Source organism: Podarcis filfolensis (genome assembly GCF_964270895.1).
Source record: "Podarcis filfolensis genome assembly, chromosome: 14".
NCBI lineage: Eukaryota > Metazoa > Chordata > Lepidosauria > Squamata > Lacertidae > Podarcis > Podarcis filfolensis.
Window position 1 is genome coordinate 30593169 of NC_139616.1, and position 288358 is coordinate 30881526.

At 45.7% G+C, this 288358-nt stretch overlaps 2 protein-coding genes and 2 long non-coding RNA genes across 8 annotated transcripts; 3 read left to right on the top strand and 1 right to left on the bottom strand.

The window, feature by feature from the left end:
* Positions 1 to 64095: 64095 nt before the first annotated feature.
* LMF1 (lipase maturation factor 1) lies at positions 64096 to 214844 on the bottom strand. 4 transcript variants are annotated; one of them, XM_083584805.1, is made up of 11 exons: positions 214629 to 214844; positions 210277 to 210586; positions 199263 to 199273; positions 173767 to 173915; positions 159347 to 159412; positions 115170 to 115337; positions 84037 to 84220; positions 80448 to 80601; positions 77221 to 77404; positions 72081 to 72193; positions 64096 to 64394 (listed from the first exon to the last, which is right to left on the bottom strand). In XM_083584805.1, the coding sequence occupies exons 1-11, from the start codon at positions 214804 to 214806 to the stop codon at positions 64217 to 64219; spliced, it is 1695 nt and encodes a 564-aa protein (XP_083440931.1). In that variant the 5' UTR covers positions 214807 to 214844; the 3' UTR covers positions 64096 to 64216. The 4 variants fall into 4 exon arrangements, 3 of the variants coding, with proteins under 3 accessions (XP_083440931.1, XP_083440932.1, XP_083440933.1); XM_083584806.1 differs by lacking the exon at positions 214629 to 214844 and adding an exon at positions 211773 to 211922; XR_014541375.1 differs by having other exon boundaries at positions 64208 to 64394; positions 77204 to 77404.
* On the top strand, positions 203113 to 206222 carry LOC310748846. Of its 2 annotated transcripts, none has more exons than XR_014541386.1 (3): positions 203113 to 203832; positions 205304 to 205580; positions 205743 to 206222. It is a non-coding gene; the product is annotated as an uncharacterized lncRNA (long non-coding RNA). The 2 variants fall into 2 exon arrangements; XR_014541387.1 differs by having other exon boundaries at positions 205304 to 205386; positions 205478 to 206222.
* Positions 214845 to 220835: 5991 nt separating the features above from the next.
* SOX8 (SRY-box transcription factor 8) lies at positions 220836 to 240328 on the top strand. The gene is made up of 3 exons (XM_083585987.1): positions 220836 to 221637; positions 234455 to 234693; positions 237216 to 240328. Exons 1-3 carry the CDS (start codon positions 221204 to 221206, stop codon positions 237953 to 237955), a joined length of 1413 nt encoding a protein of 470 aa, XP_083442113.1. The 5' UTR covers positions 220836 to 221203; the 3' UTR covers positions 237956 to 240328.
* Positions 240329 to 256493: 16165 nt separating this feature from the next.
* Positions 256494 to 258094, top strand: LOC310749065. Its single transcript, XR_014541475.1, has 3 exons — positions 256494 to 256574; positions 257192 to 257326; positions 257818 to 258094. It is a non-coding gene; the product is annotated as an uncharacterized lncRNA (long non-coding RNA).
* The last annotated feature ends 30264 nt before the right edge of the window (positions 258095 to 288358 follow it).

Sequence of the window (288358 nt, forward strand, 5' to 3'; positions counted from 1 at the left end):
CCCATGGGGCATGGCGTGCATCCTGAGGGCATGGTATGCCACCCACAAGGGCGTGGCACACTGCCCGCAGGGGCATGGTGTGTGTTCAGGGGGCATGGTGCGCTACCTGTGGGGGCATGGTGCCCGGCGTGCTGGGGGGGGTGCACAGCGCATGTCTGGGGGGGCGCAGCAATGGCACCCTACTGGAATAGTGGTGCCGGGGGCGGTCCACTCCCTCTGCACACCCTTTCCTCTGCCAGTGCCTCCTGAACCTTCCAGAGAAGAGGAAGACAGTATAGATTTACAAGACTGGTTTGCAGGAGGTCAAGGCCTAGAGATAGAAGAGGGACAAAGCTAGGAAATTATTGGAGAAGAGGAAGGGGGAGAAGCAGAGCCGGAGCAGCTGGCTGATACCTTATCACTGGAAAGCATTCCAGACCCACCTTCTCCCAGAACCCGGCAAGCAATGAAAGTAGGAGAGCAGAGAACTAAGAGGCAAATGGCCTTCAGCAGCCACCATAAGGGTGGTGGTGCTGTTGACGACTGAGAAGAGAAGTGGGGTGGAATTTACTCAGACCAAAGCCATTACTCCTAGAAGCAGCAATTCTAAGCCTCTCTCTGTAAATATTGAATAAAAGACTTGGTAAGAGCTTTTCGTGTCTATCTGTCCCTGGCAGCCTCCCATGTTGGGGAGGATCAGACTCCCTGACGGCTGACACCAGGGGTCATTGTGTCCAGCCCCCTGCAATGCAGGAATTGCTGCTAAAGCACCCCTGGCAGATGACCACCCAACCTCTGCTTGAGAACCTTCAATGAAGGAGAGTCCATCGCCTTGCGAGGGAGTCCGTTCCACTTCCAACATGCTCTTGCCATCAGAAAGTCCTTCCTAATTCCATGTTCCTGGTTCTGATGTACGCACAAACACAAAGGGTGTCATTAGGATTAGGAGATGTTAGTCGGGATCATCAGCTCAGTGCTCATTTCAAGTCATTAAGAATGACTGATTAGCAAACACATTTTCACTAAGTGCTTGGAAAAGACAGACCTCAGCAACCCCCTGGAAATAAAGAAATAAAAGCCCAATGTTTTCCTCAGGCAAAACATTTCCCCCCCCCAACAGGCTCAGACTAGTGGCAAACAATGCAAGTCGTTACCTCCCTAATTAACATGCAAGTGGGATGAAAACAAATTTCAGCGCCTCCTCTGATGCACCAAGGTGGATTCTTTTCCCTCTGATTAAGCAAAACTTTGTGGAATGGGCCGCCCTTGCTCGGCACGCAGATCCTTTGGGGTGTTCTTGGGCTCTGAATCAAGATAGATGGAGTTATTAGGAGAGGACGGAGGCAAGCGGAGGCTTTAATTTCATCCAGATGTTTGGAGGCTTCCCCTCCCTTGACAGGTGTGAGCTCAGGAGGATAGCGAGTGAGAGTTTGCAAGGGAAGATGGCTTTCATTTAATACCTCCTTTTATGCTCATATGTTTTTAAAAAAGAGAGTATTTTTTTTGTTTAAAGGTGTGGGGTTATGTGTGGTGATAGTGGGGGCTGCATTAAAAAAATGATATACCCTCTAGGCCATGCAATGAAGATTTGGGGGGGGCAGGGAGAGAATATAATAATATTTATTATTTACATGGCACTTTTAAAGGGGGGCAGTTTTGTTTGGTGTTGGGCTAGGACCTGGGAGAGTAGGGTTCAAATCCTCACTTGGCCATGAAACCCACCTGGTGACCTTGGGCCCATCACTGTCTCTCAGCCTAACCTACCTCACAGGGTTGTTGTGGAGATTAAATGAGGAGCGGGGGAACCATGTATGCCACCTTGAGTTCCTTGGAGGGAAAGGAGGGTATAAATACAATAATAAATAAATACATAGAATTGCTGCATGTATATTATTCCCATCCCATCTAGGCCTGGGGCTGAAGAGTGAATTGGTTAATATGTATTTATTTGAATGGGGGAACCAGGGGATGAATGTGGCCGTCTATGCCTTTCTATTTGGCCCTCATGACTCCTCCCAGGCCACACCCACTTCCCAGGCCCCACCCCTCACCCGCCATGTTCCAAATGCTTCTTAGGTGTTTTTGCCTGGCTAGAATGTGCCACTGAGCTATGACAATGCCTCTTGCTTGCCTGAGTGGAGCGAGATATGCATTTGGGTGTGGCAACATAGCATTCCTGGGTTCTGGCATGACTGGAATTTGGCATCCTGCGCAGACGTAAGAGTTGCATCTGTTACTCTGCCCATTTTTGCTTCTGGCCTCACCCATCACTGCCATGCATCCCTCACAAAGTTCTCCATGAGGGAATGTGGCCAGCTGCTCAGCCCACCAGGGGGCGCAACACTTGCCCCGCCCCGGGCACCAGCAACCTACACTATACCACCGCCTCTGAGAACAGAATGCAGGTCTAGATGGGCCATTGGCCTGATCCAGCAGGCTCTTCTTATGTTCTTATGACCTCCCTCTGAAAAGCAGAACAGCCACTCACCCTACGGCTGGGTAGTGGTTTAAGCCAAAGCCTCGTTCCAAGTCCAACATTCTGTCCATTGTTCGGCAGCCACTTGCATTCTTTGTGACGTTTCCTTCCACGGTGGTCCAGCCAACTCCAGGAGTCTTGCTCACTCAAATAAAAGCAATGCCTCTACAAGAATGTGCGCAGGTTTGAGGCTCTCGTTTATGCTGCCAGTAAAGATGAATGTGAAGTAGCTTTGGTGCCCCTTTCGAAGGTCAGCCTTCGAGTGGAGGTTTCATGGGGCCCAGATGTTTTCGATACGTCCTCAGGGCTCTTAAAGCATTTGCGGTTCCTGAGCCCGGTGGGGAGTGTCTCCAGTCCAGGCCGCTGGTGGGAAGATGAAATATCACGAGATGAGTCTGGGCTGACTTTTATAATGTTTCCTCGACGTAATGCGGCAACTCTGGACAATTCCATAATACAGCATGGGATTAAACAGGGGCTGGAGAAGCGAGTTCTATGTGTCCATGACAACACAAGGGGAAACAAAAATATGAAGCTGGGCTCACCCTTGATGGAGACCGAGAGATGGTTTGTAGGCCAGCTACCCTTAAACCACCTGCCCTCACCCAAAATCCAGACCCCACTCCCATTTTGTTGACTGCAAATGGTCTGGTAAATTTGGAAATAAGAATGGGAGAGAAAATTGATTAACTTTTTAATGCAAACCTACCTTATTCTTCCTAAAGCACCTGAGGGCCTGAGGCTACAGTTGTAGTTTGTTATGGGTGCTGAGAGTTGTTAGGAGACCCCTGTTCCCTCCCAGAGCGACAATTCCCAGAGTTCCTTGTGAAAAGAGACAGAGTACTAAGTAACTTTGGGAATTGTCGCTCTGGGCGAGGAATAGGAGTCTCCTGTGTGAGAGCTTTCCGGGTCATGTGGCCAGCAGGACTAAACCCCTCCTGGTGCAACAGGACACCATGACAGAAGCCAGAGCACACGAAAATGCCATTAACCTTCCCTCCACAGTGGTAGCTATTTATCTACTTGCACTGGCATGCTTTAAAATGCTAGGTTGGCAGAAGCTGGGACAGTGCAACGGGAGCTCACCCCATTGCACAAATTTGAATCACTGAGCTTCCAATCGACAAGCCCAAGAGGCTCAGTGGTTTAGACCACAGCGCCACCCACTCCCTCTGATTAGGAAAATAGTTGCATTTAAAAATTGTGTATCAATTAGGGTGGCATGGCTGTAAACAAAAGGTGTATATTAGGGGGTAATGCACATTAATAGACTGCTGAAAATTTGTCAGGACTTAAAAATAATAATAATGCAAACTGATGTAGAAGTGGTGTAAACTACACCTCAGGAATTGCCTGAACCCTTTTATCCCAGCTTGATTGCTGAGCTCATCTGCTGGTTGTTCCCTGAGCTAGTGAGGCTCATTTGACAAGAACAAGAAGCCAAGCCTTTAGTGTCATTGGCCCAGTCCTCTGAAATACTCTACTGAGAGAGATCCAGTGGCTGCCTTCTGGGCCAGCTTTAATGCCTGCTGAAAACCTTACTATTCCACCAGGAGTATGCAAGCAATTAAGAGGAGACCCTTCCACAATGGTTTACTGGTGTCTGTTGTTGTTGTTGTTTTAAAAAAATTAGCTTGTTTTTAACTTTTTATGCATTTATTGTATAGTTTTATTGCTGTAAACTGCTTTGATTTTTTTATGATACATTTTAAATTGTTTTTAAAAGCTTTTCTTGGGTAACAAAAGTATATACAGCGTCTCTGTTTTCAATTCATAGAGCCCTCTCAACAGGTCAATATAACAGACAAACAAACAAACTGAACCAAAGATCAGAACAATGAGAAATGGAGATAAAGCAAAATTGTCATATTTGTCCATCTCTAATTGGAGGGGAGCCCTTTTAGCTCAGCATATATTCTTTTAAAAAAAAAATTTTTAAAGAAGACTAAAATTCTGGACTTTATTACTGGAAAGCTCAGCTTGAAAACTTGTGAACAGTTTTGGTTTGGTTCCAGAAGTCACTGCAGGGAGGTGGTCGGCTCCTGCATGTAGTGTAGATGGGAGGCTGCAGGGCTCCACAGAACTAAGCAGCCGCAGCCGTGTGCTGGTTTGCTTAATCTGCATCTTTTTGGCTTGCAAATGGTCGCTCCCCTTCGAGCTACCTGTCTGCAGAATGTCAGATTTTTTCTGGATCGGTTAACTCCTGGGCACTGTGATGCCTGTGCCAGCCCAGCCTCCCTGCCAGGGTCTCTCCCTTCCATAACAGCTGGCAAATGCCCTGCTTGCCGTCACCAGCTGGGGCATTTGCTTCAAAATAAATCATTATTTGCTTCCTTCGTGACATCCCCGAGCTTTCCCCGTGCCAGGCTCAACTCTGAACAAGTCTTGGCAATCCCTGGATCGAGGTGCATCCGTTGAGTGACAGCCCTTATTTAAGAGATTTCACTGAGCACCTGGAGACACGGAGCAGGACTTGGCTGGGGAAGCAGGTGAGGAGTGAAGCGAGGCACTTTGATCTCTTCCACAGGTGCACAGAAAGCAGGGGACAAGGGAGTCGGGACTGGTGGAAAGCACCTGCAGAGCTTTGTGTACCGAACTTCTGGTCACTCCCAAGTCAGGCATTCAGCGGGGAGAATGCTTATCTGCTCTTCCAGTGTGGTGTAGTGGTTAAGAGCGGTAGACTCGTAATCTGGGGAACCGGGTTCGCGTCTCCGCTCCTCCACATGCAGCTGCTGGGTGACCTTGGGCCAGTCACACTTCTTTGAAGTCTCTCAGCCCCACTCACCTCACAGAGTGTTTGTTGTGGGGGAGGAAGGGAAAGGAGAATGTTAGCCGCTTTGAGACTCCTTAGGGTAGTGATAAAGCAGGATATCAAATCCAACCTCCTCCTCCTCCTCCTCCTCCTCCTCTTCCTCCTCCTCCTCCTCCTCCTCCTCTTCTTCTTCTTCTTCTTCTTCTTCTTCTTCTTCTTCTTCTTCTTCTTCTTCTTCTTCTTCCATCCAAGATAAGAACATCCAAAGAGCCTGCCTACTGAACATCTCCACACAGCATGCTGTCAAACTATGGAACTCACCTCCACAGGAGGCAGTGACGTCCACCAACTTGGGTAGCTTTAAAAGAGGATTGGACAGGTTCATGGAGGAGAGGGCTATCCATGGTTACTAGACGTGGTGGCTATGTTCTGCCTCCACAGTAGGAGCCAGTGATGCTTCTGAAGACCAGTTGCTGAAAGCCATGGGGAGGCGAGAGTGCTCTTGTGATCAAGGTCCCTGCATGTGGGTTTCCCACATGCATCTAGTTGGCCGATGTGAGAACAGGATGCCGGACTAGATGGGCAAACGCCACAGCACCTTCCCCTCTTGTGATCCTTAGCAACCTGCCTTCAGAGATATACCATCTCTGATGCCGGACGGAAGGACTTAGTAAGGAGTGAGTAAATGAAAGCTGGCTTGCTACAGAAGTCATAATGTCTGCATTGACCAAATATTATTGCATAGTCTTAAGAACGGAAGAGGAACCCCGCTGGATCAGACAAGAGGGGGCTCATCTAATCCAACATCAGATGTCCCAAGGCATTACATCACTGATGGGAACTCCTAGTCTTTTAAGCTAGCTAAATTTTGAATAAACACAGTGAAACAGGGCCGGCGGTTTATTGTACCCAGGGTCAGCAATTTATCGTCATCAGGGAAAACTGGGACAGTCCCTGTCAGTCTAGGACCCTGCCTGACTCCTTTGGGTGGGCAATGCAAGTACTTTCCAGACTTGACCAGATTTCCCACCCCACCCCCATCTTCCAGTTCTCCTTCATAGGCATCATTACAGCCTGTTATCGCTCATGATGAGTCTGGGAATCGGCCTCCCTGTGTCCTGACATTAAACCCTCATTTGCTTATTACGGTAATGATCCTTCTGACTTAATAGGAATATTTTTTGCTTAGCCGAGTCAAAGAGATTTGGCGTCAGCGCAGTTAATTAAAGGAGATACAAGGCAGGAATTGAATTATCCTGAAGGCCAAAGTAAACTTCTCAAACAATTTGAAGAATCATCCATATATCCTCCCCTCGGTAGCCCCGATGTGACCTCCTGATTAGTTTCTCGTGATGGACTGAAGGGATGTTTGCATGCATGTAAGGTGAGGCTGGGTATATTAAAATGGACATTATTGTCTGGCTCAGCTTATGTGGCAAATAGCGATGGACCAACCTAGGGGAGTCCAGTGCATTCCCTTTCCACATGGATACAGGACTAAGCCCATCCCATCCAATTTCCATGCTGATTTAAAAGGGGAAATGAAAAAATAAAATATAAAAAATAAAAGCACATCATTGCATTTTTACATCTTATTGCATTTACCTCATGTTATGTTTGCTTCATGTTACGTTTTTTCAGGTTGTGTCCCACGGTGACCCAGAAGTACTGGAAAAGGTTACTTCCGGGTTTTGCCGCTCGCACATGTGCAGAATTGCTAAATCGCTCTTTGTGCATGCGCATAAGCGCCAAATCGCACCGCACACCTGCGCAGATATGGCGCTTCAGGTTGCGGGCTTTTCATGTTGCGAACAGGTCTCCAGAATGGATCCCGTTCGCAACCAGAGGTACCACTGTATATCTCACCTGCAAGCAGCTCGTAGCAGCATACATGGCTCTCCCCATCCTAATTTAACCCCCCCCAACAACCCTGTGAGGAAGGCTGAGAGGCAGTGACTGGCCTGAAGTCACCCAGTAAGCTTCATGGGGGATTTGAACCCTGGTCTCCCAAGTCCTAGTCTGACACTCTAATCACTATACCACCACTGCCATTCCTAAATGGCTAGTCAGACTTCCCTTGATGATGAAGTGACCAACCTCTCTGCCCAATGCCAAACTTTGGGCAGGATAATATTGGGGAAGGGTTATAGCTCAGTGGTAGAGCATCTGCCTTGCACGTAGAAGGTCCCAGGTTCAAATTCCCAGCATCTCCAGGTAAGGGAGAAACTCCTAGTGGGAACCCTGGAGAGCTGCTGCCTGTCCGTGTAGACAATATGGAGCAAGATATACCAATGGTCTGGCTTGGTGCAAGGTATCTTCATATGTTCCTTTGTATTGCAAGAGGTGCTTTGTCTGGGAGCTTAGGGCTTCATATGTCAAGGTTACCCCCTTGAACTGGACTCAGCGGCCAACAGGCAGCCACTGAAACTGTCCTGCTAACTTTTAAGATTTTCAGGTGACGAGAAGATCCTGAATTGGTAGCAGCAAGGAAGGAGCTGTCTCCTGCTGAGCTCAGCAGAAAGAAAGAAAGAAAGAAAGAAAGAAAGAAAGAAAGAGCACGGAAGGAGGGATGGTCTGCACTGGGGGGAGCAAGAGCATAGGGAATCCCCTCCCCGCAGTCTGCTCTCTATGTATGGAAGATGGAAAGCTTGGCAGGTCAAGACCCCCCTCTAGTGGAATTTTGATCAGCTCTTTCTTTTTAATCACCATACTAATTATCTTCATAAGACATTTAGGAACAACAAGAAGATAGCAAGCTGCCTTATAACAAATCAGGCCATTGGTCCCTTTAGCTCGGTATTTTCTCCATCGACTGGAAGCTGTTTTCCAGGGCTTCAGGCAAGGGGAAAGAGCAGCAGCAGCAGCAGTAATGACAATTCTGTTTAGGAGAAAAGTCAGTGCCATGCTAGGATTGGGCCCCAGTGTTTTTGTTACAATCCCCTTCTCATTTAAGTAATCAATTTTAATCTAGAATTTAAATTCTCAAAACTTTCTTATTTGTTATAGCTGCCTCCATCATCTGGGGCAACAGGTTGACAAAGGCAGCTGTAGAGTCTCAGGAGTTGAAGCAGCCCAGGAAAGGAGATGTCAATAATAATGGAGAGCTTGTTCCTTTGAAGTTTGACCACAGTCACGGTTCTCTTCTGTTTCCTCAACACCTAAGTGTAAATGTAAGTTAAACCTAACAATTTCTGTGGGGAGCAATTCTAAAGCTCAACAACTCTGGGGGGAAATCCTAAAAAAAGCCCAACAACTTCAATCCTAAAAACAACAACTTTGGCCGGCCCTCACGCATGTTCACTTCATCAAATCTGGCCCTCTTTGAAAAAAGTTTGGACACCACTGGGCTAAAGGAAAGAGACACAAAGACTCATTTGCAACTGTTTTGTTGATTACTTGATTAAGGGAAGCAATACTGAATTTTCACAGACACCCAGACTTGTTTCAGTTACTCTGGGTTAAATCATCTGCACTTTGGACTGCTGGCTGTGTATTCTTATGCAGCACTTTCACTGTATGCCTTGAGATTATTTTTTTCTTAAAAGAGGTGTTTAAAACAAAAAAAACCCCAATGACTTTTTTTAAAGGAGTAATTTTGCAATTGCTTTCAGCAAACTGTCATAAACTGCAGCCATCCGTTTTGAAGAGCAAGCTTAACTTTAGTTCCTATATCACTTCCAATACTCCTTTCCCAACATTCTTCTGCCTCACTTGATGATTCCAGTGCTGAACATATCCATGCCAACATTGTAAAAAGCCATTGTAAAAAGTCATTTTCAGTTTCTTATAATATGATATCTTGTGCATTTGTGTTCAGTGCCAGATATCTGTTTTCCATTCTCTCAGAGAAGGAGGCTGCCGACCCTTCCAGCAACTGGCTACCAATATCTGAGCAGCTGACAATATTTTTCCTTACTACTGCCCTGGGATTATTTAGTAATATTTCACATACGGCTTTCTAATAATGCATGTAAACCAAGAGATTCCTGACTGATGCTTATCTATGAGATCGCCTTAGCCCAAATGTACCCACATAAGACTTAAATCCATGGAACGGGCACTGCTACAGGTGCAACACAAGACCCCTTCCACATTTGTAAGAATGGCAACATCCGTACTTTGGAACTCCCTGCCTATTGAAATCAGGCAGGATCCTCCACTGTATGTCTTTTGGTGCTTACTTGAAACATTTTTGTCTCACCAGTCCTATCCAGACATGTAGAATGCTGTCCTGCCTTTTAATCACCTTCTTTGCATGCAGAAGACCCATGTTCAACCCCAGGAAAGAGCCGTGGTCTGAAACCCTGGAGAGCCATTGCCAGTCCGTGTTGGCAATACAGAACTAGGTACCACAACAATGTCATTTGGTATAAGGCAGCTTCCTTTAAAAAATAAATAAATAAACAATTTCAACATAACAAATTATCAGTCCAAATAATCAATTACATTTCCCCCCCCTTTCCCCCATCCCTCCCTCTCCCCCCCACAAGGACTTCCCTCAGCTCCTTTCTCTGATTTCTTTGCACATATTATTCTTTGCATGTTATAAAATTGTATATATCCTTGCCTTATCTACCATGTGTTCAACTAATAAATTTGTGGATATTTATTCCAAACCTGCCAAGGAGTCCAGTTTATTTTGTTGTCTTTTTAAGTGATTTGTAAAAAGTTCCCATTCTTCCTTGAAGTCACGATTGTCCTGTATAAGGCAGCGTCCTAATTTCCTTCCCATTTATTTTTTCTTGAAAGTGGGGGCACAGCTCACTGGTGGAGTATCTGCTTTGCATGCAGAAGGCCCCAGGTTCAGTTGCCGGCATCTCCAGGTGGAGCTGGGGAAGTTTCCTGTCTGTACCCTGTTACGGAAATTTTGGGGTGGGCACATCTTTAAAGTTGTTAAATGTTACAAATATTATGCCTGAATGTATCCTTTCACCTTGACAGCTCAGGGAAGTTACCTAGCTTTAAAAATCATATAAAATCAACTCCTTTGCCAGTTTGGAACTCCATTCCAAAGCTATTTTGCCCTTGAAAAAAGGACTCCATGTTTGCCAAGGTTGAACTAGTGTAATCCCTGTCTACCCCTCCCCTTTTGTGACATGACTGGTCATGTTTCGCGGATGCCTGATGATCGTCTTCCAAAGCAACTACTCTATTCCGAACTTAAAAATGGAAAGCGTAATGCTGGTGGTCAACAAAAGAGGTTTAAAGACTGTCTCAAGGCAAATCTAAAAAAATGTAGCATAAACACTGACAACTGGGAAACACTGGCCTGTGAGCGCTCCAGTTGGAGAAAAGCCTTTACCAAAGGTGTAATGGGCTTTAAAGACACTCGAACTCAGGATGCAAGGGAGAAACGTGCTAAGAGGAAGGCACGCCTGGTAAATCCACGCCATGATCAACTCCCTTCCGGAAACCAATGTCCCCACTGTGGAAGGACATGTGGATCCAGAATTGGCCTCCACAGTCACTTACGGACTCATTGTTAAAACCGTGTTTATGGAAGACAATCGTACTCGGCTATGAGTGATCGCCAAAGAAGAAGAAGATGTAAAGATGATGTATCAATGATGCTGTGCGAACTGTATCCTGGGATGTGGTGGGAAGTTTTAAAAGTTATTGTCGCCCCGTTCTCGGGGTTCAAACTTTCTTCTTTGAACCTGTTGTGCAATAAACTTTGGTCTATAGCTATTTGCTCCGGTTGGTGGCTGGACTCCTTCCTTTATTCCGCAGGGACCCACGGGCTCTGCCCGATGAACTGGGTGAATGAGCAGTCTCGCACCTAGATCTTTCCGTAACAACCCCCAGAGAGCAACCACGAGCAAGCAGGTAGATAATACTGGATGAAGCAGTGTTTTGACTTTGCGTGAAGTGACTTCCAGTGCTCAAACTTCCTAAACTAGCTTTTCTCAAACTTGGGTCACTAGATGTTCTTGAACTACAATGTCCAACAACCCTCACCACTGGCCATGCTGGCTGGGAACGATGGGAGTTGTAGTTCAACAACTTCTGGGGCCTGAGGTTGAGAAAGGCTGTCCTATGACGAACTGTTTTCCTGCAGTGCCATCTCCTGTTCAGTGGCTGAAAATCCAAGAACCATTTGAACTTAACAAAAATCACACTGATTTCAGGGTTGCACTCGCAAGCATGAACCTTTTGTTGTTGTTGTGTTGTTTAGTCGTTTAGTTGTGTCCGACTCTTCATGACCCCATGGACCAGAGCACGCCAGGCACTCCTGTCTTCCACTGCCTCCCGCAGTTTGGTCAGACTCTTGCTGGTAGCTTCGAGAACACTGTCCAACCATCTCGTCCTCTCTCGTCCCCTTCTCCTTGTGCCCTCCATCTTTCCCAACATCAGGGGCTTTCCAGGGAGTCTTCTCTTCTCATGAGGTGGCCAAAGTATTGGAGCCTCAGCTTCAGGATCTGTCCTTCCAGTGAGCACTCAGGGCTGATTTCCTTAGGAATGGATAGGTTTGATCTTCTTGCAGTCCATGAACCTTATATTTATTAAATACGGACATTTGCTTTGGTTAGGCTCCATTTTGAAGAACTGTCCATTCAGCAGCTGAGATGTGAATAAAAGCACATCAGAATGCAGCAGGGGAAATCTCCCTCCCTTTAAAACTTGTTCTGTTCTTGAGTGGCAAGAAGGAGGAGCCATTTCCATCCTGAGCACCACTTCTCCTTCCAGACAACCTTTGAGGGGCCACATGTGAAGCAGTGGGTGGGATTGGAGACAAGTGTGGGCAGAGCAAACAAGCGTCAATCTTATCTTTGTACCAACAGGCCTGTTTCTGCACACACACACACACACCACACACCCTCTTGCCAAGGAAGAAGAAGCCGTTTCGGGACACATGCCAGCCAGGCAGTAATACTCAAGGAAAGGAGGGCCAGTGAGGGGCATGGCCTAAGGAGAGAGGGTGTAGCTGGGGAAGAGGGTGTGATATAGAAGCACCCTGAAGGCTTAGAGGGCCACATTTGGTCCCTGGGCTTGAGGTTGCCCACCTCTGCTCTCCACCAAAATCTGTGTATGGTCAAGGACAACTGAAGCTTGCTCAGTGCTCATAAGGATCTGTTTGCATGAAGGATTATCAGCCTCTGAAAGTAATAAATAAAGTAAGCAGCTGGAAGAAATGACCATCCTTCGCAGCAAGAGGAGACTGATCAAACACAGAAGAGAACATGAGCTCTTAAAGGGCTTGTTATTCTGTTACAAGCACTAGATGGTAGCACAACCTCGTCATAATATTCAGGATTCAGCAAACTGCAAAACGGTCACAGTAGAAGCCCGTAAAAATGGTGGCACTTCCAGAACTCCTCATTCCCTGGAGTTCAGACAGCTTTAACAGCTCCCTAGTATGCTATGAGGCATCAACTGTCCCCAAACTGACTGTTGCTGGTCCTAGAAGAGGTCAGGTTGTGGGGAAACAGCAGTCATTGCTCAAGCCTAAGGCCAATAACGCCAAGTGCATGGAATAACAGGTACCTCGGTCAAGATCTGCTTGTAAGACCTTAGATTTGAGCTGTCTAGCGACTCAGATGAAGCTCAGCTTCTGCAAGGGTCACTAACGCTAGGGAAGAGTTTGGTAGAGTGCAGAAAAGGGCCGAGCAATAACGCAACGTCTGTTCCTTGATCTACCCTGAGGCAGTTGTATAGAGAACCACAAATAATATCGTTATGACCATGCCCTGCAGAAATAGACCTTCCACCAAGGCTTTTGTTCAGCTAGTTAGTAGTTCAAAATGCTTCTTTCATGGCCAGAGATGGCTGGTTGCTACAAGCTACTGCACACACCTAATATATTGGGGTGACGGCTGGAGAAAATAGATTGGCAAATTGATTGAACATAGGCAGCTGCCTTGAACTGAGTTGGACCATTGTTCATTCTAGCTCAGTATGGTCTACACTTGCCATGACTTGCCAGTGTTTCTGGCAGCGAGTCTCTCACAGCCCTGGCTGGAGATGACAAGATCTGAACTGTGGTCCCCTTTGCCGAGGATGTCCTAAGAAGAGGCAGAAGTCTGTAATTTATTTTTGGATGGCTAGTAAGAAGAAATGCTGCAGGGTCTTTGCTTTCAGGTGGTGGCTGAATCTTCTTTACAGACTAGCACTCTCTTTCCAGGTCCCCAGAATCTCCAGGCAGGGCTCCATGAACTTCCTGCATAAAAACCAGGAGAGTCACTCCCAGTCTCCTAGGGAGCTAGGTGATCAAGTGGTCAGACTCAATATAAGGCAGCTTCAGGTGTTCCTAGCAACAGTTGCTGGACTCCAAATCCCATCATTCTTGGCCATTGACCATGCTAGCTGGGGCTGATGGGAGATGGAGTTCAGCAACAGTTGGGGGTGGTCACAGGTTTCCCATTCCTGCCTTAGATGCACATTCTGTGCTTGCAGAAGGCCCCAGAAGCAATTCTAGTATATCCAGTTTAAGGATTTTCAGACATCAAGCTAGAGATTTCTCTCTGACCAGGACCCCAGAAAGCTACCACCAGTAGGAGCATTGAACTAGAATCTGATGGGAGTCATAGTCCAGAACATCTGAGGGCAACCAGGTTAGGGAAGGCTATACTAAGCCAAACTTCTGGTCTATCTAGTTGCTAGATAGACTAGGGGTGGCGAACCTGTGGCCCTCCAGACATTGCTGGACTCCAACTCCCACCAACCCCAGCCAACATGGACCAAGTCAGTGGATGATGGGATTTGTAGTCCAGCAACATCTGAAGGACCACAGGTTTTGCAGCCCTGAGACAGACCAACAGTCTAGCTCAGTGCAGCCTTCCTCAACTCTCTGGATGTTTCAGACTACAGCTCTCATCAGCCCCAGCTAGCTTGGCCAGTGATCATGGATGATGGGAGTTGTAGTCCAGCACCATCTGGACGACATCTGGCCGTGGAAGGCTGTACAGCAGCTCCGTCTGTTCATACATTTGGCTGAACGAAATCACGAGTTCAGCGTGGGAGAGGGCAAGGGAGGAAGATGTTTCCCCACTTCGGCAAGATGCCGTCCAAGAGCTCCTGATTTGAGAAACAGATGAATGTTGGCCGTGTTGGAACACCGTCAAAAATCTGCTAACACTCTCCTCCCCCACCAAAAGCTCAATAAATCCCCTTTAATATGCAAGCACCGATCAAGAAGCTGAAATAATAGCAGAGCTTTCTGACACACTCCTTGCTATCTTAGGCTCCCCGGCCCCCCTTGCCCAATACATTTCCTCTACCTTAAAAGAACAGTTGAGGGCAATAAAATGTGTTTAGTTCAGACAGAGGCCGACACTTCTCTGACACCTGGGCAACTGGGTCTCCTTGAATTTATATAGCATTTCTACAGAGTTTGCTTTAGAGGTTTCTGATCAGGGTTTTCTTATTCCTTCATTGTCTCGCAGAAATTTCAGGCTGACAGCTTTATATGCCTCATATGGAGTAGCAGAATTATTATTTTTACTAATTTATGCCCTTTGTTCTCTAGTGCGATGCTAAGAGGCGCAAGTCATTCCCCTTTGCATTTTCTGTATATAGGACTGTAAGCGGAATTTACTAAAGGTTTAATATGCACAATGTGCATGGAATGGCAGTGCAAGTCTCTGCGAAATCTAGAATGCAACATATATTCTTAAATAGGCTTGTCATAGAAACATAGAGTTGTAGAGCTGGGGTGTATGGGGCGTTAGGGGAGGGACAGTACCTCTTGTGGGGGACACATTCTGCCCCTTCTGGGGTAGTTTGTCCACCTTTGGTCCCCACCCTGCACTCAGCTCCCACCTGTGGCTCCTAGAGGCTGTCAGCATGTGACAGTGGCCACACCCTGGGAACGGCTTTGATTGGCCAGCTAAACCAGATGAGGTTAGCTGATGGGTCCGCAATACCTCAAGGACCGCCTCTTTCCATATGAACCATGTACCCTGAGCTCATCTTCTGAGGCCCTCCTTCATGTGCCGCCTCCTCGAGAGGATCAGAGAGTGGCAGCACAAGAACGGGCCTTCTTTGCAGTGGCTCCCTGTCTGGAATGCTCTCCCCAAGGAAGTTCACCTGGCACCTTCATTATACACCTTTAGGCACCAGGCAAAAACGTTGCTTTTTAACCCAGCCTTTGGTTGACCTGATCAACATCCCATACCCTTTTAAAATGTGGCTTTTTTTTGGTGGGGGTATTATAGGGTTATTGTTTTATTTTTATTTTATATACTGTGATCTTTTTATGTGAGCCACCCTGAGACCTCCGGGTATAGGGCGGTATAACAACAAACAACAACAACAACAACAACAATTAATTATTTGTACCCCTCCCATCTGGCTGGGTTTCCCCAGCCACTCTGGGCGGCTTCCAACAAAGATGAAAAATACATTAAAATGTCACACATTAAAAACTTCCCTGAACAGGGCTGCTTTCAGATGTCTTCTAAATGTCAGGCAGTTGTTTATCTCTTTGACGTCTGATGGGAGGGCGTTCCACAGGGCGGGTGCCACTACCGAGAAGGCCCTCTGCCTGGTTTGCTGTAGCTTTGCTTCTCACAGTGAGAAGTATGGTTTCCAGCAACTGATATTCCACGCCTATCTTCGGCAAGATGGCGACCTGGTGAGCTTTCAGGCATCAGCCTGGGCCCAGCTCCCATCTCTACACCTTTGTGTAGCTGCCGAATGAGTTTCCCCTTCTGACTGTGAAAACTTATGCCACAATAAATGCAGTTGTTAGCCGTTAAGGTGCAACAGTTGCACCATTTTCAGTCCCACTGACACTGACTTTTTACCAGACGTGAAGCAGAGACATCTTCAGCTACATTCTAGAAGTCTTGATTCCCGTGATCTGTGGATTCTGGGTGCCAAATTAAAACCTGTCCATTTCACACTCACACTTTCTGGCAGGGCCAATGGGTCCCGCTTCTTGCTCAGAGCTGCTAGACATGCTTCCTAATAGCCTCCCTGCTGAATTCTAAGTTTCAGTCGCAGCCTCTAAATTTTCATTAAGGCCAGTCACCCAGAGAGGATGATGGATTAGATTTTATTGTTGGAAAACCTCCAGATAAAATTAAAGTGACTCTCTCTCTCTCTCCCCACCCATCCCCCCATTTTTTCAAAAAAAGGGGGGAGGACTTGAAACGTTTCCCTTTTCCCTTGTGGTGCCCTATATACAAGGTATCGATAATGTTTGTTTTCTTAAATGTTCTCATCACATGTTCTTGGTCATCTTTTCTGCCATGGTCTAGACACTGGATTCCAGAAAAGAAATTAGCATGAAAGAGCAAGGCAACATTTTCTTGCCAGTTAAACTCCAGAAAAGCTTGACTGCACCCATATATTTTTTCCAAAAAAAAGAAAGGTAAAAATGATAGCGTTTTAGTTGACATGGGGCTAGCAATAGACATTTTGGGTGCATGAGAAAGAAAATCTAAAATTGCACCATCTTCATGGCATTCATTGACAGAGGGCATGATGGAAACTTAGGACAGTGCACTGTACCAGTGTGATTAAGACAATTGCACCATCAAACTCAGTATTGTCTACACTGACTGGCAGGGTTACAGAATAGGGGCTTTTCCACGCTACCTGGAAGTGCCTTCAGGGATTGAACCTGGGACCCTTTGCATGCAAAGCAGATCCTCTGCCTCTGAGCCACAGCCCTTCCCAGAAACTGCCTTTCACCAAGTAAGGCCATTGGTCCATCTAGCTCAATACTGTCTACACTGACTGGCAGTGACTCTCGGGGGTTTCATACAGCAGGAATGTAAAGAATCTGTGATTTCCATCTCATCCTGTATTCATAGCAATCAGCTACTGTTCTGCTAAAACCTATGTTATCTCTCTTGCTCTTCACTATGGCTGACACAAAAGTAATTAATTACATAATGAATTTCAGTACAGTTCGGTGGAAAGGGGATATTTTATAAAACAAAATGTGATAACAAGAAAAGAAAGTGATAAGGAAAAAACGGGACTGTTGGAAGAAATAAGGAAAAAAGAAAAGGAATTAACTAAACAACCAAACAATGATAAAATTAAAAAAGAAATTAGACTATTACAGGCAGAATATACGTCGAAAGCAGAACAAGAAATGGAATGGAATTTGAAAATGTGTAAACAGAACAACTTTGAGTTTGCCAATAAATCAGGTAGATATCTGGCATGGCAACTCAAAAAGAGGAAAAATGAAAAACAAATAAATAGAATAAAAATAGGAGAGAAAAGCATAGATGACCCTAAAGTAATAATACAAAAATTTATAAAATATTATGAAGACCTGTACAAAAAAGACGTAGATATAGAAGAGGAAGTAGAAGATTACTTATGCCAACAGAAAATCCCAGAGATTAAGGGGAAAAAAGTACAAATGTTGGATGCCCTGATATCAGCAGTAGAAATCAGGAATGCAATCAAGAAAACTAAAATAGGGAAAACACTTGGCTCAGATGGCCTTCCAGCGGAATTTTATAAAAAAAATGAAAGAAATACTAATAACACCACTAACCAAAATAATGAATAATATTCTTAATCAAGAAAAAATTCCCGATTCATGGAATGAAGCTTATGTAACCGTAATACCTAAGCAGGGAGGTGACCCAGAGTCAATATCCAATTATAGGCCAATATCACTATTAAATTGTGATTATAAACTCTTTGCCAATGTATTGGCAAACAGACTTATAGATGCTGTTAAAGAAATTATCCACCCAAATCAGTCTGGGTTCCTACCAGGAAGACAGATTTTGGGGAACACCAGAAATATTGTTGATATTTTAGAATATATAGAAGCTAAAAGTGACAAAAAGGCAGCCTTACTTTTACTTGTTGCAGAAAAGGCATTTGACAATGTTTCTTGGTACTATATGAAAAAACAGTTAGAATCAATGGGATTAGGAATAAAATTCAGGAAAGGAATAGAGGCAATATATAAACAACAGAAAGCTAGACTTTTAATAAATGGCAACCTTACAGATAACATCCCCACTACAAAAGGGACCAGACAGGGATGTCCTCTGTCACCTCTGTTATTTATACTAGCTCTAGAACCGCTTCTACAAAATATCAGAAAAGAGGAAAATATAAAAGGAATAACAATTGGGGAGAAATCTTACAAAGTCAGAGCATTTGCCGATGATATAATTATAACACAAGAAGCTTTAAATCAGAAAGTATATCGAGAATGGAAAATATTTAAAGAATATTTAAGACTATACTGTACAAATAATATCATACTAGCAGAACTTGAATGATACCTGTAAGTAAAAAAAAACGTAATGAATATCTTGCTGGAGTATATGAAAAAATATAATATAACACAAAGCTGTGCAAGAAAACAATTACAGCATAAACAGTATAATGAGAACGATTGGAAGTTTTATGTCCAAAATTTTTATTTGATTGTTATTCAAGAAGATGCAGTTTCCTCTTATATAAAGTTTTCTTTTCTCTCTTTGTCTTGACTCTTTTTTCTTTCCTTTTTCTTCTTTGTTTCTGTTGTAAACGATCTTTTATGTCTGTATTTTAAACCAATAAAGATTTTTTTAAAAAGGAAATAAAGGTAAAAGGCAAAGGACCCCTGAACAATTAAGTCCAGTCAAAGGTGACTATGGGGTTGTGGCGTTCATCTCGTTTTCAGGCCGAAGGGAGTCAGCGTTTGTCCACAGACAGCTTTCCGGGTCATGTGGACAGCAGGACTAAACCGCTACTGGCGCACAGAGGACCGTGACGAGTGCCAGAGTGCATGGAATCGCCTTTTACCTTCCCTCTTCAGCGGTACCCATTTATCTACTTGCACTGATGTGCTTTCAAACTGCTAGGTTGGCAGGAGCTGGGACAGAGCAATGGGAGCTCACCCCGTCACGAGGATTCGAACTGCCAACCTTCCAATCAGCAAGCCCAAGAGGCTCAGTGGTTTAGACCACAGCGCCACCTGCGTCCCTTACCTGGAAATACCAGGGAATGAGACGCCGGACCTTGCCTGAGACCTTCTGCAGGCAAAGCAAGGGTTCTGCCACTGAATTATAGCCCTTTCCTTCCACATTTAATCAGGACTTTGTCCTGTGCAAGGAACCACATAGCTTACTTTCTGATATCCTCATTGTCTTCATGAGAACAGCCCTGCTGCACTGTATAAGAGACTCAAGCTTAGATTCTTTCAAGGAGGACTGGAAACCTTTTCTAGTTTATTTCAAAAGTGACTCTTTATATACGAAGTCCACACTGTGGGGTTTGATGTTTGGGAGGGGGGGAATTAGTAGAATATATTTAAAAATCTGTTAAAGTGGAGGAAACTCAATATGAGGCTACTTTAAAATGCAGTTACCTGTATATGAAATTACATTTACAAATGTAATTTGTACAAATTGAGGATGGGTGAGCGGGAAGCAATTGGTATTGTAGGATTTAATTATGGAGTGTTAAATGTAATTTTGAATCTTGAAACCAAATAAAATATTCATACAGTCATACCTTGGATCTCAAATGCCTTGGCTCCTGAATAAATCGGCTCCCAAATGATCGAAACCCAGAAGTGAGTGTTCCGGTTTCTGAATGGTTTTCAGAAGCCGAATGTCCAGCATGGCTTCCATAGCTTCCGATCGGCTGCAGGACACTCCTGCAGCCAATCGGAAGCTGCGCCTTGGTTTTTGAACGGCTCCAGGAGTTGAACGGAGGCAAAGCATAGCCAGTGTGGGCAGTAGCCACTGGTAGCCTTCTCCTCCTCCCTGAATTTGTCTAATCCTCTTCTGAAGCCATTCAAGTTAATGGCCCTCAGTGCCTCCTGTGGCAGTGAGTTCCATAGTTTAACCATGCACTGCATGGCCATCTCCTCTGGTCTTCTTGCGTTCTGTTTCTCCTTCCTCTCTTTTACTTCCCCATCTTCCGCTTTTCCTTTGTTCTTCTCCCTTTCCCTCTACACAGTCTTCATTCCCCCCCTCGCCCCTCCTTCTCTCTGCCATCCACCCCCACACAGACACAATTTTCTCACGTTTCATCACCCCGTTCCGTAGTTGCCATTGACTTCTCCCTTGTCTGCCTCCCCCATAACTGGCACGTTTCCTTTGAACATATTTAATCTCCCCAGATTGTAGACAGATGAGACAATGCTTTCTTCGGGTACTATTTCTCATTGCCATGTGACCCAGGCGGCTCCTCTTTTCAGAACGAGCCACTGTTTCAAATTGCCATTTTTTATTTATTTGTTTGTTTTTTGATAAGTCCTTATCCACCATTGGGCTGGTCGATTTTTCTAGCAGATGTTCTTTCTTATGACGCCGAGGAAAGGAACTGAGGGGAAGATTACAGTCGGCTCGGAACGGGGGCTTAAAGGCTGATCAGGAGCCTTTTAGGGTGTCACTGTGACTCAAGGAGGCGAGGCGGGTGCCGCCAGTGCAGAATTAGGCTGCCCCAGCCCTGGTAGACCCCCCTGGCATGATTTGTGCTGGTGTCAGCTCCTTTAAATTAAATTCCAAAGGGATTTTATCCAGCAATAGTGCGGGATGCAACTTACAGACTGTGCTGCCCGTCTCCCCTCACTGTCTCGTAAATTAATATAGTGCTGAAAGGCAGCATTTGGCCCAAAGACTGAGACAGACTCCTCTGCTAAATCCCCACCGCCACCCTCAACCCCCAGTTTTGTGTCTGCTTCATGTCTCCACACGAAACGGAGCAATCAGAAGTGGTTTGCTGACTGACTGGGATGGGGCCATCGCTCCAGCTCGGCCACAGGTGGGATGCTGTGGCTTCCTAGGAGGACAGAGGGGCAAGGCTACCCAGAAGATTGGCACAGTGCAAGAAGAAGAAGAAAGGTTAAGGAGAATGAAATTTTACATTGCAGACACACAGTGGCGTAGCGTGGGTTTTCAGCACCCGGGGCAAGGCAAGTAATTTGCGCCCCCTAACCCGTGGATTTGCGCCCCCTAACCCGTGGATTTGCCCTAACCCCAGATGTTGCGCCCGGTGCGGCCGGCCCCCCCTGCACCCCCCACGCTACGCCACTGCAGACACATATGAGAGGCAGTGTGGTGTAACAGACTGTTGGACTAGGATGTGAATTCGAATCTGTACTCAGCCATATGAGAATCACTAGCTAGGACCTTGGGGGTCAGGCACTGCCCCTCAGCCTAGCCTACCTCACAGGGTTGTCATCTGGATAAAACTGGGAGGAAAGAACCATGTACTCCTTGGAGGAAAAGGTGGTATATCGGCATGATAGGTTGTTGATCAGGTCAACCAAAGGCCTGGTTAAAAAGGAACATTTCTGCCTGGAGCCTAAAAGTGCATAATGAAGGTGCCAGGCAAAGTTCCCTGGGGAGAGCCTTCCACAGATGGGAAGCCACTGCAGAGAAGGCCCGTTCTCGTGTTGCCACTCTCAGAAGATGATCTCAGGGTCTGGGTAGGTTCGTATGGGAAGAGGCAGTCCTTGAGGTACAGTGGTACCTCGGGTTACAGACTCCGCTATTCCAGAAATACTACCTCAGGTTAAGAACTTTGCTTCAGGATGAGAACAGAAATTGTGTGGCAGCAGTGGGAGGCCCCATTAGCTAAAGTGGGAGGCCCCATTAGAAGTGGTACCTCAGGTTAAAAACAGTTTCAGGTTAAGAACGGAACTCCAGAACGAATTAAGTTCTTAACCCGAGGTACCACTATATTGCGGTCCGGAGCTTTAAATGAATGACTGCAACATGCAGTCCTAGAACCCAGGGTCATCCAGTAAAGGAGGTCAAAAGAAACCTTTTTAACACAGTTAAACCGTGGCCTTTCCTGCCAGTGATGGCCACCACCTATAACAGGAGTTTATGGAGGATAACATTAGAATGGCTTCTTGTTTCATTAATTCCTGATGGAATATTCACAAAGCTTAAAGGTAAAGGTAAAGGGACCCCTGACCATTAGGTCCAGTCGTGGCCGACTCTTGGGTTGCAGCACTCATCTCACTTTATTGGCCGAGGGAGCCGGCGTACAGCTTCCGGGTCATGTGGCCAGCATGACTAAGCCGCTTCTGGCGAACCAGAGCAGTGCACGGAAACGCCGTTTACCTTCCCGCCGGAGCGGTACCTATTTATCTACTTGCACTTTGATGTGCTTTTGAACTGCTAGGTTGGCAGGAGCAGGGACCGAGCAACGGGAGCTCACCCCGTCGCGGGGATTCGAACCACCAACCTTCTGATCGGCAAGTCCTAGGCTCTGTGGTTTAACCCACAGTGCCACCCGCGTCCCTTGCACAAAGCTTAGATGGCTTTAAAAGATGGTTGGACAAAGGCTAAGGCTTTCAATGCCTACTAGCTATGATGGTTATGTTACATTCTGCCTGGAGGAAGCAATGCCTCTGAATTCCAGCTGTTGGAAACCTCAGGAGGGGAGAGGGCTCTTGTGCTCTGGCTTTCCCTTTGGGGCGTCTGCTTGGCCACTGTGAGAACAAGATGCTGGACTAGATGGCCTCCTTTGACTCGATCCAGCTGGGTTCTTTCTGTTGCTCTTATCTATGAATTAAAGCAGCACACACAGAGAGCTCTGCTCCAAGTTACAACGCCCCCAGCTGGGCAGCAGCCCAGTGTTATTTTGAGGCAGGTTTCGTTGCACATTCCAAGGGAAACTTTGAAAGGAAAAGAAGGGGAAAGGCCGGGTGTGTGTGGAGGGGGTGTAACATTGCCGGAACTGAAACACAGTCCAAAAACTTATGACAGCCAACCTGCTAATTCTAGCACTTATGGGTAGGAGGTTACTATGTGTAAAGGCAGTTCTAAAGACAACAGCAAACAAACAAACAAGCCCCAGGCAAAGCCAATGGGACCTTAAAACGTATAAAGAAATCTGTGGTGTTACATTATCACAGAATTGTCGGAGAATTCGGATGAAAAGAGGAACAGGAGCAGAAATTGCCCACCTCTGCTTATTTATCCCATGTCAGGAACAGAAATAAATCCAGTGAATATAATCAATATTCACTGCTGCCCAATGAGTATACAATTATTTTTATACCTATGTATTGTATTCTGTTAAAGTTTCAAGTACCTTTTGGGGTGTGTTCACCCCCCATTTCTTTCACTTTATTTTTCCACAGGAAATTTTCTATAAAATATAAATTTAAAAAATCGCTGCTGTCGCTGCTGCTTTCAGTCTGAAAATGATAAGTAATTGAAAACATTTTCCCTTCCCTTTGCAATGAAATGAATGAGGTGGGATAACATAATGGCACTGGAACTTATGAAATTAATTACCATACTTTCCCATGTATAAGACTATGTTTTTTAATTTAAAAATCATGCAAAAAAGTGGGGGACATCTTAAATATAGGTAGTGCATATGGTATTGTGGATGTTATTGATTGCTGCATCAATAGTTTGGTGTTGATTGGCTGATGCTCTGGTAGTTTGGTGGGCGGTTGGCAGCTTCTGCCGGCAATGGGACAGACAGGAGATGAGCGATTTCTGGCAATCCCCCCCAAAAAAACTCAACAACTCTGTGTCATCTCCCCCCCTTTCTTAAATTTGAGTCTCCAAATAGGGGGCGTCTTATACATGGGGGCATCTTATAGATGGAAAAGTATGGTATGCATATTGCATAAGCTCTGCAATTTTGCAGCAGTGAGACGAGGAACGTCCTTTTGGGTGGGAGATATAACTTTGGAGCAAAAGAAGCAGGACTGCTTGTGACAAACATAGGACAGAACGGGAAAATGATGCTTCCATACATCACTGCAATACAATAATCAAAGGTTAAAGCGTGTGTGTGAGAGACTTATATAATCTCAATAAAAAGCCACATATGAAAGAAAACATCTTGCAGCCAAAAAACTTGTGAACTGCCCTGAGATCTTTTGATGAAGAGCAGTATATAAATTTAATAAATTAATTAATGATGATGGTGATAAAACCACCAGATATACCGAAATACAATCCCTGCCTGCAGTGAATCTGAATCTGGAATGAATGGATAGTAGAGATGCTGGTGACAAAATCTCCAAATTATATTGTTTCTTTAGTTCATCAAAACCAACTTCAAAATGAGGAATTCCTCATTGTTGAAAGTTGAAGATCAACCTCCAGCCTCTTATTTTAGGATGTAAAATATTCCCACATAACTGAACCAGCAGAAGTCTCTCAACTGAGATTTGTTGTTCCCTGGAAGCTTCAACACAACATCAATCCCCCAAATGATCCAGACATTAAAAAGGTAATTAGAAAGGACTCAGCCACTGAAAGGCAACCCAAACACAAAGTTCATACGCCCCGGCTTTCAGGAGAGCCTCGCAGCTAGATTGCCCTGACAGGAGCGGACTCCATAAGAGAAGTTCGAATTGCCACAGCGAATGCCTCTGTGTGTGCTGAGGGGTGTCTTTTCAGGTTTCCAAAAAGGGGCAGGGGCTAGACAAATCCATTGGGAAATGGAGCCTCCACAGTCAGGTGCAGCATACTTCAATGATCAAATAACAGGGGAGAAAAAAGAGGAATAGAAAAATAGACAATGAACAAGTACCAAGAAAAATAATAATGGGGGGATGAAAAGGAGAAAGAAAAAAAGCTGAAAGAAAAATAAAAAGAAAGAAAGGAGGAGGGGGTTAGATCTGGCTTAACTCTAAAGTCATTTCTCTTTCACTCAATTTCTTTTGTCTTCCCGCAGGGAAAATCTCAGTGCAGAATTTCCAAACCTTTAATGAAGAACAGGCTGTACCTTACCTTTTAGGGCCCTGATTCATGGTGATCATCCATAAATACTGCTTTTAAAACTTTTCCGAGGGGCTCCCCAGAGGCCCCCGTTATAGCCAACGTCAGGAAATGTCAGACATTTCTCCTCCTCCTTCTCAAGGAGCCGGGAGTGCGGCTGGGAAAGAGCAGATGCTTTAAATGCGGCAAGATTTACGGCGCCCTCAGCACGCAGGAGCCATAAAACGACAATTTGTTCAATTTCAGAAGCAGACCCTTGCCCGTCACGAGGCCTTTCGCCGCGGTTTATAAATCCGGGCCTTAAAAGGTCGCCCAATCCTTTATGATGAAATGGATGCAAAACTCTGTTTTTCAAACTGGGCTGAGCTCCGGAGATGGAGTAGTTTGGCGCAAAGATGAGGAATGGGGATGTTGGGAGACTGGTGCTCGTGGGTCTCTGTTTTCCTACCCTCCTGCCCTATTCACTTCTAGAAAGCTCAGTGGTCTAGACCTGATCTTTTCTTTTACACCTTTACTTTGGCAGGTGGAATATGTCTTGATCAGGGGGACGATCTTCTTTTAGGAAGAAAAGTTGCAACATTTGGGACTTTTTAGTTTAGAGACAAGGCAAGAAAGAGGTGACGTGATGGAAATTTATAAAATTTTGCACGGCATGGCAAAAGTGGGACAGAAGAAATATTTTCCTCCCTCTCTCAGAACTTGTGGATGCCCAACAAAGCTGAATGTTGGAATATTCAGAGCAGAGAGAATAAAGTCCTTCATGCAGCACATAGTTAAACTATGGAACTCACTCCCACAGGAAAGAGAGATGGCTACCAACCTGGATGGCTTTAAAAGAGGGCTGGACAAATTCCTTGGCTACCAGCAATGATGACTATGCTCTGCCTTCACAGTTAGAGGCAGCAATGCTTCTGAATACCAGTTGCTGGGAACCACATGAGGAGAGGTTGCTCTTGGGCTGGGCTCCTGGTTTGGGGTTTCCCCTTGGGGTATCTGGTTGGCCCCTGTGAGAACAGGGTGCTGGACTAGATGGGCCTCAGCCTGATCCACCTGCAGGGCGATTCTTAGGTTCTTATGACTCAATAAAAGGCAGTTACCAAAGGGCTGTGGCTCAGTGGCAGATCATCTACTTTGCACGCAAAAGGTTCTCTTTTTGCCATAATTTTTTTATTGATTTACTTAAATTTCAATATATGCTTTTCTTAAAATCAAAAGTTTCCAGATTCAATCCCCAGCAGCATTTCCAGTCTTGTGTGCTAATTAAATATTAAATTGTGTGCTAATTTAAATGTTAACTGAACCTAATTTCTCCCCCATCCCCAGCTGCAACCCTAACCCCACTTCCGTGGGAGCAAGCCCCATTGATTTGAATAGTCATGGTTAAAGATTACACTGGGATAGTGTTTTTGGATAGTCGTCGTCGTCATCATCGTCATCATCATCATCATTTTATTTGTAAGCTGCCTTTCCATAGTTAAAACAATGCTCAAGGAGACTTACAACACGACAAGATTTACATAATTGCCAACATCACAAAAGTCATAAACAATAAATAAAACACATCAAAAGATACACAACCAAATGGAAAACACTTTCCACATAAATCATGAAATCTAACTAAAAATACATTAATATCAATAATAATTTAAAATGACATAGATAAAAAAATAAAAAAAATAAATTTAAAGAGGGAGCCTTCTCTGTTGAGCAGCAGCAGCAGCAGTCCTTTATGGAGCCAGTCAGGCCCCGCCCCAAACCAGGTGGAGAGAGGCAGGGCAGGGCCCTTCCAGCTCCCAGCAGGTCAGTCCTGGGCAGCAGCAGCAGCAGCAGCAGCAGCAGCAGCCCTTTATAGTCACAAAGCACAAGACTCCTATCCACCAAGATGAGATATTATTGCCCACTTTGACGTACCTTCTACCAGGGCTGTCTTAAGCATATGCAGCCTGGGAGTGCAAAGATCCACCCAGCACCCCCCCCCCACAGGTTGCCCAGTCCCAGGCGTGCAGGAGGGTGGAGCCGGCCGGCCACCTCAACGTCTTGCTGGCTCGGTTGCCCCCGAACTCGTGGCACAGAGTCGCCCACAGCAGAAGAGCCTGCTGCGGCGCTCCTACTGACGAGCAGGCTCTTCTTCAGACTCAACTCTCAGGCCTTGGACTCTTGGCCTGGCGCTCTTGAGAGTCCTGCACCCAGGTGCCCTGCGCCCGGGTGCCCTGCACCCCTAGCGCCTATGGGTAAGACGGCCCTGCCTTCTACCACCACAGCTGAGGGAACTCTCCGCCAGAGGATCCCAGGGGACTGAAGACCCATTACTATATTTGCAGCAAGGTCCCTGTCTCTGGCATCTGACAGCCACCCAATCAGCTGGAAGGGGAGCTTTTTATCCCCAGAGAAGAAGACGTCTCAAGCTTTGTGCTGGCTGGAGCCAATCAGAGTAAAGGAGGTGAGTCAGCCCCTGAGGACTGGCTCTTGGGGTCCCTCTGGAAAAGATGTGCAGGAAGAACAGCTAGAAGTTCTTGCTCTGTATGCTCCAAAGCTAAGCATTCAGGAACACTGGCAGCAAAAGTTTCGAGAGAATGGTGTGCAGGTTCTAGTATTCAAAACACCAGCTGCAGCTGTGACAGGGTTTGGCTATGAGGGGCATGGCTGTGGCTATCATGAACTAACCCTGCACTTGTCGCTACACTACTGGTGTGTGCATGGGTGCATGTAAATTTGCCAATCTCTCTAACTGAGGCCATTGCCAAATGGAAGAGCCAGCTCTGTTCTCATATGCCTGTGGAATGATGATGGAATTTTTCATGTTGACCCAGCATAACAAGGTTTTGTCTCCAAGTCTCTGAGCTCATAATTCCTCTCACCCTCCGCTAAACTGATAGGGAATCCCCTTCCCCACATCTTCTGCTGTGGGTTCTCTATTACTCCCAAACTGAGACAAACCTCAGAAAATAGTAGCTCTAGCAAAACTGCAACACATGGAGGTCTGAACTGATCGTGGCAATGCATCCATAATGGTTTTTACCATGTAATTATAAAATGGCTGTATAATCTTGGAAGATTTCCCAATCTTAGAAAGGGGTGTGGCTTTGACTATCATGAAGCGACTGTGCCAGTGCTATTTTTCTAGAAAAAGAGGTGCTGTGTCAGGAGTGTGTGCAGGAGCCAGGCCCTGTGACCAGTAGGACTTTGCAGGACTGGGGCCTTCCTAAGTTTGTTCTGAAAAGGAAAGGCGCAGCCGCACAGGTGAGGCCGATTGGTAACTCACAGCACCTGGTGACAAGAGCTGGGAAGGGATATAAGGTCAGCATTTCCCTTCAGCTCTTTGCCACAGCAACACATTTCTTGCTTTGCTGCGTTTGGCTCCTTGACCCCTTGCTTCTTGATCCTCAGACCCTTGACTTTGTGACTCCTTGCTTCTTGATCCTCGGACCTTTGGTTTCTTGACTCCTAGCTCTTTGACCCTAGGAGTCTTGGCTCCCTGACTCCTGGCTTCCAGACTCCCATTCCTGCTCCCACCCCACCATCTTGCCCCCGGTCCCAACGTCCTCTGCCAGGACTTCAACCGCCCTTAAACCAGGCCATGACATGCTGGAAGTCACCACAGATGCCTCCCTTGTTCTCTTACAATGGCAATGGTCCCACTTGAGAGGTGCCGGAACTGAGTTCCAGAGAGTTCTGGCTGAAAACAAGCCCTGGACTCTCCACTTCTGAATTAGCCATTACGCTTGTGCTCTAGTCTGCCACAGAAAATGGGGTCCATTCAGGCCATGGCTGGAGTCTCTCTGCTTCCTTTGGTTTGAAAATATGAGAAAAGAAAGGATTAGAAAAGAGAGATTTATGGGCTCGCCCCATCAGAGTGCCTCAGTTCACACTTTGAAGGAGGAAGCCTCAAGGCAGGGTAACAAAGGAAAAGCGATAAAAGGACCACCGATAAAAATCTACCTCTCAGGGAGGACTAAATCCCCCTTTGGCTTAGGAAAGACGTCGCTCGCCTTCAGTGAAGGAATGCTGACACATTTTTTATTACAGCCTTATTAATAAAGAACTGGGAAAGTGCTTACTGCTGCCCTTGTAAATCTTTAAAGATAGGGAGGAGGCATGTGAGCGGGTGTCACACTGGTGTCAGAAGTGCAGGGAACCTCACAGGAACATCAAGTTTGACCTTTTATCGCCCACCTTTCAGGGGCATCAGTGGCAGCATCTTCGGTTTCAGGAACCACCGACAAGAGAGGTAGACCCAGGAGAAACAGAACCTTGTGCAGGTGGACAGCCAAGTCACAACGGGGGAACCCGGGGGCATTTTTTTCGAGGGAAAACTGAACCGTCTAGCAGAGCCCGCTTTATGAGTGTCAACGCAGGCTGTTTGCATTCAATAAAACTGCTATTCCAGGTGTTACACAGGAGTAAATGTAGGCTTATCACTAGGGATGGAGGAGAAATTTGATTCATTTCACATTCAAAAACAAACCTATTTATGAAACAGGGTGAGAACAAAGACACAGCCATCCTCTGAAATTCACACTTTTCTGAGTTTTGCAATGCAGTTCTCCAACCAAACATGTGTTTATTCATGTAAAAATGAATACATAAGAGAAAATGAATATATAAGTGAGGGGGGAAAACATATTACGGGAAGTTGCTTGAAAAAATAAGTATAATCGTAAAAAAAAAAAGCCCTGCATACAAGAATGTGTTTATTGGGAGAAATCTGCATTGAAATGCAGATGAATTTTCATGAGGGTTTTTTTATTTTTAAAAATGCAACTATCTGCAGGGATGCAGGGAACTGAATTTTAGTTCAGAAAAATGAGAAACAGAGAACTGAAATGGACAGATCCACCTATCCTTTCGTGCCACCGGTGACAAACCTGGCTATGAGTCCCATGTCTTCAAACATGTTATTGTTCTCATTCATGCGCTACTTTTTAAGGTACACAATTAGATCCTATTTGCAGTTTAAGACTAAGACTAGAGATGTAAGAAGGCATTATTTCCCATTCCACCTTGTAGCCATTGCATGTATCTTTGCTGGCATCTGTCTGTCTCTGGAGACAATGGAAGAGTGTGCCTTTGGGGGTAAAGTCAAACTGTTGGAGAGTTACAGCACCTGCTGTGGCTGTAGAGACTGATACGGGAGAGACATGTTTTGTTGCAGGTTGGGCAGATGAAGGCATCCGGTTTTGCTGCTTCAGGTGCAGCATGGCATTTCTTCTCTCTGTGCTCCTCCCTGTCTGGAAACTGTTTGGAAAGGTGATAGGATCTGTGCAGGAAAAGTGGAGCAACAAATAGAACAGTGGTTCTCAAACTTTTTCAGCTCACCACCCTCTTGGTCTCATAAACTCTTCCCTAGTTCCCCCTACCGTATAAGAAACATGATTCAGAATAGTGGTTTGCACGACCCACAGAAGATAATAACGCAATAGAATTCAAAGCAAGTAACAATTAATTGCACAATTATCCATAATCCATTTAAAACAATTAAGTTTAATTCATTCAACAAAACTGATGAATGTGATCCAGTGATGCCAGCTTTTCAAAGTCTGGTAGTCATTTTCTGCCACCTTCCCCCTTCCCCCTTAGTACCCCTTAAGCAGTGCTTTTTTCGGGGGGGGGGGTGCAGGGATACGCATACCCCTAAACATTTTGTGAATTTAAGTTTGGCTTTATTGAGGGGCAGTATTTCAATATGAGTAGGAAAATGACAGTACGCCTAAACATTTTTTAGAAAAAACCCCCAAAACACTGCCCTTAGCAGTTGGGGGGGGGGAGTACTGCCCACTTTGTGAACCTCTCCATTAGACAAATAAACTTTAATCCCTCAGCAATTAGATGTCTGGGGGAACATTGTCCACAGCGGTTAATAAAGTGTGGCCAGCTCATCCAAAGGCTGGTTTTCCCTCCCAGATAAATCACTGGCTGTGGGAGAGCTGCAGCTTCCTGTTTTATGAGGTGAAGTATCTGTGCAAAGGAGCGCAGGTCGTGTGCGGAGCTGCGGTGTCACTCCATCTCTCTCCAGCTCAAGCAGAGATTTCCCAGATCCCCTCGGACTCTTAGAATAATGCACAAAACACACTTGAGTGAGAACTTAACAAGCTCATGTCTGGTCTGGAGAGGGAGAAGGCGGGTGTCGCAGGCTGCAAGGGTTTGGCTGCTTCTTGGGCCCTGCCACTCAGACTTCCAGGAGAGGGTTTCACAACGAAGTCCAGAATAGGGACAGGGAAGGAATTTGATTCAGTTTGCGTTAGAAGGAGGGTTTGCAGAATTCACACTTTTTTGAAAGAGTGCTTGGACCCCAACGCAGCTGTGCATTGAAATTCGCACGTCTCTGAATTTTGCAATGTGGTTCTGTACAAGTCACAAGTACAGAGATGCACACAGCTTTGGGCCCATGCTGAAGATGCACTTCTTTGAATGGCTTTTTGATGCTTGAGATGTATATTTTTAAAGACCCACCTTATTTTTTAAGTCATTTAAAACTGTTGAATATTATGCAACGTTGCGTTTTAATAGTAATGTTGTGTTTTAATTGCGGCAACCTGTCCTGGGACCCTAGGCTACAGGGTGGGCAATTGATGATGATAATGATAATGATAATATAATTTATTATTTATACCCCGCCCATCTGGCTGAGTTTCCCCAGCCACTCTGGGCGGATCCCCATCGAGTGTTAAAAACAATACAGCATGATACATATATTTGTTAAAAGTAACTACACACAGGTGAGATTACTTTGTAAAAATATGTATATTAGGCAAAATTGCAAATGAAATGTGTATATGAGGAGATAATGACAGTGATAAATATTCACGGGGACTTCTTCCACAAAACGCCTTCAGGCTGAAGACTGGAACAATAAGAAACTGAGAGGAACCAAACCAGACACTATGCCCATGCTTAGTCTAGAATTTAGGGCATATTAGGAGTCATGAACAGCAGCAGCAGAAGAAGTGGAGTCAAGCTATAGAAAGCTGAGGGTGTTGATTAAAATAAGACCTGATATAACCAAGGATCACTACTGACTTTTCAATTAATGACTGAACCCGAAGGGGGGGAGGGTAGTTCACATCCTATATTAGAAATATAGAAGAAGAATCAAATATGCAAGGAATTAGCACCATACATTTCAATATCAGAGCATTGGAAGCTGCTTCATAACAAATCATTGGATGATTGGTCCATCTGGTTCAGTGTTGTTAACACTGGATGGCAGCAGCTCTCCAGGATTTCAGGCAGGGGACATTCCCAGTCCAGGAATAAACTACCTGCACGGATAGAGAGGAAATGCAAGCTGTGGTTTTGATGCAGACAATGTTGTCTACACTGCAAGCAAGCAAGCAAGCAAGCAAACAAACAAACACCCCCCAAACACCTTGCACACATGACCAGAAATGATACTACAATAAACTCCTATCCAGAAGCACCTCTGTGTGAGGATCTTTTGCAAGCTCATTTTGAAGTGAATGTGCATGGGATTGGAGCTCTGGTAAAAGAGGAGGTGTTCTCTCATTCCTCACTCATCCCAGGATACATGATCATGGCTGCAATCTTTGGTACATTTGTTGTAGCATAAATGCCTTTTGAGCACTGTAGGTTTTCCTCAAAAGACAAAACATGCATCAGAAAGCAGGGGTCATGATGGGTGAATCTCTCAAGTTTGGTTTCACTCAGTTGCTCATTTTCCTATTCTTGAGTTCAATTCCCCACATCAGATGAGAGAGTGAAAGAGAGAGATGATTGATTGATTGATTGATTGATTGATGATAGATAGATGATAGATATAGATAGATAGATAGATAGATAGAGATGATAGATATAGAGAGATAGATATAGAGAGATAGATGATAGATGATAGATAGATACATACATAGATAGATGATAGATAGATCTCATAAAAATCCATCAGGGGTTTCATGTGAATTTCTCCCAATACAGCGTTTTGTATGCAATCTCACCTAAGATAAACACCTTTGCAACACAATTTTCCCTAAGACAATGCATTTGAGTATGTTATTTTCACTAATGTATTAAATGCACACTTTGCACTAGTACATACATTTCTGCACAGATTACTTTGCTGGAGAAGCGCATTGCAAAATTCGGAGACGGGCGGATTTTGAAGGATGGCTGCATTTCAGCTTCCGTACTGTTTTGGAAAGGGCGAATTCGGTTAGGTTTGGCTTTTAAAAAGAAACTGCATCTAATTCCTCCCCTCAGACCAGCTCAACAAAGGCAGGTGGCCCATCAGAATTTGCTCCCAAGGTAACCAAAGAGCGAGGGAGGAGCAGAGAGACAAACCCATCAGTTCTGCAAGATCACAGAAGACAAATGAACCGGAGGAAGATGTGTTTCCTCTGCTTGGGGCTGGATCTCTGGAGGGAAATATTCATCCGGGCAGGTCAAGAGTTGAAGAGAGAAGAGGTAAGAGTTTTGTAAACCTCCCTCACTTTTTTTGCCATCCCGGGGGTGGAAATCCCTCTCCCCACTTTGCACAAATGAGTTAAGAGTATGTTTAAGTCTTACCCGTTAAAATAGAAGGGCCTTAACACACTTTGCTGTGTTTGGGACACACCCAGACATTTTTACCCTGTGGCTGCCTTTGCCAGCATTCGTGCTCAACGTGACCTCCTTGTTCTTAACCAGGAAGCTGGAAACATTTTTCCTGAAGGCTCTAAGCTGTTCTCGTCAATATAAGAAGTCTGCTTATGTGAATTTTGTTGGGATCTTGGGGTGCGACAGCAGACTAGCCCTACACCCTATAATCTCCCTGGACTGTTCAGGTGGCTGTGTTGTTGCTTTGGGGGGGGGGAGAGGTCTGCCTTCAAACACAGCCAGGGAGAGGAAGGGGGGATTTCGGAGGGTCCTGTGCGCCGTTGAGTGGGGTGGTGTCTCTCCCCCCACCTACTCTGCAAAACACAATGCCATCCATAGACCCACCAGCTTCAGCCCAGCCATTTGGAAGCAATTACAATACCTGTATGTTATGTTCAACTTTTATTAAACGGCTGGAAAAATTTGGTCATGTGTTAATCATGACTTGAATGACAGGTGCCTAATGCTGGAGTTTTCTGCATTGCATCAAGGCAGGTCAGCAGTTCAAAATGATTACCAAAACATATTGCTCCTTTTTTCTTTTCTTTTCTTTTCTTGCTTTTCCATACGTGTTAATTTTTAATATTTACGACCCGAGGCTCTTGCCTCTCCTGTCTCCAATACACGTTGCTGTCCATTATATTCTCCTTCCAAATGCTGGAGCTATATCGATAGACTAGTTTCCTCCAACCTGGTGCCCTCCTCAAAGATAAGCATTGGGACCTGGGCTTTTTGATCTTGTTCTCCAAATTGGGTGAATGGACAATAAATGGCAAATGCAATCAGTGTAAGCAAGTGTAAAGGCAAAAAATCCCTCCATTCACATATAATAATAATAATTTATTTTTTATACCCCGCCCATCTGGCTGAGTTTCCCCAGCCACTCTGGGTGGCTCCCAATCAAATGTTAAAAACAGTACAGCATTAAATATAAAAAAACTTCCCTAAACAGGGCTGCCTTCAGATGTCTTTCAAAGATAGGACAGCTGCTTATTTCCTTCACATCTGAAGGGAGGGTGTTCCACAGGGTGGGCGCCACTACTGAGAAGGCCCTCTGTCTGGTTCCCTGTAACCTCACTTCTCGCAATGAGGGAACCACCAGAAGGCCCTTGGAGCTGGACCTCAGTGTCCGGGCTGAACAATGGGGGTGGAGACATGCACACTTATGGGGCTTAGACTGGCGGTGAATGATGTTGCAGTTGTGATCTGCAGAGCAAAGGTCTTGGGTTTGATCCCCAATGCTTTTACCTGGAAGGATTCTGGGTAGCAGGTTCTGGGGAAAATTCATTTATTCGTTGCATTTATATCTCACCTTTCCTTCAAGGAGCTCAATGTTTTTCTGCGCACATGGTTTTCCTGTGAGTTAGGTTAGGCTGAGAGACAGTGAGTGGCCAAAGGTCACCCAGTGAGCTTCATGGTCGAGTGGGGGATTTGAACCCAGGTTGGGTGGCGCTGTGGGTTAAACCACAGAGCCTAGGGCTTGCTGATCAGAAGGTCGGCAGTTTGAATCCCCACAACAGGGTGAGCTCCCATTGCTCAGTCCCTGCTCCTGCCAACCTAACAGTTCAAAAGCATGAAGCGCAAGTAGATAAATAGGTACCACTCCAGCGGGAAGGTAAACAGCGTTTCTGTGTGCTGCTCTGGTTCGCCAGAAGCGGCTTAGTCATGCCCACATGACCCGGAAGGTGTACGCCGGCTCCCTCGGCCAATAAAGCGAGATGAGCGCCGCAACCCCAGAGTCGGCCAGGACTGGACCTAATGGTCAGGGGCCCCTTTACCTTTACCTACCTCCCAGATCCTAGTCCAACACTCTAACCAGTACACCACATTGGCTCTTGGAGATGGTCTGCCTTTCAGAGCAAGCAATCCTGGGCAAGAGGAACAAATCAGTCTGACCTGCCATGAGGCAGCTCCCTTGATTCCTAAATCTATGGGCACATGTTCCCCACACCATTTTTCGACTGTTAATATCAATTCTCTGCAACAAGTCCCAATTCCACGTGTTTTATTTGCACTCGCTATGAGCAAAACGCTTTACACTCCCCGAACATCGTTTCCTTCCTGATTTATGCTTCTTTTATTATTCCCCCCAATGTCCTTCCCTCCCATTTCAGTAAAAATCACCGCCATAAATCCATCACTTCTCAGAAAGACGTTCCATAAATCTGCTTGTGTGAAGTCCCGGACTGTGCCGAAAAGTAATGCAATCTTGCTTTTCTTTTCTTTTTACACAGTATCTTGCTTTCTGCAGCCTGACATTTACCCCACCCCCACCACTCCATTTTTTCCTTTTCTTTTGGGGTGGAGGGGTGAGTGTTGGAGAAAATAAAATAAAACTGCAAACCCGAGTCTTTGAAAGCCATCTCCTGAAGTATTCAGAGATAGCCAATATTATGCAGGAATAAAGCTTTTCTGAAAAAGGATGGTCTCGGGCACCCCAAGGGATGGTCTCCCAACTTCCCCTTTCCCACCCTTTTAAAACAATGGCCCCGACTGCTCTCCTAACTTTGAGGGACATGAGGCCTATGTAAAATCAGGAGGTCTATGTAAAATTCAAAACCAAGCACTCTTGACCTGGACATATTTTTTCACACACACACACAAATGAAGGTCTGCCTGACTACACATTAGAGCAACAGTGGGGAATCTCAAGCCTGGGGGCCAAATGTGCTCCCAGTCTGGCCCCTAGATCTCTTCTGAGGCCACACCCCCTCTCCATAGGCCACACCCCTCACTGGGCTGCCGCTGCACTCTCCCTCTCTGTTTCTGCCCGGGAGGTGACTCTGAGTCCTGATAAGGCCTCCTCCTTGCCTCGGTGGCATACAGAGAGGGATGTGTAAATATATGCAGAAACTAGCCTATTGTCCACAGGTAAAAATTACATTTATTGCCCACCCACTTTTGCCTCACTGCCCACTCACCACTGGCATGTGGCCCCTGGAATGTTATCCAGAAAGGAGTGTGGCCCTCAGACTGGAAGGGATTCCTCCCAGCTCTGAAACGGAGGCTGTCTTAGGTCAGGGTTGCCATATTTTGAAGAGCAAATAAGAGGATGCTATCACAGCTCTCATTTTAAATACCCCTTCTATGTGTAGGCTATAGAAGCTGTGATATATTGCAGGAGAGGAGAAGAGGGAAGCAAGTCTTCAACCTCCGGTTATGTCTATGTCTCATCCAGAAAGTATAGCCAGAGACATTTTGGCAAATATAAAAAAATCCACCTGGACAGAAATTTAAACCCTGAAAAAGAGGATGTGTCCTGGAAAAAGAGGACATTTGGCAACCCTATTAGGCACACATGCAGTGTGCCTTTAAAAAAATAATTAAAAAATCAAACAGGTTTCCCTCCACGCACACACTTTGCAGAAACAAAACAAAAACTTTAATTGTAGAAATGTCTAAATCCTTCTTTTGGAAAATGCAGCTTTTTTTTATTATCTTCCTCCCTGTCCTGAGACAGTTTGAAAGTGCCAGACTCCTGCAGTCGCGGCTCGAGGCTCACAGCCATGACCTTGGATGACTTTGAGCTGCTGCAAGCAGGGTTGCCGATCCGGTGATGTCACCTTTTGGATCTCAGTTCATCATCAGGTACTCTTAGCTTTTGGCAGGCCAGCCAACATCCGAACAGCCGGCCAAGGTGACCACTAAAATTAGTATCAAATCTCACGAGTGTCTCGTGTTATGTGTGATATATATATCCTATATTATTTCCATTGGATCTAAATTGCTTTTGTTTCTGTCCAGCTCTCAGGGGAGAGCAGTTCAATAATCCTAGCACTGCTCTGGGAGTGCAGAATCCCAGTACAGGAGCTGATCTTTTGTATCGGGGGAGAAAGTTTCACACGCCTTTGCCAAGACTGCTTAGGGAAACGGCTGATGGGATTAATAATAATAATAATAATAATAATAATAATAATAATAATAATAATTTTTTATTTATACCCCGCCCTCCCCAGCCAAGGCCGGGCTCAGAGCGGCTTACAAGCAATAATAAAAACAAGATGAATGATTACAACTTAAAAACAAAAATAAAATACAACATTAAAATAATGGAACATTAAAATATTAAAATGTAGCCTCATCGCAGGAGGAGAAGGAAAAGAAAAAAGAAAGAGAGGGAGGGAGGGAATCAAATTGGCTCCAAGCCAAAGGCCAGGTGGAACAACTCTGTCTTACAGGCCCTGCGGAAAGAAATCAGATCCTGCAGGGCCCTGGTCTCATGAGGCAGGGCGTTCCACCAGGCCGGAGCCAGAGTTGAAAAGGCCCTGGCTCTGGTTGAGGCCAATCTAACTTCCTTAGGGCCTGGGACCACTAGAGTGTTGTTATTTATGGACCTTGAGGCTCTCTGTGGGGCATACCAGGAGAGGCGGTCCCGTAGGTACGAGGGTCCTAGGCCGTGAAGGGCTTTAAAGGTCAAAAGCAGCACCTTAAATCTGACCCTGTACTCCACCGGGAGCCAGTGCAGCTTGAAAAGCACTGGGTGAATATGCTCCCATGGCAGAGACCCCGTGAGGAGCCTCGCTGCAGCATTCTGTACCCGCTGGAGTTTCTGGGACAGCTTCAAGGGCAGCCCCGCGTAGAGCGAATTACAGTAGTCAAGCCTGGAGATGACCGTCGCATGGATCACTGTGGCCAGGTCGGGGCGGGAAAGGTAAGGGACCAACTGCTTGATGCGGCGAAGGTGGAAAAATGTCGCCTTGGCTGTTGCTGTAACTTGCGCCTCCATGGAAAGGGAGGCGTCAAGGATTACACCCAAACTCTTAACGGAAGGCAATGGCACTAATTGGGCCCCCGCAAGAGAAGGGAGTTGGTCCCTCATCCCCATGCCATCCCGACCTAGCCATAGGGCCTCTGTCTTCGAAGGATTTAGTTTCAATCGGCTCCCACGAAACCATCCAGCCACAGCTTCCAAGCATCTGGTCAGTGTGTTCGGGGCCGAGTCGGTGTGGCCATCCATCAGCAGGTAGAGCTGAGTGTCATCAGCATATTGGTGACAGCCCAGCCCAAAGCTCCGGATAATCTGGGCAAGGGGGCGCATAAAGATGTTAAAAAGCATCGGGGAGAGAATTGCGCCCTGCGGCACTCCACACACCAAGGAGTGGCGCGACGACATTTCCCTCCCTAGTGCCACCCTCTGTCCCCGACCAGAGATAAAAGAGCACAGCCAGTTACGGGCTATGCCCTGTATCCCCACGTCTGCGAGGCGGTGGTCCAGAAGATCATGATCGACCATGTCAAAGGCTGCTGACAAATCTAAAAGGATCAGCAGTCCTGACCCGCCTCGATCCAGTTGTCTACGGAGATCATCTGTTAGGGCAACCAGAGCCGTCTCCGTCCCAAAACCAGGACGGAAACCGGACTGAAATGGATCTAATGCCGATGTTTCCTCCAGAAATCTACCAAGCTATTCAGCAACCACTCTCTCAATTACCTTACCCAGGTATGGAAAATTTGAAACTGGGCGGTAATTGGATAGGTCTAAGGGATCTAATGAAGTTTTCTTTAAGAGTGGACACACTACTGCTTCCTTCAGTTCCCCTGGGAATGTCCCCATGTCAAGGGACAAATTGATAATTTCAACCAGGGCGGTCCGCGCAACATCTGGACACTCCCTAATCAGCCAAGACGGGCATGGATCAAGGAGGCAGGTGGTGGGTCTACCAACTTGGAGGAATCTATCCACATCAGTAGGGAGTATCCGATCGAAATGGTCCAACACTGGACCTGAAGTCAGTCGAGGGGCCTCCAGTTCAGTCACAGGCTCCTCAAACAGTAACATCAAATGTCACTTGGAGACATTTAACCTTCATCAATGATATCTCTGTCGGGAGCTCGTCCTACACTAGAGTAGGACCCTGGCAGAGACACATTCCTGACTGGCATGTTCCCTCCCTCCTGGTTGATCGTTCGGGAGCTTCAAAAGCTTTCTTCAGCCTGAACATCACAGCGACCGATGCCAACTGACACCGACACACTTAGGGATCCGCAGAGTCTGCGCATCATGCGTAACAGACCTCAGCAACTCAGCATTTTGGCTAATCTACTTTATTTACATATAAACACACACGGAGCACTGCAACATGGCTCCCTCTCTCTCTAGCATCAGACAGCAAAGAGAAAAAAACAAAGGACAATAGTCCCACTTCACGGAACACAGTAAGACAAACATCCTGTCTCTGTCACTTTCCACTCTGTGGAGTCAAAACATACACCATCATGTCATAGACAACAATCCCATGACTGCAGTCATGGAGCAGGAATTCTAACAATCTCCATGAACAGGACCTGGAAAAGATCAGTCCTCCACAGCAGCATCCAAACTCAAAACAAAATTGTTCGTGATTTCCAGAAACCTGTACTTAGAAGCATGACTGCATCCGACTGTGGAGACACGAGTTTAGCCACCATAGCTAGCAATCGATTGTAGACTTCTCCTCCTCCATGAATCTGTCCAGTCCTCTTTTAAAGCCATCTAAGTTGGTATCCATCATTGCCTCCTGGGGGTATAAGTTCCATAGTTTACTCCATAGTTTATTTATTATTTATTTCATAAAATGTATATCCCGCTGGTTTGTTTAAAACAACAACAGCAGCCTCAATGAGAATTACGAAAAGAAGTAAAATGACTAGTAAAAACAATTAAAACATTCAAAAACTAAAACTAAAAACACATCAGAATTCTAGATAACCGGAGTAGGCTTGTTGAAACAGCAGTGTTTTAGTAGGTGCCTGCCTGATATCAATAGGCAGGGAGTTCCAAAGTGTAGGTGCCAAGTTGTTAAGGGCTTTATATACTAATAGAAACACCCTGGACGAGGGTGGTGCTGTGGTCTAAACCACTGAGCCTCTTGGACTTGCTGATCAGAAGGTCGGTGGTTTGAATCCCCTGGACAGGGTGAGCTCCCGTTGCTCTGTCCCAGCTCCTTCCAATCTAGCAGTTCGAAAGCATGCCAGTGCAAGTAGATAAATAGGTACCGCTGTGGCGGGAAAGTAAATGGTAATTCCGTGCACTCTGGTTTCCATCACAGTGATTCCATTGCTCCAGAAGTGGTTTAGTCCTGCTGGCCACATGACCCGGAAAGCTGTCTGTGGACAAACGCCAGCTCCCTCGGCCTGAAAGCGAGATGAGTTCTGCAACCCCATAGTTGCCTTTGACTGGACTTAACTGTCCAGGGGTCCTTTAACTTTTTTACCTTAGTAACTCTCTGAACTTGAACCTACAGCAGATCAGCAACCAGCGCAGATCTCTGAGCATAGCTGTCAACTTTTCCCTTTTCTTGTGAAGAATCCTATTTGGAATAAGGGGATTTCCCTTTAAAAAAGGGAACAGTTGACAGCTATGTCTCTGAGTATATGCAGAATTATGGAAAGAACGGAGATGACTAATTTAGCTCTATTAATTTAAATGTGTCTGCACTGAGAATAAACAACATAGCAACAATGATGATTATTTTCCTGCATTGCAGGGGGTTGGACTAGATGAACTTTGAAGTCCTTTCCAACTTCATAATTCTATTATTATTATTATTATTATTATTATTATTATTATTATTATTTACAGGTAGGTAGCCGTGTTGGTCTGCCGTAGTCAAAACAAAATAAAAAAATTCCTTCCAGTAGCACCTTAGAGACCAACTAAGTTAGTTATTGGTATGAGCTAACTGGTAACTTAGTTGGTCTCTAAGGTGCTACTGGAAGGAATTATTATTATTATTATTTCTCACCTTTCTCTTCCCATGACAGGATACAAAGGTGTAAAAAAATAAAATAATACAATGCAGTTAAATCACTTCTATGCTTTTGCTTTTTTGAAAGGCAGGAGGGGTCGAGATCCGCTGCCCTCACCACCCGCCCTGCTCCTCTCCAGGCCTGTCTCTGCCTGTTATGATCCTGATTTCATGCTGCTAATGGGCCTGACATGCACACAGCCGGCAGGAAATATCGGGTGGCGGCTCTTATGCGTATGGCGAGAAGCCGGGGCTGGGTGGACCAGGCTGGAAAATGCACCTTGGAAGGAGCCTGAGACGTTCCAGGGCCTGGGCCAGCGCTTGGCATGGGTCAAGGAGAGGTCTGGGAGAGAGGCAGCCCTCCGCCATGGCCACCGGGGGGCAGTGCTGGCCACAAGCTGGGGCCTGCAAGTTCCCACTGGATGTTATTTCCTTTTGGACCTTCCCTCGAGAAACCCACAGAGCTGGCAGCCGGTTCTGATGTACAGACTCCCTCACCATTGTGAGGGAGGATAAATGCAGAAAAGGGATAGTGTGTGGAGGGAAACTTAGGGGGATTTTGTAGAAGAGAATTGTCTGGTGAAGAAACCAAATAGCTCATCTCCTGCAAGATCTAGAAAGTTTGTGCTCCTTTAAAAACTGGGAGGGAGCATTGGAGTCAACTCCTAGGGGTCAAGGTCCCTTCGGCCCCCCCCCTATAATATTTGAAGGGGCTAGGCCCCCCAAAGTTGATGGCCATTGCCATTCAGATGGTGTGTGCATGCCACACCTTGTGATCAATTATACAGGGTGGGCCTTACGTGGCACCCCCCCATATTTTATTCAGGTTGGCACCCCTGGGAGTGTGTGTGTGTGTGTGTGTGTGAGAGAGAGAGAGAGAGAGAGAGAGAGAGAAAAGGTTGCTCCAGATATTCTCTACTTTCCATTGTTTTTGAGTTGAAGCAGGTGGTTGTGGCAAGATCAAACCCCTTTCTCCAATACTCCCCCTTTTGCACCATATTCCAGGGTGCAGCTTCCCCAAATGCTGCTTCTCTGAGGACATCTCCCCCCCCCAAAAAAAAAGAGAAAATTAGCCACAATAGCAATCCTTCCCAATCAGAGGTTCACACCCAGTACATGGGACTGGTTTCTTGAGCAGCTGGAGATACTAAGAATCAAAAATATAAGTTTCGGATGAGGGGGTTCTGACTTGGCTGCAGCACATGGGAGAGGAAAGGCAATACAGTCTTGGGCCAATGATGGCCCCCCCATCCCCAACGCATGGTCTATAGCTTTCATTGATTTATGGGTGGAGCCATTGTGTTTTGGGTGAATTAAGTTAGCGGCTGACCCCTACTGATGGGAATGAAGCTGAGCTTATATGACAAGATGCGAGGCAGGTAAAGAAGCAACTGGGATGAACGTTGGAAGATGCAGGACACATAAGAGGACATCCTTCTTCACAAAGTGCATATTTCACACTATGGAACTCACTCCTGCAGGTTGGCAACTGTGAGAACAGGATGCTGGACTAGACGAGCCACTGGCTGGATCCAGGAGCCAGGCTCTTCTGGTGTTGTTTTGCAGGCACTGCCTGATTTATGGCACTTTTGCTCTGTAAACCATCAGCTGTGCAGAGAAGTCCCGTTGATCAGCTGGTTGTCAGTGTGCAACACTTTGCAAACATGTTAGGGCATGGGTAGGCAAACTAAGGCTCGGGGGTTGGATCCAGCCCAATCACCTTCTAAATCTGGCCTGCGGGCGATCCTGGAATCAGTGTGTTTTTAGATGAGTAGAATGTGTCCCTTTTATTTAAAATCCATCTCTGGGTTATTTGTGGGGCCTGCCTGCTGTTTTTACATGAGTAGAATGTGTGCTTTTATTTAAAATGCATCTCTGAGTTATTTGTGGGGCATAGGAATTCGTTCATTTTTTTTCTTTCCAAAATACAGTCCAGCCCCCCACAAGGTCCCCTGCTGAAAAAGTTTGCTGACCCCTATGTTAGGGGATTGACAGCTGGGGGAGACAAGGTGATGGCTCCCAGCTTCTGAGCTGGGTGGACCGATGGTCTGAGTTGGCATTAAGCATCTTCCACTGTTGAAGCTGCTTCAGAAATACAAGGCAACCCCCTTTTGTCACCCAAGCGTTCATCTCCCTGTTTTGATTTCCCGAGTGATGTCCATGAGTCAACGTCAGACCTTGGCAGACAGCTCCAAATGGGCAAGCTTGGCAATGTCTGTGAGGTGGAGGGAGGGCAGGATGTGGCCGAGGGAGAAGGGGGCTCTGTGGCTGGCCACAAATTGACAAGCCACACTTCCCCTGAGGGTTGACCTCAGGTCTTCCCCTCTGTTCTACCCCCCAGTCAGGAATGGGAGAGGATTTCAGGCAGGCTGATATGTGTGTTTGTGGTTTGGGGCTGTTCAAAGCTGGCTGGTGTTTTGATCCTGAATAATTTGGGCAGTTTGAAAAGAGCCACATATGTATTGTGAATGGCAAGGGGCAAGAGTCTTGGAGCTCAAACCCAGTGGGAAGGTCGTCCTCAGTCACAGTCCCCCATACAGCTTCTTTCACCAAGAAGCTGGATTTGTACAGCCTAAAGACTAGAAACTTGATTTTTAAAAAGTAAACATGAGATTCTCTGGAAATTGATATCTGTGCTCAACATCAGGAGTCCACACACACACACACACACACACACACACACACACACACACACCCCGCCCAATATAGGAGCTAATTGAACAAAGATAACTGTCAGAAGAGGAGAAAGAAGACTTGGCTGGTTTAAACGTGCTGAAATGCATTGAAATTACATTGTCACCCCACCGTAACTGCTCCAATATAAGCCCCACACAACAATAAGGACTAGGAGCTCAGATTTCTCTAATGAATTCTTCACCAAATACAACAGGTACAGACTTATCTGTGGAAGTTCTCCTGAAATTGTATAAATTGCTTTTAAAAAGAAACAATAACAAGAGACTCTTTGGGGGGGGTTTGCTCTAAAGCAGTTTCTTGTATATTAAATGTGTAGTTCGCATTTTCATTCTCAATCCTCTGAGCTACACAACTCGCTAAAACAAAAACCAGTCTGAAAACAACACCAGTTAGCTCAACCATTGCCACAACAGTGACCGAAGTTAATATTGAGCCAGCGTAGTCTAATTTCCGTACCACAACAAATAGGCAACACAGGAAATAGGCAACACATCTTCTTATTGTCTATAGGAAGGGTGCAAATTGGTTTTCAAGGGGGAAAGTGGTGTTGTTGTGACATCTCCTGCTTTCCTCCCCACAGCTCTGGGCTTGTTGCTCAAAGCCAGGCTCTCTCAACTCCCCTCTCTGGCTAATGGGACTTGCTCTCCAACCGCTCCAGGCCTCCTTGTGGTTTCTCCAGCCTTGGCCCTCAGTCCCGCACCCCACCGCTTGTGTCGGGTGGCAAGGAGCAAAAGTTCTCAGTTCCTGCCAAGAAATCCGTCCATTTGGCTGCCTTTGGGAGCCTGCCAAACCCTCTGCCAACTCCGAGAGAAAGAAACGAATGAAACTGCTCACAAAGGCCGGTTTATAGGAGCGGACCAGGCACCTGACATTTGGGGAGTAGCTTACGTTACTCCCTTAATCTCCCCCATCTGAGTTTAATAAAAAAACATAAAAATAAAAAAAGAAGTAACATTTTAAAATAATAAAAAGAAGAGTGGATAGCAACAGCTGTGCCTGAAGCTTTCCAGGAGATGAACTCATGGACAACTGTTCAAAATAACTTTATTCGTATGGCTATTAGATCAAGCCTCGGGGGAACAACCAATTAACTTGGATGGTGGTAGTCAGACTAGGCCAGCGTGGAACTGGAAACCCGGGGATTGGGAAAAGACAAGAGGGAGAAGGGACGGATGCAGGAGATGGCTTCACAATGATGGATCAGGTGGAGTCTTGTCCATCAGCTGTTCAGCTCACAGAGGGTCTGGGTTGCATAAATGAACGCAGAGGTTTCTGGGACAGAGGTAGCTCTTCTCATGTTTCCAGAGTGAACTCGGTTAGTTCAAGGGGCTTAGGAAGAAGGAATAATTGGTGAGGAAGGGTTGAGATGCAACTGGAGAACTGCATAAAGAAATGTTTCCCCCATATTTTTCAGCTGGGCTTGACGGCTGAGTCTCTCGCCCACTCCCAGTTAGAATCTGAGGCTGTCTTCACTCCAAAGACACAGCTACTAAGCCTCATCACTGCAACTGCCCCCCCTCTCTCTTGCACATGGGGCACCCCTGCTCAATGGATTAAGATTTACATAGAATTTGCATATGCTAATTTATATGTCTAGATGTGCATTTACAAAATTTGGGTCTCTTTTTATTCAATTCCTTTTGTTTGCAAGCATTTATTCATCCTTAGGGGTTGTATCGAACTAAGTTGTCGCAGAATGACTTCTGCTCACACAACAGAATTTCCTCTCCTCTCCCTCCACGTGCCTTTATGCACCTCCCTGCCAAATCTCCTCCTCCCCACAACTCTCTGGAGCAGATCTGAGGACAGTGCAGGTGAAAGGGAGGGAGTGGAAGTGTCGTTGTGTGAGCGGAAGCTGTTGCGTGAGTGGAAGTCCTTCTGCTCTTGCATTGACTGTAGACGGATTCAACCCTTGATATTTCAAGGGAATTTCAAAGCGGTGTACAGAGCCCGGTTTATTTATTTTGTTTAATATCATTTTGTTGCTGCAATTGTGAAACATTTGCTCTTGTCAATCTACTGCAAATCGCTAAGAGATCCACTGGTAGATCCCAACTGACCTTACCCCCACACACCATTCCTACAGATGTGCAAACACCTCCTAACACAGGGGATAATGTTTTAAACAAACACAGAATGGGATGGAGCTGAAAGATCTCTGGTGGGCAAAATCAACTGCTCTGAAAGGAAAGGACAGGCAAAAACACCCCCTTCAGTACTTCCTTCAAAGAGGAAAATTGTACAGAGCTGGATTTGGGAAGGGTCATAGCTCAGAGGTAGAATACTTGCCTTTCATTCAAGTGGTCCCCAGTTCAATACCCTACAGCATCTGCAGGTGGGACTGGGAGAGTTTCCTGTTCCAAACTCAGAGAGTGGCTGCCAGTCAGTGTGGACGAGACTGAACTACTTGCTTCCAGCAATCTTATCTGGGATGTGAGAGTTCCCCCACCCCACCCCAAAAATGCAAACAATCCACTTTGCGGTTTATTTCATTCTTTCATTCTCTCTCTTTTTTTTATATCGCCTGGACAAAACATTAGGAAATAAACCAGCCCTGCCTTGGCTTAGAGGAGCTCTTACCTAATCGGGCTTTTTTTAGCCCTCCGGCCCTATGATTAATCAAGAGGAATAAAACGGGAAGTGATAAACTGAGCGATAACACCTGCCAACATTTGCCTCATTCGCTCTCGGCCCTCCATTACCTCATGTCTTGCTGAGGAGACGAGCGAAAAAGGTCTCCCTGCAAAACAAAATGCAGCTGCCTTGTGGTGGTCATGGCGGTGGCTGCGGTCGTGGTCCCTTCCTGGCCAGCCTCGGCTGAGGTCTCTTGCTGTGCAAAAGTTCCTCGGCGCTGCCAATAGCTTAATGAATGCTGACAACACAATCTGATGTGCCTCTCCTCAGAAGTAAGAACAAGGGAAGAGCAACAAGGGCTGATTTTGCCTTTATGCAGTAGGCCAGTTTCTACATTCACACTGAAACACCAATAATAATAATAATAATAATAATAATAATAATAATAATAATAATAATAATAATTTTTTATTATTTATAGCCCGCCCATCTGGCTGGGTTTCCCCAGCCACTCCGGGCGGCTTCCAACAGAACACTAAAATACAATAACTTATTAAACATTAAAAGCTTCCCTAAACAGGGCTGCCTTCAGATGTCCTCTAAAAGTCTGGTAGTTGTTGTTCTCTTTGACATCTGGTGGGAGGGCGTTCCACAGGGCGGGTGCCACTACTGAGAAGGCCCTCTGCCTGGTTCCCTGTAACTTGGCTTCTCACAGTGAGGGAACCGCCAGAAGGCCCTCGGCACTGGACCTCAGTGTCCGGGCAGAACGATGGAGGTGGAGACGCTCCTTCAGGTATACTGGACCGAGGCCGTTTACCAGGCGAGCAAGTGCCATTGTCAGAGTCTAAGGACACATGCCAGCCAGGCAGAAATGTTCAAGGAGGGTGGGAAGACAGGTTGGGACAGGCCCTGGCTGGTGGAGCCAGGTGGAGAGACCCCATTGATCAAACCAAGCCTTTTGAGGAACGGTTGAGGGAGATGGGTATGTTTAGCATGGAGAAGAGAAGACTGAGAGGTACTATGAGAGCCATCTTAAAAAATCTGAAGGGCTGTCGCATGGACGGTGGAGCAAGCTTGTTTTCTCTTGCTCCAGAGGGTGGGACCCAGACCAATGGATTCAAATGACAAGAAAGAACATGCTGACTAGGAAGAATTTTCTGAGGGTAAGAGCTGTTTGACCCATGGAATGGATTCCTTCAGAAGTTTTTAAACGGAGGTTAGATGGCTTTCTGTCACAGATTTTTTAAGCTGTGATTCTGGAATTTCAGGGAGTTGGACTTTGGGTCCCTGCAATTCTATGGGACTTAGCTACTTATTCAAATGTTTTTACCCCGCCAAGGCAGCTTACTAATCTTATCTCATACCAGGGTGGGATCTGGAGTAAGGTATCTGAAGTAAACAGTGAGGTGGTTCGCTTGGGCACAGGTAGGTCTTGGGGTCAATGGACTCAACCTTTCCAGGGCTTCAGACCAGCACTTTAAACCGAGCGTGGAAAATAATAGATGAGGTAAGAGTGGAGTGTGAATGGCTGGGGTCCAGGTTTCCAAAAGTCATCCCGGAGAAGCCTTAGCCCTCTGGGAACAGACTGTACTGACAGGCACCACATCCCTGCAGGGTGGAGCAGATAAGATTGTTGGGCCAGGACTGGAGAGACCTGCACAACCTGGGTGACCAGTCACTATATTTCAGTCTAGCCTACCTTGCAGGACTGTTGTGGTGATGATTTGGGGGCAGGGGAGAGAGAGCTGTATAACCTGCCCTGAGATCTTTGGGAAGGATATAAATATAACAAACAAATAAAATAAAAACAGGGTTGTATCCAACTAAGTCCTACTCAGAATAGACCCGCTGAAATTAATGTTCCAGTATATGAGTCATGCCCATTAAGTTCAGGGCCTCTGTTCTGAGCAGGACTAACATTGGCAACAAGCCCAAAACGCTATCAGCTGAAATCTTGTGGGATAATGATTTATCCAGGATGATGGAAACATTTTAGACTGTCAACTCTTGGTGCACCACCAGCAGCAGCAGCAGCAATAATAATAATAATAATAATAATAATAATAATAATAATAATAATAGAATACAAGTAGTACAAGTTCCTAAATCTAGCAGGATTCCGTCCTTTGTGAACCTTATGTGACATAAGGACATCAAGGACTCAGCTATGTTAGTAAAGAAAAAAACCACATGTTTTAAATGCGTTATAACACTGTAACACCAGATGGCGCTGTGGAGTTCTGTCTTTCGGCAACGTGATTTCCCATTATGAGGTTTACAATGCGTTTTCCTGAAATGTTTTTTTGATGTGTCTAGATCCAGCCCTCGTCTTGCATCCTGTTCTCACAGTGGCCACACAGATGCCTGTGGGAAACCAGCAAGCAGAACAAGAGCCCTTGCCCTTCCTGTGGTTTCTAGCAACCGATACTCTGAAACATTACTACCTCTGACCAGCCATCGATATCCCTCTCCTCCTCCATGAACTGGCCCCATCCTCTTTCAAAGCCACCCAAGTTGGTGGCCATTCCTGCCTCCTGTGGGAGCGAGTTCTAGAGTTTAGCTCTATGCTCCGTGAAGAAGGACTTCTTTTTATTTTTACACAGTCTTTTAAACTTAGAATCATAGAATTGCAGAGCTGGGTCCCAAGGGCCATCTAGTCCAACCCCCTGCAAAGCATGAATCTTCACTAAAGCATCCATGACAGGTGGCCATCCAACCTCTGCTTAAAAACCTCTAATGAACGAGAGTCCACCACCTACTGTGGAAGGCCATTCTACTGTCAAACAGCTCTTCCTGTCAGAATGTTCTTCCTGTTTAGTCGGAATCTCCTTTCTTGAAGCCATTGGTCAGAGTTGCACTGCTGATATAGGCTGTTACTCAATGACACTTAGTGAGATTTGTGGGCTCACAGGCCGTCGCCTCTGTTTTCTGGTCTCTCCTTTCCCTCAAGCTGCATTGAAAAGAACATATTGCACTGGGTACATCACAGGAGCTAGCGAGGGGTGGGGGATGGGGGAATCTTCGCATTTTAGATTCCCAGACAGTAAAATCAGCATCTCCACTCCACTGACGTAATCTCAGGGAAACGGCACTCCAAGGAACTGTTCTTGGTGGCGATCAGGGGCTGTGCTAAGAAAAGAAATAAAACGGATCCAAAACTGTCGCTGGAACTGAAAAATATTCAAAGGCTGCAGGTGAGGGGAGCAATTTCAATCTCCCAGGAACCTTCCCTGACAAACATTCCCTGACAAATCGGCAATCCAGCAGCCATCCTGGGGCAAAAGAACTTTGAAACCAAGACAGACATGTGAAAATGCATTGGATCAAGAGGTTGCAGATTGAACCAAGAAAAGTTGTTGTTTTTAGCAGATTTTATATGTTAATTGGCTTACCGACACCAGGATGCCTGTGTTATCAACAACTGTTTTGTGAATTACCGTTGTATATTACATAAGGGTCACTGTCTGTGCTTGACTGCATTTCATTTCCTTCTCTGACCTCCCTGTTGACACTTTCCATCCAGGCACTCAAGGGAGGGTGGGGGGAGGCTGGAGAGGGGCATGGCCCATGGAGAGGGCCAAACAGAGAGCACGCGGGGGGCACATCAGACTCCTGGGCCTGAGGTTTCCCTGATCTAACTCAGAATCCTGTTTCCAGCATTAGCCGATTCAAAAACAGGGAACAAACACTAAGAATAGCCAACTCTTGCTTGGCTTTCAGCATTGGTTATTTGGAGGTATACTTTGCTTGTACAAGGAGATTCCACTTTGCTACTGCAATAGATAGGATAAAAGGTAAAGGGACCCCTGACCATTAGGTCCAGTCGTGGCCAACTCCAGGGTTGCGGCGCTCATCTCGCTTTACTGGCCAAGGGAGCCGGCGTACAGCTTCTGGGTCATGTGGCCAGCATGACTAAGTAAGCCACTTCTGGCGAACCAGAGCAGCGCACGGAAACGCCGTTTACCTTCCCGTCAGAGCGGTACCTATTTATCTATTTGCACTTTGATGTGCTTTCAAACTGCTAGGTTGGCAGGAGCAGGGACCAAGCAATGGGAGCTCACCCCATTGCGGGGATTCGAACTGCCGACCTTCTGATTGGGAAGTCCTAGGCTCTGTGGTTTAACCCACAGCGCCACCCGCGTCCCTGCAATAGATAGCTACCAGTAAATGAATTTCCCATTAATTTGTCTAGTCCTTTTTTAAAAAAAACTACACACACATAACTAAGCCATCACCACTAGTGACAGTGATAAGGCAATTTTAAGTGTGATAATTTTGAACTATTTGCCCCACCCCTACATCTTGCACAGTACAGCTTAACTGTGTGAAAAATGTCTCCACATTTCTACATTTGACCTCCAAGTGGTGAACCAGTGAATATGTCCCTTTGCTTTTTGTAGTTTTTGGAGTTTGGCACTCCTGGAGAAGCCTGGTCCTGCCTTAAGCTAGGACAGGTGGGGAATGGGTGGACTGACGGATTCATGAAACAGAATCCTGACCCTCCAAGTGCCCTGGAATTAAAGTGCTCCAGAAAACTATTTCAGGCTTTAATTGGGGAACTTACTGATTTTGGTGGAGTTGAACAGCTGACTGGCAGCGGGCCTCAGATGGCAGAATGCTCTTTCCTGAGGCTTCAGACAAGTAGATTGTGCTTTTTCACTTTTTCCAATCAGGTTTTGCCATTTGAGAAAAGTGGCTTTTAAAAAATCCACATTATGGGCATGGAAGCCACAGGGTGGCTGGGTGGTAGAATGACCCTCTCTTGATGCCTCTTCCCTGAGCTGCTCTTAGCTCAGGGGTCAGCCAACTTCTTGTCTTCCATGGGGACAGTGAGAGCAGTGCTTTTTTCCCTTAAAAAAAATGTTTAGGGGCACTCTCATTTTCCGACTCATATTGAAATACTGCCCCTCAATGAGGCCAGACTTAAGATTCACAAAATGTTTAGCGGTATGCATCCCCCTGTGTCCCCCCAGAAAAAAAGGACTGCCTGAGAGTAATGTGTTGCAGCAATCACATGCTGGTGATGGATGAATTCCAAAGTGGGTCAGGTCATCCATTTATCTTCCCCACACTGCCACCTACCTTCTCTCTAAGGCCTCATTCACACCATACGTTTAAAGTGATCCCCCTTTAAACAGTCATGGCTCCCCCTCCCCCCCAAAAAGGGAGCTGTAGTTTGCTAGAGGTGCTGAGAGTTGGTAGAAGATCCCTATTCCCTCCCACAGCTGTAAATCCCTCCTCACAGGGAACTCAGGGGCACCATTTTTGTTATGTACTGAAGTTCTTGCCCTGGGCCAGCAGGGGAATACTGTAGATAGTTTTCACTCAGGTCCACATATGCAAATAAGGGATTGAAAGTGACGTTCAGTGATTGGATAGTTACAGAAAATGGTTACTGTTGCGTTCTAGTGGAGCTCTATATAAGCAGGCTGGCTGAACCCTTCAGTTCAGTTCTGTTGTGGCCTGTGAATAAACAAGAGCTGTCTGAAGAATCGTTGTGTCGTCTAATATGTTCACCCACAACTTAACCATTTTCAAGGAGAGGGCAAGGCCTCTTTCATATTCTGTGGCCTGTGGCAGGCCCCGGTGAGCCCTCCTGTGGCCACTGTGGGACGTCACACGCACACAACACCCCCCGCCCAATGTTGGGTGGAACCTGGCACATGTGCTCTGGGAATTGTAGCTCGGGGGGGGAATGCATCCATTATAAAAGGCCTGTTGGAAGAGGAAGGTGCCCAAAAGATAGCAGAGCCACATGGTGCCATTAAAACAAGCAAACAAGTGAGGCTGCCCAGTATACAACAGGAAGGATTTCCAGAGGGTAGGTGCCACCACAGCAAAGGGCCAATTACTACAGCAAACGTAACAGACCTCTTGATTATATGGACTTGAAGAGGCTCCCACCTGCAAAGTGCAGTGAGGAGTTGGATGTATTTATTCTGATTAATTTATCTTTACATTTATATTCCATCATAGTGCTCGCCCCTGCCCTCCATTGGTTCAAACCAAGGTCAAAAATGGGACCAAATGGGACTAGAACCCCTTGTCTTCCAAGTCCTAGTTTGACACTTTAACCACTACACCACAATGGCTCTCAAATATGGAGGTGACATAATATTTTAGGTATCTTGGTCCCAAGCTGCACAGGGTTTTGTACACCAGGACCAAAACCTTGAAGGTAGCCCAGCAGTTAAGAAATCTCAAAGTTTGAACATATCCTTTAAAAATTCAGCTAGTAAAAACAACAACCACGTTATATATTGCAAAAGAGAGAGAGAGACGTCTTATTCCAACAATAATATGTAAATGTAAAACTATACAACATTGCACTCTTGCAAACCCTATAGAATCCAAATGGCTATTGAAACATACGAATGTGTGTGTGCAAACATGTTTGGACATCGAGTCCTTTTCAGCGCCCAGATAACGCCTTAGACCAGCAGTTCCCAAACATTTATCACCACAGGCCACCTGAAAATTGTTCCGAGGTCTTGACAAACCACTTCATGATTTCCCTGCCTATTGTAGCCTTTGCAATGTGCACTGTGCTAGATTCTGGGAGATTTTAAATCACATTCTTATTGCTTCTTTTATTTCTTATGCATTGCATCTCATTTTATTACAGTTTGCATTCCATAGAATTTCAAATGGCACTACAATAAATGCAATATAAAACATGAAAGATGCAACCAGAGCATAATTAAAAATCAATATATTTAGTGCAGACTTGCCAAGGACCACCTGAATGAAGCTCTCAGACCACGGGTGGTCCACGGATGGCTGTGTGTGTTTTGCTGCCCGCGTTGGCCAATCTGCCTGCCCAAGGGCCACAATGTTAGGACCGGCTCCTTCGCATCGCTGGCCCAGCGCCTCCAGCTTCACAGAATCACCCTTTGTTGGGAGGCGGGCAGAGGGCACATGCTGGAACCCAAGGAGGCATTCGCCGCACGGCTGGCGTTGACGCTCGCCAAGAACCAACGGCCATTTGGGGGGGGGAGTGGAGTGGAGATTGGAATTCTAAGCACAAGTGTGAGCAACTTTGTTTTTCTAATCCGGCCGGGTTCAAAGTGGATGGGCTCGCGTTGGGCACAGCTGCGGCTGTCTGAACTCAAACAGGTGACGGGCGCAGCTGTCTTCCTTTTCAACCGCTCCAAAAGACGGAAAGTGTGTGTGTGTGGATTTCACTATTTCCTCACTGCGTCGCTCATTAACCCCCGAGAGTCCTCAACGCCATGCTTCCTAGACTCCAGAACCCCTTGTCCTGGATCAGGACTCTACTCCTTTCCCCAAGAGAAGCGCTGACGTGCTTTCTTATATTCTTCCCTGAAAAGCAATTTCATCTGTGTTTGTTTCTGTCTGTTTCTGCCTAGTAAAGCGAAGCAAAAAAGGAAAAGGAAAATGGGGGAAAAAATAAGAGTACATTCCAGTGGTTTGAATTTGTGTCTGGCTGATTGCTTAAACCATTCCTGAGCATCGGAAAGACCCAAGAGGAAAACGTTGACTTTCGGAGTGAAGTGAGGGGTGTGTTAAAGGTCACTGCCCTTTCTCTACAATGTCTTCCACAGATCAGCAAAGGAGAAGGCACCTGTTCTGTAGGCTCTGACCCCAGAGATGAGGTTGAGAAGACACCAGGACATGGGAACATTTTGTAATTTGTTCCCATGGCCCAGTATCTTCTCAGCTTCTATCTTCCATGCTTCTTCCCACAGCCTTGGAAAGCCCCGTCCGAGCACCTTGAAGCTTGCTTTGCTTCAAGGCACTCTGGGAAGAAGGCCGAGAATGGGCTCCGAGGAGACAGTTCCTCCTCTGAATTTTGCTTTGCAGGTTTGAATCTTCCTTCTGCAGGTTGGGAAGGGACATAGCTTCTGCTTTCCATGCAGAACATCCCTGGCTCATTGCACAGTGATAGGAAGTTGGAAACTAATATAGAGGCTTCTGCACTTTGTATTCCCCAGCTGTCCTTTTATAGAACCGTTATTTGCAATACTCATAGTGAAGTTCAGGTGGGCAGAGAGCTCTTGTGCTCAGGTCTTGCTGAGGGCACCTGATGAGAACAGGAGGCTAGACTAGATGGGCCACTGGCTTGATCCAGCAGACAGGGTTCTTCCATTGTTCTTAAATCCAAACAAGCATGCATTGTGGCCAAGAGACAAACTGAGAGGAGGGCTACGTAGACATGGGTTTTTCTGAGTTGCTGGCCTCAGAGATAGATGGATGAGTGGAGGAGGGACTAAAACCCCTCTCCCCATCCTCTCCTGCATAACTTGATGGGTCTGTTAGCGAACAACTATGGATGGATTAATCTCAATTTCTGGTGTTGCCCTTCTTCACCACATTTTGGCATCAGTTTGCTATTTATTTATTTTTTAATTCCTGGTGAAAATCTGCCCGCATTTTGGTGAACATTTTACTTAACACGACCATTTTCGCAAGCCATTGCCTATTAACATAATGCATCTTTGCATGTTATTTCCTCCAATATGTGCATTTTAATGCACATTTCCCCCTGACACGTGTCCACGGTTTCTGATCGGAGGACCAAATTCAGAGCAGTGTGAATTTTGAAAGGTAGCTCGATTTTGGACCATTCAAGGAAGAGTTGATTTGGAAGCTTAGTGTTCAACTATGAACAGAGTCAAATTCTTCCCCCTCCCTTGTGAATATGTCAGGATTTGACCAATGCAGATGTCCACATCAAAGATTGCAGCAGGTAAACCTGCAAGGGAAACCCCCCCAAAAAAGCATGAAGTTTTTGATTTGGATCAGCCTTGGGATATCATGTATGGATAGGAAATCCATCAGGCATCTGGGCATTTTAATATTTTCACAGTCAATCATTGTTTGAGGCTTCAGTCATCTTTGGGTATAACACTCCCTCGATTCCTCCTGGTTGCTGCTGTTCAACTGTTGCTCATGTGTCCCCTCCCCCCCAAGTCCTTGCAGCTGCAAAGATGACGTTGAAAGGACCAGCTTACTGATTATTTGTTTCTGGAGTTGCATAATTCCTCCCCCCCCGCCTTCCTTGGCAGGCGTTCATCTTGATAAAAGAAACTAAACGGGGGGGGGGGTGGATTGGAAGCCTGTTTGAAAAGGAGCAACAAGTGTTCTGTTTAAAAAAAAAGAAAAAGTTCGCCCCCCCCTTCCCAGAAATGGAGCATGGGCAGCTGTCCCTTTAAATATTAATCAGTGCCTCATTGAGATGCAAATATGTTAATGCCAAATAACACGGCTGCAGCTGCAGGGAATGGGCAACGGTCGGAGCTGACCTTCTTCTGGAACTGGAATAATGGTACAGGTGCAGGATGGCAGCACAACCTTTTCCTTAATAAGGCAATTTGTGTGCCTCTGCCTTTCAAGGGGAGGGGGCAACTATCTTGTGGCTAAAGCAAGGTGCTAATCTTACAATAGCTGGGTTGAAGGCACAGTCGACACAGGACATCTTTGGTTTCTCATCCTGAGGCTCGGCTAATCAGAACGGAGATCTCCCCTGCCCCGCAGCCCCGCGAATCAGCTGGACTCTGGCCAGGACCCAACCATAAAGTATTACTTGTTATGTTTCCAAGATAGCAAGCAAACAAGAAAAGCAGGGTGGCCCCAGAAACAAAGCAGGGACCAGAGAGCAATTGCCTGCCCAATTAACTTGATGATTTTCTCTGCTCTTGTGAACTGCTCAGGTGTCCCAATGGGAAGCCTGCAAGCAGCACCGGAGGACAACGGCGCCCACTCCTCCTGTGCTTTCCAGCAACTGGATTCAGAAGCACAGTGCCTTCAACAGAGGAGGAAGAACAGGGACATCATAGCTAGTAGCCATGGATGGTCTTCCTCTCCATGAATGTGTCCAATCATCTTTCAAAGCCATCCAAGTTGGTGGCCACCACTGCCCCTTGTGGGAGTGAGTTCCAGCTCAGTCACTGACATCATTTGCAGGAGTGTCTCTGGTCGTTCTCCGAGTAGCTGAGGCTTGTTTGGCAATGATGAGAAACCAAGTCTTTAGTGCCATTTGCTCAGTTTAACTAAGGGTCTTCTTTGGTCTGCTGGTAGCAGATCACAGTTGATCAGCAGCTTCCTGTATTGCCAAGGTGACAAGGTCCTGCACACTTCCTGCTCCTTCTGCTTCCAGCTCTGGCTGTCATGCTTTAAGGAGGACATTGACCAATGAGCATGTTCAGAGGGGTGCGATGTGGATTGTGGGGGGATCTTGAAGGCAAAGGCCACAAGGAACAGCTGGAAGAGATTGGTATTTTGAGTCTGGAGGGTCCAGGAGAGACGTGAGAGCTATCTTCACATATCGGAAGAGCTGTCACAAAAGTAGTGGTGGAGCAGATGCAATTTCTGTTAGGGGAAGGGCCAGAGTTCAGTCGCAGAGCACCTGCTTCTTACATTCACTTCTCCACATTTTCACATCTGTTTGCAGTTTTAAAAAATAAGAAATGTCATCCTGAAAATTTATGTAAATTGAATTTTGCCCAATTTTGCCCAATGTACACATTTTTTTGCAAAGAAATCCCCCCATATGCAATGCATTTTTGTGTGCTATTTTCATTAATATCTGCATTTCATATGCATATTTTGCCCTAAGATGTGCATATTTGAGCACATAACTTGGCTGGAGAACTGCAGTGCAAAATTCAGAGAAGTGCAAATTTCATAGACCGGCGAGGTAGGTGTTGTATATTGTTTTAGGAAGTGCAAATTGGGGGGGTTCACCTTTCCATGTGAACTGAATTGAATTCTGCCTCATTCCTAATTTCACGTCATTCTCTGCCAATCATCTGGACTAGTGAGGGTGGGGCTAACACCTCACACATCCGGACTATAAAACAAACTTCAATCCCATCTCCGGCCTCATTTGAATTCGCTCTTAGAGAGAGCAGGGAGGGCATTTCTAGTCAACTAACAGTTACAGATAGGTAGCCGTGTTGGTCTGCCATAGTCAAAACAAAATTTTTTTTTCCTTCCAGTAGCACCTTAAAGACCAACTAAGTCAGTTCTTGGTATGAGCTTTCGTGTGCATGCACACTTCTTCAGATACACACTAGTCAACTAAGTCTGACTCAGAGTAGACCCACTGAAGTGAATGGACCTAACATTACCATCTTCATTTATTTCAGTGAAATGAAGCGAAACGTAAGCCACATTCACACCATCCATTTAAAGCACTAGCATACTGATTTAAAAAGTCATGGCTTCCCCCAAAGAATTCTGGGAGCTGTAGTTTCTTAAGGGCATGGAGAATTGTTAAAAGATCCCTCTATTCCCCTCCCAGAGCTACAATTTCCAGATTTCCCTGGGGAAAGGGATTGATGGTGAAACCACTCTGGGAATTGCAGCTCAGGAAGGGGAACAGGGGCCTCTTAACAACTCTCAGCACCCTCAATGAACTACAGCTCCCAGGATTCTTTGGGGGGGAACCATGACTATTTAAAGTGGTATCATATTGCTTCAAATGTATGCTGTGAGTTGAATTCTACCCAGAGTGGTTTTATTTTTAGCAGCTTTTGGAATTCCGGAAGCTGTTGCGATTCTCTTGAAGCAAGGTGTGTGAGACGGTGGTTCTGGGAAATTGAACATTTCATTATCTGTTCAGCAAATGAATAACTTTGCCTTGGACACCTCAGTACCAGGCAAAGGCAGCTGCAACGTCCTTGTCCCCCCCCTTCTTTTTAAAAAGAAATCACAGAGACGGTGCTGCAGATGGCTCCTCCATCAACAAGTGCTGCAGCTGCGTGGCATTGCAGCCCCTCCGCGTACAAGCAGTGTGCGAGAATGCGGACGGATGAATTGGAGAGAGGAAGAAGGAGCCTCATTTGGTCTTGTTCAGCACCGGGGGCAGGGTGGGGGTTGGAGATGCGACATGGAGGGAAGAGAAGAGACAGATAAAGAAAGACAAGGACCAGACACCCCTCCCTATACTTGGGGACTTGGGGGGAAGTCTGTCCAATTAAAGGCAAGCTTCCAAATTTGCACACTTTGAAACAATAAGCAAACTAAGTCTGAAAAATAATAAATCACACGGCACTTCTCACACTTCCATGTTCACTCAATGGCAGCCCAGTCCATTCAGACATCTCGAGTCACAGATTCGCACACTCTACCAGAAGCAATCTCATTCACTTGCAAAGCCCCCAACTACTTGGGTCCAAGGGATCTCAGGAATTGTCTGATCCCTTCTATTCCAGCTCAGTCACTGACATCATTTGCAGGAGTGTCTCTGGTCGTTCTCTGAGTAGCTGAGGCTTGTTTGGCAACAATGAGAAACCAAGTCTTTAGTGGCATTTGCACAGTCCTGTGGAACTCCCTGCCAATAGAGATTCAGCCTTCTGTGGCAACTTTTAAATGTCTGCTGAAAACTTTTCTATTCTTTCAGGCTTATGCAGCCAATTAAGAACATATCCTTCCACAATGGTTTATTGGTGTGTGTTTTTAACTTCTTATGGTTTTCATTGTATGGTTTTATGTTTTTGTTGCCGTAAGCGCCTTTGATTCTTTTTATGACACAGCAGTATGCAATTTTTTTTATATAGATAAGTATAAATAAATAAATTTCAGCAGAAAATAATGATAAGGGATAAGCTGTAACTCACTGGAGGGAATTGTCTCTCTTGGGAACTTGATTAGATATTTGTTTTAAACTCGTCTTGCTTCATTTTGTAGGAATCCGCGAATCGTGTCCCAGAGTATTCAGGTGCTGAGCAATCAAATTAATCATTATCATCCTCTACGGCCAATTACAAACATGCATCAGCTTCCAATTGGGGCACTCTTGTGAACCCCAAGCCAAGGAGATAAGCAACTATACAATCTTTAGAAGACATCTGAAGGCAGCCCTGTATAGGGAAGTTGCTCTAGTTATAATGGAGTTGGCTGAAACCCTTCATTTCCACCCCTTGTTTGGTTGGGCTTCCACTCACGAGAGCTGGAGATCTTGACCTTCCTTCTTTCTTCTCTGTTGGCCATCTGGCAAAAGTAACTGCAAGACGGTCACAATCCCTTTCCTTCATACACTTGTTTTTGGCTGACTTATAGGGAACCAGACAGGGTGGGTTAGGGAGGAGGGAAAATAGAAATGCAATGAGACTTTGCACCAGACTAGCACTTAATAAATGCTAGCATGAATTAGGAAACTCCAGCATCTTACTGTAGGGTTGTTGAGACAGGCCAGTTCTTGAAACTGTTATGGACTACCCCAGATGGGTTTTCATGAAACGCCAGATGGGAAATATATTCAAGCATTGTAATATATACAAATTATTTAATGCTTCTAGCACCAGCCCCCCAACCATGGGTTATTACAAATCTTTACGGCTACAATCAGCAAATATATCATCGATGTATATAAAATGTACATATTATAAACACTTAGAATCATAGAATCATAGAGTTGGAAGAGACCACAAGGGCCATCGAGTCCAACTTGTGAGTATCAGGTCAGATGCACTGATCTTGTCTTAAATGACATATTTTATTTTATTTCTATAACTAGAGAATAGCCTTCTGGGGAATTTCAGTAGAAGCATGTTCTTCATACAGTTCCCATCAGCCCCAGCAACTGTGACTACTGAGTGTTCTGCCCCTAAACATCTGGAGGGCTACAGGTTGGTCTATAGACAAAACAACTTCTTTGTTTGTGGAAGCGGAGCAACGTTTTCCTCTGGAGTGACTTTCTGGATCTTATCAGCAAGTCTGGGTTATGCTTTTGCCCTTCTGACATGGCCTAATTGTGCTTTAACCTCAACCAACAACTTTGTGGAATGGATTGATACGAGAGCTGCATAAGGTGACCACGGCTTTCACTTCCTCCTCACAGATAGGCTGCTTCATAATCTTTTGCCTATTTATTATTGTTGCTAACTGCTTGCAGGCCACATCAATTGAGCACGATCATTTCCTCCATGCAGGCACAGAAGTCTCAGCGATGTTATCCTTGGCTATTAAAGAGCCGAGTGCCCAGGAAAAGCCAAGACGGGAATTGTGCAATTTTACATCCCTAAACAGGCTGGTGCAGAAGGACCTGTGGGGGCTCTCCTCTCTTCCATTTTTGTATCAGGCTAGCCCATGTTTTTTGTTCTCAGGCTACCTATGTGTGAGTGGGCAATTTGGCTCGATTTGCTGGGGGACAAGAAGTAATGCTTTTGAAAAGCATTAGGCGTTAATGCTTCTGAATACCAGTTGCTGGAAACCTCAGGCATCTTGTTGGCCATTGTGAGAATGCTGGACTAGATGGCTTGATCCAGCAGGGCTCTTCTTAAATTCTTACATTCCAGGTGGGCCTTGAGAATTCATTAAGAGGCTCCCCCACCTTCCCTCCCAGCTAAATTTTGCACTGCGTTAAGGGCTCATCCACTCACTAGTTCTCTGTAAGCAGGACCTTACAGGATAGAGCAGTGCTCTGTGCTTAAAGTCTAAGACAAGAACCCTGCATCAAGTACCGTATTTTTCGCTCTATAGGACACACCCAACCATAGGACGCACCTTGTTTTAGAGGGGGAGAACAAGAAAAAAAAAATTCTCCCCCTCTCTGCACAGCGCCCCTTCCATTTCTCCTGCCGCTTTGCTGAAAGGGCGCTGCGCAGAGAGGTGATTTTTTTTTCTTGTTCTCCCCCTCTAAAACAAGGTGTGTTCGGTGCGTTCAAGGTGTGTTCAGTTGCCTTCAGTGAAGGCAACCCGAAGCCTCCGGAGCGCGGCGGGAGTTCCCACTGTGCTCCGGAGGCTTCGGGTTCCTTTCGACCTGCTCTTTGGGGCTGGCGGGGGGAAGCCCGCCAGCCCCAAAGAGCAGGTCGGGGAGCAGCGGAAAGCACGCTTTCCCCCACCGCCAGCCTCAAAGAGCAGGTCGGGGCTGGCGGGGGAAGCCCGGGTTCCCCCCCCAGCCCCATGGACCACACATTCGCTCCATAAGACGCACAGACATTTCCCCTTAGATTTTAAGAGGGAAAAAGTGCGTCTTATGAAGCAAAAAATATGGTAATCCAAATTTTAAGTCCTACAGACATTGAGCGTCAAAGGCCAACACCCTCAAACTGCTACTGAAAACATCAGAAGACCATCAGATCAAAGGGGGCCCACCTAGTCAGGTACCCTGTTCTCACTGTGGTCAACCAGATGGCCCAATTGGAAGCTCACAAGCAGGACCTGAGTACACCAGCACTGTCCTCATGTGTGATACCCAGAAACTAGCACAAAGAGGCATTTGGAGGTTCTATTTACAAGCAAGTGGTATACAAATTTTGTTAAAAGCAACCCATTGATAAATTTTTCACCAAAAGGCTGAGCCCACCTCGACTGCCATTTTTATCTGTTCCATCCAGTTCTTCAGAATCTGCCTCCTTTCCCTGATCTCTAGTCTTCATGCTCCTCTGCCACGCGTAGCTTGTCCCACACATCTTTATCTACCCAGACACATTCTGGAGGGTGTGGGACGGACAGGGAGGCCAATATTACTTTCTTCAACAAAGCGATGAGGGTTTGGGAAGAGACACAAAAAAATCCCCTTGAGTTTACAAGAGACCAGGGGAGAGGAAGAGCCTGTGTTTTTACAGCCTTCGCTCCACTGTTTGGAGAATGATCACTATTTGTCTGGAATGCTTCCGGTTCTTTGCCTGCTTGGGAGTCTCTTCTCTTTCGTTCTCCCCGCAACAACCCCCCCCCCACAAACCTCTTTTCCTCCTGGGCCAGAGAGAACCAGGAGACAGGACAAAACACAACACTTCGCAGCTGTGCGTCTCCTTCCTCCAGGACCCGGAGTTCACTGGCGATGCTAATTGGTTTTGCAGAAGCCATCAAGACGAACTGTCTCTGAACGCCTCAGAACGGATGATACTCCTAACTGGAGAGGGACTCTGCAAAGCCCCACACATCTGAGTGGCTTTTCAGACCCTGAGGTGCAAAAGTCACGGTCACCTATCCCTGCACTTGAAAATACAAAAGTACAGCCCTTGTAAATGGGGTCTGCTAGAATTCAGACCTATTTGTTTGTAAAATCAGAGCTTTGAGCAGGGCAAGTCTGGGGAGCTTTTTTCAGCCTGAGGGTTGCATTCCCATAAGGACAATCTTCGGGGGGGGGGGGGCAATGACGGTACATGTCACTGGTCGGCGGTGTCAGAGGCAAAAGTGAGCCGGCCAACCAATGTGAACTTTGTGCAGTAAGGTAAAGGTAAAGGGACCCCTGACCATTAGGTCCAGTCGTGGCTGACTCTGGGGTTGCGGCGCTCATCTCACTTTATTGGCCGAGGGAGCCGGCGTACAGCTTCCGGGTCATGTGGCCAGCATGATTAAGCTGCTTCTGGCGAACCAGAGCAGCACATGGAAACGCCGTTTACCTTCCCGCCAGAGTGGTACCTATTTATCTACTTGCACTTTGATGTGCTTTCGAACTACTAGGTGGGCAGGAGCAGGGACCGAGCAACGGGAGCTCACCCCATCGTGGGGATTCGAACCACCGACTTTTGATCGGCAAGTCCTAGGCTCTGTGTTTTAACCCACAGCGCCACCCGCGTCCCTGTACAGTAGTTATCTTCTAGATACATACACCAATCCATTAGGGCAAGCAAAAGTCATGACCAGAGTTCTAAGACACATTCCAGCCAGGCAAAAACACCCAAGGAGGGTGATAAGCAAGGCCGGTGAGGGGTGTGGCCTGGGGAAAGGGGTGTGGCTAGGGAGGGGTGTGGCCTGAGGAGAGTCCCAAGGGTTAGAGAGGCCCAAAGGGCTACATTTACCCTGAGGTCCTGCATCCTTGGACTAGCTGGTCAGCAACCGGCGCTGCCCACATGAAACCCAGCCCAGCACCCTAGGCAGCTGCCTGCCTGGAAGGGTGAGAGTGGCAGCAAGCAAGTGAGTGACCTGAGATCTGTTCAAGTGTGGAAGAATAAGAGCAGTCGTGCAGTGGGAAATTCAGAAGGGCCAGGTCCCTTCATGGTAGTCACAGAAATGCCCTCTTCTAAGATTATACAACCTTCTAATATTATACAGCAATCTGATAATTATACAGAAATAATAGTTAGAGATGCATTTCAATGCCCTGGTCACCAGCTCTGCTTTGCACCTTCCTGGTCTGGTGGCAATGTCCTGGAATGGTCATAACCATATTTTAGTGCTCTGTTAGAAGCCGCCCAGAGTGGCTGGGGAAACCCAGCCAGATGGACGGGGTATAAATAATAAATAATAATAATAATAATAATAATAATAATAATTATTATTATTATTATTATTATTATTATTATTATTATTATTACATCTTTTGCAGGCCTGGATGAAGGAATGTTTATGTCTGCATATATACCTATAACCTTTTGCATAGCCGGAATGTAATATTGTGTTCTAATCTTGTATTTTAATTGTTGAAACCCTTAGGCTGAAGGGTAGTAATTTGTAAATAAATAATAATAATAATGTGCTTGCTGTAAAAGCCACATCCATTGCTGTGCCCACTTGCCTCTGGCAAAGGCATCTGATTGGCCCTGTGGGAACAAGATGCTGGACTAGATGGGCCACTGGCCTGATCCTGCAGGGCTCAACTTATCGTCTTAAGTTTTATGTTATGACTCATAATTCGACACTGAGTGCCTACCATTCGGCTAACCAATTGGGTAACAACACTAAAATCTAGTTGGTTATATAATTAGAAAATTAAAGAAATCCAAGCAAGCAAGGCTGCGAGAATAAGAGGCTGAGATACATCTGTCTATGGAGCCTTATCCATTTTACTGTAAAATGCTGAACATGAGAAAAAGGCAGACTTAACATTTTAAAAAGTAAGTAGGGTTTTCAAAGTCAATGGTTCTTGGTCACGGTCTCTTCATTTGTTTGCTTAACCGTCTTGCTTGGGTTGGGGCCAGTTTCGAGCCTCGAAAAACTTCTTCAAGCCCTCAAGGTTGACGGGTGGGAAATAGGGCCCGATCCTCTTTCGGATCCACCACTTCCCGTCTCTGGCGTGGTTACCTCCAGGGCGGCTAAACTTGTACCTGTAGTGTTCGCCCCGAACCCACCTATAAAAAGGAACAAAACGCCACAGAGTGAGGGCAGGAACAAAGAATGCAAACTTGCGATTCATATTTGCAAAATGTGCCTTTTAAAATAAATAACTAGGCCCCTACCTCTTTATTTATATTAAAAGTATATATTAAAAGTAACTGCTCTTGCGTGTTAAGGTCATCAGAGGAAACCCTCCTGGATACTGTCCAACTTTTTCTTACCTGAAATCCATAAACAAATGTTTAGGCCCCAAATATCCGAAAGACCCACCCCTTTCTCTGCAAACTCTCTCAGGTGTTATGATCTGTGGGCCTCTTGGTAGTTCCTCCTTCAGAGGTTTCATATATGATTTGCCTCTGTGGTTCTTAGTTGCCTTAATCAATAACATTGTTAACCTTACATGGTGTAGCAGTGCTGCTTGGTTTTGAATGTGGGATTTGTTTTGTATTACTTAGACGGGGTTCCCTTTTTGTCAGGATCTGCACACTGCTTAGAGAGTTCTGCTGAAGTATGAAGCAGTGTATAAATTAAATGAGCAAGTCTAATAGATGTAGTTTCAAATGGCTGTGGCTGATGGGAGTTGTAGTCCACAATGGCCATGAGCGTTCAAGCCCAAAACATCTGGAGGGCACCCAGTTGGTGAAGGCTGCCCTCACATAAGCATCTATTTCATTCTCCAAAACAAGAGAACAGCTGGCAATCAGAGAGTGAAGGGCCAGCTTATTTGACCCGGAACCTCAACAGAAGCAACGTCCATGTGTTCCATGTGTGGAGATCTGCTGGAATGACTACTTGGGGCTTCCAGGTGGAAAAATCAAAATTGGAGACAGAACTGTTAGAACCCAGTACTAAGAATTTGTCCAAAATGTACAATTTGCTGCTGAAATGGAATACACAAGATGAAACGGTTAAATCGGTCATGATTAAATGGGCTCAGGACATTGGTCATAATATCTTGTTTGCTGATTGGGAAAAGTTGTGGACCACCGGGATAAAATTTACGGCATGTAATGCCTTAAGAGAAAACATTATGAAAATGATATATAGGTGGTACATAACCCCAGTCAAGCTTGCAAAGATTTACCATGTGCCTGACAACAAATGTTGGAAATGTAAAGAAACTGAAGGTACATTTTTTCATCTTTGGTGGACTTGCCCGAAGATTAAGGCATTCTGGGAAATGATCTATAATGAACTTAAAAAGGTATTTAAATATACTTTCCCCAAGAAACCAGAGGCCTTTCTCTTGGGTATTGTCGGCCAAGGGGTGTTAAAGACGGATATAACTTTCTTTATGTATGCTACAACAGCAGCTAGAATACTCATTGCGAAGTACTGGAAGACGCAAGAACTACCCACACTGGAAGAATGGCAGATGAAGGTGATAGACTATATGGGCTTGGCAGAAATGACGAGCAGAATCCGAAACCAGGGAAGAGAAGCAGCGCAAGAAGAATGGAAAAAATTCAAGGACTATTTAAAGAAATATTATAAAGTTAATGAAAGTTAGAATGATGTTGGACTGGAAAGTAAATGGTTACTATTAGTAATGGTTAAGACAAGGAGAATAAGGAAGAATAGTCTAAATTTAAATTAAAATAAGGGAAGATTTGCTGAACAATCGATAAGAATTTGGAATACAGAAAGGGGAGGCATGAGGAAGTCGGGGAAGATAGGATATGAAATTAGGATATGAAATGATACATGTTTTTTGTTTTGTTTTTGTCTTTGTATGTTTATGTTTGTTGTGTTGTGTTTATATGGAAAAATAAAAATATTATAAAAAAAAAAAATGGAATGACTACTTGGGAGGCTGAGAATGCATGAGAGGGAGGGAGGGAGAGAGAGAGAGAGAGAGAGAGAGAGAGAGAGAGAGAGAGAGAGAATATCCCCAAGAGAAATGAACAGACCCATATGGAAAAGAGCATTTGGGGAGAAATACAAGCAATGCGCTGTGGGACGCGGGTGGTGCTGTGGGTTAAACCACAGAGCCTAGGACTTGCTGATCAGAAGGTCGGCGGTTCGAATCCCCGTGACAGGGTCAGCTCCTGTTGCTTGGTCCCTGCCAACCTAGCAGTTCGAAAGCACGTCCAAGTGCAAGTAGATAAATAGGTACCACTCCAGCGGGAAGGTAAACGGCGTTTCCGTGCGCTGCTCTGGTTCGCCAGAAGCGGCTTAGTCATGCTGGCCACATGACCCGGAAGCTGTACGCCGGCTCCCTCGGCCAATAAAGCGAGATGAGTGCCGCAACCCCAGAGTCGGCCACGACTGGACCTAATGGTCAGGGGTCCCTTTACCTTTACCTTTACAAGCAATGCAGGAGTTGGAGAAGAATGGGGAAAGAAACCATTGTGGGGTGAGGCTGCCTTCTCCCTGCTTACTATCCGAAAGCACACTCTGACAAGTCTGTGCCGAGCAGACTGGTGCTTCGGAGACGTCACCACACCATGTTGCTTTGCTGGAGAAGTTAATAAAATAGCCCACCTTATAAACATGTCAGCATCACATCAGTGCTCATTGGGAATGTCCTCGCTTAGCTACTCAAATACAAAAACAGCCACTGAGTTGGGCAGGAAGGTGGAGCAGCTGCATTCCCCTCTGCTCCATCCCCTCCGCCGAACACTAGATCCTCAGGGATGTTATACAGCTGTAGCTGAGGAGTCCCTGTGGCTAAATAACAAGAACCCTTTACACATTCGCAACACCTTGCTAAGCCTTGAGCGAATGGACCCTTGTTTAGTAAGGTGTTTTGGTTTTTTTGCAAAGGAGATATATACGTGCAAACCATTTTATTTTTTTAATGGTGCTGTTGCACATCACCTTTCAAATCCTCTGCTAGCTGCTGGGGTGTCATGGAATGTTCACAAACATTCCACCTTCTCAGGGCAAAAGCACCAGCGGCGTTTGGCACGCAGTGTTGACAAACAGCGCAGATCTGGAGCAGACGTGGAAGGTCAGTCTGGGCAGGAGGAAGAACAGAAGGAGAAAAGCAAAGGGCGCAAAATGATACGCAGGATCCCTGGGCCGGCAGGAATTGTGAAAAGCTGGATGGTGATGAGGAAGAGGAAGGAGGAGCCAGAGGGAAGTTCAGGAAGGAGACTTAAAGCTGAGACTTGACAAAATGGTCAGTGCTTGGAGGGGCGGGAACAGTCCACCACCAAATCACAGAGAAAGGCAGTCTGTTGTGAGCAGTCTGTTGGGAGGAAGTGAGTAGACAGGCAAAGGTGCTGTTTAATATGAGGAAACGTGGGATGTGCATGTGTGCATATTAGGAGAAATTTGCTGATGGATTTTCATAAGGACTTTCAAAAATAAAACCATTTGCAAACTAATGTGGAAATGTGGGGAAGTGAACTTAAGACTGGAAATAAGATAAAGTGAGAGAAACTAAAAAGATCAAATATGCTTATCAGTACCTAACAACTGGTGACCAGCAGCCTCCATTGGCTGCAAGATCCCATGGTGTGTGTGTGTGTGTGTGTGTGTGTGTGTGTGTGTGTGTGTGACGTGTTTGCAGCCTTCACCCCTGCACAGCCCTGGGGCACATGCCGCCCCTTCACAGGCACTCTGCACTTTATGACAGGCATGGTACCTTTTCATGTTCAGTCCCTGCTTCCCAGTTTTGGCTTGGGATTGCCACTCAATCTACTGATGGTGGTTTTGCTGCTGAAAGCTTCTGCTGCTCTCTAATTGAGTTTGTTCCATAGATTATTCTGGGGCTTTGTTCTAGTTTCTGATTTAATTCATATATAATTATATATATATATAATTACGAGTGCCAGAGCGTATGGAAATGCTGTTTACCTTCCCACTGCAGTAGTACCTATTTATCTACTTGCACTAGTGTGCTTTTGAACTGCTAGGTTGGCAGAAGTTGAGATGGAGCAATGGGAGCTCACCCCGTTGTGCGGATTTGAACTGCTGACCTTCTGATCAGCAAGCCCAAGAGGCTCAGGGATTCAGACCACAGGATCACCCGTGTCCCTGAATATATACATATGTATTTCATATCTTTATAGAATCATAAATCTGTAGAGTTAGAAGGGATCGCAAGGGTCATCTAGTCCAACCCCCTGCAATGCAGGACTCTTTTGCACATTGTAGGGCTTGAACCCATGACCCTGAGATTCTCATGCTCTACCAGTTGAACTATCCCACTCTCTAAGTGGCTAACAAAAGTAACAATTAAATGTATAACAAAGAATGGAACTGGAAAGTTGGAGTAGAGTATCTTACAAAGCTACAACCCAATTCAATAGAAGACAATGTAATAAAATTAAAAGCAGCACATTTAAGAGTCAAGGATACTTCCCCTCTTCATCCCCCTTCCCTCTTGCCAAGGCACATCCTGAAATGAATTTTATGCCATGCTTTTATGCCTTTTTTTTAAAAGTCGCTTGGAGACTCCTTATGTGTCAAGCAACCATTAAAGTGACTGACTGAAGTCTCTACTTAGCTGTCCCTGACAAATCTGTATTCCAAGCCAATAACCTGCTTCTCTTGCAGCTGCTTTTTTTTAGAGGAACAGTACTTCTCTTCTCTTCCCCCTGTCAACACGCATGAGTGTGCGCGCGCACACACACACTCCTTCCAAACCCAGGGACTGAAGTGTTAGTCCCACCGTGTTTACTTTTCAGAAGCACAATATTTCCTGCTAATAATTAAAGCATTACTGCCTCTTGACATTTCCCAGGTCCAGCCAGCTTTGCAAGCCAGGCAGGCTGCTTCATGGGATGCTATGGTTTCAGGCACTGTGCTGCTCCCTGCCTGGGGAACACCCCCACCCAAATTCCCAAGTGAGAAAACACAGCCATCTTATGCAGCATCCTAGCTTTCTGGAAAACCGATGAGCTTTTGGTGACATCTTTTCCCATTCAACTCACTTTATTGCTGGTTTGGCAATTTGCTTTTGGTGACACAAGGTGTGTTTTCAGCTGCTCCTAAATCCCACTGATTGGATTTCACTGCTGAAACTGGGGTGATGGTGGTGTTTAGTGGAAGAGCATCTGCTCCTGGCCTGGGAGAGACTCCCTGCCTAAAACTTTGTAGAGTTAGATGGCTGAATGTTTTGACTCAGCAGAAGGCAGCTTCTCTTAGTTCTATATTCAAAGTCATGAGGACTGGAATCTTGCTTTATTTCTAATGAAACAGCCATAGAGCATCAGTGGTAGAGCATCTGCATTGCATGCAGAAGGCCCCAGGTTCAATCACTTTTAATCTCCAGGTAGGACTGGGAGATATGGGACACAGGTGGCGCTGTGGGTTAAACCACAGAGCCTAGGGCTTGCTGATCAGAAGTTCCGCAGTTCAAATCCCCGCGACGGGGTGAGCTCCTGTTGCTCGGTCCCTGCTCCTGCCAACCTAGCAGTTTGAAAGCAAGACAAAGTGCAAGTAGATAAATAGGTACCGCTCCAGTGGGAAGGTAAACGGCGTTTCCGTGTGCTGCTCTGGTTCGCCAGAAGCGGCATAGTCATGCTGGCCACATGACCCGGAAGCTATATGCCGGCTCCCTCGGCCAATAAAGCGAGATGAGCGCCACAACCCCAGAGTCGGTCACGACTGGACCTAATGGTCAGGGGTCCCTTTACCTTTACCTAGGACTGGGAGATACTCCCTGTCTGAAATCCAGGAGAACCACTGCCAGTCAGTGTAGACAATACTGAGCAAGATGGACCAGTGGTCTTAGTTGCTAGATGGCAGCTTCCTTGGTTCTTATTTCTGCCATGTCTCGAATGCTGCATTCAGAAACGCCCGGCTGGAGAAGGGCAGGCCACAGCTCCCCACTTCGCCTTGCCAAGGCCTAAGCGCCATTTGTTTCCACATCAACATTCCGCAATTTCCTTCTCAAGCCCGGGAGCAGCTGTGCGGCTGAGATGCAACCAGCTATCTGCCTGCGATGACATCTCCCAACTGTGAAAGTGTTAAAAATTAGCAGCAATATTTGAGCTGTTATGGCCAGGGTCTAAATCTTCCAGACAGCTGTAATTAGTTGCAGAGGCTGCAGCTGTCCCTCTGGAACAGATGAGATGGTTTTGGAGGGGAAACCCAAGCACACAATCTCTCTTTCTCATACACACACACACACAAAACTGGCAAGACTGCGAAAATGTTACCCTACTTTCAATGCTAGGCTCTCTTACAGAAATGACAAATTGAGGGGGTCCATGGGAAGTATCAACGCTCATGGTACAATGATGCTGAAATGTCACTCTGTCCGACATGGAATGGTCACTGTCAAGAGACATCGAACTGCAGGAGGGCAATGCATGCCTGGAAACGAAAGTCTTTAGAACTTGTCAGTGGAGTAGATCGATTGCAATATGTTCAAACTCATGACGCACCAGGCAATGGGCTTACCATATTCTGCTCATGTGGCTGACCACTGAGCTGTGGTCCCCCTCGATTCTCATGGGTGGGGGAGACCGCGAGGAAAAGTTGGTGCTAACCGCTGCCCTCCTTACGATTCCGCTGGGATTTGTTTCCAAGCAAGCAAATTTAGGTTTGGGGCACAAGGAGAGCAGGCTGTTGACTTTCAAGCTAATGTTCTGTGACACTGGAAAAAACCAGTATCAATCTCTTTCCTAATTGAAATCTAATTGTCCTTTCTCACTTAAGCAAAACCACATTCATGTGGCTGCAACCGCCTCCTGCAACAGCGAGCTAAATCACTTCTTAATTTTCTTAGCTGAAACCTCCAGCATTTCAGATTTATGGTGGCTAAATATTTTACAAACCATTGGCTGGGCCCTGATATTTCGTGTGCGGACATTTTGCAAACTTCACTTTGCTTGAAGTCAAGTTTCACACTCAATTAGGTTGCTCCCAACTCCACAATGGCATCATTAAAAATAATAAAAAAATAGTAATAACCAAGTCACCTGCTTTTCATTCCATATTTATCACACTGGCTGCAACAACAACTACCCCTCCCCCCTCGCAAGTGTAACATAAAAAAGGCCAAACAACCCCCTGCCTCCTTTGCTCTAAAGCTTTTCATTTTGAAGGCATTAACTCACTTGGAAATTCCTTTAGCTAGTGGGAGAAGTGCTGACCCAAACGGACAATGGGAAGGTGTTTTTCCCCCCATCAGTTTGCCCCCAACTACAAACTATGTTATCCATTTCCATTATTTTTCTATCCCTTTGAGAAAGGGTGAAAAAATCGTACCCATGGGGTCAGTTTCCATTGGAACGTATCTCTGTTCATGAGGTAACCAGGCCAATGGCCCCTCCCTCAAACTGGTCAGGGGTGGGGATGTGTGTTTCGACTGAGCACCGCTGGATAGCTCAGTCGGAAAGAGCATGGTGCTGATAACACCAAGGTCGCAGGTTCAATCTTCATACGGGACAGCTGCATATTCCTACATTGCAGGGGGTTGGACTAGATGATTCTCAGGGTCCCTTCCAACTTCCAATAGAATAGGGTCCCTTCCAATAGAATCCTATTGTCTCTATGTCTATGTGTCTATATTTTCAGACTCTGAGCATGACAACACACTGCCTCTTTTAATGATGTATGAGGATCCAAAGGCCCATCTAGTCCAACCTCCTGTTCACAGGAGGCCAACCAGATGCCCCAAAGGGAAGTCAGTAAGCAGGATCCCTTATTATTCACAACAATAAGGGCCATGCTACTTGCAGGGTGGGAGTGGCCAACAATAATCCTATATCATCACTGAATTTCCCGTGGGTTAGGCTTACCTTGGTGGGGCTTTGCCCTCGAATGGATTGAAGGCTATCAGAGATAAAACTTCCTTCTCGTTGGCCAAAAGCTTTCCGGCTAAGTGGATTATCCATTCGTTTTGTTCGTAAGTCTTGAAAAAGAACACATGGGAGAGGAAGAGGATGAACATAAGGAGGAGGAGGAGGAGGAGGATAATATTAAGTGGTCTATCTGTCTGTGCATCTGTTCTCTATGCATTTGGACACCTCTTGGGATATTGTTGCCCAGTTTGGCATAACAGTACGTGAGATGGAGGAGTGGGTCTTCAGCTATGTTAAAATACCACTGGACACTACTGTGAATCAAGATGGCGGACCAAACCATTACTCAATCTGGCATGACAGTGCACAAGATAGAGGAGCAGGTTTTGGTCTACATTGGGGTACCACTGGACACCATTTGGAATCAAGATGGTGGGCTTTTCCAAATGGCACTGATTTATTTTTGGCAGGGGGTGTTCTTGGAATTCTTGAACTAACAACAACAACAAATGATCAGAACTGTCTAGATCACTTCTTATAGAAGCCTCTTCACATCGAGGAGCCAGAAGCAATAGTTGATTTGCCATATTTCAAGAGAAGAACAGGGAAGAACTTCATACTACTGTTTTACTGGTTTGATGTATTTTATTTTCAATGATATTGAGTACTGTTTTTATCCTGCACGCCATTTGCGAGATAAAAAAAAAAATTTTTTTGCAGTCACCATTAGTCCTACACAGAGCAGACCCACCGATAATAATGGGCATGACTAACTTAGATCTATTCATTGCAGTGGGTTTACTACAAGCTAGTTGGATATAACCCAGCAAGTGATTTATAAATGTTTTCAATAAATAAATGAACAAATGAAACCAAGTGAGGATTCAAACCAAGATGTCCATGGTTCTATTCTGAGTCTCTACCCTGCGTTGAGCCCCGCATCCCACTGAACAAAGGCAAAACTGAAACATGTAGGGCTCAGTGAGTGGGTAAAAAAAGAACACAGCACTGCAAATTGTACCTGGAAAGCTCTCTGGACCTCCTAATGAGTTTCAGGCACTGTAAATAATAAGGGATCCTCCTACCCCCAGGTTTGGTTTCTGCGTTGCCCGGTCCTCTGCAGGCGAATTTTATACTAAGCGAGCAGCAGGGGACAGTGTAGGAAAACAAAATTCAGCCATCCTATCTGCATGACCATGCCGAAGTTCAGAGGGTTACTCAGCGTTTTGGGGCTGTATACCAGTTAAATATTTGTGACTCCTCTCCTCTGGGATAGGAGGGTCTCGGGTGGATAGGAGACATTGGGTTCCAAGAGCCACTGAAGCTCTTATTGGAATAGTTTGGGAGAAGCCTCTTTCAAAATAGCTCTAATGACCCTTTCCATTTAAAATGGGACTCTGTGCCTCGGTCCCAAACTTTATTACGATTTCTTATTTGATATGCTTCAGGAATTATTACCCTGACTTAGGGGAAGGGCTGTAGCTCAGTGGCAGAGTGTCTGGTCCCTGGTTCAATCCCTGACAACATCTCTAACTAAGGCTGGGAGAGACCCCTGCCGCCTTTGCATCTGGTCCCTCCCACATGTGGCCCCTGGAAAGCTGCCCAGGTGGGAATGTGGCCCTTGGTCTGGAAATAGGGTATACATTGGGAGGTACAAGAAGGAACCTCAAAGGTTTTTGCCATCCTGCTTCTGGGGAGTCAGATAACAGAACTTTCTTGAGGCTGCACCAGCCTTCCTGCATCTGGTGCCCTCCAGCTGTTTGGGACTACAAATCCTATCAGCCTTAGCCAGCAAAGAATCTGGGAAATTTCCAGAGATTGTGCCACCCTTTATTTATTTAAACCCCACGAGTAACTTGGATGGTTCCCAACAGGTAGCTTACTCCAGAAACCACAGGCAAGTCTCTTTTAAGTGTTCCTGAGCCCAACTCATTGTCCCTGGGTTAGAGGGGAAACTTTGAAATAATAATGCAGAGATACTGGCTTTTAAAAGCCACTGCCAGCATTATCAAAGGCTATAGGTCTTCATTGTCTGAGTACTATGAGTGGGCTTAGCTATTGTCCAGAACAAAGGAGGCATGGAGTCCCTGCTGTACAGCAGTTTTGCAATCTGAACAGGATAAGAAAATCCTAACCCTTTAACTCTGCATACTTCAAAAGCTCTCTCTCTGCATGCACATTTCTTTATTAAGAAGTTTTAAGGTGATGCTTGCTGGCTTTGAGTCATTGTCCTTCCAAGTTGACTTAGCTCCAGACACACCCTGTGTTTGCAATAAATTCAGTGTATCCCCTCATAATCTACATGTCTGACGTTTGTGAGCTCTGCTCTAACAGCTCCATTCTTTTCAATGGGGATTGCAGAGGAGAGCTTCCTTGTGGATTTCTCTGTGGGCATCTCTCCAGGATAAAGCAGAATTTAAAAGCAAACAAGCCCCACAGCAACTTAGGCCAGTATTATTCCAAACAGAAGCACCCCTGGCTGGAAGATGGTGCAAACACATTGCCTTATAAGCAGCCACTGGGATAGTCATTACATCATATGAAATGAATCAATTACATAACGAAAGGTCCTCATGGCTCCAATGCTTCGATTCATAGAGGAGGCATCCCACTGCCTCTCTGCATGATGCTTTGGCCTTCCTCCTTTCTCACAAGGAAGCACTCCCAGAAAAACAACTGATAAGATGGACACAACAGACTGACAACATAGGAAGCTGCCTTCTACTGAGTCATTGGTCTACCAAGCTCAATATTGTCTACACTGAATGGCAGTGGCTCTCCAGAATTTCAGGCAGCAGTCTCTCCCAGCCCTGGATGCCACTGGGGATTGGACCTGGGGGTCTTCTGGATGCAAGACAGATGCTCTATAACTCAGCTATGGCCCAAACCCCAGGTCAGCTACCTTTGGCCTGAAAGGACAGGCCTCTTCTTGGGGTACAAGCATGTCACAAACCTCCAATTTTAATTCAGGATCAAAAGCATATTATGGTTATTAGAAGAATAATTGGGGGATGGGGAATGTATGTTGAGGTATTTGGAAGTCACATTGATTCCTCTTCACTGTCGTGTACTCAGCATCAAATAGCTGCCTGATTTCTTCTGCAGACAAGAGGAAGACCTGCAAGTGTGTAAGCGGACTGGTCACGTCTCTGCCAGCAACAAATGAAGGACACTAATTGAGAGCTACGGCTCTCACGGGAGGCCGAGACACTCAAAACAAAGAGCGGTTTATAAGAAGGAGAGAGAAATGAAGAGAGGATATTATATTTGGCTAATAAAATTATGGTAACAGAAGCCCTTTCTTGGGAAGCAGTGTTGCGTTATATGAAATACAATTAAAAGCACTTCTGGGGCAGCAATTAAGCAACAGTCTGCTAACAAATTGCTCCTCAGGGCCGGGCATTCCAGGACAAATCCTCAAGCGTCTGAAATTTCGGATGTGCCAGCTATACAAACATGTGAAAAGTGAAGGGCCCTCGGTCAGCCATGACAGGCTTTGGGCCTACTCCTTTCAACAGATTGTGTGCTGCTCTGGTGGAAGTCTTGTCACTCGCCTCAAAAGGGGAAACTGTTTTCAGGAAGCCTGGACAAGAGAGTGTCGTATAACAAGCGGTGATGAGGTGTAAAGAGCAACCTGTCACGAGTCACACAATGGGATGGGAAAAGATCTTCTCCATCCACCTCCCGGCCCTGTTTGGCTTTCAGCAGCTTGTCAAGTGTTGGGTTGCCTCAGGTGTTCCAGCTGGCCCCATTCAGCAGCCCACAGTACCAGTGCCATCAACCTTGAAAGTTATTCTGCAGCCTGGGATGATAATAAAGGCCTGTTGAAAATATAAAAGGGTGTCATGGGGATATGGACACCCAAAATAGTCCTATAGGACAGGACTTCCCAAACTGTGGTCCCCGGACCAACAGTGGTCTTTGAGCTTCATTCAGGAGGTCCATGCCATGCCTGTGGATTAAGCATTCATCTTGATCTTTAACTGTGTTTTATTTCTTACTTATTGTACTTCAATGTATTTACGATTGGAGTTACAGGAACCACCCCACAAAATCTGGCAACAATACCTTAAAAGTTGTCCAAATACAAGTTTCCAAAATATAGAGAAGAAGAAAAAAGAAGATGGGCCTCAGTCCCACTGGTTTTGATAGTTCTTTTAATTTCCAAGCCCATTTTGATTTGGGGGCCCAAAAATAATAATAAATAATAATAAAATTTTATTTATATCCCGCCCTCCCCAGCTGAAGCCGGGTGGAGATTCAGGTAGCTGCTTCTGAGCTGAAAAGGGAAGCTGTCGAATTGTGCCGCATCTTCCTTCCTGAGTAGGGCATATTATTACAGAGTCTGGAGAAAGCATTGCATAGTGTGCGCATGTAACTGTGTCACTGAGCATGATTCCAAGTGAGCCTTGCATGTGACTTTCTAGCATTTACATCCCTGAGTTCCTGCTTGTTATTTTAGTACGTGAGAAGACTCTGCGGGTTAAATCATCAGGGCCATTCTTCCTTCTTCATCTGTTGCTTGGATTTTAGTTTAATGCCCTTGAACATTCTGATTTTTTGAGCGCCAAAACAGAGCGCAACACCATGAGGTACTCAGAGCAAGACTGACACCCTGCAGAGTGGAGACAATGGGAAATGTGGACATCAGCGTCAGAGGGGCTGCTGTGGCTTCCAACTGAAGCCACCATGAATACAGAAAACACTGGTCCTTCTGTGGCTAGTGAGGGCTATTGATGGCTACTGGCCATGACTGCTATGCTCTGCCTCCACAGCTGGAGGCAGAGGGGGACAAGAGTCCTTCTGTGCTCGAATCCTGGCTAGCATGTTTCACACAAGCAACTTGTTGGACACTGTGAGAGAAGGATACTGGACTAGATGGGCCTGATCCAGAAGGCCCTCCTTGTTGAGATCTGCAGCTCTAATCAAAATCACTTTACACCCATTGGATGCTCTTTCGAACAACTTCAGACTAGTGCAGGAGTAGCCAATATGGTGCCCTCCAGAGGCAGTTGGAATGGCGAACACAATCCTGGCCAATTGTGAGGGATAATGGGGATTGTAGTCCAACAATGTTTGGGTGGCACCAGGTTGACTATCCCTGCACTAGAGCCTCATACCTGTGTTGGGGACGCACCTGGAATGCAGCAAACCACATGAGCCAGTCCAGGCGATAGTGGTACGGACTTATGAGGCAGGGTCTCCTGTGTAGGTCCCCAGGTTTACACTTGAATTCATACTCTTCCCAAATAGCAGCAGGGTCGTTGGGATCCAGGCTGGACGTCCCTTGAATGATGACCTCGGTTCTGTCTTTGGTGATGCTGTGAAAAGACATGCGGAATTATTCTCTGGAGTTTCGGGAAATCCCAATCCCGAATCTGAACTTGGGCAGCCTGCAGTTGCAAGAGGAAAAAGCAGCCAGTGACTCCAAACAAGCCAGCAACTCCAAACAGAGCACAAAGACCAAATCTCATGGGGCATGTTTCAGAGGAGCAAAGAAGAGAGAGGTTGTAGCATTCAAGCCCTGCTTTTGGGATTCCCATGGACATCTGTTGGACCACAGAAGGAAGGACCTGCTGGACTGAATATACCTTTTATTTGATCCAGCAGGGCTCCTCCTGTTAGCTGCGAGAGCTGGGAATGGAATGGCTATGTTCAGTTTATCTCAGACTAGGACATACTGGGAGAAAATACTGAGGGAGATGGACTGATGTTCTGACTCAGCATTTCGTGTTCAAGCAAAATGGTGTATATTTGACACACCATTGAAAAAGCATGCAAAGACCCCATTGCACCCCTGCCCCACCCCATTTCACCCCTTTGCCATGATGTGCACATGCGCGGTTGCACACATATCAGACACACCTAAAACGGTTGCAGTCTGTACTTAAATCACCCCTTCTAATAGAAACAGTGAGGACCAGAATCTTAGTTCCATGGAAGAGCACATGCACAAGGCCCCCAGGTTCAACTACCAGCATCTCCAGGTAGGGCTGCGAGAGACCCCTACGTGAAACCCTGGAAAGCTGCTGCCAATCAGTGCAGACAATACTGAACTAGATGGACCAATGGTCTGACTCAGTACAAGACAGCTTTCTCTGTAGTCTAAAACATCTGGAAGGCACCAGGCTGGGTGGGGCAGATGGTCCTCTGGCCTGATTCAACTAAGCCATCTCTTATTTTATTTGATCACTGTCTTCTGGCAAAAGAGCACATTCCTTGGGTCCAGTACTGGCTGGCTGCTGCTAACGGGGACCACTTAGAATTATCCCTACCTCCAGTTCAACAGATTCCCAGCCCCTGCCCCAGCCAAGGACCCCCCCCCCCCGCCCCACCACTGTTGCTCAGTGAGCTGAGTTATGAGAGGTGGCCCACTGCCCGATGCTTACGAACACACTGTAAATCCAGGACACCAAATTACTAATAAAAAGCCTGTTCCTACTGTGCTATTCAAAATATGTCAGCCTTCACATAATCATATATTCATTATGAGCTGCAATCCTCTTTTTATTGGTTTACATAGGCTGGAATTACGAATGCATTTATAGCAGGGGTTTCATCGCATGCTCACAGGGTTCTGGTAACTGTCGAAAGGGAAACGGTCAACCTGAAGGGAGAGGGAGGGAGTGAAGGAGTTAAGAGGGAGGAACAACAACGGCAGAACAATACACCCCCACTCCTCCGAAGGTAATTCAGGAGGTGTAAGAAGAGGCACAACGGTTACACCCCTTTCCAACTCATTGCCAAAGGCTCTTAATGATGTGGCAGAAAAGAGGCTGAGCTTTTGCAAGGCTATCAGGACGGGACAACAGATTCTGGCAGGAGCTTCCCTGCAGTAGCAGGAGCTCGCTGGGAGGGAGGGAAAAGAGCTAACCTGAGGTGGGAGTGCCAAGACACACAGGGTTGTTGCAGCCACTGGGGGTGCACTGTGCCCTATTGTTAGTTTTTTTGTTTTTAAAGAATATCTGGATTCCACACCAAGAAAAGGTAACTTCTGCAAGAGGTTTCTTGGGGGGGGGGGGAGATGATTTCATCCTGGGGGCCACATTCACTTCTGGGAAACTTTTCAGGGGCCACATGCCAATGGTGGGTGGGGCCAGGGGCAAAAGCAGGCAGAACAAAGGGATACGAATTTTGCCTTTGTACAGTAAGCTGGCACCTACACACATTCACATACCCGTCCTCCTGCAGTCCTCCATCCAGGCAAGCAAGAAGTATTATGCTTAATGGCACCTTCCAGTCAGGCAAACATATGTCAGTGTATGTTCTGACACTGGCCAAGCAGATGACTCAATTGGAAGCCCACAAGCAGGAGCTGAGCACAACAGCCGTGATTTGCAGCAACAGAATTTCAGGGGCACAGCACCTCTAAGATGGGAGAGAATACGTAGGCGCTGGGACTAGGAGCCACTGCCAGCCTTGCCCTCCATGCATCTGCCTAGTCTCTTTTTAAAAGCCCCTGAACCTGGCCATCGCTACCTCTGGTGCAGTTGAATGAGTACTTCTGTTTGTCCATCCTGAATCTTCCAGTATTCAGCTTCATTAGATTACTGTGCCTTCCAGTATTATGAAGCAGGAAGGAAAACTTCTCTGCGCCCACTTCCTTCATTCCATGCATAACTTCATACATCTCTTATTCTGTCCCTTTGCCTTTCTTCCCAGATAGTAGAATCATAGAATTGCAGAAGGGACCACAAGGATCATCTAGTCCAACCCCCTGCAATGCAGGAATAGGCAGCTGTCACATGCAGGGACTGAACCTGCAACCTTGGCATTTTCAGCACTACTCTCTAACCAACTGAGCCAACCTTTCCTCATAGGGGAGGTGCTCCAATCCCTTGGTGATTTTGGTTGCCCTTTCAAAGGTCACCTCTTTAAACCTCACGGAAAATCTTACCTGTGTGTCCCTCCAAAACCCCTATTCCCTCCCATGAGATCTGGAAGAGCTCAAGTGGCAGGCAGACCCCATGATTTAGAATCCCTGCTGTGGATGAAACCACTGTGCCGCTTGGGCTTGCCAACTGAAAGGTCGGCGGTTTGAATCCACGCGACGGGGTGAGCTCCCGTTGCTCGGTCCCTGCTCCTGCCAACCTAGCAGTTCGAAAGCACGAAGTGCAAGTAGATAAATAGGTACCACTCTGGCGGGAAGGTAAACAGTGTTTCTGTGCGCTGCTCTGGTTTCGCCAGAAGCGGCTTAGTTATGCTGGCCGCATGACCCGGAAAAACTGTCTGTGGAAGCGGACAAACGCCGGCTCCTTTGGCCTGTAAAGCGAGATGAGCTCCAGAGTCCTTTGTGACTGGACTTGTCACAGGTCCCTTTACCTTTACCTTTACCTTGACCCTGACCCTAGTAGAGAGCCATACCTTCCAAAGGCCCCGTAGGTATTGACTATCCTGAGAGGGTTGAAGGATGTGTTCATGACTTGTCGGGAGCTTAGCAGATTGATAACCACCGGGACGCTGAGGAAGGCAATCAGGACCCCAAACGATAGGTTCACTCCCTTGCGGATGTAGCAGCCTGTGGAAAAGGAGAGGTGGAAACCGTAAGTGATATATTCTTGCTTTGGGGACATATATTTAATGTGCTCCGGAATCAGCTTAGGACAGGGTTGGGAAACCTTTTCTGGCCCTAGTGCTTCATGCTCTCATGGACAACTTTCCAGGGGCTTCAGGCCAGTGGTCAGAGGGGCCAGAGGGAGAGAGTGGGCAGAGCACTGGATGCATTCTTGCCTCTGTATGTTGGCCACATTCCAGCCAGACTAGAGATCCAAGCAGGCAAGCGAACAAGCAAGCTGGAGGCCTAAATGGCCACACTTGGGCCTGGGCCTGAGATTACTCACCTGCCTGGCTTGGGACGTTCTGTTGCTGGGCTGGGGAAGAAAGACACAACACCTCATGAGGGTCCCTGCAATGTACTAGCCCTCTAAGGACGCCAACGGCTTTCAAGATGGCAGGCCTTCCGCACTGAGCCTCATGCCAAGAATGGGCAAGCCTCAGACCTGCAGGATTTATACTTGGCTTTCGCTAGAACCTTGAGGTCCACCAATGGCTCAGAAGGGAGGGTGCTGAATTGAGGGAAATGGTGCCCCTCTCACCGGGCACTGACTTTCAGGAGCAGAACTGGAGCTCACACAGAGATGCTTACACACACACACAGAGAGAGAGAGAGAGAGAGAGAGAAAGAGAGAGAGAGAGAGATGTTTCCTACTCAAGGTTTTCTGATTTTAGCAGGCTAGTTTAGGCTTTATGTTGGTGCTATTGGCATCAACTGTTCCTGATCTGGTGCAAATGACCCAGAGTTCTAGGAGTAGTTCCTGCTCTCCCTTCTTCCTGAGCCTGATCAAGGCCACAGTGACTTAACAATTAAAGGACCAGAAGCTGTGATGTCTCAAATGACAACATTGCCCCAAAGCAGAGCAGGATCCAAACACTCATTCACTCACATTTATGATTTCTGTCCCCTACTTCCCTCTCTCATTCCCCCTCTTCCTGTCTCTGTTCTTTTGTCACCCCACAACTCTCTTTTCTCCTCCCATCGCAATGCTAAAATTCAGACTGCAAACTCCTTTGCTGTTTGTCCTTTCCCCCTTTTTGGTTTGCTTATCTTACTATACAAAGTGCAACACACACACACACACACACACACACACCCTTCAAGTGGTCTCTGGCAGGACAGTGACTTGGTAGATCAGAGAGTCTGGTTTCCTCCTGTCACTGTCCTGGGGGCCGTTTGTGACCTGGATTCCCCCCCGCCCCGCAGCCAATAAGAAAGCAAGCATTTGCTCAACCTCCCCCTCCCCACCCCCAGCCCCCGCCTGCAACATTGCGGGCCTCAGCCAATGGGCTGTGCCATATCTTTATGAAAATCTGCTTTTCTCTAAATAGTCTGGGAAGGGACTAAAAAGAAGAATGTCTAAAATGCTGCTCAGTTAACAACAAGCCCTAGTGTAGAGAAGCCATTTCTGGCTTGGGGAGAATTTTCTGTTCTTTCTTCTGGATGGCATTGAAATTAAGTATACGCTTGGGGTCCATCTGAGAAGGGAGTTTTAGTCTGAAATACCAGGAGTGCCAACTTGAAGAAAATATTGGGGGGGGGGGGCAGGTAAACCCCGCTCTGCACAACTGATCACATGAAGCGGTGAGCAAACACCATTTGAATCGCAATGCCCATCAACCAAGCTTTGATATATCACCAGATTGCAATGTTTGGCTGGTGATATATTGCAATGTTGAAAACCTCACATTGCCCAGCCCTATTTTGTACTACAACTCCCATCAGTCCCAGCCAACGTGGCAGATGGGAGTTGTAGTCCAAAACATTGGCCGGGGGGGGGGGGGCAGTTTGCCAAAGGCAAAGGCTGGTTTTTTTATTATTTTAGATGCACCAACCGATCCAGGGAAGTAGGTTGGCAGCATCCCCAAAAGACTAAGATACAGCTGTACCTTTGCAAATGGCCACCGGAAAGGAAACTGAAGCTACTGAGAATTGGACAAATAAGCAAAACTGACCCTTGCTGCATCCTGCTGCTTTTTGAAAAGAGAGACAGAGAGACAGACAAATAAAAATAATAATAACTGACTAGCACGGAGAGTTCCTCTTTTCCATCTCTGCAGGGAAACAATGCTTGTTTAAGCCTTTCTGCTACCCTGATAAACTGTTTAGTCTGAGAATATTTTGGGAGCAGTTTTTCATTGAAAAGGGAGGTCTGGACCCCTGGGAAAGTGGGTGGGTATTTCAGAAAAGCCAGGAATCGTTACGTTGCACAGAAACATAACAGGAGAGAGAAACTTGGTCAATATAAAGATGAACACATTCCTGGGACTGGGACACCTCATGCTAATTCCACCCCCCCCCAAGTCTGCCTGAGGATTGCTGGGTTGAGGTGCCTTTTGTGCAGGATCCTGGCCAGCTTGGCAGAGTTGCAGAGATAGCAGATCAGGGCCAAGGTTGCCCAATGACCTTCATGGGCGAGTGGGGATTTGAATCCTGGTCTCCTAGGTCCCAGTCTAGCACTCTAACCACTACACACCTGTCTGTCTGTCTGTCTGTCTGTCTGTCTGTCTGTCTGTCTCTATATAGAGAGAGTGTGGTACAGTAGTTAAAGTATTGGACTGTGACCTGGGAGACCAGGGTACACATCCCCACTCAGCCATGAAGCTCCCTGGGTGACCTTGGGCCAGTGCCATCTCTTAGACTAACATACCTCACAGGGTTGTTGTGAGGATTAAATGAGAAGAGGGACAGCCATGTGCACCATCCTGAAAGTCTTGGAGGAAAAGGTGGGATAAATAAAACAAGATATATGTGTGTGTAATGCAATCCTGAGGGCTAGAAACTTAAAACCAACCAACCAACCAAACAGAATACTATTGTTGAAGCCATACAGCATTCCCAGAGCCTGGGAAAATAGGACATTGTCCCTGCAGCAATAAATAACTATTATTATTTATATCAAATGCAGGGTAGACACATTGAAACGAATGAGCATTACTAACTTAGTTTCTTTAATTTCTTTTTTTTCAATGCTTTATTATCCATAATTGCATCCATATATCCACAACATGTCATTATCTATATATCAAACTTATCAAAACAAAATTCAAACAGTAGAATGTAAGTCTTCAGATCATAAAGTACATAATTTTGACTTCCCATCCTTTTCAACATCTTTCCACTCTAGTAAACCTATTACCTTAAGAGATCAATTGTATTAATAATAAACTAATAATGTACATCTATGTATACCTGTCTATTTTTACCCTTACCCTTTCTTTAATTTCAATGGATGTACTCTGAGTAGCGCTTCGTTGGGCTGGCCGCCGTCTCCCAACCTAACCTACTTCACAGGTTTGTTGCGAGGATAAACACAGGTGGCGAAGAACCTTGTGTGTACATAGGTGTCTGTGTGTTCCCATCAGACCAATGTATTGCTTCAGTCCAAGAAGGACTTACCACATCGCAAGGGCTCCGTCTTCCCCTCTGCCTCTCCGGCTTGCATCTCTTGCACTCTGGCCTTCAAGCCTTGTTCTTTGGAGCTGAAAAGGAACCCCAGGGCAGCATCGTCGAAGCAGGCAATGCTTGGCACGATGGTCAGCCAGTTAAGGAAGCTCAAGTTTCCGCTCACGATGAGGAGCACCTAAGGGCAAGAAAGAGGAGATGGACAGCTTGTGGTCAGGGGGAGATTAGTGCTTTCTTCTCAAGGCATTGCAGTTCGTGGCTGGTTACAGGTGCTAAGCAAACAGTAAGAGGGGCCTCAGAAGCTGCCTTACACCCAACCAAGTCCTTGGCCTATCTAACTCAGTGCTATCTACACCAGGCATAGACAAACTTGGCCCTCCAGATGTTTTGGGACTACAACTCCCATGATCCCTAGCTAACAGGACCAGTGGTCAGGGTGGGAATTAAGATTGCTGGAAGAAATATCAACAACCTCAGATATGCAGATGACACAACCTTGATGGCAGAAAGTGAGGAGGAATTAAAGAACCTTTTAATGAGGGTGAAAGAGGAGAGCACAAAATATTGTCTGAAGCTCAACATCAAAAAAACTAAGATCATGGCCACTGGTCCCATCACCTCCTGGCAAACAGAAGGGGAAGAAATGGAGGCAGTGAGAGATTTTACTTTCTTGGGCTCCGTGATCACTGCAGATGGTGACAGCAGTCACGAAATTAAACGATGCCTGCTTCTTGGGAGAAAAGCAATGACAAACCTAGACAGCATCTTAAAAAGCAGAGACATAAAAGGTCTGTATAGTTAAAGCTATGGTTTTCCCAGTAGTGATGTATGGAAGTGAGAGCTGGACCATAAAGAAGGCTGATCGCCGAAGAATTGATGCTTTTGAATTATGGTGCTGGAGGAGACTCTTGAGGGTCCCATGGACTGCAAGAAGATCAAACCTCTACATTCTTAAGGAAATCAGCCCTGAGTGCTCACTGGAAGGACAGATCCTCAAGCTGAGGCTCCAAGACTTTGGCCACCTCATGAGAAGAGAAGACTTCCTGGAAAAGACCCTGATGTTGGGAAAGATGGAGGGCACAAGGAGAAGGGGACGACAGAGGACGAAATGGTTGGACAGTGTTCTCGAAGCTACCAACATGAGTTTGACCAAACTGCGGGAGGCAGTGGAAGACAGGAGTGCCTGGCGTGCTCTGGTCCATGGGGTCACGAAGAGTTGGACACGACTAAACAACAACAACAAAGCTAAGCAGGATCCGGTATGGTTTCACATTGGAACCGTGTGTTGAGATTCCTGCATTGCAGGGGGTTGGACTAGATGACCCCCGGGAGTCCCTTCTGGTTCTACAATTTTATGATTCCTCTTTACAAAAATGGAATAAAATGCCTGGGTGGTGTACAGAATGCATTAAAAGCAACCAAAGATTCAAACCCAAAGTCACGAGAATCCACATTAGAAAACAGATGCTTTGTCATTGCCATCATTATTGCATCACTTAAAAGAGAGGGAGGGGAACGATGATGCACGCTGTTAGTTTGGGTCTTTGGCCACCATTCCCCCCCCCCCTACTTTTAAATGATCTACATCCACAAATATGAAGCAGTCCACTTCATTAACATTTCTCACTTCTTCTGCTCAATTGCATTCCTGCGCCGCCACCCCACTTTCCAATATTGACTCAATTTGAAGAAAATAATTCCCTGAGTTGCCCCTCTGACACAGGATCACCTTACTACTTTATATGTAGTAACTGGGTGGTCTGTTCTGTTTTCCTTTCCTTTCCTTCTTTTTTTTTGCTTTATTGCTTGGGAGATTGAAAAAGAAGAATCTTATTTCTAACAGCTGTACTGTGTGTGTGTGTGTGTGTGTGTGTGTGTGTGTGTGTGTGTAATCAAATAAATAAATAAATAATCACAGGATTCAAAATCTGGCCTCTGAGGTTTTGACATGAGGGTGGAATTATGAACCTGTCAAACATGCAGTTCTTCAGCCTGGGGCAAGCAGGTCTTTCGAGTGGTAACAGAGAATTAAGAAGAACACAAGCAGAATCTCTCTGGAACAGGCTGTAGGTGTTAGATCAGGGACAGGGAAGCTGTTGCCTTCCCCATCTTTTCTGACTTCCATTCCGACCAACCCTGGCCAGCATGCCTAATGGTCAGGGGTGACAGAAACTGTTGTCCAGCAAGCTCTGGGTGGTCAGAAGCTCTCCAGTCCTGGCCCAGAAGCACTGTCTTTTCCTCACATCAAGGCATCATTTGCAAGCCTGGTGGGCTTTCCGATGCTTAGGACTACAACTCCCATCAGCCCCAGCCAGCATGAGCATGTGATGCTGGGGCTTCTGGGAGCTGTAGTCTGAGACATCTGGAGAGCATCAGGTTGGCAAAGGCCGCCTTAAACCAAGACCTGCTCCCCCCACATCCCAAGTCTGCTCCTGAATCGCAAAGGTTTTCTTTTATTAAGGCACAGTATTAATCACAGTAATTGGGTAGGAACGGTAAGGTTATAAAACTACAGAATGTCTAATGAGCAAAAGCCTGAAATGAGGAGCTGGGACCTCTTTTTTTTAATCTAATAATGTCAGTTTTATGGATTATGACTGGAGTTTTATGAAGTGCGATATGAAATACTGTGGATTCATGGCTCTCGCTGGATTAATTTGGGTGGGGGGGTGAGAGTGGTTTCCCTCCTTCAGCCCCCCAAACAATTATTCCTTGTGTTTCTCTCCCCTTAGCCCTGGCAAGGGAGCCCAAATGCTAGGAAATGGGGCAGGTACCGTCAGAAATCTTTTACAGGTCCGTACACGGTTTGAACCCTAATTGCAGATCATTATAGGCATTTGGTAGGTACCAGCCAGAAACTCATAATCTCCGCCAGACAGTATATCCTTCCAGAAGGAGCTGTAACAACAACTTGCAAACTGTTCCAGCGCACAGACCAGGGGCGGCTATTAGTGTGTGGGCTAAAAGGCACCACAGGGGCAACAGAGTGCCCTGGAAACTATGAGGAAGGGCCATAGCTTAGTGGTAGAACACCTGCTTTGCATGCAGAAGGTCTCAGGTTCGATCCCCGATGAACCTTTTGCATGCAGAAGGTCTCCGGTTCAATCTCACAGCCAGGTAGAGCCACTGCCAGTCAGTATATTATTATTAGAATCATAGAACTGGGCAGTTAGAAGGGACTATTGAGAATCATCTAGTCCAACCCCCTGGATTGCAGGAATATGCAGCTGCCCCATATAGGGATCAAACATGCAACCTTGGCATTATCAGCACCCGGCTCTAACCAACTGAGCTATCCAGGTAGATAGTCCTGAGCCAGTGGTATGAGGCAGCTTCCTGTGTTCCTATTCAATCAGCTGTTTCTTCATGACTGTGAGAACTAGAATGCAGATAGGGTTGTGAAAAGACTCCCTGCCTGAAACCCTGGAGATGCAGCCAAGGCAGAACTGACCCAATGGTATTAAGGCAGCTTTCGCTTGAATCGACCCTTCATTCAGATCCATGAGGACTAGAATCTTACTTTATAGTTATGGAAAGAGCCGCAACTCAGTGGTACAGCACCTGCTTTTGCATGTAGAAAGTCTCAGGCACGACACTCGGCACCTCCAGGTAGGGCTGTGGAAAGACCCCTGCTGGAAACCCTGGAGAGCTGCTGCCAGTCAGTGTAGACACTACTGAGCTAGATGGATCCATGGCTCAGTGTAAGGCAGTGTAATGTCCCTACCTACTCTAACCACACAGCCTACTTGCCCTGTGTGCCATTTACAGATCACATCATTGAAAATGCAAAACTGCTTTGGAGGGGGGGACACACAGAATTGTAGAGTTGGAAGGGAGGTGCTCCCAGTTACTTGTCATTTTAAAAAATTGAACCAGGAGTGCCGAATTCAGATGACTTGGAGGGTAAAACTCCCCTGTTGTTGTTAATCTGCCCTTTACCCCAAGGTCCCAGGGAGGGTCATGACAATGAAAACACAATACAGTGGTACCTCGGGTTACAGACGCTTCAGGTTACAGACTCCACTAACCCAGAAATAGTGCTTCAGGTAAAGAACTTTGCTTCAGGATAAGAACAGAAATTGGGCTCCGGCGGCACAGTGGCAGCAGGAGATCCCATTAGCTAAAGTGGTGCTTCAGGTTAAGAACAGTTTCAGGTTAAGAACGGACCTCCAGAACGAATTAAGTTCTTAACCCAAGGTACCACTGTATTTAAAAGCAGGTTCAGTGTGGAAGAGGGTGCTGAGGGTCGTCCCCCCCCCGCCCCGGCCACCGAGTGGGTTGGCTGGTGCACTGTCCAAATCAGGGCCTTCCTCTCGGCAACGCTAGGATCCTGAGGCAACAGCCATGACATCAGGGACTTCACTGCTTCCCAAAAAAACCCACCAATATTTGTTCTTCCAGGTCCTCTGGGATGGAACTGAGTCTAGGAGTTATTTTGCTGCGTTAAGGGCAGGCTCCTAGATTGCTCATTAGGAAGGAGACGGCGAGCAAGAGGTAACCCCCCCTCTCCTCAGGGTGACAGAAAGTAGTTCTTGGAAAAACCACAACACGTTGACTTCTCTATTGCACATGGGACAGCAAAGGAGTTTCCAAGGAGTAATTCAAGCCAGTGACAGGCTGTGGAAAGCGGTGGGCAATCCGGGGGCAGCCTCCCGAACTTTTACAAGTGCATACTAGATATATTATCTTACCAAGCGAGGTGAACCCTGTTGATGCCTAGCCAAGTCAGTTCCAGGAATTTATAGGAGTTTAGGTTGGGTTTTTTTTTAAAAAAAGAAAGCAGAAAGGAAAAAAAGAAAAAGGGAGAGGGGAAGAGAGAGAGAGAGAGAGAGAGAGAGAGAGAGAGAGAGAGAGAGAGAGAAGTCTCTCCTTTAAAAAACAAGAAGTTAAAGGAAATTTATTGCCCTGTCAAAAGCAAGGCTCTTAACCCAAACTCAGCACTTGGGTATCCAGTTTCCATCTTTGGCTGCACTTGCTGACACCCGCCTGCCTCGCTTCGCGCCAGCCGCCCGCCAGCCTGGGCCAGAAGAAATGTACACATGGCCTCGGATGGAGCAGCAGCACCAAAGGTGTCAAAACGTAAAGAGAGTCAACCCACAGAAAGCAGGTGGGAAGGCTGCCACGAGAATAGGATATGGGAGAGTCGCAGGGCTCATGCAGAGAAACCCTCACAGCAGAGTTTGTGACTCCAGGAAAGTCCCTTTTCTCCTTGATATAGTGAAGGGATCCCCACGACTGGGTGGGGCCACCAGGTCCTAAATTTCCTGAATGGAATCGCATTCCGCTTTTTGGAATTAACGGTGCTCAGCGGGCTGATATCAGATGGTGAGATAAGCTGGTGCTATTATCATCCCAGGAAAATCATGATATACTGGTGCAGCCTTTCTCAACCTCGGGTCCCCAGATATTGTTGGACTACAATTCCCATCCTCCCTAGCAAGCAGAGCCCGTGGTCAGAGATGATGGGAGTTGTAGTCCAACAACGTTTTGGGACCTAAGTTTGAGAAAAGCTGAACTGGTGGGTTAAGCCCACTTTTGATATGTTATTACTTAACTTATTTTTTAACTTCTTCATCATCATCATCACATATTTAACAATATTTATATGCCACTCAACCATCAAAAAACCTCTATGTAGTCTATACACAAAAATCACCAGTAAAATCACCAGTAAAATCAGGTGTTAAAAACAAATTATCCTTAAAAACCCCTGAAAAAATAAAAACTGGAGTCTTAAAATATACCTTATAAAACAAAATTACGTATTAAAATACATGCAATAGAACCATACAATTGTACAGCTGCAAGGGCCCCAAACAGTCACATAGAATGCAGGAATGTCAAATTTATGTGTCAAGTTAGACTTGCTAAAACTTTTTTCCTTAAAGCAGGTGCTGAAAACAGTATAGCAAAGATGCTGGCCTAATATCAATGGGCAGGGAGTTCCAAAGTGTAGGTGGTGCCACATGGAAGAGTGGCTTCATTGCATTATGTGACGCTTCTAAAACTGCCAGTTCTAAGGATTGAAAAGGATTAGCTGTAAATGTGTAAATTTGCTTCCTAAACCATGCACAAGCAGATCATAGAAAAGTAGTAGAATGTAAAATATGCAATCAACACTGGAACCCAAGAGATTCTTTTGCAGCCGGATCTTAACCCTCTTTACTCAGAAATAAGGAGGACAGTGGTTCTCAAACTTTTTTTTCAGTGGGCCACACTTTCAGAATAAAATTTGCTTGTGCCACACCATTTTTTTAAGGGATAATACACTGGAAAACAAAAAGAAACAATACCTAGCAGTGCTTGATTTATAACACAGAACAAAACTACTTTATAATATGATCACAGGGCATCCAGAAAGTATGTGGCTACATAAGAACACGACTCATTCTCAAAATATAATACTGATTGTCTTTGAATCTGCCTGCCACACTTGCCATACTCTCCTGTCACACCAGTGTGGTACACCACACCCTGAAGTAGCTAGGACTTGCTCTCTGGGGGCAGGAGCAAAGCATTGCAGACTCACTGCCTGTCTCCTGGAAATGTCGGCCAAGTTACGATCATATCTGGGTCAAAGGTTGGGAAGCAATTTTACTTGGATGGAACTAAAGCAAATTCTTGATTAGCTTTTAATCAAACACAGGACAAGAAGATGGGGGGAAAAAACTGGAAGTCTTGGAGGTCATCCCAACCCACAAGTGGTTCTTATCCAAGTCTGTTGGTATTACCAGTTATAGAGCAAAAACCACCATCTGAGTAATTGGGATTTATATTCCAGTCCAGAAACCAGTAATCACTGAGTTACCAGGGAAATTTTGCCCCAAAGCAAGAGCCACAGCAAAATTGCAAATCCAGCCAGAGGAGAGATGTGTGACAGCATTCAAGGGAAGTCTAAAGGACTTCGCCTGGGTGAAACAAACGTTGAATGCCCTTGTGGCGACAATGCATTTCTCACTTCTGCCACAGTAAAAAAAAGTCCTTCCTGGGCAAAAGTGAAAAGATGTAGTGATGGCCACTAACTGGGATGACTTTAAAAGGGGATTGGACAAATTGATGGAGGATAAAAACTGGGTCCTGCTGGATGAGTCCAATGGCCCATCTTGTCCAACATGCTTTTCTCACAATGGCCAACCAGATGCCTGTGGAAAGTGCACAACATGGATCAGGGCACAAAAGCAACTCTCTTCTTGTGGTTTCCAGCAACTGGTGTTCTGAACCATACTGTCCCCAGATGTAGAGGCAGAGTATAGCCATTGATGGCCTTCTCCATGAATTTGCCTAATCCTATTTTGAAGCCATCCAAGTTGGTGGTCATCACTGCCTCCTCTTGGCATTCCAGAGTTTAATTCTGTGCTGCATGATGAAGTATTTTCTTTTATCTGTCCGGACTCTCCCAACATTCAGATTCGTTGGATCTCCACAGGGACTACTGACCCTGATGGCTATGTCCTGCCTCCACTGTTGGAGGCAGCAAGGGTTCTGAATACCAGCTGCTGGAAAATACCAGCTGTTAGGAGAGAGTTGCTGCTGTACTCAGGTCCTGCTTGGGGGCTTTTCATCATGGGCATCCTGTTGGCCATTGTAAGAAGAGGATGCTGAGTATTATTGGCCTGATCTAGCAGGCTTTCCTTACATTTTTATAAACAATAAAATGACAGCAGGTACTGAGGTGCCCAGTCCAAGGGCATGCCTTGAACCACAGGCCATCTTTTGCCGCATGGTGTCCAAACACCAGTTCCTGGAAATTGCAAGCGAGGAGAGTTGCTGTTGCACTCAGACCCTGCTTGTGGTCTCCTTCTCATTGAAGCATCTGGTTAACCACTGTGAGAGCAGAAGGTTGTGTGCACCGTTAGTCCTACTCAGAGTTGGTCCACTGGAATAAATAGGCACATCTAACTGTGGGCCATTCATTTCAAAAGGTGTACCATGACTAGAACTTAGCTGGATGCCACCAAGGCTACTGGGCCAGATGAGTCGTTGGTCTGATCCAGATGCCAGATGTCTTTTTAAGTTTATCTGAGGAATTGAGGGAAACAAATAAGACAACTGTTTCTCAACCCACTCCTTCCATCTCTGCTGTCTACCAAAGTTATTTAGATCCAGGCTTCATTTGTCTCTTAGCGTTGGACAGTAATATCTACAAGATAGGAGTCAAGGAAGGATCACTGCTGACTGATTTGATGCACGCATGGAAACAAGAAGCTGCTCCTTCGATCTGTTTCTTCCCATGGCTACTTGTTTGACTCATAATAAAATTTTGAGTAACTCCAGGCCCACAGCAACATCTGCAGGGCAATATTTCCCTTGGACTGGCTGTGCAGCATTGCCATGAGCCAAGATTTCAAAATCTGGGGTAACCTGCTTTCCCCCCTGTTTGGAACTATGCTTTTTGGCACATTTCTTCCACTAACACATTACACAAGTCAAGATTTTTAAATTAACCAAGGGGGCTCTTGCAAGGTTGGTTTAAAACAGAAAACCCAAGCTGAATATATTCCGTTAACGAACTCCACACACACACCAACTTCTGAATTATAGAAAAAGTAAGAATATTTATAAATACTTGCATATCTGCTATTCAGCATCTCCTGGTCATAGGGGAACAGTTAAGGGAAGAGGTGATGGCAGGGAACCTAGCATACATGCAGGGTTCTATCTCAGCATCTCCATTCAAATTTTGACATCTCTGGTAATCGTAAGGCCCCAAAACTGCTGTCTGCCAAAGATCCAGGAGCAACACTGCCAAGAGCAGGGACTTAGATGGACAAGACATCTCACCTGGCACAAGGCTGTTCCTATGAATATATTTTTCAAGGTGGGAGCGGGGTGGGTATAGCTCCATGGTAGAGCATATCCTTGGCAAGCAGGTGATCCCTACATCAATCCTTGACATCTTGACATATCTGAATCTCAGGTATCAGCTGTTGGGAAAGACTAGCCTCTTAGCCCCTACAGAATCTCTGCCACTCAGACCAGATAAGATAAAGAGTTCCCCAACCGTTCCTGGGCCAAGAGAAGTGTCGTGGGCACCACCAAAAAGCCCATTTCACAGATGAAAAAATGATGATGCTCAGAAACATTACCAGCCCAAAAAAACACACCCAGAAAAAAACACCTACACCACCCTGACAGAAACATATAAGGCCTGACCGAAAATGGCAGGAAAAGCCACCAAAAGCCCAAAAATGTTTTCTTAAAAATGGGATAGGCAGATGGCCTTGGTGGTGGTGGAATCTGTGGGCAGTGTTATGTCCAAGGGTGCCACATTAGGGACCCCCTAGGCTAGATGGACCAGCAGTGCAATTGGAAGGGGTGGGATTTTTGCAGGGAGCACAGTGCATAAGGAGGGGAGACTTAACTCATTAAAAGTCCTAATAAAAATTATACACATAAACTGGGCCTGCTATTAATCTCAGAAGGGGAGCTTCCACTGGCCCCCAACAGCACCTTACTAGTCCTATGTTTACTGTCAGCAGGTTCATATTCAATTGGGAAAGGTGGGGCTGCATGCCTTTAATACATGCATTTGACAAGTAACAATCTTTTGCAAGATTGTAAGAATCATCTGCAAGACGCACGACAAGATCCAGGTGTGACAGATCGAGGAGACTCCAAGGCAAACCACCCCCTGCTGGAAGACCTTGGCTCCTTTGTGCTTTTCCTCCGCCGGAGTCATCCTGCTAAGAACACGGGACACACATTGTTTTGTGTGGTTTCCCTACGATTGGGCAGCACAAAATTGTTCTGACAGCTAAAAGGAACCCCGGAGGAGTCTGCAAAACCATCATGTTTACAGACGGGTGCCAGAGGGATGGGAGGCCAGCCCAGTGCGGCCGGCGTTCAAATGGGCCCCTCTGGAGCAAGGCTGTACTGATTTGAGGGCAGGAAACAAGCCAGGAGGCATCCACGTTCCCACTGCAATTGAAACAAGCTCTTCAGGACAGCGGGAAGAGAGCCATCGCTTGGACCAAAGCCTCACGTTTCAGTGACATCCAGCTGTTGAAGATGCCATAAGAACAGAAGAGCACAAGAGGCGCCCTCCTGGATCAGGCCAATAGCTCATCTTGTCCACCATTCTCACAGGGATCAACCAGATGCCCCAACGGGAAGCCCACAGGCAGGATTCGAACACAAGACCTCTCGCCCCACCAGCATGACTAGTAGCCATTGGCAGTCTCCTCCTCCTCCATGAGCTTGTCTAATCCTCTTTAAAAGTCGTCCAAGATGGTGGCCACCACTACTTCTTGTGGAAATGAATTCCACAGTTTAACTCTGTGCTGCGCAAAGGACGTTCTTTTATCTGTCCTGAATATTCCAATGCTCAGCCTCTTCGAATGACCATGAGTTCTAGCATTATGAGAGATGGTCCACTTTCCCCATGGCATGCATAATTTTATAAGCATCTGTAAGGTCACCTTTTACCTTTTCTCTAAATAAATCATCCCAAGGGCTGCAACCGTTCCTCACAGGGGAGCTGCTCCATCCACTTGGTGATTTTGGCAGCCTTTTCCTGAACTTTGTCAAACAAGAATCCCAGATCTCAGGGATGGAAAATCTGTCGCCCTCCAGACCTATGACTCTCACCATCCCTGACCACTGGGCATTCTGGGGAGGCTGGGGGTTGTGGTCCAATAACACCAAACCAGGAAACCAAGCCTTATGAGGACTGGTTGAAGGAGCTGGTTATGTTTAGCCTAGTAAAGAGGAGACTGAGAGGTGATATGGTAACCACCTTCCAATATCTAAAGGGCTGTCACATGGAAGATGGAGCAAACATGTTTTCTCCTGCTCTGGTGCTCTGGAGGGTAGAATTCGAACCAATGGCTTCAAGTTACAAGAAAGGAGATTCCCACTGAACATCAGGAAGAATTTTCCGATAGCAAGAACTGTTTGACAGTGGAATGGTCTCCCTTGGGAGGTGGTGGACTCTTCTTCCTTAGAGGTCTTTAGGCAGAGATTGGACGGCCATTTGTCATAGATGCTTTAGCTGAGATTCCTGCATTGCAGGGGGTTGAACTAAATCACCTTTGGGGTCCCTTCCAGCTCTACGATTCTATAATTCTATGAACACTTGGAGAGCCTCTGGATAGCCACCCTTGGTCTACACTGACTGACAGTGGCACAAATGGAGCTTAATTGACAATCAGTTCACCCAGAAATTCTAAGAATGACTTTCAGGTGTCATTCAGAGATTTTCGAATGGATTCAGGGACTCAGTTAATCTAGCCTAGTGCATTCTGAGCATGAAGCCTGCTGTATCTTGTGGATGGGAGACAGTAAGAAATGACACATCACAAACATTCCCCAGGACCATCCACGACAAGCCTCAAAGAGCCGTTGCCTTTTGCTGAAGCTTTCTGTGCTTGCCCCAAGCCCCCAAAACACTTCCATCCCATTTGCCTCTTTTTTAAAATGAGAAAATAAGGACACCATTTTCGAGCCATCTGCAAGGGGGACGGCATCTTGTCCTGTTAAACCAGCATGCCCTCAGATCACAGAGACTCCAAACATCCTGTGCGTTTTGGAAAGCACCCAGCTCACATCGTGCGTAAAAGCCTCGTCCTGTAAGGGACACGTCCAACCTCTCTTTCGGTTCCAGGGCCAGATCTGTCATAATCGAGCCCTCCCAGAATCACAGCCGCAGGGTGCCTCAGCGAGGTAGGGATGTCTCGTACAGGGTGCGGGCTCAGCGGCCAAGTGTGGCCTTGGAATGGGACAGTTGGGGGGCGGTCAGTGTGCAGGGCCCCCATCTCGACATACCAATGCCATCACCAATTTGCTCTGGGGGGACTTTGTGAGATACAACCAACCAGTGTGTGGCTCCTGTCCCGCGACAGAGCTAAAACATTTTCTACTTTTCAGAGTTCTAGGAAAAAGCTCTTTAGCTTTGCAGCCTTGTTGAAAAGCCTGCAAAAATTCCCAGCCTTTTGTCAGCATGCCAAGAGGCTAGTAGACTGCATTTCCAGACTGGCTGTGGAGAAGGGGAAGGACTGTAGCTCAGTGGTTAGAGCATCTGCTTTGCATGCAGAAAGTCCCATGTTCGATTCCCCAATGGCATTTCCAGGCAGGGCTGGGAGAGACTCCTGCCTGGAACTCTGGAGAGCAGCTGCCAGTCAATGTAAGTCTCGGTCTTGAATACAGCAATGACTTAGACCGTAACATAGGAAGCTGCCATGATGACTATGCTCTTCCTCCATGGTCAGAAGCAGCAATACTTCTGAATACCAGTTGCTGGAAAGCACAGGGGAGAAGAGAGTGCCTCTGTACTTGCAGGTTTCCCATCTGGCTGGCCACTGTGAGAACAGGATGCTGGACTTGGTGGGCCATTGGCCTGATCCAGCAGGACTCTTCTCATGTTCTTATGATCCTGAGCACTGGCCCTGCTGGCTGCTGGAGCCCAGCAAGGTGTTGGTGGACCAGAGGTTCCCCATCCCTGACTCTCCTGGTTCTGCCAGCAACACTGAAAGCAGGAGCAGATCAGTAAGAGGGGAGGGGAGCACAAGGAAGGGAATGCGAAAGAAGCAATCTGAGGGCAAAATGCTCGGTAGCCCATGGGGGACGGAGTCCAGATGTTGCAAGGTCAGCCAAGGAGGAAGAGGAAGTGTTTTCTGCACAATTCCCCGCAGCATTTTTAATTTACTGCAGCCTTGCGTAGGACACATGTGGGAGAATCACAGGTGGAGCTTGAAGGCTGAGGATAAACATGGTGTGGAACACAAAAGTTGGTTCTCTTTGAACGGCAGAGTTCCCCTGTCCCGCCAAGGCAACCATCCCAAAGAAGACTTTCTCCCTTATGAAATGCACATTTGGCACGATGGCGACTAAGGCAGAGTGCTTTGAACACCTCCAAGTGCCCTATAAATGCTAGGTGTTGCTCCTTTTTCAAGGCACGCTTGCTTCTTTAGTTTCTCTTGCAATACGCAGGTTTGGGGAAAACAAGAGTTAGTCATTTATTGATGTCATTCGTTGAACTCCCAGGCTTCGCCAACATGATGCCCTACAGATGTTTTGGATTACCTCTGGAGAAATGCTTTTTCTCTCTCTCTCTTAACACTAGAACTCGTGGGCAGCCCATGAAGCTGAATGTTGGACGTTTCAGGACAGATAAAAAGCTTCTCCATGCAGTGCAGAGTTAACCTATGGAACTCACTCCCACAAGAGGGCAAGAATGGCCCACGAACTTGGATGGCATTAAAAGAGGACTGGAAGAATTCACAGAGGAAAAGGCTCTCAATGGCTACTAATCACAAGAGCTATGCTGTGCCTCCACAGCTGGAGGCAGCAATGGCTCTGAATACCAGTTGCCAGAAACGACAGGAGGGGAGAGAGTCCTCTTTTGCTGGGGTCCTGCTTGCTGGTTTCCCACAGGCATGTGACTGGCTTCTTTGAGAGCAGGATGCTGGACTAGGTGGGCCACTGGCCTGATGTAGCAGGGTTTTATTTTGTTATGTTCTTATGTGATACTCTTACTGCTTGGGGGGGGTGCTTTGAAAATGCAGGAGGGAAAGGCAGTAGAGCACTCACTTTGTATGCAGAAGGTTATGTTTTTAACTCCCATCAGCTGGACGGGCTGCGGCAAATGGAAGTTGCAATCCAAGAGATCTATCTGGAGAGCACCAGGCTGGTGAAGAATGATTAATATTACAGTGGTACCTCAGGTTACGAACTTAATTCGTTCTGGAGGACTATTCTTAACCTGAAACTGTTCTTAACCTGAAGCACCACTTTAGCTAATGGGGCCTGCTGCTGCTGCCGTGCCGCCGGAGCACGATTTTTGTTCTCATCCTGAAGCAAAGTTCTTAACCCGAGGTAATATTTCTGGGTTAGCGGAGTCTGTAACCTGAAGCATATGTAACCTGAAAGATACCTTTCCAGCAAGGCTTGATGCTTTCAAAGCCTTCCTCGTGGGCCCTTTGAAATCTCCGTTCCACCTGCAAATTGCTCTCCATTTTGCTAAATATCATACTAACGAAGCATCTCTGTCCCACAGTGGGGTTCAAGCTGAGGTTGTGCATCCACACTGTGGATGCTGCGGGCCCTACAGGAAGTCTGCGTTACAGACACTTATTTCACCTGGACCAGTCAGACTTCAGACAAGAGGTGTTTATATACCTGATTTATTTTTAGAGCTCTACGGGGAATGGAGCCTCTGAAGTTGGTCCTCCTTCGGGGTATCATTTACTCTGAGCAGCCGGAAGAAAGCAGGGTTTTCCAGCAGGCATTTTTCCTGCAACGCCTATGCGCCCAGACCTTTGATGCTCTCTCCAGTATCGTGTTTTGCAAGGGGGAGAGAAAAACACTGTCACTCCAGCTCTCTCTCCATGCAGGGCAGGAAGGACAACAAAGGGCTGAACTGAAATCTGAATGAGAGGACCTTCTTTGGAAGGGGGTTATCTCCAAGATGTCATCACGAGACAGTTACCTTTATGGATCCAACCAATCCAGCCTTTCTGATTATCAAGATAGTGCATAATAATAAATAAGAGCACATTAAAGGAACTGAATAAGCTGACAACCGCCCCCCGCCCCCGGGGAAAAAGGCAAAAGGGGAAAAATACATCCAAACCAAGGTTCCATCTGCGCCATATATTTAAAGCGGTATGATACCACTTTAAACAGCCATGGTTCCCCCCTCCCCCAAAAAAGAATCCTGGGAACTGTAGTTTATTGAGGGTGGTGAGAGTTGTTAGGAAGCCCCTCCCAGAGCTACAATTCCCAGAGTTCTCCTGGGAAGAAAGAAGAAAGAAGGCTGATCGCCGAAGAATTGATGCTTTTGAATTATGGTGCTGGAGGAGACTCTTGAGAGTCCCATGGACTGCAAGAAGATCAAACGCATCCATTCTTAAGGAAATGAGCCCTGAGTGCTCACTGGAAGGACAGATCGTGAAGCTGAGACTCCAATACTTTGGCCACCTCATGAGAAGAGAAGACTCCCTGGAAAAGACCCTGATGTTGGGAAAGATTGAGGGCACAAGGAGAAGGGGACGGCAGAGGACGAGATGGTTGGACAGTGTTCTCGAAGCTACAAACATGAGTCTGACCAAACTGCGGGAGACAGTGGAAGACAGAAGTGCCTGGCGTCAGTGGCGTAGCGTGGGGGGTGCAGGGGGGGCCAGCCGCACCGGGCGCAACATCTGGGGGTTAGGGCAAATCCACGGGTTAGGGGGCGCAAATCCACGGGTTAGGGGGCGCAAATTACTTGCCTTGCCCCGGGTGCTGACAACCCACGCTATGCCACTGCCTGGCGTGCTCTGGTCCATGGGGTCACGAAGAGTCAGACACGACTAAACGACTAAACAACAAAAAATTATCAGCATTTTAGTGTGCCTTTGTCTTAATATACAGTATACATTTCTGAATGGAATTTTTCCCCAATAGAGACATTATTGCAAGCAATTTTCGTAAGAACATTTGAATGCAGCAACATAAGAGCCTATAAGCCAAGTCCCAATTCAACAAGGGTGGCTTCTTTCACACAGCTAACTGTTTCTTTTCAAGTAAATAACACATTTTATTTCCTCTAATCGTGTTTGGATACTTATAAACACCTCCCTTTTTTCAAATTAGTATAAATCTCCTGCAAAGGGAAAACCCCAGTATTTACCGTATTCCTCATAAGAAGACATATTTGGTTGTCTCCAATGTTAGGCATACTCAGAGTAGACCTGTTCAATTTGATGGTCTTGATTAAATTAGGTCCCTTTTTTCTTCACTGAGTCTACTCTGATTAGAACTTAGTTGGTTACAGCCCAATGCTTTTACCAGAAGACAAATTAAAAGCATTCATTGAATCGGGTCCTTAATTTGCACGCATATCATTCTAACACATCTGATCAGGTCAACAGGACTTAATACAGCTTTTCGTCAACCTATTTTGTCCATTCAGGAAAAACAGATGCTCAGAGCAGAGGAAACAGTAGCAAAAGTGAGCTACTAACTCACAGCCAAGCCCTTTTAGAATAAAAGCACCTGAGAAATGTTGAGAGGGTTCCTCATCCAACCACCTACTCCTAAGAAACCCAGGAAGAAAAGATTACAGGAATTTGCCTTATACAGAGTCAGATCATTGGTGCATCTAGCTCACTGTTGTCAACACTGACTGGCAGCAGCTCTCCAGGGTGTCAGGGGGACATTTCCAGCGCTACCTGAAGATGCCGGGAATTGAACCTGGGACCTTCTGCATGCAAAGCAGATGCTCTTCTATTGCCCTACGGCCTTTCCCCAAAGATGCAGGAACAAAGCAAACTGCTTTATACTGAGTCAGGCCATTGGCTTATTGTCTACACTGACTGGCAGCAGCTCACCAGTGTTTCAGGTAGTCTTTTCCGCCCTACCTGGAGAGGCCAAGGAGTGAATCTGGGATCTTCTGCATGCCAAGCCAATCATCTACCACTGGATTGCGGCCTGAGCCCTGCTCTGGAACAGCCTTTTGAACAGGCACATTCGATTTCTACGTGTTTAAAAAAGGGGGGGAGTTGCTCTTTTTCATTTTCCAAGCGACTTACTGTATGATTAATTGTGCATCCCACCACTGCTAAAGCAGAGTTTGAGTGCGCCAGGCAAGCAGCGACTCCACTTCTCCAGAGCTGGTAATGGTCCCATTCGCTTGACCCTTTCCAATTAATCAAGCTCACGACATGATTAAAAAGGCATGATTCACGTCTCGGGCGAGGTGCGCCGTGAAACAAACAGGCCTGTATATTATCCCAGAGAGCATGCCGGCCTAAACAGTTTAAAATAAATACCCTTCCCAAACTCTGTTTTCAAGTAGCCGAAACTTTCCCACCTCGACAACTAATTCAGGCTTCCTTCAAATTATTTTTTTAAGTAATATAACAATTTGTTTTTCATTAGAGCTTGTCAAAAGCCAGGGGCAGGTTTATTTTGAGAGAAACCAGCAACGTATGGGGAGAGGCGGGAGGGGGGGGGCAGTTCGGTACAATTTGAATGACGCCCAAAGGGGATCTTGCAGCCACAGTCAAAATAGAGTTTACGGCACCAGGGAGGGGAGACACTTTTAAATGATTGAAAAATAAATTAGGGGTGGTGTGGAGGGAGGAGGGAACTCTGAAGCAGCAGCTAATTAAATGCGCTCGTTCGGCCAACAGGAGAGGGCCGTCTCCCTCACCGTCGCCACCTCCTTGACTACTGCAAAATATAACCCGTGTGTTGGCGAACTAATACCAGCCAGCATCCGCAGGGCGAACAAAGGCAAGCTGTGTTAAGTTTCAGGCTCCATGCACTGAACCTAAGGAGAGCCCTGGTGGATCACGCAAGTGGCCCATCCAGTCCAGCATCCTGTATCCACAGCGGCCAATCAGATACAAGCAGAACTGCAGCAGAACTGCCCCGCACCCCTTCCAGCACCTGGTATGCAGAAGCACAATGTCAGGGCTGGAGTCAGATGCAAGTAAGCCGAAGAAGCAAAGCTGGTTGTTGGTGAAGTTAACTTTTTATTCAAGGCAACGTACATACAGCCAGAGACACTCTCAGTAAGTCTTGCCCTCTGGAGCAGTTGCCAGGACTAACAGTCCCGTTGCCAGGACTACCTTCAACCCTCTTGAAGGCTCCCAGTGGCATAGCGTGGGTTGCCAGCACCCGGGGCCACGTGAAGGGAGTGGGCGGGAGAGAAACTGACAGAGTACACATGCACATTCAACTGTCTAAGGGCACCCACATCACCCAGGAGATTGCAGCTGCAGAGATCCTTCCTGATTTACATGCAGAAGCCGTTTTCAACAAGGCCCAGCAACAGAAGCATGCAGCTGTACTGACGCAGCACCGGGTGTTGAAATTTTGTGCCCCTAACAATTTTGCGCCCAGGGCAACCGCCCCTTTGGCCTTCCAGTGTGGTGTGGTGGTTAAGAGCGGTAGACTCGTAATCTGGTGAACGGGGTTCGCGTCTCCGCTCCCCCACATGCAGCTGCTGGGTGACCTTGGGCCAGTCACCCTTCTCTGAAGTCTCTCAGCCCCACTCACCTCACAGAGTGTTTGTTGTGGGGGAGGAAGGGAAAGGAGAATGTTAGCCGCTTTGAGACTCCTTCGGGTAGTGAAAAAGCGGGATATCAAATCCAAACTCTTCTTCTTCTTCTTCCCCCCATGCTATACCAGTGAAGGCTCCTCCTTTGCCAGATGTTTCCCAAGCAGTCTCAAACTGCACCTGGGCATCACTTACCGTACCTTTGGCCTGCTCTACGCATCACTCTGTGCATCCTTGGAGACAAGAGGGGAGAGGAGCTTGTCGCAGTTGGAGAGGTAGGCTCCCTGTATTCTTCTGCAGTCTCTAGACCCCTCTCCTCTGCTTCAGCCTCTGAGCTGAGACTGCTCCCTGTCACAGGCTCTCCCTGCTCACTCAATCCTGTTGCCCTTTCAGCATCCCACTCTTCCCCCTCTGAGCGAGGACCTGACCTCTCCTTCGTGTCCCACCACCAATCCCCAGGCTCTGAGCCTTCCTCCTCTGGGGTTTCTCTTGAGGGTTTCCCGGCTGGTGCCTCCCACCACTCATCATCCAGCCATTCCCTGATCTACTTTGCCTCTAAGAGCAAAGGTAATAACTATGAAGATTCCAAAGCAGTTCTCTCCTTAAAAGTTGACAGGGCGCTGTGCCTTGCCCTGCCCTCTTTGGACTAATTGATCCATCTAACTCAGTACTGTCTACACTGACTGGCAGCAGCTCTTCAGGATTCCATAACGGAATCTTTTCCCAGCCCCACCTAGAAACATCAGGTGTTGAGCCTTCTGCATGCATAGCAGCTGCTCTATCATTCAGCCCTTCCCTCCTTGCTGCAGCCAATTTGACTCAACTCTTTTCTTTCAATGTTTGGCAGCAGAAACCAGTTGGCACCCTTTGCCAGACGGGAAGTACCTGCCAGCTCCATCAGGTGGCTTTGTCCTTCCTTTCTGGCGCCCGCCTAACGCTTCCCCTCACAAACAAGCTTGCCAAGCGGTACAAGTTTAACAAGCTCAGCCCATCGGGGCCAAGAGCCGGGTTTGCCGTTGTACAATTCGGCACTGCAAAGTGTCAAATAAAATTGCAGGACTGCGGTGGGAGTTTTGGGGGGCCTTGGAAGGAGGCATGGGAGGCCAGCTCCTCAGGCAAGGTCTCCCAAATTGGGGAGGGGGACCATTTCGCTCACAGAGCTGAAAAGAAGTGGGGAAGTATGTACAAAATAGTAATAATAAGAAACCAAGAACTTTAACAATCCAATAATACAACTTCAGGATTGTAGCCGATTAATTTATTTAGAACATTTGGGCCCTGCACTTCGGTCAACAAAGTCTCCAAGAACAGCTTATGTACAAAAGTGCCCCAGGAAAAAAATGGGACATCCTGTTTTCTCATGTGAGATCTTGGCAGCCATTTTGCTGCAATCTCGCATGCTCTCGGGCTGCACTGTAACCCTGGAAAAGTGCTTTTTGGGGGGCCGTGATCTTGCATGGTGCCCCAAAATGTGCATTTGGGAGGACCTAGAGAGCAGCGCAGGTCGTGTGACGCACTCAGTAGCCCACAGCAGAAGACACATGTGCTAGTTTCAGATCCAAAAATGTTGGATGGTATGACATAGGAAGCTGCTTTATACCGAGTCAGACCACTGGTCCACCCAGCCCAGTATTGTTTACACTGCCTGGCAGTGGCTCTCCAGGGTTTTAGGCAGAGATGACCTTGGATCTGACTCTACCAGGAGATGCCGCTGGGGATTTGAACATGGAGTCATCTGCATGCAGAACAGTAGCTCTACTGCTGAGCTACAGCCCTTCCATGTCAAACTGAAGCTGGGTGTGTGTGTGTTGTATGACGTCAGTCAATAAATTAAGACATCCCTGCACACAGAAAGCAAGCATGTCAGGGGGAAGGTCCTGACTAGAACCCAGATCCCTGACAGGCCTGTTTTCAATGGAGGAGAGAATTTTGTGTGTGCTGAGCAGCTTTTTGATCTCTGCTTGCCCCACGTGAAATCTGAAGTACTCTAGCCCTGCCAGGCCCAGGCTGACCACCTTAGTGCAAATGAGGCCTCAGAGAGCCGGTTAACTTTTCAGCATTGTTAGGGATTTATGGGAAGCAGGTGCCAGACTCAACATGTCAAGTAACGCGGCTCTGCGTCCCCCTTGCCAGGAATAAACCTGAAGGGGTGACTTCAGAATTTCAACTGCGATCCTGGGCTCCTTCCCAAGCTGTATAATTTCTCTTTTTTTAGGACCGGGGGGGGGGGGATGTGGAACGGGTTGCCTAAGCTTCGTTTGGGAGAGAGAATTGCCCTTAATGAAGGCATCAGGGGCTCATAAGCGCATCTTTAGAACACAGCTCAGCACACCACCCACCTCGGATGCTTGCTGCGCCAATCCAATCCAAAGTCTGCCTTGAATTATGTGAGCACAGAAACTGATAAGGAAGCCCACTGACTGATTTGCAAAACGTAAGGACATAAGAAGAGCCTGCTGGGTCAGACCAAGGACCCATCTAGTCCAGCTTCCTGTTCTCACAGTGACCAACTAGCTGCCCCAGTGGGAAGTCCTACCAAAAGACTTCCACATTTCAAGTTGGCTGTAAGCCGAGATGGCCATCCATCGGCAGATCAGTGAGGGGGTTCTTTGCCAGTGGTATTTCTTCACACAGCTCGTAGTTAAGCCATGGAACTCGCTCCCACAGGAGGCAGTGATGGCCAACATCAGGGATGGCTTTAAAAGGGGACTGGACAAACTCATGGGGTGGACACAGCTATCAAGCCAGCGTGGTCTGCCCTGTCTCCGCAGTCAGAGGCAGCAATGCTTTTGAATACCCGTTGCTGGAAGCCACAGGAAGGGAGAGTGATGTTATGTTCTGTTTGCATGTTTCCCAGAGGCAAAGAGAGCCAGGACCATCTCCCTGCTGACCTGAGGGATCCTGAGAACAAACACGGCACACACGGGTCTCTGAGATAGGGCACAGGGCAGCCGCCACCTGGCCCCGATGCTCAGCCGCAGTCAGCAGTGATGGAGACGGCAGCAGGGACGTTGGCTGCCAGGAACTGAGCAAGCTTGGTGAGCTGTCATGGCAGAGACATGACAAGAGAGCAGCTTGGCGGAATCCAAAAGAGCTGGAGCGGATACAGCGATCCTCCACCCACAGGGGGAACCAAGAGAAAGTGAGAGCCAACATAGTCTCCACCTCCCCACTCCACACACACACACACACACACACACACACCCCTTGCAGGAGTAAAAGTACAATGTGGACATTTCAGCTCTGCCCTCCTGAGAAAGTGACTTTTCTCCACCAGACTCAAATTTCAATGTTGTCTGGCCTGAAGGAGTCAGGTACAAGTTCTGTTGGGCATCCCTTGTAGCCTGCGGGCTGGCACATGTTGGCGTCCGTACAAGGGGAGATTTGCTGGGGGAGGGAAGTGTGCAGAGTAGCTGCCCGATGGTTTCCTGACTGGTTCCGTCTGCAAGACCTCTCCCTCCCTCCCTCTCTATCGAGAGAGCTTTCCACCAGCTCCTTCAGAACTTGGCCACATTGGAACAACGTGTGCGGCACAAATCTCTCTCCGCGCCCTGAGGAAAGAGCTCTTGGGTGCTGCCCAAACTCCCCTTGCAAACCTGACGCCTGGCGTGGCGGCACTGCCAGGACCTGGAAAGCCATGCGCTGGGTGGAGAGGGAATCGTGCAGCAGACACAGGGAAGCAGCTTCACGAAGCTTCCAGCTCAGCCCTTCTACTCCGTTCATGGAAGGCAAAGCCCAACTGGCGGCAAAGACGCTTGGAAACAGCAGAGATGTGCAGCGAGGCCCATGTGGCTACCCTGCAAATGTCCACCATGGGGTGTGCAGTGCAGAGAGCTGCACCGCGCAGAGAATGAGCTGTCAACCTGGGGAGACACCTTCGGCAGAGCCCAATAGGCTTGCACTAAAGGTAAAGGTAAAGGGACCCCTGACCATTAGGTCCAGTCGTGACCGACTCTGGGGTTGCGGCGCTCATCTCGCTTTATGGCCGAGGGAGCCGGCGTGCAGCTTCTAGGTCATGTGGCCAGCATGACTATTTTTTTTTTTTAAATATTTTTATTTTTCCATATAAACACAATACAACAAACATAAACATACAAAAACAAAAACAAAACAAAAAACATGTATCATTTCATATCCTAATTTCATATCCTATCTTCCCCGACTTCCTCATGCCTCCCCTTTCTGTATTCCAAATTCTTATCGATTGTTCAGCAAATCTTCCCTTATTTTAATTTAAATTTAGACTATTCTTCCTTATTTTCCTTGTCTTAACCATTGCTAATAGTAACCATTTACTTTCCAGTCCAACATCATTCTAACTTTCATTAACTTTATGATATTTCTTTAAATAGTCCTTGAATTTTTTCCATTCTTCTTGCGCTGCTTCTCTTCCCTGGTTTCGGATTCTGCTCGTCATTTCTGCCAAGCCCATATAGTCTATCACCTTCATCTGCCATTCTTCCAGTGTGGGTAGTTCTTGCGTCTTCCAGTACTTCGCAATGAGTATTCTAGCTGCTGTTGTAGCATACATAAAGAAAGTTATATCCGTCTTTAACACCCCTTGGCCGACAATACCCAAGAGAAAGGCCTCTGGTTTCTTGGGGAAAGTATATTTAAATACCTTTTTAAGTTCATTATAGATCATTTCCCAGAATGCCTTAATCTTCGGGCAGGTCCACCAAAGATGAAAAAATGTACCTTCAGTTTCTTTACATTTCCAACATTTATTGTCAGGCACATGGTAAATCTTTGCAAGCTTGACTGGGGTTATGTACCACCTATATATCATTTTCATAATGTTTTCTCTTAAGGCATTACATGCCGTAAATTTTATCCCGGTGGTCCACAACTTTTCCCAATCAGCAAACAAAATATTATGACCAATGTCCTGAGCCCATTTAATCATGACCGATTTAACCGTTTCATCTTGTGTATTCCATTTCAGCAGCAAATTGTACATTTTGGACAAATTCTTAGTACTGGGTTCTAACAGTTCTGTCTCCAATTTTGATTTTTCCACCTGGAAGCCAATTTTACTGTCCAGTTTAAACGCTTCATTTATTTGATGGTAGTGGAACCAGTCTCTCACCTTCCCTTTTAATTTCTCAAAACTCTGCAATCTCAATTTGTCCCCTTCCTTTTCCAAAATTTCCCAGTATCTTGGCCACTTGGACTCCATATTTAACTTTTTAACTGCCTTAGCTTCCATGTGGCCAGCATGACTAAGCCGCTTCTGGCGAACCAGAGCAGTACACAGAAACGCCGTTTACCTTCCCGCCGGAGCGGTACCAATTTATCTACTTGCATTTTGACGTGCTTTTGAACTGCTAGGTTGGCAGGAGCAGGGACCGAGCAACGGGAGCTCACCCTGTTGCGGGGATTCGAACCGCCGACTTTCTGATCAGCAAGCCCTAGGCTCTGTGGTTTAACCCACAGCGCCACCCGCGTCCCAAGTGCCACCTGCGTCCCACTATGGCTTCTCTAATCCACTGAAAGAGAGCTGAAGTGGAAACTTTCTGCCCAGGTGAGCATCCCCCACCCAAGAAAACATACAGGGCCTCCTATCAAGGTAAAAATGGAGGGCCCTACAGATGCCCTTATTATTTCTGTTCCTTATCAGTGGCTGGAAGTCACAGGAGGGGAGAGTTGCTCTTGTGCTTAGGTCCTGCTTGTGGTTTCCCAATGGGACATCTGCTTGGCCACAATGAGAACAGGATGCTAGACTAGCTGGGCCATTGGCCTGACCCCACAGGGCTCTTCTTACATTCTTAACTAACTCGTACAACGTGAAAACCCTCACAAAGCGAAACAACTAATATGCTTCAAGTAGGCATTCAAAAGCTCAACCTTACGCCTTCTAGTCCCATAGGCACATTGTCTTCTTTCAAAGTCTGAACTTGGCATCAAGAGTAGGAATGGGAGGGATTTTGGTTTTATTAGCATTTCAATACAAACCCATGTACGTAATTCACAGGAGCCAAAATAGTAAGCGAACTGAAACGCAGGAACCCTCTGGAATCCAGCCTCTCTCAAATCATGGGATGCATTTCGCCCACCCAAAAATGTGCATATTGGGGAACACATATTAGGGGAAGACGGGTGTGCACAAACATATATATATTCCTTAAGGCAACATACAAAAAATGAATTACGGAGAACTGCTTTGCAATAATGTCTACATTATAATAATAATAATAATAATAATAATAATAATAATAATAATAATTTATTATTTATACCCCGCCCATCTGGCTGGGCCTCCCCAGCCACTCTGGGCGGCTTCCATAAAAACCAAAAATACAATAAAATATCACACGTTAAAAACTTCCCTGAACAGTGCTGCCTTAAGATGTCTTCTGAATGTCAGGTAGTTGTTTATCGCTTTGACATCTGCTGGAAGGGCGTTCCACAGGGCGGGCGCCACTACCGAGAAGGCCCTCTGCCCTCTGGTTCCCTGTAGCTTTGCTTCTCGCAATGAGGGAACCGCCAGAAGGCCCTCGGCGCTGGACCTCAGCGTCCGGGCAGAATGATGGGGGTGGAGACGCTCCTTCAGGTATACTGGACCGAGGCCGTTTAGGGCTTTAAAGGTCAGCACCAACACTTTGAATTGTGCTCGGAAACGTACTGGGAGCCAATGTTATATGGTCTCGGCGGCCGCCCCCAGTCACCAGTCTAGCTGCCGCATTCTGGATTAGTTGTAGTTTCCGAGTCACCTTCAAAGGTAGCCCCACGTAGAGTGCATTGCAGTAGTCCAAGCGGGAGATAACCAGAGCATGCACCACTCTGGCGAGACAGTCCGCAGGCAGATAGGGTCTCAGCCTACGTACCAGATGGAGCTGGTAAACAGCTGCCCTGGACACAGATTTGACCTGTGCCTCCATGGACAGCTGTGAGTCCAAAATGACTCCCAGGCTGCGCACCTGGTCCTTCAGGGGCACAGTTACCCCATTCAGGACCAGGGAATCCTCCACACCTGCCCGCCTCCTGTCCCCCAAAAACAGTACTTCTGTCTTGTCAGGATTCAACCTCAATCTGTTAGCCGCCATCCATCCTCCAACCGCTTCCAGACACTCACACAGGACCTTCACCGCCCTCACTGGTTCTGATTTAAAAGAGAGGTAGAGCTGGGTATCATCCGCATACTGATGAACACCCAGCCCAAACCTCCTGATGATCTCTCCCAGCGGCTGCATGTAAATGTTGAAAAGCATGGGGGAGAGGACAGAACCCTGAGGCACCCTACAAGTGAGAGCCCAGGGGTCTGAACACTCATCCTCCACCACCACTTTCTGAACACGGCCCAGGAGGAAGGAGCGGAACCACTGTATGACAGTGCCTCCAGCTCCCAGCCCCTGAAGATGGTCCAGAAGGATGTTATGGCAAGATTCGACTCAAGAATATTAAGAGAAATGCAAACTAAACAGCAAGAAGGAGGAGTTCCTCCACACCCTTTTTTAAAAACACAAACTGACCCCAGGAAACTCACTACATTTGTAGTTCTGTGAGGGGACTAGGGGTCTCCTAACAGCTCTCAGTACTTTTAACCAACGATAGTTGCCAGGATTCTTTGGGGGAAGCCATGTCTGCATAAAGTGATATGAAAGTGCTTTAAATGTATAGTGGAGATGAGACCCAATATTAGAAAAATGAGAAGCTGAGAAAAATTAAAGGTGACACATTTGTCCATCCCTGATCAAGACACTGCAAAAGGTGACTGGGTCTGTTTAAAACGCAGCTGATTTACTTCCAGCAAAAGCAACCAAAGGTCCTCATTAGCATTTAAAGACTGAAAAAGTGAGCGAGGCACTGGAGCTGACTGCCCACAGAAGCTGAATCTGCCACAATTTTTCTTGATAGTTTTTACTCCAACAGGCTCACAGGACAACCCTTTTGGAATCTCCTCGTTGCAATGAGCTGGCAAAAGCTGTCTCCCTTCCCCGCAAGCTGCAAATGTTAAAATATCACTTTCCTACCTATTTAGAAAGTTAGCACTAAAATCCAGTAAGTAAAGTGGTGATTCTTTCTTTTCCTTTCTTTTTCTTTTTTTGAAAAAATAATATTCTCTTTCCTCCACCTTCCCCTGAGCTGTCAGCACTGCAGGAATATGTGAGAGGCAGTTGGCTGAAGCCAGACCAGCATGCCAGCCACTTCTGGCAGCTGCACCTGGCCCCTGGCCAGCGGAAGAGGCAGTTGTGCTACTGGATCATGAACCGTTTGCCAGGGGCGAGGGAAGGGGCTGAGGGGCTTGGCTGGAGCATGCCCTTTCTCCTTTCTGTCCTCATCTGTGCTAGAAAATACCTTGATCGTTAAAAGGAAGCAATGACTGTAATTCAAGACAATGCACTCTATGTGGGGCTTCCCTTGTGCTTGAAGCTGCAGTTAGTGCAGGATGCTCCAGCATTGGTGCTGACAAGAGTCAGTCTCTGGCAGCACATAAGTCAAAGATCTGCCCCATTTGCTACAAGGCCAAATTCAAGGCGATTCTATGAGTATATCAAGCCCTTAACAACTTGGGACCTGAGAGATCACCTTAACCCAGGCATGGTCAAACTTGGCCCTCCAGCTGTTTTGGGACTACAACTCCCATCATCCCTAGCTAACAGGACCAGTGGTCAGGGATGATGGGAATTGTAGTCCCAAAACAGCTGGAGGGCCAAATTTGGCCATGCCTGCCTTAACCCATATATGGCCACTCAACCACCTCAGTCTGCGGAACTGGGACAGTTACAGGCGCCATATACAGTAATACTTGTCCCACAGTTGTAAGAAACAGATATTTTGGTGTGGCAGCACCTGCACTTTGGAACTCCCTGCCTATTGACACCTTTACTGTGCTCTTTTCAGCACCTGCTGAAAACATTTTTGTTTGGGCAAGCCTATCCAAAAACACAAAATGTTGACAGGTGTTTTGATCTGGGGGGGAACTGTGTATGCCAGCACCTCAAGCTCCTTGAAGGAAAGGTGGACTACAAATGCAACCAATGGTGTCCCTACCCAGCAAGTCCCATCCTTGACACCATAAACCATAGGAGGATCATATCACTGAGAACCCCGCTGAAAGCTGAACATGAGCAGAAAGCCTGGAAAAAAAACCAATCCTTCCCCAAAGAGATAAAATGGATTGCACAAAGAATCATAGAATTGTAGAGTTGGATGGGATCTACTGCGACTCCCCTGCATTGCAGGATCTCAGCTAAAGCATCCATGACAGATGGCCATCCAGCCACTGCTTAAAAACCTCCAAGGAAGGAGAGGCCACCACCTTCTGAGGGAGTCTCTCTCACTGTCGAACAGCTCTTACTTGTCAGAAAATTCTTCCTCGTGTTTATGAATCACAAAAATATGTATCTTCCTAACATGACTCTCAGCAAAATCTGAGTCACTGCAGTTCTGTTTTCTTGAACTAGTAATTTGGCAGGGAATAGGGGGTTCCAAATTCATATTTACCTCTGGTGGGGGGAAAGGGTTGGGAGGCAGATTGCAAAAGGAAGGCGGCAAGCAGTGGGATGGGTAACTTCCCCTTAAACTCGTTTCACACAACAAATCTTGTAGAAGTCAGAACTCTCCCCCACCCCAACCTTCCCCTCCTTTAATTTTGGAGAGGGGAGAACAGGAGCTCGGACACAGCTAATTTTCTCTGGGCCTGGTGGTTAATCTAGAGAAACGTAGTTAACAGAGCCTAGCCACCATGACTCCAATAACAATTATAAAAATGTCTAATAAAACCTTGCATGTAATGTCAATTAAAATCTTGAAAAGCACATTTAAGTGGGATATCGACATTAAACTTTATTGCTTCCTTTGCAGAGCAGGAGTATTGTCAATAAAAGTCATTTTGAATGAAGGAAAGAACAGTAAATATTAAATAAACGTGTGTGTGTGTGTGTGTGTGTGTGTGTGTGTGTTTCAAAATCCTTTAACGGCAAAAGAGTGGCCTATTATGCTGGGATTTGTTCTCCTTGCTTAGACTCCTTTGGGAAAGAAAGTCAGTCAGTAATAGCAAACTGTCCATAAAATGTCAATTAAAGGGCAATGAGAGGAATGTATTTAACAATAGGTCATTATGAGTCGGTTATTGTACGTAATTTCCTTTTCTGGGATGCACTGGCTACTTGGTTAGCACTTGTGAAATTCCCTCCTCCCTGACGCAGCAAACAAATTGTTGCACCGCAGCTTAAGAGTTTCGTTGCACTTATTTTGTTGATGGAATATATAGAGGACATCTCTGGACTGCATGCAGGCTTGTGGGATATTTTAGCTTCAACTGCCCATGCATGCACACAAAGAAGTAGAAAGGCTCTAGCTCCAGTCCTGAAACCTTTGTTTCAAGGGATCAGAAGGCAACAGAGCTATCAAAGTCCTCTTTCTGGCACCTTGAAAAGTCTTTGCCAGTTACAATAGGCCGGCTTTCCCCAAGCTGATGTCCTCTGGGTGTTTTGGACTACAACTTCCACCAGCCTCCTCCTCCTCCTCTTATGGCTGGGGGTGATGGGAGTTGTAGTCCGAAATGGTGATGCTGGCTAGGGCTGGTGGGAACTGAAGTCCAATGATCCAGGTCAGGGGAGGCTGCAGTAAATAGTACTGGACCAAATGAACCAAGGGTCATTTAGGTTAACCAATTCTCCTATAAGTACACTGAGAATAACAGCTAAAGTATGAATGGCTGATGTGTTTCCAGGTCTCCCTCCCATCTGTTTTGAATATCAACGTTGCTGTTACTTCCTTGTAACTGATTCCATCTAAGCATGACAGATGAGAGTTCGTTACTCTGCAAAGTGACATCCTCGTTGACGATGCTACACACCAACATCAACGTCACTCTCAGGCAGGGAGGTGAGGGAGAATCCTGACACCTAACACAGCAGAACACATTGCAGCTTGGAAAACTGCAACCCGCAGATCAACACCTTATGCTGAGGCAGATCATTGCTTGATCTTTCTCAGTGCTGTCTATACCAATGGACAGTGGCACTCTTGGACAGGGAGGCTCTTTTGCCAGCCCTACCTGGAGATGCTGAGGATTGAATCTGGGACCTTCTGCATGCAAAGCAGATGTTTCACCACTGAGCTAAGATTCTGGTCCTCATGGTTTTGAACAAAGGCGTACTTTAAATAGCAACATGGGAAGTTTCCATATGCTTACGTCAGACCATTGGTTCGTCTAGCTCCATTTTGTGTACACTGACTGGCAGAGGCCTTCCTGAGGTTTAGACCAGAGTCTTCTCCTATCCCTACCTGGCGATGCTGGGGAATTGAACCTGGGACATTTTGCATACAAAGCAGATGCTCTGTAAATTGAGCCGTGGCTTTTCCCCAGAAAGAGGGACAAACTGGCCAGATATGGCAACTCTACCCAGCCTGGGTGATGTGTTTCTCCCTTGCTCACATGTCAGCCTTTAAAAAACTCAACCAGCATTTTTACGGTTTGCCCACAGAGTTTATAGCAAGCTGCTCTCCCATTTATACAGCATGTGTACTACCATAAAAGCCTCCGCAGCTACTGCACGGCTCAGAGGCGACACAGAAGTCGTGTGAGTCATAAACGGAAGCAGAAAGCTAACATTTCATTAAGGATGTAGCTTTAAATACACTTTAAAAAATAAGGATTTAAGTTATGAGAATTCAGGAAATGGCAGCTCAAGTCTACACAGCTCAGATCTAGGGATGGAGGAATAATCTAATTGGTTCACTTTCTGCTGAAGACCGGATTCAATGTCCCCCAAAATTGCTCGTCCATCAAAATACAGCTATCAGCAGTCTTTATGCACTTCTCCAGATCTTGCAAAGCAGCGCTGTTATTCTGATGCATTAAAAACATACATAAAAGGCATACAATTTACACAAGATTTTTCATGCTCTCTTGTGGAAAATCCAGACTAAACAGAACAGGCCTATAAGTAAGCACCTTAATAAAAGAGAATTACATGAAAATGATGTATAGGTGGTATATCACACCAGTTAAGTTAGCAAAGATGTATAGAACAGAACAAAAGATTTGCTGGAGATGTAAAAAAAAAAAAAGGAAGGAACGTTTTACCATATGTGGTGGGAATGTAAGATTGTAAAAAAATATTGGGAAATGATTTATAACAAATTGAAAGAAATGTTTAAAATAACATTTGTAAAGAAAACAGAAGCTTTTCTATTGGGTATTTTAGGACAAGGACTATTTATGTATGCGACAACAGCAGCAAGAATTTTAATAGCACAAAACTGGAAGGCGGGAAAAATACCATCCAAAGAACAATGGCATGAAAAGTTGATGGAACATGCAGAATTAGCAAAATTGACAGACAAACTGCGTGAAAAGGATAATGGTGACTTCGGAAAAGAATAGGAACCTTTTGTAACATATTTGCAGAAACAATGTAAAAGTATGGATTCTTTGGCAGGGTTTAAATAAACATATACAATGTAATTAGACGGAACAAGAAAGGTAACAATGTGATAATATACTACTATATATAAGCAGCAGAATGCAACAAGTAGTTTAACAAACCTGAAATGGAAACGGAGGGAAGCCAAAGGGGGAGAGGGGAATTTACAAAACGATTGTTTGGTTAAGTTGAATAATGTATGATATATGTATGAAAAACTAATAAAAAGTGATTTATTTATTTTAACAGGTAAGCACTGGTGAAGCTGGCACAGAACAGGTTCATACTTGTCCATCTGCATTGCAGGGGTCCCCTTGGGGTCTGCATCCTTGGGGTCCCCCCAACTCTACAATTCTATGATTCTACAATTCTATGATTCTACATCTATCCCTTTTCAGGTCTTGTAAGCTGCTTCTTGGAAGGGAAGCAAGCCTAGGGACTGAACGTTATCCGAGACAATTGGATTCAATTTAATTTGATGATTTTAGTCTGTTGTTCTTTATTACTGCTATTAGACCAAGGGGTTGTTAATTTTGTATATCAGTACAGGTTGTAAAGGGCAGAATGAAAACAAATTAATATTCTGAGGGCCTGGTAAAGAATCGCAGAAGGCAGAATTTGATTACTGTGGTTCCCCACCTCAATACTAGACATTTGGGGTGTTGCTGTTGTTTTTGTTTTAAAAGGAAGGGTCTGGTAGCAACAAGGGCAAGGCTCCCCCCCCCCCCGAATAAGGATTGGCTTTCAGGCCGAAAATCCAGTCTCACCTGGAAAAGGATCTGCAGGATCCCGTGAACGAGGCACAGGCGTCGCCCGAGGAAGATGAGGAACGGCACAGCCAGCTCAATGAAGTGGTTGAAGAGCGTTTCGAACTGGTGGAACCACCATGGCGAACGATGCATATAGTAGGAGATGGGGTTGGGCACAGGCTGGGTCTGAAAGGGGCAGAAAAGGAACACAGACAGACGTCAGTCAGGGAGAGGATCGCCCCCCAGAACCAGACATTCGCACCACTTCTCTCCTGATTAGTCAGTTAGCACAACTCTCTTGCTGCAATGCACCCTTTTCCTCAGAGAAGTGTACCAAAAATGAGGGAGAGAGCCACATCATTATTAGTTACTAATTTATATCCGTTAGTACACAATTTAAATTATCATTGCAATTAGTAATTCATTTATTCATTTATGTATTTATTAATTGATCTGTTGTAGCTTTTTTTAGTTCATTTTTTTTTAAATTGCCATAACCTCCCTTGGGACTTGCTGGTAATAAATTTAACAACAGCAGCAGCAATATAATCCTACTTAGTGTAACAATTATAAAATTTGCCTACCAGTAACATGCTGCTTCTAAGCAGTTTATAAGAATAAAATTTGTTATAAAATATCCATGTGCAATGAAAATACGCAATAAAACAATTCCAGCAACACGTTAAGGACACCCATTGCTATAATATACAATACAGTGGTACCTCGGGTTACATACGTTTCAGGTTACATATGCTTCAGGTTACAGACTCCGCTAACCCAGAAAAACTTTGCTTCAGGATGAGAACAGAAATCGTGCTCCAGCGGCGTGGCAGCAGCAGGAGGCCCCATTAGCTAAAGTGGTGCTTCAGGTTAAGAACAGTTTCAGGTTAAGTACGGACCTCCGGAACGAATTAAGTACTTAACCCGAGGTACCACTGTAAAGCCACCCTGTGATATGAAGGGGAGCCCACACGCTGCCACTTCAGGAGGTCAGAATCAGCCAAAAGTCAAAATAGGAACCTGTAGGTCTGTCACCATTTCTGGGGAGACTTTTGAGGCTGCTGAGTGAACGAAAGTGATGCCAGCCAGGATAAACGTCAAGGTTGCAGATTCAATCCCTGTATGGGACAGCTGAATATTTTTGCACGCAGTGGGGGTTGAACTAGATGATCCGAGTCCCTTCCAACTCTACAATCCTATGATTCTAAGCAACAAATAAAGGCCTGTCTCTGACTAAGCTTTACTCAGGGTAGGCCTATTAAAATTAATAACTCTAATTTAGCCATGCCCATTAATTCCAGTGGGTCTACTCTGAGAAGGATTAATACAAGATACAACCCCATGACGGCATCCAACTCTCCGTGAGTGAGTGAGTTCAGGGGTTTGCAGGGGATGTTTGCTTTCAGATACTGGAAGTAAACATGACAAGATATGTAACTGGTCTCAAACCAAGAACTCAAACATGAATCACGCAGCGCTGGAAAAAAGAGCGGAGCAATTAAAAGCAAACAAACAACAAGAAGAAGTCAAGAGGAATTCATCTTAGCGTATCTAACACAGGCACTATTCATCCCCAGTGTTTTTGTTTTTTAAAGAATCCCTGACAGCCACGCAGAGATGGCCTGGAAAGCCGACGATAATTGAAGGAGACGCAACACATCTTTAAATTGTTTGCAGCTAAAACATCAATAACAACAATAGTCAAAAATACACACACACACACAAAATTACAAACACCACGAGGGGGAATATGATTACGAAGGATTGTCCCGGCTGCCAAACACTGTAACTAATGCAAGTCCTTATTAGCAAAGCTGGAATTAATCATACTGTTGCTTTATACGCTTTCGAGCCGGCTGGAATTCCCTCGGGACAGAATACCGCATCCTTCCTTCCGCTGACACTGGGGCAGGATGGAGCAAGCCACGGGGTCACGGTGCTTTGCCAAACCCCTACACCAAGGGGGCAGGAGGTCAGGGGATTCCTGCATCCGGGGTCAGAGAACCTATAGGTTTCCAGAGGCCCTCCCTCGGACGGGAGCTGGTTTGAGTTAGTCTGAGTTAGCGAGACTGGGCAGAAGCTCTATGCCGCGATTCCAAGATGGGAGGAAATACATTTTCCTTCCAAACCAGGGGGGGGCAGGGGTGGAGCACCTTCTCTTGTCCATGCAGGACAAAGTATTAAGGCGCTTGAAATGCACGTTCTGTTGCAGGGGATTGGACTAGACTCTTGGAATCCCTTCCAGCTCTACAATTCTATGGTTGTTCGGGTGATCAGGCAGGGCGGCTCTTGATAGCCGAAGGCAGCTGAGGTCACGTTAGCCACGGATGTGATTCAAAGCATAGGGCGCAGGTATATGGGTGGGCACCCAGGCGAAGGGAACGTTTTGCTAGACTAGCAAGTGTTGTGGGTTGATTTTCAAGGCTGGTGTGTGTGCTTCAGTTCTGCAAGAAAAGAACACCACGGAGCAAGGCCTCGTCCGCATTTGGCTGGTCAAGCTTAGGGCAATACTGCCCTTAACTCCTTAGGAGAGTGCCTAGGTTTTACCAAGATACCTGTGCAGCTCCTGACATGTTAACAGATTCACACAGCACCCCTGCAGGTTCGTTTGCCGTGAATTAATATGTCCTCATGCCCAGGTACGTGTAGATACAACAATGCACACTCTCAAGCCTGATTTGCAGTGCACACACCTGGATGCAAGCCTATTATAGGCGGCAAATACATACAGTAGCAAAGGCTAAATATATCTCCCTTTCAACCACTTTTTTTTTTTTTGAAACATGCCCCCCTACTGCAATAAATAAGTATGTCCCATAAAAGTTTAAAAATGTGAAACTCCACTGCCTGGATGAAAGCACACAAGGACCTAAATTTTAGGATGCAAAGAGGAGGGGCGGGGGCGGTTCTTCCGTAACGAAACATCAAAATAATTACATCCCTAGAGAGCTTTAATTTGTAATTTTAAAAAGTTACCTTACAAGCTTTGGCTGCACTGAAACTCCCCCCCCCCCCCGCAACCCCATCAATGACACTCTTCAATTCGGAGGAAAACATGCCAGACTCTGCCCACCCTGAGACGGGCGAACGAGCCAAGGCGATGTCTGTTTGGCTCGGGTGCCTGCGCGACCGTAAAACGCTGGCAATTTACTAGAGACATAGCGCCGCGCCACTTTCCCCAAGGACTGAAATAAACTTCAGATGTACAGCAGATATATATATATTTCCCCAGTATAGAAGGCAAGGCTTGGGAAGCAATGTGGGGAGAGGAGTGGATTTTGCTGGTTCATTTTTAACCCGTTCCCTCGGCCTTGTTTCTACAAAGCTCTTCATTTTAAAACGAGGGACAGATCCCCTTTTCTGTGCTATGATGCATTTTATATTGAGTGGCAAATGTGATTGGGGAACAAGAGGGCGACCATTTGATCGTGATCGAGTGGCCAGCTGATTTCAGTGGAAGGTGTACCTCCTATGCCGAACCCTTAATGAGATTTGGAAGCGCTTAATGGGAGCTGGTTAGTGTCCACCAGGAGTGGCTGAATCTGTCACAGCTTCTGTTCCTCTCCATCTTTGGACTTGTCCACACTTCTGCTTTCTCTGCAGCTTTCTCTCCAGGAAAACCCACTCGAAGCAAACATCAATCAGGTTTTCAGTGGCAAAGAGCGGGTTTTCCCAGAGAAAGAAGTGGGGTAATCAGAAAACCCCTGAAACCTGCGTTTTCCAAGCATGGGACAAGTGGGTGTGTGGAAGAGGCCAATCTCTCATTTAAGCACATCTGTCTTTTTCCCCTTTTTAAAAAAAGTTCTCATAAAAAAATTGTGAGCATTGTAGTACAGTGGTTAAGAACTTAATTTGTTCTGGAGGTCCGTTCTTAACCTGAAACTGTTCTTAACCTGAAGCACCACTTTAGCTAATGGGGCCTCCCGCTGCCACCGCACGATTTCTGTTCTCATCCTGAAGCAAAGTTCTTAACCTGAGGTACTATTTCTGGGTTAGCAGAGTCTGTAACCTGAAGCGTCTGTAACCTGAAGTGTCTGTAACCTGAGGTACCACTGTTTCTGTTTCTCATAATATCGAGAGTTTTGTATCTAGTCTTGCCTGATGGAATGCTACCATCACTGATACATGCACCCTTACAAAATACACATTTTTCCAGGCATATTTGGGGCTACAGAATTGCATTGCAACATTTGTATGCGTGCAAATTACAAAAGATAGCTGTGTCTAGTTGGCAGCTTGTTTTTGGGATGTGTGAATTAGGCAGGTTTGCCTGAAAATGCAAACTGAATTTCCGCCCCATCTCTGGATTGCTCGGCCAACAGCGATTTCCTTGGGAAGGGCTAGAGTTCTGCAGCAGAGCATCTCTGCCTAGCATGCAGAAGGTTCCAGGTTCAGTGCTTGATGGCATCTCCAGGTAGGGCTGGGAGAGACTCCCTGTCTGGAACCCTGGAGAGCAACTGCCAGCCAGTCAGGGCAGACAATACTGAGCTGGGTGGACCAATGATCTGACTCAGTATAAGGCTGCTTCCCCTGTCCCAATGTGCTCCACACCGCCCCCAAACCCCAAGTTAGTGACATGGCTACAGCACCATAAAAGAGCCTCAGTGGCCCCCACTCTGAACAGAAACAGAGGAGGCTGCTTTACAAATATTACCTATTTATTCTGAGCATTCCTGGGGAAACGCAGAGCTAAAATTACATTAGAAAACCATGGCTCCATTCAGGGTATTTATTTGTTCAGAATCCCTGCAAAATATTTAAGAGTTGGCAGCAGCAGCCGTGGGTGGGAGAAGAGACATTATAGCTCTGCATTCCAGGTCCTTCACCCACCAATTTGACCCCGTGTTAGCTAACACAGCCCAGGTCACATGTTTGATCCATGCTGAAGTCCTTGCAGAAGGGAGGCAGCAGACCGAGGGGTAGCAATGGAAGGGGTGCCAGGCATAGTAACCTTACCCCTTGTATCCTCCAGTGATAAGAAGACAAGAACCTCGTTAGACCATTCAAATCCAGCATCCTCTGGCCAGTGACATAAGAACAGCAGAAGAACCTGCTGGCTTGGAGCCACAGTGGCTCATCGAGTCCAGCATCTTGTTGTCTTCTGGGAAGCCCACAATCAGGACCTGGACCACCTAGTCTACTAGGAGCAGAATTTAACCAGAAATACCTCAGGCTCCTTACATCCTGTATTTGTCACATGCAGTACTGCTTGTTGAAGGTTTTAAACGGTTGTTTTCAACTAATAATTTCATAGTTTTATTCTTTTTGTAAACTGCATTGAAGTTGCTAGTGTTTTTAACAATCAAACAGGATATTGCTTTGATGAAATAAATAATTAATCTGAATGAGTCGCTTTGGACGATGGCACAGTTCACATCTCCGATACCTTTCCAGGCACAGAAGAGAACAGGGGCAGGGGATGTGCAATTAGCCGACAGTATGAAACTGGCCTTAAGAACAGAAGAAGATGCTTTATACGGAGTCAGACCTTTGGTCCATCCAGGTCAGCACTGTCTGCCCTGACTTGCAGTGGCTCTCTAGATTTTGATATGGGAGTCTTCTCTAGCCCTACCTGGAGATGATGGGGATCGAACCTGGCACCTTCTGCATGCAAAGCAGGTGCTCTACCACTGAGCTACGGCCCTGCCATGGCCTTGGGTCCTGCCCTGACACTTGGTAAGGCTTTGAGATATAACCCAGCTAAGAGCCTCATTGACTTTTCTCCCTGGACCTGGCCAAGTGGACGGCATGCGTGGGGGAAGAAGATGCTCTCCTTCCTTGCCCCCAAAACAATAAGCAATTGGGAGATTTATTTTATTCAGCCATACTTTCACTGTTTCCCTCTTAGCAAGAATGAGAAAATTATGATGTTTAAATCCCACCCCCCGCTTTCTAAATTAACTTGATTCCAACCTGCAGAAAACACCCAGGTCCACTTTCCTTTCCAGGGTCTCCTCTTGTCCGCCTCTAAGCCATCTTTGCAGCCAGAATTATATTCTGTCAGGATTATTTTCGTACCGTCATAAATATGACGCACGTTGAACCAGGCCAAAGAAAAACCGGGCATGGGGTGGTGGTGGGAGTGAGTCGACAGAGGGAGTTTACTTTAGGGAAGCTAACGGCTCGTGCCTGTGTTTAGATTAGGGCGTTTTGGGGTCTGGATAATTTTCACCCAAGAGTGTAATAAAGTGATGTTGTGGGGAGGGGGGGGGAACAGTGAGATCTTTCATAAAGCCTGTTCCACAAAGAGCGAATTGTGCCACTAGGAGCTCTCTACCTTGCTCAACGGTGAATTCCCTCAACTGGGACGCGGCTTCATTTTAAAGCCAACTTTCGAATGAAAGACGCTGGCTGGAGGGCTGGAGGGAGTGGATCTAAGGCAAACACTGGAGGGCTGTCTAATTTTAAGAGGCACACGTTAAAATCTAAGATCATCTCTCTCAAATAAGTCTGTTGCAACTGGCATATTATATAAGTCACATTTTATTTTTCCTTTTTTAAAAAAAGAGCGTTGCTACCTGTTTGCAGTTTTAAAGGCTGTTCTTATTTTAGGAGTCTCAGCCATAAAGAAGTCAGAACACTTATTATAGACAGTGTTCATCTTGATTGTTGATGAGGTGGACAAGTAATTTCATAAATAATAAGGGTGAATGCAAATGCAATTTCAAAGGGGAAAGGGAACGGGGTGGGTGGGGTGGGGACGACCAATACACAATTAATGACAGACATCTGCATTAGAATGAGAAAAGGATTCAATATAAATTAAGATAGTTAAGCATGCAATTAGTTTGCTGAGTGTCTGCAACTACATTATACTAAGAACAGACCCACTGAAATGACTGAACCTAACTTACTCAGGTCCATTCATTTCAATGGATCTCTTAGATACAACACAGAGACATAAACGATGGACCTTTCCTTAAAGATAAAGGCCCATATAAATTAAGATTGTATCCAGCCTTCCTAAGGCTCATGTAAGGAGATACTGAGTAAAGAAATGACTTCATCTGTTTCCCAACTCCCCCTTTTAAACATATATGTTTTCTCAACTTTTGCCATTTCAGTTCTCCTCCTTGCTTTCACCAATGAATGCTTTCAAATTGGGCAGCGGAGGGGGAAGGCTGGGGGTTCCCCACTTCCTTGCCAATAAAGTTCTCTCCCCTGTCTGAAAGGTTCTGCATGTAGGTCTTTCTCAAGGAGAAATGCTACTTGGTATTGAAATATCATTTTTTGAGGGCTGGAGGAATGTCCTTCTCCCTTTCCTTTCTTTTTAAAGTCGTTTTTATTGGGGCTAGGTGCATATGAAACTCATGCAGTTACTTTGGAAAATGCAGAGATGAAAAACCAAAGAAACATAGAGTAGCAACTTGATGTGACATAATGCCCAATAGCGTAGTGGCAAATTCAGAAAAAGTGCAGAATCCCCGTGTTGTGTTTTCTATGCACTGACACGGGCAAATGATTTGGAGTGCTCTAATATCATCTTTTGGACTGACTTAGGTTGTGTCTTCCTTGTAGTTCCATTGTGCGTAGCAGAATTTGAACATCATTCTCTTGAAACTGGAGCCCCTTGTGTTGTCAGTGTTCCTGAATGTTCACAACTCTTCGGTGTTCCTCCTGTGTGTCTTCTCCAGAGTGACCCTAGGAGCCAATCCTCAGTGACTGACTCACTTCCTTCAGTACAAAGGATGAGAAGCCTTTTCCTCAGGGGCCAAGCCACTCCCCTTTCATGCTGAACTGGGTGGCTGAAGGACTCTGAAGATAGGGACCTTGCTGCAAAAAGTTAACGGGTCTTCAAGATCCTGAAACCACAGACCACGACACTTCTGCATATACCACCATGCCTAAATAGCAAGGGATTCGTCCCTACAAAAGCAAGCCACAGCTGATAGGGCGAGGGGCAAGAATGCTATTCAATATTTACAGCTGTAAAACAGAAGGGGGGGGGAATCCACTACAAAATCAAGCATCAGCACACTAACATGGCAGTTATCTCAAATGAACCAGGCCATAGAATCACTGAGTTGGAAGAGACCACAAGAATAATTCTAATCCAACCTACCTGCAACATAGGACTCTTCCATTCATCGTGGGGCTCAAACCCACAACCCAGAGATTAAGAGTCTCCTGCTCTACCAACTGAGCTAAACAGAGCCATCAATTATCAATGTTTCATAAAGATTAATCATGGACAGTTTGAGCAGAGTTTTAGCATGTTTGCTTTGCTAACAAGGGTTCCAAGGACTTTGGGGGCACACCCCATGGGACTGGGGGGGGGGGTTCCAGGAAAACCTCCCACCTCACTAATCTCACATTATGGTGCTCAATGATTTCATGTGGTCTGCCATTTCTAAGTGATGCAACCTCATGCAAACTTCCTGGACTACCAGTACAGTGATACAATGCAGCTATCCTTCGATTCTGATTTTGTGCTTCTCCGAACTTTTGCAACACAGCTCAGAAAAATGTTGTACCATACCAAAAATGTGTGTTCTGGGATTTTTTAAAAAAGCACATACAAATGTGAATTTTGTGAAATGGACTTGTACAGAAACGACTCAAATGTTTCTGCGGACACCTAGCCACCAGGGGAGATGGTGTGTGGGCACAAGACATGCACAGGGCACACAAATACACACTGATGCCACCCCCACACTACACATGCCCCCCCTCTTCTTCCCAAAATCTAGGTTGCTATGTTTGACCTTTTTTGTACAGTGGTACCTCTGGTTAAGAACTTAATTCATTCTGGAGGTCTGTTCTTAACCTGAAACTGTTCTTAACCTGAGGTACCACTTTAGCTAATGGGGCTTCCTGCTGCCACCGTGTGTTTTCTGTTCTCATCCTGAAGCAAAGTTCTTAACCTGAGGTACTATTTCTGGGTTAGTAGAGTCTGTAACCTGAAGAGTCTGTAACCTGAAGCGTCTGCAACCCGAGGTACCACTGTATCTTGTAGGCCTTCTCCTCTCCACATCTGCCTTAAGCATCACCATCTTGCTACCATGTCCATGCATCCCACCCCCTAAAATTATAAATACAGACATATATACATATCAAATCATACACACGCCAACACAGATATATACATAGAATATTCCATCACCGTTTCTCATAGTGCTAGAACTCAGGGACATTCAATGAAGTTCAATGTTGGAAGGTTCAGGACAGACAAAAGGAAGTCCTTCTTTCTGCAGCACATATAGTAGTTTAACTATAGAACTTGCTCCCACAGGAGGCAGAGACAGCCAACTTGGATGGCTTTAAAAAAGGATTAGGCAAATTCATGGAGAAAAAGGCTATGTCAATGGCAACTAGCCATAATGGCTATGTTACATCTCTGCTGTTGGGACGCAGGAAGCTCTCTGAATACCAGTGGCTGGGTATCAACAGTGTGGAGTGTGCAACAGTTCATACTCATGGGCTTCCCATTGGGGAATCTGGCTGGCCACTGTGAGAACAGGATACTGGACTCTTACTTTATATTCTTAGGCACAGTTGTGAGGACTGATTTCACTAGGACTAATTCTCAGGTAGGTGTGTATAGGATTTGAAGCCACAACATCCCAATCAGAAGAGTTTTACTTCCTGGACAGAAGCCCTGTTTACCATCTTAAGTCCTCGCTCAGTTCCTCAACCCATGTCTGGCCTACATCACCTCAGGTTCCAGGTGGGAGCTGAATGCTCCTCCATTTTGTTAAAAATGAAACGAAACCTGGCACACAGAAAACCAGCATGTCAGGGAGGACGCTAGCTTAAAACCACAATACACAATTTTTCTGTGTGAGAGGATTTTATGTATTCCAGGGGACAAGAGAGACATGTACTCGTGCAAACCTTCCCTTGCACAATGAAGTGGTACAGTTCCCAGGGCTGGATTTAGGTTTGATGAGGCCCTAAGCTACTGAAGGTAATGGGGCCCTTTATATGTCCAGCTGTCTTTTGTCAACAACCAATTGTCACTGTTTTTTTGTGTTGAATATATGCTATATGGTAATTTACGGACCTTATAGGTATCTAATAGCCACTTGCACATAACAAAGCAGGTATTTTATAATAATAATAATTTATTATTACAGTTGGACACCAGCTTGTAAAACACATAATGGGACTGCACTCCCAAAAGCAAAGCAGACATTTAAAACAATATACAGCAATGGCTTACAGGTTTTTAAAATGCGCTGAATGCGTAAACACATAAAATCTGGGGAAAACTACCATAGAAAATTGGCCCAGAGTCACCCGTGGATCCGAATATGGGGATTTTCTTGATGGGGTGGAATTCTAGGCCTTTTGACTAAGATCGAGTGTAGGTATTTTATCAAAGTAATTGATATAGAAATGAGCAAACCAGTGATATTTTAGGGAGGAGGCTAGCAGGCGGGGCCCATTACTTACATCATAGGAGCCTACACAACACAAAACGCTGTTGCTGTATGTAGGTTTTATTTTATTTGCTTTTTATCTTATATTTTGGAAATGTAAATCCAGTTTCTTTTTCCTTTAATTTTTTGGGGGGCCCCCAAGAGAGTGGGGCCCTAAGCTATAGCTTGTTTAGCTTATACGTAAATCCGGCACTGACAGTCCCTCTGCACATTCACCACCTGACCAAACGCCAATGCCCACCTAGCCCTTTGCCACATTCCCTGCAGCAGATGTCCTGGAAAGCCCACCAGCCCAGGCAAGACAGCAACTGCAGCTCCCTCCTTGCTTGGGCTGCAGGAGACGGTAGCCAAACTGCCCAGCTGCTCCTGGGCCGCCCAGCCCTTGCTCCATGTTTGCACAGGGTGGGTTGTGGGGGCTGAATTTCTGACATAGTCTCCGCCACCGCTGGCACCAGACCTTCCCCCCTCCTCTCCCCACAGGCCAGCCCCACGAGGCAGGAGCCAGCCTGTCCCAAACAGTGGGCTCATTGAGGCTAGCAGGCTGGGGCAACCCCATAAAAGAAGGGAACAGGCTTGTTTGTCTTGAGAAGGCTGCTTCTCGCAGCGCATTTAATATTCCCCAGCACGCTGCCTTCTCTCGCTTTGCGTCTCTGCCTGTCAGTTAAGGCCTGGGATGTTTATTTTAACGGCCACTTGTGGTTGAGCCTGGTGCCAGTTGTGCGGCACGAGCTACACAGATTTAACACAGCGTTTTTTTGTGGGGGAGGGGAGGGAAGGGCAGGGAGGAGAGATGCTTCGCCCACAAGCCCCAAGTGCAGAGAAGGCAGTCAGGGACACCCCATCCTAAATCTGGAAGGGGAGGGGAGGCAGCCGTCAATGATGCTTAACTCTTTCAAGGGACATCAAGCCACTCCATTTCCACGGTGCAAGGGGCTGCCAACTTCTTTGCCTTCCCTTGCTCCTATGCTTTGTACAGAGGCAGAAATCACAGATTATGTCCATGTCAGGAAAAGGAGGGTAACAAAATCTCCCTACTTCAACCAAAACAGTTTCAGCTGCTGTTTTTGTTTTGGCTTAGTTTTTTTGCAGATCAAGGCAGGGGCACAGTCTGCCTACTGAGGTCTAGGGCTGGGCAATATATCAATATATTGTCCAAAACTAGTTTGAAGTCCATATTGTGATAATGGTTTCATAATTTTTGACCTGGCAATATATCACGAATCATGATGTGCATTAGAGCTGGGCGATATATTGTCCGAAACCAGTTTGGAGTCCGTATCATGCTATCGGTTTCATAATTTTTGACCAGGCAATATATTGTGTGTTTGCAAAAATCATAATGTGGGAAAATCCGTGAAGCCATCCAATGCCTCCATCCTTATTTCAGACATTGTGATATACAGTCATACCTCATGTTACGTCCGCTTCATGTTACGTTCTTTCAGGTTATGTCCCGCAGCGACCCGGAAGTACCGGAAAGGGTTACTTCCAGGTTTTGCCGCTCACACCTGCGCAGAAGCGCAAAATGACATCACGTGCATGTGCAAAAGCGGTGAATCACAACCCATGCATGCACTCTTTTCATGTTGCGAACGGGCCTCCGGAACAGATACCGTTCGCAACCAGAGGTACCACTGTATCAGTATATTGCAATGTTTAGCTGGTGATGTATCACCATACTGAAAACCAAATCCTGGGCTCTGATGCCCTCACCTACCTTCTTCTTTGCTGCTGCGGCAGCACTGCCATCCTTCTCTCCCCCCCCCCCCGCTACCTCTGTTCACCTTCTACCTCCACCTGACTTACTTTTTAAAGAACCCCTTTCCACAATGCTGTTACAGCTGCGGCAGTGCCGGTGGCGGCTTCTCTCTCACCCAGGCTCTGAGAAATGGCCAAAGGGGTATTCTGGACGAGGTGTTTTGAAGAATGCCCACAGTGGCTAAAAAGACTTTTTGAACTTTGCAATTCTTTTTTTTTTTTTTTTTAACAATTCTGGCTCTGAGGAGGCAGAGGCCCCTGGCCTTTTCTCAGATCTCAGGTGATCCCAGAGAGGTGGGTGGGTGGATGTGCAAACCAGCACCTGCACCTGATGGCAGGTGAGTGAGCGGGCAGTCGCTCGATCTGGTATGGGGCCCTTCTGAATCCTTGAGTCCTCAACCAGTGCTCAATGTGGTCAACTGCTGGTGCCAGGCCTGGATCAAGAGGCTGAATGGAGAATCGTGGGGAAATGCTTGTCTGCCTGTCTGTAACTCTGAACAGGAACACTGAACAGGAACATTTTGTTGCAGTTCTCAGGGGTGGGTTTTGGCTGGGGGGGTGGTCTGCATTTATCACCATCGCTTATTTCATCTTTGCAAATCAGCTCAGATCTATTACTTAAATTGCAAAGAGTAAGCCCTGCCTGCAGTCTTACACAATAAGAATCATGGGCATTGGTATGAGAAAGAGTAAGGAGAAGGGTTGGCGGCAGGGAAATACAACAAAAATTTAAAGGAAGATGCAAGTATTCTTCCAAGAGCCCAAGGACAGGAAGACTGAGATGTACTAATCTGGGACTTATTTAAATTTTTGTTCTGAACAGTAAAAATTGGGAAGATCTGTCCAGCTGGACAGGAGGGGAGAGAACGTAACCAACAGCCAATTGTATATTTCCCTTAGAAATTTCATGTCATGCTGCACCAGCAGAGTTACATTTTCGGGCTCTAGTTTCAATAAATCAGCACGCTGCTCTGGGGAATGGGAGCACGACTCCCCTTCTCTTAATGTTCACAGGTAAAGCCAAGAACAAAATGGTCATTCTTTCTGGAGTCTGGCAGGAGAACAAATTACTTTCCGCACCTCCTCGCGCTGAAGGGCTCCTTATTAAAATATTGCCTCCGCTACCGTCCCACTTGTAGTTAAACCAAGGGCAAAAAATAGAGCCGGCAAATGTGTCCTCTGGGGATAAACTTTTTTCTTTTTGGCCGGGGGGGGGGAGAGTTGAGTAAGCAATTAAAAGCAATAAGGAGCCACCTTGTTCCGCAGGCTCAAGGAGAGGCTTCTGTTTTTCAAACCAGTGTAGCCAAGCAAATGAAACAGCCCCCAGTTCAAATCTTATCTCCAGGACAGGCTAGGTGTGATGCAAAAACTGGTGAAGAGGATCACCTGCAAACTGTGTTGTTGTTTTTCCAGGGGTGGGATGTTACTTCAAGACAGCCGTATTTTATTTATTTATTTATTTTTAAAAAAAATATTCAAAATTAAAACAAGACATATTATCCAAAAACATATCATCCTTGTTTCCCACCCCCCATTTTTCCTCCCCCCCCCACAACCCCCCCACCCCCAACTTCCCTCAGTTCTAGTCTTTGGTTTCTCAGAGACTGCTATTTTCTGCATGTTACAAAGTTATATAGATCCTCAAACTATTTAGCTGATTATTATCAATAAAAAGTTTGTGAATGTTTATTCACAACCTGCCAAGGAGTCCAGTTCACTTTGTTGCGTCTTCAAATACTTTGTAAAGGGTTCCTGTTCATCCTTAAAGTCACAGTTAACCTTGTTCCGTAGCTTATATGTCAATTTTGCCAATTTGGCATAGCCCATCAATTTTTCTTGCCATGATTCTTTAGTTGGGGTTTCTTCAGTCTTCCATCCTTGTGCTATTAGAACTCCCGCGGCCGTTGTCACATACATGAAGATGTTTTTCAGCTTTTTTGGCAGGTCTTTCCCTACAATCCCCAACAAAAATGCCTCGGGGTTTTTTAACAAATGGAACAGTTTCTTCAATTCATTGTATATCATTTCCCAAAATTTTTAAATTACATTACAATCCTACCACATGTGATAAAATGTCCCTTCCTTTTCCTTACACTTCCAACATATATTTAAACTAGTTTTGTACATTTTCCCTAACTGCACTGGTGTTGCGTACCATCTATACATCATCTTCATGTAATTCTCCTTCAATAGGGAACAATCTGTAAATTTTAAATCAGTTTTCCATAATTTTTCCCAATCTTCCATCATAATGTTGTGACCTACATCTTGTGCCCATTTAATCATAACTGATTTTACCTCTTCATCTTTCGTCTCCCATTCTAATAATATGCTGTATGCGGCCTTCAGTAATTTCACTTTCCCTTCGATCACTTCCGAAGACAGCCTTATTTTTGAAAACCTCTTCCCCCAGCACCTTTTCCCAAATTGAAAAGCTATTTGTCTCATTTACATATGTTTGTGTGTTTGCCTTCAGTCAGGAAAGGGGCAACCGACCCCCAGTGCTGTGGTCCCAACCCTGTTTCAGAATCCACTTGCTTGCTTTCATCTTTAATACAAAGCCAAGGTAAGAACGTAAGACGATCAGCTGATCCTGCTGGATCAGGCCAGTGGCCCATCTATTGCAGCATCCTGTTCTCATAGTGGCCCATGAGATGCCTGTGAGAAGCCTGCAAGCAAGGTATGAGGGCAACAGCAGCCCACCTGCAATTCCCAACAATTGGTATTCAGAGGCATAACGCATTCTTCAACATTGTGGATTGGAGCAACCTTTGCCCACCAGGTGCCCTCCAGATGTTTAGGACTACAACTCCCAGCAGCCCCAGCTAGCACAGCCAATGATGGCAGCCATGGTCCGAAACATGGCTTTGAAGGCTTTGCTGATGGAAACTGTGGCCCAAAACCTCTGGAGGGTACCAGGTTGGGAAAGGGTGCCCTAGACATTATGATAAACACAGGGATGCTAAAACAGGTATATTTTTACAGCAGGCTACAGAAGGGGAGAAGGTGGGTTCAACACAACCCTGCCACTTTGGGTAGGAGCCTTACGTTCGCCATAATACCTAGTTCTGCTCTAAGCTAGAGGCCATCCCCACATCTTGCGGTGGTGAATACCATATGTTAATGACAGGTTGTGTGGCGTTATGAACTATAATAAAACTGCTGCTGTTTCTTTATGCTTAACGCAGGGCTGCCAGATTGCACCCACTAGGAGACCTTGTTCCTTTCCTGAGGTTCTGAGAGGCCCGTTACTTTGCCCACCCAGGGACAAAATATACGGTTAAAAAGAACACAACACTGCAAACAGAAAATGTTTGCACTGAACACACACCAGGGGCTTGGGACATTTTAAAACGGGCTGGGTAAATTTGTGTGCACCGACAAGGAGGGGGTGGTATGAAAACCATTTTTGCAAAGCCGGGGGGGATGCCAGCATTTGGTGGGAGCAAGAAACACCTCTTGATCAGTTGGAGGGTATATCGTAACCCGCCCACCCCCGGTTAAGGTCAGCAAATAAAAATATCAGCATCACCACTTGTGTTTTTGTGTTTTAATTTGTTAGAAGCTGCCCAGAGTGGCTGGGGTAATCCAGTCAGATGGACGGCAAACAAACAACAACAACATAATATAATATAATAATGATAATAATAACTAGAATTTTTCCACAAAGGGGACACAGAATACCACAAACTACTCACAAGGGTACACGCTCTCTCACAAATACTTGTACAGTGGTACCTCAGGTTACATATGCTTCAGGTTACAGACGCTTCAGGTTACAGACTCTGCTAACCCAGAAATAGTGCTTCAGGTTAAGAATTTTGCTTCAGGATGAGAACAGAAATCGTGCTCCGGCGGCGTGGCGGCAGCAGGAGGCCCCATTAGCTAAAGTGGTGCTTCAGGTTAAGAACAGTTTCAGGTTAAGAACAGACCTCCGGAACGAATTAAGTACTTAACCTGAGGTAGCACTATATATGTGTAGGGAACGGCTTGAATCTGCTCTGTGTAATGTGTGAACAAGCTTAAGGAGAACATGGAATGAGGCAATACAGGCTACTGCAAGAAAGCTGGGGGGAAATGTGGAACGATAATTTCCAGGATTACAAACCCCTGAAGGCGGAGATCTACTAAAAATATAGTTGGCCCCCAAGGTGCGCTAGGCAAATGAGGCGGTCCTGTGGGAGGCAAAGATTTGAAGAATGGATGGTGAGAGCCTTCCAGAGAGGTGGGCACCTTTTTGAGGCAGCCCAGGCTGTCTTCATGGTTGACTGAGGTAATATAAAACAAGAAAGGCCCCTGGCCTAAGTACACTGGCCACACAGTGGGGGGCGGTTCATGAAGCCAGGTCGATTAAAGGAAGTTTGCTGGAGTGGCACCAGGTAGTCACTGAGCATCAAAGGAAGTTCTAATCCCACCTGTGTGGTGCAGGCCCTGGAAGGGAAGCAAAGGCCCGTCCCAGAAAGGAAGTGGAAGACCAACAGAGTTGGCCTTTTCTCTCCAGCTGGATGGAATTTGAGAAGAAAAGAAACTAAAACAAGGTAAGAGCTTGGAGGACATCGTTTGCACAGGATCTCTAGCCCTCCCCTGCCCTTCCACCCAACACCAAAAGCAAAGAAGGTGGAGGAAAAGTTCATAATGGCAACACTTCTAAATGATGGCTTGAGTTGGATTGGCAGCAGCAGCAGGAAATTCCCACCAAAGCAAGGCAAAATACTCATCTTTATTCTGCCTTATCTGGGATACGCTTGGCAGTCCAATCAACTTACCATTTTTTCCCACTTCTTGCTTGAGTTATGTATGAATAAGGTTTTCCAGGGCGCCATTTTGCCAAGGATTCCTAGGCTCCCAAGGTTACCTGGATATGAGCTGGGTCTTTGCCACAGCCCCAGCTCTAGAAAAGAGCCCGCTGCCTAGTTCCCATTGAGAGGCGCCTTTCTCAAGAGGTCCCACAATCCTGGAGCCAGCTTCGAACCTGGAACTTTGTGGAGGCCAGAGGATGTGGCCCACGAAACACCCTGAAAGCTGAGCACTCAGATCCCCGGAGCGTTCTTTAAGCACAGAAGTGAACAAGGGTCCGTAACATCTGCTTTTGTGGAACAGAGGAAACTGCCTCACACCGAGTCAGACACGTGGCCCATCTGGCTTTGTACTGTCCACACTGACTGGCAGCAACTCCCCAGCATTTCAGGTAGGGGCCTCTTGCAGCCTTACCTGAAGATGCTGGGGACTGAACTGTGGACCTTCTGCATGCAAAGCAGATCCTTGATCCCTAAGCTATGGTCCTTCCATGATTGGAAGGCAAGATGAAGCTTCTGGGTGGGCAGGAGTGAGTTCCAGGCTAGCTTCTCTTGTCATCAGAACAGGACCTCCACGTTAACATCTTGCTCACTATCCTGCTCCAGAAATTGACCTCATCCACTCAAGGCTGGAGAACATTCACTCAGGGGATGGATTCTGGTTTGGTCTCTTGTGTCCTACACCTGAGGTCCTATACACTTTTTCTTCTTCATGACATCCGAAAAGAACAGAAGAAAGTTTCTCTGCTAGCATGTTCTAGAAAGTGATTTGGAATGTGAAAGGGGTACAAATGGATTGATCTAAAATACGGTATGGGGTAGACAAGGTTCTCTATGGCATTCATACACACACACACGCACACACATACACCACCGATACCATAAATAGAAGTTCCTACAGAGGGCAGCATTGCCCCCATCAAATCAGTCACCTTCCTTTGCAGAAATTCTCATCTGAAATTGGGTTTGCGCTCTTCAACCCTGAAATGACCAAGCGTAAACACTCTTTTAATTCAGTCGATCCAAGGCTTCTCAGGAGGGCAAAGTTCTGGCTTCCCATTTCCTTGCAATCCCTCAATTGAATCACTTTTAAAATGTGCTTCAGTCAGGAAAGCAAAGCCGGGGTTTTCATTTCTTGGTGGGAAATTTCCAGTCGTTGCAATTTAAATAAATGAATACCAAGAGCTACTTGCACTTTGGAAGAGAGAGAATCAGCCTCTCCGCTGTAATTTTTTAAATTGAGCAACAGTTGAAATAACATCTGTAGCCTTGGTGTCTCGGCTCCCCTCAGCCTTGGCTGACCTGTCTGTCAAATACGTATATTAGCAACCTACCTCCAGGGGTTTTGCCCATCACAAACCAAACTGCTGAACCAAACACTTTGCAAATTTCAAAAGTGTTAGATATAAATGACTGTTAATTGACCACTACAAGGTATAGACATTTTCACTGCACTGAATGCATGGCTTCTTGAAGTTACAAACTGTGCATGTGAGCCATGCGGGACCACCAACAGAGATCTCAGTGATCGGGCAGGGATATAAGGGATCGGGCGGTCCTGAATATATCCTTAAAATAAATGCAGTGCTCTCGGGGCCCTGTGCTCCTTTCCCACTCCAAGATGGAGGACTGGATATAATCTGGGATGTGTTACAGGCTGGCAGTAGTAACACCTAATTTATAAACTGAGCGATGGTTTACCCCAGAGACAGACAATGGCTAAGCAGGAGGTCTGAGGAAGCCAGGGGTCAAAAGTGACTGTCATATTACACACACTTCCCTCCACTTATAATAACTCAACACATGGCTATTAGCCTTGGTTTATCTGAATCTATGTACGGAGAGAGAGTCAATGAAAAGGTGTTGCTGTTTTACAATCTACATCCAAATCATTTCAGGCACTCAGCTGACAACAGCAGCAGAAAATCGAGGAGAGTATTGTAATGATGCTAAACAAGACAGAGAAGGTTGAATGATATGACTGGCCTCATTCTGCGAAATGAAGCCCTAAAGACACAGTGAAGAGGGTGGCCAGTATTCGGGAGAACAGGGCCTCAAATCCAGTCAAAAGCAAGCAGCGCCACTTGGGCATATGCTAGAGTACAGACAAGGCCCTCCTTCCACAACAGAGGGCCCGCACCATTTCAAATGGGGGGGGGGGTATTGCCAAAGCCTACACTTGGATATACAGTGGTACCTCGGGTTAAGTACTTAATTCGTTCCGGAGGTCCGTACTTAACTTGAAACTGTTCTTAGCCTGAAGCACCACTTTAGCTAATGGGGCCTCCTGCTGCTGCTGCGCTGCCGGAGCACAATTTCTGTTCTCATCCTCAAGCAAAGTTCTTAACCTGAGGTACTATTTCTGTGTTAGCAGAGTCTGTAACCTGAAGCGTCTGTAACCTGAAGCGTATGTAACCCGAGGTACCACTGTACTTTTGACTGCATGGCAAAAAGGTAGAGGGGCGGCGGCGCAGAGAGCATCATGTTTGTAAAGCATTTGCTGTGTTTCTTCTTTTTCCCTGAGCAATATGTGTTAACTACTGACAAAATATCAAATACCAAGATGAAGGTCTACCAGTGTGTTGAGAAAGCTGCATTGTGAAAGTGAGTCATGGGCAACTTGCAACTGCCAGGAGCGACGCCTCAACGACTTCCACATGCGCTCTGTCAGGAGGATTGTGGGCTTCACACGGCAGGACAGAGTTTTAAACAAAGATCTGTTCTCCCCAAGCCCACATTCCCAGCACGTTTGTACTTCTGTCTCAGTGACATCTACGCTGACATGGTCACATCCACAAAATGGAAGATGGAAGGACCTCCAAGGATGTGCTCTACGGGGAACTGGCTTCAGGCAACCTTCTCGTGCAAAGGGCCGTTTGCTAGTAGAGCTGAGGTGGCCCCTGGAGGGAATGGTCTCTCCTTGGCTGGAAGTATTTAAGTGCAGGCTCTTGAGACACGACAGGCACCCAGTATCTGCACAACTGAAGGCACTTTCCTAGTTGGGTGAACATGTCTCTGCCAGGGGTGTCCATTTTGTATTGGGGTTTTGTTTCTGTATTTCAAAAAAACCACAACTGCTGCCATTTTTTAAATTGTGTTAGCTTTTTATTATTATTGTACACCATGGATTGGCTTGGGACATATGTGGAAGCCAATGTATTAATTAATACTCCTGTGCGGGTGGCACTGTGGGTTTAACCACAGAGCTTAGGACTTGCTGATCAGAAGGTCGGCGGTTCAAATCCACGCAACGGGGTGAGCTCCCATTGCTCAGTCCCTGCTCCTGCCAACCTAGCAGTTCGAAAGCATGTCAAAGTACAAGTAGATAAATAGGTACCGCTCCGGCGGGGAGGTAAACGGCGCTTCCGAGTGCTGCTCTGGTTTGCCAGAAGCAGCTTAGTTATGCTGGCCACATGACCCAGAAGCTGTACACTGGCTCCCTCAGCCAATAAAGCGAGATGAGCTCCGCAACCCCAGAGTCGGTCACGACTGGACCTAATGGTCAGGGGTCCCTTTACCTTTACCTTTACCTTTATTGCTGACCCTTCATTGAGAAGGTCAGTTAAACCAGACCACCTCCAATGGTTTCTTCCATGAATCCAAGAACCAGACTTGTTTTCAATCCTTCAGAGGACACTCCTGGGTCTGAGTGGGCTGCCCCCCAATCCTAGGAATTATTTGCTGGAGGTTTTCAGGCCTGGTTACCAAACTGGCTGCGTTGCAACTGAGGTCCATCCCCTGGCCCAGTCCAGAGGCTTTTATGGGGGGGGGCAGAGAACAATGAGGACAAGATTGTGCAGCATTGGGACAGTGTCCTTCCCTCTCTCCATGGCAACTGCCTGTGGCTCCTCAGGGGGCTTCTCCCCCCACCCCAAACCCTGCTCACTTCAAACCCCCCGGTTGCAAATAGCATCACTGCAAACTTCCATCTGTTCCTTGTGTTTTCTAGATAACTCGATTCAGCTGACAGAAGCGTTTGCCATGGAAGTCTCCAGCGTTAAAAAATAAACAAAGCCCTCGATGGCCAAAAGCCCTGCTTAGAGACAATTCAGATATTTTTCTATAGCTCTTGGAAGGTGGCTTTTTCGTTCTATTTTTGGACCCGATGGTATGAAAAGCAGGGCCTTTTCTTTTCTCTGCTCCTTATGAGGCTGTCGGCTTGCCCAGTTCCTCATGGTGCTTTTGTAGCTGTGCCTGGGCACCCCACAGGGTGGCTTAACTTTCTTTGGATGCTCTAATTTTTCCACTGGGGACTTTTATCTGCACCAGATTTCCTTCCGCAGCATCAGTTGTGCTGTGTTTCCTTGCTACCGCCCTTACTCCCTTTTGATATTCCTTTTTCTCAAGGCCTATCTTTCTTTTTTTGAAAATTCAGATATAATTTAATTGTAATTTAAATATAATTATCATTTCATTTGTAATTTAGGCTCTTAGTATATTTTTATCCCTGCCCCCACCTCTAAAATAAAATAAAATAAAATAAAATGTTGGTGATGATAGGTAAACAAGACCAAAGAGTGTCTCCAGGAAATTCAATTCTCTGCAGTTAACTATGAATGACTTCTTTTATTATTATTTTTCTTTCATTTGACAACATTTATATAACGCTTGATTGCAACAAAATCTCTAATCAGTTCACAAAAAAGATGAAGAACACCTTGCTGGATCAGGTTAACAGCCCGTCTGGTCCAGCATCCTGTACTCAGAGTGGCCTGTGGGAAGCCTGTAGCATAAGAGCACTCTCCCCTCCTAGACTGGCCAACTGTCTGATCCAGCAGCCTTTTGTTACATTCTTAGGTAGATTAGCAGGGTTAGGTGGGGAGATTAGCTTGACAATGTACTCCAACACAGGTTTAGAGAACCTCTTTTATCAAAAGAATAGGGGAAGAACAGAAAAACACACACATCCTGGTTACCTTCTGTCAAGCTCTGCCCACTGATGCTGGTGGCTAGCAGTGGAATAGCAATGAATATCGGTTACTGGGGGCCAGGGGAGGAAGAAGGGCTGTGTGGAAGCTATTGTACCCCCAGAAAAACCAGGTCTCAATGGCCCATGTGTGATATATAGCCCCCATCAGGAGCCACCATGTATATGAATGCATTTCCTTCCTCAGCTCAATTGTTATATATGAACGGGTTTGTAGCTCAGCAGTAGAGCATCATCTTTGCACGCGGAATGTCCCAGGTTCAATCCCTGGCATGTCCAGATGGAGCGGAAATGCTGGAACCCACTGCCAGTCAGTCCAGGCAATACTAAGCTAAATGGACTCAGCGTTAGGCAACTTCCTATGACAGTTGCATTTCCTGTAACTTAGAATGAGATACATTCCATTTGTGATTTTCCCCACAAATACCTCTGCCCTCTTTTGTATTTCTTGATTTTTTTCCCCATCCCCCAGCAAACAGGCTGGGATTGCCATTCTCACTATAAGGAGAGCTGGAAAGACATGAATGTTTGGTGGGAGGCCCTGATTCCTCTTTGCCCGAGGTAAGGAGCCAATGAATACCCCAGTGCTATGGCCTTCAGTTTTTCCCCCTTCGGCGGAAGACCAAATTGAGCAGCAGGCATCTGATGGTGGTTTCAAGCTACTGCATCTGTTCAGTAACAGGGATCAAGCCTTGTTTTAACTACATTTTCTAAACATTTTCCAGGTGTGAACTACTAAACTTGACCTTCCCTCACACTCCACCCCCTTTCTCTTTGGGCATTTCCCTACAAAGTCAGTGCAGGAGGCTCTGATGGGCTGCCACCCAACGCTTGGGCTCCGTCCATGTGAAGTTTGCACAACACAAATTGGATGAGTGGTCAAATGAGGAGCAAGACAAACATGCATGGTCTCCCTCCTCTCCTCCCCTTCATCCCCTCCCCCCTATTCTTTAGGTAGCTGAAATCACAGAATACAAGTCTCGCTGCAGGTGGCTGGAGGTTTAGACTGAGTGGAGAAATAAATCTATCACAGTGTGGATGCAGGAAAGGGCTATTGACGGCTACTAGCAATGCTTCTGAATACCTGTTGCTGGAAATTGCAGGAAAGGAGAGTGCTCTTGTGCTCGGATCCTGCTTTTGGATTTCCCATGGGTATCTGGTCGGTCACAGTGACAATATGATGCTGGACTACATGGGCTACTGGCCTGATCCAGCAGGCTCTTCTTATGTTCTTAAACTGCCTTGTCTGAAGCAGATCCCTATTTGTCCCAGGTTAGCAGGCGAGTGGCTATTTACAAGCCACTTTCAAGCTCCCCGGTTTGGACTTTCCCTAGCAGAATGTGGGAGGGACGCGGGTGGCGCTGTGGGTTAAACCACAGAGCCTAGGGCTTGCCGTTCAGAAGGTTGGCGGTTCAAATCCCTGCGATGGGGTGAGCTCCCATTGCTCGGTCCCTGCTCCTGCCCACCTAGCAGTTCGAAAGCACGTCAAGTGCAAGTAGATAAATAGGTACCGCTCCGGTGGGAAGGTAAACAGCATTTCTGTGCGCGGCTCTGGTTCGCCAGAAGCGGCTTAGTCATGCTGGCCACATGACCCGGAAGCTGTACGCCGGCTCCCTCGGCCAATAAAGCGAGATGAGCGCCGCAACCCCAGAGTCGGCCACGACTGGACCTAATGGTCAGGGGTCCCTTTACCTTTAGCAGAATGTGACATTCTCCCCATGCAGGAAAGGCCACTAAATTAAAGTTGCTCTGTAACGTTGCAGCCCTCGACTCACAAATGCCGTAATTAAGGAGGGGGGAAAGAGAGAGATTTAACCCACAGTATCACCCAAAGCAAACATGCTACTGCTTCACTCAAAAGTGGTTAACGTGAACTTTGATAAGAGGAATCCCAGTTGACCACAGATGTTTCTAATAAATGCACTTTCCGTCTCTCTCTCTCTCTCCTGTTTTAGAATAATTAAAAACATGGCTTCTTCAAATCCTGGTATGGATTCGTTAACGTCTCTGGGCATTGTAGCTTGTGGCTATTTTCTGCGCAGCGAGGAAGTTGGCAAGTCACACAAACTGCTCCTCCGTCAACAGTCTGAGACAGGGAGGATCAGATCCTTGGCAAAAGCAGGGCAAAGATGGCTGCAGGGTCTGGATGCAGGGCTGGCTTTTCCACCCACTTTTTGGGGGGTCAATAAGAGCAGCGCTCCCTGCTGCAAGGGAAAGTAATGCCACAGTCTACTGCTAGAGTCAAGCTGTGTTTCTTCCCTGCTCCAGGGGAGAAGGTGGACTCACAAGCCAATATTCTTAAGATGTCTAAGCTCCAAAATTTATTGTTGCTGTTGTTACATTTATAGCCCACCTTTCCCCTCCCCAAGAAGCTCAATGTGGTGTACATGGTTCTCACCCTCCTCATTTAATCCTGACAACAACCCTGTGAGGCAGGTTTGGCTGGGAGATAATTACTGGCCCAAGGTCACCCAGGGAGATTCATGGCTGAGTGGGAATTTAAACCCTGGTCTCTCAGGCCCTAATCTGACACTCTAACTGAGTGGTTCCCCAAGCGGGAGGTGAAATCACCTGGGGGGCATGCTAAAAGGCAAGGGGGCGGTAGGTGTGCGCCGGAGGTGTAGATGATTATAGACTTTGAAAAGCTGGTATCAATAAAATCTAAGTTCATCAGTTTTGTTGAAAATTTGGGTTCAGTTTACATTTTATTGCAAACTGACCTGATCTGCCACTTTCCAAAATAATACGTGAACACAGCTATCCTTGGAAATTTCCACCTCTCTGAATTTTGCAATACAGTTCTCCAGCAGAAAAACAAATCTACAAATGGTGTGTGTTAGCAGAAAGTGTAGTGAAACATATGAACATGTGTCATATTAGGGGAAATGGCTTGCAAAAAATACATATATGTCAAAATTGTATTTGAAAAATGTTTGTTTTCTGAGAAATGTGCCTTATAATACCAATAAATCTTCATGATGACCTTTCTTTATAAATAAATAAATAAATTGCAAGCTAATGCAAAAATAAGATTGGAAAAATTGTAGGGGGAACAAAATTGACAGATTTGTTGATTCCCAGGGGTGAGGGAATCCCTTTTTACTCTAGGGGCCACATTCCCTCCTGGGCAACCTTCTGAGGGCCACATACCAATGGTAGGAGGCTCCCCTCTTCATTTGCATCTATTAGTTTTTCCTAACAAAGAAAGAGGTGAGAGAATGCCCATTGCTTGCCTGGAACAGGTAGCAAGTGTTCGGAGGAAAGAAACAAAAAGTCACCTGAAGTCACATCCTTCAAACTCCCAAGCCGACATGATACAATTGGGGTGTGTGCGTGTGTGGAATCGTATAGAACCACAATGGAAGACTAAGAATCCGTTCCAGATTCTGCCCCTGCAAAATGATGGCCATTCTCTCCTCCTTTGTTATGAAAAGTTAATTCATCTAAATGAGAAGTGGACCACAACAAGCCAGCTCAAATCACATGCTTTTAAAACTGGGGTACAGGATGACATGATACTTGGAAAATGGACTGGGGCAGCTTGGGGGTCCACCTATACTTGTCCCTTGCCATTTGGAACTCTCTATCTCGCTCTCTTGCTCCCCCTCTTCAATTTTAAACTAGAAACAGATGTCAGAAACCCAAAGCAGTTCTTATGCAAAATAAAAGTGGTATATTATTTCTAAACTGCTTCCTCTTTGCAAACAGGCCCCGGAGGCAAAGGCTGAGCTTCTCCGGCATGGATTTAAGTGGCAACTTCAGAAAAGGGGAAAAAGGGGGGGGGGACCTCGCTTGCATTAAAAGGAGAAGAAAAGAAACCCAGACTTGGTTCCTTATCAATCCCCCTCCACACAAGACCCATGACGATGCCAGCGTCCCAAGTGGGGCGGGGGGGGCGGGTAGAAAGATGTTGGAGGGAACTACTAGAAGCTAATTCAAACGCACCACTCCAAAATTGTTTAAATCTGAGAGCTCAGGCTGTGAATCTGGTTAACATCAGGCGAAACAGGAGAGGCAAATTAAGTAATTTCTCACCCATTAATAGATTTAACCAGCCAGAAGTTATTGGATCCAGGCCATGTAGATTGCCTTATTAAATTCCGAATACCAGAAGCCAGGTTTCCTGATAGGGAGTGCTAATGAAAAATGAGTGGAATTTATGAGCACTTCAAATTTAATTAAAGCAGGGTCCCAGGTCCCTTAATTTTGTTGCTCTTGGGCTGGGAGCTACAGCAACCTGCACAGTAGCTGTGGCTTCATCAGATGTTCAACGGCACTCGGTTTCTAAAACACAGTTAACCGGAATACACTGACGTCTCCAAACTTCTGGAGACAAGTCCCAGCGCAATGCTAAAAGTCCCTCCCAAGGTCCATCCATGCAAAGCATGGGTGGCCAAAAACATGTCACCCCAGCACCCACATGCCTGCAGGCATCCCAGCTGTAGAAAGCACAAGCCTTCACTAACCTACTCTCCAAGGAGTAGCCCCGTGCAAGCAAAGCAAGGCCAAGCAAAGGATATCTGTCTCGGTCCAAATGTGATCCAGAGACAATGTCATGCAACACTCCAAGGTCAATAATAATAATAATAATAATAATAATAATAATAATAATTTATTATTTATACCCCGCCCAACTGGCTGGGCTTCCCCAGCCACTCTGGGCGGCTTCCAAAAAAATATTAAAATACTGTAATACATCAAACATTAAAAGCTTCCCTAAACAGGGCTGCCTTCAGATGTCTTCTAAAAGTCTGGTAGTTGTTGTTCTCTTTGACATCTCGTGGGAGGGCGTTCCACAGGGAGGGCACCACTACCGAGAAGGCCCTCTGCCTGGTTCCCTGTAACTTCCCCTATTACACTGAGGGAACCGCCAGAAGGCCCTCGGCGCTGGATCTCAGTGTCTGGGCTGAACGATGGGGGTGGAGGCGCTCCTTCAGGTATACAGGACTGAGGCCGTTTAGAGCTTTAAAGCTCAGCACCAACACTTTGAATTGTGCTTGGAAACGTACTGGGAGCCAATGTAGGTCTTTCAAGACCAGAGTTATACGTCTCGGTGGCCACTCCCAGTCACCAGTCTAGCTGCCGCATTCTGGATTAGTTGTAGTTTCCGGGTCACCTTCAAAGGTAGCCCCACGTAGAGCGCATTGCAGTAGTCCAAGCGGGAGATAACCAGAGCATGCACCACTCTGGCGAGGCAGTCTGCAGGCAGATAGCGTCTCAGCCTACATACCAGATGGAGCTGGTAGACAGCTGCCCTGGACACAGATTTGACCTGTGCACAGTTCAGGCGAGGCACAAGACAGGTAACTAGAACAATCCAGAGGACCCCAAAGGGAATCCTCGGCATTGGATTCTGGGCCACTCCCAGTTCTTTAACGTCTCTGTCCTGCGGGGTGCCTGTTTTGTCCTCTGAGAACTCCACATCTAGTCTCAGGCTCGGCATCATGCTGCATTGGGTCCCTACCCCAAGGTGGTATTCGAGGTGTGCAAAATTGCAAAGTATTCCCTTGGCATGCAAGAGGCCCCTTGCTCAATCCCTCCAGGTGAGGTTGGGAAATATTTCTTGTCTGGAACCTTGGAGAGACACTGCCCATCCTCCGTGCAGACAATCCTGTGCTGCATCAGGGAAGGGGAACTGTTTTCAACCCGAGGGCCGCATCACCTTCTGGGCAACCTGCCGGAGGCCATATACCAGTGGTGGGTGGGGCCAGAGGCAAAAGTGGGTGGAGCAACAAAGGCACATTTTACCTATGAACAGTAGACTAGTTTCTAAATGCACTCACACAGCCGTGTGCGTCTATTTAGGCTGGTGTTTCCCAAACAGGTCTCCAGCTGTTTTTGGACTACAACTCCCATCACCACTAGCTCTCAAGACCAGTGGTCAGGAACGATGGGAACTGTAGTCCAAAAACAGATGAAGACCCAAGTTTGGGAAACACTGATCCTGGCAAGAAAGAGCTATAATCAGAGTTCAAGGACACATTCCAGACATGGGAAAAAACCCAAAGATGGTGTAGAGTAGGGCTGATGATGAGGGGTGTGGCCTGGAGGAAAGGGTGTGGTTGAGGAGTGGATGTGGCCTGGGGAGGACCAGACAGGCTGGGAGGAGTCCAATTTGGCCCTTGGAGCTGAGATTCCCCACCCTGAGATAGATGAACCAATGGAACAACTTGGTATAAGGCAGTTTCGTATGACTACCAACCACAAAAGAGCTTTGCATTCCAGCTCCGGTATTAATTGCCCCTGATATTAGCAAGCAATGAGCTCTGCCTCCCCTCAGCCGCCCCATCTTTCATCCTGATGCCAATGTTTGTTTATAGCCCTTTGCTTGAAACTCAACATCTGCAGTTGCACCATAAACTGGTGGGAAAGAGTTCAAGAATTCCTTAATCAGTTTATTAATGACCACTCTTGTATGAAAGTCAAATTAAAAAGGAAAAAAACACGCACCAAAACGCCACTGAGGGCCACTGCTGCAACCCAGAAACCACATTAATAAACATCAGGGCTAACAATAAGCAGAATCAAGTGATGCTGGTCATCAATCCACCCCCTCCCCCGCCCGGCTGCCCCACTACCACATCTGTGAATGTTTCCCTATAAAAAGACACAACGGGGCAGCCTTTCCAATTGAAAAAGCCCTGACCTTCGAGTGGGAGAGGGAGGATTTCCCACCTACTCCCCAATCATTTGTGGGAATATTGCCCAAAGAGCTATTTTGTTTATACCAGGGGTGTCCAACAGGTCGATTGCGATCTACTGGTAGATCCCCACGAGGTTCTGGTAGATTGTGGGCTGATCTCTGGCTCCCTTTCCTCAGCGTTGTTGAAACTGACTCCTGCCCCCCCCCACCCCATTGTTGTCTGTTTAGTGGAAGGGAAGACGGAGCTTTCTCTCAGTGGCTGCTTTCATTCAAAGTGATATTATTGTGAGTGACTTAAAAAGCTCAACAAGTCTGACCTGAAACCCAAAAAAACGGGGATACAGTGGTACCTCAGGTTACATATGCTTCAGGTTACATATGCTTCAGGTTACATATGCTTCAGGTTACATACGCTTCAGGTTACAGACTCCGCTAACCCAGAAATAGTACCTCGGGTTAAGAACTTTGCTTCAGGATGAGAGCAGAAATTGTGCTCCGGCGGCAGCAGTGGGAGGCCCCATTAGCTAAAGTGTTGCTTCAGGTTAAGAACAGTTTCAGGTTAACAACGGACCTTCAGAACGAATTAAGTACTTAACCCGAGGTACCACTGTAGATCATTGCCAGATTTTAATTCTGAAAGTAGATTGGCGTCTCTCGAGAGTTGGCCACCCCTGGTATATACAACCCAGTTTGGCTTACGACCACAGTGAGTGTGTGTGTGTGTGTGTGTGTGTGTGTGTGTGTGCGTGTGTGCGTGTGTGTGTGTGCGTGTGTGCGTGTGTACATACATATACACCAGTCTTCCACAACTTGGTGGAAACCAGCTGTTTTGGACTACAACTTCCTTCAGATCCAGCAAGTACAGTTTTGTTGGCTAGCGCTGATGGGTGTTGTAGTCCAAAACAGCCATGCTGGCTGAGACTGATGGGTGTTGCCGTTTAAAATGGCTGTGCTGGTGGGGGCTGGTGCAGTTCAAAACACCAGGAGAGCACCAGGTTGAGGGACACCGGCATATACCAAACTAGTCCTGCAGAAGAAAGTATTGAATCATTTGCATGTTGATCCCCAAAATTACGTGTTCAGGAACTGACTTAAATGTATACCGGTTCAAGAGCTCTTAGGTCCACCCAGCGTGTGGTTAAGTGGAAATCCCTGCCTGCTGTATATGTTGGGTGCTGGACTGCCCCAGGCTCTTTGGTGGCTCGGCAAATCAAGCAGCTTGGCTGGAAGTCAACTGGGTCTGGCCGGAAGTCAGGCGGAACCACCCATGTGTGGACGGCCACAGTGTGCGCCCACTGTGTAATATAAAGCCTTTCACCATATTGAGCAGGAGAAAGAAGAGGATGAGCAGTGAAGGGGAGGGGGGCCTGAAATAACTGTGATACGGCACAACCCCCAATTCACACTGCATGCCAGTGCTAAATACAGACCGATTTCTCCAGTGGTTTTATTATTCGTGATGGAATCCCCTGTGGCCTCCAGCAACTCATTTCTGAGCTAATGGATTCGGTCCAGCGTGGAATAGCACAAGGGTGAATCAGTCTCAGTTTACCCAGCAAAGATGAACCACAGGAAGGTGAATGAGAGAAAATTCTATGGGTAAGATCACACACACACACACCATTCTGAATATCACCCTCACTCCCCCAGCACAAGACACATGCCGGAAACATTTAAAGAGCCTGAACAATTTCCGCGTTTGGCCTGAAATCACGATCCGGCACTGTATTTCAGGGTAGAAAGACATTATCTTCGGATTTGAGCGTCATGGCTCTTAAATACGCACACACACCAGTCAGCAGCTCTTTGACAGACGTATGAAATACATATGCACTGACACTAGAGAGAGAGGGAAAACAGGATATCATAGGGATTTTATTTTATGATTTATTTTTTGCAATGTGTCCAAAACGTTCACGGTTTTTGGAGCCCTCACTGAGGACTGCTCACATGCCCAGGTGTATAACCTGAGCCTAACTGAACTACAAAAGAAAAGCATTTCAGAATGCCCTTACAGACAAATCTGTTTTCAAAGTCCCATTTGCTTGTTTTTAACATGAGCTAAATCTGTTTCCCACCCTATGCTGGGGCACAATCAAAGCAGAGACGGAGTTGAGAGAACCCACACAAATGAAGATTACACAGGTTTGCTTACATGGTTTGCTTACATGGAGAGGGGCGGAGAGCATTTTGCAGAAATTCATGTGGAGAGCATACTCAGCAGGCCAAAATCCAGACAACAATATACGTTTTAGTGGTAGCTAGTGACCCTTGTCCAATTAAGTGTAAAAACAGCTAGCACACACCCAGGCCTTATAATTGCAAGCTAAGATAACATTGCAGCATTGGCATCAATTCTGAAGAGTAGGACCTTAACCACCCCCCACCCCAAGATTTTCAAGGTACTTTAGAATTTTGGATTGGGGAGGAGGGATTTATTGCATCAGTCCATTTACAGCTGGAAGAAATGTACAATTGCTCAGATAGGGGGCAGGGAGTACTAGAATGCATTGAGGCTCCCTACTCAATGATTTAAGAAATAAACAAATGGTGTGCCGCTACTGTTTGAGCGAGGGCATTGTAACACATCCCTGAAATCCAGGGGGGGTTGTTTGTTTTTTAACATTGTTATTTAGTTTGATAAAACTGTTGAGTTGGAATGGACCTTGAGTATCATCTAGTCCAGCGGTTCTCAACCTGTGGGTCCCCAGATGTTGTTGGGACTACAACTCCCATAATCCCTGAGCTCTGGCCTTGCTAGCTAGAGGTGATGGGAGTTGTAGTTCAACAACATCTGGGGACCCACAGGTTGAGAAAGGCTGATCTAGTCCAACCCCCTGCAATGCAGGAAGATGCAGCTGTCCCATACAGGGATTGAACCTGCAACCTTGGTGTTACTGGCACCACGCTCTAACCAACTGAGCCAGCCAGGCTCACTAAGTTTTATTACTCTTCGGTGTTAAGCTTCTGTCAGCATCCTGTCCCTGATGAGCTGGGTGCCGAAGTCCAGAGAATAGGATGCTATCAAAATCATTGGGGTGGGGGGGCATGGGGTTAGCAATGGGAATTAAATTAGCAAAATACGCATCCATCAAAACACTGGGGAGAACGGTTAAAGGATCTAAAAGTATGACTTGCACACACTGCTGAGCCAGAGGAAACAACAGAAAAGGTGATTTTAAAAATATCTGGTTTTCCTGAAAGTGGTTGGTTCGACCTGTCATGCTAAAAATCGGGTGAAGTCATACCAAAGTCATGTTTTGCTCTGCTATCTTGGTTCAAGATGGCACCTGGTATCCAAACACTGACATAGACTGTCACCCTCATCTTGGGAACCCTTGTGTTGAGTTTGGTGACAATATCTCAAGAGGCAGCTGACAAAAAAAAATGGTGAAGTTGCTCCAAAGTCACATTTTGGTCTACCATCGTGAATAAAAATGGTGCCTGGTATCCAAACATTGATAAAGACCGCTGTTCCCACCTTAGGAACCCTCAAGCCAAGTATGCCAATGATATATCGAGGTATGACATCTCGAGATATCTTCCCACTTGCTTGGATGGAGGAGACACTGGGGTCCATGTGTAGAAACTGACCTACTGCACAAAGGTTAAATTTGCAATCATTGCTCCATCCACTTTCCCCTCTATCCTGGTCTACCACTGGCATGTGGCCCTCAGAAGCCTGCCCAGAATGGAATGTGGCCTTTGTGAGGCTGAAAAGGTTTTGCTGCCCCTGTTCTAAAGCGCCATGGAAATAATTGGTCAGGAGTTGCTTGTGTGATTAAGGGGCCATTTGGAGAGGCAGACAGGGCAAGTTCTTTCCTCTTGAGGACTTGCAAAGTTCCGAAGCTGGAGAAGCGGAGGAAGAGGAGAGTGTGAGAAAGCCAGAGAGGAGAGGCAGGACACCCAGTCACCCCACCCTCTCCTTTCCATGCTGCCCTTAGGTAAGTCATGTGCAGTTCCTGCCCAAACCGCCTCTGGCTCTTGCAGACAAAAGGAACCTTCTTTAGCAGCAGAGAGAAAGCTACGCATTACCCTCACCATGACAAATTCATTTGGCCGCCTCAATTATAGGATAAGATCTTGTGACACTCGCTAATTTGGAGCCGCGTCTTTTCCATCTGTCCCATAACAGATACGAGGATGGGCATTTTTTAATTACAGTGCAACAGAAAAAGAAAAGAAAAGCAGGGTGACTGTAGACAAGGACCTTCCAAAAGGGCATCCAGGGTGTGCCCATAGAGGAGCAGAATAAGTGTGGAGGCTGTTTTCCAAAGAAATAGGAAAATCTTCAAACCAAAACAATGTCTTCCTTCATGCAGTGGATGTAACAAAGTTGTTTTAAATTTTTTTCTTTTGAATGTTTATACTCCAGCTTTTCATTGTTGCTGCTGGCTGCCTCGGACATTACGTACAAAAATCAGTACAGAAACTCTATTTTTGCAGCATGCATAAGCCATTGGATGTGCTACCTAGTCTAACGTGACAAAAGCGACTTGCAGCCCTGAAAGATGTTACACCAAGTCAGCTTACAAAGGGGAGAACAGAGGCAGCGGGAAATGAAAGCAGGCAAGCAGCTCTGAACTGAGCTGTGCATATTGCACAGTTCAGACACTCAAACTCTTGGACTGGGTTCTCAATTTAGGTTAGAGCAAGCAGCAGTTTGGACGTGGGGTCGTACTTGAGACAACATAAACTACAGTGTGTGTATGTGAAATATTATACACAAAAGGGAGAGCTTTCTGTGAAGGACCACAGTTGCAGGACAGTGGTTGGGAACTTCCAGCCCATGGACCAAATATGACCTTCCAGGCCTCTCCATTTGGCCCACAGGGCTCAACTGCCCCACATCTGATGCCATACATACACTCCCCTCCACCATGTACTTCTCTTTTAGTTCCACACCTCTGCTAAAAAGCTGCCCTTGCCAACCTGGGGCCCTCCAGATGTTTTGGACTACAACTCCCATCATCCTTGACCATCAGACAAAGGACTGATCAAAGCTGTGATCCAAAATATTTATCTGAAGGGCACCAGCTTGCCAAGGGTTGCTCTGGAGACTAGTTTTCTGCAAATCCAAGATAGGCCAGTATCTCAAGAGAGTGGCCACACTTGATGTGACTGGAATTAGAGGTAGGCCAAATTCCCTCTGCCACCTTGTGATCTCAGCCCCTGACCCACAAAAGCATATTAAAGAGCACAGAAAAAAGTCCTTTGTTCTGCCACAGAAGGGGAGAGTGTAACTTATCTAAGTCCAAAGGGGGAGAAATGCCTTTGGTATACAGCGTAAACTGAACTGAAAGCACCAGCGGAATAATAAAGACATTCCGGGACAGTCTCCTAACATTTCCCCTGGGCACATCGGCCTTTTAATAGGCAACATATAAGATTTCCGAAGGTGGGGATGAACCGTCTTCGAAAGAGAAGCAAAGGCAGCAACATCTTAACTAGTAAATTAAACCCATACTGCACACTCTCCCATGTCGGGGGAGAGAACCCGATAAAAGGGCCCGTATTACAACAATGCCCCAAGAAAAGGGTCTCTCGGGGAACCTTGAGTCTGAAAAGCTTCAAAAACCTGGCACGAGCTTTCGGGAAGATTCGCTTGAGGTAAATTGCATAATAGGAAACTAAGCCTGCGTCTCTGAGAGACGCAGAAACCTAATGAGGAAATACTGCCGGAGAAATATGCCAGTAAGCTGAGCCTGTAACACAAACACAAGTGGGCAAGGGCTTTCGTTCTTTACAGCAGCTTCTGTCGTGGTCAGACTCCCCCGTCGAGTATTAATCTCTCAGAAAACATATACAGGGAAACTAGAAAGAGAATTCTCCCATCACCTTATAGCAAGCACAGAACTTTCTGTTATCTCTCATGTCAAATGTCAACCCTGTGTGTCTTTCTTTGCTAGTTGACAAGGACAAACAATTGCGACCAAATATATTTTGATCACATTTACCAGTAAAATGGAAGTTCTGAAGAAGTCACTGCTAAGCTGATGGGTGGCAAATGTGGTACTCTCCATACAGTTTGAGACTCCAGCATGGCTAATACATAGGGACGATGAGAGTTTTAGTCCAACAGCATCTAGAGGACACCATGTTACCTGCGTCCAACTTAGCTTCCTAGATGTACCTGTTGCCTTTAAAAGTCTTCTAAAGTAATTGGCGAAGAGGGTCTCCCATTAGCATCATACAGTACTGACTACTCCATACTTGGCACAGGAAATGGAATACAACATTACTAAAAAGAGGGTCCAGGGGTGAGCCAAAAACAGGGAGCAGAATTAGGGTAAGCGCCATAATGAAGAGGAGCCAAGACTCATTTTTACTCTCAGCCACCTGCTTGACTAGTAAGTTTGGAAGGGGGGCCAAACTCACATTTTTCATTGCCAGGCATGCTGACAGTCCACAGGGAAACAAAAGATAAATACTGTATGCACCATCTAATATGCTATTAACCGCTTTGAGATTTTTCTTTAAAATATAAAGCGGTATAGAAATGAAATAAATAATAATATGCCCACCATATAAATACTCACCATTGTACAAATTTCATGCCCTTGCTATATCTGAACATACTTGCTTGGCTTATTCAGACATTTACAGTATCAAGTTGTATGTGTAAATTAAGATGGATGTACTGGTGCTTATTGGATTGTTTGTGTGAGCTGACAGGGGTTTCCCCGCCTGTCTTTTTCTCCTTTCTTTCCTCTTGCTTTTCTTTCTTTTAATAAAGAAATGCAAATAGGCATTTTTGCACTGCCTTCCCTTTCCTTCTGTAAGGCATCTGTGCCATTTATTCCAATCCCCAACCGTGTCTCTTTTTCTTCTTCCAACCAACACACCTTGCACCAAAAGGCAAAGGCTGTCATGCTTAATAGGCTTGGAAGAAAAGAGCAAAAAATGAATGTAGCAAGCAAAAAAGAGACTCCATACAGATTCACCCTATTTGGTGAGCATCTTGCTAGAGCAATGTCTCCCACTGCTGAATCAAAACCAGAGGCACTCTTAGACCTGAAAAGGTCAACAAGAACTGTTTGCCCTCGCTACAGTCCTGAGCGCTTGTCTTGACTACAAGGAAGCAAGCCCAGTGCAATGACTCATGCAGAGATGCAATGGGCAGCCTCTTCTTGGAGAGCATTTTATTTTGATCTCACAAGAGCCTTTCATTCTTTAAATGGCTTTATTTTGTTTCAGCATGCTAACAGCTTTCTTGTGGCAAACCAGTGTGCGCTGGCACAGAGTTTAAATATCGCTCCATGTATGTGATTGTGTGTTTTATTATAAATCGACAGTCATTTCCTAATTCTGTATCAGGCTTTGCAGAGCAAGCTGCAACTCCAGAACAGCCAATTCTCAGAGCGGAGCACAAATCAGCTTTCGCTAACCACCGATACAAAATTCTCAAACCTATAAATTAAATTAATAAAAGGACAAAGACTCCTTTTGTGCATTTCCGAAGCCTGGAGGATTTTACAAATAATAAGACGGGAAAGTGATTTATACTCCTAGATTAAAAGCTGGGTTGGCACGCACAGCTCTTTAAAAAGAGCACAAAACTTTCATTAACTCATTCGGGAGCAATGTTTTAAAGTCACAGCTTTTGCTGTTCCTCACGAAAAAGAGCAGGTTAGCTGCAATCCAAAAAGGCTGGGGTGGGGAAAATAAATATTGTATGGGTCTCATCAATGTAGGGGAAATATGTGAAACAAAGTTAAACTATATGTATTTGGCACGTTTAGTCAGGAAATCAAATCATGCGCTGAAACGTCAATAAAAAACAGAAGACGTTTCATTACTGGTTACAGCCATCTTTTTTCAAAAGGGCAAAAAAACCAAACCCACCCTGCTTTCAAGAAAAGAACTTTAAAGTTTAAACATTAGTTAGTTTTTTAATCTTTTACGCCCAGAATCAAACAGCTTTTCTGCCACCCACAGCTCCTGTCTCATACTCCAGCCCATCAATATGTTAAAAGTAGATTTTGCCACCTACCATCTTCTTGATGGACGTGCCAATCACGACACCTGCCAGTCCTTCCTTTGCCCCCTTACCAGTTTCAAACCCCCGTACTCGTTGTCCCCCCCCCCAGTATCATTAATTAACAAACAGCAACATATATTTCTCTGTTCCCCTTTTATCCCAACTATGTTTGCCAACTGCACCGTTTTTCATCATACAGCAGCCTTGAGAAATCTCCCTAATGTACAGAATATTCAAAGCACACACAGTGAGAGCTTAGGTTTATTAATTTATTTTTAAAGGCTACAGAAGGAGAAATGCCATACACCTGGAACATTTGAAACATTTGAGAGACAGTGGCACGCAGTGGTCAGAGTGTCGGACTAAGACCTAGGAGACCAGGGTTCAAATTCCCACTTGGCCATGAAGCTCACCGGATGACCTTGGGCCAGTCACTGCTCTCAGCCTAGCCTACCTCACCGGGTTGTTGTGGGGATTAAAGGAGGATGAGGAGAACCCTGCATGATACCTTGAGCTCCTTGGAGAAAAGTGAGGTATAAATGCAACAGTAAATAAATAAATGGGGCTATCAGCCTAATGGCAAGGAAGTAAATAATTTCTCCAGGTAAATCCTTCTACCAGTCAAACAGTCATAGCATCTCCCAAAGAATCTTGAGACCTGTTATTCAGTGAGGACACCAAGATATTCAATACTAGAGCTCCCCAGCCTTCCAGATGTGTTGGACTGCAAATGGGACTGAACAGTCAGAAAGGGGAGGGAACCTTCTTTTAGGTGTGAAATTGACATGTGAAATAGACTTAGCTGCCCCAACCCTAGTGACAAGTGAGCAATCCCCAACCCTCTTTAACAACCAAATGATACTTCTCTTAAATAAATTTATTGAACTTCTTGCATACTACAGTGGTACCACAGGATGTGAACGGGATCCATTCCAGAGCCCCGTTCGCATCCAGAAGCAAACGTAACTAGCGACAGCATGTCACGTCGCTTTTCGCCGCTTCTGCGCATGCATGTGATGTCATTTTTGAGCGTCTGTGCATGTGCGAGCGGTGAAACCCAGAAGTAATGCGCTCCGTTACTTCCGGGTTGCCACGGAGCACAACTTGAACACGCTCAACATGAAGCATATTCAACCCGAGGTATGACTGTACTGGTTTTCAGCTGCTGTGCTGAAAGCACCATGGTTACTTTTTTAAAAAAAAAAAAAAAGAGGAAAGAGGAAAAGGAAAGAGAAGAAGAGGCAGAACAGGACATATATAGTAAATAATTAAAATGAATCCTTATAATGCAGACAGGGATAAAAGCAGGGGGCTGGAGCTGAGCAGGTTGGAAACTGCTGTCCATCCCAGCCAAGTTTTCCATCAACAAGCCAAATCTTGTTGACCCTTAAGAATGTTGTGAAATGGAGACCTGGCCTTAAAAACCGAGGCGGGTCCCTGCAATTCCACACCTGTTAGTCCATGGGCTAAAAGCCTCTTACAGGGTCGCCATGGATTAGACGTCTGTAACAGGCTGCCAGGATTAACCTGATTAAGAGCTGCGATTGGGGCAAGAGAGATTGTGTGTGTTTGGAAGGGGACGGGAAACGTTTCCAAGCGAGAGTGAGGTGGGGTTTGGGTGGTCCTGCAAGAGAGAATGCACAAGCAATGGCAAGATGAAATCCAATCGCCATACAGGAAGCTTTCGCAAGGCTCAAGACAAATCCTTAAGAAAATAGAAAAGAATCCGGGAACGAGAATCGGGTTACAGCTGAAACTACAATTGGCATATTACCAATGCATGTATGCTTCATGATTGACAGACGTTCCTCTGGATGTCAAGTGCTGGGGGTGCTATCTTCGTGTACTTCAAACCTCCTGGGATTTGCAGAGTGAGTGCATGCCCCCAGGGATTGATCCATCTTGCTTATAATTTTGTCTTTTCTTTTCTTTTTTGCAGAAAAGAAAGCTAAATCAACTGGAAAAGGCAGGTCTGCGTTAGGGGGTGCTGCTCGAAGCACTGAGCTCTAAAGCTTTAAATTGCCAATTTTAGGAGCACGTGAGTTGCTCAGGTAAATCACATAGGAAGCTGGTTTATACTGAGTCAGACCCATAGCTCCAGCTAGTTCACTAGCAGCAAGGACTATCCAGGATCTCAGACATAGATCTTCTCCCAGTTCCGTCTGGAGATTTCGGGGATTGAACCTGGGACCTTCTACATGAAAAGCAGGTGCTCTACCACTATGCTACAGCCTTTGCCCTGTCACTAGCTCTGTGGTGTTCCAAAGCATGCCTTTGCATGTGAACAGGTACCCGGAGGTTGGAGTAGCAGAAAGGTTGTTCATCTCACAGTATCATGGCCACATAAGTCAAGCAAGATGAGCGCTTCAGTGCCTCTGCCCAAGTCTACCATTAGGAAGACAGAAAGCTGCCTTTTACTGAGTCAGGCCATAGGTCCATTTGGCCCAGTGCTGTTGACATGGACTGGCAATAGCTCCCCAGAGATTTCAAACAGAAGGTAGATGGACCTTCTGCATGCAACAGCTTTCCTCATTCATTTCTCTGTCCCTTCCATAGCATTTAGGGCATATAGCTCAGTGATAGAGCACCTGCTCTGCAGGCAGAATTGCCCAGGTTCAATTCTCCAACTTCCTCCTCCTTAGTCTCACCATGGCCCTTGTAGAACAGGAAGGAAGAGGAGGACAGGGGCAAAACTAGAATGAATTGGCTCGGCCTCTCATTGGCTCTGACCCTGCCTACTGTTTGGGCCCCATGCCTTCTGCCCTATCAGTTCCAGTGGGCACCAGGCACCATTAAAGGCAGCTGAAAAAGTGTGTGAAACAGCTACTTGTGCAGAAGTACAAATGCCTTCCAGACTGTTGTTCGTTCGCTTGTTGTTTTGTACTACTGTTGTTATTGTTGTTAATAGTATTATTAACGTTTTGAGTTACGAATCACTTTTCATATAAATTGCAAGACAATCCAAAAGTTCAACCTGTGCAGAAGTATCGAACATATTTTGATTTTGTCCCTCTGGATACAACTGAAGAAAACGGCCTTACATTGCGTGGAGATTCATTTTTCATGCACGGAAACCCATGTGCCAATATATGAGCAAAAATGTGCATGTTTGGGCACGAATAAACAACATGCTACATTTGTGAAAGCAGGAAACAGGATTCTCCCCCTTTTCAAACCTCCACATGCACAGAATATCTGTGCACAAACTCACAATCAACCCATCTGAATCTTTTTTAAATATCTGGTTCGTGTTTATTTCCCTGGGGGACCTCTATTATATTTCAGTTCCAGCTAGAGAAGATAAATGGCGATCCCTTTCTGGTTTGGCAGGGCTAAAGAGTAAAGATGCAATACTTTAGAACAAGCCTACCATTCCCACCCCTAGACTGTCTTCTTTGCAGTAGCCTGGCTTAAGAGCTGGATCCTGCATTATCACCAGACCATCACATTCTTCAACTCTGAAATCAATTCTGTCTCCCTCTAGCTCTGCATTTATTTATTTATTTCCCATCCTAATGCAACCCCCGACTATTCAAATTGTCAGCTACCGCATTTCTATTTTTGCTATCCTTGCCTCTCATTTTCTTAGCAAGAATGAAAAGCAGAAGAGAAAGGAAGGGGGTGGAAGGGAAGCAGCAGAATTTTTTAATCTCCTTTGTTTCATTACGGTTGGATTCACAAGTGCTTCTCGAAAGCCCTCAAACCTGGGCTCCGCACATCTGTTTGTCAATTGGGCCTGCTAATTCCAGGCATGCCATGAAAGAACAGCGAACAAGCCAACGATACGTGACGCTTGCAGCTCTCATTGAAACACAAAACCCTCTTCTCCAGCCTACTGCTGTCAATTTTGATGGACAGGATTCCCACCACAATTCAAAATGTGCTTTCCTACAACAAGCTAATTTGGACATGATGAAACTTAGACTACCATTAGCTCTTTCTAAAGCTCCAGGAATCTGAGCAGGTCTATCAATATCAGACAGGCACCTCCACTGCCTTCTAAAACATTGTTTGTGTAGGCAACCCTACCCAGGCATGAAAATTAATTATGTATATCTGACAATTAAAAACTGTGGATTATATCTACAGATCATTTCATGACACTGCTTGTTTTAAAGCCTTTTAAACTTGAGTTTGATCTTATCTGGATTCAGCTTCTGCTTACTGGTTCTCACACAGTCCATTACCAAAGTCAGAATTCGACGCAGTACTTTCACTGCCACACCTGCAGATGTACAGGTGAAATTGAGCTGTGTGTCATCAGCATACTGACAGCACCTAGAAGTTTCATATAGGTGTCAAACAACATGCAGGAGCTCCAGAAGGGGCTGTTCAAATAGAACTGAAATCACCATGAAGCAGTGCTACTCTGTCCCAGTTCAGACAGGGAGATAACACAGTTTGATGATATCGAAAGCCACTTCCTGAGATATTTCCTTCCTTTCCAAGCTCTTTTCAAAATACAGTGGTCTCAATTTCTCATAAATTCTTTGCTCTCTTGGAGGTGGAGAGATCCCACTTGTCTTCACTCATTTAAAAAAAAAAAAAAAGCTTCTGAAAATACTTATAACATAGAATCTGCATATACCTCCCCTCTCCCAGAAATATTTGGCTGCCAGGAGGAATGCAGAGAGAAGAAACACCATGGTGCATCTACAGCAACACAAGTGGATGCCTCCATCTGTCCCAGCTGCAACAAAACATGTCTCTCCTATATCGGTCTAAAAATAGCCACAGCAGGCGTTGCAACCTTCCAACAGTTTGACTTTATCCCCCAAAGTGCACTCCTCTGTTGTTTCCTGAGACAAACGAATGCCCTGCCCCACATGCACACTACAAATTATACAGTAAAATATTTACCAGGTTTGTATATTAATTTATATTTGGTTATATGAATTAAGTATCTTCTACTCTCTGTCTTAACAGACTGTCTCACAGTGAGCCATGGGTAGCTGGTGACAAACGTACAACATTGACCTTCAAATGTGGACTATACATTTTCAAAATTGCCTTAGATGCTTCCTAAGTTTTTTCTGTAAGAGCCATGCTCCATAGGCTATCCTGCCATGCTTCTAGCTGTTTTCCAATATTGTCCTACAAGATTTCTAGCTGCAGACATAACTGAAGGAGAAAAGAACCTTAAGGAAGAACATTTTGGCTTAAAAGGGGTTTTACTGGGGACTCTGCATTACCTTTGAATACAATTCCAATCCAAACAATGAATTTGCTTTGCTTGGTGTCTACTGACAACTCTAACAGATGCTCTAGCTATGACCACTGGTTCCTAAATCTTGGAATGATTCTTCCCTGGCCATCTACATAAGTGGCCTCCACTGTTTTGAGGCCAATCTGGAACCCAACAGACATTTCAGGGACACTTCTCTTTTCTTTTTAAAATTATGTATCGGCAACATGGTAGGCCTGCTGTTACAACCCATCTTAGATCAGGCTGCAACCTAGTTCTAGGTCCCGATCCAGAAACAGAAGACCAAAGACCTACATTCGCTATAGATCAAGTATGGGGAATCTTTCGCTCCTCCAGGGGCTGCTGAACTTCATCTCTCATCATTCCTGGTTGTTATGGCCATGTTTGCTGGAGGGCTGAGGGGAGTTGTAGTTCAGCAACATCTGAAGGGCCAAAGACACCCCACACCTGATCTATACTGAAACAGTTTTGCTGCTCTTTGTATCTGGGAGACATCACCAATTCCTCTGAAGGAACCTGCTCTGCCATAGCCTGTTCTTAAGAGACATATTGACTCTCCTCACATCAGCATTTTGCCCAGTCTACTTGAAGGCCTCATTTGGAATATATCACTTCAAAAAGCAAGAACAAACAACAGCAACAACCCTTCTGCTTATTTTAGTTTTGGCTGTTCTGCTCAGCTGGTTGTGTCCCAAAATACATCCCAACAAATTGGAGGGGGGGTGAGGGTTAAGCTGCAGATTTCTTCTTTTAAAAATCATTTTATTACCCTGATTATCTTGGATTGACTCTGTATTTCCAGAGAATAGGAAAGCATCTGCAAAGCTTTAACAGTATAAATACATGGCTCTGGAAATTTATTATTATTATTAAAATAATTCATTTTAAAAAAACAACAGCCCATAGTGTATCTTTAGAGAATCTGGCCATCTTCAAGAATTGTCAGTGGTATGCCAAAGCCACGTTTGGGGAACTCTCGGTTGTTACAGGGAAATTTCCTGGACTGACCCTGTGATGGGGGCTTTCTGGAAAAGTCTGGATTTTAAAAAATTTCGCCGCAAATTAGGGCAATTTGCATGGGGTAATTTTCAGTCTCCATCAGAAATTTATCTGATGCCCTAGAGCAGTGTTTCCCAACCTTGGTTCTCTAGTTGTTTGGGGGCTACAATTCCCATCATCCCTGGCCACTGGTCTTGCTAGCTAGGGATGATGGGAGTTGTAGTTCAAAAACAGCTGGAGACCCAAGGTTGGGAAACACTGCCCTAGAGAGTGATCTAATCTGGCATGTTGATTTTACTTGCATTTTAACAAACAAAGCTAAAAACTTTTGAAACTGCCGAGTTTGTCTGATACCGCATTTTCAAATTGGCATCTGTTAATTGTTACTAATAAACTCATGAAATGGAATTTTTTCCATTGAAGAATAGAGTCCTGGAAAAATGTTCCACGTTTTCTGCTCCACAATAATCCATTTCTACAAAGGGGTCTGGAAGGAAAATAAAGCGCACAATCTTGCAACACCAGAAACAGCACACACCCTCCATGCTTGATCATTCTTGACTCCCCCTATCTACCCACTCCGATTCATGTTTGCGAGACCAAGCATAAAAGAAAATTGGAAGAAGTAATGAGAGGCCATGCCTATCTCTGCAAAAGGCACAGAGGCAGCCTTGCCTCAAGAGAAGATGAGGCACCTCAGGCAGGAGACTTGGGGCAAGATTACATAACAAGAGCCCCATGGGATCAGGAGAAAGGGTCCCCATCTAGATCACAGTGGTCAACCAGATGCCCCAACGGGAAGCCCACTAACACAAGCCCCCTCTCCCCACTTGTGATGTCCAGCAGAGACATACTGCCTCCAACAGTAGAGGGAGTGCACAGCCATCACAGAAACACATGCCACGTCTGCTGAGAATGAAGGTGCTGGAGACAAAAGCTGGGTTGGCCAACGTTTACTCAACAGGTCCAAGAGGTCCCCAAGTACAACCAAGAGCCTATTCTATCGTCTGATCTCACCTATATATGAGCAGCTTTCATGATCCCTTCCATCCAACGGTAGATTGAATTACAGCACCCTACCACTTCCTTGCATCCTTAATTCTGCCCCACAACTGCCAATAATGACATCAGGTGACTGACAGCTGTCAAAGTTCAAAGAGGCTTTCTGTTGCTGCCAACCAGCTAATTGGCTGTTTCAGCGACCTCCATTGAAGGCGTGCCATCAGTGCCATACAGCTGATTGTACATGGAAGAGTCAAAGGAGCTTGCTGCAATCGCTGGTAAACTGAATGGTGGTTACAGGTAACCTATTTGCGGGAAGTGGTTTGGATTGAAACAACAGCAAAAAACACTCTGTAGCAAGTGGACTCAAATTGCTTGCTGCAAATGAAGCATTCTCTCTCTACAGACACGTATCTTCCAATATGTCATTGGAAGGAAAGATGCAAAGGCTGAAACAACAGATAACTACAGGAAATCCACAAGACATGTTTGGCAGCTTACCTCGTAATGGTAGTCCATGCATGTCAGATCTCTCCAGCAACGATCCCCTCGGATTTTGATCAAACCCTGTCAAAGAAAAGGGGGAGCAGGGCAGAAAAGGGAGGTTCTTTTTTAGCATCACAATTCAGATGAGAATTTAAAAGCCGTACAGTGGTACCTCGCAAGACGAATGCCTCGTAAGACGAAAAACTTGCAAGACGAAAGAGTTTTTTTTTTTTTTTAGTTGCTTCGCAAGACGAATTTCCCTATGGGCTTGCTTCGCAAGACAAAAACGTCTTGCGAATTTGTTTCCTTTTTCTTAAAACTGGGCGCATTGCTTGAAGAGGTGCAGTTCCGTGCTTCGCAAGACGAAAAATTCGCAAGATGAAAAAACTCGCAGAACAAATTAATTTCGTCTTGCGAGGTACCACTGTATTTATTAAAAGGTGTTAAAAGGTATTTCCAAAATCTGGATCCTTCCTTTCAATGGCCTTTCGGCATTTGGAAATGAAAATACAACTAAAAACCAGGAAGGTTGGGGGTTAATTAAACACCCACAACACATGCAAAGGCTATGCACATTGAGTGCTCCTACAGTTCCTGAGCACACAAGTTGTCCCAAAAGTATTTTGGTTCAAAAGGAAAGCAAATGGTGCTTATGGCATTTTTAACAATATATCAATAACAATAAGCTAGTGGTGGTGCGCTGTTTCTACATCAGTTTCCACACATCGTTTTGCGTACATTTCCTCCTAATATAATTTTTATATAACACCACTATACCCTTTGCTCTACACGTTTTCTGTGCACATTTCTTTGGCTGGAGTACTGATTCGCAAAAATTGAAGTCGTGTGTATATAAAATGAGTTTCAGCACACATATTGTTTTGGAAAGTGTGAATTAGGTAGGTTTGCATTTTTAAAAAAAGCTTTACGAAGTGGGTAAGTAGGTTAAGAACTTATGTTATGCTATTTCACAGGGGCTATGGAGTTTATTGCTGGAATGATATTGTGTATAATGTAATATTGCTGCTTAGTATGTATTCATTATGTACAGTTGTACCTCGGATGTCGAACAGATTCCATTCCAGAAGTCCGTTCGACTTCCAAAACGTTCGGAAACCAAGGTGTGGCTTCTGATTGGCTGCGCGAAGCTCCTGCAGCCAATTGGAAGCCACAGAACCCACACCAGACATTCGGGTTCCAAAGAACGTTTGCAAACCAGAACACTCACTTCTGGGTTTGCAGCGTTCAGGAGCCAAAACATTCGACTTGCAAGGCGTTCGACTTCCAAAGGTTTGACTGTGCAGTGGTACCACTGGTGGTGAACGGGATCCGTTCCAGAGGTCTGGCCAGATTCCGAGGTTTCTGCAACCCGAGGATCACTGTTCTGCACATGCAGGTGGCAGCAGACCCTTCTGCGCATGTGGAGAAACACGGTCTGATACTTCCAGGTTTGCCGCTTTGGTAACGTGAAGTTTACATAACCAGAGGGTTACGTAAGCCGAGGTGCTACTGTATTATGTATTTTTTTTATTACAGTGTATTCCTTTTTATTATGAATTGCATCCAAATAACTGATTTTCTTTTCATTGAAATTCCTGAATTGCAGAGGATTGCACTAGATGACCCTTGGGTCCCTTCCAACTCTACCATTCTATGATTCTATGGTATTGTCTGGCTATTATGTCTTGATATATTTCAGTATGTTCAGTGCTGAGTGTAAACCATCTTGCGTTCTTCTGACAAAGTGCAGCATAGACGTTAATAGACAGATATGTGATATACAGAAATAAAATAATAAAAAGTAAAATGCAGGCTGAACAAATTTCTCCTGCACCTCTAATCTGAACAGAAATGAGAAGGATGCTGAAAGGCCTCTCCCTGTTCAGGGTCTGAGAGCGCTGGAACTGCAGCACCCCAGATTAGAGAGATCACATCGTGTTTTTAGAACAATTGGAGAGGGAAAGAAGGCAAAGAGAGGTGTGCAGGAGAGCAGTCCTGCTTCTCCCTCGGGTTACAAAAAGGTCAGCAGGTAAAAGAAAAAACTTTGCAGCACTACAATGGAAGAGGGAGAGGTCCACCAATTTAAAGGTTGGCAGTAATCTCAGGATTGAATTTCGCGGCCTCAAAGTCAGGACTGAAGACAAAGGAGGGGGCGGGAGGGGAGAAGCCAGCCGTGCCAAGCAAGAAAGATGCCCGTCCAAAGAACAAACCTGGAAGCAGGAAAGGTGTGTTTGGAAGCCTCAAGGTATGTGGGACTAGAGCACCCACCTTTGATGTGTGCTTTTGCAGGACATCCTGATTAAGATCTCACAATAATATCTCAACCAAAGGAGGCTTCGCTAGTCAAAAGGATGTTCCGGACACCTGTGGCTCTGCTTTCTGGTGGTACATTTAATGACTACCTTCTCCTTTCACCCCAATAAGGTGGTCCATTGTCTTATGTAATTAAATAAAAGATGGGAAGGGAGATGGACACCAGGCTTGGGAAGAGCAATGAGACAGTTGGAAGATCTGTGTCGGGAAAGCAAGTGAGAGGAAATGTGAGGGTGCTATCCAGAGAAACTGAAGCTACATGAGAGATAAAAGTACAGGATTGATGGCTCAATGACTCTCTTCAATATCAAACAGGGAGAAAGATATAAGGAGCAGGAGGAGCAGTTAAATTCCTAGATGGTGGAATATCATTTTTAAAGACTCAGCCCTAAGTCACCGCATAAATATACTTTCAGACAACTTCTCAAGATCTTCAGAAGTTAATGTTTTAGTGAAATATGTACTAGTCCTTTGGAACCTAACAGAGGGACCGTCTAAGCAGCTTCCAAGGACACTCATGGTGGCTAAACGTCTAATGCTTCCTAAGAAGAGCCTGTTGGATCAGTCCAGAGGCCCACGTCATCCAGCATCCTGTTCTCACAGTGGCCTGTGGGAAACCTGCAAGGACGGTCAGAGTACAAGAGTGCTCTGCCCTCCTGCGGTTTCCGGAACAGGATTCTTTGGGGGAAGCCCTGACTGTTGAAAGTTGTACCATGCTACCCCCCCCCCCCATGGTCAGTGGTCAGTCATGTTGGGAGCTGCAGTCCAACAACATCTGGAGGGCAACAGCCCCTCCCAACCCTGATGTACAGGGTGGTAACAAAATAAAAACAGGGAACATGAGAGACTCCATTGTGTCCAACCTGTAGGATATTTGGTTCCCCCTCAATAGAAAGCATTGAAAATACTACAAAGGGGAAAGGAGCCAGTGTGGTGCAATGGGTAGAATGCTAGACTAGGATGTGGGAGGCCAGGGTTTGAATCCCCATGCAGCCATATAGCTCAGTGGGTAAACCTGGGCCAGTCACTGTCTCTCAGCCTAACCTACTCTACAGGGTTGTTGTGAGGATAAAACAGGGAGTGAAGAACCATACACACCACCTTGAGCTCCTTGGAAGAAAAGGTGGGAAATAAAGGTAATTTTAAAAAAAAGAAAGCTTTGAGAGAATGGGAGGCTCGTTGGGCCTGTTGCTGTTGTTGTTTTTATGTGAAGCCACACAAGCTATAAAGTTACAGGTTGGGTTTCGTGTCAACTGCTTGACGTTTCAATAGCCTGTTTGGACTGAAGCCACCTAATCGACTGCAGGGCCACACCCTTCCCTCTCCCAACCACCGACTTCTCACTTAAGCCAAAGAACCTTATGCAAAAGCCGGCTAGGAACAATGCAGCCCTTTGCTGTGAACCAGGGAGCTGTTTTGCCTGGGATTCAAATAGGCCAGGTAGGCAAACGGGCTTTGCAAATCAGACCGCTCGCCAGCCGGCGGACAGTTAGGCCGCACCCAGCCCAGGCTGACAAACTGCTTCACAGGGGAAAAGACAGCTCACTTCTGAAAACTTGTTGAATAACATCATTTGGGTGTCCACAGCACACTGCACATGCGAAATCCTCCATAATCCCATAAGGTAGATGGTTTAAAGTATTTTTTTAAAAAATAATAATAACTGATGCACCGCTCTGTATCACAGTTTCTAAGCAGTGAACGGTAAGGATATATTTAAAAACCACAGAAAATCATTTTGGCAAAGTTCGTAGCTTAGTGGCAGAGCAGCCGCTTGGCATGCAGTCACAGAAATGAAATATGGGTTTTGTCTGTGCTGTGCACAAAACGCTATAGAAATAAATATCACAATATTGTGAGAAGGAAGGGAAGGGGAGAGAACAGGCAAAGCTGACAGTATTCTACCCAACAGCTCAGCAAGAAATGAACCAACTCCTTCCTTCCAGTGTTCTGGCCAATGAGTGTAAAGAAGGGATGGGGAACCACAAGCCCGGGGACCAAATCTACGCCCCTTGCCACAGAGGCTGTCTGGGTCTCCAAAACGGAGGCTGGCAAACACTGAAACAAAGGCTTCCCAAACCAAAGCAAATGCCTACCACCCTTACTGTTTACTGGAGCAGTTACAGAGCTTCACTTATGCTCTTTCCACAATTCTGACAATTGCCCTGTGAGGCAGGTCAATTGCAGACGAAGGGCTCAGAGTGTGTAGCTTGAATAAGGCCACCCACTGAGGCAACAGCAGAGGTCACAGCTGGTTTTGAGCACAGCCTCTTCTCCACTGTCCTTCTCCAGAGAGCAGCTAAAGACTGTTAACTCTGGAAGGGAAAAGTGTTTGAGGAGCTAAAGGGCATGTACTATTTCATATAAGGACAGGAGAAGAACCCGCTGGATCAGGCCAGTGGCTCATCTTGTCCAGAATCCTCTTCACTCAATGGCCAACCAGCTCTGGGGAAACCCGTAAGCTGGATGTGAGCACAACACCACTCTGCCCACCTGAAATGACTAGCGACTTGTATTCATTGACTTGTTGTTGTTTAGTCATTTAGTCGTGTCCGACTCTTCGTGACCCCATGGACCAGAGCACGCCAGGCACTCCTGTCTTCCACTGCCTCCCGCAGTTTGGTCAAATTCATATTAGTAGCTTCGAGAACACTGTCCAACCATCTCGTCCTCTGTCATCCCCTTCTCCTTGTGCCCTCAATCTTTCCCAACATCAGGTCTTTTCCAGGGAGTCTTCTCTTCTCATGAGGTGGCCAAAGTATTGGAGCCTCAGCTTCTGTCCTTCCAGTGAGCACTCAGGGCTGAATTCCTTCAGAATGGATAGGTTTGATCTTCTTGCAGTCCACTGGACTCTCAAGAGTCTCCTCCAGCACCATAATTCAAAAGCATCAATTCTTCAGCGATCAGCCTTTTTTATGGTCCAGCTCTCACTTCCATACATCACTACCGGGAAAACCATGGCTTTAACTATACGGACCTTTGTTGGCAAGGTGATATCTCTGCTGTTTCATTGACTTAATACCGCTAATAGTGGAGGCAGGACATAACCATTGTGGCTAGCAGCTCTTCATAGACTTCTCCTCCCTGAATTTGCCTAATCCTCTTTTGAAGCCATTCAAGTTGGTGGCCACTACTGCCTCTTGTGGGAGTGAGTTCCATAGATTAACTCCTATGACATGGGAAGAAACACTTTCTTTCACCCATCCTGAACTCTCCCAACAATCCACAGACCAATCCTCCACAACATTTCGCCATGGACCAAACAAATCTTTTTTCAAATCTGCTCTCTGTTTATCCCGAATATGTTAGAAAACTTCCAGTTCTTTGATCCCAACCCCTCAGTACAAGGAATCTGGAAACTACTGCAATAAAAAGGTGTGGTTCCTTATTAACCGTACCCCGGTTCCTTATTAGTTTTTGTTTATGGAAGAACTGGCTCTGGTAACTCGGTGGTAAAAATGTCAAGGAGCATGTTGACCTGCTGGGTCTCACTTACTGGGAAAATGCTGCATTTAAAATATATTAATCCTCCCCAGTTTTGTTTTATTGTTATTTTTAATTGGCCCTTTTTGAAGTCCCTCACTATGATAAATAAAATTTTATAAACTTCTATCATGTTGCCTCTTACTCTCCTTTTCTCTAAACTAAAAAGTCCCAAAAGTTGTGACCTTTCCTCATAAGGGAGTCACTCCAGCCTCTTGATCATTTAATATATATTTTGGAGAACTGGCCACGAATGACAAGCCTGGAAACACTCAAAAAAGAAGTAGCTACTTGGGCAGGACAGAGGGCAGAACCAGCAGCTGCACTGTGATATATTTTGGTATTAGTAAAGGTAAAGGAACTCCTGACCATTAGGTCCAGTCGTGACTGACTCTGGGGTTGCGGCGCTCATCTCGCTTTATTGGCCGAGGGAGCCGGCGTACAGCTTCCGGGTCATGTGGCCAGCATGACTAAGCTGCTCTGGAGAACCAGAGCAGCGCATGGAAACGCTGTTTACCTTCCCGCCGGAGTGGTACCTATTTATCCACTTGCACTTTGACGTGCTTTCGAACTGCTAGATTGGCAGGAGCAGGGACTGAGCAACGGGAGCTCACCCTGTTGTGGGGATTCAAACCGCCAACCTTCTGATCAGCAAGTCCTAGGCTCTGTGGTTTAACCCACAGCGCCACCCGCATCCCTATATTTTTTGGTATTTTGGTATTACTTCCTCCCAAAATAGCAGGGGATGCTCAAAAAGAAGCTCTATTCTATATCGCCCTTGTCGTGCAAACTCCACTTCTTTTCATCATATACAGCCTACCTCACCCAAGTTCGGCCCCGTTTCACAGTGATAAATCCCAAATAATTAAAACGTCATTCACGCATTAAGCCAATATGAGCCACATTCATGGTGGGGGATTTTTTTTTTAAAAAAAGGACAAAAAAATCTTTCAAAAGTAGGGGGAGGGGAGAGGGAGGAAGAGGGATAAATAACTATATTCCTCTCTGCTGAATTTCTCCCTCCCCTCATTTCTCTTTATAATGCAGATGTCAGGGTGATGTCCCCACCCCCCTCTTCTTCTGCAGAATGTCAAAAAAGAACAAAGCCATCTTTGATCCTTTTTCAGGCCAAAATTTATTCCAAATAAGTTGGAGCTGGGTGGCTGGGTGGGTTAAGAAAGACGCACACAAACCCCACTGGAACAGCTCGAGATGACAATGAAAGGGAGACTGATGGCCTTAAGCTACATTTCCAAAATTCAATTGATGCAAGGTTGGGAAACACTGGTTGTGCAGGGAGGATTTGACGTGAAAAATTGTAAGAATTCAGAGTCAACCTGATTATAACAATTCTGAGTCAACCTGAAGAATGTTGTTTATTTTTTTATTCATTTCATTTGTGTACCGCTAAAATTTTTAAGAAAAATAATAATCCTCAAAGCGGTTAACAGCACATTAAAACATCAAATAAAACAATCCAGAATAGAACGTTACTGCAGAAAGTAAAACATAAAGTATGCATTCAATTCAACAGAATGAGCAAGAAACTAAAATACTTTGAAATAAATCATCGCTAAAGGAGGTCAACTGCGGAATGCACATTTAACGCAGCAAAGTGAACAACAACAAATGATCTTAAACATTTCAAAATAAAACCTTACTGAAATGAGTCAAATATAAAATGCACATTTAAAACAGCATAATTAGCAAGAGGGGGAAAATAATACCATAAATCTAGAACTTAATCTGCAGCTGTTGCTGCCAGTCTTGCCAACAGTGGTCCATGGTGGGTGGTAGCTGTGGAGGCTCAGTGACCTGAATCTGCATTAAGAGGCAGCCACATGAAATCGCTCCGTTGGGCAGCTACCTGGGGAGGTGATGGTGACAGCACTACAGTGGTTAAGTACGTAATTCGTTCCGGAGGTCCGTTCTTAACTTGAAACTGTTCTTAACCTGAAGCACTGTTCTTAACCTGAAGCACTAATGGGGCCTCCCGCTGCCACCGCGCCACCGGAGCATGATTTCTGTTCTCATCCTGAAGCAAAGTTCTTAACCCGAGGTGCTATTTCTGGGTTAGCAGAGTGTATAACCTGAAACGTATGTAACCCGAGGTACCACTGTATTGGGTCTCTTGCTACCTTTATTGCCATTTGATAGATTTTCAGCTCTGTGCACAACTCTCCTACCCAAGCCCCACTCAGGGAAAATGACCCTCCATGGAGACAAAGGGAGCAGATTCTTGGAAAGCATTTTGGTGCTTGCTAAAAACCTTTGTTTATTTGTTTGTTTGTTTGAGCAAGCCTACCTAGGGATGCAGTTTTTAATACATTTTAGTACAATTGTTTTTGAAATACTGGTTTTATACTATATCATATTTAATGGGTTATACTGAATGAGGTTTTGCTCAGCATTATCAGTTGTCTTTTATTTGCTTCTCTCTCCAACTCATTCCGCCGCCACCCCATCCTTTTTATAGACACAAAAAAGAGGAAGACTGAACGAGAGTTTGACTTTGAAGACTTGCTGTGAGGGGTGGGTGAACAGGATTTCTGAAAGGTTCTTGGGGTCTTAGCTGCTATGTGCCTTTTTAAGCCGTGGAGAGGCAGGGGCAGGAGGCAGAGAGATAAAAACCACCGAGTTTTCTTGCCAAAGGGCTATGACTCGGACAAATGAAGCAAGATCAGAAAAGTACAAAGGAAGCTACTAAGAAGTCAAGTATGGGATCTCCACAGAGTACGGGACGGCTGCAGCTGGAAGGTCAGAGGTCGGAACGTTGTAGACATCACTTTCCAAAAATTCCCATGAAGCTTCGCTGCAGAAAGTCTGTCTCTTTCCCATTTCTCATGTACAGATACCGAGGAAGCATTGCAAAAAAACAAAAGGAGGAAAGAAAGCGCCCTTTATGTTCCACTCTGGCCCACGTTAATGCAATAAAACCAATTGGGATAATTACCCTCCCTTTCAGAGTCCTAACGGCAAAAAGGAGGAAGACGTGGCTGTCAATTAAAGCTGCTGACTGCAGCCCATTTTGAGCTTGATTTCAAACACATAGGAATGCAATAAATCCTTGGTTTACAGCATCATATCTAATGTGATTTCAGAGCTGGAGAGCCTGCAATGTCAAAATTCAAAGCAATTTGGAGAGCAGAGGGAGGAAGAGGGCTCATCTGACTTCTCAGCTAATCAGATTTCCACCTTTTCCAGTAAGTGCTTTTGCAAAGCTGCACAAAAGAATGGAAAACCCAAAAAAGTAACAAAGGGGTAGGGGAATAATGTTATATTTGAAAGTTTAACTTTGTGGAATAGCCTTCACAGGATCTGTCCACAGGCTGCAACCATAGAGCAGTTTTCCACCAGTACCTCCAACGGTGCCTGTTAAAGTTTTCTTGAGTTCCACCCAGAATTCATGGGCATCCAATGAACCTGCATGTTGAAAGATTCGGGACAAGAAAAAGGAAGAACTGCCTCACACAGTACATAGTTAAACTGTTGAACTTGTTCCCACAGGAAGAAGCGATGGCCACCAACTTAAAGGTAAAGGGACCCCTGACCATTAGGTCCAGTTGCAGACGACTCTGGGGTTGCGGCGCTCATCTTGCTTTATTGGCCGAGGGAGCCAGCGTACAGCTTCCGGGTCATGTGGCCAGCATGACTAAGCCGCTTTTGGCCAACCAGAGCAGCGCACAGAAACGCTGTTTACCTTCCCGTCGGAGCGGTACCTATTTTTTATCTACTTGCACTTTGACGTCCTTTCGAACTGCTAGGTTGGCAGGAGCAGAAACTGAGCAACGGGAGCTTACCCTGTTGCGGGGATTCGAACCGCCAACCTTCTGATCGGCAAGCCCTAGGCTCTGTGGTTTAACCCACAGCACCACTGGCATTAAAAGAGGACTGGACAAATTCATGAAGGATGAAAAGGCTATCAGTGGCTAACATGACACTTTCTCAACATTCTGAAGGTGGCCACAATCTTGGAGTCCCCTGCGACAGAGGCCATGGGCCTGCCATTGGAAGAAAGGGGAGGATGAAATGAAATGAAATGAAAGATAAACAAGCAAATATAGTAAGAGTGAACTCACATTCTTAGCATAGATCCTTCGGTACGCAAAATGACCTACAAGAGGAAGTCATTGAGGTGGGGGACCAGAAGCTTTGCAGAAACACAGAAGATGGTAAGGAGATGGACTCTAAATGAAGGGAGTGACAGTTTAGTAAGGACAGGGCATTCTCAGCAGCCAGAGAATGATCAGCATGGGAAGGGGGCAGAATGGAAAACCAGGGAGGATGAAATGGAACAAAGTTTCCTGAAAGAAGACACAGCCAACTGACACCTAAGCAGGAGCACACGGCTCTGCAACATTCTGCTGCAGGGTCCACATGTTATAAAATCATATTGTGGGCTTTTCGAAAACCATTTTTTTGCTTGCCTTCCAAGGATGATGGAAGAGTAAGGGTGAAACACAGTTAAGAGAGTAGCAGGAAAGAGGCTGTTTCCTTCATTCCCTGCACCAAGAGCTTTTCATCCTGGCTGGAACAGACTACAGGGCTCATTGGACCTTACTAGCCTGACCTAGCAAGACAATTCATCTCTGAGTCAGCTTCCAGTAACCTAGAGAAGAACTGGTGTGGATTTGGCCACGAGTTCAACAACTGCCCCATTCTTCCCGAAAGCCCTCTTGCTCCTGGGACCATTTTAACTTTACATAACCTGCCTGCACTGCACCAAATACACACACACACACACACACACACACAAGTGTGTAGGATGAATATGAAGAATCACTGAAGATTCGTAACACCTGCAAGAAGGGAATTTTGTGCATTTGTTTTAACCAAGTACTGTTGGCCTGCAGCTGCCTAAGACGCTCAGCAATGAATCTGGGAATATGTACAATTCACAGAGTGTCTCTCCCTGTCCTTAAAAGATCTGAGCTTTCGGTTATCCGGAGAGCCATAACTCTCCAGGTGTCTTCCGAGCGAGTTCTCAGTGAAACAGATGAAGCCCCAAGAGCAGCTTTTTATGTCTCACTTGTTGATATATAAGTAGCATGCATCTGAGAGGGGGGAAGATGGAAAGGTCATTAAAGGGAGAGGGGATTTTAATCCAGGCTGGCGTGGATCAGTGATTGATGGCACCTCAGGCAGCGCCATGCCCCAAGTTATGTGTACGATCCCTTCTAGACTAGGATAACAAGGCTGACAGCCCACAGCACAGCGCAAGCTTAACGCGTGAAACCAGCATTTCCTCCCGGACCACACATGTGCACCTGTTGCAATGCTATCTGCAGCTGAGGAATGGGCGGCAGTGAAACACAGACAGAGAAGGGGCTGCCGGCACTGCCACCAGCAGGGCGTGTTTCTGGTTGCATGGCACATGCACATACAACTCCAGCAGAGAGAGAGAGAGAGTTGTATTAAGTTGTATTAAGTGTTAAGTTGTGGGTGAACATATCAGACGGCACAGTGATTCTTCAAACAGCTCCTGTTTATTCACAGGCCAGGACAGAACTGAACTGAAGGGTTCAGTCAGCCTGCTTATATAGAGCTCCAGTACAACGTTACTGTAACAACTTTCTAAAACTATCCAATCACTGAATGTCACTTTTGATCCCTTATTTGCATAAGGTGTGTGTGTGTGTTATTACATTTACATCCTATCTGCTTTCATCTAAGGAGCTCAAGGTGGCATCCCAAGTTCTCCCCTCCTGCCAATTTAATCTTGTGAGGTAGGTTAGACCAAGAATGACTGGCCCAAGGTCACACGGCAAGCTTCATGGCTCAGTCGGTATTTGAACTCTGGCCCCGCAGGTCCAGCCCTCTAACCGCTATGCCGCACTGGCTCTCAAACCATTCTGGGAACTGTAGTTTGTTAAGAGTTGCTAGGAGGCTCCTATTCCCCTCATGCAGCTAAAATTCTCAATGTTCACAAGAGTGACTCTTATACCACTCTGTTAAACTGAACTGAGAGACAGCGACTGGCCCAAAATCAACCTTGAGCCTAGCCCCTTTGAGGAAACGGTGGGACAAAAATGCAATAAATACATTAAAAATAAATAAATACAGTGGTACCTCGGGTTAAGAACTTAATTTGTTCTGGAGGCCCTTTCTTAACCTGAAACTGTTCTTAACCTGAGGTACAACTTTAGCTAATGGGGCCACCCGCTGCCGCTGCGCGATTTCTGTTCTCATCCTGAAGCAAAGTTCTTAACCTGAGGTACTATTTCTGGGTTAGCGGAGTCTGTAACCTGAAGCATCTGTAACCTGAAGCGTCTGTAACCCGAGGTACCACTGTATGTGAAGGGGCTAAATGAATTCCTGGTTTCCACAACAACACTGGAAATGTGCAGGATTTACTATTGAGAGCAACAAGTTTTTTTTGTTTTTTTTTTGTTTTTTGTTTTTTAAAGAGAATGGCAAAATGCTTCTGGTTCGGTCTCTGTATGGGACAGCTGCATATTCCTGCATTGCAGGGGGCTGGACTAGATGATCCACAGGGTCCCTTCCAACTCTACAGTTCTATGACTCTATGATTCATAGCACATTCCTAGTCCCGGCAGCTAGGAGACAGGCTGGAAAGTGTGGGGGCAGGTGCTGCAGTCAAGGAGGGGCTCTGGCTCCCAATGTGGGAAGTACCACCCCCACCCCCAGAGGAGGGGAGTGGGATTACCTTGCTGGGAAGTGCTCAGGGGCAAGTGGAGGTGTAAATGACTATCAGACTTCAACAAGCTAGTATCACTGGATCAAGTTCACCAGTTTTGCTGAATTCATTAAACGGAATAGTTTTAACTAGGATTGTGAATAGATGTGCAGTTAATCGTTACTGTTTTGAATTCTATCGTATAATTATCTTCTTTAGTGGGTTCTGCAAACCAGTGTTCTGGTTTAGTGTGTGTGTGTGTGTGTGTGTGTGTAGTGTTTATAGGGCAGAGAGTCACTTGGGATGAGCTTATTGAACCAAGAGGGCAGTGGCCCAAGAGAATTTGGGTACCTTTGGACCAGAGGTTTCCCCAACTGGGAGTTACAAAGGAAGCTGCCTTCCACCAAGTTGGACCACTGATCCAACTAGCTCCGTATTGTCTGCACTGTCATCAGCTCTACAGGGCTGCAGACTGGGAATCTCTCCCAGCTCTACATGGAGATGCCAGGGATTGAACCTGGGACCTTCTACATGCAAAGCAGATGCTCTAACCACAGAGCCATGGCCGTTTCCCCATGAATGAGGGCTCTCTTGAACCACCTTACGACACACATACATACATATATACATACAGGCCAATATGCACACACTGGCATTTCTCGCCAACAAATTTGGCTTGTGAGGCTGCAGGATTTCAATTTGATGTTAGCTCCGTAGACAAAAAAAAACCACCACATTGTTTTGGGCAGAGACCGGTTTTTGCAAGCAAACCAGAACTAGCCAATTTGTTTGTTTGTTGCCTTGAGAGCAATTTCTCAAAAGGCAGTCAGGGCTGTTGCTTCCCCGCCTCCCCGTCCCTACCTTCAAAAATAATGTTAGATGATTAAACCTTGGCTGAATGTAGCAGGTGCAGTTTTGTCTCATGCTTGAGGGGTCCCTTGATGCTGGAAGCAGAAAGCAGGGAGGGGAGTCTTGATGGGTTTTGCAGACCATGGAACCTCTTGGGATGATGCTGGTGGTGTCATGGCAGGGGCAAGGGGAGGAGCTTACTGGATCAAGCCCCCTCCCCTTCTCCAGGAGGAAAGGAACTGGGAGATGGACAGCTCTGAAGGGGGGGGGAGGTTATTTCCCTGTCTCGTTTTTTTTTTAGTTGGAGAGACTAAATGCAAGAGGGAATCACAGAAAGCTGAGAGGCTCCTTGAGATTCCCATTATCAATCCAGTATTGCAGGACAGAAAATCTTTAACCCCTTAACTGCCTAGTGTGATGAAAACTTGTAGCCCCACAGGGCAGCCTAAACCTGTAAGAAAAAGTGATAAGAAAAGGTGGTAATTTATTCTACTGGGGTAAATGGAAGGTACAAAAAATTTCAGCTATAGTGGAACATCACACAGATCTTGAGACCTAGGCCCTTTGCACGACAGTGTTCTTAAACTTTGAAAAATGCGAAGGAATTACTGTCTTCCCAAAGTGATTTTTAAATTTCAGCTCCACTTATAATGGAAAGCAGGCAGTAATCACCTACCAACGCACAGCCCTGGTTAATAGCTGAAGCCTGAGGTGAGATCTCATGTTAATCAAGCACTTCAATTAGCATTTAGTTAGGAGAGATTCAAATAAAAACCTCTCCCACAGCCCTCAGTTCACACTTGAGACTATACCCAAAGATTTGTTAGATTCAAGTAGGAATGGGAGGAGGGAGCCGGGGAGATTTGATTCAGTTTGTACTTAAAGGTGAACCAAGTTATTTTACACCATCTGAAACAATATGTGAACTGAAGCACAGTGATCTCTTGAAATTCTCACTTCTCCAAATTTTGCAATGCTGTTTTCCAGCCGAGTCATGTGGGGAGGGGGAAAAATGCCCCCCTGGCCACATAGAGGAAATTCTTGCTCCCAACAAGGACTCCCCAGGAAACTGTCAACTTACAAGTCCAATGTATACTTGGAGCAAACAAATGCAAAATTAAACAAATATAAGATGTGGGGGAAATTCACTTACTGCTCCAAGCATGATTCTGAAGATAAGCCATCGATAGCCCCAGATGACTATGCGGGAAGGTGGGGTGCGTCTGGGCAACTGGGAAAGTGTCCAGAGAGGGCAGAGGAATATTCCTAAAAAACCTGTCTCCAGAAGCTGAGATTCCCATCCTAGAGGAGAAATAATGGGAGTTACACATTAGTTTGCTGGAGAACTAAGCAACAGTTCACCTGCAACATGCAGCTTTATTGTCAGCAGGGTGATGGTCTCTGTTAAGCCGAGAGATCGCAATGTTTGGGCATAAGTGGAAGGAAATACCTCCCAAGTTACTTAGCTTCCAAAGAGGTAGCCTGCTTCAGCAAAAACAAGAAAGGCTACTTTTTATTTCCTATCATGAGATACATTCATTTATTTAGAAGCATTTACAAACCACTTAGTATTTCAAACATCTCTTTTAAATAGTTTGAAAAACAAACAATATAACATTAAAACAAAAACTGCAAAAATAATACCAATAAAACAGTAGTTACAGATGGAGCAAAAATTTGGGAGATCTAAGCAGATAAAACAGGGTCCAGTCTTATAGGACAGGAAAAGCCTGGGCAAAAAAACAGAGCCTTCGGGAGACACCTAAAGCAACTGATAGCTGCTGCTTCACATATGGAAGAGGAAAGGGTTAGGCAACAGCAGAAAATGTCCGTTTTCGGGTCACTGCCTTACGATGGGCATGCGGGGCATGCTGCCAGCAGCAGAATTTCCCCAGATGACCCTAGTCAATGGTTCCCAAAAACTTTCGCCTGCTTGGTCCCATAGATTCATCTCCAGTGATCCCTACTCTATAAAAAAAATTATTCAGAATAAAGGTTTGCACAACCCACTAAGGAAGATAATAACACAATACAGTTCAAAACAGCAACAATTAATTGCATGTTTATTCAAAAACCAATTAAAACTATTTAGTTTAATTAATTCCACAACACTGATGAGTTTGATCCAGTGGCACAAGCTTCTCTGATTGTCATCCACAGCTCTAGCACCCCCCTGCTGATCCCATTGGAATTATAGCATCCCTTAGGTCAGAGGTTCTCAACCTCTAGGTCCCCAGATGTTGTTGGACTACAACTCCCATCATCCCTGAGCTCTGGCCTTGCTAGTTAGGGGTGATGGGAGTTGTAGTTCAACAACATCTGGGGACGCACAGGTTGAGAAAGGCTGCCATAAGTAATCTCATTGCCACCCAAGGGGAAGTGCCATCCACTTTGGGAACCACTGACGTAGAGTAATGTAATAATAATTAATAAAAAAAAATATTATTTATACCCCGCCCATCTGGCTGAGTTTCCCCAGCCACTGGGATGTTCTTGCTCTGGGATATTCTTTCCAGTCACCCACCAAAGTCCCCTGCTTATCAAATGTGTTAGGGAGGTAGAATTCCATCCCATGTCATACCAAGTTACAATATTTGCATTTTATTTCCCTTCCAGCTCCAGCAAAACACACACAACATAAAATATCCAAATGATTATTAAGAAAAGGAGGGAGGGGACATAAAAGAGTTTACACTGATGAAAAAAGACTTTTATAGAAGGGCCTTCACTCTGATTAGTTATTAGTGGGAGTTCTTTGTTCTCTGTTGCTCTGTACTTGTTTAAAATTCAATAAAATATATATTAAAAGACAAAGTAAGAGGGTCTGCCCTGTTACTATTTCAGTGTGAGCAAAACAACTAAGTCACAGGTTGAACAAAAAGACATACATCTCAGTAAAGTAAATGTGACAGAAATAATAAACAACCCAATTGCTATGTATCAGTTAAATGAATTCCACTATTAAATGAACAACATACATATATCAGTAGAAAAGGTATATAAATAACAATAGAATAAGTTTCATATATGAATAAGGTTTGTCCTTATTTGTATGTACACATTCCAAACAAGTGAATTTTTGACATATTAATTCTACTGCTGGTTTTAATATTAATTCTACAGTTGCTTAGAACTTGTACAAAAATATTAACTCTCCTGTTGGTTAAAATATCAATCTTACTGTTGTTTGGAACTTGAAGGGCCGCCTTAGGCAAATATATAATGGGAGAAATAAGTACACCCTTGCTGAAGCAAGATTATTCCATAAACAAGAACCTTCCCAATTTACACACGCTGGAGACAATTTTAGCTCACAAACTCTGCTGAGTATCCTTCACCTATACTTAAGTCAGTGTTTCCTAAATTCCTGACAGCAGAGAGAGAAATACATTCTGAATTGAAACTGGAAGAATGATTCACATATAGATCCCCCCTTCTCAAAAGTAAACCTATTGCCTGTCCTCAGAGCCCACTGACTGGGTCTCCCAAATGCATCAGGGCAAGCACAGAAAAGGAATTCATCCAGAGTTGCAAGAGGAAGCTCGGCACAGGGAAGAGTGAACGAATGAACCAGGTTGCTTCTGAAACAGGTATCACTGCTGTTATAAAGGTGGTCGGGGCAGAGCAATGAATCATACAGAGATGCAGCAGGCAGCCTCCTGGTGGGAAGGGACTGAAGCTCACAGAAGCTTTTATTTATGAATTATGGGACATGCAAGCAGGTCTCTCAAAACACATTAGGGTGCCTGCTGCTGTGTTTTGGGAATCACGGCATCACATAATTAAAGGGCTGTTGAATAACTGAAAATGTGCAGATCTTGATCTCATGATGAGCAAGACTATTTTCTGAATATTGAGGGAAAGCAAAAAATAACCATGAATGGAACAGCCTTTTTGTTCTGCTAACTGTAGACCCAACAATTCCCTTCAATTAAAACTTAATGACTGTTTTCCCCTTCATGATTGAGCTTTGATTATAAAAAGGGGGGGGGATTCTCATTTTCTCTGCACACATCCTGTGGTTTCTAGGAGATAACACTCACTGCCAAAGCCAGCACTTTTTGTGGAGCAGAACGCAGATCTGCAGTTGCAAAAGCAGCTGCATCAGAAAGGCGAGGGGAGACGGCAGAGCTTGAAAGGTTAATTGTTCCTGATGGCGGCCACAAATAGCAGTTATGGGCTCTGAACTGGCACCCGAAGGGTAGTATATCTCACTTGATTCAGCCCGAACAAGAACCCCAGTGTTATCAGGGCTTTCACATGCTAATTATCACAACCCTATTCCAGAAAAAACAACTGGGTCCACTGGATCACCACCCAACAGTGCGTTATCCCCCCACCCCAATTCTTCAACAGGAATCCTGCAGGCCACATCAGCCCCCTACCTCATTCTCTCTCCCCCACCCACATCACCCAGCACCATTGCCCCATTCATTTTCTTCTCAGCTGCCCTAGCTCCAACCACCACACTCCCTTTTGTCTGTGCTAAACACACATCTGTATTAAGAGGAAGTCACAGGTGGAGAGTCTCTGGCCAAATGTCAGGTCTCTTTATCTGGCTCTTTTGGACTCTGTCCAGGCCATGTCCTTCACGGGCCCTGCTCTGCACACTCTTGCCTGGCTAGACTGCAATCGTGCCTCTTGTTGGATGGAGAACTATTGATTCTGTGTAAGCAGAAGCCACTGTGTGTGGCTGGACGTTAGCCTATAGTGTAAAGAGAACAGCCAACTGTTTCACCTGGCCCCACCTGCAACTGGTATGCGGCCCTCGGAAGGTTGCTAACAGGCCCTCGGATGTAAAGGAGCAGTGTGTTGTCAGCATATTGATGACAACGTACTTCAAAACTCTGGATAACCCAACTCAGCAGTTTCATGAGGGATATAACCGAACCTTGAGGAACCCCACACTGAAGGCTCTGTGGGGCCGAAGAACACTCCCCAAGTATGACTTTCTAGAAACAACCATCCAATTAGGACCAGAGCCACCTCCAAGCAATGCCACCCACCCCTAGCTTGGACAGCTGCTCCAGGAGTATACCATGGCCGATGGTATTGAAGGCCACTGAGAGGTTGAGGAGAATTAACAGGGACACATTTACCCTGTCTCTCTCCCAACAGAGGTCATCATACAGGGTAACCAAAGCAGTTTCTGTGCCAAAACCAGCCCAAAGCTACAACTGAAATACATCTAGAAAATCAGATTTCTCCAAGAGCACATGGATCCGGTTCACGGCCACCTGCCCAAGAACCTTACCCAAGAAGGAGAGATTGGCAACTGGCCAGTAGTTACTTTGATTTTTTTCCAATGTAGGGAGGTCTTCTTGAAGAGTGGTTTTACCATTGCCTCTTTCAACCCCGTCCCACAAGGGGGCATGAATCATCTCCCTGGCCCAGCTAGTTATCCCCTTTCTAATTTTGATGAGCCAAGAGGAGCAAGGGTCCAGAGCGCATGTGGTCATCCTGGCGAATCCAAGCATCTTGTCCATATCCTCAAGCCTCAACCAACATAACAGGACCAGACAGTGCTCTGGACACCCCTTGAGATTCGTCTGATGTAAGAGAGGAGTCAAATGCCAGTGGATACAAGCAGTTTAATCCTCAAAACGCTTTGCAAACAAGTCACAGTGAGCTACCATCAGTTCTGCCACCTGTAAGACCAGACTGTAAGAGGCCCCACACAACCCAGAGAAGCTCTGCCAGACGACACAATGAGGATACAATGGAGGCAGTATGTGTTCTTTGCTGCCTTCACTGCCACTAAGTAGGCTTGATGATGAGCCCTCACCAGTGTTCGATAGCATTCAACCAGAGTTTTCCTCTACTCACGTTTGAGCTGCCTGGCTGCTTGTGTCCACACCCTAGCTCTGGAGTGTTATTGCACTGAAGCCCCATACTGGCAGGTGCTCATGTGAGTTTTAATTTAAAACACCTGACAGGCACTGGGTTCTCAAAAGCTGACATATATCCTTAAAGTGCAGTGCCCAGAACAGGACACAGTACATCAGAGGAGATCCAAATAGCATGGAACAAATGGAAGAACCGCTTCTCGTGACTTGGAAACTCTGGTCCCAGTAACACCCACTAAAACTTCATTAGCCTTTGCAGCCAGGTCACACTGCATTCAGCTCCATCACAGAAGAACAACCCTGTTTGAATACCACCTGGAAGAGGATTTGCAGCAGCCCTGAGAGTCACCAAAAGCACCAGCGGAAGACACACGGAAGAGCAGGCCTCTGTTCCAACGTGAAAAATGAGGAGTGCCTCCAAATGGTATTCCCATCAAGTACTTGTGAACCGCTCTTCATACTGCAGATGGGGGCCCAATAGGTGCAATTCTGAAATGTGTGTCTGTGTCAACTGGGGGCGGGGAGACCTCAATGGAGCCTCCAAAACCACAAGACCACACAGCAGGCTCCTTCGCTTCCCCTTCCTTTTTCTTGGATCCCAGCTGCTGGCAGGGGCTCACCCACTAGATTTTAATTTGTACCTGGCACAACACACACCCTTAGGCATTTTATTACTATTACTATATCAGGCAGGTGAGGAAGGGACCCCAAACCCAGTAAGGGAAAAGGGGGGAGTACAGCTTAGAATTTCACCCGATGTACCAGAATGCCTAATGGCCTGGAATTCTCTGCATGGAAATTTATTGGGGGCTTTTTGGCCTCGAAGGCTGATCTCCCCCACCCCTCCTGGTGCACCTGCCAGGCTTCTTCCAGAGCTGAATTCCTGGCACTGCCATCTTCTGGGGATGCTTCCAACATCCCAATCTCGTTTTAAAATGTGCCAGGATTTATTTATTGAGGTGGATAATTCCATCATGCAGCTGGAAAGGGCTTGGAAGGAGGGGTGAAGAGAATCTTATTGATGAGCCAGCCTGGAGTAAACAGAGCTCCCCCAGCTGTTAAAAAAACACAAAATAAATTCTTAAGTTACCCACTGACACCAGCAACAGCTGAGACAGTGATCAACAGTGTTTAATGGTCAGTGAGGCCAGAGAGAACCATCGTTTCAAAATATTCAACGGACTGGGCAGCCCCCAGTTTGGAAAATGTATTTTATTTTTAATAATTTTATTGATTTAAAAAAATTAATGCCCCCTTAACAAAAAATCTCAAGGTATACTGTGAAAATACACCATAGGAATACACAGTCTGCAGTCTGAAGTATAGAATATGATTTAACCCAGAACAAACAAAAAATGTCTGGATGTCTGTGAAAATTCAGGATTGTTTTCCTTATTTGTATAATCAATAAAACAGCACCAGCCAGTTATAAATGAGTTTGTGTGTCTCTGTCCTTCAGCTGGTCATATTTTGCTGCTCTTTCAGCCTTTGGTCAACAATGGCTACTGCTAACTGGGCAGTTTTTTCACAGATTTGGGTATCACTCTAATAGTCCTCTTCTTCCCCACAAATTTGTCTCACCTCCTTTCACAGCCATTAGCCTAAGGAAAACAGAAGTCTATCTTTCACAATAATAAATGGAAAACCCAACTTCAATATAACAGGTGAGGAAGGGATTCCATTTTCCTACTTCTATAGTGAGATTACCTTACAGGAGCCAGCAGGAAACAGATTTCCCCTCCTGAACCCTGCTGAAGTAGCACAAGCACCCATCACCAGACCCAGATTTTTCCACTATGAATCAAGCAGGCCCGAGGTCTGGACATGAAGCTGGGAGATACGGCATCACAGCTTGCTAGCAATTTACAAGCAAACACTGGAGAACGGTCATAGTTCAGAGGCACAGTACACACTTTGCATGCAGAAGGTCTCCAGTGGCACTACTGAGTTAGATGAGCCAATGTTCTGACTTGATATGAGGCAGCTTCAAAACACACACACACACACACACACACACACACACACACCCTTCTAAGCATTAAAACAAACCTCCCAAAAGTATCATACCTCAATATATTGGTCTAAATATCAGCTGGGAGTCAACAGAAGGAAAACAGAGCAGTCAGGCACCAGCAATGAAAATGAACACTCCGCCATCTTGACAGAGCATATTGGCAATAGAAGTCCCACGTACGATTCTGTGACATTTGGGGAGCTTTTATAAAGGGAAACCACAAACACACATAAAAATTTTCCTCGTTAAGGATACCCCTTCTGGCTCCGCTGTGCCCTCACCCAGCCACTCCCGCCCCACTGCCCAGCGGCCCTCTCTGCATACTGATACTTCTGGGAACGAAAGGGTCGCATTGTTGACCCACCTGCTCCCGTTTTCTTTTGGTTGGGTCTCGTCAAATTTCAGCAGCTGCAAGGGCAGGACAATGAGCGCTACTGTTATCTAGGCGGAGGGAATGGATGCAATTTAAGATGGAATAAAATAAAAAATGGCACGGATTTCAACGGCTGCACTCGCCTCACACGTGTTCAGAATGTACGGTACGTGCGCCTAACTGGGTGCAGAAAAATAAGCCAATTTTCTTTCTTTCTTTTTTAAAGAAAGTATCTTCTTGGAAAATGCTGGAGAATGCCACAAACGCTAATGCTTTTCGGTCAAGATCGCATGCATTAAACTTAATCTGTCACCCTTCACACACTCCGAAAAATCTTCCAGAAATCAACCATATAAACCAATGTTTAACGACCAACATCTGTTGGCTGGAAAATCTCTCTCTGGCTACACATTCGTGAGGATGCTTCATTAAAGACCATGCAGTTGTTGACCAAGATGAGGTGGGAGACTTGTGTGAAATTGGACAAATCGACTGCTCATCTACTGTCTTCCCTGGTGGGTCATTAGCCCCCAGGGTGTAATTTGGGAAACATTCTGCAGAACGCATGAAAGAATCCGCATTACCAATACAGAATGCATTGCAAACGGAAAGCTATTCAGTCCACACACACACATTCACACATAGAAATTTAAGACATGCACACTTACTACGGAGTATGCCCCACTGAACATAATGGGACAACACTCCCAAGCAAACTTGTAAAGCATTGCACAGTTTTGGGGGGAAAGCACACACAACACAGATTTATGGGAGAATGGGTAATGTTCCTTATGTTCTGCAATAAAAAAATACCAGGACAATGTACAATTGTGTGATGTGTTTGATCTATCATAATCTTATAAACATTCACATTTCTCTGTTGTAAAATAAATAAACAAATAAAGCAAGCAAGCAAGCTGGCAGCAGAAAAATAATTTTACCGACTGGTACAAGTAGCTTCATTAAAGGAATGAAAAATAAAAAACAAAGCTTTAGAATGTGAACTAGAAACCACTTTTTATATTCCTAAGGATGAATTGAGGTTTAGCTTTGGTTATATTAAATTTGTACATTGCTTCCCACTCAGTGTAAGAAACTCCGATATATAAGCTAGGCACCAAATGGCTCCTGAAACCAGGGTTACAGTCACCAAAATAGAATGTCTAGTTGCCATTTGGAGCCAGATAGCTCAAAAGTCATATTTTTCAATACGATTTTTTGGTTGCTGAAATTTGTACTGATTGTGCAGATAAAATACCATGGATGGAATTCTAAAGGATGTGTTGCTAATGTGTGGAAACAGGCACAATCCAAGGATTCCCAGACATGCGCGTCCAGATGATGGAGATGTCATGGGCCATCCTGGCACCTGGGCATCTTCACTTGGTTGCAGTAACTACTACTTATGAAAAGCCCCCTCCCCACATGATGATATCTATATCAACTGTAGATTTAGTTGCTTAGTATGTCTGTTAATGGTTAGGATGCTCAGAAAAACACACTTTCAGTGTTCATTAAAACAAGAGTCTTGTTGTTTATGCAGACATATACACCTTTCTGAACATTGTTATTGTTATTTACCGTATTTTTAAAGCACTGAATATCTCTTTCTGCCTCCTCTTCTACTTCTTCAATAGTCTAGCAGACGTCACGCCACAATAAATTCATCACACCTTCACGGCGCCACAAAACTCAGCCCTCTCTCCCCCCCACCATATTTTTTTAAGCAAACCCTTGAACAAGTTATAAGCCCAGTTTGCTTTCGAGGTCAAGCCTACGGAAGATAGTACAGAGATCCCAGTCAAGAGAAAGCTTTCTCCAACCGTTCCACAAACAGAAAAGGAATGGCAAGAAAAGCTTCCATTAAAAAGGGGGGGGGAGGAAACCACCCGTAATTCTGAAGGGAGCCGCAAATCGTAATGGGACGTAGGGTCATTCCGTTTTATGGCGCAACTTCGTTTATGAAAGAAGAAAACTCGAGAATCAAAAGGCCCATCCATCAAGTCCACTTGACAAGGAAATAGCTGAAGAGTTGAAGGTGGTCAGGGGACCATTTCACCGCAACACCTAAAGAGAAATTTCCCAGCGGAGAGAGTGGTTAAGAGTCTCTCAATCTAAGCTCCAAATTCATTGGCGCCACAGCCTTCTAAAGTTACTCTTCTCAGCCCCACAAGCATCTCAGCCCCACCCCACCCCCCAAAAAAACAGTTCCTCCACCTCCTTCCTTTACTCCACATCACCAGATTCATAGAAGAGGGCTTTTTAAAAAGGTCACTCATCAAGTTGTTCAGACCTCAATCAAGCATCACCACATATATCCTCTCACATGCCCAGAGGCTTAAAAAGCGAACACTTTTGGGTTATGGTGTCAGCTTCAAACCAGTGTTTCTAGGGTTCCCTCTGGCATGAGGGGATACCCTAGACCCCTCCCCAGAATTTTCAGCTTTTATTTAAGTGCAGGCACAAAAAGACAAGTCACTGCAACCTTTCTTTATAGGGGAGTCACTCCAGCTTAACCCAATTAAGCAACTCATTGTAATATTGCTTATGCTTAGCATTGTACTGGCTTCTGGTCTGTAACCTAGAGAGTCATCACCAATCTGATGAACCAGTGGTCTGACACTGTATAAGACACCTTCCTAACCTCCTGCTTATATAAGCCAGCTATTCAGAACCATGAGGACTGGAATCTCACTTTATATTTAGGGGAAGGACTGTAGTTTGTGGTAGAGCACCTGCTTTGCATTCAGAAGTTCCCAGGTTCAATCCTCGTCATCTCCAAGTGAGAGTAGGAAAGCCTCCCTGCAAAAAACCATGGAGAGCTGCTGCCAGTCAGTATAGACAATACCAAGCTATATGGGCCAATGGTCTGATTCTATATAAGGCAGCTTCCTAAGTTCTTGTGCTGGGCAATGATCTCAAGGTAGAAGGAGAAATCAGGGTGCTATAAATTTACAGGAGGGAGGGTGACAGAAGAAAGACCCTGTCCAAAGGCAGACTTCTGTAAAGGCTTAACTCACCCCCACCCCTTTTTCAGAAGCATCCAGGAGTTGAAAAACATTATCAACAACTTCAGGGTCTTTTTTTAAAAAAAGGAAAAAAAGTATATGTGGCACAGGGGGAAACAGAAAGAATTTAGCACAAAACTTTTAAAAGCTCCCAATTACTCTCCAGGGTAGTCATTAGAAACTACTTAGGTGACAGGAAGGCGATATCTAAGTTAATGCAGCAATAAATTAGCTCTCTTCTACCCCTCCACCCCCTCCACCCATCCTCCCTTCCCCTCGTCGTTTTGGAGCAAAGCTGCAAGTGACAGAGAAATCAGTGGGGAAGATTTTAATTCTTTTTTTAAAAAAATGCTTAAAAGTTAATGGATGTCCTGTTTCCAGTTCCGTAGGTGGATGTCATTCTGAGAGATCACTGTGTTATCACATTTAATTAGATCCATCTTAAGGCATTTGAAATAATTTTGATACGCACAGTGAAGTGCAGGAGATTCTCTGAAGCCCCAGTGCAATGGGGCAGTCAGTCAGTGATGGGCTACACATCCCAGAGCCCCTTGGAATATTGGCCTGTCATTGGTAGTTAGTGGGAGACTTCCCAGGATCCAGGATTCCATGGCCAGGTTCAAATGCAATGCTCCTAGTCCAACAAACTATAGTTTGCTTATGCACATGTGAAGTAAGCTCCTGTGTAAGGTAAAGGGACCCCTGACCATTAGGTCCAGTCGTGACCGACTCTGGGGTTGCGGCGCTCATCTTGCTTTATTGGCCGAGGGAGCTGGCGTACAGCTTCCGGGTCATGTGGCCAGCATGACTAAGCCGCTTCTGGCAAACCAGAGCAGCACACGAAAATGCCGTTTACCTTCCCGCCGGAGTGGTACCTATTTATCTACTTGCACTTTGACTTGCTTTTGAACTGCTAGGTGGGCAGGAGAAGGACCAAGCAATGGGAGCTCACCCCGTCGTGGGGATTCGAACCGCCAACCTTCTGATCAGCAAGTCCTAGGCTCTGTGGTTTAACCCACAGCGCCACCCACATCCCACCAAGCTCCTGTGTAGCCTTCCCCAAATACTTCCTGTTTGCTAAAGAAGAGCTTCTCGTGATGCTTATACTGGGAAACTGTGGTCTGACTGCTCCCTACAAAACCCAGATCAAAAGTTTTGGGAAAACCTTTGCGCTCTCAAGGGCCACATTCTATTGAAGGCAATCTGTTGGGGGCCGCATGCTGGCAGTGGGCAGAGCAGACCTTTCTCTCTGCCACTTCCTTCCTTGTCTTTCTGATGCCCCCTTCTCACCCTCTTGGTCTGAAGGAGGTCTGGGTCTGGTCAAAGCATGGATAGGTGGCCACCTAGGGATCACACATATGTTGCCCTTGGGTTCCATGAAGGAGAAAAGTTGGGGTGTAAATGTCAGGAAATAAGTACTTAATGTCCAACAGCCACTTGGGAATCTTTTTCTTCCCCCATCCTCACAAGAGCTCTGAGAGGAATGCCAGCATTAATTCTGTAATGATAGTGATGCTTTCTTATATGGAAGCTAACCAAAGCCTGGGCAACAGAGGTCGACTCGCTCCCCAGCCATGCACCCCAGGTGCCCTTACACACAAATGCAACACAAAACCACACCCGCTTTCAGCACATTCATGCAAAACGTTCCAATTCACATACTTTATTCTGATCCGTAAATAATTCCAGATGTTTTATGGATCGCAGCATCCCACTCTCTTGCCACCAGAATCAAGAGTATATACACAAGCTATCCTCTCTGCCTGGTCTTAGCAATTTCTGCTATATATAAATTATTCCATACGTATTATGTACCTATATAAAGCTACGGAGTGGGGGTTTTTTTTGGGTTGGCTCTGCAGAAGAACCACAAAGCCCCTCGGGGGTTGGGGGGAGGGATGCAGGAAGCCAACATTCATTATTAGCAAATCTGAAAGCCATGCAAAGTTCGGGATGAATAATTACACCATGAAAGAGCTCCACTTTCCAATTATCTTGCCCACGCCGATCTCTTTGAAGTTGATTATGTAAGCCAGCACCAGATAATGACGTTTTCTGGTGAATTTCATAACGGGAGGTACGCACAGATTGCATGAAATTGTAACAGGGACAGGATAATGAATACAAGTGATCATTTGTGTAAAGCATCCAAAATGTGTAAGGCGGGGGGGGGGGGGAGAGTTAAGGATGGGTCCTAGACATGATGGCTTTTGTGGCAGAAATTGCAAGATGCATAATCCCAGTTCGGGAAAATACATATGGATGATAAATGTGCAACTGATAACTGTGTAGAACCTGTAGCCCTACAGATGTTGCTGAACTGAGTAAGAACATAAGAAGCGCTTGCTGGATCAGGCCAATGGCCCATCTAGTCCAGCGTCCTATTCTCACAGTGGCCAACCAGATGCCTGTGGGAAACTGACAAGCAGGACCGGAGCACAAGAGCACTCACCCATCCTGTGGCTTCTATTCAGAAGCATTTATTGCCTACGAACATAGAGGAAGAGCATAGTCACTGCGGCTAGCAGCCATTGATACCCTTATCCTCCATGAATTTGTCCAATCCTCTTTTAAAACCATGCAAGTTGGTGGCCTCCCATAGCAGCAAGTCCTATAATTTAACTATGTGCTACATGACAAATGATTTTCTTTTTGTCTTTCCTGAATCTTCCAACATTCAGCTTCATGCAATGTCTGCGGGTTCTGGTGTTATGAGAGAGAGGGGAAACATTTCTCCTTGCCACACATAATTTTATATACTCCTGTAAAATTATACAGTTTTCTCTAAACTAAAGTAAAAACAGTCCCCAATGCTGCAGCATTTCCTCATAGGCCATCTAGTCATGCTGGCTGGGGCTGATGGGAGTTGTAGTTCATAGAATCACAGAATCATGGAATTGTAGAGTTGAAAGGGATCCTGAGAATCATCTGGTCCAACTTCTGCAATGAAGGCATCACAACGAAATAATCCCTGACAGATGGCCATCCCACTTCTTTTTTAAAAAACTTACAGTGAAGGCAGGTCCACCACCTTCCGGTTCCATGGTCAGACTGCTCTTACTATCAGAATGTTCTCCTTAACGTTTAGGCTCAAGCTCCTTTCTTGTCATTTCAATCCACTGGTTTGGATCTTACCCTCTGGAGCAGCAGAAAATAAGCTTGCTCCATCTTCCATGTGACAGCTCTTTAGATATCTGAAGATATCTAGCCACCAAACTTGCTCTATGTCATTTCCATGGCACCAGAATGGATCTACTCAGGGGGAAACTGCCGTTGGCTGAGTCTGAGTGACAAAACAGAATGTAAATTAAATAACCAAAGCAGAGACTTCCAACTTTGCATGAGTAGTTAATCTTCTGTGAAAAGAGGGACTTGTACTTCCCCATGAGAAGAGTATCTGGTGGAACTTTGCTTAACATGGAAAGGCTCTGCATACGTAGGAAGCTGCCTTCTACCAAGTCAGATCATTGGTCCAACAAGCTCAGTACTTGTCTACACTGACTGGCAACAGCTCTCCAGGATTTCAGACTGGGGACAGACCTCGCCATCCCTGGAGATGCCAAGGATTGAACCAGAAGCACTGTGCATGGGAAACGAATGCTCTACCACAGAGCTACAGTCCTTCCCCATGCTGAGCATGTTGTTACATAAGGGGTAAAGTGGCACTGAGCCTCTTGGGGTTGCCAATTGGAAGATCGGTAGTTCAAATACATGTGACGGGGCGAGCTCCTGTTGCTCTGGCCCAGCTCCTGCCAACCTAGCAGCTCGAAAGCATGCCAGTGCAAGTAGATAAATAGGTACTGCTGCAGAAGGAAGGTAAATGGCGTTTCCATGTGCTCTGGCGCTTGTCATGGTCCTCCATGCGCCAATAGCGGTTTAGTCATGCTGGCCACGTGACCCGGAAAACTGTCTGTGGACAAATGCCGGCTCCCTCAGCCTGAAAAGTGAGATGAGTGCCACACCCCATAGTCCCCTTTCACTGGACTTAACTGTCCAGAGGTCCTTTACCTTGTTACATTTTTACATGAGGAGTTGGCTGGAATTTTTTTAAAAAAATTAGAGCAACTCTGCCTGCTCTGCTCCCAGCTCCTTGCCAGGGAACAAAAAGGTGAGCTTCTGCTTACAGTTATTGGGGGTGTAAATCTGAGCCTATCTCCCTGATTCCCAAGAGCTGCAAAAAGATTTTAAAATCAGTCATGAACTGTTATTCTGCTTGCTTCAGCATGTGCTTTTTTCCCTTTTGCTGCTTGGAAAGAAAAGATCCCAGCCATGATCAAAATGACTCATAGGACCTCAACGCCCACATGTTTTAACCTCAGGGAATAAAGAGAACAGAAGGCCGGAAGACCAAGGGAAAAAATTGAGGGTGGTGATGATGGAGGGGGGAAGAACGATGATCAAACAGCTTGCAAAACCCATCCTAACAAAAGGGGAAGTGCTGTGACTCAAAGGTAGAGGCTTTGCATTCAGAAGGTCCCTGGTTCAATACCCAGCACCTCCAGTTAGGACTAGGAAAATATGCCTGAAATGCTGATAAGCCACTGCCAGTCAGTGTAGACCAGGGGTCCTCAAACTAAGGTCTGCAGGCCGGATCCGGCCCGCCAGGCTCAAAAATCCAGCCCGCCGGCCAAAACACCATGCCGGGTTTACCTCAGTGCACGGGGAATGACTGAGCAGGCGGCGAGGCTTCCGATTGGCTGCAGGAAGCTTCTGTAGCCAATTGGAAGCCTCACCACCCACTCAGTCAGTCCCCGCGCGGCAATTTAAACCCAACGTGGCGAGGCATTTCCATGGAAAAGAACGCACACACGCTTGCTTAGTTCCTTCAGCCCTCCAGAATGAATTAAGTAGTTAACCCAAGGTGCCACTGTACTACAAATAAAATATGTGCTGTGTGCATAGGAATTCATTCATATGTTTTTCAAAATATAGTCAGCCCCCAACAGTGTCTGAGGGACAGTGAACCGGCCCCCTGTTTTAAAAGTTTGAGGACCCCTGGTGTAGACCAAAACTGAGCCAGATGGAGCAATGCTTTGACTCGGTATAAGGCAGCTTTCCATGTATCTCACCCTCCACAGGCCTGGAGAAAAGAAGTTGTCCCTTCACCTGCCAACAAAAAGCTGACCTCCCTTCACCATGGACCTTGCTAGGCACAGGAACTACTAACAGGGCTTCCCAGCAGAAGTCAAGGAACAGGCAAGTGAATACATGGGGAGATGTCCTTTCAGCTTTCCTATGCGGAAAGGTTAAAATATTGGGGGCTTTTCAGTTTAAGGAAAGGCGAGGAACGGGAGGCACAAGACAGTGTATAAAATGATGTGTGGTGTAGAGAAAGCTGACAGTGAAGCCTTTACCTTTCTCTTGCAACACTAGAAGCTAACTGGGCCATCCAATGAAGACAAATGCTGGAAGATTCAAGACAGGCAAAAGGCAGTAGTGACGGCCACCATCTTTGATGGTTTTAAAAGGCTTTCATATAAATTCATGAAGGAAAAGACTACCAATGGCTACTAACCACGATGGCTTTGTATATCCTCCACTGTCGGAGGCAGTATGCCTCAAAATGCCTGCTGCTGGGAATCATAAGTCAGTTGTGCTAGTGGGAGTCCCACAGGGGTATCCGAATGGCCACTGTGAGAACAGGATGCTGGACTAGATGGGCCACTGGCCTGATCCAGCAGGGCTCTTCTTATGTTCCTATACAGTGGTACCTCGGGTTAAATACTTAATTCATTCTGGAGGTCTGTTCTTAACCTGAAACTGTTCTTAACCTGAAGCACCACTTTAGCTAATGGGGCCTCCCGCTGCAGCCGCGCCGCCGGAGCATGATTTCTGTTCTCATCCTGAAGCAAAGTTCTTAACCCGAGGTACTATTTCTGGGTTAGCAGAGTCTGTAACCTAAAGCATATGTAACCCGAGGTACCACTGTATTTGGGGCCTAAAGTCACATAGGGCTTTAAATGTCATCACAGCGGCCTTAGATTGGGTCCAGAAACCAATACTTGATTCACTTGAGGCCTGAGGAGGAGGAGGAGGAGGAGGAGGAGGAAGAGTTTGAGAAATCACCCTTGTTTTCGGAAACAGAAAATGAGAGGCAGTGTTATACGTAGCCCGTATAAACATTTCTTCTCAAAATCTCATTTCACAGTGGACGGAATGAGGAGGCCTGACCTTCACACCCACTTGAATGACCCTGGAGTTCATTCAGCTTTTGTCACAGTACATGTTAGTACTTGGTCACCATGGCAACCCAACTTCCTCCTCACAGATGGCTTCCATTGCTTAAAACCATACAGGTGTCACCGGTCCGTCCGGAGGAAAACAACCCAAATAATGACCTTGAATGGCTTTACTGGTTTTAAATAAATATGGAAGTGCTTCCTTCAGCGGAAATTGGACTTGGCAACAGAGGCTCTCGAGCATCAATATTACTCCAAATATTTAACATATGGAAGAGTGAATGAAACAATAAATTATAATTCCTAGTCTTTAAAATAATAATAATAATAAATGAGATATATGCACACTCTTCTGAGCAAATACCAAGGTGAAAAAATACAAAAGTACTGTAATAATACATAATGGAAAATTCAATAAATATTATAATAAAAAAGAGATATATACACACTCCTTGCTATGTCTTTTAATATAGTTTGCCAAAGTTGTTGCTGTTGTTACTTTTCCCAAACTGATACACAAATTAGAACACAGATTAAATACAAAAAGGGGGAAACATTGTGTACAATATAACTGTAAAAAGGCAATTAATATAATTAAAACAATATTAACAACTCTATTATGATGATGAAAAACCTAGAGGTAGCTTGAAGATTTACAGCATGAAGTGAGTGAGTGAGTGAGTGTGTGTGTGTGTGTTTTGTCTAAGTAATGTCAAGAACGTAAGATTTGCTGCTGAATATCAGATGAAGGGTCTAATTTGACATTCTCTTTGCAATGAATAACCCAGACTGGAAGCTGACAAACATGGCAGAAAGGGCAAAATCTCTACACTACCTACTATGATGCCAATTTAAATGGTCTTGGCTTTCCCCCAAATAATGCTGGGAACTATAGTTTGCTGAGGATGCCAATAGTTACTAAGAGACCCCTATTCTCCTCACAGAGCTATAATTCCGAGGGTGGGCTCAGTGGCAGAGCATCTGCTTTGCAAGGAGAAGGTCCCATGTTCAATCCCTGGCAACCCAAGAGAGCCAATGCTGGTGCAGATATAATACTGAGCTAGGTGGATCAATGGCCTAACTGAGCTAGCTGGATCAACACTCTGACTCAGTACAACGCAGCTTCCTGCGTTCTGTACATTACAGCTTACATCACACCAAATGGGAATGGCCTGGGTTTCGGGTAGACGCCTTTCCCATTATTTCTTCCCTGATCTGCCAGGGATACTTTTGACACGTAACACCTGTACTCTACCAATGAACTATGGCCCACCTCAGAGCTGTCAAAACAACAGCCGTCCATGCATAGTTTGGTTCAAGAGTGCTGGAGTTCGGCACAGGTAACAAGAACCTGCACTGACTGTTTCTGAGAAGGCTCTCGCATCTTGTGAGAGGTAACGGGTGAGCTTCACCTTGCTACATAGGCACCACATGCTCGGGTAAAAAGATAAAAGGGTATATACTGAGAGCAAAACCTACCATTAAAACTATTATTGCAAAGTAGCAGGTGTGATTGCAGCAATTATGCGAACGATTTCAAGGGGCAAAGCACAGCACTGCAAAAAAGCAGATGCAAATGGAGGCAGCTGAGAGGAAAAAGCGGCAATGACTTTTGAGATCTTTTGCTCCTGAGTGCAATTTGCTCCCGTGTCAGCCAGCCACGGGACAGGTGACCAACCTCATGGTTACAAATTTGCCCATTTGAGGATCTGACCGTCCTTTGCATTCAACGGACAGCCTGTGGCTGTAAGCAGCAGTCTGTCTGCAGACTAATTAGGAACACTTTGGATGTAATTTTGAGGTTTTGATTTAAAAGATTTCCCCCCCCTTTGTAAAACATAACCACTCCATATCTGAGGCATTATAAGCAGCGATAAGTGGGTTCCAATGCCTTCCAGACAGATCTGGCTCAACATTTCGTCATTATTTGTTTCCGGGCAAGTTATCAGTTCCGGCTAATCGCACACATGGTTTTTGATGGGGGCGGGGAGCAAGGAAACAGATCCAAAATCTGTTTGCTTTCCCTTCCCACTAAACACTGTTTGCTTTGAATTCTGGTCTCCTTGAGCTCCAAGGAGATTGGCAGGGCAGTTTGTGTTTGTTTGTGATGAGAGTTTTTCAGATCTGACTTAGTGGCACAAGGGTCCTGCGTAACGTAAATTAATCTCATTCCTGCCATTTCCAAACTTTGTAATTATGTATAGTTACTTAGCTGCGGATACGTGCAGATTGCAGCTAGCAAGAACTTGAAGGCCCTCTGTCGCCTGGGAGAGTTAATTGGTTTAATTATTTTTCCCTGTCCTTTCCCACAATCCCCTGTGACTACAAGGAGTTCAGAAAAATGCTTTTCCTGCTCAGCTGCTCAATAATAGGCACGCTACACTTTTGAAGGATGGTGTGTAATGCAAGGGTGGGGAATCATCAGGTGTGGCTAAACTACAACTTCCATCAGTCCTAACAATGCTGGCTGGGGCTGGTAGGGACCAGAGTCCAAAAAATATCTGGAGGACAGCAAGTTATTTATTTTATTGCATTTATATACCACTTTTTCTTCCAAGGACCTCAAGGTGATGTTAATGGTTCTCACCCTTCCCATTTAATCCCCACAACAATCCTGTGAGGTAGGTAAGCCTAAGAGGGAGAGACTGGCCCAAGGTCACCCAGGGTGCTTCGTGGCTGAGTGGGGATTTGAACCCTGGTCTCCTAGGTCTTACTCCAACTCTCTAACCACTGTGCCACAATGGCTCCTTTAGTGATGATGCTTATGATGATTTTATACCAACCTTTCTACTATTATTTATTTCCATTATTACAATCTTCCCCATAATGCTTGAACTGTGGGCTTAATGAAAGGTGGTCTAAAAATAAAGAATTATTGTTATATGATAATATTTTACCCAATTTACTAAAAACAATGTGTCTGGTTTATACAACACTGAACCAAAGAAAGAAGTTAAGTGCCCTGATGCTGACATGGCTTTTGGGGGGCAATTTAACAGCCCGAGATACATTCGAATTTGGCCTGGGAGAAGAAAATGCACCCACCCCAATTGCCTATGTACATTTTTAAAATTCCTGTTTAAGTATTATCGGGGGGGGGGGTGGAATGTCCCATGTGATTTTCCCCAAACAAAAGCTGATCCAGGAATCAGATTTAAATGTTCTTCTCCTGACACAACACAGATGCCTTCGTTGGGGATAGTCTATGACCCCAAGATACATTAGGAGGCAGTTTAGGGTAAATAAATTAAAAATGTGTCCCAAAATTGCCTGTGTCAGTTTCTTAAGTTTCTGCCTGTAAGGCTTAAAACATGCTTTTGATCTGTGGCTAATTATTAACTTGATTGCTGATGAGGGTCTCTTAAGGCTTTTGCCCCTGTTCTTTGTTTGATAATTTTGTGTTTTAACAGTTGTTTTTACGTTTTGCTTTTATACTTATAAGCCACTTAGAGCACATTATTTGTGGAAGGGGAAAGTGAGGCATAAGATCCGGGGTGGGAAATAGCAGCTTCTGCCTGATCTGGAGGCAGAGGTTTAAAAACATGCCAGCCAATTTTTTTTATTATTTTGGGAAGGGTGTTCATATGCAAGTTTGCATTAATGCACAGCAACAAGACAGACCAAGATAATGAGGAACAGCCTCTTATTGCCCCTTCTAATTAAATTAAAACCCAAAATGTCATTGTGAACTAAGGTTAGGGAGAGTGAAGGAAACAAAGCTATAAATTAAGCCAGAGGGTATGAATCTCATACCAAAAAAAAAATGGCAACGTTTCGGGTTAAGGCTGAATCTGGAAACAGTTTAGCGGAAAACCTGGCATAGCTGTAGGCCAGGAGAGAAAGAGAGTTAAGAGTCGCTCCGGGCTAATTGCTTCCTTCATGCGGGCTACTCTAGCACACTAATAGGTTTTAATAAAAACTTTCAATTGGGCCAGTAAACCCCTCATTAAGCTGTTTTTAAAGCATGAATTTAAGAGCAGGGAGGGCAAGAGGTCGTGAGGAGCATTTAATTCACAACGGCTGGGGCAAGGTGCTCGCACAATTGGAAACAAGCACTGCAGCGTCCAGGGCCATATAAACATCCGACTCTGTCGCTAAAGGCCAGCTAAGTGACAGCTTGAAAAATAGATTTAATAAGGCAGAAGGGGAAAGGGGTTTTTCCCCCCAGTCGTACGCGGACAACAGGAATAATCAACAGCCCAATTGTCCTGTTTCTACACATAAAAAAAAGTTATCGACACACAAACACAAAACCCTTTCCAGGCTAAGAAACAAACAGGACCCCGAATCAAGAGAGGGCAGAAGCGATTCCAAGATACATTTTTAAGATTCTCGTTACTTTAAATGAATAACAATAACAATAATATTTATGAAACGCCTCCTGTCTCAAGGCCAGACCATAAAAACAGCTAAGATAGTTTTAAAAGCAGTACCAAAAGCAACTGATTATAGGTTTTAAAGCAAAACGAACTGCTAAGAGACCTTTTAATCCAGCTGGAAAAGATTGTTGAATCAAAAATGTCTTCCTTCCACCCCCACCCCCAGGGAAATCAGAGATAGTGGGCACCTTGCTTCTTCCTGTTTGTGTCTCCCCTCACTCCATCTAAATTTTATATTATATTTTCTTCAGGGTTGAACAAGCGTGTGTGAGAGAGGGGGGGAGGGGAGAGAGAGAGAGAGCTTATTATAGAGATTGCTAACACTTTACCCTCCAGGTGTTTTAGGTAGGGGCTGAGGCTGATGGGAGTTGTAGTCCAAAATATCTGGAAGGTAACAGGTTGGTGAAGGATTTTTTCCCTGTAAACTGCCAAGTGCATTGTTGCCACTGCATAAAATTTATTGTGGGGTCAAATTACTACCAGCACAGAACTTGCTGTGGGTTTTGCCCTGGTTGCCAATCTGTTACTGGCCCTGTACATCTTAGGGCCAGGTTGCTTAAGAGAAAGCCTTCTTTCTTATATACCCAGTAAGTCACTGCTTTCTGCTGGAGTTTTTCCTTAAAGTCCCCAAAAATTCAGAAACCAGCTCCACAGTAACTCTGAGCAGGGCCTTAAGTGTAGCTGCTCCTGTTTATTGGAAACAACACCCCTATTAAGATACAACAACAACAACAACAACAACAACAACAACAACAACAACAACAACAACAACAACAACAACATGTACATCCCAGAAGCAACTGAAAACATTTCTATTTCAACAAACTTTCAAAGCTAGAAGAAAAGGTCTCTGCCTCAGTTCCCTTTTTCATTGCATTTAACCCTATCCTCAGTTGTTCTTTGTACTGTTTTTTAAAACTATCTTAGTGGTTCTTAATGGTAAGTCTGTACATCACATTGAGACAGGCTTTTCCAGCTGGATAAAATGGATATTTACCACAAGTGTCCATTTGTTAGGATTTTAGTCTTGTTTTAAATGTATTTTATGCTTTTAGCCTTTCTTAATTATCTTATGTGTCAATTGCCTTGAGATAGTGGTTTAGAAGGTGATTAATAAATTAATTGTAATAAGTAAAAGTCAATGTGTAACTTTATTATTATTAATAGTCGCCATAGTAACAGGAGCAAACTAGTCCTTACTTTGGGTTGCATTTCAACATTGGAGAAAGGGTCCACCATCTGTAACTGAGGGCTAAATTAAAGGACATTTCCCGGGGGATGGATTCACCCCAAGCCCAGCAACAGATCTCTAGGTGGTGAGAACATTCTCATGACCCAGCTGGCCAGGAAATGGCTGAACACTGCGAACAGCTGTGGTAGAAGTGTCCCAGGCCTTTGAAACAGGTGCTTCTTGTTAAGCTCCACCTCTGGGACCAGGGAAGGTCTCTCTCCCTCCCTCTCTCCCCAAGGAATAGGGGGATCAAGGAGGAAGCCAGGCCACGGGAGACCGTCAAGGGCAGCAGAGCATGACAAACACGGTTAGGGCTCAGCTTTGTGGCAGTGACATCGCTGCAGAGAAATTCCAACCCCGAGGGCAACGGAGGCCATTGCACCCAGGGGGCACTCCCGACAGCTTTAAACCTTGCCACACCTGGTGCAGAGACACCACCCTGGTTGTCGTCTTAGCAAAACAGCTCAAGAACAAGGCCAAGAACGTTATTGGTTATTCAGAGGTGGATCTCTGCTAAAGTAAAGGGTTTGCATGCATAAATAAAAAATGAAAAATAATTAAAGCAGCCCTGCTGGATCAGAATAAAAGATCCCTCTAGCCCAGCGGCCAACCTGACACCCCCAGGAAGCCCATTAGCAGGGCAAGAATGCAAAAGAAATTATCTTGCTGCACTCGCTACAGAGGCAGTCTGCCGCAGAACACAGACATCCCATTCAGGGGTAGACTGCTGCTGAATGCAGGTGTTCCATATAGGCCTCATGACAAGGCGAATTTAAGGCATTGCACTTGAGAAATAACTTCTGCCTGCGCAACAGAACTTCACCTTCCCTGCTCCTACTGCACCCCCAACCCAACAAAATCTGATCTGAGGTTTCCCCAACCCTCTGGAGCAAATTGGGGGAGGCGGGGAGAAAAGAGACGTTCCATTGCACAAGTAGCGGTTTCATTCAATATAGCCCACTATTAATAAAGATGCTTTTTGTTTGAAATACGAGCCAATCTCAAAATATGCTTTAAAAAAAAATAAAAAAGCAAGCAAGCACCATGCTTCCTGCAAGGGAACAGGAAGCACCCAGCGGGTACAAAGGATCCCAGCAGGAACTGTTAAGACTGTCCTTTGAAGTAAACACTACCCAGCACTAAAGTGGGATTCCCCCCACCAAAAAAAAAAAAAAAAAGCTCAGCAATATTTAAATGCCCTCTGACAACAACAGACAGACGACAAAATGTCACTGTTCCACAGTTCTATTATAACAAAAATATATTGTGGGTTTCCTGCATTCCTCGCCAAAAAAATAAAGAACCGCGGGGGGAGGCTTGAGGCATTTTTATTTCATTAATCCCAACTCAGAAGCATCTCATCCAAAAACAGAAGGAATGGAGCAGGAGCCTGCTGTGTACAAAGGGTTTGATTAACCAGGACTCAAAGACTTGACCCAGTTGAGGAAGAAGCTGTATCTCCTCATGTTGTTACACAAGCCAGAAATCGGGAGTGGTGGGTGAGCAGAGATGGATGGTGGTGGCAATCTCCTACAACATCCCCAAAAAAAGTTACTAGGAGGCACCGGGCACACCTGGCATGCCACTGGGATGAAGCTGAAACCAAAAGCTCATCAAAGAAGCATCCACCACAAAGGTTACTATATGATATTTAAAGTCCTGTGGCTTTGGGACTCAAATGCCTTCTTACAAATTCACCTACCAGTGCAAGTTCTGACCAATTCATATGGCTCTTCTGGAAACCAAGCAAAACCTGGGCTGTGTGATAGGCATCAAGGTTCGGCCCACCATATGGTGATGCATGAGAGGGTCTTCTGTGTTGTGGAGTCCCAGCTCCAGAATCCCCTTCCCCTGAAAGCCTGGATGGCAGAGGCCCTGATGGGCCTCCACAAGCAGGTAAAACCAGTTTCATTCTCCTGGGTTTTTGGCAATAACTTAGTAGCCATCACCAATTGTTTGGCTTCATGCTGTTGCTCTATTAAAAAGGTAAAGGGGCCCCTGACCATTAGGTCCAGTCGTGGCCGACTCTGGGGTTGCGGCGCTCATCTCGCTTTATTGGCCGAGGGAGCCGGAGTACAGCTTCCAGGTCATGTGGCCGGCATGACTAAGCCGCTTCTGGTGAACCAGAGCAGCGCACGGAAACGCCGTTTACCTTCCCACCACAGTGGTACCTATTTATCTACTTGCACTTTGACGTGCTTTTGAACTGCTAGGTTGGCAGGAGCAGGGATGGAGCAATGGGAGCTCACCCCGTCGCGGGGATTCGAACCACCGACCTTCTGATCGCCAAACCCTAGGTTCTGTGGTTTAACCCACAGCTTAATTGGACTGTCTTAATAGTTGTCTTTATTTTTGCTCCCTGTATTTTTGTGCATTGACGGAAACCGCCCTGAGATCAGATCGACACAATAAAGGGGAGTCTACACAAGTAGATAACAATGAATGTATGCCCTGGAAAGAATGAGTGAAAAAATTGTGGTGATCCTACACTGAATTCCTGGATTGGGGAAGCACACCATGCTTCTTACAGATAGGTGTGAAAATGGCATAACCTATAAGAAGTGTAAAATTCAAGCGATAAGAACAGAATAAGACTTTGCTCGGGTTCACCACAAAGCCAGCTCGGATTGAATACAGCCCCAATTCTGAGCCAAGGCAACAGGCAGCATCTCCAGTGAACCTTCCAAGGTGGGACACTTTCCTAGCCAGTTCTAGCTCCTGCTAGAGAAGAAGAAAAGACAACGGACCTTTGAACCTGCTCTGGAATGCTTCCGTAAGCCATGAACTGATTGAGGTGGAACCCCACCCACATCCCCAGGCGCCTTTAAGAAAGGGGTCGCCAAAGTGGCGCACAGGGGTGCTCATGGGCCCACAGAGGCCTTCCCTGACCCCCACAGGGCTCCCACCCCTTTGCTGAAATTAAGCTTAAAAGAAGCAATTTATTATAGCTCAACGTGGAGCAGTGGTTAGACGCAGGGGTCAGCAAACTTTTTCAGCAGTGGGCCGGTCCACTGTCTCTCAGACCTTGGGGGGGGCTGGACTATATTGGGGGGGGGGGAATGAATGAATTCCTATGCCCCACAAATAACCCAGAGATGCATTTTAAATAAAAGCACACATTCTACTCATGTAAAAACATGCTGATTCCCGGACCGTCCGCAGGCCAGATTTAGAAGGCAATTGGGCGAGATCCAGCACCCAGGCCTTAGTTTGCCTACCCATGGGTTACAGCGTTAGGCTAAGACCATGGAGAACACTCAACTATGAAGCTCACTGGGTGACCTTGAGCCAGTCACTGCCTCTCAGCCTAAACTACCTCACAGGGTTGTTGTGGGGATTAAATGAGGAGGGGGAAAACTTTGAACTCCTGGGAGGAAAAGGTGGGATATAAATGCAATAAATAAATAACAACAACAGAGTAGGGTGAGGGGATGAGCCTGCCCAGAACAGTTTATCTGGTCTGCAAATGTGTCCATAAGTCCTAAAAGGTTATAACTATTTCCCTTTTAAAAAAAAGTGGGGGAGGAAGAATAGCAATAGAGAAATTTTAAAGTATTACATACCCCAAAAGTGCACGAAAATACAACTACTGAGGATTTTCTGAGTTATGTTCACTTACCAAAGGAATACCTGCAAAAGAAATGGGAGGGGAAATGTTACAATGCAAGGTAAGAAAAAAAACAATGATAGGATCTGTTTTGTTGTTAATTGCGTTGCTCTAGAATACGGATTTTTCCTAGTATTGTCTTTTATCCTTATGATGTTTTAAGATATGTTGCAAACTGCTTAGCTTAGCTATTCTGGTAAATAAGTATGTAAGTAGTATATAAATTGTCTAAACAAATGAACAAAATATTCACAGGCCACTTTCAACATTTTTAAGTGGCAAGCTAAGAAGCGATTCCATATCATAGACATTTTGTTTGTCTCTCAAAAACACAAACACACACACTCCATTTGTTAATGCTTTAATGTTCTTCTAAGGCCTCTACAGCATTTTCAATGATTTGTTAATACTGCAAAGCTATCTGAAGGCTTTGAGCAGAAAGCTGAAATACACTTTCTTTTAAAAGATCAATAAACAAATGAAAACAAGGCACTCAACAGGGGGCAAACAGCAAACCAGCTCCCCACCCCCAGGAAGCCCTTTGGCACATGCCTGTGGAGAAGGGGCCATAGCTCAGTGGTGGAGCATCTGCTTTGCATATAGAAGGTCCCAGGTTCAAATCTCGGCACCTCCAGCTAGGGATGGAAGAGACTCGCAGCCTGAAACCTTGGTCAGTCAGTGCAAGCAATGTTGAGTTAGATCAGTGGTTCTCAAAGGGTGTGGAAGGAGAGGATGGCAAGTGTGGCAGGAAGACTCAAGGACAATGATCATATTATAAAGTAGTTGTGTTCTATGTTATAAATCAAGCACTGTTAGGAGTTGTTTCTTTATGTCTTCCAATGTATTTCTTATCAATAAAAAGTTTGGCATGGCCTGAGCAAATCTTCATTCTGAAACTGTGACCCAGAGGGGGAAAAAGTTTGGGAACCCTGAGTTAGATGGGTCAATTCTCTCATAGCTGCCTATGTGCTAGTACCTTCCACGTAACAAATTGTTTGGTTTTTGAAAGGGAGGACCGTAGCTCACCGGTAGAGCACATGATTTACAGGTCCCAGGTTGTTATTATTTAAACCATGCTCATACTGCTTAGCCACAATAGTCTCTTAAGTGGTTTTCAAAAATGTAATACGAAAGATAAACACAAGTTAAAACTGTGGAATCAAACATCCATTAAAATGCCTGCTGAAATAGGAAAAGTCTACAATAGGCAACAGGTGGAGGGGTTCTGTCTGACCTCAAATGGAAGGGAGTTTCTTAAAACTGGGCCCACAATACAGAACACAGCACAACCCCTAGAGATCATGCATCTGAGCCATGAGGGGCTACTAACAGTGACCCCCGCAAAGATGATGATCAGGCAGGGATAAAGGGGATTAGGCACTTCTTGAGGTAGCCTGGACCCAAATTGTTTAAGGGCTTTGTATATGAATATGCAAGCCTTGAACCTGGCCCAGTAGCTTAAGGGCAGCCAGTACAGAATTTTGAGCAGTGAAGTTATGTGATGGCAATCGTCTGTCCCCATCAACAGTCGGGCCACAGCTTTTTGTGCAAGCTGGAGCCTCCAGACCAGGCCCAAGTTCAATCTTCAGCCTCTCCCAAGACTGCTGTCTAAAACCTACAGAGCCACTGCCAGTCACGTTTCTGAGCTCTTGCCTATCTTGTAATTTCAAATCCCACTTACCATGATGTCAACATCAGCCCCCGCCCCCTTAATCTCATACACGATCCCCTTCTCCCAAAACATAGTGCCCATCCACCCAAAATCAGTCCCTGTGACACTCTGCCATTCAAGAACTCAAGGCAGTGCCACTGGAGACTTCCCACAAAAAAGAGATAAACAAGCAAAACAATACATTAAATAAAAACCGGAGCAGTGTGCTTTAAAACCCCATGGAGAGCTGCTGGAAGCAGTTCCATTTAATCAGAAGTGAAGCTGTACCAAGGCACCGTCCAAGTTCACCATCAATTTCTGACACACTATTAAGTTGAAAGCCCCTTCGGAGGGTTAAGTAACATCTTGGGCAGCTGGTTTGAGTTGCTCCTAAGCTGTTGGCGTTCCACAGTGGTCATGGTGGTGGGGAGAGGGGGAAGGAAATGCGTTTACAAGGGTAGTAAACGAAAGCACTTGTCTGGTTTCTGGATCTACTTTATTGTGGTCCCCAATCTTTTAAAGAACTGCCCTATAATTACAAATATCCACATTCAAAAAAAAAGGGGAACATTTGCACTAAAATAAAAGTTTTCCCTGCCTCCTTTTTTTAAAAAACAACAACAACTTGTGTTTGCTGTGTCCCAAAATAACAACCCATTTATATTAAAGAACAAGCATTCCTACCAAATTCCTTTGCTGGTTATCTTGGTTTGTTCAGGGGTCATTGTGTGTCTCTAGGGAACTGTGAGTTCCAACCACTGGACTGGACTTCCCCAACCGGATGCCCTCCAGATATTTTGGACTGCTGGCCAGGGCGGTAGTTCAAAACAGCCAGGCTATCTGGGACTAATGGGAGATGAGAGCCCAAAATGGCCGTGCTGATGGGAATTGCAGTACAAAACATCTGGGAACATCTATTGGAGAAGGCTGCATTGGAGGTAACAACCTTGCAGCTATTTCACACAGTTGCTCAAGACAGTTAGAAATCCCTTCTTCTCTTTCAACAACTTTTTCAACTTGTTTCAGCCCTTGAATTAACAGCATTGCAACCTAAGTTCAAGGTCCCCAAAGAGTAGTAGTAGTAATAACTATTGTTATTATTGTTATTATTGTTATTATTGTTATTATTGTTATTATTGTTATTATTGTTATTATTGTTATTATTGTTATTAACCCCACCCTTCCTCCCCACGGGGCCAAGGGAGGCAAACAGATCCACAATTTAAAAATAAAAACAAAGAGGGGGAAAAAACAGATGAAACATTCTAAAACAATTATAATGAAACACATCTAAAATCAGTTACAGTTAAAAACATCGTTCTATCCAGTGATCTCAGACTTGCCAGGAACAGTATTCATCTGCCTGGGTAAATAGGAATGCTTTCAAATTTCCTTTATTTCCACTTTAGTCACTTCTCTTTTCCGTTTTTACTGTAAAATTTCTACTGAGGTTTATCCTTCTGTGTAAATCTCTTGCTGGGGTTCACCCGCAAACAGATACATACCGGTACTTAAAATAAAACTTTAAAAATAGGCCTAGCTGGATCAGGCCAAGGGACAGTAACTCAGTACATAACACTCATCCACCATCCTAAATTCAAAAACCAGACACCTCCAGGAAGCCCATACCGAGAGACTTAATAAGTAATGACAACAAAACTGAAGAGATACTGAGAGGAAAGACTTCCAGGGACATTGCAGAGAAAGCCAACACTCCTTGCTGACAGCCCCAGTATTGTTACAATGGAGGCACCCTGGTGACAATGTGGGAAACTTTCCCCTAGGAAGGACCCGCCTCTCAGCTGACAGACAGAGAGCTTATTGCATGAAGGCGGCCTTGTGCTGTATTATATCATCAATTATTATTAATATTACTATTATTCAGTCAGATCTGAGTAGTCACATTATTGCAACTTCATTGTTTTGAAGAAGCAGAAATTCAATGGACCAAAATAGTGCCATTGCCGCAAGTGGCCTGAGCTGCAATTGCTATTATTTAGTACATATTATAATTATTATCATCATTGTCACCACCATGGCTTTTTGTATGTGTGACAGTATTCACCAGTACAGAGTGCCAACACATCTTAATTTTGCTGACCATGGCAGCCATTTTGTGCTGGTCCTGACAGCTCTATGCTCAATATATAAATACTAGGACATTCTTTTAAAACCAAAAAAGCACTGAATACTACATTTATATCCCACCTCCCTTCCTAGGAGCCCAAGAAGATCCACAGTCCCCTCAGAACAACCCTGTGAGGTAGGTTATACTGAAAAAGAGGGACTGGCCCAAAGTCATCCAGTGAGCTTCATGGCAGTGGGATTTGGACCTTGGTATCTCACTTTTAAGCACTACACCACAGCAGCCAAATGTATCTTAGAAATAATTATATCCCAGGTTTTCCTCTTCCAAGGTTATTTGGGTTATATCCAACTAAGAATTAATCAGAGTAGTTCCACCGAAATTAATGAACCTGTGTTAGTCATGCCCATCAATTTCAATGGGTCTGTTCTCTGTTAGACTAGCATGAGATGAAGCCCCAAAGTAATTCTGAAGAAACCTGGTGTTCTATATTACCCAACAGAAATTTTTTTTGGGGGGTCTATACTTTCAGGGCACATTTCTATAGCATCAAACTAGTGAAGTCTAATTTTAATTATTGGGGGGTGGGAGTGCTGAAATGCTAGTCTTTGCTCCTGCTTGCCTCTTTCTGAAATTGCAGTAACCAGCCTAGGATGTGTGTTTGATCTTTTACAGGATTAGGGCCAGGGGGCCAAGATCGCTCCAGAGGCAGCTCAAGATGGGATGAAAATTATTCCTTTCTGACATAAGCCGTCACTAAGTTATAATTTTGTGAACCAGGAGTATGTTTTCAATTAGCTTCGTTAGCCCCTGCTTGTACAGCTAAGCAGCAGCAGTGTCACATGGTATTAATCTTCGTTTCATTAATATGTCATATCAGCCGCACACGGCATTCTTTGAAACTGATACGCCCGGCCGTCTCTCCCCGAGAACCACCACCACCACAATATCAGCAAGAGGTGCCAAAATCTGCTTCCTACAGGAAGGATGACCCCCCTGAGATCCTTTAACTTTTGGTTTAAGTTTCTAGAAATTATTCTTTTTTCCATTAGGAGGAGGGGAGGACAGGAGGAATGGCGAAGGACATAGACTGGACCGTGATAAACAAAGGCATTTCTGAAGCTTATTGCCAAAGGCCTATTATGTTGTTGTTTGTGATGAAAAGTTGCTTTCTGCAGCACGCCAAGTGAAAAGCGGCTCTAACACATAACACTTTTTGCCCCCAAAATGCACAAGAATATGTTTTTGTTGTCACTGAAAGCTTTTAAACCAGCTCCATGGACTAGATCTAAATTTAATGGTTCCTAAAATGGGCAGTACCACCATCTGGGGGGGTAACCCGGGGGGGGGGTAGTGGGGGGGGCTGAAGGTGTAAATTCCTATCAGACTTTGAAAAGCTGTTCTCACTGAACCAAGTTCATCAGTTTTGTTGAATGAATAGAACTAAGTAGTTTTAACTGGATTTTGAGTAAGTGTGCAACTAACTGTTATTGTTTTGAAATTTTTTTATGTTATTACCTTCTTTAATGGGTCATGCAAACCGCTATTCTGAATAATGCATTTTATGGGGTAGGGAGCACTGGGAGTGAGTTTACGGGACGAAGAGGACGGTAGCCCCAAAAAAGTTTTGGAACAACTGATCTAGATGAAATAAGTTGCACTTCAATCTCACTGAAACGCTCTTATGTCATGACTGATCTGCCCCACTAATTTCAGTGAGACTTAACTGCAATACAGGTTAATTTTACAAGACTGTTGGAAGGATTACAGAGTTAATATAAATGACGGATGCCAGCTAGTCAAAAGGTACTACCTAAATATTAAGAGTTGTATCCAGCCTTCTCAGAGTAGACTTGTTGAAATTATTGGACCTCAGCTTGTTGTGTCCATTTTTCTTCTTCCAAGTGTCTCTTCTAAGTAGACCCAACATTGGATCTTGGCCTAAGGGTTGCATTCAGCTACGTTCTCCATGGAGCAGATCTATTGAAATTGATGGGCATGACTAACATAGTTAGTTTCATTAATTTCAGTGGGTCTCCTCTAACGAGAACTTAGTTGGATGCAACCCCATATGTTGGATCCAGATGAAGCTAGTTATCACATATTGGAACAGGGTAGGTGACTGAGAAAGCAGTGGATTGCAAGTGAGTTCATGGCTAAGGCAAGATTGAACTGGAGATCTCTTGAACCACAGATCACACTTTTGTCCACTATATGACACCAGCTATGGTATCTAGGATGTTGATTCGATGTCTATGTTTACATTATCTGGAAAAGGCTCATCATGCAAATTGTATGTTATTCTTCTGATTTCAGTGCCACTAACCCAGGTCCAGATGGATGTGAGCATGAAAGCCTGAGCAACTGACTTCCAAAGACGTAAAATCAGATAATTGATGGTATCACTTTAAATCCACAGTACAACCGGGGGGGGGGGTGTCCTCCTCATGAGCAAGACAAGACCAATGTCTGTTCTCAACTCGACATCAGACTAGGAGGACTAAATCAGAATCTTGGTGGCTTCTCCCAGACTTTGGAACTTCCACCCTAGAGAAGTCAGACTGGCTCCCTCCTTGTCCACATCTGTCAGCAGGTAAAGATTTTTTGTTCCCACAGGCTTTTGGGAAAGGACTGATTTTAATGAAAGGGCTGGTGCCATGTTGCTTTTATTATACTTATTTGTATGGTTTTTAACAGATTTTATACATGTATATAGTTCATTTTTTTTTAATGATTGTTTTTTCTATGTTTTTAGCAGTTCTCATTTTTTTATATGCAAGCCGCCTTGGGTCCCATCAGGGAAAAAGTTCAGGTATAAAGAAATACATAATAATAACAATCTCACAGGCACAAGAATTCAACCAGAATGACTGACAGAATCCAGATTTTTTTAAAACAAAACCAAATACACACCAAATGCAGTACCAGAGATCAGGATGAAGCCAGCAGCCACTGCAACTGTCCAGTTGCAGTGAGGTGCACGATGAGGACTAGCAGATTGCACAAACTGGGTTATTGAAATTTTGACTGCAATCCAAAACATGGAAGTATTAAAATGTTTATTCCGCTCTCCATGTTATCCAGCAGACACCAAACACAGCATCTTTTAGATACTTGCTGAGAACTTCACTTTCTCCCCCCGTCCATTCTGGATCGTACCGCTCAGCAATCCAGCATTTTGTATATGTGCAGATATATTCTGTTTTCATATATGTTTTAGAGTTTTGATTTTGTATTGTAAACAGCTTTCAGATTTGGTGTGTATGCACACGTACATGTGTGTGTGTTTGTACACACACACACACACACACACACACACACACATAAATATAAAGACACGTGGATTAATAACAAAAACAAAGATCAATACATACAGATTATCTCTTGATGCCAAATTTCCGCAACCAATATATCCAAACAGATACTTCTTCCAAAGTTCACTGTACACTCCAAGAACATAGCTCATTATCAGGAAATCCTAAAACAACAGAACAACCTTCCCCCAGCTCTACAAGATGTTTTGAATTCCTGCCTTGGCTTCAATTCCAAATCCCCAAGCTTTGTTAAAGTAATCCTAATCCGATCATAGGTTGCTTCTCATAGGAGAAACCACCAACGTGTCTTCCCTTCAAATAGGAAAAGCCAGGAAGTTATGGAGTGGAACAAAGCAGGCTGGAGGAAGTCAATCTAGCCTTATACCACCCATAAAAAAAGCTGCAGGCCGCAAGCATAAGAGCATAAGAACCCTGCTGGATTGGAACAAAAGCCCACCTAGTTGAGCATCCTATTCCCACCGTGAAGAGCCAGCTGCCTATATGAAGCCTGAAAGTAAAAGAACTCCCCCTCCTTGCAGCAATTTCCCAGCAGCTGGTATTCGGCCACCTCCGGCGCAGAGAGTACAGTACATAGCCACCATGACTAGTAGCCACCCAAAAAGTCACAACTGCGCAGAAAACAAAAGATTCGGAGGAGACATGTTATTGGAGACCCATCCGTCCAAGTACAGCAGAATTATTGTGGGAGGGACGTGGGTGGTGCTTGGGATGCGGGTGGCACTGTAGGTTAAACCACAGAGCCTAGGACTTGCCGATCAGAAGGTCGCAGTTCGAATCCCCACGACGGGGTGAGCTCCCGTTGCTTGGTCCCTGCTCCTGCCAACCTAGCAGTTCAAAAGGACGTCAAAGTACAAGTAGATAAATAGGTACCGCTCTGGCGGGAAGGTAAACGGCGTTTCTGTGCACTGCTCTGGTTCGCCAGAAGCGGCTTAGTCATGCTGGCCACATGACCCGGAGGCTGTGCGCCAGCTCCCTCGGCCAATAAAGCGAGATGAGCGCCGCAACCCCAGAGTCGGTCGCGACTGGACCTAATGGTCAGGGGTCCCTTTACCTTTAAGAACATAACAAGAAGGCAGTGTGGCCCATCTAGCCCAGCATCCACTTCTTACAGTGGCCAACCAGATGCCCCAGTGGGAAGCCCACAAGAGGGACCTGGGAACAAGAGCCCTCTCCCTGCCTGCAGTTTCCAGCAACTGGTTTTTCAGAAACATGACTGCCTCCAACGGTGGAGGTAAAAACGTAGCCATCGGGGTGAGTAGCTGCTGATAGCCTTCTCCTCTGTGAATTTCTCTAAACCTCTTTAAAAGCCATGCAAGCTGGTAGACACCACTGCCTCTTGTAGGAGACAGTATCTTGCCCTTTCTCCCTCGTGGAACCCAAAGTGGCGCACACGATGAGATTCTAAATACAGTATTGATAAATACATTATGCACATGTGGTTCCAGGTACTGACTAGACCCAAACCTGCTTAGCTTCAGGCAAAGGGGGTGGCCTTGTGTGCCCTCAACCTATACCCTGGAACAAGTTGTTGTTGTTGTTATGCCGCCCATCTGACTGGGTTGCCCCAGCCACTCTGGGCGCAAGTTTGAGCAAGTCGATTCCAGGCACACACACAACCCAGATCCTCTGGAAAGCACAAGGAAGATGTGGCGAGCTCTCTGCAGAAAAGGGGGAAAGGCTGCAGCTCAACGTAGAGCATCTGCTTTGTGTACAGACAGTCCCGAGTTCAAGCCCTGATGGCAACTCCAGGTAGGACTAAGAGAGATTTTTGTCTGAAATCCTGGAAAGCCGTTGACAATCAGTGTAGAGCAGTGGTTCCCCATTAGCTAAGTACTACAGACCCTCTGTTTTTCAAAAGCCAAGACAGGGATCGCCTGCTTTTGAAAATGTTGATATGTCTGTTGTAGGTTTTGTTATGGGAACGGTGCCACCATACCCCCCCCCAACATGTCCCAGCACTAGACTGAGACATGCGTCTTCCAGGCAGTGCTCCCACACGAGAGCACGGCACCCCAAAATGGGATGTCCCAGACAGTTGACAGGTATGTGCCACAAAACCCTGGGTGGGTTATGTGGGCCTCCTAGGGTCCATGGACCACAAATTGGGAACCACAAGTATAGACAATACTGAGCTAGGTGGACCCAAGGGAGTTCCTCAAAAAGGTAGAAATCTCGAACAACATTTATCCTCAAGCAAAGATGTTATTTGCTCACTCTGCTATAAAACTGGAGAGGCCTGGGCCCCTTAGGGTACATCAACAGGCACGTAGCCGAAACCTTCACTGATTTAGGCTGCAAAAAAGGAAGAAAAGGGGGCAGTCCCTCTGTTGAAGCTTCCTTTCCGTCCTGCGTCTCAGCCAGCTGGACTGGAGTTGAAAAGAGTCACACTCAAGTCAACAGCGCCTGGTATCTGAAGCTTCTGACCCAAAACAAATAGATAAATGCTTCAAAAATTAAAATAAGAAGGGACTTTAAAAGAATAAATTGGCCCTTGCTGGCAGGGAAAAAACAGAAGAGGGGAAACTGCATTGCTCTTCAAAAAAAAGAGAGAGAAAAATAACCCATCAGCTTATCTACCTTTGAACTGGCTTCCCATCAGAAACCTCACACCGGCCACTCATGTAACTCAAGACTTTGTCTCCACTCACCAGATGCTAGAAAACAAAAAGGGCTCAGGATATCCAGGTGCACCAACCGGGTGCCAAAGAAAAAATATCCTTTTGGATGCTCCTGCATGAAAATCTTTCTTGCTTCCAAATTCCATGTATCAGTATCAAACCAGAGGTTGACCTGGAAAAGGAAGCCCAATGAGGCATAGGGATAAACCCACATTGGTGGAGGGTCCTGAGTCGTATATAGCTTGCCCACTGCCTCACTCTGCCATGCACTGGACAGCTCCTATGCTCCTTTCTCTCTGGCATACGGGCATCTCAGAGGCACAGAAGGAAAACTGAGGGTCCTTTCATTTATGTTATGAATTTCTTTCCGTAAAACATCCAAAATAGATTTAAAGGAAAAGTAAATACAAATTTCTAAGTCAATGTAGATACAGACTAGGATTTTCAAAAGATCTCCACTTAAAAGTCTTGTTGGAAAAGGAAGGCCTTCAGTGGATACTGGTAACTTCCATATTGGATTATTGCAATGGGGTCTAGATGGGTCTGTCCTTCAAGGCGTATTCTAAACTTCACTTGGTACAACAAACAGTAGCCATTTCAAAACTGCTGCATTGGCTGTTGGTTCATATCCAGAATCAGCCTCCTTCTGCAAATAGGTGTGTTCAGAAAGGTAGACCAGAACTTCTAGAGCATGGAGCATTCAAGACCACACCAAAGTCTACAACAAGGCCCTAAGAGGGAGGTTCTAGGCCTCCAAGGGCACCATGGAGCATACCAAACTACTGCCTCCCACCTAGGAGGGTCTGTAGGGAAAGAGGCAGCCTTTCAGGTATTTGGGGCCTAATTCATTTAGGGCTTTGAACATCTTGCTTTGGGCATAGAAACAAAATGGCAAGATGAGCCCCAGCCTTCTTTCTCAAGATGGATCCAGGGACAGAATGAAGGTATCATCCCATCATTTATGCTGTTTTTCAAGCCAATCGGAGTGCCAACCCCAAACTGTCATAGCCATGAAATCAAATTCCACATACACACCCCGGCTATCTTAGATTTCTTACCTATTCCTAGTAGACAGATTCATTGGACGGGATTCTGGCATAGAGGCATGGAGAATCGTTATTTATTTAAAACGTTTCTTAACCATTCTACATCAAAGGAATGGGACATTCCTACAATATGAGTTATAGTCCAAAACATCTGGAGGGCATGAAGTTGGAGGTAGGGGTGGGGAGCCTATGAGATGTTTCATTATTTCTACATCATCATCTTAATAACTTGAGGGTCCTCAGAATGACAAGCAACAAGTATAACAGAGAAAATGTACCAACCAACTTACCAGACCTGTCCCACGTTAATTAAGGAGAGGTAGAGAGCCCACAGGGAAGCCATGAGGATCACGTTGGCGCACCCAGTGACCAGGACAAAAGTTGAGATCCCCAGGCCAGCCACAGCAAAGGCATCCAGGACACTGTCCATGCTGGACCAATCCAAAAACCAAATTAAAGTCGGGGCATAGCTTAAGGCGTCCAAGTTTATCTTCCCCTTGAAATAGCGCTTGACACTCTCCAGGTACAACTTGCAAGGGAGGAGTCCCTGGTCTCCAATCAAGGCCTTGTTTTGATGCTTAGCCACCAAAAAAGCTACAACTGCAAAGAAAAAAGATGAGGGGAAAGGTGTGTTAGCGGAGACACATCAGTCCAAGCAAAGCAGAATTATTGTAGGAGCAAGAAGAGGCTGCTGTATCAGGCCAGTGACCCATCTAGTCCAGCATCCTGTTCTCAAAGTAGTCAACCAGGTGGCCCAATGAGAAGCCCAAAGCTGGACCTGAGTGCCACAGCACTCTTCCCTCTTGCAGTTTCCAGCAACTGGTATCTGGAAGCATTCCTGCCTGCAACAGGAGGCAGAACATAGCCATCAGGAGTAGTAATCATTGACGGCCCTATCATCCTCCATAAATTTGTCCAATCCTATTTTAAAGCCATCCATGTTTGATGGCCATCATTGCCTCTTGTGGAGGAAATTCCAGCTTGCTTGCTTAGAGCATTTGCTGCATCTTTTAGTAATTTGCTACCTACTGATTTGCTGTGAGTTGTGCTGTTACTCTTAAGGCTTGTATCTTTTTACAGATTGCGTGTATTCTTCTCATCTTATTTACTTTTACTATAAACTACCCTGTGGCTTGGGTAAAGGACGGTGTATATATATAAATCATGTACATGTTATTCTCTGCATACTGTAAAATTGTATAAATCAGAGAGAGGAGCTGAGGGAAGTCTCGGGGTGGGGGGGTAGGGTTTGATGGGGAGGTGGGGAAATGGGGGGGAAAGAATTATTATAATATGTTTTTATATTTTGTTACATTGAAATTGTTAATAATTTTTTAAAAAAATAAATAAGCAAACAAATGTAACCAGGTTACATTTGCTTGCCAGCCAACATATACCTAAATAATACACGGGGGGGGGGGATAGAGAGGGAACCAAAACCACCCTTTTTTGTTCAATTTGTTTGCTTGGTCACCTGGAGGCGACACTTACCCACCACAGGCAACTAGGCAAGCAGGTGTCTGGTAGGCTATGCTATAACATTCCACCATCACACCAAAGCAGTCGTAAATGATAGTTAAGACACATAAAGAAATCCAAATCAAGCCTGTGGCCTTCATGAAACTTCCCCCACAGTTTAATATATCCACTTTGGTTAAAAATATTTTTTCCCTTCCTTCCAGGGTGAGGGTCGGTGAGGAATGGGGAACCCTCCACAACCTAATTTACCTTGATTAACACTGCAATTGGCCAAGGAGTTTTTCCTCAAGTGCTAATCAAAATTTACCTCAAAATTGCTGGCCTGCCATCCAACTGCTCATCAGCTCCTAGAAGTACAAATTACACTCCTGGCTTGAGAGCAAAGATAAACAAAGGAAGAGCAAATGAGGAATAAGATACACCCTGACAAAAACGGAAGTAAAACGGAGAGTGTACACTGTTATTTACATGCAGGTTGGACATAACGGAAACATCTAGAAGTGGTACACACGAGGCCACAAAGAGGCCCCTGAAATAGAGGCCTGACAGGTTCACAATGGCAAGAAGCTCAGTTGGGCTGCATTTACACAGCAGTCCATTTGACATTTTCCCTAACTGCTAATTTCCATATTATATTTAAGCTTTCACACAATGTAAAAGTCACTTCTGGAAATCTAGCGGAATACAGTAGAAGCTGTTCATTTTCATATTGTTTTAAAGCTATTTTCTGTGCATTACATGGGATGAAGTCGTAGATAGGAAAATGCCTTATTCAGACTCAGACCATCCGTCTATGTACAGTTGCCCACTGCCTGCACTTTCCAGAAACAGTTGAAAACATTACTGTTCCAATGGTGTACCCCAATCTGGACAAACGGGTCTCTACCACAAGTGTCCACTTGTTAGGAATTTGGTCCCGTTTTAGACGTATTTCTTGTTTCTGTGTTTGTAGCTATTTCCAGTTATCTTACGCGTAAATCGCCGTGACACTGTGGTTTAGAAGGCAATTAATACATTAGTGGTAATAATAAGAACAACCCAACAGGCACAGAGTCTCAACCATCCAGACTTGTTAGGTCTGCTGATCTAGCCCCAGCCTTTTCTTTGTGTTGCTCTCCCCACCCAAAGATTGTCATGGTTCGAGGAAGAAATAATCTCGATATTCATGCTCGATAAGGATGAAAAGACGTGAAATGCAAAACATTCGAGACACATCTGCTTCTCCCCATTCCCACCCAAACTTCTTACAAAAAAGCAATAAAAAATACAAAAAAGCAATCAATTTTCTTAAAATCAGTTAAAAGTGCTGACCACATGCAGTAGTGAACCACGAAGGAAAGATGCCTTATAAAGGGAAAGGCCAATAGTCCACTGAGGTCCGTACACAAGCAATGGGGAAGTATCAGGCCTAATTAACCCAGACCAGAGTCCTAATTTGGCCAGCGAGGCTATTTTATCCAAGCCCCACACTACATCTGACATCTACATGCAGCACATGGTTAAAATATGGCACTCGCTCCCCCAAGAGGCAGTGATGGCCACCAACTTAAAAGAGGATTGGGCAAATTCAAGGAGCAAGGCTATCAATGGCTACTAGCCATGATGGTTATGTGCTGCCTCCACAGTTGGGGCAGTAATGCTTCTGAATATGAGATGCTGGAAACCGCAGATGGGTAGAGGGCTCTCACGCTCAGGTCCTGCATGCAGTCTTCCCATAATGGGCATCCGGTTGGCCACGGTGAGAACAGGATGCTTAACTAGCTGGGCCTGTTCCAGGAAGCGCTTCTGGTGTCATGTCATATATGTCAATATGTGGTTGCAAATGAACAACCGGGAGGCATAAAATGTTCTCCCAACTGTTCCTTAGAAAGCAAAGCTTGAACTTTGCATTTGACAGCAATGGTTAAAGGTGCCAAGTATCACTGAGAATGATTCTTGTCGGAAGGAGAACCTGAAAGCAATGCTAGTTGGTGATGACTTCCAAGCCCTGCCTTGGGCTGGCCAGGATCTTCTTTTGCAGCATGGCTTGAACTCAAGCCACCCTACAAATGGAAAATTGGTCACCTGACATCAAGACAACATCAGGAGAGTGAAAGGTGGGTGGCCACTCCCATCTTTCCAGGTTACAAACTGGGGTGGTGGGGCCTCAGGATCTTGCCCATTCATTGAAAAGATTCCCTATCTGTGGCTTACACTGATTGGCATGGGCTCTCCAGGGTTTCAGACAGGGAGTCTCTCCAAGCACAACCCAGAGATGTCAGGAATTGAACCTAGGACCTTCTGCATGCAAAACAGCTGCTCTACCGGTGAGCTTTGGCTCTTGAAAGAATAGTTATGAAATACACACACCTGCAGCTTTCTTTTGCAAAGCTAGAAACCTAAAGACCATTCTCAAAAGCAGAGCTTGCTGGAATTGCAAGAGGTGACATGATAGAAATTTGTAAAATTATGCTTTCTTTCTTTGCTTTATATACCACCCTTCATCAAAAGATCTAAGGGCATTTCACAAGATAGAAAGTGGAGAAAGTGGACAGTGAAAAGTTTTTCTCCTTCTCTCATAACACTAGAACTCAGAGACATCCAAAGAAGCTGAATGTTGGAAGATTCAGGAAGCAGAGGGAGGAGATACCAGTAATCAAAATACCTAGAGAACTGAACTGATTTTTAGCAATCTGATTTTTTAAAAACTATGAATCCAGAAAATGATTACTTCTGTGGAAAGTAATACTGTAAAATACTTGGAAGATGAACTAGTAGAGTAGAAGCCAAGTACAAAGCTATCTGTTTGCACTCATTGCCCCAGGAGGCATCACTCTCCCTTCAGCTTGTTTCTGTGCAGAGTGAGCCACAACAACAGCCTTTGCAATCATTTCTCTTATTTGCAGGGAAGGAGGGGGAGTTTTGCCCGACGTCTTCCGGTTTCCTGATTTATGATAAAGTCCCAATGAATTCAGTGGGGTATGTGGGAGGTTAGGATTTGCAGTCTTGCCAGTTTCTTTTTTAAAAAAATAAAAAGCTGGAGAGAAAGATGCTTATTATCTATCCCCACCCCACCAAATAAAAATCGTTTGCTGGAAATAGAGAACTGATGGCGAGGATTTGGAAGCCCCATCGCCGATTTCTCCATCTCTGCCTCCCCGTCCCCTGCCAGGCAGGCACTCACAGTAAATGAAGGCGGTGGCGCGCAGCAGCACCAGGCGCGTTAGCCAAAAGGTACCAGGGCGCAAGGCGGAGGGAGCCGGGGGGCTGCACGACTCCTTCGCGCCGGGGTCTGAGGCGGCTGCGACCGCCTCCCCACCAGCCCCTCGCCGTCGCCTCAGGTCCACCCTGCTCGTAGCCATGCCTGTCTGAAGTGGGCGGGCCCAATGGCCTGGCGCGGTACAGCGCGTGCGCCCGCATCCCCGGGCGGCGTATTTTGGAGACGCCACGGAGCGCGCGGCCATTGGAGAGGGCAGTGGCGCACGCGCGCCCGGGTAGCTTGACTTCGGGCGCTCGTTTGCTCTTGCTGCGAGCTGATCACGCGTAGGACTGGAGTCCGCAGTGGTGAACTCAAGGGGGAATTCCTAATTAAATGAATGAAATAATTATATCACGTCGTTTAATTGCCAAACTGGCTTCTGTGAAGTTCGCAACATGTGCTGGATTTTTGTGCTGTGCCGCAAGACGGATTTTGAAAGATCCAAGCACGATGAGGCTTAACAGCCAAATAAAAAAGCAGAGCGTCAGACTATCCATTCATATGCATGGACAGGAAAATTGAATACTGTAGTTTGAAATCCCAGCGAGAACCTTGAATCGAATGGTTGCTGTTTGCAACGATGACTTGTTAATTTGAGCGAGCTAGAATTAAAAGCAACCCCAATAAGTGTTGAAGTTTCATTTTATTCTTGATTTCAAGTAGAGGTTATATTTTCTCACCCTTTATGTTTCTCTTTTTCTGTTGTCCTGGCAACGACCTGTGGCTGTAAGCAAATAAATATTTATCTTATGATAATAATGTCACTTTGACAGTCTGTCTTCATCTCTGTAGTTACTAAAGGCATAGAAGCCTGGTTCTGTTGCCAGCTTTTTCATTACTTTCAGTAGCCAGGGGACTCACCCTCTGGGTTCAAATAGTAGCATCAGTAGCAGGATTTAGGGGCTCTGCACAACCTGAAATATTGGTATGTTAGTTTCATATGTATTGAGTGGAAGTAGGGCTGGTACATTTATAAATAAATCAGTTAACATTGCATTCACACTCTGAGTCTGCAAGCTACCCAAATGTCGTTTTAAAGTTTTTTTGCCTTTGTTTGTTTGTTTTCACAAAATTTACAGTTTACAAAAGAATCAAAACAATGGAATGAATCAGTAAAAACAGTTTTAACAAACTATTTAAAACATTCACAAAAATAATTAAAATAAGTGATAAGCTAATAACTATATTAAGATACATGTCAGCATTCTACACATATGGACATGCCTAAACGAAAAAGGTTTTTAGCAAGTACACGAAAGAGTATAGTGAAAGTCCCTGCCTAGTGCCCCCCCAGTTAATGAGCATTGCCATTTAAATGGTGTGTGTGTGCCATGTCTTGTGATTGATTATGCAGGGTGGGGCTTATCTGGCTGCCCTCCCCCCAATATTTTATTCAAGATGGCACCCCTGGTTCCCATAGTAGGAGTCAAAGCATCCCCAGTCAAGGCAGTAATGCTTCTGAATACCAGGTGCTGGAAACCATGGAAGAGGATGAGTGATCTTGTGTTCAAATCCTGCCTGCAGTTTTCCCACAGGCATCTGTGAGAACTGGATGCTGGACTAGCTGATCCTGATCCAACAGGACTCTTCTTAAACCAGATTGTGCCACATTGATGAAGACTATAGGAAATGCCCCAGCCTCCCCCACACCCCCAAATTGGTTAACAGCCCCCAAGTGTTTAAAAGTGAATTCACAAAGTCAACTTGAGTTAATATTTTCTTGTTCAAGACTGATCGATAGCCTCTCTGAAGATCTATCTCGCCAGGTGTCACACTATTTGGGGCTTCTCAGGCTACAGAGCAGTCCCTTCTAAATGAGCCTTTTGTTCTGCCAGTTTCCCATCAGTGCCACTGGCTTTATTTTGCTTAAAAAGGGGGGGACAGTGGGGGGACATAATAGGGCATTGTATGGGTCAAGATAAATAGCTTGTTTGTTTTGAGGGTGTTGTGAGATTGTAGGTAGGTTGCCCTTCACCCCACCTGTCCAATAGCCCTGTGAGTCTTGCGTGTGAAAAATACCACGTAGATAAAAGTGAAGGATTTCCTTAGAGGTAGATTTGTGAATCACACAGGCTGGCACCCGCCTGTCTCAGGAGACATGGAGGCGTGCACCGTTGGGAATGAAGTCAAACTGTTGGAAGGTTACAGCACGTGATATCAGCAAATTCCACATCACCTTTTGACATTTGTAGAACAAGGTGGCTTGGCTTCATGGAGGAAAGCGGTAGAGCTTCTGCTTTGCATGCAGAAGGTCCCAGGTTCAATCCTCAATAGCATCTCCAGGTAGAGCTTGGAATGTCCCCTGCCTGGAATCCTAGAGATTTGCAGGCAGGCAGTGTAGACAACACTGAGCTGAATCATCCAACAATCTGATTTGGTATAAGGCAGCTTCCTGTGCTCTGAGTAACCCTGAAGCAGCTGGCTGAGGCTGATGGGAACTGTAGTTCAGCACCACTTGAGGTTCCCCAGGTTCCGCATCCCATCCTTCTATGATAAGGATTCAGTTAAAGACACAACCAAGACCCAGAATAGTTGGCACCCCCTGATCTGGAGATGGGTCTTAACAAAGGTGGTTTTAGGGCAGCATGACTGGTGCAGCCACACTGGGTGCCATGCTGCCGGGGGGGGGCACAACAATGCTGTAGAATGGAGACAATCCTGACCTAGAGGGACCAATGTCCCACCTCAGTATAAGGCAGCTGTAGCACCCTAAGAGGTAAAGGACGAGAGATGAACAAGATCTCATTTTGATACCTGAAATATAAAATCCAAATGCTTTCGAGAGGGTGGGTGGGAATTGCTATTCCAAATGTGCTTATGTAGCAAAGGGGAGAAAAACACTCTGAGCATGTTCAGAGGCTCTTTTATTTTCTGGGAGGAAGGAAAACCTGCAACTTATGAAAGTGATTCTTGAACTGAATTCCTAGTGTGTTTGTATTAGAAATAAGCACTTCCCTTAAACCAGCTTAGTTGTAACTTAAGCCAGTAAGGCAGAATCCAAGTTAAATGCAGGCAGCATGTGGATCCACAGCCCCAGGCAGGCAGCCAAACCTCTGCCAAGGCATCTGACTCCCTTGATTGTGTATATATATATGTATTTTTGCTGGGGGTGGGGGAGAGCGGGGAATCCTCTGGCTCCAGCAGAACAGCTGCAGGGGGGCAGGGAACATTTAAACAGGTTTTTTTTCTCTGCAAAGCTGAACCCAGACTTCCAGGGATTTCTACCACAACTAGTTTGTGTGTGTGGTTTTTTTTTGTTGTTGTTGGTAAATGTAAAAATGAGAGTCTTTAAAGGGTCAGCCTGAGAGTGACCCCTGTTCCTGAGGTGGGAGTGCCCTCTACTCTGGATGGGCAGTTGCAGAATCCTTGCAAAGGTGGATGCTTGGAGGCAACTCTGAGATCAGAAGCTGTTTCAGTTGGTGTCCGTTCCTCCCCATGCCCACTTGCTTTCCATTTGCTTAAAGGGATCTTTTAGCAACTTTTGGCCTGATAACATAGGAACATTATTATTGCTACATAAGATGAGCCTATCTTAAAAAGCAGAGACATCAACTTGCCAATAAAGGTCCGTATAGTTCAAGCTATGGTTTTCCCAGTAGTGATGTATGAAAGTGAGAGCTGGACCATAAAGAAGGCTGATCGCTGAAGAGTTGATGCTTTTGAATTATGGTGCTATAGGAGACTCTTGAGAGTCCCATGGACTGCAAGAAGATCAAACCTTTCCATTCTTAAGGAAATCAGCCCTGAGTGCTCACTGGAAGGACAGATCCTGAAGCTGAGGCTCCAATACTTTGGCCACCTCCTGGAATACTTTCCAGGAAGACTCCCTGGAAAAGACCCTGATGTTGGGAAACATGGAGGGCACAAGGAGAAGGGGATGACAGAGGACGAGATGGTTGGATAGTGTTCTTGAAGCTACCAGCATGAGTTTGACCAAACTGCGGGAGGCAGTGGAAGACAGGAGTGCCTGGCGTGCTCTGGTCCATGGGGTCACGAAGAGTCGGACACGACTAAACGACTAAACAACAACAACAAGATGAGTCTGCTGGATTAGACCAGTGTCCCGTCTAGTCCAGCATCCTGTTCTCACAGTGGCCACCCAGATGTCTCTATGGGAAACCTACAAGTAGGACCCAACCAAACACAAGAGCACTCTCTCCCCACTGCCAGTCAGGGTAGACAATACTGAGTGAGATGGAGTAATGAGACGACTTGCTATCGGGCAGTTTCCTGTGTTCCAACCTGTCAGCCTTCGGCTTGGAAATCTGGAGGCCCCATCAAAAGAAATGTGCAAGAAAATATCTCCAGGCAGAGGGAAAAGAGGAGGGGTGCAGTGAGCGTTTGCTTTTTCTTCAAATGGTGGATGTGACATTGGTGGAGGCAGGAGAAACACCCTGCAAAGAGAAAGGCTGCTGAGCTGAACAGGGCATTGGGGGGGCGTGCGGGGAGGCAGATTGCCTAGCCAAGGAGGCAGCAGCCAGGTTCTTCTACCCCTCTCCCCTTCCCAATATTAATCCTGCAAAAAAAGTAAAATTAAAATCTTTAGCTATCCAGAGCCTAGACTGCAGGCTCTATACTTCCGCTGTCACTTACTTGGAAGTAAATGACCTTAGAGGAGGCCCTTCCCAAAATTTAACCCCCCCACCCCACAATAATGGTCATAATAACTAATAACAGTGATAATTAACAACAGTATAGTGGTACCTTGGGTTACATATGCTTCAGGTTACATACGCTTCAGGTTACAGACTCCGCTAACCCAGAAATAGTACCTTGGGTTAAGAACTTTTCTTCAGAATGACAACAGAAATTGTGCTCCAGCGCGGCGGCAGCAGGAGGCCCCATTAGCTAAAGTGGTGCTTCAGGTTAAGAACAGACCTCTGGAACGAATTAAGTACGTAACCAGAGGTACCACTGTAATTGTTTTGGGCATAATTCTGTGAGAGCGTGGCATACAAATAAACAAATGATCATTATTACCAATTATCAATAATAGAAGTGATAGTATTAACACCATTCGTTTTTGCTACTAATTTTTATTATTAATAACAATAGAAATATAAATTAAAACCATTAGTTGTCAACAACAATAAATGGTAACAGTAATTATTAATAGAGTATAAACAGAAATAACAATTATTCATATCATATAATTAATAATAACAGTAATTATTAAATTTCGCACCATTAAAGTCCATGGTGCTGTTGGGTGTCACCAAAGGCTGCAAACAACCACCTACTCCAGGTCCCTGTCTCCGAGGAGCTTACAGTCTGAATTGTAATAGAAGCCGAGGCAAGGATCCCAGAGGGCGCGATCCCATTCTATACGGCATTTTAATATTAAAAAGTATATTTGTTTCTTGACTTGGGTTCTCTGAGGAGGAAATCCAATAAATAGATAAGTAAAATAACTATTTTGGAGAGGGCGGGGATCCATAGTCACAGTTCGCGACGATAAGACCAATTCCCAGCGGCGTCTATAAATAGTTACGTGGAACGTCCTGGCTCAGACGCAGTCTATCTCTGCATGGCAGTAGTCCGGCGGCGGCGGCGGCAGCGTCAACGGCAGTGGAGGAAAGCTACCGCCTTCCTGCCTTGCTGCTTGTGGGCTTCCCGGCAGCAGCATCTGCCCGGCCGCGGTGGGAAGCCAAACTTCGGCTGATGTTGCACGTACCTGGCAGAACTTCCCTCGGCTCCTTACGGTCCTCTAATAAGCTCCGCTGTGCGCAGTAAGGGTTACTCCCAGGTAACCGCGCACAGCCTCGCAGCCTGCTTTGTGTTGCAGCTGAGGTCTGATAGGAGTTTAGTGTTTAAGAGATTAATTTAGGGTGGCTTTTTTGTGGGGGGCGGAGCAGGAGATGCTGGAGAGAAATATCCTCTGCATGACTGCCCCCACCACCCCGCCAGAGGGAAGCGGTACTCAGGGGGTTAACGGGGAAATGGCAGCAAAGAAAACCGTCCCGGTTACATTCAATGCAGTAAATACACTCATTTTTGGAAAGCTAAAAAAAAAAAAAAAAAGAGGGCGGCTGCCTCTTTAAGAAGTCGGAAAGGGTCAAAGCCCCGCCCTCTTATGCAGATGAGACCGTCGGAGGCCGCCAATCGGAAGTGCGGGAGGGGAGGGGCTGCCTCGCCCCGCACTCAAAGAAAGTTGCTGGCCGGCTTCGCCGCTCGGCTTCTACTTGGCGACGTCGGTGGCTGCGAAGAGGACGCGTTTGGAGAGCTCCGCTTTTTGCGCACGGGAGAGTTTAGCGCACCGGGGGACTTGCTCGTTTGGCGCTGCTGCGGCTGCCGATTCCGCTCCGGAGGCTCCTACTGCTGCTGCGGCGGCTGGCCCAGCGTCGCTTTTCGCCCGGCAGGCGGCTTGGCGTCGTGCGCCCGGCTGCCTCTCCATCGCGCGCTCCAGGCACCGTGCGCTCCCGGCTGGCCCGTGCCTGGCTCCTGGGCCCCGCGGCTGGGGCGCCCCGCTCTTCCCGGCCGGCTCTACTCGCGCGCCGCCAATGCTGAATATGAGCGAGGAGCACTCCAAAGCCCTGGAGGCGCCGGGCAGCCCCGCGGGCACGGCCAGCTCCATGTCCCACGTGGACTCGGACTCGGACGCGCCGTCGTCGCCCGCTGGCTCGGAGGGGGCCCCGGGGGCGCCCTCGGCCTCTTCGCAGCGACCCGGCGGCGGCCCCAAAGGCGAGCCGGGCGACGTGGACGAGCGCTTCCCGGCGTGCATCCGCGACGCCGTCTCGCAAGTGCTGAAGGGCTACGACTGGAGCCTGGTGCCCATGCCCGTCCGCGGCAATGGGGCGCTGAAAGCCAAGCCGCACGTCAAGCGGCCCATGAACGCCTTCATGGTGTGGGCGCAGGCCGCCCGGCGGAAGCTGGCTGACCAGTACCCGCATCTGCACAACGCCGAGCTCAGCAAGACGCTCGGCAAGCTGTGGCGGTGAGTGGCCGGGCCGGGGCGCGCGGGGCTGGGCTGGGCTGGACGGGGCGGACGAAGCGCAGCAGCCCGCGGTTGCGAGAGAGGTCGCGCCTGCCAGGGCAATACGCGCAGGGAACGGAAAGGTGACGGCCAGGGACCTTTCCCTTTAAAGTTAACGCGCCCCGACGGGAATGAATGGGAGTTACTTCCGAGGAATACGCTCAAGCAAATGGTGTGTGATTCCAGTCCGAAACAGATTAATGACAAATTAATTGCATTAGAACACCAGTGGGAGCATTTAAAAAAAACAAAAAAGCGAGGTTTTAAGATTGGGATATCCTTCCCTTTTTTCGTGGGAGGGGTGTATGTTACATTTTTTGCTTTCCCCGCAGCACTTGGGCAGCAGACCCGTCTTAAAATCGTGTTTCTTTTTGGTCTGCTATTGTATTTTATCTTATCTTATCCCTCCCCCTTTTAGCAAAAGGTAGCCCAAGGTGCTCCAGTAAATACAATGTCATGGCAGGGTGGGTTTGAACCCCGTTCTCCCAGTTCCTACTCTGACACACCATTTCTTTATGCTTGCTGTAGTGTGGTTGGAAAACTTTCCAGACATTTAACGGTGTATAGGCAGTGTATGAATTTAGGTACATAAATTAAGACTTTATGGGTATTAAGGCCCCTTTGGAGAGATTAGATGGTGTTCAATTTCTCTCTCCCCAAACCTATCCTTAATGTAGATGGAGTAGGGTTCATTTGAACTCGGTTTCATGTTTGTTTCTCTGGATCTCCAGATTTGAAGGTGAAACATAAACTAGGTGGGGGGGGGGAGAAGGCATCTGAGCTTTTTAAAAAATTCCATCAAACCCAACTTATTTATTCCCAATTAAAATTAGTAGAACTCTCCCCCCCCCAGCATTTTGTATCAAAAAAAATTAATTCCATTGAAGTTTGTGTTGCTTTTAAGAGAGACTGATGAGGAAGTGGGGGAAACAGACTGAAAAAAACAGGGAGGTCATAGGAGTCACTTTTTGTGGGCATTATGGAGTTAGTGATGTCTCTTCCCAAAGGAGCACTGTATGAAACATTTCCTAACCATTCCCAAGTTTGGAAGCACCTGGGGTGTCTCTTGCTGTTACAGTGGGGGGCCCAGTAGAATCTCCAGCAGCTCTTCGGCTGATAAATCCCAAAGTCCGGGAACACCTGGTGGAAATCAAAGGCACAGGCAGCATAATGAGGGACAGCTGGTGTGGAGGGGGGGGGGAGAGAAAGAAACATCAAGGTTCAAATCAGGGACATTTCTGCTACTTGAAAGGCATGCACTTTAAACCTACCCACCACCAAAGCACCCCCAAATTTCCTCAAACTTCTCCAGGCTGTCTCTTCTGTCTTGGCAATTCTGGTTGCTGAGAGCAGCATGGATCTCAGTTGTGCCTCACTGCCTGGGTGGAAAAGCATGTGAGGTGTGCTACGGCATTGCTTTCAAGGCCGCAGTGGCCTCCTAGCAACCTTGAAGCATCCAGCTGTCTGGTTGCGTGGGCGAAAATCCTACTTAGTGCCCCCCCCTTTCCTCCCAAACTTTTCTCTCCTAAAGCATTGCACACTTTGGAGGGCTATCCCCCTCCCCCAGTAAATGTGATATTAAAAGGACACACTCCTCAGAGCTGTGAAGGGCCCACTATTCAAATATTCTTATTTTTCTTTAGAGGCTTTGGGAATTGGGTATGGTTTAGTTCCATGTACGGGTGCCCAGTGGGTTATTTCTTGGCATGGCAGTTTTCCTCCTCCTGTTTCGGAAGGAATAGCTATCAATCTATTACTTATTTCCTATTATTTATTTAAAAATTCAAAACTTTAATTAGTGCCAGTAATGTGTGAACAGGATGCAGGCCAAACCCAGACTGGCTCAGTGCAGTCTGCCCTGACAGGCAGCTGCGCTCCAGGGTTTTGGGAAATTCTCTTTTGCATTTTTTAAAGACCCATTTCATTGCCTCTTCATAAGGAATAGAAGAGCGCCATTTTCATGTCAAAAACAAGAGTCTTGTGGAACCTTCATAGGCTGAAATATTTCCTCTGCAGGTCTGTGCCTGTAAAGCCTATGCCTAACAATTCTGTTGGTTTTTACGGGGTGCCACAGGAGTTTGTTTTGTCTCTTGGTTAGTGTCTATTTTCCTCTCAAGGCTGGCAGTGCTACCCTTGACACCTTTGTGGGTGTGAGAGTGAATCTGTTGACATTTCCATGTGGTATTTTCAGACCAAGTCTACTTCTGTTAGGGTTTGCTCATAAGAGGCATTGGGTTGTTCCGAAGTCTGTGATTCGGAAAACGAAAACCATAGGAAGCGGACTTATATTGTTTCAGACTGTTTGGTCCACCTAGTTCAGTATAGTCTATACTGTCAAGGGTTTCAGAAATAATTTCCTTCCAGCCCTACCTGGGGATTGAATCGAGGACCTTTTACATGAAAAACAGATGCTTATCCACTGAGCTATGGCCGTTTCCCATTTGGACATTGGGTGTGTGGCAACAGGCTAAAGTTGTGTTAAAGCTACTGCATATTCCTTCAAGCTCCTGGACTACTAAACTTGGACCCTTGGTTAGAAATGTCAGCACTTAAAAAAAAATTTTTTTTTACTGATACCTTCATGTAACCAATTACTTTGAAGGACTAACAAATATAAATGCTAAATGAAAAATGCAACTGGTACCACCTCCCAGCACCACATTTTCTTATTTTAAAAAACATTACTTGCATTATTATTAATGTAAATAATAAATTCACTATTCTTAGATGGTACTAGTACAGAGCGGTCCCAACTCTTTCCTTTCACTTTGAAGGGATAAGGAAATGGGGGAGAAGGTCCCCCCCCCACCGTTCCATAGCCATTGAACTTAATGATAGTAGAATCATAAAATTGATCATCTAGTCCCACAATGTGTTCTCTCCACCATGTATTTTATTATTGCAGGTTGCAATAATAAAATTGACTGCCATATTTATTGCATGCGGTTTTAAGACTATGGCAAAGGGTCCAAAAGAAGTAGAATGCCTACAGGAAATACATGAAGCGGCGGCGACTGACCCGGCCAGTCCTCGTGGAATATCAAACTGCGTAGCAAAAATAAATTGTTCCAGCGGTAACTGTTGACTTGGCTTCGTCAGATTAGTGAACCACCTTTGCAATCTGCCAGCGCTTTCCTTCTAGATTATTTGCTCATGTTTTCTCAGTAGCTGCTGCAAAGAATGTAATTTGATAAGATGGTAATACTACAACATAGTACTGATACAGTTCATTTCAAGTGTGGTGCCTATATTATCTCTGCATTAATCTTTGCCACAGCTGCCTAAGGTAGTCCAGTATTATTATTCCCATATTGCAGAGGCTGTGGCTAAGAGAATAGTGGCTTGCCCAAGAAATCTCCCTACTGAGTTTATTATGACTCAAGTGAAATTTCATCAAGGGTTCTTCGTCGCTCACAGCTCATTCCTTTAACAATTGCCTGTGCTGTGAGCCCCACCAGACTGGCGATTCTGCAGCATGCTGTTGACTCAACAGTAGTGCATTAGTGGTGGTTAAATACTGGACCATCCAAACGTCATTTTGCTGTAGCAGTAGCTCTGTGATGGCTCCCCAGTGTTATTGCACTCTTGCACTATAGCGCAGCCAAAGCAGGAGACACGCCCTGAGACATTTGTGGCATAAAAAGTTACAGGATTTCAGGAGGAAGCTACAGAGTATGCGCAGATTGGAAACACAGCAGTGCATCTGCCCCAAGACTTTTGCGGGCACAAACAGCATTGAAAGTGTGATCACATGCAGTGTAACTGGCCTAGTGTCATCAATGTTAAATGAAAAGGACATCTGTCTGCATTTGATGCATGTGCTAGGCACCGCTTCTGGGATACTTGCACGATCAACATATGTGCTTGGAGTCTAGTGTAAGAGGTGGAGGGGATCCCATGAGTCATTTAGTCCAGCCCCTTTTCATAAGGCTGGAAATCTATAACATCATTGTCAGAAGCTAACAGTTTTTGTCCTTGGAAGGGGATTGTGATTTTTGCCTTTCTCCGAGCTGTTCTGCTTAATATTCCGTCTGAGGCTAAAGCTCCCCTTACATCAAAGTAGGTACCAGTGAATATAGTGGAGCCAGTCCCCAAGTATATATTCCTGAGGGATAGCTCGGTTGGTAGAGCATGAAACTCTTAATCCCAGGGTTGGGGCTTCAAGCCCATATTGGGTCAAAGATTCCTGCAGATCCCTGCCGTTCGACTGGGTTGGTCCCTTACAATTCTGTGAATAAGGTCACCATGCACACCTATCGCCCCAAAAGGGACATGCTGTCGCTCCTTGTTTTAGGATTGAGTCACTCATCGGATGGGCTGTGTGCGTAAATGGATCATCCCACTTCTGATACCACATACGACTTTCCTTTCAGTTTTGACACGGGCTGGTTCCCAGTGGAGCTGGTTTGCACCTTGGCTGTCAGTAAGCAAGGCATCCAATCATTTTTACTTAAGTGCATGTGAATTATTGGCCTCTGTTTCCAGGATGCCTTTAAAATACCCCTTGTCAACAAGCTGGGAAGTTTGACTTAGTGACCTAGAGCAGCCAAGTGCACTGATGCACCCGATCAACTGATAGCCTTATTATTTTAGCTCTTTTTTAAAACAACAACAGCAAGATTATTGCTCAGAGCAGGACGGTCACAGCTGAAAGCAATGCAACACACCCCTGGAGCTTTAGGGAGTAGCCTCTTAGTGTCTCTCCTATTCGACCAGCTGGATTTGCATGGATGCATTTATGCAATGCTTGGCTACAATGTGCTCTGACGTATAATGAGTTTAAAACCTTTGCAGAATAGTTATGTGTGCTCGATCCAGAACCGAAAAGATGCAGTGTTAAGGTTGGTGGCAAAATACTACATAACAGTGCCATCTGATGCAAGTTTGCTTGGAAGGCGTACATTGTTAAAGAGCCGAGTTCAGTGGGGCCTCTTTCCTAGGACTGCAATTTCAGTATGTTCCCAGTAAGCACATGTACCTGAACATAGGCTACATGTGTGTCTGTGTGCATGCACACACACACTGTAAAGGGAGTGGGCCACAAATGGAGAAGCCACAGTATTGAAACCCGCTCTTTCCTGTTCAAAGCACCAATAATGTGTATGTCCAAAGACTTATACACAGTCCGTGTTTATAACAAAGGGTTTGGAGTTGTTGTGCCTCTGTTCACATCCCTGTTCAGTGCTGCAGCTCAGCGGCTGATGATGGACTGTTCACTCTCTCAGCCTAGCTTATGGTACAGAAGATAGAGTGACCAGGATGCTATTGCACACTGCCCCATGATTGCTACAGACAAGGTGAAAGAGTATATTAAATACCCCCCCCACTGCAATCCTGTATATCACTGCTTTGATTTATGCCCCACTGAGGCAAATGGACCTTACTCCCAGGTAAATGAGTCTAGGATCGTGGCCTCATTCTCACGGAATCAGGAAGAAAAGTAATATTTGGATGGAAAGGACAAAAATTGAGCACTGTTCCTCTTAGATCGGAGCTGGGCAGAAGGTAGATCAGGGTCTGTTGGTTGAACTGGGGTGATCTGAAGATGTGAAGGATTTCTGGCTTCCAGGGAATGGACCACAGGTTAGTTGTAGAGGATCTCCCTTGCATGCAGAAGGTGTCAGTTTCAATCTCTGGCATCTCTAGGTAGAGCTGTGAGATACTCGCTGTCTAAAAACCTTGGGCAGCTGCTGCCAGTCAGTGTAGACAATACTGAGCTAGATGAGCGGAGCGTGTGACTTGGTATTGGGCAGTTTCCTATCCATCTTATTATCTTCTAATTGTTTAAACAATGGCAACCACAGAGTTACTCTTCTCTTAAACTATACTGCTGAAATGATGAAAGCTGTATGTGTTCAATAGGAATGGCTTTTTGGTTTGGGAGGAATGTGAGCACAGGTCAGTTTTGGTACTCGAAACCGAATTCCTGGGCTCATAATTCTTTTATTCTCAGTAAATGTCTTGAGCATCTGGCTCCAGTTCATAGAGCTCTGGGTTCTAGCAAAACACTCAGAGTAGCTCCCGCAAGCATGAAGTCTGCTCACTCCTGCTATAAGGTATTAAAGCGCAGCCAGGGAAAGCTCTTAATGTGCACTCTTTTTTTGTGTGTGTTTGCAGTTTAATCTTGAGCATATCCAAGGTGAAATCTGTGCCTTTGAACATTGCTGTGAATCTTTGCCGCTCCCTGTAGAACCTGAAACAGCAGTCCTGCTTCTGCTCCCAGGTTAATTTAATAGGTGAGGTGGTTGCCACATTGAACTTTTCTGCCCCTGGCACCAAAACCTCTTACGCTGCCAGCTGTGACTATTTGTAATCTATTGGCAACAGTCTGCAGTCCAGTGAAATTGACTGATAATTAATGGTCACTTCTAGCATCAGTAGCTCCTGAGCTGTATGACTTACTCGCTAAAGCAATTTGCAGTTGCTTAACTTTTCCTCTTCCAGTTTGCAACCCCCCCACCCTTGAACGAAGAGAGTCTGTTTTTAACCTTCCGCTGATCCCAAATGAAAAACAAAATAATAAACCCAGCATTTTGGTCTAGTGCCAAACATGTCAAGGTCCCTCTAGAAGAACCGAATTATTTCTCTAGGCTTGGGAGCTGGGAGCCTTTCGGCTGCTGCAATCGTCTCTCATAACAAGAACCATTTATTTTTTGTTCTGCACACAGTTGTGTTTCTGTGCATCCAGGTGAATCTCAAGCCAATCTTCTGGGACAGTGGGGACCTGGTCCCCAAACTAGAGAATGTCCAGTATCCCAGTAACTGATTAGTGTTATCCAAGGACGCCAGAATGTAGGAGCAGAAATTGCTCTTTGTAAACAGAGCAGAGCACAGGAAAGGATTTGAGAGGGAGATATGGGAGGTTTGTTCGGCTCCTGGTGTTGGGGTGTGCGGTTTGAGATTTCCCCTCCATCTTACTACTTCTTTTTCTTCTGTTTAAAACCAGTGGCGGCACCAGAAACAAATTCTTGGAGGGCACAGAAAAGGGCACATTACATTTCCAGGTGGGCAAGAGAGAAAAATGACGGCTATGTCAATGACAGGAGTTCAGCATTCAGGACACTTGCCCCTCTGCCCCCTTTGGGCGCCCCCTGTGTTTTAAGGTGGCAGAATCTCAAGGGCATGGCATCTGCTTTGCACACAAAAGAACCCAAATTCAACCTCCAGCAGCATCCCCAGGGAGGGCTGGGAATGTCCACTGGAGAGCCAGTGTGGTGTAGTGGTTAAGAGCGGTAGACTCGTAATCTGGTGAACCGGGTTCGCGTCTCCGCTCCTCCACATGCAGCTGCTAGGTGACCTCGGGCCAGTCACACTTCTCTGAAGTCTCTCAGCCCCACTCACCTCACAGAGTGTTTGTTCTGGGGGAGGAAGGGAAAGGAGAATGTTAGCCGCTTTGAGACTCCTTCGGGTAGTGATAAAGAGGGATATCAAATCCAAACTCTCTTGTGCCTGAATCCTTGGAGCGCAGCTGCTGCCAGGCACTGTAAGCAGTACTAAATTGGATGGACTAGCAGTCTGACTCTGTATAAGGCAGCTTGTTCTGTTCCTTGAAAAAAATAAAAATTGTCGGCCTCTCACAACTGCGGGAAATGGCTTTTGCTGCAGAGAAGTTGATTTTCGAAAGCAGACCAGGCCAACTCTACAATCCTATGATTCTCTTGCCTGTCCTCCCTTTTGGTGGTACCAGCTGCCAGTGAAAACAGCAAGTCTATTGAGCCCCTGGATCTGATGTGATGTGGCCCATTTGGCTGGATGAGGACTGCCGGTTGTGTAAGCACGAATTTAAATTGCTCATGGGTTTGTGGTGCTTTAGAAATAATGAGTGACGTACAAGATTAGTCGTACTTGGAGCTAGACCCATTGAAATGAATGGAGTTAAGTAAGTTTAGTTTATTGATTTGGGTAGTCTGACTTAGCTAGATATCACGCAAGTGTCTATTTGGGCTCATATTATTTAGCAGTATCTTCCCTTTGTTTAAGCCTTTCATAGTTAAATGGAATTTTCCCGTATAAACATATGGAAATTAAATGAGTGAAATACGCTTTGCCTGTAATCTTTTATTTGTCTCTTGCAAATATTATCAAGTAGTTTCCTGGAAAGATTTGCAAAAAATAAAAATAAAAATTGTCACTTCCTTTGTATACTCTGGGTTGTAGCCAATGCCAGCCCTACTCAGAGTAGATGCATTGAAATTAATGGACATTGCTAAATTAAGTTCAGAAGAACTTGGTTGCGTATAACCCTTGGTGTTGGCTAAAAGCTAATAGTGTTCTAACAGTGCAATGCTATGCACACACACATACCTGGGAATAAGTCTGGTTGAAAGCAGTGAGCTTTACTTCTGAGTAGTCACACCTAAGATTGTGCTGGGTGAGCTTTGTGGTTCAGGGTCTGTGTTTTCCTGTGCATTGTTAAAAGTTCTATGGATCAAAAATTTGGTAGAAGAGGCAGGGGAGAGATGCCTGTGCACTTGGGGAGAAGGGGGTACAGGGACAGGAAAATGCTAGCAGGTGCAAAGGAAGAGCTTTAAAAATCATCATCATCATCATTTGCTCAAGCTGACCATTATAGTGGTACCTCGGGTTAAGTATTTAATTTGTTCCGGAGGTCTGTTCTTAACCTGAAACTGTTCTTAACCTGAAGCACCACTTTAGCTAATGGGGCCTCCTGCTGCTGCCACGTCGCCGGAGCACGATTTCTGTTCTCATCCTGAAGCAAAGTTCTTAACCTGAAGCACTATTTCTGGGTTAGCAGAGTCTGTAACCTGAAGCGTATGTAACCCGAGGTACCACTGTATTTAGTTTGCAAGTCCTCTTGTCAGCTAAGAGAGTATTAGAGACTTTGAAATGACTTTGCTGTAAGCATATATGGAGAACAATTGCAGGAGAGCTGCAACGATAAAATTAAAACTCAGGGGATGGAGGAAGGTGGTGGCTGTTGTAAACTGGTTTGTGTTGGTGCTTTAATATGCGTGTCCCAAACCCACCCTTTTCACTGCTGTAGGAGAACATTTTGGTATGGCTACTTTGCTTTTTCCTTCTTCTTCCTCAGATCCTCCCCCAAAGTTTTTCTCCCTCACCCCTCTGCCTTCATCTCTCTGTAATCTCTCCTCCTGGAGTCTAGAGGAAGGCTAAGGACTCTTAAAAACGAAACCTTAGGTTCCCCTTTGACTCGCGGCTGCCAGCCGCTGAAGGCAAATCTTTTCCCCCAAACTGCGCAGCTGAACAGTGTGATTAATGCCGCCGCCACAACAACAGCAGTTTTAAATTGAAGTTACCTGCCAGACTCACAAGGGCAACTTATGAGGGAGGACAGTATATGGGTCCCATTTTTCCCTGTAAAAAGGTGAGGGTCAAACCAACAGCTACAACATGGGAGTGCAAGCAAGGCTGTGTGGTGATCCAATACATTTTAATTGTATTGGCTTAAGTGGAAACACTTAAACCAATACAGTTGGCAGTAATAGCAACAGGAATAATAAAGATATAGCAGTCCATCCTCTGATGTTTTCTCCTAAGTAAATGCTACTTAAGTTTATTTACTGTATTTTTTTGCACCATAACACTCACTTTTTTCCTCCTAGTAAGTAAGGGGAAATGTTTGTGCGTGTTATGGAGGGAATGCCTACGGGTGGCGGGGGGGGGGGGATCTGCTGCAGTCGTGAGCAGAGGATCCATGGTTCCCCTTCCTTCCCTCCTCCGTGGCTCGCTTTGAAACAGCAAAGCGGGAGAAGAGCCGCCGAGTGGGAAGGAGAGAGGGACAGAGAGCCTGCTTCTTTAAAGGAGCAAAGCGGGAGAGGAGAGGAGCCGCTTACACAAGTGTAAGCGGCTCCCGTCCGGTTGGCTCCTTTAAAGCAAGCAGGCTCTCTGTCCCTCTCTCCTCCCCACTCATCTCGCTAAATAGCAGCAAAGTTCTTCAGCTCGCTAAGCCGGGGATGAGCAGGGAGGAGGGAGAAAAGCAGAGCCTGCTTGCTTTAAAGGAGCAAAGTGGGAGAGGAGAGCAGCCTTCTCTTATACCCCTCTTCTTCATTATTAGCAGCATCCTTCTCCACACACCTCACGCGTGCTCCTTGTCCCTTGAGTGCTTTTCCTTCGGCTGGGGAGGGCGGGATATAAATAAAATTTATTATTATTATTAATTATTATTATTCCTTCCCTCCCCACTTAAAACATAGTTACAAAGCACTGATCCACATGGATCCTCAGGATTTTTGCACTGGGTCACCCCAAATTCACCATCAGATCACATAGCATGTCCATGGCTACATCTTGCACCAAAAAAATCACGCACCCACTGTTGCTTGGGGCCGCAGTGGTGCAAAAACGTGGTTACAAAGCATGGATCCACATGGATCCTCAGGATTTTTGCATTGGGCTACTCCAAACTCACTGTCAGATCACATGTCTGTGGCCACAGCATGAACCACAAAAATCATACATCCACTGTTTGGTTTAGAATATTTTTTTTCTTGTTTTCCTCCTCTAAAAACTACGTGCGTGTTATGGTCGGGTGCGTGTTATAGAGTGAAAAATACGGTATATGCTGATTTCCCACAAGCATTCAGTAGGACTCGTCGTTCCAAATAAGTGTGCAACAGATTGTATTTTTACTGTGGGATCCTATACACGTCTTCTCAAAGGTAGATTTAATTGAGTTCCATGTAGCTTTCTCCATGCTAAATGGTTTTAGGATTGTAACCTGAACAAGTTTACACTGAAATTGTGCTCGTCTTCTCTGCCTGGAAAGTTTGCTTGATGGATATAAAATTATGTAAAACGAGAGGGGTAGAGTGACTAGAGAAGAAGAAAAACCAACATTTTGTATATTGTCGTGGTTCAGGATTTCTGAAACTTGTAACAAAGATTAAAGAATACATTCCAAAGATTTGGAAATACTCGAAAGACTCGCCTGTAAAATAATGTTTAACTTGGGTATTGTTCGTTGCAGTGATGGGAAATCTGATCTGTTATATGCAACTGGTAGGAGCTGTATATAATTTCATTAAACCCTTTTTAATGGAAAACTGGATTCTGTTCAGGAGCAGAAAGTCGGTGTTGAGTTCCAAATTATACGTGGTTATTTATATAGATAATTGCTATACTGCTGTTTGCGCAGACAAAAATAATTTTAAACATCATAAATTAACACATGTAGCAAATCACTAAAGAATATTTACTGATAGCAAGAGCAGGACTGATCAGTGTCTCCTCCTTTAAAAGCATGCTGAAATCAATGTGTCAACCAGTTACCTGAAACCATAAATAGGTTGGGGCCCCCCAGAACCAGGTCCTACCTTAGAAGGAAGTTCAAACACAAGGAGCCACCACTGGAAAGGCCATGCCCCATGCCTTCATGCCATGTTCATCATACTGAGGAGGAATCCTCAGAAGGGCTTCATGAACTGAAGGCAGATTTCAGCTGAAACCGAACATTCAAGTCTTACAAATTTCACATGAGAGTAAAGCAGAATGTCAAAGCTCTCCAACTGGAATTTTCTGCTTCGACTGGTTTTTTCAGAGTTTCTATATAGTCCTATACACATTTATCTGAAAATAAACCTCGAACGTAACGAAAGTAGACATGCATAGTATTGTTCAGTTCTAAGTTACTTTGTAATATCTGTTAAACATCTAAATTTTTAATTTTTGAAAAATCTTCCTAAACGCATGAAAACAATTTCCTGTTAAATATGAAGCCCATGTTGTGATATGATATCTGGGAATGGGGAAGAAATTCAGTCCAATCTGCAATTAAATGCAAACCTACCTAATTTGCACTTTTCTGAAGTAATACACAAATTGAAACGGCCGTCCTTCAAAATTTGTACTTTTTCTGGATTTTGCAATATAATCCTCCAGCCAAATAATGAGTATAAAAATGCACATACTCAGGCAAAATGTGCATAAAATGCATATGTTAAAATAATTTACAAAAGCACATTCTATTAGGGGGAAATTGGTTTGCAAAAATGCATATATTAAACAGAATTGAATGCAAACATGTACATTGGGGAGGGGGGAAATGCACTAAAATGATGAATTTTCATGAAGACTTTTTTTTAAATTGCAAACTGATGTGGAAAATTGAATTTAAGACTGGAAAAATGATGTGGTAGCATTCTCCAGTAAGAGAAATGCTCTCCTTACTTGCACTGGGGCACAAGTGTGACCTTTGACTTAGCTTTCCAGACCAACACACATGAGACATGTATTGCGTAAATCAGGGGTCAGCAAACGTTTTCAGTGGGGGCTGGTCCACTGTCCCTGAGACCTTGCGGGAGACCGGACTATATTTTTTTTGGGGGGGGGGGGGAATAAACGAATTCCTATGTCTCACAAATAAATCCAGAGATGCATTTTAAATAAAAGCACACATTCTGCTTATGTAGAACACCAGGCAGGCCCCACAAATAACCCAGAGATGCATTTTAAATAAAAGGACACATTCTACTCATGTAAAAACACGCTGATTCCCAGACCGTCCGCAGGCCAGATTTAGAAGGCAGTTGGACCTGATCCGCCCCCCCGGGCCTTAGTTTGCCTACCCATGGTGTAAAGAGATTGTTGTTAAGTCATTTAGTCGTGTCCGACTCTTTGTGACCCCGTGGACCAGAGCACGCCAGGCACTCCTGTCTTCCACTGCCTCCCGCAGTTTGGTCAAAATCATGCTGGTAGCTTCGAGAATGATAAGCTCTCGAAGTAAAGAGATTAGATTGCAGTAATCTAGTTTTCGAACGGAAGCAATGATTTTAATCTCTCTCTTTTTTCTCTCCAAAAGTTTGCTAAGTGAAAGTGAGAAGCGTCCATTTGTCGAAGAAGCCGAGCGCTTACGAGTCCAGCATAAGAAGGACCACCCAGACTATAAATATCAGCCACGCAGGAGGAAAAGCGTCAAGGCAGGCCAAAGCGATTCTGATTCGGGAGCCGAATTGAGTCATCACAGTGGGAACCAGATCTACAAAGCAGACACTGGTCTGGGATCCATGAGCGAAACTCACCACCACAGTGACCACGCCGGTAAGGAAAGGGGAAGGCGACAGATTTATAATGGGAAACACCAAGAGGGCTGCAAAAGTCACTCAAGATGTAGTTGTTCACAATGTATAACAGTATAACAACTTATAGACATAATGCTAAAACGCAGTATATATTAAAAAAAATGAAAGGGCATGTGCCATTTCACCCTTTTTCAAATGCTCTTCCCAGTTGCCAAGCAATTAAGTCACATCTACCGCATACATTTAAAGCAAATAGCTTTTCTAAAAGCATCCTGGGAGCTGTAGTTTAAGGGGGCTGGGAATTGTAACCCTCGGAAGGTTAAGCTACAGTTTCCAGGATTATGGGGGGGTGCCTTGACCTTTTAGAGTGGTAGCGCAGCGCAGTGCAGTGCTTTCAGTGTCTGGTGTGGCTGTGTCCTTAGAGAAAACAACATCTAAACATAATGAGAGGGTACAGTTTCCTTAAAAGGGAAGGGTTCTAGCTACGGGTTAGAGCATCATCTTTGGCTCAATCCCCAGCATTTTCAGATTGGACCAGGAACCTTTTGGGTAATATTTGGTCTCTCCTGTTCTCCCTTTGCCAGTGAACTTTATAAGGGGAGAACCCAGCCCATTCCTCATTCTCCCTTCTGCACTCCTGTCTCTTGCCCAACACTTCCTTGCAACCCCCCCCCCGCAGGGATTCCCTTCACAGCTCTCCGTTCTTTGCTGTTGTTCCTACTAAGTGGCGCCGTCGGTGCAGCTCTTTGGGCAAATATCCAGGGCACCTCTCGGCAGAACAGGGAGGAGGGTCTCCCAAGGCAGCAAAGTGAGACTTGACCACATTTTGAAGAGAGTAAGCGTCAAAAGAGCCTGTCTGCTGGATCAGGCTGAAGGAGGCCCATCTAGTCCAGCATCCTGGTTTCACAGCGGCTAACCAAATGTCCCACTGGGAAGCCATCTGCAAAGATGGGGAACCTGGAGCCCTCCAGATGTTATTGGATTCCAGCTCTCATTGTTCCAGGGCTGTCAGATATTTTTGCTGAAAACCAACAGTCATCACAAAAATTACAAATGGTTACGTTGTGAAGTATGTTTTCGCATCGGTGCTTCCCCATGTCATGCAGTAAAATCTCCTGTGGTATGTTGGGCTGCTAAAACAGGCACAGAAGCCTTGCATAATTTTCTCCCATTTAGCAGCAGGCAACATATTTTTTCCCATAATATTCGGAACAGGGAAACTCTCTGAAGAATCCCTTGGAGAAATCACTCCCTGGAGTGGGGAGCGATAAAATTCTCACCGCAGAATAGTTTCCACCTCTTCCTGCTGCAAGTAACATCAGTGCTGATGGATAGATATTCTAGCATGTCTCCCATCTAAATACGGAGGAGACATAGTTTGAAATCTCAAGGCTGTGGGTGCCTTCCGTGTTGCATCAACCAATAATTAGACAGAAATAATCTGGAAGGCCATAATCAAATTTCACAGAAGAATAATAATAATAAATTAAGTTGCATAGTTTGGAGATGATTCTATTGGCTGAGGTTGGTGGGAGCTGAAGTGTGACAACATCTGGGAAGATGGGAAAGTTTGCCCACCCCAATCTAAAGCATTCAACCGCCCCCCCCAATCCAGCATCTAAAATTACCCAACCATACCACTGCCCACTCCAGACTTAATCATGTATTAAATATCTACCCTGCCTTTCCAAAGGAGCCCAGGGTGACAAACATCAAAATGTTAATACATAAACATACTTAAAATGTATAAAAGCCGGCTAATTTTTCCCAAAGCAATTAAAGAAAAACATTTCAAAGCATTTATAGCATCTAAAAGTGTTTCAAAGTGATCACACACCCCTCAAAGTTACTGATTTCAAGGTTGCCATGGCCAGTATATGTCAGCCATCGGATGCCTGGGTAATATTTGCCAGAGCATCAGAGGTTACCCCAGGAATCTTGTCTCGATGCTGAGCCCAGGGAAGTGTGCTTGTTCTCTCATTTGGAGGAATGTGTGTGCCTCCATATCTATGGAGAACTTCTACATGCGATTGCCCCATTCATTGCAGTGAAAGAAAAAGACGACCACAAACCAGCGTAACTCTGCATTTCGGCATCCACATTCCATGCAGGGCCCACTCCTTTGCATCGCTACTTAAAGAGGGTCTTTGGTAGCAAGGAGAAACTTTAGATCAGCAAAATGGGAGAGAAGGTTGACGTTTGGCAGACCCAATTCAAGCCTTCACTACAACTGCTTAAAGCTAAGGCAAGAGATCAGATTGTGGATCTCTGACTAATTTGTCTGGCTTGACCCCTCAGTCAACCAGCTAGCCCCCTCAATGGAAGCTGTAGACCCGAACATCTGGAGTGTACCATATGGAGACACTGGTTGGTATAGACCAGAGAGGAGAGCTTCCAGATGTTTCTGAACTCCCAGGATTCTGTGTGATCCCTGTTTTCCTTTGGGTCCGATGTTGGTGCTAAGGGACCACTAACCCAAGACGCTTGAAACTGCTTGTTCTGAACAGTGTTCACATGGTTTGAAATGTGCTTTGTCTCCAGGGCAGACCCACGGGCCCCCTACCCCACCCACCACCCCCAAGACGGACCTCCACCACGGGGGCAAGCAGGAGATGAAGCACGAGGGGCGCCGCCTAGTCGAGAGCGGCCGGCAGAACATAGATTTCAGCAACGTCGACATCTCTGAGCTGAGCAGCGAGGTGATCAACAACATGGAGGCCTTTGACGTCCACGAGTTTGACCAGTACTTGCCGCTCAACGGCCACTCTGCCATGCCGCCTGACCACGGGCAGAACTCTGCGGCAGGGTCTTATGGGCCCGCCTACCCCCACCCGACCGGCGGCAGCGGGGCTGGAGCCCCCCAGGTTTGGACTCACAAGAGCCCTCCCACCACCTCGCCTCCCTCCAACGAAAGTGGGCAGCAGAGGCCCCACATCAAGACAGAGCAGCTGAGCCCTAGCCACTACAGTGAGCAGTCCCACAGCTCCCCAACTCACTCCGACTACGGCTCCTACACTGCCCAGGCGTGTGCCACTACTGTGTCCTCTGCCACGGCCACGGCCTCTTTCTCCAGTTCCCAGTGCGACTACACAGATCTCCAAAGCTCCAACTACTACAACCCATACCCCGGCTACGCTTCCAGCCTCTACCAGTACCCATACTTCCACTCCTCGCGCCGGCCGTATGCCACCCCGATCCTCAACAGCTTGTCCATCCCTCCTTCGCACAGCCCCACCGCGAACTGGGACCAGCCGGTCTACACAACTCTGACAAGGCCTTGAGAAGGACGGAAGGAGTTGTTGAAGACCTGAGGTCTTCCCTGGACCCCCTCCCCCCCAAAAAAGTATGCACTACACAAGTTCAGAAATGGAATGAAGAAGGCGCAGCCCATGAAAGGAGCACCCCCATTTTCCCCATCCCAAGTGCCTCCTGTTCTTCTGTAATGACTTGGCCATCTGCTCCAAAACCCTTTTGAAAAGTTTCCAGAAGACAAGAGTTCTATTTTCTTTATTAATAATAATAATTAATAATAATTAATAAAGCATCTGGACTGATGGTTTCCTTTGAATACATGAAGGACAGTATATTCTAACTCCTCTGTGAGGACTTAAAAGAGAAGTGCCACAATTCGTACGCAGGACAGTGCAAAGTTCACAAGGAGACGACAAAGGCATTCCGGGGTCTATTGCAATGTGAGGATGAGTCGGCCTTGGCGCACAGAACCCACCTAGATTTTAAAAATCCTAATCATTTAATAATATTGAGGGACCACTTGAGAATCTTTTGGGACCTACCAACCAACTAATGTCAGAATTCCTTTGATTTGTAATCAAGAGTTCTTCTAAGCAAGGTTTGGCTGTAATTAACATTTTTGTTCAGAAGCTTAAAAAAAAAGTATGTTAAGCTCAGAAAAAAGTCTCTTTTTGTCATTGTTTTGGGGTAAATCTGTTAAATATGTATTTATGTTCTGTGTAATTTTGTCTTTTTTTAATTAATGAAGTAATTCTGTGCAAGAAGTAGATTTTTTTTAAAAAAGAGATTTTAAGGAGCATAAACTAGTGGAGAAAAGATGGTTTTTCCGCTCCTTAAAAAGGTGGTGCAGTGCTTTGGTTCAGCCAGTCTTAAAAGCAAATCTGAAATGCTTCTCAAAATAATTAAAGTGGTTATGGAAGGATATTATGGAAGGGAAGTGATGGATTAATTTTCAGGGGGAGCAGGGAGAAAAAGAATCCTTACTGGTGGTGTTTCCTTATAATTTGTTGAGGAGTTATTATGACATTGATATTAAGTTATAAATAACATACATTTACTTCTGACCATGCCAGGCCAGAAATGAGGTCCATCAAGTCTAGGATTCTATTAATGAAAGAAACTAGCCAGCTGCAGCTGGGAGCTGATAAAACAACGATCTCAAGGTCCTGCCTGTGGGATTCCTCCTAAACACCTATTCTTGGGTTGGACTTGTTGACCCTAAGATCCCTTCTACAGTTCTATGATTCTAATTAACAGGTAGACTTTTTCTGATTATGGTGCTTCTCTTTTGCCATTGGGGCTTATAGTCCCTGAGAGCTCCAGCCCTCCACGAATTGGTCGCTATCTTTTCCTGTCCCCCAAAAGCCCCTGAGGCTCATGGCAGTGCCCTCTCCACCTCATGAGGTCGAGAATCCTAAAAAGGCAATTATCGGTTGTATGAAGGAACACTGAGCCTATTGCCAATGGGATCCAAAGGAGGGTAAACACCCCCCCCCCCAAGTCCAGTATTACGGGAGAGGAAGGCAAACTCCATAGGACTGGTCCTGGAATGATCAACAATTGTGTCTCAAGAGTCTCTTAAAACAAAAATATTGACAGGGTTTAACCAGTTCCTAGTTATGGTTTTTCATGCCTATTCCTTCCTGGAAATGGTTAAAAACAGGCCAAATGTTAATTTGGAAGAGCTCCCTTCTCTCTCCAGCGAGGCTACTTCAGCATGAATGTGGAAAAAGGAAAATGGCAATAAGCATACCCTCCCCATGCCAATTAGTTTCAACACATTAAATTAAATTTGAAGGCATCATTGGATTTTGGGACTGTGCTGGGAGCACAGCTCGTTCTTGAGAAATTACATTTTAAGCAGAAGTTACGGATTGAGTTTCACTTTAATGTTGCCTATTTAGGGACCAGATGTCATCCTTCAAAGCTGTGAAAATAAAAACGTTCTCCACTATATTTTGGTTAGTTTTTTAGATGTAGACTAATATTTCGTTGATGTTTTGTTCCATTGTATGCTGAGCATATAATAACCATCCAACTCTAATGGTAACGTTGTGCCTTTTAAAAGAAAACTTTATAAATCTTTAAAACTTTCAGAGGTTATCTTATCTTTTCTACGTTTTCATATTCTTGGGGTTTTTTTGTTTTTGTTTCCGTTTTGCTGAAAGGTGTTTCTTCTACTTTCTTTTCTTTCTTTCTTTTTTGCATATTGCCTTTTGGGAATTTGGGGGGAGGCGGGAGGACAAAGCGGGGAGGGGCAGCAGCGGCTCCTTATGCAATCTATTTTTCTGTAAAGTTTGAAGGTCGTCTGTTGTTATCTGTTCTGTTCACTAGAGTTTGACTAAGTACTGCTAACTTTTGTACAGGTCCATTTGATAAAATTAAAAAAAAAATGCCTTTTATCCAGCAGTCGCTGATATATTCATTGAAAAAAGATACCCGTTTGTTCATGGGACGTTCCCATGGGAATGGGGAATGAAAGGCTGTTCTGCCCCCCCCCTCCAAGCACTGTGGGGTGCTCTTTCCATTTAAATGGGGTGCAAGGTAACCCTTGGGTGACAGGGCTATCTTCTGGGGGTGGGGCTCATTGGGGCACAGATTGACACTAAGGTTTAATTGCCATTTCTGGCATACATTCCAGATTACGCTTTTAAAAAGTAAGAGCACTTGCACTTAATGTTGGATTTCGAATCTCAAAGGGAAACCACTCGGTTACCTATTTTTGTAACGGTTGAGGTGCATCATACCATGGCTGGAGGACTGCTGGCCATCCACATGGCTGCTGGAGTCCAGATTGTATCAGCCATTACAGTCGGTGCTTAGGGATGATAGAATTCGTAGCCCAACAGCACCCCCAAGGGTGGCGGGTTCCCTGTCCCTGCTGATGGATCTATGGGCAGGGAGGATTCACCCCCCAACACACCTGCGTTCATTACAAGAGCGGTTCTCAAACTGGTCCACGAGCATCACTCAGGGCGTCCTTGGCATGGCTGGATTAAATACTTGCATTGTTTTGTTGATACTTTTTATTGCTTCTCTTATTTCTCACATTGTAAGTTAATTGTATTGCAAATTTAATTCCACGGGGTGCAAATAGTACTACCATATACAAAATAAAAAGAAGCAATAGAAAACCATAGAGCTGCTAGCGCAGTGCTTTAGAGTTGCTGCAGCAGGCAGAGAAATCATGCAGGGGTCCACCAGAACCTTCAGCAATTTTCCAGGTGTTCTAATGGGGGAAGTTTGGGAAGCACTGCATTAGAACATTTACATTGTCTATGGATTTGGAACTTCTGGAAAGGGGCTCGTGTTACACAGTCCTATTTAATGCTCTACAACAGGAATGGGGAACCTGTGACTTTCTGCATGTTTCCGGAGTACAGTTCCCATCATCCTGGCCTTGGCATCTGGCCATCCTAGCAGGGGCTGATGGGAGTTGGAGGGCCACATCTTCCTCCAGTGTGGTGTAGTGGTTAAGAGCGGTAGACTCGTAATCTGGTGAACTGGGTTCGCGTCTCCGCTCCTCCACATGCAGCTGCTGGGTGACCTTGGGCCAGTCACACTTCTTTGAAGTCTCTCAGCCCCACTCACCTCACAGAGTGTTTGTTGTGGGGGAGGAAGGGAAAGGAGAATATTAGCCGCTTTGAGACTCCTTCGGATAGTGATAAAGCAGGATATCAAATCCAAACTCTTCTTCTCCTCCTCCTCCCTGCTCTCCAGCAGTAGAGATCATCACCTGCCAGCCTTGGAACTAGAGTCAGTTTGTTGTGTACTCATGTGCATGCCTGTCCTCTCCCACATGCACACAATTCTTCCATTTTTAAATAAAAGAATGCATGCAACTTCTCAATGTTTCACACATTTTAACCCAAAGTGTGCATTTTCATACACATTTGGAGATGCTTTTTTAAAAACAAAAATACCAACATGTGCAGAATCCAAAGGATAGCTGTGCTCTAATCCACATGCATTGCAGTTGGTAGGACTAGGCAACCCTTTCGGTCCCTTCCATTTCTACAATTTCTGATCCAGGAAGTGTGAATCGGGTTGGTTTCCTTAAAAATGTGATGCTTAAAGGATTCTGCTCTGGCTATGTGGACTACAGCATGCAGCTTCTGAAGCTCTTCTGCCTAGTGTCCCTGGTTGTCTTCCCATAAACAGCCCATCTTTTGATCACTGTGTCACTCAAGAGAATCAACAAGTCTCCATATCTCTTCCTTGGAAATGTATGGAGAATATGTGTGCTGAAAAGGAAAGGCCCAATGCCAGTCTGCCTTCAGGACAGCATTGGATAGGTTGTTGTCCACCAGATGTCCTTAGAGGAACACCCAGTCTTGGCCACCATGGTCAATTGTCATGAATGATGGGAGTTGTGGGTCTAACAAGATCTGGAGGACTATAGGTTTGCCACCCCTGCTCAAGGAAGAATGATTTGGTCCTAAGATTTCCTCTGCACCCCATCTTGATGAACCTTATACATCTAAGCAGGTGTGTTTCATGTCTAGTCAAGAAGCCAGGAGTTCTCCCACTGCTCAGCATCTCCAGGCACGGCTAAGAAAGACCTCTGTCTACACCAGTGTAGACCAAGCACAGGGAATCTGGCCCTCCAGATGTTGCTGGATCCAAACATCCCCCATCTAGTGGCCATACTGCCAAGGCTGATGGGAGTTGTAGACCACAGGGTCACCATCCCTTGTGTAGACGATGCTGAACTAGATGGACCAATGGTCTGACTCGGCGTAGCTTCCCATGTTCCTATGGGTAAGTAAGTCTGAAACCTTGGGAGAGCTGTTCCCAGTCAGTATAAAAAGGTAAATAGGTAAATGACCCCTGGACGGTTAAGTCCAGTCAAAGGGAACTATGGGCTGTGGTGGTCATCTCGCTTCAGGCCAAGAGAATCAACATTTGTCCACAGACAGCTTTCAGGATCATGTGGCCAGCATGACTAAACCACTTCTGGCACAACGGAACACTGTGACGGAAGCCAAAGCACATGGAAATGCTGTTTACCTTCTCAGCATAGCGGTATCTACTGGTGTGCTTTTGAACTGCTAGGTTGGCAGAAGCTGGGACAGAGCAACAGGAGCTCACCCCATCACATGGTCCTTCCGATCAGCAAGGTTCAGACCACAGTACCTCCTGCATCCCTGCATCAGTGTAGACAGTCGTGAGCTAGATGGTCTGACTCTGCATCCTTATTCACTAGGCTCCAAATGTATCAGTACTCATTTGGTCTGTCAAAGCCTCACCAAATTCCACCCCCATGATCAGGTAAAACCGGCCCCTGGTTCCACCCACCCATAAAAAGAAAAAATCTGGCAGTTTTGTGTGCTTTGAAGCAGCCTGCATGTCTTAAGATGCAGACAGTGGAGTGATTCTTATGTAGTTGTATGTCCTGTCCCCTAAGGACATGTTGGGGAGTTTCCAGCAGGGCTGGAACTGTTGCAAGAACATAAGTAGAGTCTGGCTGCTGGATCAGGCCAAAGCGGGCCGACCTACTCTAGCATCCTGTCCTCACAGTGGTCAAACAGATGTCCCAAAGGGAAGAAGCCCACAAGCAGGACCAGAGTTCAATGGCAGCCACACCCTTTCAGATCTTTACCTATCCCAGGTGATTAGAACTGCAGAGAGCAAGTGGGGGAGCAGGGTTCAAATCCCACTTGGCCACAAAGCTCACTGGGTGACCTGGGCCAGTCAGAGTCTCTCAGCCTATACTACTTCACAAGATTGTTGTGAAGATAAAACCAAGGGAGAACTATGTACACCATATTGAGCTCCTTTGAGGAAACATGGCATATAAATATAATAATAATGAAAGAAGGATTGTTGTGCTGCATCAAGCCAGCATCTTATCTAGTCCAGCATCCTGTTCTCACACTGGCCAACCGGAGGGCTTCATGGGTAGTCCACAATCAGAACCTGGGTACAACAGCAACTCTCCCCTCCTGCAGTTTCCAACAACTGGTATTCATAAGCATTTCTGCCTTTGACTGTGGAGGCAGAGAATGGCCATCATGGCTAGCAGCTAATAATAATAATAATAATAATAATAATAATAATAATAATAATAATAATAATAATTCTTTATATCCTACCCTCCCCAGCCAAAGCCTGGCTCAGGGCGGCTAACAACAATAAAATAGTACAACATTCTAAAATCATGTCATTATAAAATTAATTCAAATCAAATTGATGGCAACCATTAGGCTAAAGTTCTGTGAAGATTGCCAAAGGAGGGAGTCAGGCTGTGCCCTGACCAAAGGCCTGGTGGAACAGCTCTGTCTTGCAGGCCCTGCGGAAAGATGTCAAGTCCCGCAGGGCCCTAGTCTCTTGTGACAGAGCATTCCACCAGATTGGAGCCACAGCCGAAAAAGCCCTGGCTCTAGTTGAGGCCAGCCTAACCTCTCTGTGGTCTGGGACCTTCAGGATGTTTTTGTTTGAAGACCGTAAGTTCCTCTGTGGGACATACCAGGAGAGGCGGTTCCGTAGGTACGAGGGTCCTAGGCCATATAGGGCTTTAAAGGCTTTCTCCTCCATTCATTTGTCTCATCCTCTTGTAAAGCCATCCAAATTGGGGACCAGCACTGCTGATGATGGCACATGGGTCCACCAACCTGTTGAAGTTCAGGAAGTTTGGTGAATACCTGGAGGCTCTCTGAGAACCTGTGGTTCCATGACAGAAGAAAGGTGGGGATATAAATGCAAGAAAAGGAGCTGGAAGAAGGGTGAGATAGAATTCTCAAAAGAAGAAACAGGAAGGGAGGCAAACTTGTGCTCATGTTACTGGGCACCCTAACAACTGGCCATACATGACTGGAGCTGATGGATATCCCAAGAACTTTGGGAGGGCCAAATATTACCAAGCCTTGTTCTATACAATCTCAATCATTTGAAATGAGCATGCTGCTCTTAACTCCACAGACTTTCTGTAATTGGTCTGTGGACTGTACGCACACAATAAAACTGATTGATTAGGTAGGGGAAAACTTCAGGCTTCCTGTTGGGGGCTGCAAGACCTGGGATTAACTTTGGTCTCCAGATGGCCAACAGTAAATAAAAAAGTGGTTAATAACTTTGGTGAGCTGTAGTAGGTGTCGTCAGGGGCTGGCTCTGGGGCACTGTGGGAAATTAAAGTTCCCAGCTCCCAGAACCATCTGCTTTTTAAAATGTCCAGGGATGCAAAGGAAGCTGCTTACAGTGGTTCTATCAGGGAGATAACAAGGCTTGTTGATGTCTGAGGCAAAGCAGCCCATGTGGTCTCTCCCCACCTACTTCCTCAAGGAACATCTTACTCAGGGCCCATCAAATGATTTTGTCACTCGAGGCTGTAAGATGTAAGATGGTGTCAAATTCTGTTCCAAATGGCGTCCGAAACCTGCACCTCTGTTTCCATTCTTCTGCAGTTTGGCTCCTGAAAAAAATGACGTCATTCGTCTGGCTGTCCACTGTGGCGGAAGGTTAGATGATTAATTAGGTAACTTGTCACATGATTATTACATCATCCCACACAATTCATATGAGGGTTAGTGGCGGGGAGAATCTTCTCAAAGCAGGGCCTGGGCAAGATGGCCCCAGAGCCGACAAAGAGGCTATGGAGGAAGGGCACCAGGGCACAAGAGAGTGGGGCAGTGGAGCCACCTCACATGAGGTGAAGCAAGGTTTGCGCTTATCCCATTCTATATTGTGAGGCAATGGCTCTCTGGGGTTTAAGAAAGGAGGTCTCTCTCAGCCCTTCCTGCATGCAAATATTGGGTAATACTGTGTGGGGAGAGATTGTCTGTGTGGGGAGATGGTGGATTTTGTGTTATTGGGCACTGCAGTTCACTTGCAGGTTTATTTATTTATTTTCCATAGTTATATATAGAGAGAGGAGGGCACCTCTGAGCATACACAGAGCGCCTTCCTTATCACAGAATTTTCTTATGGCTTGACAGTTCCACCAGCTATTTGGAATTCAGTCCAAACCTGGCTGGGACTTTGATTTCAGCCACTACCCCTATCATCCAAGCTCCCCCCACCTGTCTTCAGTGGATCTTCTATATTTTACCCATTTGCAAACATCTCTAATCCTTCATAGGATGTGAGTGTATATGAGGAAGTTATCTATTAAATATCCATTTAAAAATAATAATCCTGTTATTTGGTATATTAAGCAAATCTTGTTCTCCTAAGCTTGAAAACACTATTAGGTGTTGACCTCAGCCTACAAGGGAAATTAATTCAGCAAAGAATTATTAAAGTTCCTCTTTTTTCTCCCCATCCCCAACTGTATTTGGAGAAATCAAAATAAGCCTTCTAATTCAGCAATACAGGTGTAGCATTGAGAACAAAGAAAGAGGAAACGTGTTTCATTGACAATCTTCAGATTTCTTCCTGATAACAGGGGAAAAGTCCCTCTTCTTAAACACAGCACCATTCATTAATATTCTACTGCCACTCCCATTTAGATTTCAACTTCCAGGGGAAGGAAATGGAGAACTTAGAATGAAAGACTTCTGTGTAATTTACATTTCAAGGCAGTGAGCAAAACAATAAGCCACGTGCAGCAGAGAGGAATCAAATCTCCACTGTTCTCTCCTTCCCCTGGCCTTGTTTTGGTAACCATGAGATGGGAGCTATAGCCAAAATTCAAGCTTGGTAGCTGCCAAGCATGGACCTCACTCCGACGGAGAATGCAGCCTCGAGAAAAATGTAGTTAAACAATAGGAGGGCAACTGGTGACATACTATTTACTGACCAATCATTACCTTTGGGGGTTGATCATTCCATGTGGCACAGACTTGTTGGGCGTAAATGAAAACACTGCTTCAGTCAAAGAAAAATTCATTTAGACGTTTTCAAGGCAAAAAAAGTAAGATGCTGGAATGCAGTAGTCAGCAACTGGAAAGCCTTGGATTGTAGTACAGTGGTACCTCGGGTTAAGAACTTAATTCGTTCCGGAGGTCCGTTCTTAACCTGAAACTGTTCTTAATCTGAGGTACCACTTTAGCTAATGGGGCCTCCTGCTGCCGCCGCATGATTTCTGTTCTCATCCTGAAGCAAAGTTCTTAATCCGAGGTACTATTTCTGGGTTAGCGGAGTCTGTAACCTGAAGCTTCTGTAACCCGAGGTACCACTGTAATCCCTTAGGTCGGGGTGGGGAATTTGAGGTGATGGAGCCAAATTTGGCCCTGTCGGCTTTCTACCGGCCCACAAAACTCTCCTCAGGCCACAGCCCTCACCCAACTTTCTTCACACCCTCCTTGAGTATTTTTCCCTGACTGGAATGTGTTCTTGAACTCTGACAATGCCTTTTGCTTACCTGGATGGAGGAGAGAGAAGGGGGCGGTGCACCACTAGCCTATTGTACAAAGAATAGGAGCCAACTCCAGGGAGCCATGGGTGCTTGGGCACCCACAATAATATAATTGTGGAATTATGGGAACCGGGCATCCACAAATTCAATGAGCAAAGCTGGCAGGCGGCAGCAGCACTGCCTCCAAGAGAGGAGCAGTTCAGCCCTGCCCTCTGCAGCTAGTGAGCAAGGTACCATTTCCAGAGGGTGGGGGGAGTCTCTCTACCTCCAAGTCTGAGCCCCTCCCCACAGAAAAGGGTGCCTTGCTGGCTGCAGAGAGGAGGAAGAAGAGGAGCCGCCGCTGCCAGCTGCCACAACTCACATGCCTGCACATAGTGCAGTACACTAATGCCAGTGTACTGGAAGAAGCAAAGATCACCAGTGCCAAAGCAATGATTCTTCAACATTAACTTTGTTGGACTGGTCATGTTGTGCAGATGCCTGATTATCATCTTCCAAAGCAACTACTCTATTCCGAACTTAAAAATGGAAAGCGTAATGCTGGTAGTCAACAAAAGAGGTTCAAAGACTCTCTCAAGGCAAATCTTTAAAAAAAGTAGTATAAACACTGACAACTGGGAAACACTGGCCTATGAGCGCTCCAATTGGAGAATAGCCTTTACCAAAGGGGTCATGGGCTTTGAAGACACTCGAACTCAAGACACAAGGGAGAAATGTGCTAAGAGGAAGGCACATTTGGCAAACCCTCACTGTGATTAACTCCTGCCCGGACACTTATGTCCCCACTGTGGAAGGATGTGTAGATCCAGAATTGGCCTCCACAGTCACTTACGGACTCACTTTTAAAACAGTGTTTATGGAAGACAATCTTACTTGGCTATGAGTGATTGCCAAAGAAAGAAAGAAGAAAGGAAGGAAGGAAGGAAGGAAGGAAGGAAGGAAGGAAGGAAGGAAGGAAGGAAGGAGAATGACACAGTGCATGCGATGCCACACGCACAATGCACGTTGTGTCACATTTTCGGAAGACCCCCCCCCTCCAAAAATGTGACACAACGTTGTACATCAGGCATGACATTGGATGTCCCCGTTATGGTGGCAGGCGCCCACAATCCTGAGGGTGAAATGGCGCCCCTGCTACAAAGGTAACATTTATATCCATTGCTCTACCAGCTTTTGCCTTGAGCTCCACCCACTGACGACATGTGGCCCTCAGCCAGCTGCCCAGAAAGCAGTGTGGCACTCAGGCTGATAAACTTTCCCTATCCCCAATCGAATAAAACAACGGACATTTAATTTCCTTACCTAATCAATCAGAACCACCAACTCTAACCTACACACTCTCCAGTGTGACTCTAGCCAGACCCTGTTCATGACTGGCGCTGGAGGTTGTCAAAGGGTGGGCAGTTACCAGGGCCCAAACGCAGGAAGGTGCCAACTAATTAAATCCTAGCTTTCTCTTGGAACAGGGTCTTTGCCAGGTTAGAGGCAAGGCCTGCTGCCTCCAACCAGCTCAGGCCCTGCATGCATCAAATGGGCCCAGCAGAGTCTCCCGCAACGGTGCAAGGAAGTGGCAGTTTCTCTCTGGGAAAGGAGGAAGTTTGTCATTTCTTCTCTTCCTTTTCTCTTGCTTTCTTTTTTTTAAAAGAAGTTGGAGAGTGAAGTTTCACCGGCGCACATGGAATGAATGCAAGGCATGACCAGTCTCTGGTGGGATGCCAAGGGAATGAGAGAGAGAGGGGGAGAGAGAGAGAGCGCTGCTGAATGTTAATGATTCATTACTGCTTGCAAGGCCTTTGTCTCCCTTTATCCGGTCCACTATAAAAGAATTAATTGGACAGAAAAATGGCAGGCTACAGAACCGATAACTAATTGCGGCACTCTGAATGCCTGATCACATGTGTGGCAGAGGGGTGGAATTCCAGACGGTCCCCTTTTGCTGAGACTTCTGGAATCATCATCATCATGATACTGGCACGTCACCCCCGCTTCGTATTTTGGAATCCCAGCTAGGAAAAGGACCGAGTGCTGACAGGGTGATCCAACCAGGCTCTGCTGCTGCCCATTTTCACCCGTGTGGGCATTGCACTATGGAAGTAAGGAGGGACCAGCCTTAAACTTTGCCCTGGAGAGAGAGGGGGGGGCATTGTCTTGTTGATCCCCACTCAGTGGTAGGAATTAGCAAGCCGCACCCCACACCAATTGCAGTTTGATTTGGAATGCACACAGACAAAACTGTTTCTTTGCCAAATAAACCGTTGTTTTAAAACTAATCCCATTCTGGAGAACATGCCTCATATTTTTCCTAATCTAAGGTGGCCGTGTGTCCTACGTTAGGGAGGACGGTTCTTTATTTGAACGGCAACGTCTGCTGTCAGTGTGGTTTGTAGATACAGAACCCTAAGAAGGGAGATCGGGTGGCTGGGAGGCTCTTGTCATTGCCCCTCAGGCAGGAGACCTGAACATCAGACTGAACAAGCACCTGGGCACAGTCTTCCTCACTAAGGTGAGATAGACTATAGTGAGAGAGAAAGAGGCGGGGCTACATACACACCATGCATTTAAAGTATATTTAAGGCACACACACCCTGCAGTTCATCCTGCGAACTGGAGTTGCTTAAGGGTGCTGGGAATTGTAACTCTGTGAGGAGTGAACTGTTAAGTTGTGGGTGAACATATCAGACGACACAGCGATTCTCCAAACAGCTCTTGTTTATTCACAAGCCACAACAGAACTGAACTGAAGGGTTCAGCCAGCCTGCTTATATAGAGCTCCAGTACAACGCAACTGTAACAACTTTCTGTAACTTTCCAATCACTGAATGTCACTTTCAATCCCTTATTTGCATATGTGGACCTGAGTGAAAACTATCTACAGTATTCCCCTGCTGGCCCAGGGTGAGAACTTCAGTACATAACATAAACTATGGTTCCCAGGATCTTAAGGGAGGGGAGTGTGCTCTGAATGCACTTTAAATGAATGGTGTGTACACAACCAAATAAATAATATTATTCTTCTTATAGGCCTCTTCTGCACTATACGTTTCAAGCGTCATCATGTCACTTTTAAACAGTCATGGTTCCCCCTGCAAAGAATGCTGGGAAATGTAGTTTGTTCAGACTGCTGAGCATTGTTGAGAGACCCCCTATGCCCCTCACAGCTGCAATTCCCAGAGTTACCTGGGAAGAGGGATTGACTGTTAGAGCACTCTGGGAATTGTAGCTCCTTGAGGGGAACTGGGATCTCCTAACAACTCCCAGCACCTTTAACAAACTATAGTTCTTCCCTAGAGGGGAACCCTAACTGTTGTGGTATGATACTGCTTAAAACTTATAGTGTGCAAACAAGGCTATTGTAACTATTTCTAAATTTGCATCTGTACAGATAAATGAGCAGGTGCAAATTCCATGCAAATCTGTGCCTTCATTTTATTTTTCCTTGATGCATTTCCTCTTTTTACAGCAACATGTCAATTGTTATCCTAACATAATCACAACCTCTGACTTCCAATGGGCCTGGAGGCCCCTGTGCACTTCCCCACACTGCTCACCCTAAAACTTTTGAAAACTTCCAGGGGAACAGGTGAATGAGGAAAGAGATGTCAGGAACCAGAGGGGCATTCCCCAGGGAGAGATGCTGCCCCTGACCCTTCCATGCTTTGAAGAGCACTCATTGTTCTTTGAAGGAACAAGAACCCCACCTGAAATGATGCCCAGACAAAGGAATCTGAAAAAAAGAGAACGATTCTTCCTTAATCTTACTGAACAGAGAAGTATAATTGTGGATTCTTCCCATTTGTGCTTTCCAGAAACAGAACTTCTGGTTCCTCTTCTGCAGTCCTGTGGGCAATGGATTTGTGGGACACAATTGGGGGGGGGGGATTTTAATGCCTAAGAGACAATGGCTGTGCTGTGAAGATTTCCCCTTAAGAAGTGGATGTTTGGATACCCATCCCTGTTATGGCTCAGCTTGTGTGAGGTGAACAACTTCCTTTTCTCTGTCCTCAATCTTCCAATGTTCACCTTCACTGGGTGACCTCACTGGGTTCTATTATGAGAAAGGGAGAGAAATGTCTCTCTGTTCACTTTCTCTGGGCAATGCCTTATTTCACAAATCCCTTGCCCCTTATTCCTCCCCCCCCCAAAGTGTCATAGTGATTAGAGTATTGGACTAGGGCCTGGGAGAGACAAGAGTTCAAATCCCCACTCATTCATGAAGCTCGCTGGGCAACCTTGAGCCAGTCACTATCTCTCAGCCTAGCCTACATCACAGTGTTGTAGAGATTAAATGAGGAGGACAATGCATGCCGCCTTGAGTTCTCTCACACACATATCAAAGATTTATCATAGAATTGTAGAGTTGGAAGCGAACCTGAGGACCATCTAGTTCAGGGGTAGGCAACCTAAGGCCCGTGGGCCGGATGCGGCCCAATCGCCTTCTCAATCTGGCCCGCGGACAGTCCAGGAATCAGCGTGTTTTTACATGAGTAGAATGTGTGCTTTTATTTAAAATGCATAGGAATTCGTTCATTTTTTTTTCTTCCAGAATATAGTCCGCCCCCCCCCCCAAGGTCTGAGGGACGGTGGACCGGCCCATGGCTGAAAAAGGTTGCTGACCCCTGATCTAGTTCAACCCCCTGCAATGCAGGAATATGCAGCCGTACGACACAGGGATCAAACCTACAACCTTGGCATTATCAGCACCACGCTCTAACCAACTGAGCCGTTATGAAACATACACACACACACATACACACACACTTCGGATTGCATTTGACATTAGTCCTACACAGAGTAAACCTATTAAAATGAATAGGCATGAATAAATAAGGTTTATTCATAAACCTGAGTAAATGTTAATAAGACCTGACCCTTCCTTTTGCACCCGCTTTGCAGGCAGTGTTGCTTGACCGGCTCAGCACCATCTAAAACTGCGTCTTCCAAAACAGGGATAATGTGTCTTATTAGAAGGGGCCAAATGCAGTCACTCTGTTGAGTTGTGACTGATTTCTGCAGGTCAGGCAAGTGGCCTGTCCCAGCACATTTTGTCCTGCTTGTTTGGCTGAGTCCTGCCTGTTTCGTTCCTTGCGGCTAATTAAAAAATAATAAAGAAAGCACCTCTTGGAAGGCTTTCAACCGCCAAGCCAGCTGAGGAGCCAGAAGTGGCTTTGGCACTTGCTCTGCTTGGGAATATCGGGCTTGGTGGTTTTTCCCTCCCGGGGACAAAATGGGACATGTTGAGCAACTGACTCCCTTTTCTGCCAGATATTGCTGCCCTCAACAGCCACTGCAGCAGAAGCTGAGGGAACAGGAACAGAGGAAGAAACCTCGAGCCAAACCGTCGGTCCATCTAGCTCATTGTTGGCCACATTCACTCCATACTTTTGAAGCGCTTTAAACAGTTGTGGCTTCCACCAAAGAATCCTGGGAGCTGTAGTTCAGACCCTCCAAGTGTCCATATTTTGCAGGGACAGTCCTGGATTTATAGAAGCCATCCCTATTTTTATTGGAGAAATGTTGGAGGGTATGGAGTTATGCAACCCCTGAGCCAAGGAGATAAGTAACTATAAAACCTTTAGAAGACATCTGAAGGCAGCCCTGTATAGGGAAGTTTTTTTTTAAAAAAAATGCTTAATGTTCTATTATGTTTTTGTATATGTTGGCAGTTGCCCAGTGTGGTTGGGGCAACCCAGTCAGATGGGTGGGGCATAAATAGTAAAATCATTATTACTATTATCAGTGCTTTTTTCTGGGGGGATGCATGGGTACACATACCCCTAAGCATTTTGTGAATCTTTGTACTTTTGTCCATTTACTGTATTTTTTCCCCCCAATTTGAACTATAAAATGGTGATTTTCTTGAGTCAAAATGAGGGTACCCCTAAACTTTTTTTTTTTTAAAAAACCCAACACTGACTATTATTATGGAAAAGGAGGACATCCCTTTTTTCATCAGAAAAATGTTGGAGGCTATGGTAAAGGTAAAGGGACCCCTGAACCATTAGGTCCAGTTGTGGACAACTCTGGGGTTGCGGCGCTCATCTCGCTTTATTGGCAGAGGGAGCCGGCGTACAGCTTCCAGGTCATGTGGCCAGCATGACTAAGCTGCTTCTGGCAAACCAGAGCAGCGCATGGAAACACCGTTTACCTTCCCGCCGGAGCGGTACCTATTTATCCACTTGCACTTTGACGTGCTTTCAAACTGCTAGGTTGGCAGAAGCAGGGACCAAGCAACGGGAGCTCACTCCGTCACGGGGATTTGAACTGCTGATCTTCTGATCGGCCAGCCCAAGGCTCTGTGGTTTAGACCACAGCGCCACCCGAGGCTATGGCAGTTTGTTATAAATGATGAGAGCTGTTGGAAGATCCCTATATTTCCCTCGCAGGGCATAAATATTAGGAGTTTGGCATTCTCTCTTTGCCAAGATAAAAACCTGAAATGGATTTTGCCATCATGCAAATATTCAGCCTGGATCTCTCCTCCCTACCATTTGGCGATTGGCTGCTGGCTCTGGGAGCATGTTGCTTGATTTGCAAAGGAAATTAGGTGCGAATATTCTCCCTTATTACCAAAGACAGACAGGACAGTTCAAAACGAGTCTCATGCCAGTGGATGAACTTCACTCGCTTCCGGGTTTCAGAACTGGCATTTATGTTTAGTGTCGAAGAGCTACCCTCACTGTTGGAGGCAGTGGGCTTCTGAGTACCAGCTGCTGGCAATCATGAATGGAGAGAGCGCTATGGTCACACTCAAGTCCTGCTTGGCATTTGGCTGGGCACTGTGGGAAAAGGATGCTGAACTAGGAGGGCTGTTGGCCTGATCCAACAGGACTCTTCTTGTGTTCATGGTAGCGGTGTTATTCCTTCAGGATCAGAGGCAGTATCTTCTCAACACCAGTTTCTGGGAATCACAAGTGAGCGCTGCTGTTGTACTCAAGTCCTGCTTGAAGGCTTCACATCAGATTCTGACTTCTTATGTTAACCTGCTGCCCGTAGGTTTCATGATGGAGTCATTCTTGGACAGAAGGTCATAATATGCCAAACGATCTCACACACTGGAGGAACCCAGCGTCGCAGCACAGAGCTATTCAGCCCTGCTTCCGCAGGTCTCAACCATCAGGTTGTGTAAAAGCTTTTGGGAGCTGCAGTTTGAAGAAATCCAGTTTCTTCAGCCTCCCCCGCCCTCCCGCTTTTAGTCCTCCAGCAGGCCCTGCCAAGTGTTATAAAAATATATCAGCGTGTGCCAAAACATTTAGCACTCTCCTTATTACTTGAAGGTTAGAGGTTAAACAAATTCCTCCGTACAATTTACTGTGTTCATTTCAGCTTTGCAACACAGGCCTGGCCCACTGGCAGATATATTTCATGGTGAAATAACTCCCTGAAGTATTTAAAAAAAGGGGGGGGAGTTGCACAGGGCTCCACAACACTTCTTTTTTATATTGCACAAAAAAGCTACTATATAAAACAAGCTGAAAATAAGGCCTCCATGAAAAAGGAGGTTGCAAAAACCTGTTTTGCAGTGGCCAGTAAACTTGAGACGTAAAGAAAATCCTCCTTTAAAACAGGCTGTTAATTTTATTTTCTGCCTCTTTACCTCCCCTTTCCTTCTGTGTGGTGTGGAGTCAGTAGGGATGTGGAAAGGTAATGTCCAGCAGGGTTGGAGGAGAAATTCGATTCAGTTCACATTAAAGTGAAACTACCCAATTGTCTTTCCCAAACAATACGGGAATAAAAAATGCACCAGCTTTTGAGATTCATACTTTCACAATGCTGTTCTTCAACCACCTAATGTGTAAAAAAATGAATATATGGAGGAATAATGTTCCTATGTGTCATATTCGGGGGAAATGCCTTGCAAAGATGCTTATGTTAGGCAAAATGGTATGCAAAAATATGTATATCAGGAGAAATTCACAACAAAATGCTGGTGAATTTTAATGAGGACCTTTTGCAAGACTTTTTTCTAAATCTGATGTGGAGAAGTGAATTTAAGATTGGGAAATTAGAAACAGAGAGAAACTGGAATCAACAGATTTGCCCCATCCCTAAGAGTCACATAGCAATCCTTAAAAACAAACAAACAAAACCCATTTATTTATTTATTTATTTATTTATTTATTTATTTATTTAAGTGGTACCTTGGAAGTTGAACGGAATCCGTTCCGGAAGTCCGTTCGACTGACAAAGCGTTTGACTTCCAAATTGTGCCTTCTGATTGGCTGCAGGAAGGTCCTGCAGCCAATCAGAAGCCATGGAAGCCCCATCGGACATTCGGCTTCCAAAAGAACGTTAGAAAACTGGAACAGTCACTTCCGTGTTTCGATCATTCGGGAGCCAAAATGTTCAAGAACTAGGCTGTTCGAAAACCAAGGTATGCCTGTACTTTTCTTTTTAAAAGTTTTTTATATAAAAAATATAGTGTTATTGATTTGCAATAAATAACAATTACAAAAAAGAAAGGAAGGAATACAAAAGCCAAATCCCAACTTGCCCCACTTCCCCCTCTAGGACAGATCAATCGAGTTAAGTCTGCCCTAGTCCAATCTGTGATTCCGGTAGTTCTTCAGGATTATCAGTAAAGTATTTTATAAACAGATGCCGTATTTCAACAAAATATTTGACATCATTTGTATTATTCAATGTATGTAATTTTTTTTCCTAAAACAGAAATAGACCATATATTCTCTTTCCAAAAGAGATACAGAGATGTCACCCAGCATTCCTGTACGACAGCCTTCTTACCCTAGCATGTACTTCTTACCCTAGCATGTAGTTAAACTATGGAACTCATTGCCACAAGAGGAAGTGATGGAGGACAAGGCATTATCAATGACTATTAGCCTCAATAGCTACACTCTGCCTCCATGGTCAGAGGGAGTAATGCTTCTGAATACCAGTTGCCAGAAACCAGAAGAGGGGGGAGTATTATTATACCTGTCTGAAACCTTGCAGAGCTGCTGCCAGTCAGTGCTGCCATTATTGAGCTAGGTGGAGCTACGGTCTGTCTCTGTATAAGGCAGCTTCCTTTGAAACATTTCCACCTTGATAGAAACAAGCTGTTGTCTCAGGAGGGAGACTCAGAAAGGGACCTCAGGGATTCTTACAGATTCAGCTTGTTGCCTGCCGGCTCTTCATAGCTGCCTGCGAGAATTTGTCTTTGTCGATCTGGGATTCTAAACTTCTGAGCTTGAAGCTGTAACAACGGTCCTTGGGGACCGGGGGGGGGGGGGGAGAAGGAAAACCACCACCACAACCAGCCCCATCATTGTGGCCCCACTTACATTAAGGTCTTGGATTTCCTCAAAGAGGGGCGGGAAACGGGAACCCAGACATCTAGGTGTCTTGTATAGAAGGTAATAAAACTGGCCTGGCGGATTGAAGATGGAGAACCTCGGGGACTATTTAGAGGTATCCATCATATAAATGAGGAGGCGGAGGAAGTCTGGATGATAGTAACCCCATATTAAAAAATTCTACCTTGTCAACAAGGAAAGCGCTACATGGTGGAAATCTACCTACTTTTGTAAAACTGTGAAACCAGATGTCTCGGAGCAATAACTGTTGTACAAGAACAAGGCGGAGGGGAAGAGAGAGAAAGGGGAATGAGATGGCTCATATATATATATATAAACTTCCCAGGAACGTTCTTGCGCTCTGCAGTGATGGTTTCGATTAAAACACCTTCCACCAAATATTGTTCATATTAATGGGGTGGCCAGCTGCAGGGTTGTGTTTGAAGAACACTTACGCATTTTTAGCAAGCAACATCTGGCGAATAATCTCAGGATCCAGATGGTGGTCAGAGGCCTCCATCACGGCACCCCGTTTTTCTTCTCCTACCAATGCCCCAAAAGAGAGAGAGGGAGTTGGAATGGGGGGGGGGGGGAGAGAAAACAAGGATTATGATTGCTGAAATTTTGCCCAAACTGAAACCTTCTCTTCCATCAATTGGTCCAATCGTCTTTTAAAGGACTCTTCAAATATTCTTCAAATATCCATGGAAGATGGAGAAAACTTGTTTTCTGCTGCTCCAGAGAGGAGAACCCAAAACAATGGATTCTGAACAAAGAGATTCTGAACAAACATTAGGAAGAACTTTCTGATGGTAAGAGCAGTTCAACAGTGGAACAGACTTCAAAGGCAGTGGATCCCCCTTCACAGAAGGTTTTTAAGCGGCGATTGGACTGCCATCTGCCATGTATGATTTAGTTGAGATTTCTGCATTGCAAGGAGTTGGACTAGATGATTTCCCTTCCAACTGTACAATTCTATGAAGCCATCCAAATTAGTGGCCATCACTGCCTCCTACAGAAGCAGGTTCCATAGTTTAACTAAGCCTGGTTGAAGGCATGAGAGTGGTGGGATTGCTGTGTGTGTTATGAAGATGAATGAACAGTTGTGGGGGAGAGAGTTCGGCACTTTTCCCAGCTCCCTGATCTCTCTCTCTCTCTCTCTCTCTCTCTCTCTCTCTCTCTCTCTCTCCTGCCAGTAGATTCTTGTTGCACTCTGCATTCCCAACAACGGGGAAACAAGTGCTACAGGAAGGTGTTTGCCAAGGCAACGTTTTTACTCTTTCCACCTTATTCGCTGATGCAGGTGGTGCAAAATTGCCGATACAAGAAACTGCTGCTGTTGGACCGACCACGTGCCAATTTGATCTCTGCAGCCAGCAACTGAGGAGTTAAAAAAAACAACCCCTGCCCGCCTGGCACACTGAAGACCCCAGAGAGCAGTTCACAGACAACAAAAGAAAACGGCTGTTGAGGACCTGGGGTGGAACGGCGTTGCATTAGGAAACACGCCTAGGCATGCTAGCTCATGTTAAATTAGGTGTAAAATTGACATTCACAATCTGCCCTTTTGCTGCACATGTCATCGGGAGGGAGCGGGGCGGAGGGAGGGAGGGGTCTCCAGGCCACCGTCCACCAGGCACGTCTGCTCTCGGAACACGATACGGGGGTCGGAACAGCTGCCTGGCCGTCGCAATAACATCCCGGGCTGGAAACGCGCGGGCCAGTAATGTGAAATAAATGCACAGATGTTCCCTATGAGCAACGGCTGGCCCACTTCACACGGTCAGTGGCAGATTGGGAATGCATTTGCGTCCGTTATGGCCAAGCGGCCCTGGCGAATCGTCTCTCCCATTCAGGCGGGAAATAGGGAGGCCTTTTCAGACGCCCAGAACAATTCCGGCATGAAGTGCGGAGGACAAGGCTGGCTGGGTTGCAAGGCCAGGTTTCAGTCCCCTGCAGGAAGCTCTCCTAGGCGAAACAGAGGTCATGAAGGTTCTCAGGGCAGCGGTGGTATAGTTGTTAGAGCAGGTGTCAGGGAACCTTTGGCCATCTAGATGTTGCTGAACTACAGTTCCCATCAATCCTAGCCATTGGCCAGGCTGGCTGGGGCTGATGGGAGTTGTAGTTCAGCAACATCTGGAGGGCCAAAGACTCCAACTTTTGGTTAGAGTATCAAAAAAGGACCTGAGAGACCAGAGTTCACATCGCAACCCAGTCATGTGAAGCTCACTGGGTGGCTGAGGACCAGATACTGTCTCTTGACCCAACCTATCTCACAGGTTTGTTGTGAGGATAAAATAGGTGAGGAGAAGAACCGAGTCTGCCACCTTGTGCTCCTCAGAGGAAAGGTGGGATAAAAACATAGTGATAAATAAAAATATATAGGTGAAAACCTGGAGAAGCTTGTTTTTCTCAAGCCAGCTTCCAGAAGAGCAAGGAAGAAGAGCAGTGCCAGTTCTTTTTAAAGAAGAGGAGCATGGGGTAAACCCAGAGGGAGCAAAGGAACGAGCAGGCAGTGGCAGCTGCTGCTTTCTGCCCCCTTTCCTTCATTGCTTTCTCATTGGCCTGAGATAGTGAGTAGGGAATGAATAAGTGGTAAATGAGGCACCCAGGGCCTATACCACAAATGAGGCCAGGTGAGGTGACTACCTCAGGTGGCAGGATGGATCCCCAGGGGCAGCAGATTCTGATGTCAATCTTTCTTCCCGCCTTGTTCCTAATATAGATCTTCACTCACCCCTTCTTCCCTGGTGAGGAGGGGAGGGGACACCATTTTGTGTTTCATCTCAGGTACCAAAATGTCCCTGGGATAACTTGTGGCCTTCTAGATGGGTTTTTGGTCCTGGACAAACTGACAACTGACAAACTGACTTGTCCTTCCCTCATAGAATTTGGATTGCCAGTTGCTCAGTCCCTTTAGCACGTGAACATTCTGTGCCATCACATCAGCTCAGCCAGTCACACACTTTGCTGCAGCAATGAAGCATCGGTAGTGTTGGATGGAACTTAGCATGTAAATCAGAGGTTCTCGACCTGTGGGTCCCCAGATGTTGTTGGACTACAAACCCATCATCCATGAACTCTGGCCTTGCTAGCTAGGGGTGATGGGAGTTGTAGTTCAACAGCATCTAGGGACAGTTGAGAAAGGCTGATGTAAACGAAGAACTCAGCAATCATTCCCCTGCCTCAAACCACCCTACGAATCTCACTCGTTCGAGGTCTGCTCAAGCCCTTCGCTCACTTCTGCAGACTTCTGATTCACAAGAACATTTGTGATTTATCAGTCACCTGGACGACCCATTATGGCTCCATCTGCCCGGTATCTATGGAGAACGTGTTTGTTGCCTCATTCATACGCAGGCCAGAATAAATGAAGGAGGAGAATTTGCTCCAAAATCCAGCCTCCTCTCTCGGAGTCTCACTTCTGCCTCATTAATTTTACGCCTTGACAGCTTCACAAGCTGGTGGCTTCTGTTTGCTTGGCAGATGGATCTGTTTCAGAGCAAGTTTCTCTCTGCAATTTTTTTTGCTCTCCCCCTCATCCTGCCCCCTCATTAGGTAGGCTCTTCTTGACAGAGACTTTGTGGTTCCTCTACACATCACGTACCCTTCACAAGCTCATTATTACTGAGGGCATGGATGCGGGAGAAATTGGACTCCGTTTGCATTTAGCTCAGTCAGTAGAGCATTAGACGCTTAATCTGAGGGCTGTAGGTTCAAGCCCCACGTTGGACAAAATATTCTTGCATTGCAGAGATTGGACCTTGTGGTCTCTTCCAACTCTACAATTCTATGATTTCCTGGACTGGGAAAGCCTGTCCACAGTAGTTCAAACATTGGTTCCTTCAATACTGGATTAATGTGATGCTCTCAATATGGAGCTTCCCTTTGCACTCGATCCAGAAGCTGTAGTTAGCGTAGAATGCTGCAGCATGATTGCTGACAGGAGTGAAACCTTGTCAACACAGCACTTTTGCTCAGAGACCAGCATTGGCTGCCAGTTTGCTATCAAGCCAAGTTCAAGACATTAATATTAGCATATGAAGCCCATGACAACTTGGGACCAGTTTCCTTGAGGGATTGATTTTCACCATATTTGCCCACTTGACACCTTTGATCTGTGGAACAGGCACTGTTGCAGATGCCACATAATACTTATTTCCACATCTGCAATAATTCAATCTTTTAGTGTGGCAGCAGCCACACTATAGAACTCCCAGACTATTGACATTAGGTAGGCAACTTCACTTTCCTCTTTTTAGTGCCTGCTAAAACCATTTTTGTTTAGACAAGCCTACCAAGATATGTGGAAAGTTTACATGTGTTTTAATTTGTTTTTAGTTTATCACTGATGGTAATTATTCCCTGAATGTTTTAAATAGCTTTAAAAAAAACTTTTGCTACTTACTGATCATTTTGTTTTATTATTTTTGTCAACCGTTTTGAGGTTTTTCTTTTTTACAGCCAAGAATATAAATTTTATGAAATAATAAATAAATGCAATTAATTTAAAAACAAACATACATTCTTCTCTGCATATATATCTGCATGCATCATTTCTGCTAGCCCTTACAATTGCTCTGTAAGGTACATCAGTATGATTATTCTGATATTGCAGGTGGAGGAGACAGCAGAACCAAGAGGAAGTGACATCTTCATCAAATAGAGAAGAAAATGTCAATTCAGCTTGCATTTGAAGGCAAACTTCCCCCAAAAATACACAAACCCAAATATGACCATCTTTTAAAATTTGCACTTTTTTGAATTTTGCAAGGCAGTTCTCCAGTCAAAAATTTGTACAAGAATGCATGTACTGGGGTAAAGTGTGCAAATAAATGCATATATTAGTCAAAATAACATACAAAAATGCATTGTATTAGAGGATATTGTTTTGCATACAGACATGGGCATATTAGGAGAATTTTGCATGAAAATGCTTATGAATTTTCATGGGGAATTTTTTATTTTTAAAAAATCACAAACTGATGTGGTAATATGGAGAACTGAACTCAAGATTGTAAAAATGGGGCAATGTGGGAAATCTAAATTGATGGATTCATCTCTCCCTGACTTACAGTCCATCTATGTAAACAGGATATCACATGGTTAAACTTCATAGTAGACATTTTACACCTAGGAAGCCAGCATGTCAGAGAGAACATACTAGTACAAGGCATGTTTGAGGAGCCTGGTTTCTGTGAATTTAGATAGCAGCTGACCTGATTTATGCCTCCTGGATGAATGCATGGACTGGGAAATGGTTGTCTTTTGGATTTTTGCTGTTTTCTGAAACTTGCAATGCTGTTCAAAAATCAACATGGTTGTATATCATCCCGTATACAGAAATTTTATTGCCACTTAGGCTGCATTCACAATTCAATTCAAGCCACAGGAATGAATTGTCAGATAGATAGATAGACAGATAGATAGATAGATAGATAGATAGATAGATAGATAGATGGTCCTCATTGAAACTGGCCAGCATCTCAGTGTAAATTCATCATGTATCTACATTTTTTAATGTAATTTAGCCTGATACACACATTTTGCATTCCCCCCCCCAATATAATGCACTTTATATGTTGTTTTCGCAGATCTATGCATTTTAATATACCTCCCACTAACTAATATACACATTGCGTACACGTTACTTGGATGGAAAACCGACTCACAAATTTCAGAAAAGCGGAACAGTCAAAGGGTGGCTGAGTTTCAGTTTGCACATTGCTTTGGAAAGTGAGAATTAGGCAGCTTTGCAGATCTGAACCAAAGCAAGTTTGTCCTCCATCCCTACCAGTGACGCTGCGCTGCAGTGCTGGGGAATCACCGAAGGATTGTGAGGCTTCAATGATTTATAGGAAGCAAGCCTGGCGTTTCCCAGCTGCTGTGAGGTACCACGACCCCCTCCCCGCCAGCCCCACTTTGTCGCTTGTTCGGCTCAGTCTATGCAGCAGAATTTTACTCCCGGTAGAGTTGAAAAATTCTTCCTTTGGAACTGGCGCCAGTATTCCAAAACGTCAGCGACCTCTGGAACCACACAAGATTTAGTGGTTACTTCAGTTCAGTTGTAATGAGGCTTTGCAGAAACCACTCGAGAAGCCAAGTGGGCAATTTTTGCTTAACCCTTAGGACGTCTCCCGACGAAAAGGAAAACTTTGACCGAGTCGCTCACAAACAGTTGCTTCCTCTTAAGAAGAGATCTGAAAAAATAGAGAGGCTTTAGGAGCAAGAGTGTCTGTGTCCCAGACCAGAGGTGGGGAAGCTGTAGTGGCCTTCCAGATGTTGCTAGACTCCAACTCCCATCATTCCTGATCAGTGGCCATGCTGGGGCTGATGGGAGCTGGAGTCTAAAATATCTGGAGGCTCACAGGCTCCCCATCACTATCCTAGATGATGATGATTATTTTTTTAAGTACATGAGAAATCTGTAGAGGTCACTCCCAGTGTTAAGGGGGTCCTTGGCAAAGGACTCTGCAATGGCCCTCCTCCTCCACTGGAGCAGTTTAACTAGATGGGGTTTAACTAGAAGGGCAGTGTATTTGTGGGGGTGACCACAGCACAAAGCTACTAGGTGTTGTAAGTACAGCAGCAGGGATCATTCATTCAGGAATGTAAGGGTTAATTCTGTTGACCGCTGTCCAAGAGGGGTGGAGGTGTTGCCTAGCAACCAGTCAGAATGGTTTGCTTGCTGAGGTATCTCAAGCTCTGCTTGGCTGTATAATTCTGGAGGCATCCCCTGCCCAGGGCACCCCTTGCTCTTTCCTATTCTTAATGGCACCCAAAATCTGCTGCCTGGGGTGCCTGCCTTAACTGACCTCACAGGAGCAGAGGGAGCTGTCTTATAAGTAGTACGAGCAACAGTCCATCTTCATCAGTATTGTCTACACTGACTAGCAGCAGCTGTTCAGGGTTTCAGACATGGAGAATTCCCAGCCCCACCAAGATATGCTGGGATTGAAGATCTAAGACCTTCTGCAGGCAAAAGCAGATGTTCTGTCACCAGGACTGGAGAACTGGATGTGGCTGTTCAGGTCTCTCTGGCTGGCCCTCAGGGTTCTCCTTGAGGGACATCCCCTCTCCAGTCACACACCTTCCAACCCCTTTTCTTTGGGGTGCACCTGCTTCACACACTCCTTAAGAGAGCCAGTGTGGTGTAGTGGTTAAGAGCGGTGGACTCGTAATCTGGTGAACCGGGTTCGATTCCCCGCTCCTCCACATGCAGATGCTGGGTGACCTTGGGCCAGTCACACTTCTTTGAAGTCTGTCAGCCCCACTCACCTCACAGAGTGTTTGTTATGGGGGAGGAAGGGAAAGGAGAATGTTAGCCGCTTTGAGACTCCTTAAAGGGAGTGAAAGGCGGGATATCAAACCCAAACTCTTCTTCTTCTTCTAAGTGTGCTTGCCTGGCTGGGAATATGTCGTTAAAATCTTGCTCGCTTGCCTAGACGGAGGATAGAGGCAGCTCTGTGAGTGTGTGTTTAGAACAAGCCTACCGTACACAGGTGAAATTCAAATGTGTTGCTTGAGCTCTTTCTGCTTATGGCCCTGCCCACCACTGGCATGTGGACCCTGGAAGACTTCCTATAAGGGAATGCAGCTCTTAGGCTCATAAAGGGTTCCCCCCTCTGCTCTACTGCTAAGCTATGATGAATCTTTCTGAGCCTCCTCTGAAAAGCAAGGAATCCACAGGATGCTTTCCCTGTTGACTGGCCCCAAAATATGCTCTCTCAGAGGGAGGTGTTGGAAGCATATTTCTAGTGGCCTGCAACCAGAGTTGGGTTCCTGGTCCTTGCAGCTATGTCATCCATCTTTTCTAAGCAGTGCTCAGGCACATCCTGTGCTTTGATGTGCTGCTTGGTCTTCTATTTTTACCAGGCAAGATGAAGATCCAGAGACACTATGCAAGCCCTGGAAAATTTCATCTAAGCACCTTCCAAAGAGAAACACGATCCTTCCACAAGGATCCAACGTGTCGTTTGTCCACTCACTGGAGGAAGAAGATACAATTGGCTTAAGCTGCTTAAGTAGAGTGAAATGAGTTGCTTGAATCCGGAAGAGGAAGCACTGCACGCTGCAACATTTTGTTACAGGACACACACACACACACCCTTGTTACCATGTACTAACTTCAATCTCCGTTTTCCAAGTTCTGGTCCTATGGAGTCAAAATAGCAACATCCATGCAGAAGAGAAAGAGATCAGCAGGCTTGGGGGAGCCCCCAAGGTTTGCAGGAGTACAAATGATGACATTGTGATGTCTGGTGGCTGACATGTGGGTGCCCCATTGGGGTGGGCTTGGGGGAGGAGAGGATCTCACTTGATGGCTGAATCCAGTCCCTCACCCCTGGTTTTGGCATAGTCACACTCCACCCTACTAGACATTCCTCATCATGAACTGAGAAAGCCAGATGATCCACAGCCAGCCTCACAAATACTTTCAGCGGATGAATTGGACCCTGCCAAACTTTGCCTCCTCTCAGACATACTAGTGGACAGAGTTCCCTCTGCTTGGAGAAGGATTTCAATTATTACATGCCACCCCCTTCCATTTTGAAGTGGTACTATCCAGGAGATGTTTTACCATCTGGATCTGGTCCTTGGAAAACAAAGGGGAGGGGCAGCAAAGGGAAGACTTCAGCAGAAAAGAGAGACTGGATATAGAGGATGTCGGAGGTGTTGAGATGGATAATTCTCAAATGGGATTGCCAGCAGAGAGCAGCCAGCCAGATGTGTTGACGCCAACCAGCGAGCCGGCAGGCCAGACAGACAGACAAACACACACATTGGGCATTTCCTTCCAGACAGCCTGTTAAGCATTCATCCTGCTTTCTTTGTGGGGGATTAGAGAGTGCTGCATCAAGCAGGTGTTAAACTATGGAACTCACTCCTACAGGAGGCAGCAATGGCCACCAATGTGGATGGCTTTAAAACAAGGATTAGGCAAATTCGTGGAGGAGAAGGCAATTGGTGGCTACTAGCAATGATGGAGGAAGCAATGCTTCTGAATACCAGCTACTGGGAACCGCAGTAAGGGAGAGGGATCTTGTGCTCAGATCCTGCTTGGGGGCTCCAGAATTGAGGCTTCTGGTTGGCCACAGTGAGAACAGGATGCCGGACTAATGGGTCATTGGCCTAACCCAGCAGGCTCTTCTTATGCTTTTATATTCTTACGTTACTCCACACTCCCCTGTGCATTTCCTTGTCGCTTTTCTAATCTCAAAACAGCCCAACTTGAGTGGAGGAAGTGAGGTTGTATACCCAGCATACATTTAAAGCACATCATTTCCCCTCCCCCACAAAAAGAATACTGAGCATAGGAACATAGGAAGCTGTTTTATATTCTGTTAGACCAATTATCTAGCTCAGTTTCATTTACACTGACTGGTAGCTGCTCTCCAGTGTTTCAGACAGGAGTTTCCCCCCAGCCCTACCTGGAGATGCCATTGTGAACGGCATCTGGGACCTTCTGTATACAAAGCGGATGCCGTACCACTGAGCTACGGCCGTTCCCTAAACTACTGGGAACTGTAGTTTTCCCTTCACAGAACTGCAATCCCCAGCACCGTTGACAAATTAGAGTTCCCAGGGTTCTTTAGGTAAGATCACGTGCTTTTCTTTTATGGCACATTCTCAGTCTGTGGTTTTTGCGCAAAAGCTCCAGATCAACTAATTATGAAAGTTGAACTTGCTTGGGGATGTGATTCAATCCCACTCTCAGATAGTTACAATCTGGAAGCCCCTGCCCTCCTGAGACACCCAGACACCACTCTAATTGGAAGGGGGAGTGCTGGGTCTGAGATTAATCTTTGGCCACAGACTCCCCGGCTAAACCCCTTCCTGTATCAAGTCAGCCTTGCCTGTTTTGTTCGTGGCAAGCAAGAACCTCTCTGCTTTCTCCCCCTCGTGACCAAGAGTGCCCAGCGTAATTAATTTTGACTTACAGGAGCAGTATTAAATTGGATAGGAACTGGTGAAAATAGGATTAGGGGTGGAATATTGCCAAGGGCAAAGAGAATTAAAAAGCCTTCGGAAAGGGGTCAAGGGTGGCTGATATCACTGAGCTGATGAACGGCGGCCGTTTTGGAGGCTGCTCAGGAAATGTGCAATGCAAGAACAGCAATGGCATCCTTGCCGATGCCGCTCTGTGTCTCTGTGTGTGTTGAGACAGAACTGTGAATCAGGAGATTCGTGGTTCAAAAAGCGCTTGAGCCACAAATTCTCTTAGAACCATAGTCAAGCCACCATCGCTCAACCTCCATTCCCAGCTTGTAGCATCTTAGGTGAAAACTGTGGCACTTGTGGGGTTATTATTCTTATTCCAAGGACCAACCCTCAAGCCCCTTCTCCCTGCTACTGAATCCTCTCCTTTGTAAGCATTGATTCTGCCCTAGATGGAAAGCAAAGAAGGCTTTGAACTTCTGGTCAGAAAACCTTTGCTGGAAAACCTTAGCAGCTACACTGTCATTCCAAACGACACTCTTCAGAGGCAAGGTGCAAAATAGTAGACTGCGTGTCATGTGGTGGCTTAGTGCTCATGTGCATTAACAGCCATGTGCACTAGAGAGGAGGAGGTGTGGCTCTTCCTCACTCTCCAGTGCAATGACAAATCAAGTTTTGGGCAGGGGCGGGATATCTGCAACCTTCAGCAAGTGATTGGTTCAGACCCCTGGCAAGGGTCACTTGGCTGTTCCCCAGCAGCTTGCTATGTGGGGAGCGAGGGAGAAAGAAAGAAAGAAAGAAAGAAAGAAAGAAAGAAAGAAAGAAAGAAAGAAAGGGTGTCAGAAAGATAGAGAATGAGAAGGGAATAATGATTCATTCATTTATTGCATTCCAGAAGCTCAGAATACAATGGTTCTTTCCCCATATCCATTTTATCCAAACAACAACCCTGTGAAGTAGGCCATGGTGACAAGAGAGAGATTACTAATGGCCGAGTGGGAATTGGAACTGCTATCTTCTTGATGTTGGCCTGACAAGCTAAGCTCTCATCATACTGGCTCTGTGTCTAGTAAAGAGGGGTCTGGGACTGTGTCAGGCAAATGGGGTCCTAGGAGCATATGCAAAAGGAGGAGGAGGAAGGTAAGTAACAGGATTGTTTTTCTGAGAATAACGTACGTCAGGCATCTACATAACTGCTATTTGTTAATTTCACACACACACACACACACACACACACACAGCAGAGGACAACTGAATAAAACAGAACAGCTCCAGTCTAAAGAAACAATTAAAACAGACAAAACTATAATTTCCAAATGATGTCAACAAAAGGAGTAGCTTCCTGTAGCCTGAGCACTTATGTGAAAATGTGTGGAATGTGCCCCAGGAAAAGGCAGACATCCTGGAGTCAGCATCCCAGGGGGGTAAGAGAGGATGAGAGCTGAAAGCTGAGAACAGCAGGCCAGGCAGATCTGAGAATAGACATCCAGCTTTGCTGACCACCAGAATGCCTAAGACTGTAGCAGAGCTGGTCCAATAGGGTCAACCCTATCGTTGGGCAGAGTGAGGTGGCTCCATCCTCACCCTCAGGCAGCAGATTTCAAGGTGAGGGGAGAGGAAGCAGTGGTAATATGTTAGTGGACAGAGCGCTGTGTGTCATGTGACCTACCCTGCGCCCCTTCAGCTAGCCCTCAGGTGCAGCAGGAAGTGCCACGAATGAACGTGATAGACGATTATAAAATTATGCATGGCACAAAGGAAGTGGATAGAGAAAATGCTTTCTCCCACTCCCATAACACGAAAATGCATGGACTCCCAATGAAGCTGAACGTTGGAAGATTTGGGGCAGGAATCTTCTGCAAATGAAGTCATTATTAACACAGTTAAACTGTGGAACTCACTTTCACAAGAGGTAGTGATGGGCACTTTCCTGAATGGCTTTAAAAGAGGTTTGGAGCAGGACAGTTGCAAGAAACCATAGGAAGGGACAGTGAGAGGTGTGGCCTGGGGAGAGCAGCTGTGGCCTGAACAGAGCTCCCAAGGGCCAAATAGGGAAATATGGAGAGCCACCTTTGGCCCCCAGGAGTAGAGGTTCCCCACTCTTGCCTCACACCTAGGAAAACAGGGCCTTGTGCTACATCATGCTTTTGCGTATTGTTTTTGTCAAGATTTGCAAATCTCTTCCCCCAAAAGCTATCCCTTAAGAGCGGCAGTTTTTCAAGACTGCCGAAAAAGTCAGTATGAATCAGTGGGTCGTTTTGTCTCAGCCCCTTCTGGTCCTCTACCAGGGTGGCAGCCGACGTCCTTTTGTTGATCTTCAGTTGCTAATGGGATTATTTCTATTTGTTACTGTATAATTCTACAGGTTATTACATCACATCTCGCGGCCCAGGGGATCAAAGGGAGAGACTCCAGGGCAGCCTTCTCAAAACAGAGATCCTTTTATGTTCTAACCCACCTGTGCAGTCGTGCGTGCCGAAGGCTGGCAGAGTAACCGGCGGAAAAGTCCCCGGGTGGGGGGAGGGGAGGGATCGGTAGAGAATGAGGGTAATTAGAGCAGAGAGCTTAGCGCCTAAATCCAAGAGACAGCGGAATTCTTGAAAGTAGCTTTATTACTGGGGAGGGCAAGGCAAGGAGCAGAAGAAGACGTGCCAGAGAACTTGCAGCCTCCCGCAGAGAAGGTTGCCAGGTTCTGCAACTTAGCTGTGTGAGAGGCTCGAAAACCGGCAGCTCCCAGCCTCCCTGCCATTGACAGAACTGCTGCGATGCCTCAGAATCTTCATAAACATTTAAGCTGAGGACAGGGGCCATGGAGGCAGGAAAACGATGCAGCTGCGATGATGGGAGGTTCCTTTGGCTGAGGTGCAGGAGGCACTGTGCAGTTCAAAGGGCATTGGAGTCATCGTGGCTGAAGGCTGCGGGGGCCCCAAAAGGTCAACGCTGGCTTGAGAAAAGGGGAAAGGGTGGGCAGTAAGCCTAGAAGAAAGATAATGAAGGAAGGGGAGTCAAAGGAAGACACTGTACTGCACTAACTTCCTTTCATGGAAGACAGAACTGGGAAAGCTGTGACATTTCAATGGAGTCTCAGTGGCTTCCCTCCAAAAATCCTGGGAACTGAAGTTTGTATAATAATAATAATAATAATAATAATAATAATAATAATAATAATAATAATTTGTTATTTATACCCCGCCATTTGGCTGGGTTTCCCCGGCCACTCTGGACGGCTCTCAACAGAATATTAAAAAAAGATAAAACATCAAACTTTTTTTTTTAAAGAAATATTTATCAAGATTTTACAAAGACAAATATACAAAAACACATAATAATAAAAGAGAAAAAATAAAAAATAAAAAGATAAATAAAACATACAGAAACAACAAGAAAAATTAAAAACAATTATTTTTCATAACATAAAACTCGTTTGCTTGTTTCTTTGACTTCCTCATACCTCCCCTTCTTGTATTCCCATTTAAATAATCAAATCAGCAAATCCTTACCCTCTTTCATTTATCTTATCTCTATAACTTAACATTTTATAACTCAGTATTTTCATACATTATCAATTCATTTTTGCATATTCTTATTAACTTTGTTGCCAATACCACTTATTTCCAATCCAACACCATTTTAGTTATTTTTTTTACCTACTTATACCCTTCTTCCATATTCTTAAAGCATTACAGCTGGAAACCACTTAATTTCTATCCAACATCATTCTAACATTCATTAATTTTGCAATATTTCTGTAAATAGTCTTTAAATTTCTTCCAATCTTCTTCCACCGCCTCTTCTCCCTGGTCCCGGATTCTGCCAGTCATTTCTGCCAGTCCCATATAGTCCATCATCTTCATCTGCCATTCTTCCAAAGTGGGTAAATCTTGTGTCTTCCTAAAACATCAAACTTTAAAAACTTCCCTAAGAATGTTGAGAGTTGTTAGGCGACCCCTAGCAACTCTCAACACAAAGCTACAGTGGTTCAACAGCCAATGCTTCTTCCCAGGAAACTCTGTGGGGGGAACAGGGGTCTCTCACCACCCATAACAAACTCCTCTTTAAAGTGATACCCTCGTGCTTTCAATGTATGGTGTGGCTGATGGCCTGAGAACCAGTGAACTCCGTGGCTGAATAAGGACTTGGAGCCTGTTCCCTTCCAACCCTCTAACCACTACACCACAATTGGTTATCACTTCCCAGGATTGTGCTGCCACACGTGATCCCATTGCCTCCCCAGCCCCACAGAAAGAAACAGCCTCGATCTTCTATAGCTGCAGAGAGAGGAGGACCCCCATGGAACAACCAAGTATATTACTCTGGGGGAAACGGATGTCTCTCTCTCCCCCCCCCCCTCACCCGCTTTCTTTTCCTCTCGGAGTTCAGCAGCTACACATTCCACACTGAATTCAATTTTATGCTACGGGGCGCCGAGTTTGCAAAGCAGCAGCTGCTGCCTGGGGTTGTGTATGTGTGTGTGCTTTACCTAAGGATGCATACAAATAAAGGCACAATACCTTATTACAAAGGAATGCATAGCTAAGCATTGGCTCCTGGCGCAGAGATCTCTTCCAGAGGGAGTATTTCACCCGCCTCCCCGCTTTATCAGTTACATGCCCAAAGGGAAATGATAACAGGGATGAGCAAATCTGACCATTTCAGTTTTCTCCCATTTCTTATTTCCACCCCGTCTTAAGTTCTGTTCACCACATTTCCACATCAGTTTATTTTTAAAAATTTTATAAATCCTCATGAAAATCCATCAGTTTTTTTAGTGCCCATTTCCCTAAATAGACACACTTTAGTATGCAATTTTGCTTACAGGCAAAATCCCCCCGATACAATGCATTTGTGTATGTTATTTCATTAATATATACATTTATCATGCACCCCCCCAACACACACACTTTGGTACATAGTTTTTGATTGGACAACTGCATTGCAAAATTCGAAGAAGTGCGAATTCCAAATGATGTTTCGGTTCATGTATAGTTTTTGGAAGCAAGAGTTGGGCAGGTTTGCAAACCAAACCAAATGTATCCCCCATTTCTGGTTCTCAAACCAGAGATTTGAAAATGCATAATATTTATTTTTTATTTAGAGTCCTTTCAAAGTGCTCAGGTGCTTTCACAAATGTATTGAAGATATGAAGAGCCTGCTGCATCTAGCCCAGCATCCTGTTCTCACAGCAGCCAACCAGATGCCTGTGGGGGAAACTGACAGGCATGACCCAAGCACAAAAGCACCCTCCCCTCCTGCGGTTTCCAGCAACTGGTGTTCAGAAGCGCTACAGCTTTGCTGTGGAGGTAGATCATAGCTGTCATGGCTAGAGCCATTGATTGCTCTCTCCTCCATGAATTTGTCCAATTCGCATTTAAAACCATCCAAGCTGGAGGCCATCACTGCTTCCTGTAGGAGTGAGTCCCATTGTTCAACTATATACTATGTGAAGAAGTGCTTTCTTTTATCCGTCCTAAAGCCTCCCCAAGTTCTAGTGTTAGAGAGAGAGAGAGAGAGAGAGAGAGAAGCTTTGCACTGAAGGCATGTTTACACTGAAACAAATGAGGTGGAATAAGGACAATGTAACTTATGTAATTTATATAACCGACATAATTACAGTGGTACCTCTGGTTGCGAATGGGATCCGTTCCAGAGGCCCGTTCGCAACCTGAAAAGAATGCAACCCGCGTCTGCGCACGTGCGGGTCACGATTCACCGCTTCTGCACATGCGTGTGGCGTCATTTTGCGCATCTGCGCATGCACAAGTGGCGAAACTCGGAAGTAACCCTTTCCGGTACTTCTGGGTCGCTGCGGGACGCAACCTGAAAACGTGCAACCTGAAGCAAACGTAACATGAGGTATGACTGTACACAGCAAACAGTGAGACAGATAATGCAACTTTGGGTGGAAGGTGATCTGCAGCAGACTAGAAACAGTGTTGCATGTGATGAGCCCAGAGTGGAGGAGAAACTGATGTCTTGTAACATCCCTGCTTCCTGATAAGTGGGAGGGCGGGGATCAGCATTGAGGAAAGGGGACGCTGCAGTGCTAACCCCAATGCTTCTCTCCTTCTCTCTCACACATGATATTTTTTACAGTTGCTTCTCAAGCTGCCCCTTGCCTGACAGCCTGGCTTGATCAAAGGAGAGGAAGGATTCCTAGCGGGCTCACCTGCAGGGCCAGTGAAGGCCAGCGAAGGATAAAACGAGAGAGAGGTCAGAAATTGACAGGGGAGTGCAAAGGGTTAATGGGTCAGCCTCTGGGTGGGAGCAGGAAACTTTGCCTTCTGGAAAGGACAGTGTGTGTGTGTGTGTGTGTGTGTGTGTGTGTGTTGTGACATCCGCACTTCCTGTCTGATTATCTCTGACTCAGCGTGTGCTAATGAGCTTGACCGGTGACCTCTCCCACCCCCAGGGAGCGATTTGCATATCTCTGGCCATAATTCCGGCGTAGGGGAGGGGGGTAGCAGCAGGGGGGAGATGCACTGCTCTGCTGTCGCCTTATCGGCCGGATGGAAACAATTTTTTTATTTATTCCCCTGCTTTTTAAGCCATTTTATTTTGCACCTGGGGTTGTAATGCGATCCAGCTGGGGCACGTTGAAGGGGGTGGTGGGGGAGAGAGGGAGAAATGGAGACCATGGCTATAGCCAATCTGATGAACTGGCAATTTGGGTACGCTTTGCTTCCTACAAAACTTTAGGACTCACTAGCTGAGCTCTGCTTAGCACAGAAACAAGGAGATGATGGGAGGATTTCTTGGGCTTGCTGCTTCTGGGATCCCAGCAATCTGGAGGGCAGGAGAGGCAGGAGAAAGAGACCCACTTATTTGTGGAGTCCCATTTTAAATATGACGTTTGATGTCTCTCCGGTGCTTCTTTGCAAAGCACACTACATATATATAAGTGCTTTATATGTGGAACTGTTTCTAAACGTTTGCATTGCTTTTGTATATGGGATTGTTTTCCTTATTTATACTTGTATACTTTGTTGATGCAACTCACCCTGGGACCTTATGGTAAAGGGTGGGTAAGCAATAAAATAACCTGCTGCTGGCATATGTCTATCGTGGGAGACAAAGGAGTGCACTTTGGGGGTGAAGAAGAGAAGAAGAGTTTGGATCTGATATCCCGCTTTATCACTACCCGAAGGAGTCCCAAAGCGGCTAACATTCTCCTTTCCCTTCCTCCCCCACAACAAACATTCTGTAAGGTGAGTGGGGCTGAGAGACTTCAAAGAAGTGTGACTAGCCCAAGGTCACCCAGCAGCTGCATGTGGAGGAGCGGAGAAGCGAACCCGATTCCCCAGATTACGAGACTACCGCTCTTAACCACTACACCACACTGGCTCTCAAACCACTGTGTTAGCAGCACTGAAGTGACTTCCCCAGGGCACAAGCCTGGGCTGTGTGTATGGAGGTCTTGGGTTGCCCAGGCAACAAGAGCCCCCTCTCAGCCTCGCTGATGTGGTCCAAAGGAAAGCAGATCAATATGTTTGGTACCAGCTTGGCTGCAGGAGCTGTCAGAAGGAGTCATACAAAGCGCCATCCCAACTGCCTTAGGAACTCCACTCCGGATTTGTGTAGGATTTACTCCTTAGCCGTTTCTTCTCTTGAAGGTGTCCCACAAGGCAGTGGAGTTTTAGGACCAGCGTTTTCCTTCTCCTAGATGGGCCACCTTCCCAGGTTGATGAGCCCCATCTGCCCCTCACTTCCCTCTGCAGCATGTGCAGAAACCTCCTTCTTGCCTGCTGGACCCACTATCAAACTTCTCCACCAGAGCATGTCTTTGCTGGCAGGGGAAGTCCCTAACTTACTGAGGGTTTGAGACCCATAGGATACCCTCACCTGGTTTAGCCAGCCAATCAAAGCCATTTCCCAGGGTGTGGCCACTGTCACATGCTGACAGCTTCTAGGAGCCACAGGTGAGAGCTGAGTGCAGGATGGGAACCAAAGGTGGGCAAACTACCCCAAAAGGAGCATGAAAAACAACAATACATACTTTCTGTAATTCTGTAAGTGTCAGTGTGGCGTATTGGTTGGAGTGTTGGACTAGGATTTGGGGGTAAAGGTAAAAGTAAAGGAACCCCTGACCATTAGGTCCAGTCGTGACCAACTCTGGGGTTGCGGCACTCATCTCGCTTTATTGGCTGAGGGAGCCGGCGTACAGCTTCCGGGTTATGTGGCCAGCATAACTAAGCCGCTTCTGGCGAACCAGAGCAGTGCACGGAAACTCCATTTACCTTCCCGCCGGAGTGGTACCTATTTATCTACTTGCACTTTGATGTGCTTTCAAACTGCTAGGTTGGCAGGAGCAGGGACCGAGCAACGGGAGCTCACCCCATTGCAGGGATTCAAACCGCCGACCTTCTGATCGGCAAGTCCTAGGCTCTGTGGTTTATCCCACAGCGCTACCCGCGTCCCCACAGGATCTGGGAGACGAGATCAGCCATGAAACTCCTTAGGTGACCTTGGGCCAGTCACTCTCTCTCAGCCTAACCTACCTTGCAGGGCTGCTGTTGGAATCTAAATGATGAGGGGGAGAACAATGTACGCCACCTTGAGCTCACTGTAGAAAAAGGTGGGGTTTAAATGCAATACATAAAAAGGTAAAGGTAAAGGGACCCCTGACCATTAGGTCCAGTCGTGACTGACTCTGGGGTTGCGGTGCTCATCTTGCTCTATAGGCTGAGGGAGCCGGCATTTGTCCGCAGACAGCTTCCGGGTCATGTGACCAGCATGACTAAGCCGCTTCTGGTGAACCAGAGCAGCACACGGAAATGCTGTTTACCTTCCCGCCGGAGCAGTCCCTATTTATCTACTTGCACTTTGACGTGCTTTCGAACTGCTAGGTTGGCAGGAGCAGGGACCAAGCAATGGGAGCTCACCCCGTCACGGGGATTTGAACCGCCAACCTTCTGATCGGAAAGTCCTAGGCTCTGTGGTTTAACCCACAGCACCACCCGCAATAATGCAATACATACTGTAAGTTAGATAAATAAATATTCTTACAACAACTCTGCGAAGTAGGTCAATATTAGTATCATCCCCAGAGGGCAACTAATAGAGGAATCGTAGCATTGCTGCACAGAAATCAGAACTGGTCGTCTTGAACGGTTCCTTTCATGGAACAGAATGTGTGGGATGCCAATCTTCTACCAAGCAAGGAAACAAACAAACAAACAAACAAATGGACTCAGCGTGCAGCATGAGGTCACACCTGTGGCAGTGAAACTTGCTTGTCCTCACGGGATTTACCAGCTTCTGAAGATTCATTGACGAGCTCAGTATGACTTTGATTTTCCTGTAAACTGTCCTGGAAAATTTTGTTTGAAACTTTAAAAAAAGAGAAGGAAAGTTTAAGCAAATATTCTCAGGGCGAGTCAAACATGGCAGGTAATACTTTGGAGATTTGAGTGCAATGATGGGGAACCTCGGGGAAGAGGAGGCAAATGTGGCCTCAGAACTCTCACCAGGCCACACCTCCTCTTTAGCCACACCCTTCCTTGCCAGGCCACACCCCTCACCAGCCTTGCTTCTTACCCTCCCTGAGTATTTTTGCCTGGTTACAGTGAATCCTTGAACTCTGATTGTGCTTCTTGGATAGAGGACAGAGAGGGGTATGCTGAGCACATGGCAACAAGCCTAACATGCAAAGGTATCCAGTGCTTTACCAACTGCACTGGCTCCCAGTGGAGTACAGGGTCAGGTTTAAGGTGCTGATTTTGACCTTTAAAGCCCTATGCGGCTTAGTACCCACATACCTACGGGACTGCCTCTGCTGGTATGCCCTGTGGAGGTCCTTAAGGTCCACAAATGACAACATTTTGGAGGTCCCAAGTTGTAAAGTGGTTAGATTGGTTTCAGCTACGGCCAGGGCCTTTTCAGTACTGGCCCCGACTTGGTGGAATGCTCTGTCACAAGAGACTAGGGCCCTGCGGGACTTGACATCTTTCCGCAGGGCCTGCAAGACAGACCTGTTCCGCCTAGCCTTTGGTCTGGACTCAGTCTGCCCCTTATGTTTCCCTCCCCTTGTGGTTTTGATCTATGGGCTACTTTTAAAATGAGGCTGCATTTTAAATTGCATTTTATCCTGTATTTTAAATTGGTTTTTTCCCTCCTATTATGTTTTTACTGTAATTTTACTGGTGTTAGCCGTCCTGAGCCCAGCTATGGCCGGGGACGGCGGGGTATAAATAAAATTTATATTTATATTTATATTTATTTTTATTAAAATTAAAACTGTTGCTCCACCCACTTTAGCCTCTGGCGCCGCCCACCACTGCCAGAGACCTTTCAGTTCCCTCTGCCCACAATTTCAGAGTGCTCAGAAAAGAACTTTGGGTGGAGTCTGCCTTTCTAGCTGCCATGAATCCCATGGAAACATTTGGAGGGGCTATTTGGATCAGGAAGTGTTGTGGAAGGAGCACAAGAAGTTGGAGGCTGGGATAGGCTGTGTCTTGGCCCTGGCATCTCCTGGGGCAACTTGATTGGCTTTAAAAGTGGGTTGGACAAATTCCCAAAGGAGGAGACTATTGATAGCTACAAGCCACAATGGCTATGCTCTGCCTCCCCCAGCAATGCCTCTGAATACGAGTTGCTGGAGGGGAATTGCACAGGAGGGGAGAGGGCTGTTGTGCTCAGGTCCTGCTTGTGGGCTTCCCATAATGGGACCTGGGTGGACAGTGTGACAACAGGATGCTGAACAAGATGGGCCATTGGCCTGATCCAGCAGGCTCTTCTTATTATCATATCTGATCATTTCAAGGTGATCTAGCTGGCGATCATCAAAGGTCATTTTCAGAGAACTGTGACCAAATCGTTGCCAAGTTCCTACTGTCAACACAGTGGAACCTGCCGCTTGTGGAGTCAAATCTCTTTCTCTCTCCCTCTCCCTCCTACCCACTTTTCCTTTCATTTCCTGGCTGAGGATCAGGGGAGGAGATTAGGTTATCTGATAGGTAAAATTATCGCATCGGAGGTAAGAGCTGTACTGAAAGGCCATCACGGGGACCTGGTTTTGTGATATTCCTGGGAAGTCTCCATTCACTTGGAAGCTTTTACTGGGGGGAAAGAATGACTACTAGTCCCTATGGAAACCTAGCTTTACAAAAGCCCCACGCTCCCACAGAAGAGGGGTAGAGGGGGGAGAGTATAATGAGAGCAGGAGAAGTTTTCTTTTGAAATGCAATTTGGTTGCATTCAGCTTTTTTGGAAGCAGTCAGCCCTGTTGATTCTTCCCAACATGTTGGAAGATTCAAGGTCAAGATTTTGCAGCACGTTCGTTAAAATCCGCAAAGATGAAACAAGGTTGTTGTTGCTGTTTCATCTTGCTCTATTAAGTTGTCAACATGGGGGGTGGGGGAGGGAACAAAGCAGTTCTTGGATTTTTTCCCTCTTCCTTTCTTTTTGAAATTTCAATCCTTAGTTGGATTCTTTCCAAGTGGCTACAGAAGGAACTTTCCTCATTATCTAACAGAGTGGCAGGCAGTATATGGTGTAACTCAGCAGTGAGCGACATAACAACAGAGTTATTATGAAGTTCTTGGCTTGGCCAGTGATTGGTTTTCAAAGGAAAATGCCATTGGCTGATCTAGCTCAATATTGGCTACACTGACTGGCAGTGGCTCTATGATGTTTCAGGCAGGGGACATTCCCAGCCTTACCTAGGGATGCCGATGATTGAACCTGGGACCTTCTGCATGCAAGACGGATGCTCTACCACTGAGCTATGACTTTCCCTTGTGTAAGGCAGCTTGCTAGGCCTTCCTTGTCTGTGTCCAACGTATTAACCAATACGCTACACTTAAAAAGCAGAGACATCACCTTGCCAACAAAGGTCCGTATAGTTAAAGCTTTGGTTTTCCCAGTAGTGATGTATGGAAGTGAGAGCTGGACCATCAAGAAGGCTGATTGCTGAAGAATTGATGCTTTTGAATTATGGTGCTGGAGGAGACTCTTGAGAGTCCCATGGACTGCAAGAAGATCAAACCTCTCCATTCTTAAGGAAATCAGCCCTGAGTGCTCACTGGAAGGACAGATCGTGAAGCTGAGGCTCCAATACTTTGGCCACCTCATGAGAAGAGAAGACTCCCTGGAAAAGACCCTGATGTTGAGAAAGATGGAGGGCACAAGGAGAAGGGGACGACAGAAGACGAGATGGTTGGACAGTGTTCTCGAAGCTACCAGCATGAGTTTGACCAAACTGCGGGAGGCAGTGGAAGACAGGAGTGCCTGGTGTGCTCTGGTCCATGGGGTCACGAAGAGTCGGACACTACTAAACAACAACATACTGGTGAAAACACAACGGCAAACTTATTGGATCTTGGTCTGATCCCACAAGGCAGTCCTTACATTTTGGGGAAGAGAGATCGTAGCGTCCCAAACAAACGTCCAAGTTACGAGCAAGCTGGCGCATGCTGAATTGCAGGCAAGGCTCTGTCAGATCATGCTTTCTCACTCTTCAAGAGAAAGATTCCGCTTGAAGCCAGCCTTGAATAAATGGGCTGTGTGCATCTCTACTGAACTCCTCCGAAAAACTCAGTAAATATTCCGGAGATGGTTAATGATGTCCTGGTTCATTCCGTTCCCCCTATGCCTGTAACCTCTCTGGATCCTTCCAGCTCTGCCTGCACCTGGGCTTTTATTACTTGCTTTTAAATGGGGTTTGCTGAGCGAATTAAGTGGGGCCTCCCAACAGATGTGTGTCTCCCCACCCCACATGCATTTGAAGCTGACTGGCCTTGGCTGGAAGAACACACACCTGCAGCAGGAGCCCCTCCTTGTCTTGCAGGTGCCCAAGGCCAACCCTTCCGTTATGAAGAATCATAGAATTGTAGAGTTTCAAGCGACCCGCGAGAGTCATCTAGTACAACTACCTGCAATGCAGGGATTTCAGCTAAAGCATCCATGACAGATGGCCATCCAGCCTCTGCTTATAAACATCCAAGGAAGCAGAGTCCAACGGGAGGCAATTCCACTGCAAGACAGTGGCCTCAGGTGCTGGGTGGGAGGGAGGGAGGGGGGAAGTTCATTCTAGGGGTGCATTCCAGGACAGAGGTGCTCAAACTGCTGTCTGGCAGCTCCATACCGGCAAGGTGGCTGTGAAAAAAGGCAAAGTCTATGCTAGGGATCATTGGGAAAATAATTGCAAATAAAACCACCCATAACATAATGTCATTACAGCAGCAAATCATGTCTGTATTGTACCTGTGTCTACAGCTGCAGTAGGCACTATAACTCTCCAATGATTTATTTTTGGTTTTTAAAAAAATGCCTTTTCCAGTTTTCATTGTACAATGTACACATTTCATCTTACACCATTTCTATACAGATTTCCCAACCTAACCTTAAGTGGTATTTAATTCTAAATTCTTAAGTGGTATTTAAAATCCTTATTTTAATTCTATCACATCCTTTGTTTTTGTTAACTGTTGTTCAGATAATTACCCCTACAGTGGGTGCTCGGGTTGCAAACGCGATCCATGTGGGAAGCATGTTTGCAACCCGCAGCGCCGCATGTACGCACGTACGGGTCGCAATTCAGTGCTTCTGTGCATGCGCAAAGCACAGTTTAGTTCTTCTGCGCATGCGCAAGCACCAAAACCCGGTACTTCCAGGTTTGGCGCAGTGCGCAACCCAAAATCACACAACCCAAAGCATCTGTAACCCGAGGTATGACTGTACTTGTAGATGGACTGTAATATCATTTCTTTTTAAATATTCTCTAAGGTATTCCCACCCTCCAATGATTTGACTTCTCCTCCACTGTCTCCCGAGATAGACGGATGCCAACAAAACAACAGCAACATTATACAAATCGATGCTGCAACCACACTTGGCATACAGTGTATGGTTCTGGTTGCCTCACCTCAAAAAGGGTATTGCAGGGTTGGAAAAGGTTCAGGAAAGGGTCCCCAAAATGAGCAAAGGTTATAGCATTTGGGGCTTTAAAATTTATAGAAAAGGCACATAAGAAATGACATGATGGAAGTTTCTGCATAGCATGAGAACTCAGTGACATCCCATGAAGCCAAGTGTTCAAAGATTCAGGACAAGCAAAAGAAAGTTCTTCTTCACACAGTGCATATTTAAACTATGGAACTCATTCCCACAAGAGGCAGGGATGGCCATTAACTTGGATGGCTTTAAAATAGGATCGTGCAAATCCACGGAGGATGAGGCTAGCGGTGGCTACTAGCCATGATGGTTATGCTCTGCCTCTGCAGTTGGGAGCTGGAGCTGAAGGAACTGTCGTCCGAACTGGCCTTGCTGGCTGGGGCTGATGGGAATTGTAGTCCAAAATATCTGGAGGGCACCAGGATGGGGAGGTAGTTGAACTTGCACAAAGCAGCCCCCTCACCCCTTTTGCATAATCTCCAACATTTCTCAGATGTAAATAGGGAAGTCCTATTCCATATTGATCATTTTACTGTTTATACCCCACACATCTTACTGAGTTGCCCCAGCCACTCTGGGCAGCTTATAACATACAGTGGTACCTCAGGTTAAGTACTTAATTCATTCTGGAGGTCCGTTCTTAACCTGAAACTGTTCTTAACCTGAAGCACCACTTTAGCTAATGGGACCTCCTGCCGCCGCCATGCGATTTCTGTTCTCATCCTGAAGCAAAGTTCTTAACCCGCGGTACTATTTCTGGGTTAGCGGAGTCTGTAACCTGAAGCATATGTAACCTGAAGCATATGTAACCCAAGGTACCACTATATATAAAAACATAATTAAACATTAAACATTGAAAAAAACCTCTCTATACAGGATTGCCTTCAGACAGGTCGGGAGTCAGATAACCCCATACCCTCCAACATTTCTTCAATGAAAATAGAGATGTCCTAAGGAAAAGCAGGAGATTCTGGGATCAAATCAGAAACTGGGACAGCTTCTGTAAGTCACTGATGTCCTTGGAAAATAGGGACACTTGGAGGGTCTGCTTTTGGAACTTAGTATCTTCTCTGGCTAGTATTAACATTATTAGAACATATTCCAGGCTCTAAAAGCAGAACACACACACACAGAGAGAGATGACTGGTGCAATTGTTGCCACAAATCACTGTTAAACCTGGCACCCAGCTGGGGAAGATGGTTTAGAAATCTACTAAATAGATAGATAACAAATAAATGTCATAAATTCAGAGCCAAAACCAAAAGGTCCCTATTTCCAGAACATGTGGCAGGTGGACCAAGAAAAGGGTATCTGAGGATGATTTTGAGTTCTCTGTTTCTGTTTCTCTCTGTTTGAGAGCCAGTGGTGGTTTAGTGGTTAGAGTGTTGGCCTATGACCTGAGAGACCAGGGTTCAAATCCTCACTCAGCCATAAAGCTCCCTGGGTGACCTTGGGCCAGTCATTGCATATCTCAGCCTAACCTACCTCACAGGGTTGTTGTGGGGATTAAATGGGGAGAGAGAGAGCCATGCGTGCCACTTGGAGTTCATTGGAGGAACAAGTGGGACATTAATCTAATCAATCACTCAATCAATCAGTAAAAGTAAACATAGTTCCATTTCCAAACAAAGGCACTCTGCACGTGATCAGAGGCACTTTGCCCTTAGTAAAGGTAAAGGGACCCCTGACCATTAGGTCCAGTCCTGACCGACTCTGGGGTTGCGGCGCTCATCTCGCTTTATTGGCCGAGGGAGCCAGCGTACAGCTTCCGGGTCATGTGGCCAGCATGACTAAGCCGCTTCTGGTGAACCAGAGCAGCACACGGAAACGCCATTTACCTTCCCGCCAGAGCGGTACCTATTTATCTACTTGCACTTTGATGTGCTTTCTAACTGCTAGGTTGGCAGGAGCAGGGACCGAGCAAGAGGAGCTCACCCCGTCGTGGGGATTCGAACCGCTGACCTTCTGATCAAGTCCTAGGCTCTGTGGTTTAACCCACAGTGCCACTCACATCCCTAGTACTTTGCCTTTAGAGCAAAAGAAAAAGTTCATCATTTGGGTAGTGGAGGGTATGTTGCATAAGCACAGAGGCACTCAGGGAGAGTGGCCAACATTTCAGAAACCAAAAGATGGGGAACCCTGGACTAGGACTCCTATCAGCCTCAGCAAACATGGATTCCCCACCTGCTAGTGCTGGGGCCTGACCTCCAGTAGCCATTTGCCCTTTTCACACACTTGTAAGGTGAGGCTGTCCAAACCAACCAGTTTAATCATTTCGCAGTCTTTCTTTCCTTCCTGCACCCGTTCGGCTTCCCCCTCTGTAACCCTCAGGCCCTTGTGTGTGTGTGTGTTTTAAAGTTCACCTGGCTGCTTTTTATAAAAATAAAAAATAAATACATCCAACCCCAGTGAAACTGTACACCTAGGAAGAATTTAATTACCTTCCCCTTAAAGCCCAGTGACAGTGCAACTGGTGCATATCATTCGTAGCTAGAGTATCGCTCAAAAATGCTAAGGCTTCTGGCTTTATCAAGCTTAAAAGCTTTCCTGGAATATGTTCAAAACTGCTGACTGAGCAAGATTAAACATTGCAATGTAGAAAGGGGAAAAGAAATCTCCACTTGGCAGGATTCTCGGCTTCCCCTGGGAGATCAAATTTAATTCTAGTGTGATTAGGGGTTCTTTCTTTCTTTCTTTCTTTCTTTCTTTCTTTCTTTCTTTCTTTCTTTCTTTCTTCCCATCCCTCCCTCCCCCTCTGTCTGTCTCTCTCTGTCACTCATACACAATCATCACCATCATTATCATCACCTACAGAAAAACTGGTTTGCAATGTTCCCTCATATACTAGATTGACCAAGGATTCATAGAATCCTAGAATCTTAGAGTCGGAAGGGATCCCAAGGGTCCTCTAGTCCAACCCCCTGCAATGCAGGAATCTCAGCTAAAGCATCCATGGCAGATGGCCATCCAGCCTCTGCTTAAAACCCTCCAAGGAAGAAGAGTCCACCACCTCTCGTGGGAATCTGTTCCACTGCTGAACAGCTCTTACTGTCAGAGTTTTCCCGAATGTTTAGTTGGAATCTCATTTCTTGCAACTTGAAGTCATTGATTCGAGTCCTACCCTCCAGAGCAGGAGAAAACAAGCATGCTCCCTCCTCCATGTGACAGCCCTTAAGATATATGAAGATGGCGATCATATCTCCTCTCAGTCTCCTCTTTTCCAGGCTAAACATACCCAGTTCCTTCAAGCACTCCTTGTAAGGCTTAGTGTAAAGACCCTTGATCATTTTGGTTGCCCTCCTCTGCACATGTTCCAGCTTGTCGGGATCCTTAGTAAATTGTGGTGCCCAGAATTGGACACAGTATTCCAAGTGTGGTCTGACTAAGGCAGAATAGAGTGGTACTAGAACTTCCATTGATCTGGACGCTATACTTCTGTTGATGTAGCCTAGAATAGCATAAGCTATTTTTGCTGCTGCATCACACTGTTGACCCATGTTAAGCTTGTGGTCCACCAAGACCCCTAAATCCTTTTCGTATGTACTGCTAGTAAGCCAGGTGTCCCTCATCCTATATTTGTGCATCTGGTTCTTCCTGCCTAAGTGCAGAACCTTACATTTGTCCCTATTGAAATTCATTTTGTTAGCATGCGCCCACTTCCTCAATCTGTTAAGGACATTTTGAATTCTGATTCTGTCTTCTGCAGCATTAGCTACCCCTCCCAGGTTGGTGTCATCTGCAAATTTGATGAGCATCCCCTCAGTTCCTTCATCCAAGTCATTTATAAAGATGTTAAACAACAGCGGGCCCAGGTGAAAACCTTGCGGCACCCCACTTGTCACTTTTTTCCAGAATGACGATGAACCATTAATGAGTACTCTTTGGGTTTGGTCGGTCAACCAGCTACAAATCTGCCTAACAGTTTCCTCGTTTAACCCACATTTTACCAGCTTCCTTATGAGAATATCATGGGGGACTTTGTCAAAAGCCTTACTGAAATCAAGATACATTATGTCCACAGCATTTTCCTGATCCACCAAGTTTGTAATTCCATCAAATAAAGAAACCAGATTGGTCTGGCATAACTTATTTTTGAGAAACCCATGCTGGGTCTTAGTAATCACAGCATCCTTTTCTAAATGCTCACAGACCGACTGTTGAATGATCTGTTCTAGGACCTTCCTTGGTATTGAGGTCAACCTCACCAGTTGGTAGTTACCTGGGGCTTCCTTTCCCCCCTTTTTGAAGATGAGGGGAAGATGAGGACAATATTTGCCCAACTCCAGTCTGTAGGGACCTCACCTGTTCTCCAAGAATTCTCAAAGATAATAGACAAAGGCTCTGAAATTACACCCGCAAGCTCCTTTAGTATCCTTGGATGCAGCTCATCAGGCCCTGGAGATTTGAATTCATTTGAGGTAGCTGGGTGTTCCCTTACTACCTCTTTTCCTGTCTTGGGCTACAGCTTCCTCCTTACATCATTTATTATGTTATCACCAGGTTGGGCATCGCTTTCCTTTTGGGTGAAGACAGAGGCAAAGTAGGTGTTGCGTAGTTCCATGTTTTCTCTGTCACCCAATAGCATTTCTCCGTGTTCCCCATGCAGAGGACCTACCACTTGTTCTTCCTCTTATTTCAGACATAGCCGAAAAAACCTTTTATATTATTTTTAACCTCTCTTGCAAGCTTGAGCTCATTCTGAGCTTTAGCCAGCCTGACTTTCCCCCTGCAACTGTTGGCTACTTGTGTATACTCCTCCTTTGTGATTTCCCCTTTCTTCCATTTCTTATACATGCCCTTCTTAACTCTCAGCTCATCTGTAAGCTCCTTATGCAGCCACACTGGTTTCCTTAGATGCCTCCCATTTTTCTTTCTTGTTGGTATTGTCTGCATTTGGGCCTTCAATATTTCTCCTTTTAGAAACTCCCATCCTTCTTGGTCTCCCTTCTCATTGAGTATTTCTGACCACGGGATCACACCCAGGGGTGTCTTGCCCATAGAGGCAAGTGGCACAGGGCACCAGGGCTCCAAGTTCTGGAGGGCACCAGGGAAGAGGTGGAGGCTGGACGTGGCACCTCCCGGCATCAGCTCACCGCCCTCACCCGTCTCACTGAAGCAGCACCGCACCCGAAGCCTCCGGCTCTTCCCCGTCGGAGGAGCTGCCCTCCAGCCACTGCCTACCTCCTCCAGCCCCGCAAAGCTGCCAGCAGTGCCGTAAAAAGGTCGGCAACTCTGGGAAACAAGGGGGGGCAGCACCGGAGGGATCTTTGCACCGGATATACTTAAGATGGCCCTGATCGCACCCAGTAGCTCCTTCAGCTTTTTGAAATTGGCCTTCTTAAATTCTATATCCTAGGATGGAATTAGACAGAGTAGGATTGGCTGTAATCTGGGACACAACATGCATTCCAAGTACTATTTTACCACTTTATAAACAGTTATGCTGTCATCGTCGTCCCGAATTCTGGGAGCCATAGTTTGTTAAGGGTGCTGAGAGCTGTTAGGAGACCCCTTTATTTCCCTCACAGAGCACCAGTTCCCAGAGTGGTTTCACAGTAAGTTCCTCAACCCTGGGAGCTCTGGGGACTGAAGTTCTGAGAGGAGAATAGAACCTCTTCTAACAGCTCTCAGAGCCCTTAACAAACTGTGGCTCCCAGACTACTTTGAGGTGAAGCCACGATGTTTGATGTAGTATCATAGCATCTTAAGTGTAGGGTTTGGCTGCCACTGCTTCTGAGATTTTGTCACTATAGAATCATAGAATTGCAGAGTTGGAAGGGACCCCAAGTTTCATCTAGTCCAACCCTCTGCAATACAGGAATTTCAACTAAATCATACATGACAGGTGGCCATCAAACCTCTGCTTGAAAACCTCCAACGAGTCCACAACCTTCCAAGGAAGTCTGTTCAGCTTTTACTGTCAGAAAGTTCTTCCTGATGTTTAGTTGGAAACTCCTTTCTTGTAATTTGAATCCATTGGTTCAGGTCCTAGCGTCTGGACAGGAAAAAGCAATCTTGTTCCATCTTCTATGTGACAGCCTTTTAGATATTTGAAGACAGCTCTCATATCTCCATCCAGACAATGCTGCATGGTGTGCCACTTTGCTTAATTCTACATAAATATTTGGCATTCATTTTTTCAACGGCATTTTTTATATATATACTTTGAGATATGTATGAACTGCTCACATTATAAAATACCAGCAGTGTACAAGCACTGCTTAAAAACCTCTGAGGAATGAGAGTCCACCATCTCCCACCCCAAATAGTATAAAACATTCACTGAGAATAATACAGTTAAAATAACAAACAATACAAAAACACGATCAGCAGATAATCATTTGAAAAATACCAATCAGAGTAGGTGTGGGTAAATAAAAGTGGTCTTCAAGGGTGCCTCTAAAAGAGTTTCTCCTAATCTTTGCATGTTTGTACACAATTTTACCCAACCCAGAAACTCGTATTCAGAGCCATATTGCCTCTGACAGTGGAGCTACACAGGAACTCGGGAGCATAGAGAGCTGCCTTGTACTGAGTTGGACCATTGGTTCAGCTAGCTTAGTATTGTCCCTGCTGGCTGGGAGCTGCTCATCAAAGTTTCAGACAGGGTTCTCTCCTAGCCTTACCTGGAGATGCCCGTGGGAATTGAACCTGGGACCTTGTGCACGCAAAACAGATACTCTTCTACTGAGCTATGGCTCTCATAGCCACCATGGTTTGTAGCAATTGATAGCCTTATCCTTCCCGAAATCGTCTAATCCTCTTTTAAAGCAATCCAAGTTGGTGGCCACCACTGTCTCTTGTGGGAACCAATTTCACTGTGTGAAGAAAGACTTCCTTTCATCTGCCTGAAATCTTCCAACACCCAACTTCATTGGGTGGCCTTTCTGGGTTCTAGAATTATCAGAGAACAAATCCACTTCCTCTCCACCATGCATAATCTTAATCACATTGTCCAGCAGCTGGTAGTCGGAGGCATTACTGCCGCTGATAGCCTCGTTCTCCATGAATTTGTCCAGTCCTCTTTTAAAGCCACCCAAGTTGATGGCCATCACTGTCATCAATGTGGGAGTGAGTTCCACAGTTTAACTATGCACTTTGTAAATAATTCCTTACATCTGTCTGGAATTTTCTAACATTCAGCTTCATTGGATGGCCCCATTGGGTTCTACTGTTATAAGAGGGCCCATCCACTTTCTCTCTACCATGCTGTGATTCCTGCATTGCAGGTTTTTTTGTTTTTTTATTAAATGACCCTTTGGATCCCTTCCAACTCTGCAATTCTATTAGTCTATGAATCTTGCGCTGCTTCTTGTTTACTGAGCCAACGATACAGTAGAGCTCCCCCCGCATTTCAGGAGTAAATCAGACCTTAATTGGTCTCCTGCACCTTTAAGAAGCAGCGACGTCATGCCACCTGATACAAGCTCCTCCTCCCTTTATGGGCTACTCTTAAAGGGGATAGCCCCCCCAATCTAGAGCTGCCTTTGCCAACCTGGAAGCAGGTGCCCCGGGGAACGCAGCAGGGGAGCCCCAGTGGTGATTGGCTGTCCGCAACTATTTCCGAAGACACCAACTGCCTTCCTTCCTCACCTCTAAGCGAGAAGACTGAGAGGCCTGCTGTTGCATGAAATAAGAAACCAGCAGCTGGAGGGGCCACCTGTGCACCTCCTGCCATAATCCTCCCTCCAGGGGCCACATCCAGCCCTGGCAGGCAGCCAAGGAGCCCCCAGTGGTCACTCCGCCATAGGGGGAGCAGCAGAGATGCTCCATCGTCCAACTGGGATGCTCGCTGCCATTTTATTCCAATTAGTGCCGCTGCAAACAGACAAGCTCTCGCAGCAGCAACTGTGGGGGCCACCCCCTCCAGCAGCCCTTCCCAGGGAATTTGCCAGCCCAGCAAATCTGAAATCCAGCCTTGCGTGTCAGTTAGGCACAGCTGCAAGCACACCCTTCATAACCCGTCTGTCGAGAGTTGCCACAGGCCAGCTGCTTTTGGGAGGATGGAACAGGG

Bases quoted from the DNA above. Each gene is read 5' to 3' on its own strand.
- LMF1 (XM_083584805.1), bottom strand. From the start codon at position 214,806: ATGGCTACGAGCAGGGTGGACCTGAGGCGACGGCGAGGGGCTGGTGGG. The intron at 84,221-115,169 runs GTGAGACTGGAT...TCTTGCCCTTAG, and splicing joins TCCTGCAGATCCTTTTCCAG to GTGCTCCTCATCGTGAGCGG. The intron at 77,405-80,447 runs GTATGGCTCTCT...GTCTTTTCACAG, and splicing joins ACCTACGGGGCCTTTGGAAG to CATCACCAAAGACAGAACCG.
- SOX8 (XM_083585987.1), top strand. From the start codon at position 221,204: ATGCTGAATATGAGCGAGGAGCACTCCAAAGCCCTGGAGGCGCCGGGC. The intron at 221,638-234,454 runs GTGAGTGGCCGG...TCTCTCCAAAAG, and splicing joins ACGCTCGGCAAGCTGTGGCG to TTTGCTAAGTGAAAGTGAGA. The intron at 234,694-237,215 runs GTAAGGAAAGGG...CTTTGTCTCCAG, and splicing joins CCACCACAGTGACCACGCCG to GGCAGACCCACGGGCCCCCT.